The sequence below is a fragment of the Ammodytes marinus genome (genome assembly GCF_949987685.1).
Source record: "Ammodytes marinus genome assembly, chromosome: 21".
Taxonomy (NCBI): Eukaryota; Metazoa; Chordata; class Actinopteri; order Uranoscopiformes; family Ammodytidae; genus Ammodytes; species Ammodytes marinus.
Window position 1 is genome coordinate 11,756,874 of NC_137225.1, and position 244,301 is coordinate 12,001,174.

Here is a 244,301-nt window from a genome sequence, read left to right on the forward strand (position 1 = left end):
GTCCTAAGTGACTGCTGCTGGATGGGAGGCAGGGACAGGGCTTGTTGTTATACTGTGAGCTGGTACTGTGTCCCCCAGCATGTCCCACAGCCGTGTGGGTTGGCATGGAAGCAGAGGAGGAGGAAATGGAGAAAGTGCCTTTATTACTCGTTGGTTTGTCTCCGCTGGGGGCCTCTCCTGATCAGCCAGAGACTCAACCAGCCCTGCTCACACACACACACACACACACACACACACACACACACACACACACACACACACACACACACACACACAGGGAGAGACTTGCGAGCATGCCTTCCAATGCTAATCTAGTGTCACAAATGTTACGGGAAAGACATGAAATGCCACAAAAATGTCATCACTCCGCTCCTGTCACTGGCTCATTCAACCCTTCCACCCGTCCCTTGTAAACATATTCAAACATACACTCATTTGCATGTGTGTGTGTGTGTGTGTGTGTGTGTGTGTGTGTGTGTGTGTGTGTGTGTGCGTGCGTGCGTGCGTGCGTGCGTGCGTGCGTGCGTGTGTGTGTGTGTGTGTGTGTGCGTGCGTGTGTGTGTGTGTGTGTGTGTGTGTGCACGTGTGCGTGTGTGTGTGTGTGTGTGTACGGTGGAGTGGAGGACCAGCTTGTTGTTTTTAGCCTATGGGTGTATGTTTCCGCATGGAGCAGCAGGGTGGTTCCTATAATCCCATCACTGTTGTCGTCATGAAGGCCCAAAGGCCCGCGCCTGGAGGTGTGACATTTCTGGCATCCTCCGACTCTCCTCTGCTACAAGAGCCAGCAGCATAGGAGGCAAATAAATAAAAAAAGAAACAGTGTGGACTCCCACTAGTCATATAGCCTACTACACTGGCTGAAAGTGACTAGGTCTGGCTTGGAAAAGGCATGAGAAATACATCATGGAGATGAGGTTCAGGTTACAAAACAGGAGCACTGAACTTAAACAATTGCTCGATTGGAGGATTGAAGGGAAATCATTTTGAATTCTTCCTGGTAACAATGGGAAACATTGTTTAGTTTCACCATCTTCAACGTAATGATTTTGCTGTAAAGGAATATCTTTGGACTGGACTGCCATCTTGGGACTTTGGGAAACTCTGACAGGCATTTTTTTCAACCATTTTTTGTAATATTGTATAGACTTAACAATGAATTGATCCCGCAAATATTTTTTTTTCATCAATACTTCTACCACAAACCATGCTGTCAATGTTATGGTTGATTTGCGGCTGTCATGTTGAAAAAAAACTCAATAATTTTTAATTTCACAGTTATTAAAAAAGTAATTCTGCCAAAATGCTAAAATTCCAATGCTTAAAGAAACCCTCATTTTTCTATAGCCTATACAAACTATTATCCATTTACCAAGATCTATGTTCATGTCCACTTCTTTGTCTTCTTAAAAAAAAAGTCAACTAACTGACAAGATCAAATCAGAAATAAAACCTGACAGGAGCAGAAAGGTGCAGGCAGCACTCCGACCCCCGTATACATCTGTCGTCTTCATCTCGCAACTCACAGCCTCCTCCCAAAAAACTGTCACCCAGCCCCGCCTGACGCCCTGTCCCCGGGTTCCCTCTCCTGCACTGGGGATCCGACCTAGCACCAATATGCAATTTCACCGATCCGTGCTGACAGCGTTCATGTCGACCACTCACAACCAATCCCTTCCCCTCTGCCTTTGCAAGCATCTGTGTGGGTTAAAAAACACAGCATTCAGTCAGGGGGCTTTTCACAGGTCATGAAAGGTAACAGAGGAGACAGGCGTGGCTGAGGCTGAGGCCCTGCATCCCCAGCTAGACAAATCAGTGTAACAGCATATTGTAAGCTACACACACTAAAGCAGAGAGGGGAGGGGGGGGGTGTATCTATACCAGGACTGAGGCTGTGTTTATGGCTATGCCTGCCTTGGGAAGCCCCACGGCACAATCGGTGACCCCCCTCCACTGTAGATTCCCTTACTAATGTGACCCCAGATTGTGTATCGCAATCGGCAATGAGGAAAAAACTCCCCACAGGCTACAGTTAGTCCTGGGGACTGGGGATCGTTGTCCTCAGCCCGCCTGAGTACAGACTGGATGTGGCAGCTTGGAGGCATTTAGTTAAAGGAGACGCACTTTAACGCTGCAGGCATGCATTTATGGAAGGCCCACTAGGGTAAAAGTGTATGACGTGCTGGAGCCTACAAACAAACAGTAAAAAAAAATGTAAGGTTGGAGGAGAGAAAAATAATACAGAGAATTAGGCTTACCTTGTTCCATGGCATCTAATCATTTGTGATAGTCTGTGTACTCATTCTTATAATTAATTTGTGTTCGGGGACAGCTTTTTCTCAACAAATTGGGTTTAAAAATATCATCTGTTCTTTTCTATTAAGTGCACACGGTGAAAGGGGGAAAGATGTGTATACGTGGGTAAGTGCAAGGCAACAAACATCAGCGAAAGTAGCCGCTGCCTATATGAGAACCGAGAGGCTCAAATCCCCATGTTATGTTACAGTGGATGCCAGATAGACGTAAGATAAGAAGCATGAAAGCACTGGATATGCTCAATTTAATCTGGACGGCATTAAAAAACGTATCTTTAATTCCATGATGTGAAACATTCTGTATATTGATGGGTAGTTCAGTTTTTTTAATGGAAGACAGTTTGACATGTGGCAGTAGGAAAAGCACAGGTGCACATGATCAAATGAAGGATGACTCACTGTAACACTGTCATGGCTTAGTGGGGCAATTGAATGAAACGGAGGCCTCTGTAATGTTATTAGTAACACCTGGGCTTTTCCTACAAATCAAAGTGAGGAAAGCCCTTTTTAATACTGCACTGAAAATGATTTTCTCAATTTAAGTGGCTGATGACTTCATTTTGAAGGAGATTACCAATTTGTCACATGCATCTATAATAGCTCCCCTTGTTTATTTTGTTTATTTCCATGAACAGTTTGCTCCTGTGCACCAATCCTCTGGTTAAAACGGTGCTCATGTACTTTACATAAGTATTTCTATTGTATGCTACTTTATACTTTTACTCCACAACATGACAATAGTAGGTACTTGCTTTGCAGAAAAGGATTCAAAAGAAAAAGCTAGAATGAGCATACAGTATATACTGCATGTAACAGTATCATAATACACATACAATGTTTAACTGCCCAAATTGTAATTAGTTCAAAAACCAACTTGATATTGCAATACTATTCATAAATTCATGCATCAGGTTTATTAATCCAGTATCAGATTATGTAATAATGGGGGCGCCTTTAGCTCAGTTGGTAAGGCGTCCCCCTCCCGGGCTGGGCCCAACAGCGGACCCGGGTTCGATTCCCGCCCGCGGTCGTTCTCTGCATATCACTCCCCTCTCTGCCCCATTTCACCTCTGTCTCTCTGCACTATCAATAAAAGCATAAAAATGCCCAAAAAATATCTTTAAAAAAATAAATAAGAATACGTAATAATACACTTATGTAGTTTCACTTGTTTAACATTTTTCTTTTATGAAAAGAAAAAAGTGTTCTATAACTATGGTATTCTTACATTTATTTATGGATATGATAACTTTTTCTACTGTGCCATAAATCTGGCCAGTCCCTGTGACTACAGCACAAAGAAGAAGGCAGTAAGCTTCAGTTTGGACTCTCCAACCACTGCCTACTTCACTCTACATGTCTTGTATGCTTTAGTGCATTCAGAATAAGGTCAATAAAGATCCAAAATATGAATTTGATTTGTATTGCCGCAGACATCACCTCGTAGCCTTGTCATCCAGGTGAGCTCTTTCAACGCGGGGCTGCAGGGGATGATAAGAGAAAAGCTTTAAGTAGTGTGACACCTCAGCCCAGCTGTCACTCTCTCTCTCTATGGTGTCACACATGCACAAGCACACACTCATGCACAAAGGCACACAATTGGAGAGCATAGAGTTAATAAGGCCAGTTTTGACTGACAGGTGACATTTCATTATGGAGAAATCGTAGAGGCACAGTGCAAATCCAAACAGACACGACACACACAATGTCAAAGCCAGGACGCCAGACAGACAGACGGACAGGACAGGGAAACTTTGCTGCAGGACTTCTAACTGAAACTCCAGAACTTCCACTGTCATTTTGATTATTTTTAACCACAAGTCCGCGTGGAGGAGTTCTGCAAAAAACAGGTGAGTTACTATGAACTGGCAGGATTGCATAACACTCATTTTTGATCGGTTCACTCCACTGTGCTGGGAGGGTGCGGGGGGGCAGAGATCAGCCCATATAAGGAATGCTGGTATGCTCATATCCTAAGGTGAGGTGTGTGTTTCTGAGTGCAGTTAGGGAATCAAAATTAAAAAGGTAATTTAAGTTTGTTTTGAAATGTGCTCATATGTACTCACAAATCACACCATTCCAGCAGATCAAATCATTGCAGATAGCGTTTTTGGTTTTGGTTTGGTTCTTATGTTAACTGTAATTATCATTTATCTGCCATCCATTGCAACCATTGAAAAACTTTTGTAATAATGCAGCTGACAAAATGTAGATCCAATGTGGCAAAGATATAGATAAATGGCATACTCTTGCATTTTTTTAACAGTCATTGGTTATATGATGTGAAATTTTTTTGTCCAGCAGGAGATTAAACGTAAAGTAAATATTTCCTTTTTTATGAATGAGATATATTTTCATAATATTCTTAAATTTCATATTTCTGCTTACTCCAATTTTGAAACGAACACCAACAACACTTTTCCATCGCTTTGTATGTCTTTAGGGTCCTTAGCCCCGGTTTTTAGCCTAATTAATAATTGTTTAAATGTAAAAGAAATAAAATAAATAAATATTTATTAGTGTGAAACATAATATATTTCAATATACTTATTTTCCAGTTTCACTTAACAATGTTTACGTATTATAGAACATTTTCCGTTGCATTTTATGTTTTATTATACTATTTGGTTTTATTTCACTACTTGTTTACAAAGTAGTTTTATTTCATTTAGCAGATGTTGGCTCATTCACTCTGATGCAGCTTGAGGATAGCCTGGCATACTGTGTTTCTATAGGTTAAGTCTACAGTCAGTCAAACTGAAGTGGGCGGGATGTTATACTTTGACCCAATCAGGTCGCCCGTACACCGCACTGCCCCTCCGACAGTCAGAAACATGGCATTACGGGAGCTAGCATCTCTGGAGAAATATTTAGGCTTGAAAAAGCCGAACAAGTACAGTACACAGGGGGATAAAAAGGTGAGGTGACGGTACATCTGTATGCTGCCCATTGTGGCTCAAACCGTTATTTTATGTTATAAGAAGACGGAAATCTACTGTAATAATCACACCGCAGCTAGCTAGATATTGCTAACAGGCTAGTCATGTGTGTTGAAAATACAGGCAGTTTAAGTGACATATCTACCTTGTGTTATGAGACGATAGTCAGTGGTGTTTTCATGTGTGTGGTTGTTACTCGTAGCAAATCGTGGCAGCAACATTTAATACCAGTGCTGTCTTATTTCAACAACTCAGCACTATGAAAATAGCTTCACGCGTTGCGCATGCGCGTCGTTTTATGTGAAGTGGGCTGTCATTCTAGTGATGTCTAATGCTTTAAAATGATTGCTTAATTGTATCCTACTCCTCAATAAATTAAATTATCTTTTTCTTTCTTTCTCTCTTTCTCCATCTCTCTCTACATCTCACCACCCTCCGCCTCACCTCTCCATGCAGGTACCTGTGCTCCAGAATAATACTGCTCCTCCACTGGTGGGGCTGGTGACCATCGCCTGTCACCTGGTCAAACAGGCCAACCGCCCAGAGCTGCTGGGGGACTCTGCAGAGAGCAGGGCTGTGGTGCAGCAGTGGCTGGAGCACAGAGTCACCAAACTGGATGGTTGCACGAGGGAAGACAGCAAGACCATCCTGAAGGTACAGAGGCTGAATTCCACATTCTCTCTCTCTCTCTCTCTCTCTCTCTCTCTCTCTTTCTCTCTCTGTTCCTGTATTGCCGCTGTAGACTTAAATGCATTCATACTTACAATCGTTCTTGATCGTGATGCAGCTGATTCCAAGCTTTTCTCCAGCTTGTCGGTGCCAATTCTGTTTTTCTAATATTTTTTGGGTGGCCATTGAATTATTTGTCAGAAATCCTCACTACCTTTGAGAAAAGCCACAGGATCTCAGCTTTATCTCACATATCCTTTATCTGTCCACCAGCAGTGTGTGTGTGTGTGTGTGTGTGTGTGTGTGTGTGTGTGTGTGTGTGTGTGTGTGTGTGTGTGTGTGTGTGTGTGTGTGTGTGTGTGTGTGTGTGTGTGTGTGTGTGTGTGTGTGTGTGTGTGTGTGTGTGTGTGTGTGTGTGTGTGTGTGTGTGTGTGTGTGTTGATAAGGCACTGGCGACAGGAATACAGACTGATGTATGGCCCTTCAGTGACATGGCCTCACGCGACAGAGAAAAATGCTTTAATGTGCTCGATGCCAGTCAGCGTGAAATGGATCACCAGCCACTGGTCGGCTGGACGCTAGGCGCCTCTTGGCACTTTGTGTCAGCATGAAATGTGTGTGTGCGTGTGTGTGCACACTTCTCAGCATGACAAAGTGTTGTGGCCTGGCTGAGGAGTCATGCTGTGTGGCAGCATGTTATCTAGACAGGGCTCTTAAATATTTTAATGGTGCCACTTACATAAAGAAGTCGCCCTGAGCAGCTCAGCTCTGGTGCCCGGTGGCCCCCTGTCCTGTCCTGCTGCTTTAGCTCCATCTTTAACACTCCTCTTCAAGCACACTAGTCCTCTCCTATTAAATTATACACAGATAAGAACTGTCAACTGCAGGAATTCTTAAACTTTTTCACCCCGGGATCCAAATAAGAAATTCATAGTTTTTCAAGCTGAGGCTTGTTTCTGAAGTGTACGTCTTGTCGCTCATGTAATGTAATGATAAACAGGCTATGGCCATTTGGCCCAGAACCAAAAGTTATCTGAATTTGGTAAAGTCAGTCACTCCACCTTTAAGCGGTTGGGCTAGTACTGGGTGACTTTCTGTTGAACCTGAAGTTAACTCTTATCATATGTTTTGGCATAACCAACATATTGACATCTATGTACTGCATCACAAAGTTTATAATATCAGAGTTTTCATTGCTCTCTTTTTTTGTCAGAAATCTGTACACAATTAAGATTGAAGATAAAGTTAATTTAACTTGATATTTTCCTCAAATTTACAGGCAGTGATGGTTTGAGATTTGGGCTAGGCATCAACAGCAGTAGTTTGCTGAAGGCACATGGATAGTAGAAAGTTGTGTTGGACAGTAACTCACTGTGGCTTGAGGTCACTGTCTCTGGGATCAACAATATAAAATGGTCTCAGGACTATCATGACAGCCGCCAACATCTGTCAACCACTATGATAAAGAAGACCTGGGCAGAAAGACAAACACTGAACTGCAGCATTAATGTGAATATATATTGTGCTGTTTGCTTAGTTAGTTATTTATTCATTCCATTCTGTAAAATGTCAAAATGACCAGCTGTGCTTTTCCAGCCTGACAAACCCAAAGGGCAAAAAATCAGTGGAATTCTTGCACAGCTTTTCAAATTTCTTTGAATTTCTGAAAGTGATATATAGCCCCTAACCCTGTTGTACAATGGTACCCTGTTTTAAACATGCTACAAGCTCAGCCAGCGTAGTTTTATTTTTAATGTATCAGTCATAGACGGTGCAGTTAATGCGGGGGCAGGTAGAGAAGACCCCAGGTTTGCGTCGCTCCATGTGCTAGAAGGGGGGGAGGGGGGGGGCCTTCCCTCTGATGCTCCACTGGGCTTGGGCTCCATGGCTGTAGGCTAAGAAGAAGGGATCTGGTTGTGGAAGGAGAGGAAGTCTGCAGTCTTCATGCCTTGTTTGGCATCACCCACTCCTTGCCGCACAATAACTCCATTTGCCCCCAAGATGCTCTGTGTGCGTCGAGTGTTCCCCTTTCACACAATGTACGAGCGCCAAAGATGGTCCGCTCCCCTGGGACCAGCACTTCCCATGCACGACTTTGCACACGCAGACACGGGCTGCCAAATACATGTCACGATGGCCAAGTTCAGGATGGCTTCATTAGATTTGTAGTTGAAGTCATTCGGTAGTGGAGTAAACAAATAGCCTGTTATTGCACAGCATCTGTGCCAAGTCGGCCGTCATGGGGAGAGGATGCTCTTACCCCCTCAGGTTACGTTTTATTCCTATCCACGTAGCACAGCACAGACTCACACGCGAGCTAGCATCCAGACTCACGCACCCACAGATATATAGGTTAACGAACCTGCTGTCAATCCCCCCTTTAGGTCTGTAGTGTCCATCAAGAGAGTAACATTTTGTATATGAATGAATATTTAACACAAAAGTCTTCCATTACAGATTTGTGCATTGACTTTACTTTCTATTTTGTTTGTTTGTTTTGTCCACATAAGTAACACAAAAGAGTTTACAATATCCTTAAAAAAATGTAAAATGCAGAATAATTCATAACAGGACCATCAACAACAGCAATGAGGCCTCATTAGCCATTCATTTCGTTGCCTTGTTCTTCCCTAATGTATTCATCTGTCACGTGAAGAGAAGTGTGGAAATACATACCGTGATGCATAAAACAATGACCACATTTGCATAGCTGGTGATTCTGTGAAAATCCTTCTTGCAGGACCTCAACCTCTACCTGCAAGACAAGGTCTACCTGGCCGGCAACCAGTTCACCCTAGCTGATACTTTCATGTTCTATGGAATCCATCCCCACATAGTAAGTCCCCTTTTCTCTCCCTTCTGCACATGTCTGTGTCACACCATTCAGATTCCCTGGTGCTTGTTATCACTAATATGTAATGTGATGAGTTTCAGCTGTACGACATGGTGAAAATACAATTGGATATATTTAATGTTTTAAATTAAAGTTAATCTTGTGATTGCAGTTACTGTAACAGGGTTGCTTGTGCATAACTAGTTATTTTAAAAAAATAAATAAAAAAATGGATGCCCTACCAGGATACATTTAAAGCTTTTTTTGCAGCTAATAATGACTGAAAATAAAACAGAAAGATTCTTAACTTTCGAGAAAAACTTCATTGAATATTCTAGCCCAAATGTGATTGATTTGTTGTGTCTCAGTTCTATTCTCACCATTTACCAAGGTCTCTCATCCATCCATCCTTCCCTTCATCCATTTTCCCTCCCTATCAGTGCTCACTTCCGTCAAACCACAACTTTAATAAGCAATTTGTCACTGTGCATAACACAATTAGACCAGTCATATGGCCAAAGGGCACCAAGAGCAAGTTGGCAATACACACACGAGGTTCTAAACACGTTCTCACTTCTCTTTTAGAAAAAGAAAGTGATGTGGCACAAAGCGATGTCTTTAGCCTGGGACCAGGGACTAGTAAGTTTGTTATGCCTTTAAGGAGTCAGGAAAAAAAAGTGAGTTCAGAAATGGCGGAGACGGAATGAGATGGAGGGAGGGAGGGAGGGAGGGAGGGATCACATGTTGAGAGATGTCAGTGGTTGTGGCGGAGATGGAAGGTTGCCCCCCGCCACTAGGCAGAGGAGCGTCACTTTGCTTTGCAATCAGTGTGCTTTTTAACCTCAGGGACAAGGGGTCAGCCAGCCCAAAACCCTCAACCGCAATCCTGTCCTGGTGTTCAATTCATGGAAAACAACATTACACACAGACATTAAACCGGACTGATGCTAGAACGCTTTTAGGCTGGATAGTTGTCTGTGTGGGGGAATTTCCACATTCCACCTAATTAGATGATGCAAAAGAACAGCCTAATAAGATTATTTTCCTGATGCACGCTGTCACTGTTACGGGTCTTGTTGTAGTTTGCCACCTGCATTTTGCACTAATAGGAGAATGTGAGTGTTTTGACACAGACTTGGTGGTCCCCTAGCCCGCTTTAATAAGCTTTGCCCTACAGTGAATTTCTATTCTTCCCGTCATGTCCTGCATTTGTGGTGCTGAGAGGAGAGGAGGGTCTTTCCTGAGTTTTCTTCTCTACAATGGAGCCTGAGTATTTGTTTTCATCAGTTCAGAAGTTGTGATTGGTTAGAAATTGTCATTCCCATCGGCGCCACATAGCCCTCAAAAATCTTCAGAAAGATCTCAATGAGAGCAACTGTTTCTTTTCCCTTCCATAGATAAGTTAGCTCTCCGTTTGTGGTTATAAAAACAAAAATCAGTGGTTTCCAGGTCTTTTTCAACTTGCGATCCTATAAAATAAAACATTCTTTATTTGTGACCCATTGTCCCAAGTTAGTATGTTGTGATAAGTTGAATTTAAAAGATAATAATTTTCCTTCTCAAGTTGTTTCATTGTAACGTTTAAAAAAATAAATCAAATAAAACGGATTTCCCATTGTGAACCTCACCTCCTCCTCCTTTCTCCCCTAGGTGGACTTGGCGGTCCAGGACAAGGAGCAGTATGTGAATGTGACGCGATGGTTCAACCACATTCAGCACTACCCTGGCCCCAGACACAACCTTCCTCCCGTAGCCGTGCTTAGGAATAGAATTTACACCGGCAGACACCACTGAGAACCCGCCCCACCCAACGCAACGCAGTCCGACCCGTCACCAAGCTCCTCTGTCCTATGGACCGGACTTTGGAAAACAATTTTCCCCAAAAAACCCCAAGAGTGTGTCACATCATCATCACAAGCATCCAAGATCTCCTTTTTACTCATGTTCTCAGTACCATGATTCCTGCCTTCATGTTTTTGTCCTGGTCACGAGTACATGAACATACACATGTTAGCTCTTTGGATTGAAATAAATAAATAAACAAAACAAAAACTAAAACTGTAGTGTAATGCAACTCTATTAAGGGTTTGGTTGCCATTAAATATGTATATGAGTTCATAATACACTTTAAAAAATATATAATAATGGTAATCCTGTTGCTCAGTACCATTGGCTGTTGACTGTATCAAAGGTTGTAGAAGCAAGAATATCTCAATCATTTAGTCCCACTTACACTATAAGAAGTTGTCTGTGTCTTGAACCTTAATTCCTTAACCCTTTATTCCTTAACTACAGAGCAACGATGGGAGACTTATTTGTTTGTTTCTGTCGTAGATATTTCTCGGACTCCCAGAAGTCTGTGTGTTGTGATTTTGAAAAGGGAAAGCTGGTGAAATGCTTCCAGCTCGTGAAAAAAAATGTTTTTATTTATAAATGGTGATTCTTGTGTTTGAAGTGTTAATCGAAGACTTGACGAGATGTTATACTTACTCACAGGCAGTGCATTATGTCCTGAGGTAAAAGCAGCCTAACTATTGTCATATGAATGAATTTGCTAGTTAGTCCAAATAAATGTGGATGCTGGTTCACCATCATCATAACCCCATAAAGACCTGAGTCCACATTGTTCTGCCATCTTGCTTCACTGATCAAATTAAAAAAAGAGTTTGTCTCTCAGCTCACATCCCTATCAGGACTGTGTGGGGTTTGGGTTTTTTTCCCTAATATTTAATGTTTCACATGCACTTTCCAACTAGTCAGTTTCTGTGTGTGCTTTTTTTCATTCGTCCCCACCAGTCGCGTGGGCAGCAGCGAGCAGTTGAGCGTCAGCCCCAGAGTCAGGGATCAGAGTGAGTTTTCAATCAGTCCCACTACCACCACCACCACCACTGTTGATGCTGCAGGCCAAGAGAGAGATGAGAGAGAGAGAGGGCAGTGCGCTCACCAGCTGCCACACACATCTAGCCAGCCAAGGCCAGAACCCTAGGGCCCCTTGGCGACTGTCAGCCACTGTGTGTCATTTCAACCCTCACTCTCCCACAGGGGCCAACTGGAGAGAGAGAGGGAGGAGGAGGAAGAGAGAAAAAGAGCACCCAGAGGCAGAGGGATCTTTTAGTGATGTGGACAATGATCTGTGTGCCTGAAAGCCTCACTGATGATGCTGCTGGCTGGATGTTTGCCATATTAGCACCATTAACAGGTGTAGTCGTGGCAAGAACCTGTGAAGGAAATTGGTGGAGTCAGAGATTCTGGAGAAAGCTTGTTGTCAAAATTACTTTTTATCATGATCGGCCAAATATCTCCTCAGGATCTGCTAATCCAGTGTAAATATACAGCCTAGGCTCTGTAAACGGGAATGTTGCTAGCTAAGGTAAGGCCCCTTTGTCTACGTACCAGTTTACAGAGCCTGGCCTGTGTATTAACAATGGATTTGTGGACAGGTAGCGGCGGATCATGAGGAGATATTCAATGATTTTGACAACAAGCGTTCTCCAGGCTCGCTGACTCCATTAACAAATATGAAGGTAATGATAAAAGTGCATAGGTACAGTAGGTAGCCATAGGATTAGACAAATAACTTATTGATCAAAGTTCCAATTGTCTCTGCTTCGATGGGTCTATCAAACCTTTAAAGAAAGAAACGTTTGCCTCATTGTTTGTATTATTCTGTTTGTCTCCTGTTTAAATGCTCTCATTTCAGTCATGTATTATTTCCTCCATCCTAACTGTCTCTACACATCTCCCTGTCTGCTTCTCATAGCCTCAGTTCTTTGGTAACCACGACTTTCACCCTGTGCCAATAAAAAAAAATATATGTGGCTCATGACCCCTGACCTGTCTGCTGATTGATCATTGGTGTGCTTGTGTTCAGTGCTTTCTCTTATTCCGCAAGATATAGATATTTTTTTTTTTTTTTGCATAACCAGTCAGAAGACAGAGCAAATGTCAGATAAAGCTCCTTTAAGTGTCTGTGGCAAAGCGTTCTGCAGAAGATGTGAAGGATTAAAAACAGCTCGCAGTCATTTGAGCAAAGCCTTGTGACTGGTAGGGGCAGTTTGCGGTGCGGCCTGCCATTAAAGAAGCCCTTGTCCTCTCGGTTATGTTAACATTTGGTTGGAATTCGCAATGCAGCATCAAGACAGTTTGACTTGTTTCGGAGGTGTATATAATCACGCTTTTCCCACAAGAGTTGCAGCTGCACAAATCGTCCCTATACACTTGGATTTGTTCTGATGCCATGGTTACATACCATGCAACAAAAAAATATATATATATCAAGGAATGGTGGAAATCACAACATCTACATGTAACATTTCTAAATAAAATGCAATTAAACAAATAACTCTAATGGATACAAACGATCAATCTTGTGTCGGTTCAAATGTCTCATAATTTGACTGTACAATCAATGCAATATGAAATTAGTTTATTTATTGTGTTAAAGTACAATTTAACACAATAAAATACAAGTGCTTTGAATGTTGTTTTCCTCAGTTCATTTACTTTGTTTGATGATCTTTTGAATGCTGTTCAAATAAACATTATTTGAATACATTTTGTGTCTAGAAACGTTGCAGCTCAACATTGTTGTCCTCTCAGCTATAAAATGGAGTTTTCTATAATAGTTTGTGTTTTGAAGCATCATCACATCGTCAACATTGTGTTAATCTGATGTCCTATTCATTCAATCAGCTTCTGGTTCATTTTTTAGGCTTTATTTCTGAACAATGACCCAAAAATCCTCAGCACTATATATTGTTGAAGGATTCAATCCTAAAGTCAACCCTTCGAACATTGCTGATGATTTTCTTTCACATTTCTAAAAAGTTATTCTTCAAGGTGCTTAAAAGTCTAGAATGAACAATGATGGCTATAGTGAGTCGTTTTGAAACTACACATTTGTGTGCTGACTGTTGGCAGAATCTCAAAAAGCTGGTGTGGTGTCTCACAGTCAGGTTCCTCCCTGATCAAACCTGAGTGCAGTCAAAGTCAGGCTGAGCGCTGAGGCCTCAGCAGGTAACCTGGACCAAGGCACCAATTAGAAGCGACCTTCTCCCCACCTTCTGATGGCAAGGAGAGCATAGCACCACGGGGGCGGCCCGCTGTAAGACCCAGCCACTATACCCACTGTTACCCTGCCCCCGGGTACACTCATTGACTTCTGACATCTTCTCACTGCCTGGTGAGTGACAGGTCAAAGGTCAAAAAGGTTATCATCTGCACTTACTCATGACTTCGTCTTCCTCAAAGGAGCTGTGTTAAAGAGTCTTGCTGGAAAACAGTACTACAAGTTCAACTGAACTGAAAAAGTAGATATAGCAGGAGTCCATAAAGGCTAGTGTTTATTATTGACTCCTATATAACACCGACTAAATCCAATAAATCTGCAGATTTCAGTGTTCTAAAGGGCCCGTAACACGGTGATTAGGCGCCGTTCAAGAAAATACGACAGACAAATTTGGAGTTTTGAGACTAAATTGGGTTTTCGGTTAGTCTGTGTTCACATTGTACACACATCTACTATGCCTTGAAATTGGTATCCTAGAGTCCGACACAGATGACTTCATTAAAGCAATCTCGCACACTGTGACAAGTTAGCCTACCTTAAAGTTCCCCATGTTACTGCCATGTGTTATTTCACTTTAAACAAGGACCCTAGTTCCCATAACACTGCACAATGTCATTGGAAAACAGAGATAGTCTCCCAGAATTTTGGAGGAGAGATTTATCGGGATCATGACGGTAGAACAAGGCCTGTGCAGCAGCAGTCACTTTGCCACAATGAGCTAAAAGCGTCAGGATGTGAATCAAACAGATCTCACTGATTTCCATTTATGATGAGCGAAAGGAGTCAAGTGCTCAGGTTTTAGCCATGTCGCCTCCTCATCCCCATCCCGACACCTTTGTCACCCTGAGTTTACGGACCATGGGATAGATAGATAGACAACCCACATTCCACCCACGCAACCATGCAGTCGCTGCCACCCTTCCTTAATTCTTATTAACAACATCATAGAGAGGGAAAGGCATTGGTCGCGACATCTGCTTAGAACAGGCCTGGCAGTCTCTCTGGATGACTGATTCAGTGGAACAATCAACACGGTGTGGTGGTGCGGGGGAGCGTTAGCATGTCGTAAGCTCTTTTGACAGGACTTATCGGCAGCGCTTTATCGCGGCCTTACACGTTGTGACAGTTGTACCATGCGCCTGTAAAGATGGCATCTGATTGTCTATTGCAATTACATGAGTGTATGAGCAAGGATGCAGCTATGACGGACACAAGGACAAGGGGGTGTGTGGGGGGTTGGGGGAGAGGGGGGTGGGGGGTATGTGTTGTTTTACAACATGTTCTCGCAGTCAAATTATTCCTGCAGATGCGATGAGAGAAATGGGTCTTTATGGAGTAGGACTGTATATATGCCTATATTTAAGAAAAACACCCTCTATAACTTTAAAGCTTTTTAACTAAGAAGTATGAATTTATGAAAATGTTTTCTGATCAATATTGTTGAATATAGTGAGGCCTACTACTCCAGGCCTGCCTGTTTCAGGAGGTCTGGTAAGGCTCATAAGGGGATGACACAGCAGCTTTACTTATGCAAATATTAAAGGATAGTTGTGGATGATTGAAAGTTGGATCTTCTATTTTCAGGTTGCGCCACTTTTTCACATTTGATAAAACAACATCAATTGACTTTGAAATGCCAATAAATGTTATCTGTTTTTCAAATAAAATTTGAAGATTAGCTTTATGTTTTCCTCTGTGTTAAGACCATAGACTTGTAATGTCTTAACTACAATTATGGCGACTGCAAGATTCCAATAATGCGACTACCCGTATGTGCTATGGCAGCTAGGAAAAACCATTTGGGGACCATGAGCAGCTTGTGTTTTCTCTAACAAGTTGTGATGCCACTAGAGTTCAAGTGAATGTAACATTGTGCTTATTAAAAAGAACAAAGTTCCACTGGGACATATCATACTGACCATAGTTCTCCTGAGCAAGGATGAATTACTATAAACATTTTGTAAGCGTTCACTTCACTGTTTAAATCCTGTCTAGTGCTCTGTCCACCCATATCTTTCTCAGTCTGACTCCTGATGCAATGTTCTAAGCAATCACAGCTTGGTGCATACAATATTATCTTAACCAATAGGAAAATATAGGCTAAGAAAATATGACTCCAGTTGTAATAAAATAGGGAGCTAGCGAATGGTTCCATAAAAACATGATCTCCTTTTTCGTCACCATCTATGGAATTGAAGCATCACTATGTTAACAACTGACTTAAGACATCTGTTTGATGGCTTACCTCAGCCTATATGGCTCAAAGGCTTTTGTATCACTCTCCAGTCGTGAGTCTGCAAATACCAGTTTACCATATGTATGTTTTTATGCCAACAGAACTTCGAAAGATGTTTTTATTCTTTCTGTGTTGTCTTACTTGCAAGACAGAGCCTCCCTCGGATTGCATAAGGATCCCAGGTGTGCAGCGAGACCGTGAGTTTTTACGAGACGCAACCACTCAACTCATCAATCAGAGAGATGGGTGGCTGATTCGGCACGTTGGTGCTAAAGTACATATGTGTGACCCGGGGCAAGGAGATTGCACAAGATTGCACCTTAAGTCTCACCCTCTCTCTTTTACACGCGCACACACACACACATAGATTACTGTTGAATTAGCCGCCTCGATCGCTCCTCACCCCTTCTGCTGATCTACCTCAGGTGCAGCTTCCTTGCCATTTTTCGTTCGTGTGTGTGTGTGCGTGTGTGTGTGTGTGTGTGTGTGTGTGTGTGTGTGTGTGTGTGTGTGTGTGTGTGTGTGTGTGTGTGTGTGTGTGTGTGTGTGTGTGTGTGTGTGTGTGTGTGTGTGTGTGTGTGTGGTCATGCAGCCATTCCTGGGGTTATGGTGTTGGCCCTGGGGGGGTAAGAGGTGAATTAAGGCTGTAGGAAGCAAAACAGCGAATGAGAGGGTCTAAATGCTCTGCTGAATGAGTTCAGAAAAAAAGGGACCTGTAGCAGTGAAAGTGAAAAATATAATTTCCTCTGAGTCTCACACATATACATAGTATCTAAATTGAACATTTTAAACATGAAATCTCTCTGCTAAAACATTTACATGCTAGCACATTCAGCCCCGGTTGATTGGAGGACTTCTAATGTTGCAATGGCGTCACATTGTGTGGCCCTGTCACAATCATCCCCTTATTTAAATGTTCCACAAATTAGCCATACATTTATGCTCCCCCCCCCCCCCTCCTGCTCCATCCAACCCACAGGTCATGCCACTTAACTTCAGCCTGCCCCCCTGCTGTAATAGGTTCTGATAGGGAGCCTCCAGGGAAGCTGACTTCTCACTGAGAAGTGATACTAAAAGTAATTGCAGCTGAAACCCTGTGACGGGTGAGGGGGAGCTTTGAAAAAAAAATGGAGAGTGGAGGGTGGCATTTGAATTAAGTATGGAGGATATTTTGAGGGTTAAGGGGTGGAAGGGGCTGAGGAGCTAATAGACAGACTCCTGGGTGGGCAGAGTGCACTGGCCCTCAGCAATTCACTGTAATTTGACCTCCATAGGAAAAACAGCAACAGTCTCCTACTTTGCATATTTCTCCAACTCATCTGCATACGTCACCAACGGTGCATTTTTCATTCCCCATCTTTCTTTTTTAATCTCAACCGTTTTTCTTTTAATTTGAGATGACTAATTTATTCAAACTCGGAGTTAAATGCAGAGTACTTTCTCTTTGTAACGCCTCTCATTTCCCTAATAATTAATTTCTCTTTAAAAACAGGGCGCTGATGACAATATAATAGAATATAAACAAGGTTTCATATCATTAACTTTGAATATGAATTGTTAATTTAATGACCCCCCCACACACACACACACACACACACACACACACACACACCCCTCCCCCCCTCTCACACTATATTATTCTTGTGTACCGGCTAGTTATTTTTAATCAGGATGTGGATGCGGTGCCAGGTGGTTACGGCTGACACTGAGGAGTGCTGTAAAAATGACCTGGCACAATACATTCACCGTAAAAACCAAAGATTTTATTCCAGAGACAGAGAGAGAAAGAGACAGAACACGAGACAGACAGAGTCCATCTGTAGACAATTTTAGAAAGAGCTTAAGTTCCAGTGATTTAAATGTAAACTCTCCCTCAAGAATCACCGGTTTCCCCCTGGGCTGGGATTAATCCGACAACTCAGATAAAAAGTATTTCTCTTAACAATGTTATGAGCTCCTCTGTTTCCATTTTAAGGGTTGATCTGACCTCTATTATTTGAGTGAAGCTTGTCTTGATAACATTGTTTTTCAGTGCATGAGACAGATTGTTCAGTTTGTAAGTCTATTAAAAATGGCAACAGATTTGAGCAGATTCCTACGTACAGTATGTATATGGTTCGGCAAAATGTTTATAGCTGTTCCCAACGGCTTCACTCTAAGTCGTGGTCAAAAGCCGGCCAGCTGCAATAGAGAGAGGGGCAACGCACAATAATCGTTTTGATATATGGAAAATCAAGCAAACTATCTGACAGTCTTTTCTGAAAGGCACATTGTTGCACTCGTTCGTACAAATGAGAAGAGCCATGAATCCAATAACTGTGTGAGGAATTAAAGAGAAAGCTTGAGAAATAAGTTCAAGCCCTGCTAACCTGCTCTGTCCAACTGGACATTTGTAGTTTGTTTTTTTGTCCGTTACTATAGTGTCTGTTTTTTTTTAAAAAGTGTGTAAATGTCACTGTCTTCAATTCTAAAATCATTAAGAGTAGGCATTGTTAAAACACATAGTAAATACTTCAATTAAAATATTTGGACATTGTTTCTAGTTCTTTCACATTTAAAAATACCTCTGTGATCCTGTGTCTTGTATGGATCATTTAGATTTAATAAAGAAAAACTCTGAGGAACTTTTTTTTATTCACTCCATACAAGCAGTAAATTACTTACTTTTCATTCTCCTATCACAGAAAGAATTATAAAATGGTAGAGTTTATATGACTATAAATATAAGTGATGGCTTTCAAGAGCAGTGCTGTACATGAGGCAGTATGAGTTGGAGCGAGTTAAAGGACAGCCGGTCAACAGTATTTCAATTCAACGTAAAAGGGACGTGGTGATGAACAAGGAATGCACATTTGCGCGTGTGTGTGTGTGTGTGTGTGTGTGTGTGTGTGTGTGTGTGTGTGTGTGTGTGTGTGTGTGTGTGTGTGTGTGTGTGTGTGTGTGTGTGTGTGTGTGTGTGTGTGTGTGTTAGTGGCTTCACTGCTGACTGGTTATCTACTGGACTTAGGGCATGAAGCTGCAATCTGGCAGAGCGACACACACACACACACACACACACACACACACACACACACACTCACACACACAGTGCTCCTGACCACTATTCTGCTCAAATGGCTGCTTCTTTTCCCCTCCCTTGGTCTGTAACACACAACCAGACAGCACATAGCAATGTACACATGCCATCCTAAAGAAATACTGGGCTGGGTAATAACGACAGGGAGAGGAGAGAGGGAGGGGCGGATGAGACATGCAGGAGGAGGACAGACGTGACATGTCTTTTCTAGGTGTATAAAGTATTGCTTCATGAAGAAAACATTCGATAGTGAGAGGAAATCACTGTGATGTACAAGGATCTACAATGTATATACAAGATGACTTTTACTTATACTAACAAAAAACAACTTGACAAGTTTGTGTTGCATTTAATGCGAGAAATCACTTGAATCCATTATAGTGAATTAGGGAATTCTTGAAGAATGTGATACATCTTCAACCCCTGTGTTGTAAAAGTATGCTTGTTGAAAGCTCTGCATCCAACTTTTCAGTCTGCATGTTGTTTGTTTTTTGCTTTTTTGACATTTACTGCTCACAGCATATGAACACATCACACACATACCTGTCCAACATCAAAATGGGAACCCAAGCAAACTAGAGGACTGTTGGACATCAAATGAGCCCAGATAATCCCAGATTTTTTTTCTAAGGGCGTTGGTGACTGAAGAGTTAAAACATCAGATACAAAATACGGATAAAAAAAATTATAATTGTCTGGCGATGAGGAATCATGTTTCCACTTGTTGCGCTAATATCAAGCTTTGTTAGGTCAAGTTTTCCAAAGGGGTCAAAAGAAAATTGTTTCATGCAGCATTACACTACATGATATGTCATTGAGTAGAGGGACGTTTAAATGAATAAAGAATGCACACTCTTCACTTGCTTCTAAATACTCACAATTGTACAGTGTTACTAAATAAATAAGATTTCCTCTGTATTTTATTCTATTCGGCTCTGAAAACATGGAGTCCCAGTGTTACCTGTCTGTCAAATATCATTCTATGTGTTGTTATCCAAGATTAAATCAGCAAGAAATATGTGTTCCTGGACAAGAGAAAAAAAAATTATCGCAGAGATGAAGACAGTTCTTTATTAAGAAGCATAAACCATAAAACAGTAATTGGATGTTTATATTCCTGTTTAAAAGGATATCAAGGCAAAATGTTGTGCCGCATGTCAATAACCTTTCGGCTTAAGGCTACACCGGGGGATCTGGGTGTGCAGGCGTGTGTGTGTTTAACAGTGACAGGCATGGATAAGCAGAAGACAAACATATTGCTAAAAGGTTAACGACAAGCTAATTCTCCAATTTGCTGGGAGTGTGTTGTCGAGGGACCTCTTTCCTTTTTTACTGGCTGCTTACCATGAAATGAATTACAGCCTGTTGGTACAGTACAATAGCCGGTGGGCTTTGTTTTCAAAGTGAACCCTGAAAACCTAAAACGCAAGTTGCATCTCAAAAGAAGACAGTTAGCGAGTGGCGTGATACAGTCTGGGTATAGATAAACCCATACACTGATGGGGTTCAAGTGTCATAAGAGAAGTATGCCCAAGTGACCCAGAGGGATAATGCCTGATTTGTGTGTATTTGATGCTTAAGGGATGACCAAAAACACACTCCTTCTTTGGGCTAAATTTAACAGCACATGACACACAGCTGATCACTGGCCCCTTTGAAACAGCAACCACAAATAAGGGGGGGTGTGAAATCGACATTTTGAACAGGAACACAACAAGTCATCTCTGTATCTCCTGATCCTCTGCAGTGTTGTGTTGCTAAGGTCTCCACACACACACGCACACACAAACACACACACAAACACACACACACACAAAGAACTATCTATCCAGCTCAAAGATGCCTCAGCATTTAGCAAACTTTGTCCGATTCCAGAAACACCAGCCTTTGAAGTCAAATCCTAAGGATACAAACACTAGGTGTCTCACACACACACACACACACACACACACACACACACACACACACACACACACACACTGTGTGCCTAAGGGGAGAAGGTGGGAGGGTGAATCGGCAATGAAAGATGCCGTTGATGAGGCAGAGGGCTGGGTGCTGGGATGGAGGATGTGGGGCGCTGATAGAGTGCTGATAGGCTCCACAATAGGCTCCAGTCTTTGGCATTTAGCTCCAGGATCATCTCTGTCCGCAAACAGACACTAAAATGCGTACATAATATTCAATCTTGCTTTTTCCCCCCTTTTTAAAAAAAACCTGCACACACACACACTGCATACACTATAACTATTATATATTTCCTCACAGAGACATACAGTATATATGTTCATACACACACTGTCATACCCAGAGGGAGGGGAACTGGGCCCTCTTTGCGGCGCTGACGGACTCCCCTTGTGACTTTCACAGCTGTCATGCTCCTCTTTACAGCCTTAATTCTAACACCAACCTCAGGGCCAGGAGCATGTGACGGCACCACACACACACACACACACACACACACACACAAACAGGGATAATGTACACAGATGAATACAAGTAAAAAGTTAAGACACTGGCCAAGTGCTGACACGGTGTTAATGTGCTGTGTTATTTGTCCTAATGTTATTTCACACTGTGTTCTGCCATCGCAATATTAATGTCACGGACTGTTATCTGTGTTAGGCTCATTATATCAGGAACTTTATTTATATTTTTATTTAAGTTTGAATGTTTTGGCATTATAGTAAAGGTGTCCCATTCCACCATCCATGATCACGTCTGTTACAATGGTAATAATGCAAATGAGATGTGTTTCAGATGTGGTTTATTTCAAACAAAATCAATCAGATATATCACTGAAATGTTTTGGTAGCCGTAGATAAAGGCATTGCCTTGTGGATGTCATCAAATTACAATGAATGATTCCTGCACGCTTTCAACACCAGTCATTTCTTCATCATGGCACAATAATAAGATAATGTCAACTTTTTCACAAGGCTTTTGTGTAAGAAAAAAAAAAAAGTGACACCACACTCTTCACTGCTTGAGTGGTGAGTGTGACACAACAGGAAGAAATATAATGAAAATGTCCCCTCTCTCAACAGCGTCGAGTAGCTTATGTGTTTTTTCCCCTCTCTTTTTTTTCATCTCTGTAGCCAGAAGTGTTATGCGCCCCCCGTCAGTTGCCTTTTTGTGTGTTTCATAGGTGACACAGATGTGATAGACCCTGCCCGCAAACCCTCCATTACAATCATATTGGTCTCCTCTCAACTGTGCTCCTATGGGGGAACCTTCAATGCCAAGACTGACTGAAGTTTAGTCAGACATTAAGAGAGAGAGAGAGAGAGAGAGAGAGAGAGAGAGAGAGAGAGAGAGAGAGAGAGAGAGAGATCACCTCCAGGGACAAAGACATCAGCCGAGAGAAGAGAAGAGAAGAGAAGAGAAGAGAAGAGAAGAGAAGAGAAGAGAAGAGAAGAGAAGAGAAGAGAAGAGAAGAGAAGAGAAGAGAAGAATTATGAAGGCAAATCAGAAGTGCCTCAAAGCTGCGATCCATAACTTTCTTGCAAGATGACGGAGTGCCTATAGCGCGGCACTTGTGAAGCCGTTTCAACATGTTGTTGCGAGTATGCAACCAAAAACACAGCCAGGTAATATGTGATATGAATGCAGATATTCTACTGACTGAAATGATGAAGTAAGATAGCATGTCCAACTGTCCAACATCCACGTGTCACACTAACAGTGCTCCTTTTACAACAAAGTACAAATGACTGCCATGCAGGACTCGTACTAAGTTATCTTTATTTTAGCAAATCCACACTGTCGGAATTCTCTGTTGCAAAACCTTTTATAAGTAAAAGCACAGTATTCGCATCAGACTGTTCCTAGAGGACCACAAGTAAAAAAGTACTCATTATGCTGAAAGTCCCATTTCAGAATAATGAATGTTGTCATTGGATTGCAATTATTGATGCTTTCATTTCTGCATCAATTTAATGTTGCTCTAATTTGAGCTAATTCAAATACTGCAGGGTATAGCTTTTGAATGGCCCTTTTGTAGAAATGTAATGACTAACATAAGTCCCTATATCCCATGTTCCACCTCAACTTGTGTGACGTTAGATTACATATTTAATCTCTAATGACGATACATTTTCCACAAGAATGAATGAAAGTCAATAGCTATTGTAAAATCACAGTTCTGTCCATGTCCATGATCTCATACTGAAGTGTGTGTGTTATTTCCGACATACTTTTTTCGAGCCGGGAAGACGCCCCCACTCATACAAACACAGAGGGTTGACAGTCATCTCCCTCAAGGAAAGAGTGCTGCCATCTCTCGCCGTGGTGGTCATCAGCGCTAAACTCCTGTCACGTTCCATCTCACAGCCTAACACACAAGTACACACAGAGACACACACACACACACACACACTGGTCTGTCTCGAGGCCGGACAGGCGCTCTGTAGGGGTCAACATGTTGTCACACACACCAGGAAGCGGTGTTTGTTGTTGGCAGTCCCCACCTCTTCACTATCTTCCACGTCACCTCACACACACACACACACACACAAACCTGCTGTGGCTATTAGCGTGCCAGCATGGCAGAGACACAAATACTTGGCAGCCATCTTTTATTTATTCATTTGTTGGAATAGACAGGCAGTTCTTTCACCTTTTTTTTATACTTTTTTTTTTGTTTTATATAGGGAAATAAAACAAGAAAGAAGAAAACAATACAAATATATCCCCACATTGAAATAGAATGGAATAGAATTAAGAGTCTTTATGTTGGTAGCGATCCTACTTTTTCCAGTTTTCCTCTCCTTTATCCTTTTGAAGCAGCAGCTCAAAAGTCAGTTTCTCCGTTGCCTGGATAGAGTTTATAATGTTTGTTAAGAGTCTCATGATAGGCAGATTCAGTTCTTTCATCTTTTCATCAATTAATCAATCAAGTAATCAATAAAAAAAACTGTAATCAAGTAAACATTTATTTTTAATGAGGGTACCTCGCCAACAGCTTTAAACGTATTTGCATATCTTTAATCAGTTTGATTTGCCTTTGTATGTAAGTTCATTTAACACAACATGATGTTGCACTATACTTAGAAACTAAACAAACCATGTTCTCAGTTCCTCTCAGTAACTATAGGATCAGATGTCCACTAAATTGACAACTTGACCCTCAGGGCGTTCAATCACGTCCTTTTCTTTACATTTACAAGAGTGGTTTTAAATCTGACTTTCCACACAGTCTCTCCTTGATCATTTCCCATGATGCAAATGTTCACTGAGGAAATGTTTAATGTTTTCTTTAGTGTCATTTTTGATCATATGCTTGACATTCACAGCTGTCTTCCAACTGGGACAAGAAAAAAAAATAAAGAAAGAAAAAGAAATCTTGGTGGAAATGCCTTTCCACTCAAACATGGTACATCTCTCCCAGGTGACTGCTTAGCACTGGCAGTAATTGAAAACTTGCCCCAAGCACTGTGTATTTGTGTGTGTGTGTGTGTGTGTGTGTGTGTGTGTGTGTGTGTGTGTGTGTGTGTGTGTGTGTGTGTGTGTGTGTGTGTGTGTGTGTGCCTGTGCATGTGCGCGTGTGCGTGTTATGAGGCCACACACACACACACAACATGCCGTTTTGTTCTGTGTCTGAGCACGTGCATCTGCTAGTATCAGCATGTACGTGTGTGTACGTTGGTGTCGGAAAAGTGTTGTTGTTTTGTGTGTGTGTGTGTGTGTGTGTGTGTGTGTGTGTGTGTGTGTGTGTGCATACGTTTGTCCTGTGTATCTATACACCGAAAAAGCCTCCCCCCACTCGACAGGTTCACACCAATAAGTGCACCTTTCCTGATTCATCTTTAACCATTTTTCCCAACAGGAGAAGGAATTAATAACAATTCTTCTAATAGCACCCTTCCCCCCTAAAGAACCCCCCTTATTTTTGCTCTTCCACAACGAGGGGCCAAAACTCTTCAGCATTTCCAGCCCTGTGAGCTAATTTGACAGCTCACGGGGGTGACGCTGATTCCACTTCGCAGAGACAGGTACCCTAGGGCTAGCCAGCTGGATCGCAGCGGATGCTTACAGATTTGGCTTTAGCTTCATGCTGGGTGTCATCTGTCTCTTTGGTCTGGCGCGGGATAATTTTTGTGTGTGTGTGTGTGTGTGTGTGTGTGTGTGTGTGTGTGTGTGTGTGTGTGTGTGTGTGTGTGTGTGTGTGTGTGTGTTTGTGTTGGGGGGGGGGGGAGGTGGGGGGGGGTGGTCTGCCCTGACATCATGTGCCTGAGCAGTTTGTGCCTGGCAGGCCTTGTCTGTCCAGGTTGGCCATCAAACACAGCCAGCATGGCCCTAATCTGACGAGGCACTGCTCCAAACATGCCACAGCAGCCCGAGAAGTGTGTGTGTGTGTGTGTGTGTGTGTGTGTGTGTGTGTGTGTGTGTGTGTGTGTGTGTGTGTGTGTGTGTGTGTGTGTGTCTGTGCGTGCGTGCGTGCGTGCGTGCGTGCGTGCGTGCGTGCGTGTGTTTTGGTATGTGTGTGTTTAGCGTTTGTGTGCATGTGTGTGTGTGACCCCCCAGGGCAGACCCCCTTTTTTCCTACGCCTTGCCTTTCTCTTCTGTTCTGTCCCACGTCGGATTTCACCAAACATACACACAGACACACACACACACGAACTGAAGAAAAACTTCAAAACCCATCAAGTTGAGCTCAGTCGAAGCTCCCCCTCCACCCCGTAATCTCAACTCCTCCTCTGCCCAGGTTTTAGTGTGAGTGTGTGTGTGTGTGTGTGTGTGTGTGTGTGTGTGTGTGTGTGTGTGTGTGTGTGTGTGTGTGTGTGTGTGTGTGTGTGTGTGTGTGTTTGGGTGTGAGCATGCGTGTTTGTGTGTGTTATTAAAGTGCACATCTGCGTGTGTTTCTTTTAAATTCCACAGCCAGGAGAGGAGATTCTGTCCGCCAAAGATGCAGAGATCTCCTCCCTCCACCCCAACGTCTGTCACTTTGATTGCGGCCACTTTGCAGGACGCTCTGCCTCAACAGGTCTGGAGCTTCCCCCAGCCTGTTGCCCTCAGTCCACTCGGACACTGCCCCCCCCCCCCCCTTGTTGGGACGGGAGAGGACAGAAAGACAGCCCCCCGTGGGAGAAATGCCAGTGCGGCTCCCGTTAATCTCCGGGACGAGCCCCAAAATGGCGGCAGGGGCCCGACGCAAACGCTTATCGTATCCGACACATTGGTCTCCCGCTACACACACACACACAAACACATACACACACATACACACACACACACACACACTCACACAAACACAAAAAAAACTCTCTCCCAGTCCTCTCAGTGCCAATCTGAAGCTCGGAGGAAAATGGGCAGTTCAACCGCCATCGCAGGATGAGCCTGACAAGGTTGCGTTCTGTTTTGCTGTGAAAGGGAGAGAAAGGAACATTTTCCTTCCCTGAAAAGCGCAGGATGATGCGTACATATGCTGATTCTCAGGCTGTGAGCCATGCACTGCCACTGTGTGTCTTCCCATCAGGCCTTGGGACAGAGTGACAGCGGGATAGTGTCACGCTACACAGGGACTTCTCAAGAGTACTATTGGGTCTTAAGTGTGTGTTTATTTGGGTCTTTACCATCCTGTTGCACTCCATTCTACTGCACACACAAACACACACACACGTTTGTAAGGCCATACTTGTAATGACATTCATTGACTAAATGCTTTCCCTAGCCCCTTACCCTAACCTTAACCATCAAAACTAAATGCCCAACCCCAACCCTTACAGTATCCCTAACCCTAACCTAAACCTAATTCATACCTGAAACTTCAAACCAATTCTTCACCCTCAAACAGCCCTTTAAAGGCCTCCCCTGAAGTGAGCCAAAATTTCCTAATTTCCAAAAATATTCTCACTTGTAAGGTCTAACAATAATAGTTCTACAAGTACATACACACACACACATACACACACACACACATGTACACACACACACACACACATATCTTTTACGAGGTGGACGAGTGGACAGCTCTGAAGCATCCCGCCTGCAGCACACAGAGGGACAAGGAAGTGGTGGCGCCACAATGTACAACCTGCTTGAAGCCCAGGGACTGAGGGAGAGAGACAGTAAGTGAAATAAAACATTGGAAATGGAGAGAGAGAGAGAGAGAGAGAGAGAGAGAGATAGAAGGGCAGAAGCTGGTCGGTGGGTGGCCAGTCCTCTCCACCACCCCCACCTCCCCTCCGGCCCAGAGGCCTTGGCATCCAGTGAGTAACACCCCCCTCCCCCCCCCCCACCCCCATCCTCTCTCTCTCTATCTCCCCCCTTTCGCATCAGCACCCACCCACCTGTTCAGAGCCACAGTGCAGTGAGTGGCGTCCAGCGCACTGTGAACACAAAGCAGCATCCCCGCGGCCCTCCGCCCAGACCTCGGTGTTAAGACCCAGCCGGGCAGAGAGAGAGAGAGAGAGAGAGAGAGAGAGAGAGAGAGAGAGCGAGAGAGAGAGAGAGACAGAGAGAGAGAGAGAGAGAAGGAGGGAGAGAGAATGGAGAGCGGCAAAATGCAGTATAATTATACCCAGTGGCGGGTAATGCGAGCACCGTGGTTACGTGGTCGTGGCAGGAGAAGCGTCACCGGGGCCACTGGGCATGTTTGGTAAAGCCCACTCCCTCACAGACCTCCCACTGCCTCGTAAAGCAGTGTGTGTGGAGAAGGGCTGCAGGAGATCATCTGGATACTGGTCCAGCAATGTTACGCATGGAGGGGATGAAACACTGCTGCCTTGGTCCCCCACACTGTGTACAGATCATACAGTATGTGAAAGTGTTAAAAAAATATTGTATGTTATATGACAAGGAAAGTAGATACACGTTGAAAAAGTGTTTATTGTGGACACTACACTCACAATATTAACAAACATAACAAACATAAGTCAATAAAAATTTTAAAAAATTATCTTTTGGCTTTGATAATTTAGTCAGAAGGTTCAAGCTGACGGAGATTTTTTTATATAGATTTGATTGACGAGTGATAAAATATGTATATTTATTTAAGTAATTTGTATTTGGCCCAGGAGGGAAAATCTGAACAATATGCTCAATTTTTTCCCCAACCAAACCAACATAAAACAATCAAACAGCATACACAGTATATGTAAAAACAATTAATAAAAAGTGAACGTAATAATACTTTTAAATGTCATTATAAAGTTCAGGGTTGTTTTTATAAAAAGTCATACAAATGTCATTAATAATTACTTTTTTGTTTAAATTGATGGAGTGTATTTTTAAAAAGTTCAGACTCGCAGAACTAGGATCATGTTAGTATTGTCCGAATCTATTATAAACTAATGATGTACTGCATTGCAACCGAAATAAATCAAAAATACATATAAAAAATAATTTAAATTAATAATATTTGAGTGAATAAAACGGTGACCACGACTAAGTTTCCATTTTTTACTTTGAACATTATTTTTTCTTTTTCTGTGTGTGACTATTCTGGGGAAGTGTCCTTGAAAGGCTTTGTGTTCTGTGCAGGGGTGTCAGATAAAAAAAGCAGAATTTGTTTAATAGACCTGTGTGCTGGAATTACAGAGAAACACATGATCTACTCTCATGCAACAAGCTTCCCGCACGCAATACTGCAGCCCGGCATCAGACAACGCTCACAGATAAAGATGCACAAGGACAGATATGTTCCCTCGTTATGTGGATGTTGGCTTGGCCCCTCCAAATTCTTTAACACTGTGAACATTTGAACTTTGTTTAAGTTGTTAACGGTGGAGGTTACTGAATATGTATACTGTCTTTAAAATGATTTCCATCCCCAACTTAAGCGTGCACAATCTAATGTCATCTGCACTTAAATGTTTATTACAAATAAAACTAATAATAAATATAATACATGACTTGAGGTCAGGTTTTGGAGCCTAAGAGAAATTGTTTAATTGAATCCAAATTTAAATGGTCATGGAAATAATGGAACATTTATTATATTAAAAACAACCAAAAGCAAAATGTATTTCGTCATTATTGGTATATATAAACACTATCTATTTATTTTAGAAATAGGTTCATTGTAAAAATGTCAAAAGCGTGAATTATTACAGATATTACACAGTTTTGATTCACAAAATATATAATGTAAAATAGAGTAAGTATGAAATCATTCATGAAGTGATTTATTCTCATTTTATTGTTGTACAGCACTAATTGGATGTGTATGTTACTCTGCTTTGCTTTAAACATGGTAATGAATGCTGCGTTAGACTAGCCTCTGTTTGCCACTCTTACAGTTGATCTTAATGTTTTTAATTTCCGCCCCGCAGAGCCACGAATAAACAAAACAACAGGGCACACATTCCTGTCAACAAGGCCTTGGCTGGGTCCGACATGTTCTTAGGAGATCCTCTCGTGCCTCTCCACACAAACACGAGGCCGCAGTGAAGGGCCCTTTTCTATCCCTAGGCTGTTGATCAATCATTTAATCTCTTTAATAGGCCCGAATCAAAACTAATGGAGCACGCACAAAGTGTTTAACTAAACAATGTGGACAGTGGGGGGACTTAAGTGGTGCCTTAATGATATTCTCCTAACTGAGCACGACAGTCCTAATACATATAGCGTTCGCAAAGAAACTTTTGACAACTAACTGTGCAACGTTTGCCCCAAACAACGCCTCTTCGCACCCCGACTGAATATCTGCATGTATTTTGCTATTGCCACAAGTGCTACGTTTATTAATACATTAATACATACATTCATGCCGATGTATTTGCATTTCATGAGGAGTAATATAAATCTTTGCTAATCCAAGATAATTCAGTCACAGAGGGGGGCTTTGCCATGGCCTGAATTTTTAAATAATAATAATGATAATACAAATTTGAGGGGTTTGGTGCCATCTTGTGGTAATTTTGTTTTTTCAAAGAAAAAACACAAATGTACTTGTATCTTTATATCTTAATCAAGCTAATTTCACTCAGAGGTAAAGAAAAAAAAGAAGAAATATAAATAAAAAGCCTTCTCTATGTTCATGCTCATACAAAGATCACAGCTTATGCTCATTTATTATATTTAGCTATAACATTACATCTTGTTATATATAGGCTATATCTCCTGTGATATTATAATCTTCCATAATATTTCAAGGTACTAATTGTTCTGAAAGATTTATAATTTTATTGTTTCCTAAATAATCTTTGATTTCATAATTTAGAAATACTAGAAGAGTGTATGCACAATGACAAAGTTGTGCTGTTACTGTGTGCGCAGTACATACATATTAATGATAAATACTATCAACACTGAGGACACTTTTCCCTTTTCTTAAAATTAGACAATGATGATTGTGCTGTGTTAACCCTCTCTGATAAGGCATTGCATTTAGGGTTTATAAATTATGAATTATGCTTTACATTGGTTATAAAAAAATAAGCACATTTGTGACGTGAAATATCCCTCTAGATTGTTTTCATTTTGGCAGATGTGTATCTTTTATATTCATTGATACAGCAGCCATCAGTGCAGAAAATTAATTTGTACGTATTTGGAGTTTACCGTGATCAGAGGCCATTCATTTATTAGGCCTATACGTGTAAAGTTATTGCAAATAAGTTCTTAATCACGGATAAAGCCATTAGTTACAATTTATAAAGCCTTCATTATGGGAGACGTATTACATAGTGTGGGGCCAGGATTGAGAATGCAGGGAGTGCAACCAAATTGTGGAATATGTTTTTACAAGCCTCATAGCTTAATTAGGGAAAATGTTGGCTCTAATAGGCCTTTATTAAGAGGACACGTTTTATATAATTATTGTTGTCTTTTGAATGGACTAATAATGTGTGAAAATGAGTTTATTAATAAGCAGGCTTTGTTGTAACTAGGCCTATGTCCCACCCATAGATAGAAGCCTATATAAAAGGTCCCACCGAAGAGCAAGACTGACACCTGCTGTCCTCTGTTACGTCCGCACTGCTTTCTCTCATCCCTAGTTCTCTACATACAAAACACTCAAAACACAAAAAAATACCATTTCTAGAATAAAACCACACTTTACTGTAGCCTACCTCAAAGCAAGGTTGCAGAAGAATGTGCTTCACGTAGACTGTCAACTAAAAAATCAAACTGCGCGAGAGGACCTCAGCCGTATGTGATACGACACCCCTCTTTTTAGCCGTTTGGTTCAGTCCGCGGCCTCGTACCCGGAAGTAGAGGCAACTGTTTACATAGCAAGCAGTCAGCTGACTTCCATTCACCTGACTGTAATTAGCAGAATACCACTGCTAGTTTTTCCCTACTATCTATGGTTTTTCCTCATATTGTAGCTGACATATTTCTTTATCATTCAAGTCCATGCTGCGTTTATTTTCGGTGGTTCAGTTCTGCTCAGTAGCTTTTTCGCTTTCACTTTTAACTGTCGGTTAGTTTAGGATGTGGAGAATTTAGCTGGTCGAGCTAGCAGCTGCACAGGGGCAACACTTTGATTCAACCACTAAAACCAACGTGTCAGCAGGGGTTGTGAATATGGACAAGATCGCACAAGGTGAGTGAAATTCCCAGAGGAAAAATTAATCTTCAGCATCAGCATGTTATGTCTTTTTAGAGCTCTGAGCTCAAATTGCAGCTGATCTGATTGGGGTAGGCCTACACATCTAGATCAATATCATCAGAGTGTCATTAACAGCGTTATAAAGATGTATTGGCTTCAAAATACAACATTTATATTTTAAATAAAAAAATAAATGTGGAAATAACGAATGAAATGCAAAACATGGTTAGAATTAGGTTAATAATTATACATTGTTAGCATGCAGGCTGTCTTAACACAACATTAAATGCATGCACAAGTCTATTTAGTAAATGCTAAAAGTAGGCCTTGTCATTTTAAACTTGATACCAGCTTGTCACAGTGGAGTTGTAAGTAGCCTATATGTGCTAAACTGTGTGTTCTTACAGATGTGGGTGACATCCAGTCCCGCCTGTTGGATCACAGGCCAGTCATCAACGCAGAGATTCGCTATTTTGTCAGAGAATTTGAGGTTCTAAGTGTCAGATATTAACACTATTTGTTATTAGTTTGATTTTGTTCTTATCCTTCGAGATTGCAGTTACTATAACATGTTGTAGGCCTACATCCTATACTGAGAATCTACATGACAGGAACATTTCACCTAGTATAATTTATATTATATATATGTACTTATTTTTTAGCCATGTTTTAGGACAAACCTCTACATTGAATCCTGTGAGTGCACAAAGGTCATTACACATGAGTCATAACTAAAAAAAAATGTTTTAGTGAGTTTGTGTTATCCATGCCATCCTGTATTGGACATTTTGGGCAACAGATTATTATTTTTTGAACAAGATGTTGTAGTTTGTCGTTATGTTTAAAGCATTTAACCCATTAATTTATCTGCAAATGTCAATAAACTAAATGTCTATAAGAATGACATGAAATACTGAAGTTTATATATAATTTATAAAGTAACCACGAACCATGTGTTATCATCAGTGTGTTATGTGCTTGACAACACTAACTTGCATTCTATGATGCTGTTCAGGAAAAACGTGGACACAGGGAGAGCAGGCTGCTGGAGAACCTTAATAAAATGGTGTCAGAAACAAATGAGCAAATGCTGCCCGCAAATTTAGAGGAGACGAGCCAGCAGCTGTCTGAGGTCACCAAACGCTGTAAGTCATCGCTATGAAATTGTGCTAGAAATGATGTAATTTCATGCTGGACTCGACAGGCAATCAGAAACTTGGATTCGTCTTTAGAATAAATTGCAATGCTGTGATTTGTATTGGTAGAAAAACATAGCTTCATAGTGCAGGGGCATATTCAGCAACAATGAAGACATTTAACTACAAGTTATGGTTCATATTAACTTATGTTGAATCCCTTTGATGATACAATACAGTTACTTTGATAAATAAGTTTAGCATATCTATGTTTGTACTATGTAGTGTTAGTGTACATTTTGAATATAAAGGTTAATATTTTTTAAATGTTTTCCCATAGTGGAGGCTGCTAATCACATGGTGGAGAGAATCCAGCAGAGGGAGCTAGAGTCACATCAGGTAAAAAAAAAAAACTGAAGGCGCAAAGGACACAATAGCCTTGACAAACCACATCGGACTATATATTGATTGTACATGCATGTATGATATTGTGTCAACTCTATTTCTAGTGCTTTGTATTGCACGTTACGCTTCAGTGTAGTGAATAATACAACAGGGTGGGACGGCTGTGAAGTGGCACGAGAACACATCGCACAGAGACTTGTGTTTATTTGTTGTGTTGTCATCTTTTCTGTTTGTGTCTGTCCAGAGCACGCAGCTGCAGGCCAACATGGAGCGTCTGAAAGAAGAGTGGGCCGAGTTTGTGAAAGATCAGCAGAGATTGAAGCAGGAGGTGGATGAGGAGCACGCCAAGGCTGTGGGACACCTCAGCACCCAGTACAGCGGAAAGGACTTGACCAAGAGTCCCCCACTCTAATCAGCTGATGTTTGAGTGACATCCCATTCCCGTGAACATGTCTCAGACTCGGACCTGTGTTCGAAGCTCTTGGCTTTAATGGATAAGCTTGGTGGTCGGCATTAAAAGAAAAAGTTTAAGCTGCTGAACAAGACTCCACATTTTCCAAATCATAAATAATGAAAGTGTGATTAACAATGTGGCGTTTTCACAGGCCATCAAACTCACAATTTTTCTCGTCTTGGAATTCTCCCAGCACCCAAAAGTTCTGGAAAATGTAATTTTTTTTATTTTTTTTTAAACAAGCAATCACATGATTGTTCCTTGGCCGTGAAGCTTTCAACATTTCAAGAGTGTTAATGGATGCCTGCCTGAAGGGCGCCGATGATGATAAATTTGCCTGGAGTTGAAAGAAACCTGGAGTCCAGCACCGAGGCGAGGTATTCCAAGCGCCGAGAGCGAGATCGTTAAGTGTATCCAAAAAAGCCCCGTTCTGAGCAGGTGTGTTTAAAGCACGGGTCAAGTGTTGTAGAAACCAGCTCAAACAGAACCGTTTCCAGAACAAACCATCGCTCAGCAGCAGCTCTTCTGTGTTTGGAACATTTGACCTCTGGCATTGACTTCAAGTAAACCAACTGTCTGTGAAGTAACTTCCATTATGAGACGCCTTCGCTGAAAGCAAGTTGAATGATCAGTAGCAGCTGTTTTCTGTTTGCATTGCTGCCTCAAATCTGATTTCAATGAGTTAGAAATACAATATTTTTACTGCTGTTAACAGAAGAAAAAAAATCAGATTGTTTTGTCTTGTTGATTTGAATTTGCTTGTGGTCACGTATACATGAAGTATTCTGTATAACATTTTATTTTTCAGTTGTCCTGCTTTGTACTCGAAGAACTGAAAAAGTGTTCCTTTGTATTTAGCCTTTTCTGTTAAAGAAATAAACTGTACACAAAGCTATATGAAAGCACATTAATATATAAAAGTTGTAATATGAACTACAAAAGGAGTGAAATCGTGTGTTTGGATCTTGACCGTAAAGCAGAGAGCGTCTGAGGTGGATTTAGACTGCGAGAACTTTTAATGCAGTGATTTGTTTTTGCTCTAGACAATGGTGGGTTGTTGGACAGGTTAATTGTTGGGTGGGTACACCGGGCACATTCCTGGCCCAGCTGAGAACAGAGTTCATCTTAGACAACGTAATAGAACAAATATTTGAGATCCCCCCCCCCCCCCCTTCCCCTCCCCCCTCCTTCACATCCCTAAAACACACTTCTTTTAAACTGCCCAGACACCTCAGCTGTCAAGAAGGAGAGGGTTTGGACTTCACCTCATCCATCAGCTAAAGTTGAAAAAAAAGAGGGAGAGAGAGAGAGAGAGAGAGACAGTTTCTGTATGTAAGAAATCCAAACAAGCCAGCAGTGGAGTCCCTCCACTGTATGACAGCACAGCTGAAGTCAACTTTCTGTATCCCTTTCACAGAAGCTCCAGCTTTTTTCCATTTTGGCAAGGAATGACCTGTCACCCCTCTCCCTCCTTGCTCTCATGCAAAACCGTGTGTGTGTGTGTGTGTGTGTGTGTGTGTGTGTGTGTGTGTGTGTGTGTGTGTGTGTGTGTGTGTGTGTGTGTGTGTGTGTGTGTGTGTGTGTGTGTGTGTGTGTGTGTGTGTGTGTGTGTGTGTGTGTGTGTGTGTGTGTGTGTGTGTGTGTGTGTGTGTGTGTGTGTGTGTCATGACTGGCGTCAGGGCAGGACACAGGTTGGCATGTCAATGGAGATCAGAGAGGGCGCAGACATGCCAGAAGATGTGCGTCGGCCTGTGTTTGTGTGTGCGTCTGCGTGTTTGCCCTCCCTCCGCCTTGGTGACTGCAGCTGTCCGGCGTGGAGACAGGCAGCCCATCCTCTGCCAACAAGGAGTGACAATACGGAAACGTGGCACACCTCTGCCAGCGGGGCACCTTTTCAACTGCCCTTGTTTATTTTTTTGGTTTTCATCGGAAAATAAAGAAAAACAGTCAGAGTACACGAAAGGTCACCGTCAGAGTCATATTTGAGTGTATATAGCCTATATGAGTGTTAACTACTCATGGGCGCAGGAGTCATAAGTTTAAGGCCAGTACCAGTTGGGGCCTGATGAGTACAATATTTATAGTTAATATAGTGAATTTTGACACTGCTGTGTTTTGTGAGCTGACATTGAAAGTAAGGCCGTGGTTGTTTTGTAAAGTGCCAGCAGGTGAGCATTCTCCCATTGAGGGGAACATGTAAGAGTAGTTCTTCCTGTATTTTTTACACCAAGTCATCATAAGTGTAGGCTATACGTGTAGATCTATGGACGTGAGTTTGACCATGTTTCCTGACCTGCTCTTTGCTCGTTCAAATTAAAGAACAAACAAATGACCTGCTCAATGAGGTCAGGTTAACCTTCCATCATCCGTGATTGCACTACAAGACCATTTCTGTTGAGAAGGACATGCCGCTTTGCCAAACTAAATTGACATTAAGCAATCTGGGATTTAAATCAACGTCTGTTTGCAGCAGAAGGATTGCAACAACAACAGGTTTCGACATTCATGGGGATTTGGGTTCTAAGTTAGAGTGCAGACCGAAAGGTAAGAAAAGCCAACTCTCAGCATCTGCTCAAGTCATTGTAGAATGACTGGTATGGATCAACAACCACATTGGGGGGGCCCGTTTAGTGGTATAACACACGGAGAGTCCGACTGTAACATTAAAGCTGTATGTACTACTGTATGGATAGATAAATGTCCATCAAACATTCAAAGGAAAAAAAGTGTGCAGGCTCTAGGCCCAGACACTGTCACTCTTCCATACACATCAGATTCAGTAAGACGACTCCATGTGCAGAGAAAGGGGTTGGGCACCGGCGGAAATGTCCCGTTATCGTCCTCCTCAGCCGGCTGCCTCGTGCCTCTGGGCCCTGGCTGCTTTGTGTTTTCGTCTCCAGTGTGCATCAGGGGGGAGCAGTGAGTGCGCTCTTCCTGTTTTTGAAGGGAGAGCAGCAGTCTCGGACCACGGAGCTGCCGCTGCCCCGTGCCAACATAAATGGTGAAGGAATCAGAAGCACCCAGCTGGAGCCCCCCACTGGACAAGCAGACAGAGATAAGGAGGAGGAGGGGGGGGGGGTTGTTGGTCAATGCAATCTGATGCTCTGTCTGGAAAAAAGGAGCTTTCCACATCCGCTGGAAAATAGTGAAATATAGGCTATCACAGGGATGACATGGGCAGATCATATGGAGACATTTAGAGTTACACACAGGAATGGGATTGAAGTCAGTCATGTTGGATTGAGGGGCCACATTAATTTTCACATTCACTTTACCACTGTATTGGATCACCAAGCAGCTTCCAGTCATGATCATTTAGAGAGGATAGGTTACTGCTGGTCTTACAATAGCCCCCCATCAATGATCCCTTTGAGGGGACGTTGCCTGGATTTGATCATAGTTGTATATTCATCTGAAAGCATGTAGTGTTCACACATCATTCTCTATGTGCAGCGGGGCTGTGAAATGAGAGCCCAGTGGCCATCACTGAAGAGAAAAATAATTAATACCTTCACCCTTAAACAGTTCAGTAAATTGAGCTTAGATGAGTCTATTTTTGGTCAAATTAGGTTGTAGCAACGATGCATACTCACAGTTTGTGTTTTAATAATATGTTAAGAGTTATTGATGGAGGCGACCTTAGCTCAGTTGGTAGGGTGTCCCCCCCATGGGCCTCGGCCAGCAGTGGACCCGGGTTCGATTCCAGCCCGCGGTCGTTCTCTGCATGTCACTCCCCTCTCTGCCCCATTTCAACTCTGTCTCTACACTATCAATAAAGCATAAAAATGCCAAAAAAATATCTTTAAAAAAAAATTAGTTATTGATCCCCTAAGTTTGAAACTGTCGACGTCTTTCAAAATGTAATGCAGTTTTGAACTGTTGAGTAAAATATCGACATTGTATTTTGTCTCTGTCCCAGACATTTAGATTTTTTTGTGTAATAGAAAAATAACTTCCTCCTCTCATTTCTTTCTTAGGCCCTCATACTCGTAGTAATCCATGTAGATCATGCAGGTAAAAAATCACCCAAATAATACATTCATGTAGCCTATATGTACACTTCACATAAAAACTCTTTATAGGAACACATTAACGCAAACTATGGTCTCAGGATTTAACGTCTTGGGTTGAGTTGCCAGATTTCTGACAGGATCTTAGAAATATATAACTTAAAATGACATGAACGTGTGGGTAATTGCGATTGTAATGATTGCAAAACCATGTGTGGATTCTTATCTTTGGCTTCTTTATCAGGGTAGAAGGTACAACGTGCACTTTTATGAGTGTTCAACGGGTCAAATGCAGCTCATGTTATGGCTCGACCCTTAAATGTCTATTCCCCATTCTTTACTGCTGTGCTGTTTAAAACTAATAAAAACACAGCACAGCTTTAACTTCCTCGACGAAACAAATAAAACACAAGGCCTTTGGGGACTGCTGCAGTTTCTACAAAGCGAACCAGGCATTACCAATAGCCTTTCCATGTTGGCCTGATCATCGCCTCTCGTTTCGATGGACTGATGAGAAAAAGCAGGCCGAACGGAAAGACACAATATCACTGTTTTGTGTTGGAACAATAGAAGGCGAGGGGGCATTCATTCACCTTCACCTACCTGCCAGCTTATGAGAACTTTCAGCCTCTGCATGCTCGCTCTATTTCTTTTGTGCTACATGACGGGCCCCCGTTACTCACTTACAAAGGGGTCCGAAATGAAAATGCCAATGAACAAAAGCCCCATGATCTTAAGTTAATAACCCGGCATAAAACCACCCCAGGGAGCCGCTGATGGGTCCTGGGAGGATTGAAATGCAGGTGGTAATATGAATTCTTTGGCAATAGCAAACGCTCACCCGGTGGATCGCTAAGTAAGAGAGAGGGGGAGCTCTCAAAGCTGCAGTGAAACAAATTAAGAAAAAATTCATATTTCTCTGAGGGAAAGTTACAAGGCGTGCTGGATAGTTTCAGAGCCTGGCAGCTTAGCAAATAAGCACTGGGTGGCATATAAAAGCAATCGCTGGATAGAAAATGAATGGAAATTAAACGTCCCACCTTTCCCCATAATACTGCCAGCGCTCCCTCATTAGCAAGCAGTGATATGCTTCCTGGTGGAGGCTGACACTTTAACGGTTTTATTCTGAACAGTGACCAGAGTCGCTTTCTCAACCCAGATGTATTGTTGAGATTATTTAAAGTTGCTATAATGAGACGCACACTCCACTGCCATCTTGAGTGCAACAGTTGAACTGTACGTGGTGTTTTGCATCTGCTCAGTTTCATCAGACACAGCCTTGCTAATACATCAGCTCAGTGCTCCTGCAAAGGTCCAAGAAACACAGATAAGAGTCCAGCAACAACAAGCACCTCCCTCAGTCAATCACTGGGCAAACAATAGCCAGAGAGGATGCGGAGAACGGCCTGTCATCGGAACAGTGGCCACCAGCAGCAACAAAGCTTGTTGTCGTCTAGATTCCTGAACCGTAGAGGAATGTCTGGCTTCCACTGCCAACCACATACCTTCTCCAAGGCTTTGATTTCTCCCTGTTTTCTGTACCAGGCAGGTATTTTCCTGATGATATCTCTCTCACTGACGGTTGCAGTCTCAAGATGCTAAAATCTCCTTATATCTGGAGCATTGCTTGTTACAGCATTCAAATAGCAGTAAGAAAATGTGCAGGTATGATAAAGGTGAACATTAACAATTTTGTAAAAAGCTTATAGAACTGAGCCACTTGGGTGCAGTGAGAACTAACTGCCGGCCTAACCCTAACACAACACTGACATGACAGATGTGAAGCAACGTAAGCAATCGTTTGGATCCTTCTTTCTATCCACCCAAAGAACGCAAGGCCAATGTTTACTATTTTTTAGCTCTGTTTTTGATCTCCACCACCTCCTGAGGGACATATCTGGCTCTTTAGCTGCTAATGCTGCACTATGTTCACAAGCTATAGTTGTTAAAATTGCTGCTGGCTCAAGAAGATGATTGAAGGCATATAAATGTGTCAGCGCACACACAGTACGGACAGGCAACGGATCGTGAGGAGATATTCACTGATTTTGACATAAAGTGATTTGTCAACAAACCATTCTCCAGAATTACATGGGATGCCTTTAAGGGATTTCACATGAGTACATTTACCGGACTTCATGACTGAACTTCCCGCTTGCTCATTGCACTCTAGATTTTTATTCTCAGCCCTTGAGATGTTGATGTTTCGGCATTGGGAAATAAAGGGTATGATTTAGATCTAATGCACTGGTCATGAGAAAACCATTTCCTCTGAGCCTTTTAGATCAATTATTGGGCTTTGATTTAGGGGAATAAGTCATGAAACAGAGAGGATAAAGTAGTGAACAAAGAGCAGGATTCAAGGCCTTATAATGAATGAAGTTTACAGTACGTGCAGGGAACGACTTCGACATTTGAGGATGACATTTTCAAATGTATGTTGTTCAGTTTTGAGTGTATGTTCCTGATGGTGACTTTGTGGGAACCTAAAACATGCCCACAGGGCTTTTCCAAAGAATTTTCAGTATCAGCATTGTTAGGAATACTATAAAATACAACTGATATAGCTGTAAAAATTCAAGTAGTCAATAAAATGAGACACCACTCTCAGTGAAAAGGCGCAACAGGTGGTTTCCAGATTTGGACAAGTTTGCAACCACAATTAATATTGATCAGCCCTACTTTACTGTCAAATATATTGGAGGAAACGGAAGCCAATGCCAAGTAATAATCTTTGACATACATTTTCCAGTGAGAAACCTTGTCACTTTCATCCTTATCTTTTTTATCAGCATACTAACGTTGTCCCTTGTCAACTTCATATAAAATCCCAGCAGTGTACCCATAAAATCTTAATACACACATCAGCGATCGTAAAACTATTTATGGCCATATAACTGGACAAAGAAAAATGTGAATTGGCTGTGTATAACAATGACTGTAGGATTCTCCTTTGGATGCCTCTCAGCTCATGATATATGATAGGCATCTTAAAGAGAGGATTATCCCCGCGGACATTTTTGGAAAGCTTAACTAATGTTATGGAAGACAAAGACAAGCTCCCCAAAGTAGTGAACAATTCACAAAGCTAACAAAGCATAACGCTCCTTAAAAACTTCATCATGTTCTTAGTTGGGCCAAAGGTGGTGGAATGTTCCCCTGTGGTTCTCGGGGCAAGCCCTTTGCTCTAACTGAATGATCTCTCGATGAGATCTCCAAGGAGCATCTAATATCCCATCTACTTCGGCCCCTGAAACCCAATAAATCAATCACTTGTGCTTTACAAGTTACCCGTTCAGGAAATAGAGAATCCCTGTTGTGGATCATGGCAAACAATACAGCCTAACTGACAGAACAATGAGGGAGGCAAGAGATGGGTGTATGTGTGTGTCTGCATACTTGTTAGTGGCCCGGTGTGGAGATGATCTTTGTGTCTGTGCGTGTCTGTAGCAACTCCAGCCAGTGAAGCCCCCTCTGAATGTGAGCCAGCCTCCCATCCTCAGCCTTCTCAGGGAGGCCCAGGCTCTTGGCAGAGGAATGCACAGGAGTGGGCTCCTTCAATAAAGGCAACTCTCTCTTTTCAGGGACGGCCCTGGGCTTTACTTTTCATCGTTTCCCCCTTCACCGTCTCTGGGAACCCAAGTGTGCTGCTGCTTCGTTCCAAGCGTAATGGCTTTACCTTGAGGCCGAGACAGAAAGACACAGAGGAAGGGAGTAGTCCAGAGCTAAAATTATGATTCACCTACAGCATGCCCATGTTTAGTAGCAGGGTTCGTGACATCTCGTTAGAGCTCAACGTGGTTTTGTCTGCCATGCAGCAGAAAATGCATAATCACTACTTATATTGATATTTCCAAACTGACAGGATTCTGTCCCATCATATGTAGAAATTGTGGGGAGTGTATCAATGTTCCCAGTGCTCAATGAGATAATATTTTGGAGGGAAAAACTAAGGCTTATTTACTCTTCTACGTAACATAACTCAATCGAGTTGTATATCGAGATTAATCAATCAGGTAAAATCAACACATGACGAATATATCATGAATAACAAGTAACAAGTTTACTTTTCAACTGTATTTTAGCCACAACAGTTTTATACTTGCGGTCCACTTGCTCATAGTGAAGGAATTGTCTGCATAACTAATCAGCAAAATGTCCTTGTTATCATCATCCAAGCCACCTTTGTTAGCTCCCTTTCAATGATCCATTGATGGCATACATTTAAACGTGTACTTGCTCTGCACCCAGAAGTGTCATTCAGGTCTAGCAGATGTGTTGCTGGAGTACAAGAAAGGGGAAAATCAAGAAAGAAAAGGTCAAGGTAATGGGGAAACCGATAAAGCAGGAGAGCTATACAGATACAGAAAGAGCGGATGGATGATATGGCAACGGTAAGAAAAACCGAGAGAGGAGAATTGCTGTGCTAAAAAATCAATACGACAATGTATCGTTATGTTTGTTTTCCTGATATTTGTATCGTTTCCCAGCTCCAAGAATCAATATTTTGAAGAGGAGGAATCACATTTTAATTGGGTTGTGAACTACAACCTCAGCTCCTGTTTTTTGCAGTACGGTACAGTAAAAATGTGAGTGGCCCCTTCCAAATCGTAACCCATGTATCGTGACGGGTATTGTATCCTGAAGTACCTGCCAATACCTAGCCCTAGAGAGGAGAGGTGGAACGACAGGAACAAAGACAAAGAAGTAGGAAGACAAAGATTGGATGGGAGGGAAAGACAGAAGGAAAGACTGGTCCCTGGCCTGCAGATGAAAGCAGGCAGTGAACAGCAGCTCCAGGCCAGTCCTCCGAGCACCTGTTGCTGCCACACGGCCAAGTCAAACACATTATTCCAACAGACGCACTGCAGAATGGCTTCTGTGGAGAGAACTTTACCTGGTCCATGACTGCCTCTGCAGACACTCAGAGGTGCAGGCTGAACTGACACACACACACACACAAAAATGCTCAAAGGCTCCCTGAAATTCGTTCATACTCACTGCTTACGAGTGACACATCCAGGAGAGCACACACACACGGGCCCAACTTTCCGAAGTGAGATCCATCAGATCATTTTACTGCACATCTGCTCGAGCATGGAGAAATCCAGACACCTGTCAGAGTCGTACACTCCCTTAAAAGTACCCACCGACTGAAGCATGCCTACGATAAAAGGCATTTACAATCAAACATAAACACCTGGTTGGAGCATTGTGCCCCTGTCTGCCCACTTGTCACGCAGCGCTCTGTTAAAGGGACCTGGGTTATGGTTGGACCCAAGTCAATATTGAGCAGGGAACAAATCATCCTTAGAAAAACAGTAAACATCTGTTTTGTGACTTGGCCACCTCTCACTGGCGATGTCAGCCCGAGCTCGGAGAGGCTGGGCCCCTTCTACATTTTCCATGAGAGCAAGTGGGAGTTCAAGTAAGTGGGTGACAGCATCTGAATTTCTTTTTCTTTCTTTTTTCAAAAAGCAGGGAAAAATAAAAACAAACCTTGACGCAATGAAGCGGGTACCAGATCACTTTTAACTTGTCTTGCAGCTTTACCAAAAAGAATAAAACCACAGTCTTTATTTACGGCTTTTGCTTAGGCAATGTGAAGCCTCGTTGGTTATTGATGACATTTATGGCTGGACTCACATGAAATACTGTCTGCTGAAATATCACTTTAGAGCCCCACTTTTCTTGTAGCTTCAAGCTTTCAAGGAAGCCGCTTGATTTGTGGGTTGTCAATGATATTGGATGCACCGGTCTTGTAACAGCAACAGAGCGTTTTGTTCTCTTGGAAACGAACAGTATGTCATCCTCAATTGATCTTTGTTGGGAAATTCTGTTTTATATTTCCGACTACAAAGCAGCACCCATGGAGCTGGTAGCATTTTAACGTCTCGCTCAAGGACCCTTTGGCAGAGTGGATGCTTTCCAATGTGTGGGCTTTAAGGAGGTGAATATTTATAAAACGATATTAATATGTGAAGCGTGTACCGTTTGATAATGCTAAGGGGGATAGATTAATACTCCTCCAAACCCTTTTTAAAACTTGAACGTAAGGGGCCTAAACATCTCCATTCATCCATCATGTATTTCAATGATGGTCAACTACAGTAGAACATAAACCAGAGTGACTCCTTTTCATGCTCTTTTGTAAAACATTGCCACTGAGGAAGCAAGGGTCGTGATGATAAATTTAAGTGGCCATCGTGCAAATCTGGAAACACCAGAATGTCCATGAGTCCAGGTTCCCTTCTCTCACACTCCTTGCTGTCTACTGTCGTTTCTCTCTCTCTCTCTCTCTCTCTCTCTCTCTCTCTCTCTCTCTCTCTCTCTCTCTCTCTCTCTCTCTCTCTCTCTCTCTCTCTCTCTCTCTCTGCCCCACCTCAACCCCCTCATCAATCTGGCCGGTAAATCCTGATGGCTTTACCAGCAGGAAGTTGGGGCTTTTACAGGGAAGGCTCTGGACCGAGAAGTGTCTGTGAAAGGCTGAATCCAAGTCAAGGTGGGTTCTGTCGCCACCTGTGATGTCTCATCTCAGTCAGATGACATGTTTGAAAGGAAACGGCAAATGGCAGCCAGAGTCTCGTTACACATCTGCATTGCTGATCAGTATGGGCACCATTAGCAGTATGTAAATAGGATCAGAGATTTCTTACTCTAGACCTGTACCATAACCACTGACATCCAGGTCCTGTAATCCTGATGGTAAAATACCTCCTGTAAATGTTGATCCTCTGCCAACAATGACAGCAACGTGAAGCCATTTTATGTGTTGATTCGATTCCAAGATGATTGAAGCCTATGAAGAAAAAAAGATCATGGGGGGGACGGGGATCAGACAAACAGCAATTTCCAGTTGCACCTGTCCATATCAAACCTGTTTACAGCCTCTGTGCGGAGTTTCCAGCAGTGGGAAAGTAGCTGACCCTGTAAGTACACAGAGCTTGTGGAAAAGGATGGTAGTTCCAATAGCGTAGATACCTCAGGAGACCTGGCACAGCTTCAGTCGTCCGCCTGGATCCAGCAGAAAGCAGCAGAACATAAAAACACTTGGGATACAGCAGGAGTTGTCATGGTAATCCACAACCAACATAACCATTTCTTATGTCCCTCCTCCTTCATTTATCCCATATCTCTGTTCATCTAAGCCCTTTCCTTCCGTTTCCTAAAATATGTTTCCACTATTAATATTAAGCACTTTCTTTCTTTCTCTCATCCTTTTACTTTTTATTCTCCGTCTTTCTCTCTTTTTTCCTCTTTCACACTCCCTTCTTCCCCATTGTAGCCACCCAGATGAAAAGACAAAGCGCTTTCCGATTTCCATCCACGGACCTTTGTTTCTGGAGTCGTTCCATTCATGTGGGAGAGCCCTTTCGCTGCTGTCCTTTCCCGGCACAGGTGGCGGGCTGCAGTGGCTCTAGTGAGCGGTCTGCAAATGATATTGGCTCCTCTCTGTCGGTCACATCCTGTGTCCCGGAAATGATGCTGCCACGGGTCTCTGTGTTCCTAATGGAAACACGTCTGGCCTCTGGGTTGCATGATGTCCAGGTGTGGGAGGACGGTGCCGAAAGCGTTTTCACAGAAACACTGAGTGTCCGACAAGGTAATTCCCATATGTGTACATGACCGAATTAGATTGGGTCCGAAATAGCCCTCCGAAATATTCCAGAAAGTGGCCTTAAAGGTTTTCTCAGTGTGTACCTTGGCAGTGTTGTAAAAGCAGACCCCAATTTGAAATACATGCTGTTTGTTCATGAAGATTTTTATGTTCACTTGTGACAGTACTGAGAGAGTAAATAAACCTGTCAGGGCAAGATTTAAAGGAATAGGCCTAACCCTGCAACATTTTTGGAAATACGCTTATCTTTCCCCTTTACCGAAAGTAAGCTGAGAAGATCAATACCACTCTCAAATCTGTGCATTTGAAATAAGGCTATAGTAAACTGAATTTCCCCATTGTAGGACAAATAAAACATTCTTCTTCTTCTTCAGCAGCTGGTTAGCTAAGCTTAATCGAGCACAACAGGGAGAACAGCAAGCCTGGATCTGTCCAAGGATTTAAAATCCAACAACCAACACCTCTAAAAGTCATTCATAAACACAAATCTAACTATCTACAAAAGAGTATTGTCAAAATGACAAACTATTGCTTTAATGGTTTAATTGGTTTGTTCGCAAGTCAAAAAGACAATCTAAACAGTCTACAAATGGAAAGCATTTTGGTGTCTCCTCTTCATCTTTTACCTGACCAGCCTGAAACGCAATATATTTAGCACTTTTCCATTCAGAAAATATACTTGTATAGTGTGGACCGCAGAAACACGTCATGAAGAGAGTCTGAGCACCCTGCCGTGAGTTATTGCTTACTCTCTGAACTAAGTGGCCCAGAACAATATCTAACTATAGCATGGATTGTTTTTAAATTCACACACACCGTTCCTCTCCTCTCGTTCACTGTTCTCACTTTCAACCCCCTTCGCCACCTGCCGACTCTTGCACCCTCAGCCACTAACTTCAGGCAATTACGAAAATAAACAGAATGTCTTCAGGTCCCTGGGGTCCATTAATCTTTCTTTTTTTCCTATTACTTCATGCTGTAGCCGGCCTGGCAAGGTGCCTGGCCCTCGACAATGGGTAACCAGTAGACACCCACAACTATGCAGCCTCCACTTCACCGGGCAGAATGTGAAATGTGTCAGCAGCAATTTGGTCATATTAACCACAGCTATATGACATGTTGGGATTAAATAGTGATGTGTGGTTATTGGCTTGCCATGGTAACAATAGAGCCCTTTTGGGAGAGCAGGGTCTGTGTGTGGATGTTATTTATAGTGTAAAAAAATGTCAAGGAAAATAATCTCATATATCATTTTTCACCTCCAATTAACTTTAAAGGCATATGTGATTCACTGAGAGAGCCGCGGCGGGAATGTGAGAGTGTAGCAACAACTGTAGGTCACGAGAAGATGTCAGGGACCTCTTTTTGATATAACAGCACAAATAAACTTCAGTGGGTGGGAGTTCACGTATACCACCGACACCTCCGTGTCAGCACAGTGGACTAAATCAGCGCAGGAATATGATCACAGCAGTCATAACAGTAGAGGCAAAAATACTTTTGATGTGGAATGGAAAAAAGTTCTAGAAGGCAGCCCTCAGTGTATTCTTTCACTCAGTGGCACCTATGGGTGTTTTTTCTTTTTTTAAGGAACAGACATGTCAGGCAATTCGCCTGTTTGCACTTCTAGTTCCATGAGAGTTTAAATCGGTCAGAGTAAAATTTTATGCATTTTTGGGGCATTTTAGAAAAACAAGGACACACAACCAATGCAAAATAATAAATCCAACTCATCTACCAGCACTTCTAAAGCTCACTAAAAAACATGTATCTTCTTTGTTAAATTGTACACAAAGCAAGTGTTTGTTCGGTTTCTCTGGGCAACATCTTGTTGTATATACCATCTATGGCAACACATCACAAATTTACATTTTTGTTTCTTCACGCCCACACACATGATAACAAATGTTTGTGTTTCTTTTTTGTGTAAGTCTGCTCTGTGAAAACAAAACAAAAATCTGGATTTGGTCACATTGCACAATTTAAAAAGCCATTAGGTAGTTGTGGATTTATCTGCTTATTTTTCTCTTCTGTTGCTCTCTTTACAAGTAAGACAGACAAAAAATAAGACATTTCAAGGTCTTGAAAGAGAATGTACGTTTGAGTTTTCATCAATGAAATATTGTAATGCTCAAAGGCGTAGGTTTTGGTTCTAAATTGGGGGGGGGGGGACATTTTACGGCGGGTCTGTGCTCCCCCAGAAAAATTTGAGTTTCAAACACTTCATTAGTTCCTTTTCTGTATAAATTTATGGTGAAAATGTCCTAATTTATGTAAAGGAACAAACAACATTTAGGTTTCCGCTGACACAAATATAATGATATACCTGTATAATGCAATAAAGCACTGAGCACATTCAAAATGCATCATACGTGTTTTGGGATGTTTTTATTTGCAATCAAATCTCACTGCTCATGACACTTACTGTATATTGGTAATGAAATGCCAAGCCAACATAAGGGGGTGCACTATCAGCTGCTAATTTAACAAATGCATTAAAGAAAACTTGATAAAAATAGCATTCTTTGCACTGATTGTTTCGTTTGATGTCGTTTATGAAAAATTAGACTGTTTTGGAAATATGTAAAAGTTCCTCGTACTAGCACCTTTAAGTAAACTGTATTGCCATTGAATGTTAGTGCTTGCCTGCTCGTTTAACAATGGCATTTCAACGGTGGTCAAGGGAACAGCAGGACAGTTTCCTGTCACCAGTTGCCTCGAAAGCCTTTGTCACAAGCGCACACACGCACACACATATTCACACTGGACTTCATAAACACCTCCGCCTGTAACATATGACACTGACTGTGCATGGTAAGATCATTTTCACCCACTTTTAGCATATAGACATTCAAGAAGGCCGAGTTTTATGAAGGAATCACGACAGTCTGGAAAAGTGTATCATATACTGTACATGGTGCAGCTCTGGGCGCCACCTCTGTCTGTTTCCATGCTGTAACCACTTCCTTTCCGCTTCCCACTCTTCCTGTTGTCCAGATGAAAGGAAAAAGGGGGGATGATTAAAGAAAATACTGTGCACATACGAAGGCCGTCTACGTTTGGCTTCATGAAATCATGGCTATATTAAAAGTGAAGAGGAGAGCAGAGGGGAGGGCTTGCCAAAGGGCTGTCAATCCATGAAGCCAGCAGGTACTTGCTACTCTGGGAACAGACACACAAACACAGCTCCGTCGTGGGAATAGATGCATGATTTATAGACACTGTCGGCATTTACACATAGCTACAGCCCCCACGAGAGTCACTATTTATTCAATGCAATAAACTGGATTAATTATATTTGCCTAAAAATGTTCTCGCTCTCAAGCATCGTTTCCATCATGTAGGGGGCAACTCTGACTCATATCTGACCATCGCTGTTTAAAAACAACAGTCCATTTGTCATCTGAACCAGCAGCGATGAGACACCTGAGCTGTGTGGCGGTGCCAACACATTTTACAGTTTAAGCAAAACACTTGCTTTGTGTTCTCTTAACCCTGGGTCTGTTTTCATAATATTTCATCTTTTCATGGATGTCTTAATAGATTTATACCACTGGGTATTCTAAGAGCGGCCGGTTTGTTCTAGAAAGACAGCCTGAGGTGTGAAGGAAACTAAGCCCGCCTGCCAAAGCAGTGCAGTCAACCGGAACTTGCTGGACCATTTATAATCAACCAATTTGGCTTTTCCATTTACCTGAGGTGAACAAACTCTCCTAAACGTCTCTTAAATTATATCCTAAAGACATTTGTCTCACTGAGCTTCCCAGTATGACTTCACTGGCTTTTCTCAAACACATTGAAAGTGACATTTCATGTATTCCAGTTGCAATATTTTCAAAAAATATGGTGCTTAACTGTTAACCATGTGTATCTGTCTTTAAAAGGTTATCTAAGTTTATTGTAAATTGGTTTGGGCATTCAAAAATTCTGAAAGTGATGTTGTAAGATTGTTATGTTTATTATCAAGGATTAGGCAGCTTCACTTCATTTAATAATAATAATGAAAATACATTTTATTTATATAGGCCTAGCGCTCTTCTCTCACTCAGAGCGCTTTACAAAACCCAACAATAAACAAACAAAACAAAAAGAACATGTAGAGTTGATGGGGCTTGGGTTGGTGGGTGAACTAGGGGTAGGCGGAGGAGAAGAGATGGGTCTTGAGGTGGGACTGGAAGATGGTGAGGGACTCAGAGTCACAGATATGTTGGGGGAGGCTGTTCCAGAGCCTGGGAGCTGCCCTGGAGAAAGCTCTGTCGCCAAGGCTGCAGAGTTTTGATGTGTGGGTGTAGAGGAGACTGGCTGAGAAGGCTCTGAGGGCCCGAGGGGGTTGATAGGGGGAGAGGAGGTCAGTGAGATATGGGGGGGCCAGATGGTGGAGGGCTTTGTAGGTGAGGACCAGGAGTTTGTAATCGATCCGGTATGAAATGGGGATTCAGTGGAGCTTTTTGAGGACTGGGGTGATGTGGTTCCACGAGTTGGTGTGAGTGAGGAGACGGGCAGCTGCATTCTGGACCAGTTGGAGTCTGTTAATGGAGGTGGTGCTGATGCCGGCGAGGAGTGAATTGCAATAGTCAAGGCGGGAGGAGATGAAGGCATGGATGAGTCTTTCAGCAGTGTGGGGTGTGAGAGAGGATCTAATCTTTGCAATATTACGGAGGTGATAGAAGGAGGTTTTGGCGGTGTGGCGGATGTGGGGTTCAAGCGAGAGGGTGGGATAAAAAATTACGCCAAGATTGGCGGCCTGGGGGGAGGGGGAGACCGTGGTGCTGTCGATAGTGTGTGTGTGTGTGTGTGTGTTGGGGGGTGAGTTTGCTGAGGGTGGATTTGGAGCCGATGAGGAGGAGTTCAGTTTTGTTGCTGTTGAGTTTGAGGTTAAAGTTATTTTTCATCCAGAGTGTAAGTGAAGACAAGCAGGATTCAATGTGGGAGATGGGGAGGTTGTGGGTGGATTTGGTGCTGAGGTAAATCTGGGTGTCGTCAGCATAACAATGGAAGTCCATTGAGAAATGGCGAAGTAGCTGACCAAGGGGGAGGAGGTAAATGATGAAGAGGAGGGGGCCGAGTACAGAACCTTGGGGAACGCCTTGTGTGACGGTGACAGCGGCAGATGTGTGGTTGTGGAGGGAGATGAAGTGAGATCTGTCGGAGAGGAGTGAAGCCAGCTGAGTGCAGTACCTTCGATACCGAGGTTGCTGAGTCTGGTTGAGCAGGATGGTGTGGTTTACAGTATCGAAGGCTGCACTCAGGTCAAGGAGGATGAGGAAGTTGAGGGAACCAACGTCGGCAGAGGTGAGGAGGTCATTGAAGACTTTGAGGAGAGCGGTTTCTGTGCTTTGGAGGGGGCGGAAGCCAGATTGGAGGGATTCAAAGAGGTTATTGGCGTGGAGATGGGATTGGAGTTGTTTGGTGACTATGCGTTCAAGGGTTTTGGAGAGGAAGGGGAGGTTGGAGATTGGGCGGTAGTTACAGAGGGAGGCGGGGTCGAGACCAGGTTTCTTGAGGGTGGGGGTGACAGCAGCAGATTTGAAAGCAGAGGGGACAATTCCATGGGACTGTGAGGAGTTAAAGAGCTTAGTGAGGTAGGGGCAGAGAACGGGGAGGCAGGACTAGAGCAGGGAAGTGGGGAGGGGGTCAAGGGAGCACTTAGTAGGTTTGGAGGAGCTTATAAATTTGGAGAGTGCAAGAGGGGTAACCAGGTCGAAGTGGGAGAGACGGCAATGTGGAGGAGGGGTTGGGAGGTCCAGCGAGATGGGTAGGGGAGGGGCCATTGAGTGTGCAGGGGGTTCATGTACAGGAAAAAGTGAATGGTTGATGGTGGTGATTTTGTCAGCGAAAAACTGGAGGAATGAGTTGCAGAGATCTGGGGTGGAAGTGGAGAGGGTGCTGGTCCGGGGTTTGAGGAGGTTGCTCACTGTGGAGAAGAGGGTTCTGGGGTTTTGGCAGGGGTCAGAGAAGATGGCGGAGAGGTAGGCAGACTTGGCAGCGGTGAGGGCGTCTTTGTAGGCAGTGAGGTGGAGTTTGGCCTGGTGGTGGACTGTGAGTGAAGTTTTTTTTGGAGAGTCGTTCGAGTTGGCGGCCAGTCTGTTTCAATTTGCGGAACCAGGGTGAGGAGGTATTAAAAATGATTTAGTTTAAAACAGTCTTCCAACACTTATTTTACAACAAACTACAGACTTTTATTGAACTTCTTGGGAATACAGTCTCCACTCATGTTCACATGTTCTAATAATTGAAAAATTGCCATTAGCTATTTCCTTTGGCATTCTCCATCATGCACATTATGGTTAAACCTATAGGCTATCCTAATCTCCCCAGCATGCAGCACCAATGCCACTTATGCTAATAGGACTTAAACATTTGGTGATCAAGTTTTCTACATTGAAATCTTAACCTCACTTGATCTTTTCACATGGGAGTGTGTGGCACTGAATTGGATGCTGCAAATAATCAACACTTAGAACAAATAGAACAATAGTATTGTTCAGCCTACTTAGGCCTTCATACCCTTTCACTTTCCTACCCTCGCATGATCTCAGGATCTCAGCTCCTGTAAAGCCGCTGTTACCATTTAGGCTTCCATACTTTTTCCAAGAATGGCCCTTTTTGATTTAAACCAGGGGTGTCCAAACTTTTTTTCACTGAGGGTCACATACAGAAAAATAGCCTATGAAGAGGGCTGGGCGGCCTATCCTAGAGTAAAGTTAGCAAAATCATCCAAATGTAGGCTAGGTAGGTAATTAAAGCTTGATGATTGAATATGCTGTGCTTAGCTCCTAGTCTATATAAAGAAAAAAACGGCAAATCACAGCTTTCCATTAGCCTAATCAGGCCCGGTTCTAGACAGTTAGATTAGGGTGGGCCTGTAGAAATTTTAGGTGGGCACACTGGGCAGAGAGACCGAAGATGCGAGCGCGTGCAGAGTGCGCGAGCATAATTTTTTGCCCTTGTAAGATCTCTGCGTCTGCTTTTTGGAACATTTACTGTGAATTGTGTAGAACACAATATGCAAATAAACTTTGAGTGTTGCTGAGTGGGAGATTTGATTCTTGCGTGTCTTTTTTTTTTTTTTTTATCGCAGTATTAACTGTAGGCAGCCTGAGCTGATAGAAGAGATAGCTTTGGGACTGGGCAACCTGGATGGTGGTAGTCCAGAGCTATACACTATATAGCTATATAGTCTTTCCACTATTGGCTCCGATGTCCAGCTGGGTGAAGATAGTAGCCAGCCGAGGTCACGACCCTGCTAGTGGGGTCCGGGGGTATGCCCCATGGACATATAAAGAAATGGACACCGTATTGAAACATGGCGCCCATTCATTCCTATGAAAGCTGCTCATAGGCGCAGAGAAGCAACAAGGAAGTATAATCCGGAAATTCCATACGGCCCAAAGCATGACGTAGCATCGACGTAGCTGCATTATGGACCTATCAAGAAAGAGGGCGGCAAGCGTAGCGGACTGGAGGCGGGAGTAGAATCATTCTCGTTCTGTAGCATCTAGCCTGGCGAAAACAAACTGAAAGCCGTTAAAAGCCGTTGGGCTAATAAAACGCTTGAGGTGGCGTTTTGAAATGAGAAAACTTCAGTTTTAATAGTATATGGTCTAAAGATAAGTATGAGCCTATGATTGATATCCAGAAAAATTTTGCAGAGACACAATCTTGTTCGCCGCTTGTACTGTGTGGACAGGGAAATCTGCCTACGGGCCGTATGAAAATAAGCTCCACCCCTCACCATGCAATACTAATGGGTTGGCCACATGTCCATGCTGGTTGCTCGGAGAAGGCACAGTCCTGGGGGCCTGGTATGCCCCCCCGCAAGATTTTTTTTTACCTTTTTAAAGTGAAATGCATGAATCTGGTGCACTTTGATAGGAAAATTAAGAGGCTAAATCTGAGGAATTTTGTGTGAACAAATAATTTGGAGACACTGGGTGGGATGAATTAGAAGCTATTGAAGAAAGACACATGGATTTTCCATAGAAATAGAAATTTGAAATAATCCTCTGGAATGGGCTTGGTGCTCTTTTTCTATTACGGGACATACTATCTACCAAAACATTGTATTCCTTTTATTGTATGATAATTTACATTTACATAATATGATGTTGATATCAAACACACAAACTGAAAAAAAATAAATAAAAAAAAATCGGGACGCTAACCAACCGCTCATTTCGCTTATGCCTCGGGCCGGCTCTGCTGCCCAGTGACCACTATAAGCGGGTGGGTAACTTGGATGCAGGCTGTCCTGCCCACCCAATAATACAATTAGAAGCAATGTATGGTAATGGTATAATATTTAGTATTAATTAATTGTCTGAATTTTATTTGACATTTTATTGGACAGCGAATGAACAGGTCTGTCCGATAGTGGGTCTGGACTTCCACCTAAAAAAGGTGGAAGTCAGGGGCCCACCCTGGCCCCTGGCTACCGCCGGCCCTGAGCCTAATTGTGTTACAAAAAGGGTTGGCAACTCATTCTCAAAACAGCAGCCTAAAGGGGTAAGGGCCTATTAGCTAGGGCCTGTAGTGTAGCCTATATTTTAAGTTATGCCAATTCGTTATTGGGGATGTTAACACATCAACTAAGGTTTGTTAGAAACATTTTATCAACTTTAATTGATCCGGTCAGGCCGGACAGAGTTGCGAGCCTGGTTGCAAAGCGCTCGCGGGCTGCAACAGATCTCCACAACATCCCAGTTTGCAGACGCAGCTGCAATAAGAGGAATCTTCATGCGTGAGTCCCATCCACAGCGCACATTCATCTATAGTGAGGCTGCCGAAGGGGCGTGCACGCCAATAGTCGGTCTTTCCAAACCAGCAGGAACACTGTTCGCCAACCGAGAGAAGAGTCACCATGGCCCTAGCACTGAATTGCACACCTTACATGTTGTGTTTAATTTATTGTTCATTATTGTTTGCCAGTGTATTTTGCGACGCCGAAGCAGAAGAAGATGAGCATGCCAAGCACACGTACACGGTGGAGATGTTCAACGCGGCGGTGCATACTGCACCCCACTTTGTCATGTTTTTCGCCCCATGGTAAGTGAACAGCCAGGTCACAAGTTTTCTTCCAAACGGAGGTGTATAAATGGCTTGGAAGTGACCTTTGTCGTACCACGTAAACACCAAAAGTAGCGAAAAGGACTGCCTGTTACATTGGGATAAGAGCTAACCGGCAAATTAGCATACAAGCTAGTTAGCAGGCAAGCTAGATGGCTATTAGCCCTTTCCTTTTGGTCAAGCAGTGCAGTTAGCTTAGCTTTTTACTAGCATAGTCGAACAGTTATCCAACTGCAGTTTGGAGCACTTTTTAAACGGGCCCCGGTGCTTACGACGCTAGCAGCTTGTTATAATAAGTTGAACACATCACAGTGAACGTCTAAACGGGGAAGTTAAACTAGTAGACACATTATGTAGGCGTTACTGAGACTGTGAATTAGTGCAGAAATAGTCAGTCAGTTTAAAGTTGTAGTCCGGGGGAGCTGTGCCGCTTACGTGGCAAGCACTGATTGACTGAGGTCATGTCAGAGGTTCCAAAAATGGGGCCCACGGACCCCTGGAGGGCGTTTTTTTTCGTTTTTTTTTGGGGAGGGGGGGCGGTCAGGTTTTCTATTGTTCATCTCCAAATTGAATGAAGGCCTACATGTAACGTTAGGGATAGATTCCATCTGCATATGATATCACAAATAATTGTAGTTTCTTTCTTAATTATATTCCACAGACATCTATGACTAAACATGTATCAGATACCCAAATTGGTTTTGGAAATTGACTGCTTAGCTTTAAATGTTGCACACTATGCATTTCTGTCTACACTTCAAATGTCTTATTATTGCAACAAAGCAGAATAACCAACAGGCTTCAACTCACATTGCTGCTGCTGCTGTTAGTCAGACTTTACTCCTCTTTTTACTCGATTCACATTATTTGTCTTCAGGTATTCATTAGGGCAGGGGTTCTCAACCTTCTGCAAGCTGGGCCCCCCCAAAGCTGGGTCATTGCAGTTGGGCCCCCCCACCGACCCTGACAACCCCCCCCCCCCCCCCCACACACACACACACCACCCTACACAGATAGATAGATAGATAGATAGATAGATAGATAGATAGATAGATAGATAGATAGATAGATAGATAGATAGATACTCTATTATTGTTATTATCACAAGGGCTAGGCCAGTGGCGCACCTTTGAGTTGAACATTGGGTTTAGGGTTGGGGTCCGGAAATTTCTTATAATTTAACGTTAAATTCTGGTGCACTTTTATGTGACACTGAGGAAATGTTTTTTTTTTTTAAATCTCCTTAGAAGAGAAGAAAATAGTAGCCTAAATAGAACAAACACAGCATAAATTCTACAATAGGTATACCTGTTATGAAAAAGCTTCACAAAACAAAGTCTATGATCAATGGGAAACACTGCTGTCTGACAACCCAGTTCAGAGAATGTTTCAACTATTGAGTCTTGGATTTGGAAAGTGGCCAGATTTAGCTCAAAATGCTACCTGCGATTAATGTGCTGTGCAGCCTGAACGCGGAGTTGTGTGTGTCTCAGTGGCGATTCCAGGAAATTTTGACTGGGGGTGGCCAAGGTGGACCACAGAGCTAGAGTGGGGTGGCCATCACACCCCTGAATGAATAACATGTGATATGCTGTACAACCAATTCAAAGATGATTTATAATCCCAAATGCCCAAATCATGTTAGTATCCATTGTAATGTTTGTCAGAAAACTAAACCCCTGAAGGGGGGTCTGGGGGCATCCCCCCCAGAATATTTTTTTGTGTTTTTAACATGTAATCTAAGGATTCTGGTGCATTCTGGCGAAGATAATAAAGGAAAAAGTCAATATTAATTTCAGTTCAGATGAATAGTAAAATTAGCAAAACAACATAACTTGCTAGCAGCCAGATGCCTAACAACTGGACAGAGGGACGGATGACAACTAGATTTTGACCAAATATCTTGCTAAAAAAATAAACCTTTATTTATGAAATTCTGCCCTAAGAACATGTTACACTTGCTAACTACAAACTTAAATTTTTTTATTCAGATTTCAAAAATCTGCTGGGACACGTGCCCATACACATGCATGGGTGGCACGCATGTCACAAGCACACTTATGCTGTTTTCAAGACCTTTGCTGACCAGAGACAAGTTCTAGTGGCCACAGTCCTACCATTAATTCAGTACTTGAAAATTGCAAACTGATCTCATATCAGTGGATTGGAGTGTTTGTGTGATGAACTTGGCAACTACCTATCAAAAAAAGTTAAGAAAGAAAAAAAATACATATCATCTCTGAACTAGGCTACATATCAGGAATAAAATTTAAATTACAAAAAAAAAAAAAAAAAAAATTAAGATTAAGATTTTTTTTTTTTTTTTTTCATCCCCCTCGCGCCCCCCCGGTAGGGTGTCCGCGCCCCCCCGGGGGGGCGCGCCCCACCGGTTGAGAACCACTGCATTAGGGGATGGTATGCACAATAATAACGGCTAGTCTTATTTGTTTAAAAATTTTTTTACATCAAACTGAAGCTCTGGCTCTCAGAAATAGCTGAAGCCGATCCTTCTGATATTCTTTTTGGTCGTCCAGAGTAGAGAGGAGGAATCAAATGTTCTCATAGTAGGTCACCATTTGCATTATGGCACGTTTGGAGTATAATGCCTTAGATAGGCCACTCCAAACAATGATCTTCAGAGTTGTGTGGAAATAATTACTTTTAACCAGAATCAGAGTTGTAGTTTGGGCAAGGGACGTATTTTTAGAATAACATATGTTGTACACCACCGACAGTGATTTGTGCCTCTGTTGTGTCCAGGTGCGGCCACTGCATGAGGTTACAGCCAGCATGGAATACACTGGCAGACAAATACAACAGCATGGACAGCCCACCTGTGTACGTGGTAAAAGTAGACTGCACCCAGGACGTCAAGTTCTGCTCCAATGACCACGGAGTTAGGGGATATCCCACGTAAGTACGCCACATGTATTCTTTAATTCATCTATTCATGGTATTTCAATTGCATGCATTGCATCACCTTTTAGGTTTTCACATTTTAAGATCAACAAACTAAACCACTACTTTTTTTAAACAATGCATTGGCTGTTGTATGTAGGTGGAACACCATTATTCATCACTGATTGACAGAGAAGTGACACATTGACCTGCATTTATATGAATATTCTGCCACTATTCTGCCACTGTCTTATATCTTAAATGTTGCTGACTGCATACTGAACCTGCAAACAAAGCAGTTACTGGATAATGATTGATTGAAGAATACTTTACCAACAATAATATGTAACCTGAAAGCTTGTAATGACAACTAAAGCTTCAGACACGATTAGACTTGAATCATTACCTCGGCAATCCTTCACTTAATAAAAACAATGATATGTGGTTTGTTTAGGCTGAAGCTGTTTAGGCCAGAGCAGGACGCAGTGAAGTACCAGGGGGCCAGAGATCTTGAGTCTCTGGAGACCTGGATGCTGAAGACACTCCAGGAGGAGCCTGCAGTGAGTTGTGTTCATTCAGACATCACCTCAAGTCTTTAAGCCAGTGCAAAAACAGCGGTGTTCAGAGATGCTTTTTGTTGTGTGTCCACCAGGAGCCAGAGACTGAGCCGGAGCCTCCCAAGATCCCCGAGCCCAAACAGGGCCTGTATGAGCTCACTGCTTCCAGCTTCAAGGCCCACATAGCCAAAGGTGAAGATCTAGCAGAACATGTGCTGTTTATAATGCTTCATGAAAGTGCTGTTGTACAGCCGAACCAAGGCAAATCAACAGTAAACTTCATCTTGTTTATTTATGCAGCTGCATCCTGCCTGCAACAGATGAATTGTCTCCGTTACTTTCAGTTCTTCTTTCAGTTTTGGGCCACACTAAGTCGTGTTTCACGGAGAATGGAAACACCTCATTTCCTTGATTGACATAACTGACATTTAAGAATGACTACCTGAGTCACAATCCACAGCCGGCGTCAATGCGCCCCCACTGTCTAACACTCGTCTCCCGTCATCTCACGCTCGCGCATTTTCAGACAACGACTGCAAAAATAAACAGTGCTCACTGCTCACGATAATTGTCTCGTTGAAATTGTGGCTTGTAAGCCGCGCTCAAGTCAAATGTTTTGGTTTTGAAGAAAAATAAATGGTTTCTTGTTTGGAAACGAAAAAAAGCAGGATATGACATAGGGATTTTTAAGGCAGTGTTTATTGGTCCCACCTTTATGTCTTGGCAACGAAGCAGCAATAAACGTTGTGTAATTGGTTGCGTATAACCTCTGTGTAAGAGGTGTATATTTTCATTTACAGCAGGCTGTGTTGAGACTGAAGTGGAATCAACTTTTTAATTTGTCCATCAAATCCAAAATCTTTTTTTCACTTGTGAAATGATGTCATACTACTTATCGTATGCATTATTTAATGTTATTTTAGTTTTCCAACTGTGTTTCATTGTCTTCCTGTTTCTCTGCGCTTTAGTTTTCTAATTTGGTTTTCCTCTCTCCCCTCAGGGGCCCATTTTGTGAAGTTCTTTGCCCCTTGGTGCGGTCACTGCAAAGCCATGGCCCCAACCTGGGAGCAGCTGGCCACCTCCTTTGAGCACTCCGATGATGTCAAGATAGGAAAGGTGGGTCCTTCTGACTCTGCACTGGTTCATGTTACAACCACTCGTGAGTAATTAGTCAGCTATTGAAACATGAAACGACACATATTCTAACAACGTTATAAACGGCTACAAAGACATTTGTTTTTACAGTAGTGGTGACTGTTATTGCAGTGCTCCATTTGCTCCCTTCATTGTAAGTAACTTTACACTACCAGCACAGTCGTCCGGTTACCTGTTTGACAAAGCAGGAAGCTGGTCACATGGGAAAATACCTGTTTGCATACCGGGCTATTAACCAAACCCACATTTCCAGGGCCAGTTTTTGCGTTGATGTTTCATTCTATTTTATTAACACATGCTCTCATATTCCTTCCCTAGGTGGACTGTACGCAGCACTATGAGGTTTGCTCTGAGAACGGTGTACGGGGATATCCCACACTGCTGTTCTTTAACAACGGACAGAAGGTATGGGAAGAAGGTTTGCTGCTACAGTTTCCTTTCCAAATGATCTCTGCATGCATTGCCGTCTGACTCACTCTTTGTGGCTCTTTGTGTCAACAGTGGCTGTTTCTTTACAGCCTGTTGAAAACAACAAACATGATATGTTTACTTTGGAGCCACTGAAAATGTGGCGTTTCTTTTTTTCCAGACAGAACAGTACAAAGGCAAAAGAGACCTGGACTCTTTCAAAGACTTTTTGGACAACCAAGTAAAGGTTGCAGCAACTCAGGAGGAAGAGCAAGAGCCAAGTGAGGAACCAAATGCAAACGAGATCCCCACTGAAGATCTAGCCGCAGAGGAAGTGAAGGTGGGTGTCATCAACAAAAAGGAGAAATGTCAGGGAATATGGTGAGGTGTGGAGAATCCTATTTGGAAATAGGGTTGCAAAGGGGTGGAAAGTGTCCGGTAAATTTCCGGAAACTTTTGGGAATATTCAAAATTGGGAATTATAGGAATTAACTAAATGCCGATCATTTAAATGATTTTTTTCTTCATATCTTAACATAAATCTAAACATATAAACATTATGTTTTGTCATAGGCAGACGTCCATGCAAACTAATACAATAAAAAAAACATTACATTTGCACAGATTTATTTGTAAGTAGAACTTTATCAAGTTTTGATTATTTTATGAACAATCAATAATTTCACTAACAACAAAAAGATGAATGTTGAGGAAAATATAACTCATCTGTCTGACTCCACCCATTCAATAAATTAAGTAAAATGCCCCCCATGTGATGGAGGAATGCACAGTGCATGTAGGGGGCGTGGCCTCAGTACCCCTGCAGTAGGATGTGTGCTATGTGCAACATGCCAAGTGTACTTGCATGAAATCTGGTTGTTTTAGTCAAGATTATGCTAAAATATATTTTCCCAACCTATATTTAAAATCACTTTTTAAGCCTCTGTAAACCTGCTCTAGTAAAAATCAATATATGATATCAAGTTGGGTGTCTCAATAATCTTTAAAAAAAATCTGATTTGAGGTTAAATGTTGATAAATATTATAAAACTTAGTTGAAAAAAAACTGCTTTTTACAGTCAAGAACGTTTGCCAGGACTGAAATAACATAGTTAGAAGGATTATGTGCATTTGGGTTGCTTTAAATTAAGTAAATTCTCGTTATTCCCGTTAATTCCCATGGAAAGTTTCCAACTTTGAAAATTCCCGAAATTTTGCAACCCTATTTGGAAATATCAACCCGTGTCTGTCTGTAGTGTCAGAAACATACAGTCAGAAAGAGTAATACCATATTTGTTAAATAGTCCCAACAGTAGATTTAATGTGTTGAAAGGATCCCGCCATTGACTTGTAGATGCCATACTTATAAAACTGCTCTCATTCTAATGCAGTTCAACAATACCATGTATTGAATGCTGTTATCCATCCCAGCTACTGAAATGTTCTAGCCCATATGTTATTATTGACTGCTTTCTTTGGGAATCTGCGTTTTTGCATGAGCAGATGTGGAGGTGGGGGTGGCACCTCTAGGGTGGACCAAACATGTAGTGGACACCCTTTCCTGCTTATGAGTAAGGATGTTTGAGCTTAGCCTCCATCCAACTATATATCGGGGCACTCTGGTGGCGTTGCGGGTAGAGCGCATACCACATAGGCTCAGTCCTTGTCGCAGTGGTCAGTTGCTCGAATCCGACCCATGAACCTTTACTGAATGTCATCCCCCTCTCTCTCCATTTCCACTCTGTACTCTGTTATCTTGATCCGTCAAATAAAGGTTGAAATACCTAAAAGAAAATATATTTTTAATTTGTTTTATATATATAAAAATGTTGTTGTTGTGGTTGTCAATGGGGACCAAAGCGTTGTCATGGCAGCCTAACTCTTCGCTGCTTGTGTAGAAAAGGAATATTACGTTTTTCCAGGTGAACTGCTCTATCTCAAATAATCAAGAGGATCATCACAAATCAGCACAATTTATTAAACGAGTTTCTTTCCCCTCTGCAGTCTGGTGTTCTGACCCTGTCGGAGAGTGACTTTGAAGAGACAGTGGCCAAGGGCTTCACCTTCATCAAATTTTACGCTCCATGGTAAGATTGGCATCTCTGGAACAAGTGGCATTTTCAAACACTCAGATATTTAAAAATATACCGCTCACAAATTTTCAAATGTGTTGAAGTCCTGCATTGACATTACAGTCTCCCGCCAATTTCCTAGTATCCTTTAGTGATGTCATTTCCTGTGTGATCCTGCTGTCAACTGTAGGTGTGGTCACTGTAAGAACCTCGCTCCAACATGGGACGATCTTTCCCACAAGGATTTTGCCGGCCTCACTGACGTCAAGATAGCCAAAGTGGACTGCACTGTTGAGCGCACACTCTGCAACAAGTACTCGGTGAGTTCAAGATTTAGTGTGTTGCTCAGGATGTAATAAAACAAAGATGGTGGCTTTATCACAGAGCCATAAAACGGGAGGACTTGGATTTAACACATGGGGAAAGGAATGTTGGCACACACACTATCAGCTTTGATTGGATGGAGCGTGTAATTGATGCTATTGAGAGGAAATCCCAGGGCATTATCTAATGTTGACAGGGTTTCAGCTAGTGGGAAGATGTTCCACACAGACCTCATGTCTTCATTCAAACTTATCTGGAGCAATAAATAGCTCAATTACATCAACAGTCAAAAGTCTGAAATTCCTATTACTGTTTTGACTTCTTATAGATAATAATCGAGCCAATTTGTCACCGCATAAATTGCACATTGTACTGCTCGCAGAATTGCAGCGTCAGAGTTCAAGATCCACTGTTCAGTTATCTTTCTGAGGAATGATGATTCACTCTGATAGAATGTGCCCTTGTTGTTGTGTTGTTCATATCCAAGATATATCTGTAAGTCTGCAACATCTCAAAATCCGGGCTGTATTTTGTTAAAGTTTGATGGAGAGACAGGACTCCAACCGAGGAAGAGCTGAAATCAACTCAGCAGTGATCTGAAGCAATGTTCTATTAAAAATATTTTCACGCTGCACCAAAGCATATGGACTAAGTTCCTGTCATTCCCTCTTCAGGTTCGAGGTTACCCGACCTTGATCCTCTTCAGGGCGGGGGAGCAGGGCGACGAGCATCACGGTGGGAGGGACCTGGAGAGCCTGCACGCCTTCGTGATGAAGCAGGCCAGAGACGAGCTGTAGAACGGCTCAAATCAGCTCTCGCACTGCATAACTGGCCAGTAGGACACCACTCTCTCTCCTACAGCAGCCATACCTCTCTTTATCTCTCTCTCTCTACTCGGGTTCTCCCTAAGAAAGGGGTCCGCCAAAGACAAGACTGTCTGTTCTTTCTCCTGTGCTCAAGGACAGAATAATTCAGAAGAGTGTTTTGGATGTGAATGTATTTCTCGTTTGTCGCCCAACCTTAAATCCCCGTAATATGGAAAATACTGACGGTTGGGACCACGAATGAAGTGATATGTCTGACAACCACTTTTGCAAGCACTGCTCAATCAGAACCAGAATTCTTGCACAAATAAAATGTTTAATGTTTATTAAAAGGGTAGCACTTAAGGACAGATTTCACAGTTTCTGCCTGTCTAAAAAAAATGATTGTTTCTGATGAACTTCTGTAGCCATTTGACACGTGGGATCTGCTGTTAAATCATTAGCCATTAATGTTACGGTACTGTCATTCGAACGTTTGTGAAGGTTCTGTCAAAAGCCAAATGTGAAGATGAGTGTTAAGTTGAGGGCACTTCCTATCCAGTGATCTCCTGTTTGACTTAACTCTCTCAGGGAAATGCCCACAAAGACTAGAACAAGCTGACAGGAATCATTGTTATCACAGGAGTCTGATCAAGGCACATGGATTTTTTTCTCTCAAATGTCAGCTTTTGGAAATAACCAGATGAATTATTAGGCTTTGTGATTTGAACATCTTAATTGTGCATCTTACCCATTTTCTGACTCCTGTGCTTTTAATCAGTCCTCTCTACTCCTTGCAGCATTCAGTGTCTCAGGCCTGGACCATGTCTCCCCATAGAACCAATGCTGTGATACTCAGGTGATCTGGTTGTGACATACAGTTACACCAGTTGCTTGTTTCTGAATCTCATTAACCATTTAAGTGATCTGGAAAAAGAAAATTGTAACAAATGCTACCCAAATTAACCATACGTTTTCTAGTTTTAATTTAAACTCTTGACTATAACCACTGGTCAGAAATGATTCAAACTGAAATCCAACCATCAACCCACAAATCCAAAAGTCAAAGGCCACTCACCTAGTTCGTATAACATTTGTATTTTGGCTGATAATGAAGTTTTTCAATTCAGTTTTCTGTGACTCCCCCCACCTGTCAGGCCATAATCATTACAATGCAAATGCTTTATGACCCAGGTTATGTGCAATGTATGGTGCTGCATGATGCTGAGCAGCAATTATTGTCAAACCCAGGTACACAGTCAGTCAGAGACACAGCAGTTTTTTCAGTAAAAGTTTTTTATGGATAGCACATGGTCTAAGGAACTCCAGTGAGTATTTTTTTTCCTTGCAAGTCATGGGTTGTGCACTACCCATGGATTTTGTACAAAAAGAGTGAATAATGGCAAGTTGTAACATGAGATTTCATAATAAAAAATAAGTTTGTATTCATTTTGTTCTTGTCTCTGTTAATAAGGTAAGATATCTTTTTAATAAAAGGTGCAATAAATAAGCTGAGAATGTACAAGTATTTACAAAAAAACAGTCTAAACATGATCACAAATGTAAACAGCAGCTTACCAGAGGTATATTTTGTAATTTACGATTGGTTAGGCACAAAGGGTATTTTGATTCTTGTTATTAGTTTTTTTATAAAAATATGTTCTCTAATAAACTCCATGTCATTCAAAGCTCACAGTAACATGTTCAACCGAAAAGATGTTGCCACTAGACACAAATCTCAACATAATTTTTCCCTCAGGGTTGAAAAAGCAAATGGCTAATTTCAGAAAGCTGGCACAGAAACTGCTCTGCCGGCCGTTTTTGACTCGCTAAATGTTTTTCCACAATCTCTTGATGGGTTGTCCGGGATGGTAGCGTTTGTTAACTTTGCGAGTGCAGCAACATGGAAATGGCCATTTGCGGTATGTCGGAGGGATAAGGCTGTATTCTTCGGTTCTTTGGAGAAAAACATCATTTTAGCCACAACATGCATCATGTTGAACCAGCCTGGTGAATCGCAGCTCAGCGTGAGCCCGGCAAATATTGACACGGAGGGGATATTTGGAGCTCTGCACTACTAAAATAGCATGTGGTCACTTTGGTTCAGTCCATACTATATTTTAGGAGGACAAATATGTCTTGGGAAAAAAAAACATTAGGGAAGATGAGTCTATATTGTATTTACTGACTCCAATGGACCAATGGATCATTCACTCAGTATTAGATTGTTTGAGTTGACATTTGCACTGAAAATGAACATAGGTTTGTATTTTCCCCATCTCACTCAAACCATTTATGCACATTTTCTGTCATTCCACAAGGTGATGTCACTGGTTTCAGTGCTGTGAAAACCCCTACCATCACTCGCCATAGTTAAATTGTTCATGATTAATTATTTAAGCCTTTTCTGAGAACTTGTCCACCATGTTTTAGTTTGATGAGAGGGAAAGGAAAGCAGCGCTCGGACTGGTCCAACAACAGTTCAGGTTTGCCCTCGCCCTCACAGTGAGAGAGAGGGTGCAGTAGCCTCTCAGGTGTTCATACACACATTTCCACAAACACCTAATATACAAACTTAAACACATCCTCCCCACACATACACTCACAGTCATTCACTCAGTTGCAGACCCATGAAGTGAAGACTCCACTTCACAGCTAACAGAGAAGGTGATGGACAACTTGGTTGCTCAACACTTGCCTATAGATGTCACCCACGTGGTGTCATTTTTGCAATGGTCTCCCCTCCCCATAGTTTGATGAAGACAAATGTTCGTGATATGAGATGGATGTTTTGAACTGTCCTAAGATTGTTGGAAAAGAACATGCTAATGATCTTTCAGGATGGACATTCCTTTCAGGCTAAGGATTTTTGGCAGGAAGCTTTTGTCTAGTTGAGGTCAACATCACCCAGGAGTCACTGGTGCAGTTGCAGCCCTTTGCCAACCCAACTTTCCATCGAGCATTAACAGCCATTTATGTCTGTGTCAGTGGCAGCCGCAGGCCCGTACCACCATGTTCTTGTATTTCTTCAGTATAACGTTGGAGTTGTCATCGAAGTAGAGCACTGAGATGGCGTGAAGTTTGGTGGGAGCGCAGCAGGGTTTCGGTACGTTGTCGGGATTCATCAGGTGAACCTGAAAATCAGAGGAAATACTTCAAACCACACAGTCCACATTCATAATAGACCATGTACACCATTTATGGATTGAGGTATATAAAACACTAAAACAAATTAAAATTAAAGAAGTTCAGTAGACAAATCTTTATTAACAATATGTTCAAATTAAAGCAACAGGAGACAAGCTTTTCGGTTTTAGTCTTAGGTACAGGTCAAGCTACAAAACTACTACATTTCATGAAACTGAATAGCGTTTTTTTCTAGACTCTTCCTGCCCGTTAAGTGTCACATTCTTGCCCAAAGTTTGTAACTCTAGTTTAACGCTAAACGATTTAAACCAAGCCCAGTTAAAGATATCCCCAATGCCATTACTTTGATGTCATCCTCATTTTGACTTATAAGCAATAAACATGACAAGTTAACTTTTATCCATGAGTAAAATCAGTGAAGTGCCCCTTTAAGTTGATTGTGTTTCCGCGTAACTAAGATGCAATGTAAATGTATGGATATTTAAAGGCAACAAGGTGTTAACAATGTACTGAACATGGTAAACGTGTGGGTTGATCTTACCAGTGTCTGTACAATGGCATGGTTGGTGGCGTTCATGTGGGCATTAAGGGGAAAGGAGCACTCTCCGTCACAGTAGTTGGCCGCATAGCCCTCAGGAGCAATGATCCAGTCCTTAGAGAAACACAACAGCAGACAGTAATTCAGCACAGTCGGAGTAGAAAATATTCTAAATAAACATCTCAATACATAAAATAACAACTTTGTTTTGGAACAGTAGGAAGGTCGTATGTGGTTCCAGACCAGCTGACTACTGTTGGTAAATTCAGCGCTAACCTCGTCTCTGAGGACAAAACCTCCTGTCTGTGGAATCGCTCAGGGAAGCAATACTTCTCTCCTCCTTCCTTCCTTCCTCTGCGTGTCTTACTGTTTCACTCTGACAAATCCGCTGCATGTTTTACCTCTTTCTAACTTGTTTTTGTGCTTTTATCTTGTGAACCTTCCTGTCTGCGTCAACAATGTGTCTCTCTCTCTCTCTCTCCTCTCATTTCTCTGTCTTTCCCTCTCCTTCTGTCCAGCTCCCATCCTGTGTGTGTGTGTGTGTGTGTGTGTGTGTGTGTGTGTGTGTGCGCACGTGCATGCTTGTGTGTGAGTGAGAGAGAGAGGAAGAGAGAGAGAGAGAGAGACAGAGTGTTGGCAGTCCCCCCCTAGATGTCAGTGCTGAGTTAACAGCTCACAATTTGTTTGGAAGGATGTACGTAACCTTTCCCTTCTATTTCTTCCTCAGTCAGCCGTCTTGTAAACACTCACACGCGCACACACAAAACTCCAGTCTTCTCCCACTAAATCATTTTAACTGACTTTTCTCTACCGACCACACTTGCAATACTAGTTTCATATGTTTGCCCTGTCGCTAGCCCTTGGCCCTAGAAAGAGAGTGTCAACGGGTAGGGGGTTGAAATATTTCCCGACTAAAACACAACATTTTTAATAAGTTGGCGTTGTTTGAATGACAGAAATCTGTTAAGATGACTTCTTACTGAGCGCAACACGTAAGCATGTATTATATCACAAAACAGCGTGTTGAAGGGGACCGACCAGAGAAGGGTGAATGAGGATTCGGCCTCGAACTCAATAGATTAGCTTCAAGACTAAGTCCTTTTAACCGGCCACCATTGTTGATCAGTTGAGGACACCGTTTACATGATCAGTATGTTATTCGTTGGAATGAATATACTTTTGATTGAAATGCTCTCTCTAGCAGCGCTATGGAACAGATTCTCTTTGTGTGGTGCATGTGTGCGAGGTAAAACATGCGACTTGTGACATTTTACAAGTCTTATGTATGTGTGTATGGAGAGACCTGATCCCACATGAAATCCACAATCATTCCTATTACCGTGTGTGTAGATTTACATTCAATAAGAAAATGTTGGCTACCTGCCAGCCCAGCTCTCTGAAGCTGACGTAGAGCTCATGTCTTCTGCATGCCGTCTTCTGATCGCTGCTGTTGTAATCTGCAACAGAAGAACAGAACTCATTAGGAATTGCATCTCCAAGATAAACAAATATTTGATGTAGTTTTGCCTTAATAAGAGTGGATGGTTTGCTCAGTTGTGTAACAGCATGAATATGTGCAATACCATCTATAATATATTGTTAACATCTTTTTTTAGTTGCCCAACATGACTGAATGTGGCCTTAATGTGTGGTAAAACACACTTAGAAAAAGAAACCTTCCCTAACTAAATGATATATATTTTTGAAATATCCCAATTAGACCTTGTGAAAATTACGCATTACAGTCAGAATCTGAGAGCAGAAGAATAACACAATACGCCTCATGTAATGCACTGGGTGGAGACATATGTGAGGGCGTGGACCAGAGCACAGGCACAAATGCTCATTACAGCGGTCACTGCGCTGTACGTGCCTCACATTCATCTGCTGTCCAATGCGCTTGAACGCATGCCTAATTGAATTCATCAGCATTCAAATATTGCTTGGCGTGAACGCAAGTGGTGACACAGTGACAACTGTGTTTACGGACTTTCCTGCCCTGCACTTTTGAGCTTAATTATCTGTGTTCCACCCAGCGGGGCGGGCGGCTGCAGACAGTCCCAGGTACAGGTTTGGGTTTTCACAGTGGAGGAGGTCATTGCTGGCATCGGTCACCGCAATGAAGTCAAGACGGTGACAGCGACTTTCCACTGACTGTTTCAAAGGCCATCTCTCTCGCACTTTCTCTGTTTTGCCTCATTGATTTTATTGTTGTTATTATATTTTTTCCTTCACAAGCCAGAGAAGGACAATGACAGGGAAAATGTAAACTATGGAATCCAGGACGACCCATGTGGTGCAGCAGTTGTACCTCAACAGACGTAAGCAAGCTAAGCTTGGCTTCTTGGTGGCCCCACGTTGCCTTTTAAGCAAAACATCAGTGTGAAGCCTGCAAGTGATTTGAATTGTAGCAGGCAGAATACTTTCTATAGGTTGGCTTTTTGTTTAGTTTTTAGTTTGTTTAGTGTCACTTGTCATTGAGGTTACACTATTGGTTTTCTGAGTCCATGTTTAGCCTATTAGAGTTGTTGCTTAAGATATTTGGACTACAATAACAGGTTGCAAGAAAGAAAAAAAGAACAGCTTTGATTCTTGATGCAAACGAGCTCTCGCATCCAAAACCGTCATCTGCTTCTTTTCCAGATTTCCTCATTGCATCGTAGGCCCGTTTGGTGAAGCCACTTATCCTGTCAAGCCATACCAACATGGCTATTTGCTTTGCATAGGCAACACATTTAAAAAACGGGAAGCAAAGGAGGCGCCCTTAGCTCAGTTGGCAGGGCGTCCTCCCCATGGGCCTCGACCAGCAGCGGACCCGGGTTCGATTCCAGCCCGTGGTCGTTCTCTGCATGTCACTCCCCTCTCTGCCCCATTTCAACTCTGTCTCTACACTATCAATAAAGCATATAAAATGCCAAAAAAAAAAAGAAACGGGAAGCACAGTACTGCAGCTGCAACACTTACACAAGACAATCATCATGTGATTATATGTAGACAGACACGCAAATAATAAAAGCATTGATTTATATCCATGCCCACATCCATTTAGCCAGAAATATTTTATTGTGCGTGTGTGTTTGTGAAAAAAAAAGAGTGACTCAGACTGCAGATGGGGATTTGTCACTCAGTCACAGCCACCACCCAGCCACTCACCTCACTAACGCCAACTGCAGCCCTGGTTAGTCTGCTAGAGTTGGACACACACACACACACACACACACACACACACACACACACACACACACACACACACACACACACACACACACACACACACACACACACACACACACACACACACACACACACACACACACACACAGTATATACAAACACATTTCAATTATGTAAGGGTCATTGGTGTTGGCTCTTTACGTCTCTACGTCCATCATTCATTACCACTGGCACTTGCTGTGCGTACACAAAAACACACACTCACACTCACAAATTACCTGATGTTTATCCGTTTAACAGCCAAATACACTTAACCACTCATTGAAAGAGAGATTTGTCATTCAAAATGCGCCAGTGCCAGTTGCATGATGGTTTCATCATCAAATCCCATTTCATTTTGAACAGACACACTGACCACACTGCCCAGAGTCTGTGTTTTAGCTGGACTCTTCTCAAATACAAGAAAGCGAGACAGACGGAGAGAGAGAGAGTGGAGAGAGCAAGTTGGATTCAGCAAAATGAGTAGAGAGGGAAAGAGAGGACAGCAAGAGGACAGAGGGGGCTAAAAGAGTTTGGGCTTCAGCTTCTTCCACCTGTGCTAAAAAATGTGCATGTGCATTACATTAATAATAGCATCAAAAATAAAATGTCAGTGGGTTTCACAGCACTCATAAGGATGATTGTGTGACTAGCAAAATGCCAAATGTTTAAGAGTCAGTGATTCTTGAGAAGGCGTGTCAAAAATCACTATCACAAAATCAGCAAATATCTCCTCACGATTCGCTGCGTGTCTTTATTGTGTGTACGCCCAAAAAATAAAAGCAGTGTTAATACAGCCTAGGCTCTGTTAACAGAGTAAGTTCGGGCCCCTTTTGTTTACATACCCTTTGTTTACACACCTGGCCTATACAGAGCCTCGACTGTGTATTAAGATGTTTTATACAGTGCACACACACAGTAGGCTACGTACAGGTAGCGAATCGTGAGATATTCCCAGATTTTAACAAAAAGTGAGTGTGTGTTGAACAAGCGCTTCCAGAATCACTGACTCCACCTTTAAGCTTATCATATTATGTAATTTAAGAGAGGTTAATGGAATTTACAATCATTTTTAAAGTGCATAAAAATACTGCACAGTCCTAGTCCAGCGCGTCTTTTAGATGTCATCAAAACCAATCAGATGCAGAGCAAGCGTTATCTACATTTTCCATGAAAAAGAACAATAGATGGTTTCTTTTTATCGCAGCTCAGAACATGAATATGTCATCTGATTGGACAGGTTAATTCTGTAAGAGACAGGAAAGGAAAGGTGAGACTGGTCACGACAGGCGGTTTTGCAGTGTGAGGTCAAACGGTTATCCGGACCGTAACCATCAAATGCAGTCAGGTGTTTCCCCCAGTTCATAGCTCCTTCCTTTCCAATAGGAAGGGAAGCCCACTGTGTCTGCTAATGTGGAAATACACAGTTTATGTGTGTGTGTGTGTGTGTGTGTGTGTTGTTTTTATGAGTGCACGTGTACGTCTGTGTGTGTGTTAGCAGATGATATGCATGGAAACGGGGTCACATGTGCTCGTCCCTGACCGTCTGACCCGTCATAGTCTTCAATAGCAGACAGTATTCGGATATAACAGATTTACTGTAGTGAGACCCTAGTGAATGAGAAAACAGGCTGTTCCTAGACCAGCTGCTGCAGGATTTTACTTATTTCCCCTATAATTGTTACAGAAAATAGAATGTATTTCTTGCATTGTAAGGCACATGTTTAGTGTGTATATTGTGTATATACAGGAAACACCCCCAAGGACAGAGGAAAAGTGCCATTGAAAGAACCTACGTAGCTGATTGGCTAAGGCGACTTGTCTGTCCTGATATGAACTTGAGGTGATGTTTATAGACAGGACAGAGGAATTGTCACTATACAGTATTTTAGAATGACAGGGGTTTCACACAGTTGATTTACAAATATTTAATATTGGAATATGAACTGCTGGGGGATTTAATAAGGTTGGTCTTTTTATTAGAATGCCAGTCAACATGTCTCTGTAAATAACAAACTGTACCAAAAACACTGACAAACACACAGGCTCAAACTGCACACACCAATATTATCCTTCTTCCAGGTCTGGATTATTGTGCATCTCATTCAGCTTGGGGTCACATCACAGCCCAGTGCAGGGTGAATCCTCCTTCTCTCTCACACTCACACTCACTCACACACACACACACACACACACACACACACACACACACACGCACGCACACACACACACAAGTGCACGTTGCAATCGATACACAACTCATTTTCCTTGCACCTCTTGGCCTTAAAAGCCATCAGCATTTACAGTTTGTGCGGCTCTTTAAGAGGAATAAAGCTGATATTTACTGTGGGCTTTCATTGAGTGTAAAGGCCCAGATTTGTGGTGCCTATAAACCACAGCTCCCCTTCCTGCCTGTAAAAATTTAATGCCACACAACTACCGCTGGGTTCCAGTTCCCATGAGGCTTCTATTCATTTCTTTTTCCTTTCCTTCACAGAGAGCAGGGGTGGGAAGGAGAATGTGAAAAACTCCACATACTGTATTATACTTCTTTGTAAACTACTACTTAAGGTACTATGCTAACTAAAAGTCTGTGCTTAATTAATTTGAGTATATTTGTGAATATTCCAGTAAGTTTTATTGTGTAGGATAAAAATAACAAAACAAAATAAAGTAAAATAGAAAACAACATAATTCTTGTGTTTTATGATGCTCATTAATAGAGGAATAGTTTGACATTTTTGGTAATATGCTCATGTAATGCCGATTCAGTACACTTCGATGTGAAACTACAGCTAGCAGGCGGTTAGCATAGTTTAGCACAAAGACTGGAAACAGCTATCACCTATAGAACCAAAGCATGGATTCTGGTTTCACCTGCTTCTTGCTCTGCTGTCAGGAATATGGAAATATCACGTGTAAGCCGGATTTCCTTTATTGACATGGTAATGTGAATGGAGCCACTGAGCTTTGCTTCCATATTACAGCAGTTTATCTAACAGTGTTTAACCTGGAAATGTTTCTCAGTGAGTTGACAAGCATCCATTTGACCATGTGACACAGAAACTCTGAAGCAAATTCACAGAGAATTCACTGAGGTGTGGCAGCGGCTGCCGGTTCCCCACCCGGTCTGTTCCATAGCAGGGGAAACACTGCTCCTTGCTTAGTGTAAGCACTGTAGCTTTTTAACACTGAGACTTTCGATATGTTGTACTGTACTGTACTGTATAATTCCCAGGCTGATATTAACCCTTTGCTACACTACCTGCAATTCATTAAGCCCCCAAAAAACACTTTCAGCAGCATGTGAGTAGGAAACGGCTATAAATAATATTTATTACATGTTGTTCCATAACTACATGAATTAAATGGTGCCAATCCAAATGTTTAAGCCACGGTATTTGGTGTAGGAATTGTGGGTGCGTCTGTCTGTGTGCGCACGTGTGTGTTCGTGTGTGCGACATTTGACATGATAATGTAATTTTAACCCCAGCAGGACAAGATCTCTCAAACAGCAGTTTGCTCCAAGTATTTTTCAAATCAAGAGTGAGAAAAGATTGCAGCTTTTACAGTAGCAATTACAGGAAGTCCCACAGAGCTGGTGGTGACAGAAAGCTTGGGTTATATAGGCCCAATGTTTAAAATAAAATCTGGGTCCTCAACCAACAAGGAAGGAGAGAGCAGACCCAATGGCCACGGAGACATGAAAGAAGAATGTGACTGTTGTCTCTGACGTTTCTCTTCTCTTTTTCCTCCCACCAACCAGCACTACTGCAGTTTATCTTTCTCCCCCGTCTTTCATCACAGAGGTTATTAAACCCTGCGAGGGAGCTGCGCCATGTCTAATTACTCCACTGGTAAACAAAGGGAGGTCGGGTGGGGAGGGAGGGAGGAGAATGAGGAGAGACATGAAAAAACACTGCTGGCCAAGTGCCGTGTTATTATAATTCTTTGAGCGATACTGTTAGCGTGGTCAGTCTTTTAGCTTTGCAGCTAATGACTGGCTAGGCCTAATTACAGGCCGCCTGTGCTTTGCCGGGATGTGATATTCCTTCCCTGGATGGTTGTTAACTTCCCCCGCAGCCCGAGCCCTACCCGACTCCCATTACCTCCCCGGCCTTCTTCTCCCACAAAACCCCAAATTACCTTTAAAGGTGTTGTATTGTTCTTTTGGCAAGGTACACAGCAGCATTTTCCACTGTGTTCACATCAGGCACACCCAGAGGGGCGGAAGCATCATGCTGACAAAATATGAATGCGTTCAACTCTTAACTACAAATTTCAGAAGAAATGCGATCTAAAAAATACACATTTCCCCAATATAAAAGCAAACAAGACATCAGCCTGATTTTCTGAGTGAAACTCGAAAAAGCAAAGATGATTTATTACTCATGTATAATCACACCATTATCTCAAAACTAATACTGCAGAAATGTATTTGGCTGGATTTGTCCTCTTTTGTCATCTGGAAGACATTTAATATCACATGTCGTTTTAAATCCAGCTCGCTAGAAATGTGAAAATGAGAAAATAACAAGGCCCACGGCCTCATAGGCAATACAGTAGGGAAAACAAAGTGTCATAGGTAAGAGGCTGTTTTATATCTTTTGCAGGAATTTAAGTCATTAATGACAAAGCAAAGCAGGACTGCCAAATATATCAAATCTAAATTAATATTGACAAAGCTAACTCTTTACTAAGTCAGCCATACATTAAACGAGGACAAAATGGAATCAAACAGATTTTTTTAAGATGCTGTGGTTAACCACAAAGGTCAGGAGTGTGCAATTTAGGCGGAGGAGGGAAACTATTTTTAGAAAACTGTCAGAGCAGTGTAACTCATGCTGAAAGTTTTTTCAAAAAGTCTCTATGTATGTGGAAGCTAGTGCACACTAGAGCAATTAAAAACAAACACGGTGCTGCCTTCCGGACCTCAGATCTCATGTTTTTTTGGGGGGTGAATTATGGGTGAAATATTCCTTTAAGCTGGAGCCGTGGTGGCCTGAACCGATGTACTGTAGCTCTGTGCCAAACAAAAACTGGGGGACAACGTCCACATTTTGTTTCTCCCCATGAGCACTCCACAAGACGGATGCTCTCCCTATCCATCCTGTCCTCCTCCCTGTCTCTGGAGTGAGTGATGCGGTATTGAAACCATATGCCCTCCAGAATTCCTCACGGATCCTCCCATACCGTCCAATCCCAGCAGTGGGCTGCTGGCCGCGGACACTCGGCTGTCGTGAGGGGGGCCTCTATGCTTCCTGTGTAGGATCTAAATATTTACACTCCCCGTCGTCCCGAGTGGCGAGGCGGAGAGGTCTTGATGTTTTGGGTTATGTAAAGTCCAATCCTCCAGGACACGCATTTAACAGATTGTCCTTGTTAGAGCAGATTTGTGAGCAGATTCACCTCAGAAAAGTTTTACTCATATTCTCATAGTCTGGGACACAAAAGAAGACGTACAGCCAACCAAACTTGTTCACAGTGTGGTTATGAAGTTTTATCGACATGAAACTATTTAATTCATTATTCATTTTTTTCATTTGACACATGTAATTTTTCATATACTGAACACAGAAATGCTATAACACATTGTGAACACATGGCTTCCACCTTAGTCCTCTGTTTCACTACCCCAGTATCACTACGTCTTCACATAATCTTGATTTAAAGTCTAAAGACATTTTAGGACATGTCAAGCCAAAGACAGCTGGGTAGAAGAGAGTACAGGTCTGGAGCCAAAACTGAACATGTGGTACACTCTAACTCTCCTGTAGAATAACAAATGATGATTCTTTGTTCTCTGTTGTGTCAAGCCAGAGCTTTCATCTGATGAAATTACTGAGGAAAAGCCCTGCAGGACTTTATCTGACAACCTCTTGTGTTAACAGCAGCACACTGTAACCTACTGAGAGATGCACTGAACAAACAGGAAGTGAAGCCAGCAAATCTCAGAGAGAGTTTTTCAGATAAGTAGAGACAACAAACCCTGCTTATCCGACATATACTGTTCGTCAGTATACCATGCAGACGGTAGAGCCATTAAATGGGGCAGCAGAAGAAGCAGCAAAGCAAAAGGGAAATCGATTCCCAGGTAGCCAGCCACATTAGGGACAACTGCATGACAGAGCACTTAGCTGTGTTCTTGCCAGATTTTGCCACGTTTTCTGGGTGAAAACTTGAGCCCTATTGGGTTGAGAATCATATCAAGTTAGCGACCCTTTGTCTAGCTTAGAGTCAGTCTTGGCCCTTGGAATCAGCAAATGAACACTTGGACTGATTCTTGCATGTCATTTATCACAAGTCTGACATGAGTCCAGCAGGAAGGTGCGCCTTGCTTAGGCCTCTGTCAGGCCAAACTATTTTGGCTACATAAAGCTCTGCAGATTCAGCAGAATCTGCAGGGATGAGTTATTTAACTACAGCAATACTATATGCTATGTAACTATGCTACAATATTATTACACTCAGTTTTATATATATTTTTATTTGTGGAAGTTTATCCAGGTTTCAGGCTGATATCAATAAATCTAAAACCATACAAGTTCAGTATTTTCTGACAAATTTAAGTTTTGATCTTTCAGCCTAGTATATCTAGGAATAATGTTGCTATTCAAAGATTTTGCACCTCTCCATTCATGCCAACTTCTGTGCCAGTGAAGGAAGCAGCACACCCTCTATGTAGTGAGATGGAAAAAAAAATTCTATGATCTTGCACTAAACCTAAGCAAGTGTCTTGGTTGGCTAACCTTAATCACAATGTAACCATTGTTTATTTGCCGCAGCCATAATCTTTTTGTTGCCTTAGCCCTTAGAGATATTGCTGAAAGCAAGAATTTTCTTGGAATCTTCAATCTTAGAAATATCATCAATACTTAAAACAGTTAGAGGTGGTTGGGGCGCCCTTAGCTCAGTTGGTAGGGCGTCCCCCCCATGGGCCTCGGCCAGCAGCAGGGGACGCCTCTCTACACTATCAATAAAAGCATAAAAATGACAAAAAAAAATATCTTAAAAAAAACAGAGGTGGCTGCCTGCTGGAGACATTTAATTTACCGCTGCATACAGGGCTCTTCTCCGATACGTAGCAGAGTCAAACTCTTGAGCCGTGAAGGCTTTACATTAACATGATGTCAAATTTGCCAAGGATCAGACCGATATTAACTGCAGGCACACTGAGCTCCAGCTTTATGTACTGCACTTGTCACACAATGAAGCCTCACAGCAGCAGCTTAGTTTAAAGCTCTACAAGGTCTGGCCAGTGTTACACAGCAGGTGAAAGGTGGGCGGATTAGGGTTCGGTTTAATTTGAAAAGCTGGCGGAGCTCATAACATCAGGCTTATACCTGCTCTCATTACATCATCTGTTGAGAAGAAAAGAAGCGGGGAGGACTTGATGAGGAGGTTCAGAGGATGAGGTCACCCGTCAAGACGGATTTGCCGTCTGAATCCTAAATCAATGAATATTCACTGGTTGACTATTGCGTGTGTCTTTCCAAAATCTGTAGTAGTGAGAATTATTATACTCTTAATACTGGGCACTTCTTATCATACACATAATTCAGTTATTTTTTTCAGTTTGACCCAGAACCCTCTCCAGAACAGCACCCGATTATCTCATACTCTAGACTTTTCATTTTTACTATAAAGTCATCAGCTCTTGAGCAAATGTGGGAAGGAGAAATAATACTGTATATTGATCTGAAAAACACAATTTGCCCTGCTAAAGTTTGGGGATACATTTCAACACTCCATAGAGAGAAACTACAATAGAAACAGATTTTGGACATCTCGTCCCTGGGCTAGGATTTTCATCTGATGGGGGCTGATTAGAGAGTGATCCGGATGAAGTCAGTTCCAATTCATCACGTATCACAAAGAGGAATACTGCAACCATACTTCAAACCCATCTCGCTGATCCTCATCAGCTAGAGATGTAGTGAGGTAAGGTTGAGGTCAGTTTAACTTTTGAGTCTGATTGTTTTCATGCTTTTCTTGTCTGATGAGGTCAGTTAAGGTTCAAATGTGTTTAAATAGCTGACTGAATAGCAGACTGACCTGCTGGGCCTAGGCCTCTGGATCCCTCCTGTGGTTGTGTGGATCGGTTGCGGTTTTGCTGGCGTCGTTTCCCGCCAGTGGAGCGGCCGGTGCGGATATGCACTTCACTGACTTTAAAGAACGCCACCATGAAAGGTTGCTTCTCCAGCGCCCCGTCACGCCCTACCAGCCCAGCCTCCTTGGAGCTGATGCTCTTCCCTATTTCAAAAGATACAACAAGGTTCACCTTAATGGTCTTGTTGATTTTACACACACTGCCTTAGTAATATTCTGTTGTTCGTTATGTTTAACTACTAAAAGACAAGAATTTAAAAGTTTCTTTAAGTGCTTTTAAGGTAGTAAAAAGTGTTTTAGTGTCTTACCGCTGCTGGTTTCCACGCTGACCTGCAGGCCCAGGTTGTTCACCGGGCTCATAACCCATAGGTTGCTGGTGGCAGTGATGTCAAACTCCAGCCAGCCCTCCTCAGCCGCCCAGAGCCTGCGAGACTCAAGCAGGAACAGGTCTGCCTCTCTGGGAGAACGTGGCAGATAATACAAAAGAAAAACATGTAGGATCATGAATGATAATAGCATTTTGTAGTATAACCAACTGGAATAGACATAATTAAACCACTCTTTGTAACTATTTTATGTTATTATCTTAAGTGGCCTTTCAGGTTCAAAACATCCCAGCTGGTTAGTATGCATGTTGCTTTTTTCCTGAGCCGGTTCTGAAGTCTTTAAGGTTTTGCGGACATTTCGGAATTCAGTCGCGGGTAAAAAATTTAAAAGTGCTGGTTAAAACATCTAAGCATTGTTTTTTACTATACCCAGGTGGAGCCAACTGTCATGGTGGGTCAGTGTAACTGAAATTTTGCATATTTAGTTGCTAAAAACTAAAGGTTTTAAAGTCCACGAAAGGCAGAATAATCTGGGTAAGCAAAGCAGAAAAATATACAACATACATGGTGAGAGTAAATAGAAGTGTAGTCAATGAGCACATGAAAACACTAGCAGTTTACTGGTAAGAAAAAAGAAAAAAAGAAAAGGAACACAAGGGAAATGTAGAAAACTGTTTTAAAGTGTATGCATGCGTGATTTTGTATAATTGTTGGTTAATTGTATTTCATTGCTTTGGTAATCAATCTACAGCATAAAATCTAGAGGTGTGGTACAGTGTCAGTATAGTTCAGAACAGCAGAGGATTGAGCTACCGCTTTAAGAAACCAAGGGAAACGCAGGAGCTGTTGGTCCGTATCAGGGTAACGATATCATAACAGAATGACAGAAAGATGGATAGCTGCTCTTAAGAGAAAATGCTGGGATGCACTGTATTGTACTCCACTGTAGGTTTGACCATGCATTCTACCTCTCTGAGGGACAGGAAAAAAAGGAAGGAATTAAACCTTTGGTATCAGGCTACAGGCATGTTAATATCATTTACAATATTCTGTGTGAATGAAACCGGGCTGCAGAATGGAAGAATGTGTCAAACTGTGGGGCAGAAAAAGAGCCACGTAATACAACTGTGGGTTAATTAATGAAAAGAGCAGAGGAGTTGTGAGGGAAAGACTGAGTGTGAGTGATAAGAGGGCATGTCCTCCCACTGTCCAATTACAGTAGTAATAACACAGCGTCGGATCTGTCGGAGCCTCCTCCAGAGCCAACATCAAAGCCTCACAATCGTCCAGGTGTTCGGAGAATGCCCCTGCAGTCATGCATCAGCAGTCCCTCTTTATTGGTCATTAATAAGAGTGTTTCTGACAGCTTCCGTACGAGTCTCTATTCCTTGTTTTCCCTCACAGACACACACACACACACACACACACGCCACCCCACTGCTAAGTTCACACGTTTGTCCCAGCGTGGGCCAGTGTGCCAATGTTTCCGCCTCATCGTCTCGGCCGCTGATCGGCTGGCGAAGGACAGCAGGGGGTCCAACAGAGAGCCGCCTGTACGGCCAAGGCTACTGTGACCCTCCTGTAAAACTTCTTATTGACTGACTGCTTAAATGGACTGGAATAATAGGGTCAAAGGTGGAAGTTTTTTTTGCAACAATAAATCTAGTCAGTAAGTGTTGTTAAAAATGTAGCGCAAGGTGGGAGAGTGTAGCTCACAGCTGGCATGATCATTTCATGTGCTTCTATCTTTTACATTTCTGAAAAAGCATCTTTGTAAAATTGACATCTGGAGGCAGTATACCTGAGCAAAATTTTAATTACCAGGATTAAGTCAAAATTACTCTTAGCAAAAATTTAAATACTTGTACAAGCGAAAAGTGTAAATATATAATCTTGTAAGGTCCAGAATAGTAGCTGGCAACATGGGCTGAAGAATGGGAATTTGGTCAGTAATAGCCTTCGCAGCAACCTGCCCTTCCTCAATACCATGTCAGGCCTGCCACATTTTTGGCATTGTGATCTTACACATTCCTTGCCTGCTGTTAGAAACCGCCCAATCAAATGAGAAGTACAAAGGGTGTCAAGCTAATTAAGCACTCTATCATTACAGCTTAGAGTCAAAACAGGAGTCAGGTCTTCACAGGAAGGAGGAGCGTGAGAAAGTTAATAGGCTCCCCACTGATTGAGCAGTTCCAAAGGTACAGTATTGCAAAAGGTAGAAAATGGGAGGAAAACAACAACAAAGACTTAACAGCATTTTCTCATATAAACTGTCTAAACCTCAGAAGTTACTGTCAGCACTGACAGGAATGAGGAAAACAATGAAGGTGGCACCATGAATTCACGTCTACAAAACACAAACACAGAGTGAGGACATTTTCTCCCACTGCGAGCCCGAGATCCAGGCTGTAATTTACTTCAAGGTAAAAAAAAAAAGTCCTACAATAACACAGACATTGGAGATGTATGGGCCCTTTAATCTCCAAATATCTTTAAAAATAAAAGGCTTTACCACCAGGCTACAGAGCACACACCACCCATTGTAGGGATAAAGGAATGCAGCAAATAAGTAGCTCTTGATACCCCTAGAAACCTTTGACAGACAGAAAAATATACTATGCCGACATCTATAGCTGACGCTCTTATACTTTTTTAAATCCGCGGACCTCAGAGAGGATCAACTTTAGCCTAGGACTATAGTCTGAGAACATTTGGTGTTACAGATCCCACCTCAAGGTGTTTTGTTAAAAATAATATATAAATGAAAGTCACTTTGATGTGTATTCATTGATAAACAAAATATACAGGGTGACATAAGATGTATATCAGAAATTCTCTTCATGTATGACTTTGGTTCTCACTGGGCTGGATTGACAAAACACAAATATCATTCAGAAATCTCTCTGGATGTTTATCTGGCCCTGCAGACGTAATGTAAATGTTTGGTATGTATTAGCTACGCTCATTTTGGGGGGCTGGAGGATTTTGAAGCTGTGCTATTTCTGTAAGCCGTGGTTTTGCCTGATTTTACAATATAAACACAGCAAGGGCGCAGAGTCAGTTGAACACACAAGGAGAATGATAGAAAGATAGAAAGAAACACACAGGGGGAAGGTGCTTTATTTATAATAATAACCTTAACGGTTTAAATCCAGAAAAGGTCAACTGTAAACACTTGTTATTTTCAGTAAAACCCTATCTTTTGTTGACTTGTTGATTCCAATGCAAGCCCCATTCCAACCCCCCTGTAAAGCCACCAGATCAGTGCTTGGCAATTCACTTGCATGTTCAAATCCGCAGAACTTTATTTTAGAGTATACTGTATGTGCCAAAGCTTTGCAAAACACGAGATATGTCAGGTTGGATTACAAGGAAACTTGTATCAAAATTGTGTATATTTAGAATGAATACTGCACAGATAATTATATAATGCATAAGTTATCTTAGAAACAAATATGTGCCCTTTATGTACCCAGTCAATGATTAAACTGGACCAACAATCTGGAATAAGTCATAGAGGGTTCAATGAGCCATCTCACTGATCTAGATGAGACTCATTTTATTTTCAATATTTTCTATTTTTTTTTTCTAACTGGGAACGATGTAATATTTTGATTAAAAAGAACCAAAGCTGAAATTCCTTTTTCAAACAATGATTATGCAAAATAAGGCGTTGGCTATTCACATTTGAAATACTTAACTTAGCCATTAACTTTGAGAAAGCCATGGCGACGAGGGAAAAAGCCTTTAACTTTAACCTGGTAGCATTGTCTTTTAGAAATGTATTTGAAAATGTGCACAGTATTGTACAAAAGCAAATACATTTATATAATTTAAAAGTGTGTGTGTGTGTGTGTGTGTGTGTGTGTGTGTGTGTGTGTGTGTGTGTGTGTGTGTGTGTGTGTGTGTGTGTGTGTGTGTGTGTGTGTGTGTGTGTGTGTGTGTGTTACCTGTCGGGGTGCTCCTTGACCACCTGGTAGACTTTGAGTAGGAAGGTGTCATTGCGGAAGGCACGGCTCACACACTCCTTGTAGAGGCGAAACTCTGCTGCGGTGATGGCCTCGCCCTCTGGGATCTGTGAGAGGTTGAACTTAAACTCCTTGTGGTGACGTCGCTGTGGAGAGAGCTCCCTGTCGTACTCCACTGTGGGACAGAAGCACACACACACACACAAACATAAGCTCATAAAATTCTGCACACAGAGAAGGAGAGTTAAATATTCCTATGTAGGTATTTGTACTCATGGTTAGGGAAATCATGGCTTGATTAGATTATTGTCACTAAAATGAGTTTTCTGTGGACAGCATAGCCTTTTTTGAGTTTTACAAATGCCTTCTCAAAGGCGTGTCTCAAAATCATGAGGCGATGCCATAAATAGTATCAAGTTGCATATTTACAAACAGTTTCAGTGTAAATATACAGTAGTGAGTGATGAGCGGATATCCTTTTTTACAGACAGTGTGCAGAGGTTGACCATAAAGGCCTTAAAAATTATCATATGTGATTTATACTTAAGGTCTAATAGCTCTCGTGGCTTCAAGCTTCCCTAAGTGAATCCCTGTTATCATCAGTCTGAAGCAAAAGCCCATCATTTTTGTTTTTGTTGGCGGCAGAAAGACGTTTTTGAAAGACGTTCTGTGACAACTTCTAAAGGAGTGAAATGACAAAAACCAACACGTGCTCCCTCCTATGCTTTTAAATGCAATATGCGCCATAATGATAATGTGCTCTCCGGGGTTCCTGTCGCAGCTGGAGGTTTTTCTCCCACAGTAAAGAGTCTACAGTTTCAGTTTGTCCTCGGACACACAGAGTGAGAAGAGGGAAATGAATAAAGAGGAGCATGTCAAGCGCAATTAGAAGCTTGTGTACGGAAATAACTCACACAGACATAAACAGCAAATGCTTCGCCTCAAATATGTGCTATATTCTGCAAAGCAAAAAAAATAGTAACATGATTGCGTACAGAAAACACATCGAGGCACTCTCTGGTTTAAATTATTTGTTGTATGCTACACCACACACACACACACACACACACACACAGTGCCTTTATCTCCACTCTAGGATGTATTCTACCGCTTACGCTTTTCATCTCAATGTCAAAGTCAATTTTAATGTCAATTCTGCCAGACATTCATTGGAATTGGAAAACACTTTTTTCTCTGACCCACAGTGAGTACAAAGTGCAAAGTATAAAAAAGGATACTGCAATGTATAAAATAAATAAATTTTACATTTTAAATGCACTGTGAGATACTGTGTTTCCAACATCATGCAATTGCCTACATCTGTCTACTCCAGCATAAAAGATTTCAGTTTATAGAAAAGCTTGACACTTACACTTTTTCCTCTTTTTGCCAATATTGATCCCACTCTCATGTCTTTATGGTACATATGAAGTTATCATTAGCAGCCGTTTAGCTTAGCTTAGCATAACAACCGATGACAACTATGTTTTTGGCCTCTAAAAAGTTGAGGATTAAACTATTACCATAAACCTATTTCATTGATTGTGACAGCTAATTTACTTCCTTACTTGCTAAATAAGGATGTATCCACAAGATTTTTTTTACATTAACCCAAAGCATGGCTTAATTATTAATTTGTGTCTGGCAGATTTGATGTAGTCAAAAGAATATAGGGGAGGTCTAGGAGGCCAATATTTTTACCTTACTTGAACATATATTTCCTTCTATTTGAAGATGAATGTGGATACTTTTATAGCCCAAAGTTTATGGAAGAAGATTTTAGTGTTGTACCTGAGCCAGGCCTTTTAAAACCTTCTGGTTTTATTATGATGTGGGTACACACCCAAAATGGACCAATGACACACTTTGTTCCCTGTGTCATAGCCGAAAAGAAAATTGTGTTGATATGAGAACACTGGAACCAATCAGACTCTCCCAAAAGTGCCAGCCCCGCCTCGTACCCACACCCGGGAAGGTCACAGCTCCTCTCATCCCCCGACATTTTCTAAGTTACAGAAATGCTGAATGTTAAGTATGAAACTGGGCAGGGAGGGAAGGCGTGTCTTTCTGGCTTCATTGCATTTGTGAGGAAAATCAGTAAAGTCCAATCCTGAAACATATTGCTGAGACTTGGTCAAAATAAATTAAAATAATTGAAGCCTCTCAGTTTAACTATGAGCTGGTTCCTGCCTCTCCGTAAATTCAAACACTTTCCTTGGAAACAAAGGAAACCACCTATGGCGAAAGAGATGTATTCACATCAGCATCACAGACTTCTACCAGTTGTTACAGTGACCATTGCATCATACTCCACCAGCTGCCTAGCCTGGCTCCGCCCGCCTACTTCCGGCCAAATTTAATTTTCCCTTCAGTAGTCAGTCTGGGTGTACAGTGCATTTTCCCAGTTCTCCGGAGAATCTACAATCGTCCAATCAGCGAACAGAGCGAGTGGCTGAGAACGATGACGTCGAAGTCGCACTCCAGTTTCAGTTGAATGCTGCGTTCCTTTATACTCGGAAGAAGGAAATTTCCGACTTGGTAGTTCCGAGTTCCGACCCATCTGTGTTCCAGTGCATCTGCTCGCGAAAGTATGGACGCCTAAAACCTTTCTCGTCCAAATAACTAAACGTTAGGCTCTAACAAGTTACTGTTGCCAGGTACCGGTAGATTCATAGACTACAATATGTAGTGAAGTCGGAAATTTCCGAGTTCCCTGTCCAACTGGAACGCACCGTCAGAAGCCGGCTCATGACAAACGTGACGACCAAACGTGATGCGATTGGTTGGCTAATCCAGAGTGGCACTGGGCAGATCCAATAGTTTTAAACTTTGACAGACACCCGCCTCCAAGTGAGTGAACGTTTGCCAATTACAGCACATCCAGACCTTCTGTACAAATGAAATGAAGTACGATGGTCTGGTTGGACCAGGCTACCAGCTGCCATCACATACCACGAACATACACACACACACACACACACACACACACACACACACACACACACACAGATGTCGCAATAGCTGTATGTGATAAAAGGTCTTGTCTTGTGTTGAAGGGTAAATAGATCAGCTAAGCTTGTGTGTCCGTGAGTGGAGGCCTTAAGCAGAGGTCATCAAACCCTAAATTACTTTACAACACTCCCTTTAGCAGCCCCCGGCTTAAATACCAACAGCTTGACATTTTATATTCCTTATTTAAGAATCAACTGACTTGTTGGCAAGATGACTGATAAACTGACTGCAGGTGGCGAGAAGGTCAGCAAGAGTTTTATAAGCATCAAATATTTATAACATCTGCTGCAATGCAATCCATGTTAAATGTACAAAATATAGGGCAGCTGACTGTACACAAAGGCTTAACTGGTTTGGGTATCTGGAATGACAATCAAATCAATACCAAACAAAGGTAAATCTTGATTGGATTTCTCATTTTGCAGGTTTATTGGAAAGTGACTAGGAAGAAAAAGGTAAATAACCTGCAAGTTATCCTGTACAGTCATACTCTTCCAGTAAGAAGCATCAGTGAGGAGCGTTAACAGCCTGGTCCTAGAACTGAACTGACAAATTCTAATACTTTGTATTTCCTGAAAAATGCCACAGAACCTACAACAACCAAACAAGAGAAGTGACCAATATTCTGGCCAAGGAGAAAACTGTTTTCAGCAAGGTGAAAAATGCATCCACTGATTTCATTAGGCTCTAATGAAATTCACAGGACACATATCTTTTAACATTTATTTTCCTCACATCCGGACAAAATCTCAAGGCACTCGTGAGCTCACTCAACAACTCACCATCCTCTACAATCAATCTTTTTCTTTCTCTTTTTTTATCTCAGAAATGGGGGTCGTGTTGAACAGTTTCCAAAAGACGACAAACAATTCAAACTATGAAATATGAAGATAGCCGGAGTTACACATCTTACAGTTTTGTACGCTTTATCGCTACCGTCCTGCTTATTAGCGGCCTTGGACCTGCAGTGTTAGTGGCTAAGTAGCATTCCAGCTGCTTCTCCACCTTCTCAGCTTGAAATTCAATCGAAATCCACTGTGGTTTCGCATCTAAAATCAAAGGGAAGTCTTCACACGGCGCGTACAGGGAGCATAACCTCTCTGCTAATCTACCATGACGTGAGCTTTGAGACAGGAACACACAGAAGGGAAAAGGGATTTATATTTGGAGGATTCAGAGAGGAATTTATTCCGAGTGATTCTAAAGATGGGAAAAGAGTGATTATATTAGTGATTTGGTGCAAACAATGCTTGACGAAATACGCAGTTAAAGAGTGTCTGTGCATTTTAAGTATCTAAAAACTAATTGTTATATTATATTTTTTTACTACCACACTTTTAAGTCATCAGGTCATGACAAAAAAACGTATACGAAGAATGACAAAGATTTATGTTCATTTAAACAGTCAGCTATTCTCTCTTTCATTCTCTCTGAACACACAGAGGCAGCCGAAGTTAAACAGAAAACCAGACAATAGATTGGGAATATCGCATAAACATTGTGGGGGATTTCATCTGCTACCAGAAACAAAGGCGCAGAAGAGCAATAAGAGATAGGTATAAGTGGATAAAGATAGGTCATTTAAATGAATCTAACTTCTGATCGAAAAGGATGTATGAAAGAAAGAAACACCGGAAGAAAGAAAGACCAGATGAAGAAATGCAGTCAGTTGTCACAGAGGGGAAGCCAAAGAGACCAAAAGGACAAAATCAGAAGGGAGAAATGAAAACAGAGAGAGAGAGAGAGAGTCTGGTATGCAATAAGAGGAAAATGACAGGAAGAGAGTGAGATGGACGTTGTGCAGATTCACTTGTATGCTTCGATAGAGGCTGCTCTCTCGTTTCCACCTGCACAACATCTGGCACTGCTGTCCTGTCCCTGCTGCTGTAGGTATTACGGCAACCCACACGAACACACACACATATATGCACACACCACACACACACCCTGACCCTGGGAATCTTTTGCTACCACATGTATTCATATGGTCCTTATATTCCCAACAAGCATGCCGAGTGGTCATAATTATATATCTCATAAATTATTGTTTAAAAACTGCTTTATAGCCTTGCTTTGTAATTATGACTTCAAATGCAGCACTCAATATATTAAAATGTCTATAAAAGATACAAACTCAAACATTTCAGTATTTTGAGCCTGAACTGAGGCTTGTCAGTATTGTACAGAAAACCTAGAACAAAGTGGTTAATAGTTAGCCTGGAAATCCAGACCATATCTAGAACGATAGAGGGTCTGGCCACGATTAATAGAACTTCCCAACTCAAGGGGCGGCTCCTACTCGTGCATTTCAAATACCACTGTACGCAATTGGATAGCAATACAACAAATCAGAGCAATGAACAAGGCGAAGTATTAAGCCCCGTTTGTTTAGTGAACAGCGGGTTAACTGTTAAATTGAACTTTTGCCGTGGTCGGTCGGCAAAACAGATAATTCCTCTTAGTTACTAATGAAAGATTTTAGTGCTGTCTTCCAAATCGTAAAGTGTCGAGGCCAAAGCATCCTCAAACTCAAACAACATATCTACAGCCATCTCTGTTATATACTATGACAGCTTCGGCGGCGCATGCACAGCACTGTCGCCATCTGTTTACGTCTGCCCCAGAGCACAATACATAGGGCTCTGGCCCGCCCATATCAGATAGAACCAATTGAAACGTAGCTCAGAATTTTTCTGACATATTTAATGAGCTTCAATAGAGTGTCCAGACCAACAGGCGCAGCAAATATAATTTGCCAGCGGCAGGTCTGGATTTCCAGGCTAGTTAATAGTCCTACTCACATTGAAAGTCATTTTCTTACAGGATAAAGGGAAATCTTATTAAAAACTATACGTTCTAGGGGGCGCCCTTAGCTCAGTTGGTAGGGCGTCACCCCCCCCCCCCCCCCCCCCCGGGCTCAGCAGCAGACCCGGGTTCGATTCCCCGTGGTCGTTCTCTGCATGTCACTCCCCTCTCTGACCCATTTCACCTCTGTCTCTCTGCACTATCAATAAAGCATAAAAATGCCCAAAAAATATATCTTTAAAAAACTATACGTTCTGAACAATACATAATTATACTGTTCTGGTGAAAAAAAAAAAAAAATCAACGCTAGAACAAATTGGATCAAACAGACTGGGACTTCAGTGCAACAGGTTGGCTTTTATAAACTGCATGCCCCTTTAAGAAGCAAAGGAAGGAGGAAGGAAAGGGGGAAAAGGTGCTGAAAGAAAGACAAGTGAGTGAAGCTTCATGCCTGAAGGCTGTCTCTGCAGTGGGAGGCTGGTGGATGAGCGGACAAACAGGTGAACACGATGGAAGAGGACACAACAATGAATCTGAAAGTGACTGCTATCCAGACCCTCTGGAGTTAGAATAAATAAATAAAGCAGACCAACTGCCTGCAACACATTGAACGTTTGTGAAGATACAACCACTAAATTGGTAGGTATGTTGGAAAAGCACCCGAAAAAGATGATAGAGGGATGAAATCTTTATGCAAAAGACGTAAGAAAGGATGAAAACCAAATAAATAAACTTGTTTAGATGGAGAGAATAGCAGTGTTCTTAACGGAGCAAGAAAGGCCCTGGGGTGGTTGACAGGCTGAGTTGTCCGTGATCAGTCCTTTGTTATGCCGTACAGCCAATCTCTCAGAGGGGACAGCTACCTGCATCAAATCTCTCACACATCACACAACCAAAGAGCAAAACGACCAACAGCCACGTTATCTCTAGGGCTGGGTATCGAAGTTCAATACTTATTTGGGTATCAAAATTTCCAGTATCGAAAAATGCCAAGATCTTAAAGTGTTGGTTATTGGCTGTGTGGAGCTGCAGTGGCTCATGAGATAGTAATATGTGATAAACTGAAGGCAGGGTAATATGTGATAATCTGAAGGCAGTTACTACAATTTCAGTTTATTGAAAGTATTTGTTATTGATATGTTGTCAAATATTTTTTACCATAATGTGTTATGTCATACTGTTAAAACTGATTTCATAAAATTTGTATCGAAAAAGTAACGTTCAGGAACCGGTATCGAAGTCAAGGTATCGTTATCGTTATATTGATACATTTTGAACTATACCCAGGTACTAGTTATCTCGCCAAAATACTTTTTTGCCCTTCATCAACACTTGGTTAGTAAAATTAACTGACGGGCACATTATGGATGGTTTGCTCAAAGGTAATTATGTTGTCTCATATCTCTTCTTTTTAAAGAGGGGATTAGTGAAAGCTTTTATATCAAAGCTTGATGAGTAATTAACATGTATCAACAAATCGCCAGAAAATACAAGTGAGACTTTTGATCCATAATCTGTATAAATTAGATTCCTCGTCAAAACGGCATCTTCTGAATGTATCTTCATGCTAAAATATTTTTCTTTTGTGACTTGTTGCAGACTTTCCTGTAGTATCCAGTGCTGCAATGTAGATTACAGAAAAAAGAGCACCTGTGACCCAGATAACCGTCTTAAGGGAGCTCGTATTAGATCTGTCAGCGATATTTTACGAAGTACCAGTTTGATGACAGATCGAGAGCTTTGGTTTCTACAGCCAATTTAAACAAGGTTTGTTGTGCTTCCTACAGTTGTATGCTGAGTCATTCCTTATCTGTTTTGTGCCACAAGACAACTTAACTCAATTGACTTAAATGTACCTTTACTTCCCAAGCTTGTCTTGGATCAGTTTTCTTAAAGACATTATAATTGTTAAACCTGAATGAAAGAGAGAGGATTTGAATCACAAGCTCAACCAACATGGTGAGGTATTAGATATTCTTGTGTGGTCAGAGGAAGCGGAATCATGTGTTTTCTCTCTCTAGTTACTTGTATCTCTTTTACCATAGGGTTATGGACATTTCAAAGTACATTAAACATTAAGGGTAAAAAGTTTACGAGCAATCAGATAAGATTCATCTTAGCTCTGCCATTCAAAACAATTTTTTTTTTGGCATTTTTATGCTTTATTGATAGTGTGGAGACAGAGTTGAAATGGGGCAGAGAGGGGAGTGACATGCAGAGAACGACCACGGGCTGGAATCGAACCCAGGTCCGCTGATGGCCGAGGCCCATGGGGGGGACGCCCTACCAACTGAGCTAAGGGCGCCCCTCCTGGATTCATTCTGCAGTAGCATGCATTAATTGAGATTCAGGCTACAACTCTACTGGAGCACTGCAGAGATAATGGCCTTGCATAAGGGCAACTCAGAGCGAATTCTAAAAGAAGTCGAAAAAGTGTTACAAATTTTCCAAACTCTTTGCTAGAAAAAGAAAGTAGATATTGGATGATTCAGCAAAACCCGGGATCATGTTCAATGCTAACATTTTTTAAATTCTCGCTTCTTACAGTATTGCACATTGCAATTATGGTATGGTTAAGGTCAGGGAAAGTCTGTGGTTTGTTTAATAAAAACATGAACATCAATTGCAGGTTTGTGACGAGAGGTGAACGCCACCACAACCACCACATCCTTATTTTTCCAGGAGAAAACTACTTCATGTGTTGTTACTGGCAATGGATGCATTAATACGTTGCAGAAACATCCAATGTGGATGTGATACTCTCATCAACCTTTGTCGTCCAAGCTCCATCCAATAATGCACCACAAAAACCCAGGGTTTAGCCTGCCTCTTCCTCTTTCTCCCGACAGGTAAAAATTGCTGTTGACATTTAGTTTGTGAGTATCTTGGTGCTCTGGCTTACTGTCCTTGTAGCAGGCAATGTTTGGTTTAAGGCTTACCACTCAGTGTCTGGAAGAAATAGAATGATTGCAGTTGGAACCACTGACCTTGTTGAACTATCATGGGAACAAGTAGCCAGTGTAGCTGTAAAACAGGCAAAGCTTTTCTCTGAAGTACAGCACAAGTTCAACCAAGCTTTGTGGGGCGTTTCAGGTGTAATGCACGCAAAAGCTGGATCCCTAAGACCCTCGTTTAAAAAACTCTTCTTACTTATTAAATCTTTAATGAACTATTTCTTCTTACCCACAATGCATCACACTGAGGTAGGAGGAGGAAAAAGTGAAAGTGAATAGGGAAAAAGAGAGAATAAAAAAAGAAGAAATTGTTATCCTTTAATTGAATTTGTTCAAACCAAGAACCTGTCAACTGACTTTGTGGAAGGCTAAACCAATAATAAAATCTACTGAATGTCCAAAGCATGAGAAGAATCCATCTGTGTTTACCTAATTAAACATCTGCCTGTTTTTTCTCTCAGACTTTGGTGGTTTCTGAGGATAGGTCAGATATGTGCATGTCTTCTATTTATCACTTATTCTTCCATTTAATTAACTGTTTAGGAGTCAGATTGACTTTCACGGGAAACTTCTGCATTTGCTATAATCACAAATCTTCAGCTATCAACACGATTGTAATTCAACAAGAAAAAACATCACATCAAGTGGAAATCTTTATGCTATAAACACAATAATTTCTGAAGAGGCTCAAGACCGATATGATGCACTCTTTAACCTATGTAGGGTTGCAAAGGGGTGGAAAGTTTCCGGTAAATTTCCGGAAACTTTCCACGGGAACTTTTGCTCGGGAATTTTGGGAATATTAAAAATTGGAAATTATAGGAATTAACTAAATGGCGGTAATTTAAATAATTTTTTTTTCATATCCCAACATAAATCTAAACATTTAAGCACTATGTTTGGTCATAGGCAGGCATCCATGCAAAATAATACAATTAATAAACATTACATTTGAACAGATTTATTTGAAGGAAAGAACTTTATCAAGTTTTGATTATTTTATGAACAATCAATAATTTCACTGAACAACAAAAAGAGGAATGTTGAGTAAAATATTACTCATCTGTCTGACCCCACCCATTCAATAAATAAAGTAAAATGCCCCCCCATGTGATGGAGGAATGCACAGTGCATGTAGGGGACGTGGCCTCAGTACTCTCAATCTCTATACCCAAATGTTTTGAATTTCTGGCTCTCAAAATTGATTGTGGTTTTAGTAATTCTCTCATTGTTGTTGGAGTATATAGACCTCCATCAGCTGACGCTGGGTCTATTGATCGTTTGGCTGACCTACTTTCCCACTATTCTAATTCTGAAGTTTTAGTTATGGGTGATTTTAATCTGGATTGGTTGACAAATGCCTCTGATCATTTAAAGGAAATATCCTCTAACCTAAATTTGTCACAGTTAATCACAAATCCAACCAGGCCAAACATGAAAGAACCCTCAAGATCAACACTTATAGACCTAATCTTCTCTAATAAGAGTGATAAAATATCTTTATCTGGAGTACTTGAATTAGGTATAAGTGACCATTGTCCCATTGTATGTGTCCGTGATACACATATAAAAAAATCCTCAGCCAGGGTTTTAATTAAGAGAAACCTAAACATTTTTAATAAGCAAGCCTTTCTTCATGACCTTTATAATAGTGATATTCACAACACCCTGGCTATTCCTGATGTCGAACTAGCTTTAGACTTTTTCATTTCCACCTTTCTATCTATTTTAAATACACATGCCCCCTTTAAGAAGTATAGAGTTAAGGATAGATCCAGTCCTTGGGTTAGTCCAGAACTTACATCTCTTCTCCGAACTAGAAACAAAGCCTGGTCTCTTGCTAGACGTACTAATAACGCCTCACATTGGACTGCATTCAGAGCCTTAAGAAATAAATGTACATCCTTAGTGAGGAAGAATGTATCTGACTACTATTTAAAATTGATCACAGACACCTATTCTAACCCAGCAAAATTCTGGAAGGTGGTTAAAACCAACAAAAATAGCTCTGCTACATCAGCTTCTATTCCAATTCAGGTTAAATTTGATGATAGTTTTATTACCGATCAAACCGAGATCTGCGCTGGTTTTAATAGACATTTTAATGTTGCTGGCCATATCTTCAAAGAGGACAACTCTAGATCTTCTCTAGCAGACAACCAGCTACCCCTTGAACAGGTTCATATGCCTACCACCAATGATGTTCCTCAGTTTTCTATTATTCCTGTGTCCTCCAGTATGGTTCTTGATGCTCTCTTAAGCATTGACCCCAAGAAATCCACTGGAGAAGACAACCTAGACCCATTCTTTCTCCAACTCTCAGCCCCTGTAATTGCAGAGTGTATTACCCACATTTTTAACCTTTCTATATCTTCCTGCGTTATTCCAAGGATCTGGAAATCAGCTTGTGTCCTTCCTTTGTATAAAGCGGGAGAAAAAACTGACCCTAATAACTATAGGCCAATATCCAGACTGTCATGTCTGTCAAAAACGCTGGAATCCCTTATTAATTACCAATTGAAAACATTTCTCTCAAGTCACACTATTTTATCTGTTCACCAATCTGGTTTTAGAACTAACCATAGCACTATCTCTGCCATCACTCTGGTTACTAACAATATTGTCTCTGCCTTAGATAATAGTAATCACTGTGCTGCCCTCTTTATTGATCTCAGTAAAGCCTTTGATACAGTAGACCATTCTTTACTATTAGATAAATTGGCTAACATTGGTATTAGTGAAAATGCGTGTAGCTGGTTCAGTAATTACCTTTCTGACCGATCTCAATGTGTGAAGCTAGGTAATATCCAATCTGGTTTCTTACCCATAACCAAAGGTGTTCCACAAGGTTCAATTTTAGGTCCGGTACTATTCACCATCTACATCAATGATATTGTGTCTCTTGTCAGTGGTTGTCAAATCCATTTATATGCTGATGACACCATCTTGTATTGTGTTGCTGACTCTGCAAAGTCAGCTATTGAGAACCTGCAACTGTCCTTTAATGCTCTTCAGAATGCTCTTATTTCACTTAAACTTGTCCTTAACCAGACTAAAACTAAATTCATGTTGTTCTCTAGGGCTAGAGATTTAGACAATAGTGCATGCATCTATGCTGTAAACGGTTCTTTGATCGAAAAAGTCTCTGAATATAAGTACCTTGGTATCTGGCTAGATGAAAAACTCTCTTTTACATTTCACATAAAAAATCTTGTCTGTCGTCTGCGACAAAAGATTGGATATTTTTATAGGAATAAAGCTACCTTCCCGTTGTTTAGTAGGAAAAGGATTATTGAGGCAGTTTTTATGTCTGTCCTTGATTACGGTGATGTGGTTTATCGGCATGCATCTCGTTCATGCCTTAAACTCCTTGACTCTGTATTTCACTCTGCTTTGAGATTCATTACAGGAGATGCTTATGATACACACCATTGTGTTTTATATGAAAAGGTTGGGTGGTCCTCCCTTAAGGAGAGACGTGATGCACATTGGCATATTTTTATATATAAAGCTCTGACTGGAAAGCTACCACTCTATCTGACAGAAATGCTGCTTATTTCAGATGGGCTTTATCAAACCCGCTCAACTGACATGATCATGTTATATGTCCCCTATGCCCGGTCTGAGCTTGGTAAAACCGCTTTTAGCTATAGTGCCCCTGACTCCTGGAACAGCCTACAACATACAATTAAAATAAATACACTCATATCTGTTAACCAATTTAAAAGTATTATTTTGAATCAACCCCTCCACACTTGTAACTGTTTTAATTAGGCTATTATTTATTTCATTCAATTGATCTGAATGTTTTAAATTGTTGTTGTCTGTGTGTGTGTGTGTGTGTGTGTGTGTGTGTGTGTGTAAACTTGTTATGTATTCTCATTGTATATTGTGTATCTGTACTCGACGTCATTGTAAAAGAGGGTCACCCCTCAATTGATCTTTCGAGGTTAAATAAAGGTTACAAACAAACAAACAAACCCCTGCAGTAGGATGTGTGCTATGTGCAATTTGCCAAGTGTACTTGCATAAAATCAGGTTGTTTTAGTCAAGATTATGCTAAAATATATTTTCCCCACCTATATTTAAAATCACTGTTTAAGCCTCTGTAAACCTGCTCTAGTAACAAGCAATATATGACATCAAGTTTCGTGTCTCAATAAACTTAAAAAAAATCATATTTGAAATTAAATGTTCATAAATATATTAAAACTTAGTTGAAAAAAACTGCCTGGACTGAAATAACATAGTAGGAGAATTTAGTGCATTCGGGTTGCTTTGAATTTAGTCAATTCCCGTTTATTCCCGTTAATTCCCATAAATCCCAGTTAATTCCCATGGAAAGTTTCCAACTTTGAAAATTCCCGGAATTTTGCAACCCTAAACCTATGGCATCGATGCAGTTTGGAAAGGTAAAACATAGGGAAAGCTTTTGAGTTTTGCACAGCAGTGCAGCACAGTACACACACACAAAAACACAGCAGTGGTGTGAGCTGCCTAAGGTGTTGCCACTATGCTTGGCTGCCACCAGAAGCTTTTTCTCTTTGTAGTCAGGCAGCTGGCAAGGCAGCTCCTGGGGTCGAGGTATGGACGAAGGGGCTTCGGGTCTGCTGGGAGTCGTCATTAACTGATCAAGCGTGTGTGTGTGGGTGTGTGTGTGTGTGTGTGTGTGTGTGTGTGTGTGTGTGTGTGTGTGTGTGTGTGTGTGTGTGTGTGTGTGTGTGTCTTTGGAGTCATCCTGTGCTCTGATCTCCCCTGACCCAGCATCAAAGCCGACACACTGAGCGCCACAGGACCAGTCAAGGGCCGCTGGCAAGAGCGAGAGTTTATGTGCGACGAATGTAGGCACACAAGCACGAACACACACTTCGAAATTTCATTAAAGGGCGCCTTATACACATGCTTGCAGCATAGTTACATGCATATAGGCACTGCCATGTGCATCGTACAGATGTAAATTTCAAAGCAAAGAGTTAAAAGCACACACTTGCATTAAAGGATCCCACCACACATTAGGGAAAAAGAGAATGGAGGGGCTTCCACTAACATTCCCACACAAACTTTGTGATGCACACATAGGTCCCATCATGGGTCAGTGGTGTGAGGATTCAGGGCAGCAGAAGGATCCGTCCATAGCGAGGATATAACGCAGTCAGACCCGTCCTTTTGCAGACTGTCAAGCCCCATTAGCAGAAACAGAGAACAGCATCCAAAAGCTTTCTGCTTTTCTCCCAGTGTCCAGAAGAAATGATTTTAACGCATATTCCTGACAGACAGCTGAGAACATCCAAGAAATGTGTTAAATGCTCTGCAAGCCAAGCACAAATTCAAATATAAAATATTTCAAACATTCTGAAACAATTTTAGATAAATACATTTTATATATTACAGGAAATCAGTGATTTGATCCACAGCGGGTCCATGACAGATTTTACATTGACGGCTTAAAACAACATGTCTCTTTTCTTGGTAAATTCCTCTGGTGCACAGGAAGTGATGCGTTTTATGCTTCAAGCATGTTTCTTTGGAATAAACAAAGAAAAGCCTGGCACAGTAGTTAGCATGAGCAAAATCATCATCGATATCATTATCGTCTGGGAAATGCCATGCATTAACGTTACTGTTAAGATCCTGTCTTTATATTCTGTTGGAAATATGTTAATTTTATAGGTACAGAATTTTAAGATGCGTAGACACACACACACGCACACCACACACACATCAGTGGCCTGGATATCCATCCAGCCTGCTCTTCTTCCATGACCTCCTACAGGTTAGAGTACATAATGACCTCACTGGACAGGCATCTCCAAAAAAAAAGGCCCCATTTGAACCGTATAATCAAATTTTTCTTCAGCCAGCATCCTCTATAATACTTTTTTTAGAGACCCATCGAAAACCTTTACACATGATGTCAGGTGTTCTTTTCCAGTACTCACACACAAACTCACACACATCCACAGAAGGGGATAAGACTACGAGAATTGGATTTTTGTTATCCCCCCACCCCATCCCACCCCAACCTCTATCAGCACTGTGCTACATTCCGTACAAGATGATACAAAGAGGTCTGGACACACATCTATCCTTTGTCGTTTTGAGATTTTTAGCTGGAACTCAATATGTTTGGGTTTGTGTGTGTGTGTGTGCGTGCGCGCGTGCGCGCGTGCGTGCGTGTGTGTGTGTGTGTGTGCCCAACCCCCGAGGGTAGACGGATAATTTGCTGTAATTGCTGGGGCTTTGCTAACAGATAGATTCCGAGGTATGGCTGTTGGACCATGTAGTATCAGTATTATCCATCGATGGACTGACCGCTGAGTGGTAGCAGTCATCAGCTCTCTGTTGAGCCTCCAACAGGCCTCTAGATATGTCATACCTGTGTGTCAATAGGAGATTTTATTCCATCTCTTCAAGAACTATTATTTAGGATTAAGATTTTGGCCATATAGGGGGCATTTAACAACAAGGGTATGTAAATGTTTTTGTTCTAGGTAAATTAACAAAGCAAGGTTATGTCATGTAGCATAAAGTCCTTGGATTTCATGAAAGACGTTATAAAAATCTAAGGGCACACTCACACTAGTCCATATGTACTGTGCCCAAATACGTTTGCCCACTAAAGTCTAGTTCATTCGACCAGTGTCAGTGCCCCGTTGCGTACTCCAGCAAGGTACACTTCCACGGCCCTAGCACAGTTTGGAGAGGTGTGGATCACAGTACAGATGCTAATGATCCAATTCCCAAACCTGTGCATATTAAGAAGCGGTGATGTATTGGCAAGAAGCAATCGTGCCTAGGTCCGGATCTTTAGGGGCACTGTGAGTACAGTCCAGCGCTCAAGTTTTAATTACAGGCAGTGCAAGCAATTCTGTTGATCCTGATTTGTCAAGCAAATCTGTCATCATATCACAACCGGTAACGTTTTTTTTTTGCTGGGAGTTTTTCCTCAGTCAAACTTATGGTCTAAGGGCAGCGGGTGTCATATTGTGTACGGACAGACATAGCGTTATCCTATTTCAAATTGTGCACAGGACTTCCCCTGTCGAGGAACGGACTTGCTAAATCCAAGTTGGATCCAACCTGTCAACGGCGTAACCGGAACCGGCAACTCTCTTTCACTAATTTTGGGCATGCCCAAAGATGAGGCAATTTTGGGACAAGATATTTGAGACATTTTCGGCTCACTCGAAGCTGAAAAAGCTCAGGTATACTTCACGTGGGTAAATCAATTCCATAAAGTATGGTAACCCTTCCTTGACTATTATAACAATGTCTACACTGTAAACAGTAACATTTGAGGACTATCTGTGCCTCTTCTAAAATGTATAAGTAATATTGCCTATTATTTTCTTTGCCTATTTTTTTTCTGTCCACGTCGAGTGTCTATTGTAAAACTAGAATAACATACTTTACCTCTGTATATTCGTGTTTATATTGTGGTACTTGTTTGTCTGTGCTCGCCAGTCTCCAGGTTGGGTGTTCTGGATGTTGTGGGGATATTGTTTATGTTTGTGTTTCTTGGTTGTTCTCAAAAGAATAAAACCAATAAAAATAATTGAATAATAATATTGCGTACAGACTCTAAAGCCCACTGAGGCTAATGGCTATTTATGATATTGGGCTATATAAATAAACCCGATTTGATTTGATAATACTTAAAAACATATTTTAAAGTCTCATGTTGCAATTGCAGCTTGTATTTCGCAAATTTGGGGAGACCGAAGTTTTGAGGGAAGAATCGGGATCCTCATAGGATTTATAAAACAAATGTATGTAAGGGAGGAAACATTATGAGTGCATATACACATTCAACCTTTACACCCTTGTCTGTAATCAATCTTTATTCATCATTTGTGTCTGTTAGAGCACTTACAAGTCTAAATGGCCACAGAGAAACACTCACTGACATTAATGACTAGTTGCAATTTCCCAAAAGCCCCTATAAAAACAAGTGTCCGTTTCATTGGCGCCAATATGAGCCAATGAACTGTCAACAAAAGACGGTGTAACATCTTCTTCACATTTATAAAGAAATTCTAAGCAGTTAGGAAAGAAATGAGCAGGAAAACAAACAAGACAGAAAATCTTTTTTAACCACTTTATGGGATGTTAATACAAATTTAATTCTACAGTAGAGCAGCTGTCACAACAGCCTCTGGTCAGACTAACGGTGGCCTACTCTTTGCTTCAACTTATTTCTGCGGTCCTCACACAAGACTTGGTCATATGGATGGAGCAGCCAAATTACTACGTTGCACAGCGATACTACACAGTGGTACTACACAATACGGCACAAATCCATGTTCAGTAAAAAGCTACTCAATTACTAAGAGGGGAGTGAATGTAATTAGTTATTTTTACTCTTTACAATCCTTTCCCATTTTCCAAGGATCCTTATTTAAATAAGGATTTAAATATAGATCCTGTTACTTTGGTCAGAGCATGATTGGTGGACTTAAATTTGAAGAAAAAAAATGAAAACTGAAAGGACTCAGATTGTAGTGTTCTTTGGGTAAAAGCATAAGATCTCTGCTAGGTTGTGGTATGAATCCATTCTCCAACATCTTTTTTCTTTCTGGGACGATTTGGCAGAAACACTACTGGCTGTTTCTTTTAGACACAAACAAGAAAATAAACACAACCAAACACTGCAGTCATAAACAAAACCAGTGACACTAAACACTTCACCATCTAACTTATATGACTAACAACAACAATGCTAAACCAGAATCATTCATTTCGTCATAAGTTGCACGCACCCTAAAGGAAACATTGTTTAGAGTTGTTCAGATTTACAGGATTTGCTGTCGTTGGGTTGCTATAGGATACAGGGAAAAACATTTTGGATCGCCAGCAGAGGAGGGTTTGACTGGGTCCACAATTCTCTGCTAAAAAATAACAGTTGCTGCAAATATATCAAGGATTTATGTCTATTTGGTTAAAACAAAATGAAATCCCCAAAATGTAGGATAACAAGTGGACCCATAATAGTTTTCTAAGACTCTCAGTATTTATTGCGGAAATCAGAGTACAGGGGGATTGAGCGTTGTTTTTGAACAGAAACATCAGATTTTGTTCCTTATCCCTACAAGAGTTTCTGTCCTTGGATGTTCGGCTCTATTTTCTCTGCGATTCATGTGAAAAATGATTGCTACTTTCTGCTTTCCTCTGGGGTCATGACCTCAGAAACTCTGAGAAACAGCTCCCTTGACTGCTTTAGAGATTTGCCACCATTCAGCACAACAGAGATGTATTCCCATGGTTTTTGATGGAGTCCATGTTCAGCAAAGCAAAACATTTCTATGAGTTTAGGCCTCATTTTATTTATGCTGTGTCAATACAAGGATAATGTTCGTCAATAATTCCTTCTTAATGTCCTGTCAGGCTTTGTGAAAAGCCATCTCAAGACTGATCTCACAGGCATGTGTGATAGTCTTAGTAGATCTACTACCTAAGTGGGCTGCTTATATTCAGGTTACTTTATGGGAAGTTGTTTTCGTCCCTGTCTATGTTTGTGCCTTTATTTGTCAGATTGCACATATTTTTACATATTATGTGTTCATGTGCCTGTGTCAACATGCCACAGGACAGGCAGTAAAGAGGCCTGTTATAGTGATCCGTGTTTAACGTCTGCTTTTGGGCAGCAGGTGTGCATGTGTGTGTGTGTGTGTGTGTGTGTGTGTGTGTGTGTGTGTGTGTGTGTGTGTGTGTGTGTGAGAGAGAGAGCTAGTTCGGTCTGGACCCAGATTTAGAGGAGGAAGCCAGTGTCAGGGCCAAGAGATGGATCTCTCCTGAGGGATCCGATATATAAGGAAAAAATATCTTTGAAAAAGGGAAACGCAGCTGTTTGAAAAGGAGAAGTCAAAATATTGGTGGCTTTTGCATTCCACAGCCACAAGGTATACTCTGTGATGCTGTTTGGTCTTCTATTTTCCCTCCTTCTCACCATGAACACTTCTCTTTCTCTTCCATATCTGCCTCTCCACACTTCTTCCCTCTCTAACACTATATCTCCCTATCCTCACTTCTCTGTCTGCCTTTCTTTTCCCTCCACTCGCTCTGTCATGAAGACAGTCTAGCCTCAGTGCAATTCCCTTTAGAAAGTTTGTTTGACCACAACGCATTTCAGCAGCTTAGAGGCATAGCATAAGATCCACTGATAAATCAGTCTGGGCCAGTTTCAATCTCCCCCCTGGGCTGACTAACATGTAAGACCTACTGCTTGTTTTACACTGAGGTACAGCTCCAAAAACAGCGACGGTAACTGGATACCTGGATATTCAAAAAGCAGGTGGTCCTAGAGAAAAATAATCAATGTTGCTAATAATACATCTGTCCACGATGTCAGCGCAATATTGGAGAGATGAAAGTGTAGAGATGTTGGCTTCCTTCAGGTTATTTAAGTTTTTGCAAAAAGCCAGAAATGCACATCCAAACTACCATACCTTTCAAAATGAATGTGTTGTTGTCCAGTAAAGGGGGAACCAGTGGGAAGTGTTCCCTAAATACTCTTCTCAATCCAGTGCACGAAACACAAGGTCAGTCCAACATGTTTTAAAAACTTTGGGTAAGTATGGGGAAAGTTTCAGCAATAGTAACAACAATAGTCTGCTTCTGTTTCTTGCTTTGGTCTTATAAAAAATATAAAATTGGTGGCCCAATGCTAAAATTCCAGATATAATAATAAGACTACAAAAATAAGACTGTAATTAACAAACTACTACTGGCAACTGGGTTAAGACAGCAGATGATTGTAGACTTTTGTGAGAAACTGTTGATGCACATAACTAAAAATGGGAAAAGGATTTATACTGGACTTTTAAAACAATCAGTCACATAAGGTGTGCAGGAGACCGGCTTCTCAGATGTGTGGAAAGTTCCTATACAGGAGGAAAGACTGGGTAGAGTTTCCCTTGCACATCCTTAGTGATAAGATCCTTTTATCCAGAAAGCCTAAAAGCAATGGAAGTGGATACATTTATTTTCTCGGTAGCTTTAAGGACGGCAACGCCATAATCTCTGGACAATATTAGTGTTACTGTTGTACCCACTTAAATACAAATAATCCCATTTTCCTTTATCTTATTTCTTTCTCACCTGACTGTCCTTCTCTCAACTCTCTCTTTCTTTTTGAAAAGAATAATGTAATGAATTGGGACAGTTTAATGGAAATGATAAACATTTGTACACAATTCCTTATAGGCAAAACTTGCTCAACAATCAATAGTCAAACAGGAAAATAAGGAGCGCCATGGTAGTCAAGTGATTACAGCGCATGCCATTAAATCGCCAGTTCGATTCAAGCTGGTGACCTTTGTTGCAAATGTTCCCCCCTCTCCCAATGCATCTTCTATTCATCTTTGCATCTATCTAGGAAGGCAAAAAAGCTATACAAATATTTTGAGAAAAAATAACCATAGCATATTTTTTATGCTGTTAAGTGACTCTTTCTTTGTCTTTCTCTTTATCCCTGCCTCCCTCGATTCCTCCAACCTCCAACTGTTTTCCTGTCAGTATCATGTTTGGAAAGTCAGACCGTAGGTCAGCCTAGGGCTCGTAAATTTGTCAGTGGCAGCGATGTTGAAAGAGAGGCTACTTGCTTAGGAGGGTCAGGAGCATCTGCGCTCATGTGGGGCCCTTTTCTCACTGTGGGCCCTCGGTTGTTGTTTCAGGCACGTCCTCTTTAGAGAGATGACCAGCCAGGGAACATGCAAGGGGCAGAGGAGCATATTCAGTGACACCAGTATTTGGTGAACACTTTTTGTATAATGAGGTGAAAGTTCTTGTTGTACATTAATCCATGTAATCAGTGCAGACACACACAAGCCAAGTCACACATGTCTGGATTTCAACTGCATTTATTTCCTTACCCCTGATCCCGACCTTTGAGGAAAACTCAACCATAACACACTTATCACTGTCAAATAAACATATATTCTTCTTCTACTATTCTACCTAATGTTTCTAGGTCAGTGTGTAAGTTAGAAATAATTACTGGCCAAACCATCTTTTCCCAGCACAGGTGCAAAAGACTTCAATATTGCTGACTTAAAAACCTTTCAAAAAAAGAAATACTGGAAATATATCATAAAGAAATATCACTTCATGGACAAAAACAAGTTGGTTATGTGGAAGTTGGTTCCTCAAAAACATTTGAGTTAAAGCCACATCCTGATAATAGCAAATGAGCCAAGAGGCTGTGCTTAGGCCCAGTGGTGCTTACAGGTGAATGCTTATGTTGGCATACTAATAAATTCACAATGACAATGCTAACATGCTGGTGCTAAGCACTTATAAAGTCTAAGTTTAGTATGTTAACATGCTACATTTGACTAATTAGCACTAACCACAAAGAAAAGCTGAGGCTGATGTTTATGTCATCAGTTTTGAAGGTATTTTGTTTAAAACTAAAGTACTGGACACATTTTATTTTTAACCTGATACACACGCCAGTTGAAAAGTCAATGGATCACCAAAGCTGCTGCAACTTGCAATTCGTCCTAAGCGGAACACAAACATCTGTACCTAATACTTGTCAAGTTTGATGGTGGGGCAAAAAGAAAAGTCAGTTGATTACAAATGTAAGCAGGTGTTATCCTTTGAAAACATGAATGTCTGTATACATTTCATGACATTCCATCCAAAAGTGTAGGAGATATTTCGAACTGGACTAAAGTGTTGGACAAGCTGACCGACATGCCGTAAGAATGGCTAAAAAAGGATTCCCACCATGTTCATAATTGTCCTGGCTATAAAATATCCTCAAGTTTCACTTAAATAAACAAGAAGACATTTGTGTATGCATAAATGTGTAAATGCAGTTCCCAGACAAACCCAAACTTACACCCCCCTTCCTCTGCTCCTTGAAGGTCACCAAAGGCTTTAAATCTCCTCTAATCTGTCCCAGAGTCTCTCACCCCTCAAGCATCCTCTGGGTGTGCCCTTTTTCTTTTCTTTCTTCCTCTCCTTACTCTCTTCCTCTGCAAATTGTATTTACTAGAGATAAATCCATGAAGGTTCTTGGTGGCTTCACAGAAGTATGTGACAACAGGAATGTTTACCCTGACATTTACGCCATTCCTGACGGCTACAGTCATCTCCGTTACAAGAACGAGTCTCTCCGGCAGAGCAAACGGAGAGATCATTATGATAATAGGGGAGTTTACTAGGCAGTAGGCACACAAGGACAGGGCGATTCAAAGTTCTGTGGTTCACAACCTTTTTTAACACTGGAGTGGACCCGAAATTCCAGACATATAATAAGACATATTAATATGTGTCAAATGGAAAAACTTGCGTCTTGAACTGTGTCATCTAATGTATCATCATACAGATTTAAACAATGAACAAGTCCTTTGAGGAGGGAAACGCATGAAATACCATTAAGTCAATAGTGACAATGAGCAAAAAGAAACAAATGCTAGGAAAAGTGTTATGTGTTCTTATGGGAAAGCAGTGGTTCCCAAGACCAGGGCAACCTTTCCTAAGGATTTGTCTTTCATGTCCCAATTACACATTTTTAACTTTTGCATTATATTTTGCATACCTCCAAGTTTTTATTGAAAAAGTAGAAAAAAAATAGTAGAAATATGGTATTTGCAATCAAAAGCCTTAGTATTCCCCACTGATATCTGCATAATTTAAGATGTATTTACAGTGACAAATACATAACCCAAAATATGAATTCGAGTTCAAGCAGTATGTGTTTTGATTTCCAGCTGTTTCACATCAAAATAACAGATTGTGACAATATTTGGCATCCACATTGTCCTCTATCCTGAGGCCTCCTTTATTTTGTTCTTACAGTCATTTCAAATCTAATCACTTTAAACTAAAAGCGCAGGCAGCAGGTGTTTTTAACTTTCAACAGAATGCATTTTGTGGTTTTGGTTTTATTTGGAGCAAGAAACACAGAAAATCGCATGAACCAAAAATGCAGGAAACAAAACAAAGAGACAAATTTGTTTGCATCTTTGCCTCTTGGTTTACTTCTTTGTCCCTCTATTTCACATACATAAACTTTGTGTATACAAACACAGCCTTGCATGAGCACACACACACACACACACACACACACACACACACACACACACACACACACACACACACACACACACACACACACACACACACACACACTCTAATTCTAGGTTAATCATCTCCTCTATGTAGCCTCCTCATGGACAGTTAAACTCAAGACAAAAGGCTGACAGCTTTACGGCACTTTAAGCAGGAAAGAGCGATGCAAGAGTAAACATACACACTCCCTCCTTGTTTCTGCCCATTTTAAGCACATACCTACAGACGCACATACAACATCATAAACATGCAAGACTACAACTGCAAATTTGTAAAAAGCTTTCAGAGCACAATAACAAGTCAAAGTGAATAGTCATCATTGTCCTAACTGGCAAATATGAATATTTCTGTTCCAACTTTGCCATAAACTACCATTTTGCGCCAGACTTCAATATCTTTCAATGGTGCCTTTTCATGCTATAATCCATATTTCGGGGGGCAGGTAAAACATTTAAAACTGCATTTGAGTAATCGGACCCCAGTGAAACCAATACTATAATCAATTTGTTTAAAACCAGACCGAGAGTCATATATATCATGTGCTGTCGGTTTATATGAGCTCCTGGCGGACGCCAAAATCAACATGTTTCTGATCAGCTGCTCCTTGTTGCACAGCATGTGGTCAAGACACTTTGAGGTTTTTCCAGGCGGTTGAAATCAAGGAAATGTAGCAAGATAAAGTACAGCATTAATTTGATCCATGGCAGAGCGAAAGAGCAAACATGGTCTAAAGACAGACAGATAGAGAGATAACAACAAATGTGTGAGCGGAAGGTGAAGCACAGCCCCTTCCTCCTAGAGGCACGGCAGAGCAAAGAGAGCAAATTCCTCCATGCCTGCACGTAGAGGTGATAAATGGGAGCAGCGGGCCCTAATCAGATGTTCTGCAAGGGGTTATCTGCTCAGTTCGATAGATAGTTACCAGCCGCGAGTGTGCCTCACTTCATCTCCTTATCTCGTCACACTCATCCATCCCACGCCACTATCACTCTGAACTGGAATGTCCAATGAAGACGAGAGAAATGACGGGGGAGAGGAAATAAGACTGAGAGAAAAAACAAGGCAAAATGTGTAATCTTTGTACTTAGTCTCGTTCTCAGCTGCCATCTTGTTAAGACGGAGAGTTATGGCGTGAGAGGGAGAGATATCATCAGGGTGGGTGGGCGAAGGAGCAGAGGAGTGTGTGTGTGTGTTTGTGTGTGCTAGTGTGTGTGCAGAGAGGGGTGTTAAAAGCAAAGTGTGTGACAGAGATGACTTCAAGTGTAAATGGAATGCTCTCTTATAAATGGTTATCTGCTGACCCTTGGGTCGACCGGCCTGGTGTCTACATCTCCATCTATATATACACACGAAGCAAACGGTTTGCAGCGTCAATTTCTCCAACTGCTAAGGCCGATACTGTAAAGAGACACGCACACTCATTAACACTATATGGCCTGTAGAAACAACTCAGAGGGTGAATTGAGTTGTCCTGTAACACCTTATATTTTATGACAGACATAAAGCTGGATTGATAAAGACATCATCTGGTTAATTTGAGCCGTTTATCCCATCAGCCGTTTGTTTCTTGGTTCAACTGTGTGTTCTGCCAAAGAGCTTAACAACCAACACAATTCAAACATGAGTAAAAGGAAGCACTTTAAAACACTGTAACTAAATAAGCAGAATTATTTGTATGTCTTGGGCCGTTCTTTAACATCCCTGCAAGTTCAAGTGAAGGTATAGCAGCAGTCAAATATCTAATACTGTAAACATATGAAAACAGTCACAAGTTTGTAGTGTGTTCATGTAATCTTTCTCACCATCCTAGGAAGGTTGCAACTGCCAAGTTTATGTCTCAGAAAATATCCTTTATTTGGCTGCAGCATATCTTGAATTCCTCACGTCACTTCTGGCTAATACTGTTTACGGTATGCTTGAAGTTGAGGTGAAGGGACGGGTGGTCTTGTGTTCTGCTCTGGTTTCTGAGGCTTTGCAGGAAGTGTTTCAAGACAGTTTAGTAAAATATTTCCAAAGCTCTTTTCTGCATCAAACAATTGATTCTTTGATTCAAGCCAACTAATTATTTGATCATGCAGGGACTTTGGGACACGTTTCGCTGCAAAAGAAGTAGCTTACCTGGGCTTAAGCACTGAGAAATGCAGCCAGACATCATAAGACAAGGAAAACAGCCATTTAATAAGGGCAATCTCAGAATGACCCCAAGACTGTCTGGACCCGGCTAATCTCCAGAAAACCCACTTCTTAAAGCTTCTGGCTTGTTTCCCTTCGAAGTGCGGGAGGTTAGTAGAAAACGTAGGTGTTGATTTAGGTAAGAGTTCTAGTGACAGCTCAGCTATTGCCATTCAATGGGGTGTGCAAAAAGGGAGAGGAGAGAGGAGAAGAAGAAAAGGATGATAGCCATGATGACAGACGGGAGGATGTCCACAAAGGCATAAAATATTTTTTGTAATATTGCAACTACTGGAAAGTTTTAAAATAGGCCACATTATTTATGTGTCTTAGGCAGATTGGAAAACTGATTGTTGCTCTGTGGGAAAAAGCCACCGAAACGCTACCAGCTAATCACAAAAGGGTAGTTAAAACTGAGAGAAAAAGAAGCTGGCTGGATTTTCCTCGATAATTATGGTAAGACCCAGTAATTAAACAGCAAATGGTGGTAAGGCAAACAAACAGTCAGTGTCTGCTTTGGCTGCATTGAGTCGAGCTATGCTTAGAAAGGCCTCCACACCTGTCTGGCTGGCTGGCATGAGAGAGCAACGGCAAAGCAAACTCATCACAGTTAAATGCAGATGACACAGAAACAACATTTGGAGTTCCTGTGCTCTGACCTGCAAAACCAGAGCCATTTCTGTGCATCCTTGACTCACCATAACATCAAGGTAACAGCTCAACCACAAAAACCAAACCTGATAGGAATAGAAACTATTACCCCGCTTGCTATTATAGCCCTCAAGGTGGCTATGGATATTTGTTTAGCAAGATGTCCTCCCTGGTTAATTGAGTGAGTATGGAGTATTTGTTTTCCACTGGGATATCACATCACCAATATTGGTCAGTGTCTCCCCACTCACTCTACAATATATGACCCTGTCAGAGATTGATAGAAGGTTTGTGACCAGAGAACAGCATTTCAATACGGTAGGTCATCCTTTTTACACTAAATATGTCTCAACTTGAGTTCTCCAAAAATATAAATATGAAAGACTCAAATGTCTTTAAAACCTCACACAATGTCTTCTCAGAGGGACTTTTATTGGGATTTTCTGCACACATAATGCTTCTTATTACTAAATCAGTACATTTATGCATTTCTTCAGGTATGCTCTGTTCCCTATTCTAGATTGAATTTGATTTGGTTTCATGTTAGAAGTCAGTACTTCTACATGTTAAAGCCTAAATAAAAAAATTCACATTCAACAAGAGTGTAGAAGCCATAAAACATGTTTAGAACTCAGTGCTATTCACCCAAAAGCACTGTATCATTACATCCTTAAGGTCTAACAAACATGTCGAGTGTATTTCCTTCCTCATAAAGCATTGGCATTATTCATTAATGTTTAATAGCATACGTATGCTTTCTTTGTGCATGTGAACGAGAAGGAAAACAAACTGACACCCACTCAAAACCGCATCATAGCACTTCTAGAGATCTAAATACTCCACAGGGAATCTTTAACAGTGACTGTTGCCACTACCCGAGGACCCTGCTTTAGCATGTCACACAGCATGAGTCATTCAGCACACAATGTCACTTCAGTAGACCTCAGTGGAAAGCGGGACGTCCGCAAGGCAAACAGTGATGAACATGCTATTCTAGGAATGAAGATGAAAAAGCAGCTGGAAAATATGCTTCTTGTCCCCTAATTTGAAGTTTTCCACCACTTGCTTCAGTTTTTTCCCTTCTCTCAATGGGTCATTCTAAACAAGTGATGAAAGCTTAGAAGAATGAATGACTGAACACGAGGTTTGCATGAATCAGAGGGGGTTGGGTGTGGGGTGTGGTGGTGGGGGGTGGGGGGGCATATGGTTTGCAGAGTGCGCACTTGAGACTGGATGTAACGCAGGCAGGGGCTCTTAAATCTGTCCAGGCCACAAGAGAATACCCACAGAAAATGAGCTCTCTATCTGTGCTACTGCCGCAGCTGGCTGTGAAAGACATCAGTTCAGGTCGAAGACTAAATCACTGTCATAGTTTTATCTGCTATGAGTAACTTTTAAAGTCTGAGATCTTTACATCTACATGCAAGGAGGATTTGCTAATGTATAAAGGTGAATCCAGCTTTAAATCAGATCAGCAATGCAAACAGAGTCGCTGCACTCTTCTTTGCTTTGAATCCGTTTCCCTGAAACAGATTGGGCAAGGAAGTTGCCTTTCAATTAATCAGTCTGCTTCAGGTTCTGTCTGTTGATCTTACTCTCTGTTTTTTTTATATCATTTTAGACAGATTGTTCGGCTTCTTCACTTTTCTTCCTTTCATTGATCTTGATTCTAATTTGTAGTTTCACTTTGGCCACACTCATGATATCCAGATTTTTAGGCCGGGTTTGAAACAAGAAAGACCACCCAGAGGATTTCATGTCTGATTCTACCATAGCTTTCTAAGTCGCTCTAATCGAGCAAGAGACACATTAAAAACTAATCGGATGGCGATGACACACAGTAGTTGTGCAAGGCTTTATTTGCAAAGCAGATGGAAAGCCTTGGCCTGTCCAACATTAATTACAATCACATTCAGAGAGGAAGCCGTCCCTCCTTCAGGGCGGTTAGGACTGGCTGGAGGAGATGGCAACCTAATCCCCTGGCCACCACAGAAATCTGAGGGAATCGTCAAAAGATGCACAGGACACGATTAATCAAAGTAGAGAGCCAGATGTGCAACAACACAGGAGTATAAACCCAAACTGACACAGCACAGGAATACCAAAACCACAGACACACAAACATCATGCAGCCACCATCACACTCCCACACAGAAGCCAACAGAGGGGCTTCGATATTTGAGACCAAATCGACGGCCTCCTTCTGTCTGAACAAGACCAATAAGAAGAGAAGCATGAGCCTTTTGGCCCAGTTCTAAATCCTAGTTCATGTGTGGTACTGAGTGATTCTTAAATGGTTTATAAAAGGTGAGATATACAATATTTCAAATACTTTCTGTTTCAAAATAAGCTACAGTCAGAAAAAACATGAGATTCTTACTCAGTGATACATTCCCACTGTTCTCATGGCTGGATCCTGACAATGCCCTTAGTTCCCAAGGAGAATGACAATCAATCTGGATTTAAGCTCCCATGTCCACCAGCGTTCGACTCTGGCAGCGCCTCTGTTTATCTTAAGACGCTCTGTTTAGAGTCTTCCAGTAAACACTGGAGCTGCTAATGGAAGGAAGGCCTTTTGGCTTTTATGTTCTAAACTCGTTATGATTAAAGTGTCCCTCTTTATCGCCACTGGAGCTAATTAAAGACAAATCTCCTTTGGTAACACAAACAATGCAACGCAATTTACGCACAGAAACCGCAACTCCCTGCGCTGGAGGTCAAAGGCAGGAATAGCCCTTAATATACAAATACCAGCGGTGGTGGTTGATGCTTTGCTGAGGATACTGGGGCTATTTTTCCCGCGGGGACATAAATCATGGAGTCGATTGCACAGCAAGACTGACCACAGAATTTCGGTCATATAAATGAGCCGAGGAGAGCCAATCCGGAGAGGGAACTTGCAACAATAAATTCCTCCGATACAACATAAACCTCATCAGTATTTGCAACCCACACACGAGATGATGGAGTAGCTGGCCTCTGTGTGGTTCATACAATGAGCTAGTTCATGATCCATTACTGCGTGCGTCTTCTGCTAGTGTCCTGTGTTCTGCGATCGAGTAGTACATTAAAAAGTGGGTCAACTATGAGCTGCAGGTGTCATCAACATAGGTCAAATATGAACAATAATAGAAAATTAAATTATGTGCAGTAGTCTCAAGTCATAATTTCTTGATAACAAGAAGAAAAACATATGGCCATGAACTCAGTTTTGTTGTGAACGATTCTTACTAGCGACCCTCGGCAAACACCTGTTCACTTTTAATTCAATCTTGTAAAGTGAGATTTTCTATTCGTCCTAACAACCTCACAGGAGCGCAATAACGCATACACAAAAATGACCGAGAAAAATAATTTAAATTTACTTACCAAGATTGACGAAGCTCATCACCATATCTGCATCATTTAGAAAAGCAGTTTCTTGATAAGTGGCCAGAGGACTCTGTGTCGTCTGCATGGACTGATATCGGTCCAGCATGCCTTCCACATGGCTTTTCTCCTCGCTAGATATGGTGTTGTATAAGTCCAACATGAAAAGGGGAGCAGAGTTGTACTTTCCATGTGACAGATGCGGTCTCGGTCTGTGCGGCAGCCCGAGGATGGACAGGATCTCCTTCTGCATCTCCCTCTTCTCGTGCGTTCGCAGCCGCCGGTGGATGAAACCCGGGTGCACTTCGTTGTTTCCATCCAGTGAATAATTACTCCCCGCGACCAGGAACATGCAGTAATAAGCGCTCCACCACAATCCCAGCAAGGCAAGCCAGCAGCTGGTCATGGTGTTGTCCCGCTTTCCTCTTCGGAGTCCCAAGTATGTCTGGGTTGGAGCTTCAGTCGCCTATCCAAAAGTAAAAATGCGCGTAATGGTAACCAAAGTCCTTGCGAGTGCGCTGTTAATCTGTCCCAGCCACAGATCAAAATCGAGAAAATTATCGTGTATCAAGCCATTTGAAATACTTTCTAAAGAGAAATGCGCAAAATAGTGTCGGTCCTGCTTTCATTGCTGATTCCCGTAGCGCGCTGTGCTGCTTCAGGATAAAGTGCACCATGTGAAAATGTATTCTGAGCGCTCTAAATCGGTCAAAAGACACCGTTTAATGAGAGGTTCACCAATGAAAGAAATACAAGTTTTCTGAATGAAGCCATTTTACTTAAACAGATGTGTTGCCTCCAAAATGTAAGTTTTTCCAACGTTGCGCACTGACAAAAGCCGCCCTTTAAAGTTGAAGTGGTCTCAGTGACGGTCACCTACTCCTAGAGGCTGTGTGTGTGAGTCTAACAGGAATCCGCAGGTTGCAGTCCATAATATGCGTGCATGCGCGCGCGTGTACGTGTAAGTGTGTGCGTCTGTGGGTTCTGAAACCGCCCACTCCGTGCGCACTTAGCCAGAGGTGGAGCTCTTCAGGCTACAAGGACAACTGTGAAATCATATTTCTATACTCTGTTCTATGTATAATAACAGACTGTCTATTCTAATAAAAACGACAAGTTAAGAACTTTTTATTTTATTTGTAGACTTTTGCCTATGATATTGCCGTTTGTCTTCTAAAGTCTCTGTGATATTGGCCTACAATATGCCTACTTCATCATAAGTACATATTTTTTATTTTTAGTTTAACGTTTGAACCTAATTAGTATTGGATGTACAGGACACCTTTACAGTGGCCAGCTGCATTTTTCTGCAGCAGGCTCAAAGAATGTTCCTAAATTTAGAGTTGGCTGTTGCGGTGTGGATGAATAGCGCCTTTCATATAGTAGACAATCTTAAAATAATTGTATTCATTTCAATTTACTCATCGGATCTCATACGTTCGGTCCGAAATAGTCAACCCTGCTATCATGGATAAGATCTTCACACAATGGGAATCAAGATGTGTGTCGATGTGTGTCGACTGAGACTCCGTTTAAAGAGAATAACTGTTGCCCAGTTGAGGCACGACCCCTGACGATGAAGCGGGAAACAGCAAGCAGTGACTCACAGCACATCAGAGGAGAACGAACCTATCCAATATATTTTAAACAATATGGAAATAAATGTACTAGGCCATTCTAATTCTAATTATTTGAATACCTTAACATTTAGAGTTTAACCCAGCTGCATGACGAGGCTGCACCTTCAAATGACCGACAATGTTTAAAGTAAACAAATAACACCAATTAGTAAAAGGAAATTATTGAGATTAAAACAATTAAAATGTATATGTATTGCTAGAAGAGAACCGCTAAAGATATCACAGAAACCCATATAGGCCTACTAAGGGAACATGAATTCTTTCAAATCATTATTTCCTTCTCTCCCTCCCATCATTCCTTTCACCCTAACCTGTGTTATGTCTTCGTGGTCCCTTCAGAGTGTGATGGTCCTGGTGATAAGGCCCAAAGGTGTCCATATCTGTCTGTCTCTGCTACTGCTGCTGCTGCCAGAGCCAATCTTATCTGCACGTGAAGAGTGAGAACCAGCATCAAAGCTGCACATGCCACCACCAGTAACACACACACACACACACACACACACACACACACACACACACACACACACACACACACACACACACACACACACACACACACACCACTACTCAACACCTTACTTTAATACAGCTCATATTAAATGTCATGTGTTTTACTTCATTTAGATCATTTAACAGCATGTTGAAAGGACCATGTTGATGCTTGAGCATGGTATTGCATAATACTACTGGCATCCTTTTGGTAGGGCATAGTACACCAGAGAACATTTTCGGATTTGAGAATGTGTTTCCTATCTTCCAAGAAGAACTCCTGTCAGTATAGTATGTAAATATCTTTGTAGAGACTTGAAACTTGTCTGAGATCAAATTATCTGTTAACGTGTGTGTGTGTGTGTGTGTGTGTGTGTGTGTGTGTGTGTGTGTGTGTGTGTGTGTGTGTGTGTGTGTGTGTGTGTGTGTGTGTGTGTGTGTTAGAGGCAACCAAGTGATAAACTTGAAAATGACAGAACCAGGACTGAAGACACTGCACAGTGCTAAGAGAATGTCATTCATCAGCTCTTTTAGTTTTTCTTGGACTCTCAATTCCCATTTACTTAAATAATAGCTTTTTCCTGATTTATAACACAGATTCAGCGGTTCCTTCGAGTTTAAGCAGCAAAAACTAAAACAGACTCCTTACACTGGCCGTGATCCAGTGAATGGTGAGTTTCCTCAAGATGCTTTCTTGCCTCTAGCACTAAACACAGAGACTAGGAAATAGTCCCATAAAACTATGAAAGGAAATGGGTGATTTTTACCGCCTCATATGTGTATGAGTCAGCTCAGGGAATCCATGTTTAAACACTGACTTGTGTCATATATTACATAAAAAAGCACTAAATAATTCACTGCATCTTCTTCCTTGGTGCTCACCAGTGCAATCACAATCATGTTCATCATCAATAAACAAGCGGCACACTATGGGCTGCCAATTTTTAAAAGAAAAAGCATTTTAATACTTCTATATGTCCTTAACATTTTGCTTGACATTAAGCAACCAAGTGTGTGCATGTGTGGATCGCCGGAGGCAGAGCAGGTGATGTGTGTGTGTGTGTGTGTGTGTGTGTGTGTGTGTGTGTGTGTGTGTGTGTGTGTGTGTGTGTGTGTGTGTGTGTGTGTGTGTGTGTGTGTGTGTAGGGTGAATTGGAAGCAGAGGGAGGAGGAGGAAACATTAAACAGAGGTTCTGTGTCCTGTCATCACACTGTCTAGACAGGACACCTCCTAGACCTAATGAGGTCTTTGTCTGTCTGTATCTATGTCTTTTACTCACACACACATACACACATGCACATCACCATACATCTTGGTTATAGTCAGTCTTCCTGTGAGGCATTTTTATTAAAGAGCATTGAAAAGGTCACAAAAGTATTCAAATAAACTTGCACAAAGAGAAAATATTGTACGTGTTTTGTTTGCTGAAGTACGACACACACGTCTTTCCAACAGGCAAATTGAAGGGAAGTGTACTCCAAAACCATAGGAATGCTTACACCTGGCACAGATCTGAAAATAAGTGCTGAATCTTCTACAATAATTACAGTATATTCCTATGGTTACTAGGTCTCAAACCCACATATAAACACACACACACACACACACACACACACACACACACACAAATCTTATCCCAGTAATCAAGTTTTTTAAAAGGAACAATGGCGAACTACTACAGGTTTTGTGCTTATGGTGCCTTTTTAGTCTTTTGTGTTCGATTAGTTTTGTGGTACAAAAATATGTCTGTTATTCCCCTCAATAAAAAAATTAAATAAAGAAGGTATAAGACAGTTTCATCAAACAACATTTATAATTCAAGATTTGTTAAACGTAGTTTAGGTGTATGTGTTTTAAATCAAGAAAATTAAAGTGAATGCCCAGTCTATACTTCATGTCTCCATTACCTTCCAACAGCTGTGTATACGCTGAGCTAAATGTGGCGCTATCCGACTGACAATTGGGAGGAAAACGTTGCAGTACAACAATTTCAAATTGTGGCTTAAAAAAGGCAACAGGGTGGATGAAGTGAATATTTCAACAATTTTAGTACAACTTTTTTGAAAAATATGCATACACAGTTGCATTACTTGAGAAAACATTGAGAAAAACCTAATTGAGCAGACACATTCATCTTTCTCTCCCTACACTATGTTTAAAAATGTAACCATTATTTAAATTTGTTGTCTAAAAGCAGTGGACCTCCAACATATTCGGAGCAAGATGTGTTAGATCACCTGAAATTCACAATTCACTAGGCTTCTAGAATTTTCCTCCTTTTCCTGCTCCAGTAGTGAATCTGGTTGCCCCGGCGACAGCTTCTGATTGGATGACAGGAACTCCGTTGTCAATTTCATACTGCATGGCCTGGACAGAGGAGAGCAGATTAAACCATTTAAAAAATATTTTTATTTTAATAACATAAAGTTTTTACTTAAAGACCTACTTAACCGGCGGAAATATGAAGGTGTATTGAACTCTGAGATCCTATGTAGTATAAATGTGCAAAATGTTTAGAAATCGGTTCATCCTAGCCTGAGAAAAGGCAGAGAGTGTTTTATGGTCTCAATGTCTAGCCTTACATTTTCCCATGTGTGACATCACACATGGTAAAATGTAGGGTTAGGATTAACAGGACAGCTGGGCCAAGGGAAGAAAAACTTAATTAATTATATTATAATAGCGATTTTATAATGATAGAAAGCCGGTTCTGTATGGGTGAAGTATTCCTTTAATGACCTTGTACTTTGATATGCAATTGTCTGTGTGTCATATGAAGGAAATATGTTGGTATCATATACTGTAGATGAGGTATGATAGAGTAAAGGTGTACCTGTGTGAAGGAGGTAGCATCGTAGCATCCATACACAGCAGAGGAGCGGTCGGCCCGCAGACACTGCTGAGGAAAGGAGCTGATCTGCTCTGCTAACTCCAGGGCTGCCTGTAAAGCTGTGTTAAAACATGAATCAGCCCAACAAAGTGACACATATAAAAACATTGTGCATACACAAGGAAATGTGGCCATTTATAACAATGGAAATGCAGGCAGCTTAATGTGTTCATAAGCCTTTCTCTTATTACAAAAAACAATATCACCAGCCCTTCCATGCGGCTTTGACTGAGTTTTACCCTTGCCCCTCTGCCTCTTCGCCCACATGAAAGCCCTGTACCACATCCAAATCATGGAAAGTAACTGGGGGGAAAAAAAACTAGGGCTCATGATAACACACTTTGATTCCCTGTATATGTGTTTGTGAGCTACTACTTCTTCTCTTCCCTCTGAAGTTAAACCCCTCGCTAAATAAGCATCCATCAGAGAGGCCAATTAGGCTGAGGTTTGACATTAGGAAGAGGAACTTCCTACAAGAATTGAGCTAATCTGCTTCTAACGTCTAAGGAGAGAGGTGAGGGAATTTAGAGATTTGGATTCACTTATGGCCAGAATGGCTTTCTGGGTATTTAAAATGACAGATAAGACAACATAATTGATACTGTTGCTACCTCTAGTAAATGTATGCTAATACTAAAAATTAAAAAAATTCATTATTATAAAAAAAATGCAGGAGTATTTATTCATTAAGATAAAACAGGCAATGCTAAATTGAAATGCATGCTAAGCTTAACCCTCAGCCAGATACACATCTTGAAGCTGTGTTTCCTGAATAGAAATGGTTCTCAGGACAGTTTTCTGCGGCGTCTACACAGTCTTCAAAGAGAATAACAACCCCGGCACTCCCCTCCCAGAACACACATCCACATCTCTATCATTTGTCATTAAAAGACTCCCGTAATGCTTACTTGATACACTGTAAACACAACATTGAAATCCTTGTAAACTGCATTGGACTGAAATTCAAGTTTCCTGAATTAATTAATCTTAACTCGAACTTTTCAACATGTATTGTGTTGCAAGTAGAAAACCAGGCTTTATTGACCATTGAGCCCACACAAGCACTGCAATGGCTGGTTCATTTATTTTAGGATAACCGTGTCAATATTAGAATAATCTATCATGAAACTTTATATGAAAACATAAGAATTGGCAAAAATAGCCAGGTAATGTTCAACAATTTTCAAAATCTTGGCCACTACATTACCTGTAGTGTCTAAATAATATCAATAATACCACATTCAACAGCTTGTTTAATTATTTTGTGTCCTTGTATCAAACAATGTTTCTTGTGTTCAATTAGAACATGTATTCTTTAGAACAGGACATATATGATTAAGTTGAACAAGCCAAATAGTATGAAAAAGCGTTCGATGCCAACTTTCAATACTCAATGTGATGGACACATTTTGTCAGGTTTTCGTGAAGACATAGCACTGATAAACATTAACTCTATACCTTGGCCGTCAGGAACAACTCTGTTAGCCAGTCCGTAGGCGAGAGCTTCCTGTGCTCCGATTGGCCGGCCAGTCAGAATCAGGTCGAGGGCTCGTGACAGACCAATGAGACGTGGGAGACGCACTGTGCCTCCGTCAATCAGGGGAACTCCTGAAAGAAGACATTCAGTACTAAACGTCTCTGTGGCAACTTATATGACTGTGATACAATCTTTCTTTACCAAAGGCCTCTTCCATTAGACCTTAAACGAGATAGTTCGGTCAGAAAAAAATACAAATATTCTCTTAATTTCGTTCGTACTTTAGCTCATATCATGTAAATTAATTTTTGACAAAACAAGCCACTGTAGGAAATGTTGATGGACAATTGTCTTGATTAAGTGATGTATTGACTTATCGATGAATCAAAAAGAAACATGCAGGTTGATTGACAATAAAAAGTATGGTTGCAGCCCTATGTCATACACTGTAAAGTATTAAGAGTTTGAAAATATCAACACGACATTACTGCTGCACCAAAAAATATATCCAGAATATGGGGGAGTTTCCTAAAATTACCTTTCGGAATAAATTCAGATTGCATAACTATTAAAGGTGAAAGGAAATGTAGGCCACTGTGCCAGAGTATTGGATTCAGGTCACTTAAGCTGTGCGGAAAAACAGCCGAAGGAACACTTAGAAATCCATAATATATTGCAGGCATTAATCTGGTTTACTGCTGTCAGGGGAACAAAGTTCTGAAATAATTTTACTCCCCTACTGAAAACTAAAACTCCTCCTCACTCTCACTGGACGCATTTGCATTATTACTGAGTCTACCAGAGAAACAGAGGGAGTGAGAGAAACACAAGGAGAGAGAGAGAGAGCGAGAGAGTGAGAGTACACTGCAAATTAGAGTAAACTTCTGGCATCTGTCCTAATTTCTAAAGAGCAGCAGCTGGAACTGGCATACTTTCTACCATTCAGAGCTCCCAAGTTTCAAGCCACAATCCCGACTCCCTAATTCCTCCAAGTCGCTGATTCTATTTGACCGCCCCTTATTGAGAGCACATGTGTCGGACATGTTTTCATAACCCCAAAATCATCCTAGCTTTCAGGATTTTTTTCTCCATCCTCTCCCATTCTGTAGGGATTCTTGGAAATACTGATTCTATTCATACTCCGCAAGCAATTTTCTTTCTCCAGGTTGTTCAAATTAATTCAATTGGAATACATGGAATACCAGTCTTAATACACGTGCGACCAATACAGGGTTTGGTTTGGGTTCAGACAGTCAGCACATATGGCCCTCTGAAAGAGAGAAGTCCGTGATTAGGTGAGGGTGGAGGGTGCTACACTGTCTGCTAATACTAGATTTCACTCAGTCTTTCAGTCATCCCCCCTTACTGGAATGCACTGCACTGAAATGTAGGGCTGAGCACCCTGAACTGAGGAAAGGCAGCATAAATCACGCAGGAATTCCTTTTTTTGGCCATTCAATTAGAAGAATGGCAGAGATCCTAGCAGAACAGGTGTGTGTATGTGTGTGTGTGTGTGTGTGTGTGTGTGTGGTTCAAGGTCTTTTCAATATTGACTGAGACAACAACAGAGTATTTGAGTCAGGGTTTTGCTCCTTGAAAGCTTTGTCTTGAACCACATGTAGGTACAGACACGTATACTTCTACTCATGCCGAGGGGCCTTCCTATACAAGTATGTCTGCCCACACACATACACAACAACACCCACATCCACACACACACACAATGCTGCAGTCCAGTGGTTTCCAACCTGTTTGTCTAATGAGGCCTAGAGCCCAATAAGATGAATTAGAACACATATCATGTTCCAAATGTCCTAATTAAAAATGTATATGTATTCAATACTATTATCAATATTATTATTATTATTATACTTACATGCACAAAGGTTAGGGTTTGATATAACACTATTGATAATATACAGTATATCACAAAAGTGAGTACACCCCTCACATTTCTTCAAATATTTCATTATATCTTTTCATGGGACAACACTGAATAAATGACACTTTGATACAATATAAAGTAGTCAGTGTACAGCTTATATAACAGTGTAAATTTACTGTCCCCTCAAAATAACTCGACATACAGACATTAATGTCTAAACTGTCGGTTACAAAAGTGAGTACACCCCTGAGTTAAAATGTCCAAATTGGGCCCAAAGTGTCAATATTTTGGGTGGCCACCATTATTTTCCAGGACTGCCTTAACCCTCTTGGGCATGGAGTTCACCAGAGCTTCACAGGTTGCCACCGGAACTCTCTTCCCCTCATTCATGACAACATCACGGAGCTGGTGGATATTGGAGACCTTGCGCTCCTCCATCTCCTGTTTTAAGAAGCCCCAAAGATGCTCAATAGGGTTTAGGTCTGGGGACATGCTTGGCCAGGCCATAACCTTTACCCTCAGCTTCTTTAGCAAGGCAGTGGTCATCTTGGAGGTGTGTTTGGGGTCGTTATCATGTTGCAGTACTGCCCTGCGGCCCAGTTTATGAAGGGAGGGGATCATGTTCTGCTTCAGTATGTCACAGTACATGTTAGAATTCAATGAACTGTAGATCCCCAGTGCTGGCAGCACTCATGCAGCCCCAGACCATGACACTCCAACCACCATGCTTGACTATAGGCAAGATACACTTGTCTTTGTACTCCTCACCTGGTTGCCACCACACATACTTGACACCATCTGAACCAAATAAGTTTATCTTGGTCTCATCAGACCACAGGACATGGTTGCAGTAATCCATGTCCGTAGTGTGCTTGTCTTCAGCAAACTGTTTGTGGGCTTTCTTTTGCATCATCTTTAGAATAGGCTTCCTTCTGGGACAACAGCCATGCAGACCAGTATGATGCAGAGTGTGGCGTATGGTCTGAGTACTGACAGGCTGACCCCCCACCACTTCAAGCCCTGCAGCAATGCTGGCAGCACTCATACGTCTATTTTCCAAAACCAACCTCTTGGTGTGACGCTGAAAACGTGCACTCAACCATCTTAAACTGGGCCGCAGGGCAGTATGGCAACATGATAACGACCCCAAACACACCTCCAAGATGACCAGTGGCTTGCTAAAGAAGCTGAGGGTAAAGGTGATGGACAGCCCAGCATGTCTCCAGCCATAAACCCTATTGAGCATCTTTGGGGCTTCTTAAAACGGGAGATGGAGGAGCGCAAGGTCTCTAATATCGACCAGCTCCGTGATGTCGTCATGAATGGGTGGAAGAGGATTCCAGTGGGAACCTGTGAAGCTCTGGTGAACTCCATGCCCAAGAGGGTTTAGGTAGTGCTGGAAAATAATGGTGGCCACACAAAATATTGACACTTTGGGCCCAATTTGGAAAAAAATTCTTAGGGGTGTACTCACTTTTGTTGCCTTCAGTTTAGACATTAATGGCTGTGTGTCGAGTTATTTTGAGGCGACAGTAAATTTACACTGTTATATAAGCTGTACACTGACTACTTTACATTATATCAAAGTGTCATTTCTTCAGTGTTGTCCCATGGAAAGATATAATGAAATATTTGAAGAAATGTGAGGGGTGTACTCACTTATGTGAGATACTGTATAGTTAGATATCATTTGTTTTGCAAATCATTGTTTTAGTCCTCAAGAAAAGCTTTATTAGTTGATCACAGCAAAAGAAAGAAAGAAAGAGATAGAAAAATAAATGACAGAGAGACAGTAGGCCGGCTAGAAAACAATGAGTGGCCAGTAGAGCTGGAGTGAGGCAGAGGAAGACAGTGCCTGACTCTAAGGACAGATAAAGAACCAGGTTGACCTCCAGTCTGGTGCTGCTGTTGGCACCATTGCTATCAGCAACCGGAAGGATCTCCCTTCTTATCCACAGCACTCGTCTCCAGCACCTCCAACCCTCAGCCTCTCTGTCTGATAGTCCTGTCTCTGATGTGTCCTGTTTGCAGGAATTTACACAGATATGCACTTTTGTCCCACATGAATGGGAGCAGGAAGGTTTGGAGCACCTCCTTAAAGCAGCTTTAACTCAAAAGGCATGTTTGGCTTGAAAGATGATGGCTGGAAGAGGCGGTTTCTGATCCCCTATTCCAAGTTCCATAGAGGGAAGTGTTTGGCAGTGATCCTGTTACAAGATAATCAGTCAGCGTCGGCAAAACAAAAGTGTGGGTTTGTCATGGTTGGTCTTCAATAATGAGCTAAACGTTTGGAAGGGAGCCCTCTGTCTTTTTGTTCAAAGCAGATAAGCCCATTGTTATTAACAAGGTTGAACATGACTCAGAAATGCTTATTGTTTAATAACTTGATATAAGAGGTGGTTCTCTTCCCTCAACCTAACAGCTTATCTGACTGACGTAAAGGAGAAGAAGAGGAAAGAACAAACCTTGTAGTTTATCTTTTTGCTACAGTTTGTTAATGTGTTATTATATCATAATAATATATTATTAATAAATAACATATTATAATCTATATTGACTTTTTTTCCTGAATGATGGCTTCATCTTTTAACAGTGAAGGGCAACTGTAGCAGTGGTTCTTTAAACTCTAATACAAATTATGACAGAAACAAATATTCACATTTAAAAGGGAAGTTAATCTGTGTATATTTTATAGGTTTAAATACAGCAGTGGATTGCTGCAGATTGGGTCTGTCTGCATTTATTTTTGGTACATTATTATAAGTAACTTCCTTTCTCTTAAAATTACAAGCATGTATTCAGTATATATAACATAGGGGTAGGTAAAAGCAAGTTCAAAAACATAAATAGAACATTTACAATACAACTTATAAAAAAATAGGAAATATGTTAAAATTTCTGTTCTCTAAAAAAGAAAAGCTGTAAATTGTGCTGGAGGGAGCAGCATAATAATCAAAAATGTGCAAATGATCACAGTATGTAACCTTCAAGGATGTGCAATAATGTAACACATGATTCATGATTATTGTAACATGTAGAGTCCATGTCTGGGCCATGTTAAACAAGTTGGCTGCAGACCGCTGCTTAGTATAAGACCTATGAACTTTGTGTGACTTGGAAAACCAAAACAGAAGAGGTTAGTTCCAAGTCTGCCGAGAGGACCACACTGCACGACCATCAAATGCACCCATGATCATCACATGCACCATCTACAGCTGCTAATAACCTGAGAACTAGAGTGTGAAACACGACACACTGAGGTGTTCTGGTTTGCTGCTGGTGCTGCTGGCATCGTCACCACATCAAGGTAAAACCCACTACAATAGCCTCCCATGAGGGTAATGCGATTAAGTTTGATGTGGATTAAGAATTTCCGGATAACTCCAGACTAAACGGACAGAGGGAAAAGAGCAGACCTTCAATCAGAAAGCTCACTTTGAAATTCTCGCTAGGAATAAAGGAAAAAAAAAAGCTCCCACTGGGCTGGGTCAAAGATGAGTGCCACACAGTTAACTTGATTTCATGTATTTAGCCCACTGACTTAATACAAGGGCTGTGTATTCTTTAGGTTGCAGAACACCATTATATAAGACCACCAGAGATGCAAAAAGGGCATTGAACCTTGAAAATGGCAGAAGGTGTGTCCTCTTAAACAAAATTACATTAGAAGTTTAAAAATTATCAGATCCTTGAAAGAAGCCTGTCTGGCTCAAAGTCACAAAAAAATTTGGTACCATTATTCATATTATCAACATTTTTGGTAAATGCAAATTAATATGGAGCTATTTGAGGCCCATTTACTGCCACACATTTGTCAACTTAAAATGTTGATTTTAGTCCCTACAATGGTGGGTCCTCCTTACACTCTTTATGGAAAAGAAATCTAAAGCTTCAAAAGAGTGTCGGTTTTGAGGTGAGATGATGTAATCACTGGACTATGTCACTCAGTTTCAAACTCGGTGAGCGGGTGTTTGAATTGGCTGATGTTATGTCAGCTTTGGAATGAGGTTTGACTTCAATTCAACATGTGGCTTCTTCTTCTTTTGCTATCTTCATCCAGGTATTAGACAGGAACTAAAACTGGGAAGAGAAGAAGGAGACATGACTGATGGATGCATATGTTTCAGGTGTCTCTTTCAAACTGTAAAATCAGAGGCGCACAATCGTAACAATCTTGGACTTCATCCATGACTCCCAGATTAAGCCTCACAATTTATAGAAAAAATCCTTAAATTAAAGGCACTACGAGTAAGTCGGCACGTTGGCGACACCTTTGAACAAAAGCGGTAGTATTATTACGACGCCAGCTGTCGTGAAGCTGTTTGCTTGCTCGTGCAGGGCTGCAAGATTCAAATAATCAGGAAGCAATATGGTGCGTGTCCGTGTGTGGACTCATTTCGGCTCGGTGAGAGTGGTGGTGACACAGCATCTACTAATGCCAGTAAGTGCTAAACACACCTGATTGCAATGAGTTGATGCATTGTCACCTCTCACGGAGCTGAACGAGTCTTTAGTAGGCTACCGCTCATTCATTTAGGAGTAAACACTGCAGTCTAGGTTCACTCCGTGAAATTGTGTAGGCCTATACGTTGCTTGGCAACGCCCTCCCACCTGCCTATCACTCTCCCTTTTTTGCTTTTCTTCATTGCATTTTCTTTTTTTGCTTTGATGGTTCAGCCCCGTTATCAATTATGACGACAAATAACTGTCTCAAACAAGGCTCCCGCTCCCCTTCTAGGGTGACCAGATCGCATTTCCATTACTTTTCACACGTCCCGCAAATTGAGACGTTGTCCCGCATTGTTATTGAAAGTGAGCCCCCCTTTTTAAATGCGTGTTTTATAATCTGGTAGCCTATATATCCGATAGCTGTGTGGAGACAGCAGTCTGTGAGTGTGCGTCTCTCCGTTTGTCTCTGTGTGTGTGTATCGCACTGTCGGGGGGCTGCTGGGCTCAGTGGCTCTGTGAAGGTGCTGCCTGCTTCAGCATTTCCTTTCTGTTACTTCAAAATAAAAGCCAACTCACGTTTGTCAAGTGAAATGCTTATGTGAAGCCAGTGAAATGCTTTTAATGTGAAGCCGCAGCCTTAACTCTATTTGTTTAACAGTAGCTAACTTAACTGCTGCGCGCTGATCTAAAGATAGTGTTTTTTAATATAGAAAGCCGTGTCTCTGGCATTACCGGTGGTGACACGAGTTTATTTTGCTAAAGAAAACGGCACTTTGTCCCGCACAAACGTAGTCTTTGTCCCACATCTGGTGAATTGGGATCTGGTCTCCCTATCCCCTTCCCTCACCTGGAGCCATAGGCTTCTCAAATCGCGTTCCTGCGCCACACTGAAATCTGCGACCAATGCGGATATGTGACCATAGAGCATGCACGCGTGAACCGAAAATCGGACTGGGTGTACGACCAGATCAAATGCAGTAATAAAAACTATATAAAAACGTCTTTCTTTGCACTGATGGACTTGTTTGCTGTTAAAGGTAATTTATGATTATGAGAGGAAACATGAGGCTGTTTAAAAGATATTTAAAAGTTACTCGTTGCCGCTTTAAGTATTACTGAGCTGTTTTAAGTTTCCTTTTCCGGTATTCTGATGTTCCTCTGGGTTTAGGAACCAAAATAACATCAGGGAATTGGGTAAGCATTGTGGTTTTTCATTCAGGTTTCTCAAAATTCAGCAAGCAGTAGAGACTAATACCAGACTCTGTGACGCAGCCATCTCCTCCTTCTCATTTCCTCCTCTGCAAGGCAGAGGGGCCCCAGACAGGAAGCCACAGGTTCGGCAGCCAATCACGTGCCAGAAAGCTGTCAGATACTTATGGTTGCCATTGGCCCACATCAGAGCGTTGCAGCAAGCCTCTGAGGGTTTTTCGACTCTAAAGCCACCAGGGATTCCCTCCGGCTGCTGCCATCTGTGCCCGACCCCAAAATGGTTACAGAAATCAACCATTAAAGAAAATGATTGGTAAGAAACACAGGATCTTTAAATAAACTGTGTGTCCCACAGAGCAGCACTACTTTTGATGTAAATGGGTAGGGAAGTTCGGTCTTCAATTGTTTAATGTTGGGGAAATGTAGTAAGTTAAAATGCATGCTGCTGGGTGTTTTTCCGCAGTAGAATATGTTGTTTTTTCTAAACCTTTTTCTCTTATGAGAAAAAAGTCTCATTCTGGAGAGCAGCACTTTTAAATCCTGCTATTGTCCAGTCCGACACCAGGATTAACTACATTAACTATGGACTTGAAAAGTTGAAGATGCTGGCTGCGCGGCATACAACTCCTGTACTGTATGTACAGTATACAAAACGCTGAACAACACTCAAAGTAATAATCACTCAGCTAAATGCACATCTGAAAGAAAACCACAGTGGTTTCAACTAAGCTGGAGGAAACTACTTAAATGTGTTGACAAACAAGCTTGAAGATATGTGGCAATCAAGAGGCTGAGAATTAATTACTGGGAGGAAATGTGCAACTTAATGTGTCAAAACCGCAGTAAGGCTCATTTCTGGCTCCCAGACATAGTTTTGAGCTGATGGAAGAGCATTAGCTGGCATTAGATTCATGTCACCGCTGATGGGACACAGAGCTCAGATGGATATTTTCTAATCATTCAGTTGTTTATGTCATTGTCTACTTTCCTCCTCTTTCTCTCCCTGGCAGACAGACAATATCTACAGCAGGTAACAGAATAGTGGAAGGCTTGATCATTTCACCAAGTGAGAGACAATAATCGACAGACATATTTAACTGTATAAATGAATGACAGGCAGAGGACACTGATAATTAGATTTGAAACGTTTTGATATTAGAGCCAGAACAATATCGGAGTTTGGATAACATAACCAAAAGGATTTATTTTCCCTTAGTGAGACACTTAAAAGTTGTTTTCCTCAAAACCTATTTTTATGTAACAAAAAAAATTTAACTATCAGATACATGATTTCAAGGCAGTATTAGAATAGTCCTAAACTTTTTGGCTAGAATATGAGGAAAAGAGAATTGAACAGTTCTTATCGAGACTTAAGTTATTTGTTTTCTGATAAAGGGGAGTTTATAACTTTATTTTTAAAGGAATAAAAAATAGTTATGTAATATCTACAAAAATAATAGCTCTTTAACTGAAAGGTAATTGCAAAGAGACTTGGCCTGGCTAATACTGGCTGGTACTGAAGACGTGCCACCAGACAGTCTTGGAGGCCATACAGTTGGACAGACAGAAAGACAAGGGCACTGCAGGGATGCTTTCGTGTTAAATTACAGGCCTGAGAGGATAAGCCTGGCATGTTTACACTCTAAATCTAGTACTGCCAGTAAATTATAGTACAACAGTTGTATTTATAAACACCATGGTTGCATCCTAAACCCTAGCAGCATGGCTACAGCAATGACAGCAATATGAGAGATACTGCAACGGTCCAACACAAGCCACTTTTACATAGTAAAGCTAACCACGACTTGCTGGGATAAGGATTAGCTTAAAGTGTTTACAGCACAAGATCCAAAGTACTACTTGCTCTTTAAAACTATAGCCGAGTCAGCTGGCATAGCATGTCAAGCTACGAGACGCCAAAAAAAGGAAAATGTTGTTTATGAGGAAATTGTGTGACATAAATAATGTGTAAGCCCTGTTTGGCCCTGCAGTGGAAACCTGGCAGTCAGTTGCTTCCTCTCCTACTTATCAACGCTGCCCAGCAGACTCTGGCTGTGATGCCAAAAGGTCACAGTCACTGGTGTTATCGCACTATGACTCCATCCTCACGCACAAACAAGAGGAGGCTGGGGTGATAACACAGGACAGAGTAACAAAGTTGAAAAATAGAAACCGCGTCAACTTCCTGGCACTAGGACACAGATGATGTATGCTCTGATTCAAAGAAAAACACAGGAATACTTCCATGGTTGAGAGGAGGAGCAGCAAAATAGAATGGGGCAAGATTGACGTCTGCCCAAATTAAGCTCATGGCTCTTCTACAGCACCAGTGGTAACAGCAAAAATATTACTATATACTAGAAGTGTAGAGCTTATTTTATAGCGATATTAACAGTAGTAGGATTGAAAGAGAAACAGTACGACCATTAGTGTCCCGTGTTTCTTAAGATAGTTGTAGCAGCTTTAATATTGACAGCTGATGATTCAAATCAGCTATGTGCAGATTTTCCAAAGTTGATATTATCCTAGTAACAGGTGTTGGTAGTAGCTTCAGTTGGTACAGAAAAGTGTAGTTGTAGAAGCTGAAAGGTGCAAAGAGGTATCAATACCATCATTGCTACAGCATCACTACTAAGACTACTAGTCACAGTTGCAGGGCAATAGGATGTATATTAAGTGGTGGTAGTAGTTGTAGTAACTTGTAGCTTTAAACTAGTGGTGTTGTTGTTACTCTAAGGAGTAATATTAGCTGAAATAAAAGCTGAGGTAGTGGTTGTATTAAAGATTGTAGCACCACCAGTGCAACAAAAACCTGTAACAGTAGTACAGAGAAATGAAATGTCTTTATAGTTGAGGTCTCACTGAGGAAAGCATGTGACCTGAAGGTCGCTAGTTTACTTGCTCTGCCAGAAAGATAAGCCTTGCTGGAGAAAGTGAATGAGCGGTGCCTGCATTAACATCCCTGAGTAGGCAAACCCCCCAACACATCCAGTGTAGCAGCTCAGTAGTCAGCAGATCGGACTGTGGTTGTATTGGGCAGCTTCCGGGTGCGGATGTGTCTAACTTGTTTCAGTAAAAGAGCATTCATTGATGCTCTCAGTGAAACTACCTTGAATAAAAGGTTAAAAAGAAACCAACAGTAATGGAACAAGTAGCATTTCTAAACAAAGTAGTATTAGCACAGTCATACCACCACCACCACTAGTAGAAGAACAGTCCAGCGTAGTACAGTAGTGGCTCTAGTAGCAGTAAAGACAGACGTACCAAAGCGGCGACAAAACACCCCCATGACAGCGCTCTCCTCCACCACTCTCAGATCTGCCAGCAGAGCCAGCTCCAGCCCTCCAGCCACAGCAAAGCCACTGACTGCTGCAATCAGTGGCTTGGACAGCTCCAAACGGGATGGACCCTGAAACACACACACAAAAGGAATACTCATCGTTAAGACGGTAACACTGCTCCCTGTATAGAATACAATCACTATACAGTATATTAGAAGAATGTCTGAATGAAATGAATGTATATTTCAACAATTAATTTGATAGTTTTTGTTTTGCCTCTCTGAAATGTCATGCTTTATCTTTTAAAATAAATTGACAGTTTTTTTGCCGATTTTATTTCTCAAACTGTAAACAGAGTCACAAAGTATCGAAGGTCCAGCTGTTCTTATTTTTCTTTGTCACGGGTAAAGTTTCCCGGAAGTGAATACTTTCTGCACATTCAAAAACACACACGCACAAATGCATTTTATGAGTAGTTATTGATATATATCTATATCCCCCCCCCCTCTCCCCCCAAGTAATTCCCTAAACCCAAATATCAACCACTACCTGTCTTTCAAAGCCCTTAAAATATTCAAAAACACTACAGACAACAGCTTCTGGTTTTATATTTTTGTGGAAACCTTTATCCCTCTATTAAGATCATAAGGCAATATAGACTGAGCCCAGACAGTGCTTACCATCGGACCAGGACCCTTGGTGACATCTTGCTCCAATTTGAGGGAAGCTGTGTGATTGGCCAGCTCTTTCAGATCATAACCAGCGCAGAAATTCCCTCCTGGAGGAGACCACAAAATTACAAAGTATGGCAGCTGGAAAGTCAGAGAGGAAGGGAAAATGATGAGGATGAAAAAACAACAAGTTGAGCTGGAGTCCGAGGGCTGCAATTTGGATAGCAGCAGCTTGCTTTGGGCTGGCTGGCACACAAACGTTTCTCTTCCCCCAAACAGCCCAAATCAAATTCATGCTCACAGCAACATGCATGTGCTCACAGACACACATGTGCACATGCACACTATCCTCATTAATGGAAGACTAACATACTCCAACCACAGCCCCTTCCACTGGATTCATGTGGTAATTACAACATTACCCAAGAGGCCTACAAACACTATGTCACAGGCTCAGGCAGGGACTCATAAAATCCTTCTTTCTCCTTAATGTAACAGTAATGAAAATAATTAGAACGAGCACATGTGCCAGCAACACCCATCAACTAGGAGCTTTGATTACAGATGTGGGTCAGCGCAGGGTAATTATAGAGAAACAGTGAGTCATGCTGTTTATGGCAACAGCGATGTGACAGCTTCCTACACCCCTTTGTCCTTGTGGGGGGGGGGGGGGGGGGTCAGGGGGGGAGCAGAAGCTATGAAGAGCTGGTCCATTCATTTATGATCTTAAAGGATTATTCAGGCTCTTACAGGAGGTCAATGAGTTAACTTGTGCAAAGTGAAAGATATTTATGATTACTGATAGTTGAGGGATGAACAGACAAGCACTTTTGAGAAGTTTTATATAAAAAAATATATTTTGAAGGCAGTGCAGTTATTTCAGAGATGTTGTTGCTATGAAAAGGTAATCATCCACCCGTTTCCTCTATGCTGAAATAATCTTTCATAGGGACTGTTTCGTTTGTAGAAGAAAGTATGTGGTACAGCAAAAAGTGTTGACAGGATGAATCTTAAGTGTGGAGGGAAGAAAGAAGTAAATAATAGGATTTTATATTCAAAAGTATTTACGTTTCGGTTGTTTCTGTAATTTCATGCTTTTTCTTGTGATTACTGTAAATTCTAACTACAAAAAAAAGGAAAAGAGTCTAGTTAATCTGAGGAAAAATGACAGACACACACATATCTTTTAATATAATGATAAGTGTATATTTAAATCTGAGGCAATAGTTTAAGGGATACCCATTCCTGTTTCGACATGACAATAGGCATTTTGCCTAAAAGACATTTTGACATACAGTATCACAGTAGAAGAAGCATAGGTGTTAATAATAATTAAATTAATGATGGGTGAATTCACTTGATGTCAGAAACACACATTTTAGGACTGTACAGTGTTTTAATGGGCCTATGAAGCTTCACAGACACTAAAAGTGGATTCATCTCCGTTCAGCTGAACATGTGCCTGTAGTGACAGCTGGGTTGACATCTACATTGTACCAGACCAGACCACAAACGGCCACAGAATCCCAAACTCTCCAAATATGTGCCAGCGCACTCAAAACCTGCAGAAAGCAATTACACTTAATTTTACAAGTATAGAAAAACATGTCGGCACTGAAAAATGAGAGCTGAGAGTGTTGGCGCTAATTTGAACAAAATGGATTCCTTATGTTTTTCAAAAACACCACATCTTCATAACACAGACATACTGCTGATCAACAGTAAAGGGCAGCAATGAAGGATAACCTTCTAACGGGAATGTGTTCTTGTGTCCTGATTTAAAGAACATTACAGTCATTGTGCGAATCACAGAACAAACACTTTAGCTAGAACAACCTACTGTGTCGCTCATTGCTAACCAATTTAGCTAATTACTCTTATACACACACCGTTTTCTGTTCACAGCTGAGACTGGTGGCACTCAGCAGCAGTCATCTGGAGAGGCTCCAACCTCTGAAGTACCCAACAAAGTATATACTTGTGTCTCCTGGGGCCACGTGCACTTTCTACAGCAGACAGGTTGAAGACATTATTTCCACCTAGGGAAGGAGTTCATTCAGTGTGAGTGTGTTGATTATTTTAAGAGGTATATGATATGTGGCATGATTCTGGCTTTGGGCGGCTGACACAGTGCAGGCCACCTCACAGGTGTGTGCATGTTTTCTTCTATGTGTGCTCTAGTCTGGTCACCTGGCATGTCTGCTCAATCTAACGACTCCATGGAGCAAAAGCTGGAAAAAAGATCCAAATGAAGAAGGTGATGGAGAGAGTGGTGATCAAGGACTGAAGACAGAGGGGAGGAAGAGAGGAAGGGCTGAGGAGGGATCGAAAGAATCGGGAGTAAAACAAATAATGACATTTCAATGACTTTCCATAAGTGCATGAAAAGCATTTCTACAAAATTGTCCCCTTCTGGTTTGCAAATATATTTCAGCTCATAGAAATTAATGAAAAAGGGCTAAAAAAAATTAATAATTAAAATAAAAAAGGGTCTGGTACAGTCTGGAATGCTCATTATGAAAGTATCCCTCAATTTAGTTTAAAGAAAAAGGAATATTTCTACATTTAGGGAAACACAGTACTTTGTTGTTTCCTTGCCAAGAGTTAGTTGAGTATGACTTGTCATTAATGTATTTAGAGTAAATATGAAGCTAAAAGACTCCTACTGAAATATCTTGTTTTTACACTTTTGCTTTGTTCAGATTAAGCAAACAAAATGCTGCACGTTAATCAGTGAGGTTTAGCGGTGCTTGTAGCTGGTGAGATGTTTCTTTGAGGTAAGCTATGCTAACCAGCAGCTGACAGTAGTCAGAAATGTTGCTCACATAAATAACACAAAAAAAGAAAATAATCACATTTCCCCAAAAATTTTATTATTTCTTTATGGTGTAAGAATTTCATGATATCGCCAAGAAAATCCAGGACCAGTTGAAATGTATTAAAAAAAATGAGGCGGAATAGAGGAAGAGGAAAGAGAGAAAAATGACTGATGAAGATGGCTGGTTGACCCTGAACAAGATCTAAACCCGGCTCACACTCTGAGGTGTGTCTACAAAGATCTGCCTGAATGAATTTCCTATGAGCAAGACACTTCTTCTTACCTTTCCCATGCAGGACGGCCACCTTCAGGTCCGGGTCACTGTCGAAGGCCTCCAGCTCTTCCAGCAGATGCCTCGCCGTCTCCTGGTTCACCGCATTACGCGATTCAGGGCGGTTTATCGCCACGGTAACCACAGACCCCCTGCGCTGTGTGACCACAGTAGCCTGTCCCGTGCCTAATGACAGAGGATGAGAATGATGCACAGACAAAAACCGAATGTGGACCACAACACTTAGAAAGAGAGGGAATCAGAGTCATTAAGGTTAAAACGCCACGGTCGGAGGGATGGAGATGGAATGTAAATTGTCATATGTGTGCAGCTTACAGAAAACATAAACAGTGTGACGGACAGTGAAACAATGGAAGAGAGAGATGGTCTGGGCCCAGGTGTGTTTTTAGAAGTGTGTGCATGCCAGAGTGATTGTGGCTTGAGGTCGCAGCAGGCAGTTGACCTGACAATGTTGGGGTCGTCCCAAAGGAATCCAGCTGTCAACCGCAGCCACTGCATCCGAGAGAGAGGAGCAAGGAAAACAAAGCAACTGGAAGCATTAACCTTGCTCACACACACACACATAGACCATTCTTTTTTTTTTAAAGGGAGAAGAGACTGCTAAACAAAACCCAGTGAAGTGAGGAAAACAAAAAGGCAATTAGTCTCAGGCAGCCTCGTCTACTCTGCTTCACCTCAAACTAATTATCACAAGGTGCAGTCTCAGTGTGTGCAAGGGAGGGAAACCACTTTAGTTTTGGTTTCCATTTTGTGTCAGTAACATTTTAAGACTTGAGAGCTCGAGTAACATATTAGTAGTAGCCTACTGTTTCTGAGAGTGGTTGTATTATGGAAGGCCTATTGGTAGCCTACATTAAGCTTAATTAATGAAATAATGTCAAATAAATAAAAACATTGGGAGCAGCGTTAGTAAGCACACATTTTAACGTAATAGTAGGAAAGCTAAATCTTCCCGCTTAAAAAATAATATATGCTATTGCGTACCATTTAGCCTATGTTTAGCACGCTTCCAAGAACGCGTAGGCCTACTGGCTTGTTTGGGTATCACTTTATTGAACTGATGAACCGTAATTTGAATGATTTGTTATGTTATGACCCGTCAAAATATATGCAGGAAAAAAAGGTCGCCATTATGCATTTAATACGATTAGGCTATGTTAATATGATTTTATGGAAACATACGTGTTCCTATAACTGTGTCGATTCTAAATGATTTAATCGCTAATATCTTTCTTTACGGTCCTACAGCGCCATAGTATAGACCTTTTATAAGAGTACAGCCCTCACATTGATTCCAATCAATTACGATGTGCTACAGGTGTGCACTGCCGTTGACGATATGGCGACCCTCGACTGCCTCCTTCAGTCATTATAAAGTTACTGCGCGTTTCCATACATACCTGTTACTGTGTTTTCACCTCCAGTGGCAGTGCTGAAGGATTTTCCTGGTTGAAAACACGCCATAGACCACCGTCCAAATGTTTTACTTTTAACTGTAGCCGTTGAAATTGGTGTCAACAACGTCTGAAACTGTTTCAGCGCCATTGGTAACACGTCCTACTGAAATAGGCTACCTAGAAGCTCTAAACCAAAAACAGTAGACAAAGTAAGCTCTATCGCATTTTTAAATATTCAAAACTTTTAAAACAAAAACTACTATTTTCGAAGTAGGCTACGCTAGTTAACTTTAGTAGCCTAAACTTTAGCACAGCTTTGATATGCATGCGCAACAGCGTAATACTCCCGCACTGAAACAAACAGGACGCACAAGGTTCTGACTTGTTGGTGCATTGCAGTGGTAAAAACTCCCACCGTGCAGCAGAGGGAGACATTGAGCTACGTCGTAGTCCAGCCTTGTTTCCCTGCAATGCAACGTGGCTTCAGTTGTCCTTTGAAAAGATAAAAAGCACTCCACATCAGATTTTAATTATTTGTTTATTTAATAAAAGTGTTGTTTTTACACATTTTAAGGCATCATGCACAAAAAATAAGCCATACTAAAAGGCATTATGCTTACCCTCTACCAAACATGATATGCTCTTAACATTTGAGGATTTTTGCTGTTAAAAATAAGTTTGTACAAATATGGCATGTAAGCTGGCATGTCAGTGAATCTCAAAGCAGACCCAGCGCCTGCCTTCACTGTTTTTGTAAACATGGCTTTGAGCAAAATAGGGCTGAGGAAAAGACGAGAGAAAGGGAAAGCATGCTTCAACTTGGGGCTAAATTTCCCTGAAAAGCATGCAATGCATCTTAAATCATATTTACAATGCATCTGTTTAACTCTCAACAGTGTGCCTTTTTAAAAAGTTAAGACATTAAAAGGTTTGTCGACAATAACTGACAGACAGACAGAAAGACAGGATGTGTCCATAATATTCCCCAACCCCTACACAGACGTAGCCTAGATTGGTCATTAAACAGAACACCACAAGATTTTTTTTTAACACATTAAGCATTCTAATATATACCTCCAGACTAATAATGTCATCTGGAGGCTATCACAGCCTCAAACAACTAAGGGTTCCCCTAAGTTTTCTTGTATTCAGTTTATAAATTTGTGTGAACGACCCCAATTGGGGCTAAAAAAATTAGGTCATAGAGAAAAAAAAATCTTGTAGTGTCCACCGTGGCAGACATCCGGGAGGCGCCTGTAGCTTTGGCACAGTTGTGTCCAGTTGTGCTCTTCTGTGGTGATCCATGTGTGTGTGTTATACTATATTGAAGACCATGGATAGATACTGTTCATATGAAACCTGAATCCAGCCATCCTGGTCTGTGTCGTACCGCCTGAACACATCAGTCAACCTCTGTGGAAAGCAAGGTGGGAAAATTGTGAATTTAACTTTTTGTGCATTATGATAACAAACTCTCATTCGTCATTGCTTCCAAGTCTCCGCCCAAAAAAAAAAAAACTACATTTATAAAAACAAGTTAGCAAAATCTTTGTTTTAAGGATTTTCAAATCACATTTGTTCATCATTATAATCACATTTAATGCTTTTAGTGTATACTTGTGGAGATGCAGATACAGTATGTAAACACAATGTCACTCAAAGAAGTGCCAAATAAGGTGAAAGGCCTCTAGAGTTATTGAGGCCCTTAAACACTTATATAACTACTCAGGGCTCCAGACTAACTTTTTTCATTGGGTGCACCGGTGCGCCTAACTTTTTCATCTAGGTGCACCAGCATATATTTTGGGTGCACCAAATTAGTGCTGCATGAATTGGAGAAATGCGATTATAGTGGCCAATATTGCGATTTGCGACGCAATATAATAAATGGTAGGCTATTATGATTCTACTTTCTTGGTTTTCAAGGAAGATTTGAGAATATTGACAGCTTCGATATCTGATCTCAATTTAAAACAAGCACATATTAAGAATCAGTGAAAATATAAAAAATAAAGCTTCTACTAACTAGGCCTATACTGTTTTCAAAATAATAAAAATTATAGTTAAAAAATGTATTTTTGTATGCATTTTTTTAAATTTTTTTGGACTACAGGTAGACGGATACTGAGTTGAAGGAGTTTTTTTTCAACCCAAAGACAGTTCATGGTAGGCAACTCTTTTATATGCCTTTGTTTTCCGTCACAGTTCAGCGTGGATGCTGCTGCGCGTCGGCGTCCATGTTTGTTTGTTTACTCTGCTGTCGACTCGGCAACCGTCTTGCACGCCGTGTAGGTGCGCGCGCAGATACACACACACACACCGACACACACACACACACACCGACACACACACACACACTGTCAGAGGGGCGCTACCAAAAAGACGAGAGGAGCAGTTGTAACGTATAGACACACGCGCGCACATTTATCCTACATTGAATCGCAATCGCAGCAGCCAATTTTGCGGTTATGTAATTGCACTAGCTGCTCACATCGCAATTAGATGAATCGTGCAGCACAACACCCAATATTACATTTAATATGACGTGATCAATTTCAGGTGCACTGGTGCGACCAGTGGAAATATATGGTCGCACTCCACAGATTTTTGGGCGCATGTGCGCCCAAATTAGGCGCACTCTGGAGCCCTGCTACTGTTATATTACTATCTATGTGCACCTGGAAAATTATATTGGCAGCTTCCACTACTATTGTATGTGTAAAACCACTGAAACGCATCGTACGGCCTGAAATGCAGTCTCCCACGGGAGATTAATAATCTAACAGGGAGGACCATAAAGCGTCTCTCAAATATGCATAATTAAAACCACCCTTTGAAGCTTCTGAACACAAGCGTAGCCTTGTTCTGATTCAAGTGCTAAATCAAAGGACACCCGATCCCTTTGTATGAGCATACTGGACTAATCATATGATACACAGCTTGTTTTGGTTCAGTGTGTGTACCTGTAGTACAATACAGCACTGGATGAAGTCATCGAAGGCAACCTGTCCCTTCCTCTGGCGGTCAAACTTCTCTATCAGCGTGCCGTAGAACTGATCCGATAGACGATAGCCTGCACACAACAGCAAATAAGACATTATTATTTTCCCATGGGAAATAGATTTTTTCCACACACCTGCACAGCCTAGGGAAATCAAACGTGACCTTGACCTCAGAGCAGCCTAAAGTCCCTGCAGAAAAGCCTGGCCATGGGATGAAGCAGATATCAGAAGCAGAATTCTTGGAGCTGAGCAAGTGCAGACAGTAATGCCACCATCAGTGTGATAGATAGATCCTGATCCATTACCCCTAATTAAGTTCAAATACATTGTCAGGAACAATTTCAACAATGTACTGATGATTACGGCAAACTTAAACAAAAGCCTATAGGGGTTTTGGACAGTACAAACACCCAGAATCAAAAAGACATAATTTTTTTTCTTCTGGTTTTTATTTTTTCATTTGCAGTTCCAGTAATTAGTTAAGGACAAATCCAAACCTCTTGATACCACTGTTAAGCCAAAGCTTATGACTTATGACTACAGCATACTTGAAATGGCCATTTTATTTTCTCTCAAACTGTATGCTGCAATGCTCCATCTATGTATTTTGGTTAAAATCTCAATACAACTTGTATTTAGATAATTTGCTAAGCTACCTTTCTGTGGAATCATGCCAATCAAAGTTTTTTATCCTCTATACCCATGTTGCACTGAATTGTTAAAAGCAAGCTGAATTTGCAGGTTAATACGGGTGATACATAGAGCTATAGAAAAAGACAAAACCTGACCTTTTGAGAAAGGACGTCCTTGGATACAGAGACAGAAACAGAGCCCTCCACCACAGTGGTTAATTTAAAATACCCAAATCATACTTTGCTGCTCACCGAATCCGGTCAGCGCCTGTCGGAGCTCGTTCTTATCGATGAAGCCCGAGTTGTCCCGGTCATAGGTCCTGAAGATGTTCTGCCAGTCTGTGATGTATTTCCAAACGCCGGCAAACTCGTTGAAGTTCACCCCGCCTTTATTTTCCCTATCGAACATGGCTGAAGGAGAGAGGTAGAAGACGTAAATAACGCACACCCACACAACCCTGCGACTTTAAGGCAAAAGTGATATCACATTACATAGCTTTTAAAAAAGGCCTGTCAGAGTGAACTGTGGTTCTCACACTTTAATAGCCCCTGACTTATTCTGGAGAATGCTTTGTTGTCAAAATCAAACTTTGTCAAAGTCAATGAATATCTCCTCGCGATCAGCAACCTGTCCACTGAAAATAAATCTGGTGTTAATGCACAGCCTAGGATCTGTAAACAAAGGGTATGTAAACAAAGGGGGCCTACCACAGCTAGCAACAGTCCCGTTTACAGAGCCTTGGCTGTGTTTTAACACTGGATTATTTTTACCGTGCACCCATAGTATGGACTGGTAGCATTACGTGAGGAGATATTCTCTGATTTTGACAAAAAAAGTGATTATAACAACAAGCATTCTCAAACTGTGACTACATCAGCCAAAGGCTGTACGAGACACAGTTTTACAATCCAAGTATGAAAACATTTATCTTTTTTTTTTTTTTTTTTTTTTTTAAGATATTTTTTGGGCATTTTTATGCTTTATAGATGGTGCAGAGAGACAGAGGTGAAATGGGGCAGAGAGGGGAGTGACAAGCAGAGAACGACCGCGGGCGGGAATCGAACCCGGGTCTGCTGCTGGGCCCGGCCCGGGGAGGGGGGGGGGGGACACACGCCCTACCAACTGAGCTAAGGGCGCCCCCGAAAACATTTATCTTTATCTGTGTTGAGGTAAAGTCTGACCTAAAAATAGTACAGTGAAAAAGTGTCCACCTAATCCTCAACTACAATGCAGAGTTTACAGTCTTTCAGCTGCCTTTTACAGCTGGCTTTAAGGGCGTAAACAGATCGATATTTAGAGTCTGTGGAAAATGGCAAGTCCCTATCAGGACAAACGTTCTCCCACTCCTTGTCTTTTTATTGACGGCTGCATATTTTCCAGCCGAGCAGCACTAACTGAAGCAAAGATAAGTTTGTTGTTGCCCTTGGATTGCACAAGACATAATGAATTTATGTTGTTGTCATGGAGTTGAATCTTATAAACAACTTGCACGGACTGAGAAACAACGGGCAGGCTGTGTAAAAATGAGTTGGCCGTGTCACTGTCAGCTGATACTCACATATGATGGAGCGCACGGTAACTGGGTTGAAAGGAGTCCATGTGCCTGTAAGACAAAGTAATTGCAGTTAGGAACATACCAGCTCAACGAAAAACTAGTGGGCTATTTTAGGATCACTTGTAGGAACATACCGCTTATGATAACCTGACTTTTATATAGCGTCATAGTTATTCCAGCTATACAGTCAGCAGAAAATGAATGCTCATATGGGACGGTTTTCAGTGGAAATTTATAAGACTGCCAACAATAGAAGGTGGCTCATTCTTTTGGTTGTTTTCGTATCGTTTGTGTTTTTAATAACCCAAATAATGCAAAATAAAGTTTCCAAAAATATATTTATTTATTTATCACATTCCACAGGAGCCACCCACACCATACAATAATGCACCTAATAATCAGTCTAAAGGAGGAGTGGATGACACTGACACATGAATGCACATGAGAAAATAAATAAAAGTGAGTTGAAGTTAAAAACTAACAAACTTCAAAGCAAGGCATTTTATCACAATCCCCCCCCCCCCCCCCAACACACACACACACACACACACACACACACACACACACACACACACACAAAACATAGCAACTTTCTCCTTTATGGGACAAACTCTTCAATCATTTGTGTTTATATCTGTCATTTATATGATTAGAGAGAGACTGATGGGTCTTTAGTTCCGCAGGGTCTTGGTACTTTATAGCCTTCTTCACACTCTGTCGCAGAGATTTATCTGGGTGTCTAAATCTTTGCTGACTCACCGTCTCACTTTAATCTCACAGAGAGGCCCAGTTCAAGTTAAGAAAGACAAATGAAGAGAAAGGGGGATGCAGAGAAGATAAGAGAACAAGAAGAAAGAGAAGTAATAGGACGAGAGATAACTAGATGAGTAAAATAAACTAAAGAGGAGATGCCTGGAGAGCCCAACACATTTGCAGTTTAGTCTTTGTAACCTGAACCCCCTCTCGCCTACTTACTTCTGCTGACCTAAGCTCCCTCCCTGCAACTCTATCTGCAGACCCCTTAAACAGCATCCTGCAGGATTTTGACATCTCGTCGGCGAGGTGCGGAGCCCTTTTCACATGTGCGGTGCTTCGTGACTGCTTTTTTTTTAATTTCCCCACACCGCCTCAGCTATGCGGGAAGTAAGCGGGTTTGCACTTAGAACCATGAGAGCTTTAGATAAGGTGCCCTGTGAAATAAGAGCACCTTGTTTGAATTTGAATAGAAATAGAACGTAGAAATTGGGATTTATTTTCTCCTGGTGAACAAATAAATTATAAAAAGGGGCAGAAATTAACTCGGGGAGTAAAATATACTGCAGAATTCAAAGGGTTCATGTAAAGACACACCACATTTCTTTCCCCTTCCTTGCTTTGTTTTATTGATGGGTGAGGCTGTCTGGGACTGTGGGTAGAGCTGTTCTGGGACCAGGCCTGAGGCTCCAGCTGGATCTGGGGTTTGGGCCAGAATCTATACACCGTTTATTGGAGTGCTGGTCAAATGCGAAAAATCATAAAATTCCTTCTGTCTCTCACAAGTCATTTTTCTTTTAATTAAGCCAAAGCTATTTCCTCATAATAGTATTTGGAAACTATACACTAGCTATAGGATGTGTTTCACTCGCTGGTAATGTTAGACATCTTACAAATGAGATTTTGGACATCCGATCGCATCAGGATACTGTAACAGTCAGCTCTGTAAGCTGTGATTAACTGGCATGAACCCTGCCAGGCACTTCCACCAATGCTGCACTTTGGAGCCGGCATCCCCTCACAACAGGAGACGTAACACAACTATTCAGTAATACAATACTCCACTTGTTTGATAGTTTCTCTCCACATTGAAGTTCACCTGACATTTGTTACAAAGCATCAGAGGTCTTGGAGGTCGGTTGGTCCGTCACTTTTGTAAAGAAATCATTATAAGAATTGTGTTGATCCCTTGACTTTTATATTTGGCACCACAACAGGTAAAATACAGTTTAATTTGTCTTTTGTTTATGATCTATTCCCAATCTCAGCTGCACTTTGTGTTAAGTGCCAATTAGCAAATGTGAGCATGATAACACGCTACACTAACACAGTGTTAACTAAGTGACATGGGGAACATTAAACCTTCTTAACAGCATGCTGACGTTAAAATTTTGCTCAAATGAACAATATTCCTAAGTACAGCCTCATGCAGAGTCACTATAGCCTGCCTGTAGACTCTTTAGGCTGGTGTGTGAACAAAGAAAAACTCAAACAGGTAACACGGATAAGGGTGCCTTAAATTTGTTTAATTGATCAATATTAATCAGGTTCATTTCTAAACTGCAAAGTATCCTGCATATGTATTCTTGAATCTGGCCAGGAATTTGAAATGTACTTATTTACAGATAATATGTTTATGTATAAAATGACAGACATAGCTGCATTAAACTAATAAGATCAGCCTATATAAAGTCATTCTGACTGATTTATCAGTTTACCTCTGAACATGCCTATCCAATAACATGCAGTAAAATGTTTAACTATATCCATTATCCTGAAGATGAAATTTGCTTTGTGCATACATAAATCTCAGTCTCCTCAACTTTGTCAACCAAGTCAAAATATTAAATTGAAAATCTGAAAGATTACGGAGATCCCATTTTTATACATTTTGAATTAATGGGGCTGCGGCATTAGAGGCACCAGAACAATATCTAATTGCAGAGCAAAGAAGAACAAGCTGTGACCTTTTCAGCAACACTCATTCCTCTACTTGCGCGCGCACACACATACATGCACACACACACACACACACACACACACACACACACACACACACACACAAACAACACACAAAAGCTGTGAGGTCACTAATATATGCCAGACAGCCTAGGACTGCCCAGTGTCAGGTGGTGAGTATGGTTGAGAGCTGTTTGTGTGTGTCACTCTGAAGGCCAGCTGGTACAAAACACTCTCTGTCCTGTGCTCACACTGGGCTCTCTCACCGGTAGGCTCGCCTGCCAGTAGTGAGGCGGAGAGAGAGAGAAAAGTGAGTAGGATGGAAGAGAGGGAGTATGGGAGGTGAAGAAAGGCGGGTCGGTGGAAAAACAGGGGGAACTATAAACTTACACATATATGCTTTGCTGGAGCTCAGTGAGACACTTGTACGTACAAATTTGACACATGTATGTATGCACACATGGACACAAATCTTTACACAGAAGCTGTATACTTTAAAAGGAATAGTTATAAAAAAATTAAGCTTATTGCCTCACTCACGACAAGACGACAGAACAAATTCCTTTAACTGTGTGTGCATTTTTTAAGAGAAAATTGGCAAAAGCCTGTAGTAGGGCCCGACCGATTTATCGTCCGGCCATTTTTTTTTTTAAATAAGGTTTGGAGTGGAGTCAGGTGTGTCATTATGCTTTTTTAAAGAGGTGAGTTTTGAGTTGACTTTAGAGTGAGTTTATTGAGTCTGAGATACTGATGTTTGGGGGGGAGGGAGTTCAAGAGGGTGGGGTGCAGTAAGATAAAATGCTTATTGTCCAAGTTTAGAGATATTTGTAACACATTATTTTTCTAAGTATCGGCCGATTTAATCGTTATCGTAATTTTTCTCTGTAAACAATCGGCATCGGCACTCAAAAATCCATATCGGTCGGGCCTTGGCCTGTAGGTTGACAAAACAAAATGTCTGTGTTTACAAGAAGAGGAGTGCAAAAAATATATAGAACACAACATAACGTGGTAAATAAACAAGGCACAACAAGCACACAAGGCCGTTGAATTATGTTGTAAAGTGTATCTTCTGACTGTCAGCAGAGGCAGGCTAATTCTTCTAATTGGCTACCAGTATTTTTCAAGCTAATATGCAAAGAGCGACCTTTTCCCATTCCTTTTTCAAAAATGCACGCACAGTTAAAAAGGACCAAAATCCAAATCACACACAAGCTAAAGTCTGTTTGCACATGGAAACGGTTGGACTGAGCAGTTTTCATTAAACATTCAGGAAGAATGACTTATCCAAATCATCCTAATCCTCAGCATAATTATAAGTGGCGTTCTCTCTTGGCTTTGCTTGACCTTGAATTTGCATTTCCAGGTCTGAAATTCAGCTTTAGCCTTTCAGCTCGACTCCAGTGGTGTTACAAAATGCCAAAATTGTAGAGATGTAAAGAGTATGAGAGTTTGTTGAACAAGCTTGTTTTCAGTCCTGCCATTCAGCCAGCTCTGCAATCTGAACAGCAAGCCTGTGCTCTCTCAATCGTGTCGGCAATTGTAGAGCCTATTACTGCTCCTACTACACACTTAAATAACTCAAAGAGGAGGATAAATATGTGTGCGCGGGGCAGCGGGATGGCAAGTTGGTATGATTTCTACTCACTGCTGAGCGAAAGGCACGCCAAAAATATTCCATATTTATGGCAAATGGCGCAGCTACACGGCGTACAAGAATGCACATTCACTTTAGCGGCACAGAGCCAATCAGTGTCTCTTCGGGGGATGCTATACAGTCACGCCCAAGACTGATGGAGGGATGGAGAGAGAGAAGAGAAGAGGGGCAGGAAAAATAGAGAGAAAGTGTAAAGGAAGATGGACTTAGTAGGGGAGCATGGGCAAAGGACAAACGGAGAGAGTTGGAGTGAGAGAGGACAAACCGACAGAGGACACAGCAGGCACTGAGACGCTGCCATATCCTCCTGAGGAATGGAGAGAGAGATCATTATAGAAGAGAGGAGAGGAGAGGAGAGGTGAGGAGAGGAGAGGAGAGGAGAGGAGAGGAGAGGAGAGGAGAGGAGAGGAGAGGAGAGGAGAGGAGAGGAGAGGAGAGGAGAGGAGAGGAGAGGAGAGGAGAGGAGAGGAGAGGAGAGGAGAGGAGAGGAGAGGAGAGGAGAGGAGAGGAGAGGAGAGGAGTCATCCAGTCTCATGTAGTCATGTCGTTTATAGTTAACACAAGCAAAAGCCACCAGTATGAAGAGACAATGTCCCGCTTATAAGGCAGTTTTGAAAATCTAGTTTTGTAACACTAGAAAAAATGTGACATCGTCTTCACAGCAGGGAAATGAGCAGGAGCTTGTTTGGGGGAATTGATATGAATTTGCAAAGCCAGAGTCGAAAATGGACAGCTGGCATCCGTAGTACTTTTCTTACAAACACAATCGAGATGGGTCTGATTTCAGAAGTGTGGAGTTAGACAAATGTAATTCCAAGTTGAATTAAAAAGGGTCTTAAAAAGTCTTAATTTTGATCTTGAAAACCCATGTGGTACCCTGATAGAGGAAACAAGATCAAAACATTGATAAAATTGTCCTGCTGGAAATTATCCAAAATGCCCCCAAAACATATTTCACAGGGGCAAAATAAATTATTCACAGTGAGGTAAAAAGCCTCACAAGCATCAACACACTAGATCACAGAGAATCAGGATAGAAAGTAATGAAAGTAACACGCCATTTTGGATTATCCTCTCACTTACAAACAGAAAGAAACAGACGAACAAACATTGAAAAGGAGTCTTGACGGATTATAGAAAATGCAATACAGTATTGACGTACTGAAAGGAGATATGAGAAGAAGGGGAGAGAGTGTGTGGTGCAGAAACAGCAGAGGAAGGAGGATTGTCAAGAGTAAAGGCCTGCCTAGCTGTCCCCAGCTACCAGGGCCATGATGATACTCTGTGCACTCTGCCCCCCTTAGGGAGGAGGAGGGAAGGCAACAGCAGCCTGGCAAACAACTAAGCTTGGTTGACGTTGTGAATAATAGCGATGTAAATAAAAGCAGCAGTAGCAGAATCAGTAGAGCCACGACAGGCAGACAGACAGGCAGACAGACAGACAGGGACTGGGCTGGCAGCTTTAGCAAGGGGACTGAAGGACAGAGAATGCAAGCGCAGTGTGTTCAGCTTCACCAGTTTCACATCCCAGTCAACATAATGAACTGGCGGAGACTGGACCGAAAAACCTGCTGTTCACCACACACACACACACACACACACACACACACACACAGTCACAAACACAACGTCTGTTAAAAACAAAAATGCCTCTTACTGACCCTTGGGCATGAATGCAGATAAAATGACCAACACTCACAGATACTAGATAAACACGGATGTTAATGCACGCAAGCACTTACACACACCTCACACTCTAATCAGTATGCTGAGCCAGAGAGCCACTACTGCACCGACTGATAACAGCTTCTTTCACTACTGCTACTCACTCTGACACTGCTTTTTTTTTCTCTAAAGTGCCAGAAAAAAAAATTGTTTCTGAGGAGAGTAATCTGTTCAAAAGGCTTGGAATTTGAAAAAAGCAGCTACTGGGCAATACAGCCATAAACTTGACGTGGGTAAACGCATCGTATTTTAATGAGATGACAAAAACATCAACCTGCACTACAGTTTCCAGGGGCAAACTGCACTCTGAGAAAGAAAGGCACGTCGCATTAATCATTACAGTATCGACCCCGTTGTCTCTTCGGGGGCAAGACACACATATTTTCTCAGCCTATACTTCTCTTCTCAGTCCAAGTGTAAAACTGATTTCGCTTGAGCAGAGGAGATGGTGTGTATCGTTTAGTCAACGGCCCTGCAGAATCACAAGCGTACCTTCTTTTACATTCAGAATCCCTCCCCCCACCCCCACCCCCCATTGGGAACTGAAGCCCTAATCCTGTTTGAATCAGGAGGACCAAGAGCGATTAAACGTCCATCACTAGTAGCCAGTAATGCTCTTGTTCTTTTCCCAAGCTCCTTTTCCATGCTGATTCTTTGAGTTACTTCCTCTCAGTCTTTCACACATTTTAAACATGTCCTTGATTTCAGACAGACACAGGTCTAAAGTAGAGACTGAAATGAAAGTGGACAGAAAATATGATCCTTTCTTTACAAGACTATTACGTTTATCCACCAGATAGAGCAGCATCCAGGCTTCCACACAGTGAAAGGGAAACACCCACAGTGGAAGTGCTAGTCATTTTTTATAGTTACACAAAATAATGGAGCGTGAAATTCCTCTGGCATTGGGGGTAATGCTGAATTACTGCTGTAAGTAGTAAGCCAGTAAACTATTGTTTAGAGTGAGGTGATTAGGCTGACACGCTACTGTTTGTGGCTGATGTTAAAGCAGGCCAAGCCAACACACTCTTTTTAACCCATTCCTTTAACATTCTATTTTGGATAAAAGAAATCACTCTTCTTGATTTTATACAAAAAAAAGTGTTTGCATGATACATCTTGTTGGACCTTGGTTTGATTTCACCATTATGTTCTTAAGCGACAATGTCAAAACCTAAACATTTTTCAACCTGCAGCCTTTTACAGTGTGGAGCCAGCTCTCATCACAGGGACTCTGAGGCTTATTAAAAAGGCCTTTGAAGCTACACTGATAAACTTTTCACCCGCTTCTCTGTTGTCCTGGGACAAAAATAAAACGCAATCATTCCTTCTTTTTTTTTTCTTCTTCTTCTCAGTTCATCTGGCACCTCGAGATAAAAAAAAAATCCTCATCCATTTTCTGCTAAGGCTTGGCAGTTGCTTAAATCAAATAGTGACAGAGAGCAATGGTGTGTAACGAGGAGATGGGAGGGAGACGGAAGGATCAAAGGAGAGGTGAGAAAGGGAGGAATAAAAATAAATGTCCAAAGGTCAAAGAGGAAAGGAGAATGAGAAATGGTGGAAGAAATGCTGTATTATTATAATGCTGTTCAGTAACTGTGTATCTGAATCTGAATCTGAATCTGAATCTGATGAAAATGGGGGCGGGACCTGCTAAGCCTTTGGCTTCTCCTGTCACCCTTCGGACAACACAAAGTAAGATGTATGAATATGTGAAAGAGAAAATTGTGTGGAATTGTCCGAAAGAAATAATAATAATAAATAGACAAATGGTCAGAAATAAGAAGATGTTTGGAGAAAGATAAGGGGGAAGGGGAAAGGAGTGGCTGAACTGTCAGACAGTGAGACGACGTACCATTGGATAAAGCCTGCTGAAGTTCAGAGTCTGATATCACTCCACTGCGGTCCTTGTCGACCCTGGGGAAGGAAAACACAGATTAGTTGCCGCCCGCATTATCCACTTGACACACACACCCACACACTCCGTCCCGATACACAATAAGAGTGGGCATCAACACTCGCATGCTGAAACCCTATACCCCAGAGCACGTGCTGGCATGTCAACAGCCCCCTGAGAATGAATGGAGTGCTATGATCGGGACACATAAGGCGGCTTGTACATTCACAGCTCCCCAGAGACCGGGCCACACCAAGCTTGTGTGTGTCTGTGTTGATCCTGAGAAAGCGAAATGAAACTGACTCTTGGCTACCGTACAGGTAGTGCAACCAGCCTAGTGTCAGCTTGCAATAGTCTCAAACAGTGTACCATATTTTTTAACGAGGGAGGATTCAAATCTAAAACTTCAGATATGTGGTCTCCAAGAGAACCTGTAGAATTACAAAAGAGCTTCCGGCAGATTGGTGTTAAAGACCAAATGAACACCCACCACGTCATGGTTTATATTGGCCAGGAAAGTAATTTTACTCGATCACTAAAAAGGTGTGCATGTCATGATGACAAACAGTAATAATAATCTTTACACTATACTTAATTTTGTCAAGGAAATGAAGATTTTGACTTAGACCACAAACATTTAATTTAATTATTCAAACAAATCAACAATTTCAATTTAAAAGTAGACACTAGAGCCAAAACAGGTAACACCTGTCCTCTAGTGAGGTGCACTGCTTAAAGGAAGGTAATGCAAGATGCAGTGTGTAAAGGGAATTGGGGTTTTCTTCACATCAGACTTGGTAGAAATGGAATATAATATTTATGTATGTTTTAATTAGTGTATAATCACGTGAAAAGTTGTTCATATTTGTATTACCTCAGAAGCAATGTTTTATATCAACAATGGAGTGGTGAGCTGCGCTGCCATTTTACACCACCATGTTTCTACATTGGCACAGAATGGACAAACTTTTCAAACATTGTTCGCCCAAAATATAAATCCAAAATACTCCTTACCACACACACTGCACCTTAAAGTGTCTAAAAGGTAAGATATGAGAATACTGAGTGGCTATGTCTGTGACTAGGTTCCATCTACTCAAAATTATCTTAAACACATCGGTAGCCTACTAACAGAAGTGCCAATAAACAAGAGTTAGGAAGTTAGGTAAGAAGTGTTTATAACTTTGTATAACCTCTAGGAGTTTCAGGACATGTTCTCATTACATGACCGACATCTGGCAATTTGAGGTAATGGAAAAAAAAAAAGATAGTTCGGAATGAACAAGCACGAGGGAACCACCCAGTGATGAAAAAACATCTGAAAGTAAGGATTGTCTTTTGTTTGTTAAATTATCCCTCCAAAAGACAAGGCAGCTAAAAATACATAACCATTAAGATACATTTACAACACTCAGACAAGAGTTTTCCCCTGAGATGCCGAGACATAAAAACATTAGCGGGCTGGGCTGTGACACATATATAACTGGCTCCTCGCAGTTTGAAACGTGGCTTAGTCAAACACCCAGTGTGTGACTCAGTTGTTCCTTAGCAACCTGCCTGGCCCGTCCTGTCGACGCAAACACACTCTGAATACCAGAAGAGAAGACGAGGGAGTGGAGGGGACGGGGAATCCCCCCCATACACACACACACACCTTTTTTTTTTAAACACAGGACTAGCCCAGTGCTGCCGACTTTATGGGCTGGGTTTCTACTCACAGCTGTGACACCACATGTGCGCTCATATCGGCAGCATTTGTGGCTTTCTACACGCTGATCAGCCACAGGTCTGTGCATTTTCCGTCACTTTACCTTCCCCCAAAACTTAAATAAAGAATCCCAAACATAAGGAGACCTTCCCGGGCTCCTCCTATGGGGGGAGAAAAACTGCTCTCTCCATAAATGAGAGCTTTGTCACAGTGAAGGTGAGGAACAGTTGAGTTGATGCAGGCGGCAGGGGCACCCAACCTTTACAAACACTGATAAATGAACTCAGAGAAGTGTCTGTCTGTGTGTTACAGTCAGAGCTCTCTCTCCCCCTTTTTCTCCCATGCACCTCCTCTCCTCCCATCTTCCAACTCACTGACTCGGCCTCAGGTAAAGTTACCTCGCCAGACTTTTCCATCAAGTGACTTGGGAGAAAAAGTGAAAAACATCATTAAAATTCACTAATCGCCTGCAGCAAAAAGACAGTTAAGCATCTGGCGTTCCCCATCCACGGACTGTCAAAATATGGAACTTGCACGTATAACAGCACGTAGCCTATAACAGCAGAACAACATGAAACACCATGGCCCCGAAAGAGTCTGCTCAGATTTTCCCATTAAGCAATCAGGTTGGAATATGGCCTGTGGAACAAAAAGCCGCCCTACTTTCCACATAAAGTTATGCTCCAACAGTGGAGGCAACGTCATGCACCGTGGCTCACAAAAAAAAGTGGAAAAATAAGAGCCTCTAAAATAAAATAAAAGCTGCATTCACTCAACAAAAAAACACAGAAACTCTGGTGTCCTGCAGTCAGTTTCCAAACTTTCCATTGCTGCTTAGTTTTCCACTATTGGCTTAAGAAGTCATGGATCAAAATCACAACTCTGTTTCTGGTTAGACGGTGTTACATGGATCCCATCAACTTTGGCTTTTTGAAAATAAGCATCACTAATTCCTGTTCATTCATTCTAAATGGACGCAATGGCCTTCCTACAAGTTCTAATTCATTGCTAATGAGGTTAAATAGGGTTGGTATTCACCCGACAGTCCAGGAAAGTGTTGTTGCGCTTGCCTAGCGACACATCTGCATTGTCAACCTCTGTCCAACTCAAAGCATGATGTTGTTCTCCACTCTGAAGGGTTGGGTGCAAACATTCCTGTCATTCCAACGTCATTATTCAGAAAGCATGCTGGACAATGGATGACTAACTCGATTCACGTAATATAATTTAATATTTCAACAATACATTTAAAAAAGAACAATCCTGTGTTAAACACCTTGAGAAAGAGCAACTCCAGAACTTCCTCTCCAGTCAAGATTAGAGGATGAAGGGGGTTACAAAATGCGACTTAATCTCCATGGATTAGCAAAGACGGTGCCAACTGTGCAATCGTGAGTCATAGATAGTGTATCTATGTGTGTGTGTGTGTGTGTGTGTGTGTGTCAGAGAGAGACAGGCCTCCCACGTCACCTATGCTCTATTGACTGCGATCACATGACTTAGGGAATTCCAGCACGGTTTTGCCAGATTGTCACCAAGAGGCAGCAGATGTGGCAGCGTCATGCTCATGTGAGGTGATGACTGTGTGTGTTTTCACGAAAGCCATAATCTTGGTTTTGTATGTGACGTAAAAAGCAAGACTCCATATGATATGCGTGTGCACACAGTCATGCGAAGCTTGTGTGAATATGAATGAAAGATTAAGAACGGGTGAGATACATGTAGTTAAAATGCATCGTTCATCTGACACAATTTCTATGGATTTTTTTTCTTTTTTTGGCCAAACATAAATAATTCGTTAAGGTTGTTTCGAGGCATGCAATGCGTGCAGCATCTCAATGTTGTGTGATAGCAAAACAGCAGGGAAAAATCCTCTGCAGTATTACATAACTCGGTACTACTACCAGGGGCCAAAGCATATGCTATCATGACTATTCCCCTCTCTGCCTACTACTGTGACCTTCTCAGCTGCTGACACACTTTTACATTCAGGCTATGGTGAAATAGATGAGTGTTAGTGGGTTGACACTTTTGACAGTCGCCACTGATACTGTATAGAGCATCAGTTAGTGGTTGTTGTGGACTCGGCTTTCCAATGTATTCATGTCACAGTCCTATAGATAGACATATAGTCTATAGCCCTAAACCCTGTGCCATAGGCTATAGGCCTACTCAGTACTATCAGAATTGTTAGGGAACCCCACCATTAGAGGATTTTTTTTTTCAACTGGTGACTTGGGGCAGACACAGTGAGTAGAAAATGTCACTCTCTCATATATTGCTCTCTATATAGGCCTATACATTTTTAACTAGAAATCTTGAATTGAACTGTCTGCCCTGCTGGAAGAACCCAGATCAGAAGCCTTCAAGGTCTCCTGGAGGTCCCTAGACCCCCAGTTTGTAAACTCTTATTGCCATGGAAGACAGGTCACATGGTTGGTTGAGCCAACTGATTAATTGCCTGTGATTTTATTTCAAGACTAATTAACACCATAAGGCTATGTGTCACTGATAGGACATCCACGCGGTTGTCAACATAGACTGTAGTAGGCTATATTGTAATGTGACCCGCTGAGTGACGTATGGTTATAGCCTATAGCCTACACTGTGCAATAGTATTTTACAGGAAGCTGTACAACTCAGAGGTAACGTTAGCACTGACAAAACACACATTTCACTGCGGGGCGCTGCTCTCAAACACTGAAGGACACGAAACAAAAGACAACAAAATGAGCTGTCAATTAAACATTTGTAGGGTCACTGACACTATCACCACCAATAATACCACCAGCACCCAGCCCCACTCTCTTCCTCTTTGCGCTAGAAACGAAAGGACAGCGGTACAGCTTCCACTGCGGAGCGGAGGGTGAGACAGTCAAGACAGCAGCGAAACACTCACCTCTGGAAGATATTCCACAGAAAGCTCTGATCCGGGGGAGCGTTGATTTGCGGCGGTGCTTTGTACGGACTGTGATACGCCATTTTAAATGGAGTGTTCTGTCAAGATGTGCTAGGAAAGACCGGGAGAATGTCTTTTTCCCCTCCTCCTGCTGTAGTTTCCTCTCTGTGCTGCTTCAGTCAGAGCCGACCCCGCCGCCCGACGTTCACGTCACCGCCTGCCTCCTCGCGCACACCATAGACCTATTATAAGAGGGCGTACATTGTCACACAAGCGTGGCCAATCATTCACCACTTCACTGTGACGTCAAATTTCTTTCCTCTCCCAGTCCTTTTCAACCTAGTAGGTAAAAATAGAAAAACTGTGATCTTGAGGCAATCGAAACCGGTGTTAAAATAAAATGATAAATTACCCAACGTTGTCTCTTTTCCGTAACAGCAAAAGAAGTGCGTTTTGGAAAAATAACATCCATGAAATGAACAGCCCAGCCAGAAGTTTAAACACACAGCTGACATGAAACTTACATTTTCCAAGTTCACCATGAAGTTCACAAGCACTAGCCTATGTCACTGGGTTAATCTATATTTTCTGGCATGAGTCACTGCAGACTGCAGTGGGCCTACAAGTGAAACCCAAGCTTTTGAAGACATGTAGCCTATGTGAATCAAATCAGATTTATTTGTATTTTTTAATATATATTTTTTATTTTGGGAATGTGACAAGCTTTATATGGTGAAATAGATGACCGTCGCCACTGATACTCAGATACTCGTGGTTGGACTGAGCTTTCCAATGTATTCATGACACAGTCTAGTAGGCCTATATGCTTCAGGCCTATATTGTCAGAATGACTTAGGAAATCCCAGCGTGAGTGGATGTTGCTGACTTGGTGCACTGCAGACACATAGGCTACAGTAGAAAGATTTGCTAATGAAATATTGTTATAAAGGTCCATAAATATTTGTACATTGACAATTTGAATTAAAATTATTTTGCTTTGTGAAAATACTTTTGGTCCATTAAAGGTGCTTGTGTAAATGATTACAACCCCTTTGGAGAAAAGCGGTATTGTTTTTACTACGCCAGCTGTTATTAAGAAAAACTGTAAAAATAGCCTTCTTTGCACTGATGGTCTCGTTTGCTGCACATGTCATGATCATATGGAAGCAATTTAATATTGATTAGTTTAATTGTACTCTTGTCCCTTCATGTACTATTTGATCATTGTATGAAGTGTATTCCCTCTCATATGATGCATCCTGTCTGGACTTTCTATTGTGATTAAATCAGTCTGATGGGGGCTCACACCCATAGGTGTGGGTCATCACCCAACTTGAATGATTCAAATACTCATCATATCATTTGCATCATCCTGGAAGCTCCCAGACTATAGCATTGCAAACTTGATTGTTCCTTTGTTATTCTACCTATCTGACCATGTCAACCATTCTGCATAAAGCAGCTCATTTTGTGTAGGCATACAACTCAGTCAATACCCTGGCATTGCTCTGCTCTTCTCTCCATGCATGAATGCTGACCATAATCATCCCTATTGTCTTTTGGAACTAAGTACAGATTTGTTTTCATATTGGACTTTCGTGAAGTTTTCCTCAACCAAAAACTTCTTCCACAATTGATCATCATCAGGAAAAATGAGCCTCATAGCACCTTTAAAACAGGAAACTGTGAATAGAATTGTTGTATTTAGCAACAGGTAGAGTCAGCGGTTCTGGGAAACGCTTGTTGTCAAAACCACATTTTCCGCTAATCATATAGCCTGCTGTGTGCGCTGGGGGGGGGGGGGGTCCTGTAAATACATAGCCTAGGCTCTGTAAATGGGTAAGTATAGGCCACACAAAGTGGCTTGGACCGTCCTATCATAGCAACAATGTTATCAATAGGGTGATTATTGGTATGAAAATACAGGTATGGTGTTTTAGTAGTGTAGCAAGTGTGACAATAAGACAGTCAATATTTTAATAACCTAAGTTTTGAAACAAAATACTAATCAAAGCCAAAGCTAAGCCAATCAGATTCACATATCAAAATAGCATGTTGCTAGCTGCAGTGGGTTGGTCCCAAGGACCTAAAGAAAGTTGGTCCCTGGTTGGCCCCTAGTCTATGGTTGTCCAAGCCACTTTTATTTTCATACCAGTTTACAGAGCCTAGCCTAGGCTGTGTATAAACCATATTTACACAATAGGTACAGACAGGAAGCCTATCATGACTGATTTGGACAAAAAGTGATTTGGACAAAAAGCTTTCCCCAGAATCACTAACTCCACCTTTAAAGTCTCAAGAGTCCAAGTCATATGTCCATGCGGTCCTAAGTAGCCTATAACAAAAATGTCTCCTGTTAATGTTGTAGGCCTATTCAAGAATATTGACGCATTTACACCATGGACCTTTAAATACATTTTACACATAAGCAGTAGGCTACTTGGTGGAAAGCTAATTTTATCTACTGCAAGGTCAGGTGGTTTTAAAACAATATAATGTTTTATAATCTGAAAAGTGACAAATTAGCTGTGAAATGTTGTTTTTTTACTTGAATGTGGGAATGTCGTAAAATTAACAATGTAGGCGTATTAAATGTAAAGATAATATGGTAATACTCAAGAAAATTGCGAGTACTTCAGAATTGCACTGAAGTAGACTACATTGTTTGTAGAGGAGAACATTCAGTGGTGTACTTTTTTTTTACAGGTTTCCAAAACTTCCTAAAGTTGAAGTAATTTCTCTTCTTTTTTATTTTCTGATGTTACCGATTTTAACTAAACGCATCATGAGTGTTTACTTTCAAAGTTATGAATCATGAGATCTGATTGGTCCCTCGGGATTTGAGGCGGGAAAACGTTGGTTCGACTGAAGAAGTTTTCAAATATTATAAAGACATTTCTATAGTTTAATTTTCTCCCTAAAATATCTACTGTGTGTACAAACAGTAAAAATGTTTTACTACCCAAATGTCCTCCAGCGCCACAGTGGATGTTTTTCCACCATTTGGTGAGTTTTCTATTATTATTATTATTATTTATTTATTTTATTTTATTAATTGTCAGCTCCTTAGCGTGTACCTTCAAAGCTAAAGAGCCTGCTTGTTAACACTAAATACACCAGAAAGAAGTCTGATACATGACAGGTTAATCTGCTAGCTAAGGTTTATTTAAACATTTTATAAATGTGTTTTGTCATTCAGGTTAGCAGCCACCAGAGGTATCAGGATCACTCGCAGAGAGCTTCTCAAAGTCAATGTAGGACGAACATGGTAAGAATTTCCACAGGAAAATGGGTAATGGATAATTAAAATTAGGCCAGATAAAAGTGTGTTTAGTTCTCAATTTATATATTTATCTTTTGGTAGTAACTTTTCTAAACCATCAGCCACCTAATCTCTCTTTGCCTGTGCTGGGCCTGCCTGGGATGCATCTTCAGTATCTTTTAGCCTACTCAGTAAATTGGTTGTCTAGTTTGGTGTAAAGGTATTAACACCTGCTATATTCTAGGGCCTCTTGATTCACATGAAATATACCGTATCTTTTTTTAACAATACATTTTCTTCAATATTTGCAGTGGGGACATTTTGGACTACGTGACAGCTCAGGTTCCTCCACCGCAGGCCAACCTACCAAAGCCCCGGTTCTCTCTCTACCTGTCATCCCAGCTGCAGTATGGCGTGGTTGTTGTCTACCACCGGCAGTGTGGCTTCTTGCTCGGTATGATGGTGGTACAAGGAAGAGCAGAGAGAACAGAACGAGAAAATTAAGATCAATCATCATAACTCTCCCCCCTAAGCTACATTGTGTGCACACATTATACCCCAACTTTCTGCTAGATAAAAAAAAAAAAAAGAGACTATGAAATATATAAAACCCACATACTGTACATTCTAGTTTATTTGTTTATTCATGTGAAGTATGATAGTTAGATTCAAACAAGGGAAACATTTTCGGGCTGCTTACTTATGTAGGTTAACAAGACAAGTTGTCTCTGTCAGTTGAAAGCGCTCCTTTTGGTGTATTAAAAAAAAAAAAAAAAGTGCCATCGTCTCATATCTGCACAATGCACGTTCCCCAAATAGGTCTGTCAAGCCTGATTTAGAAGCCCGTATAGAGCTGATGAATGCATTGACATCAAACACAGCCGCACAGCCTCTATCCGTCTGGTCTTAAATTACAACCCTGACACTGATATGACATACGACATATTCACAATCATGCTGTAGTCATGGTTGATGGAAAAAATGTAATACAATAGGATGATTAGCAGGAGGAGAAGCCAAGAAAGCAGCCACTGTCTGATGTCTGAAGTGGCTCTTGGAGCAACTGCATTTTATTTCATCTGTCACTATCAAATGGAACCTCCCAAAGCTGTCATATACAATTGAGAGTGCATAATAAGACGAGGTGGAGTTTTATTACTGTCCACTTCATAATATGGCCTTTTGAATTGAGTTGCAAATATGTTTCTGTCAGTCACAGCTTGGATAACGCAATAAATTATCGATGCATTTTGATAACAAATCTCAGACAATCGTAGAACGCAAACTTACCCTTTTTGAATTTGTGTGTGGATTTCAATAAACCCAGAAAAATACCATCGAAACAATGGTGAACATTTCTTGTTGGTCATATCATATGGCCACTTTGAAAAGATAATTCATGCTGGCTATTTAAGGCCTTGTCTTGATATCTCTGCCTCTCTTTCTGAAGGAAATCACAGTGCTGCTAAGAGTTGTGTGTGAAAACTTTTAACCCATTTTATATTTTCCAGAGGAGATTCAACAGACCATTGACCGCCTGATGCGCAGTAAGAACTGCTTACGTATTGACATGGCTGAGTCTGACAGGTCTGCGCACAAACACACACACACACACACACACACAAACAATAATGACATCATGCACAGTGAAAGAGTGTTTGGGGAAGCCTGAGCTCAAAAGCATCTGGTTGAATATTTATGAGGAGGGATTGTTAGGAGGAATGGAGATTGTGAAGAGGGGAAGCTGGTGTTTTATTGAGTGAGTGATGGACAAATTGAGCTACTTTCAGGCGAATGGCTTCGTAAATGTTTAATAAGCCTTGTTGTCTAAGAGCGGTAAAGAAATGCAATATATTTATACATTCTGCTCTCTAAAGATACTGTACGTAAATCTTATTTAGTAATATTTCATAAGAAAAAGCACAATTTTTTTATTTTCGAGTAGTAAAAGTTGTGTCTCACACTTTATGTGGCAGGTTGGCTTTGGATGTGCCTGACAGCTTGTACATGATGGAGGAGGCTGAGGGAGCTCAGGACCCCTTCTTCGGTCTCATGGCTTCGCACCAGCTGCCCAGCCCCTATAAAATACACCAGGTACATTTACCATACATTCCAACTAGTATAGAATGAAAATATGCCAAACAGTCTACACACTACGCCTGTGTCTGTATTGTAGTAGCACAAACAAAGAACAACACATATCAGATGTATCTGTACATAGGCGTCATCCCAATGTAAGGTACCCAAGATTGTTAAATTGAGTATACACAACATATAAGCTTAATATAATATTTTTTTTTATTCCCGGTAAAGGGTTTTTTACTGGGAGTTTTTTCTCAGCCGAGCTAAGGGTGTAAGGGCAGGGTGTCATATTGTATCATATTGTATCAGATATCATATTGTATGAAATGTAAAGCCCACTGAGACAAATGTATTTGTGATTTTGGGCTATACAAATAAAACTGATTTGATTTGATTTGATTTGATTTATAATACATTTATATATTAAATGTTTTATTCTAAAAATTACAAACAGGAGTTTCCAGGGGAAATATGCCCACGTCTGTAGAAAAATCAATTCATGAGAAAAGACCTCTTTAGTTCTTCTCTTATTGACAAAAGAGAAGTGAATTGGTGAAAGATTAGACTTACGTAATAGTAAGTGTGTTCATCTGACCACATTCAGCACAAATGTTCAGCTGCTAAAAGCTGCTACTGAGTGTTTCCAACCACAGTCCAAATACAGAGCTAACAACTTTGTAATCGTAACACAACCACAAAGGTTAATGTGATGAAATATGATACTATTTCCACATCTTCTACAACATCCCATCGTTTTATGCAAACGGTCAAATTACTGATAAACCATCTGCTACTACAACCGAGTCAAGTGTAAATCATTCCCATTCTTAGATCGTATAAATGCCTCCATATGATCCATTGCTATCTTCGATTGAGACTTAAAGCTGGGGTGGAGGATTTGGGGAGAAAATGGCAGTTGGGATAGAGATTCAAATCCAAATACCTCAACCGCTCCACTTGTTCTCTTTGGTCCCTCCCCTATGGTCCCTCACTGACACGCTCTACACCAACAAAGTCTTGCCAAAGTGAATGGATTGTCCCAACAGCCAATAAGAACAGAGAATCGGAGCCTCGCTCTGATTGGTCAAAGTGTACAGCTCATTAACTTTGACCAATCACAAATCACATACCCCAGCTTTAAGGAAATGTATCAAGTATTAGGCTGGCCATATCACATGTCTTATGACCCATACAGTATGTACACATACAGTTCACCACATAAGTCCCCATCAAATGAAAGCAAAGCAAAGTTTTGGTACAAGGAAAGAAAACACCTTTACTGTTATTTAAATTGGTATTTTACAACCCAAACCTTATGTTTAAACCCATTTTGGTCAAGCTCAGTTCAAACTCTTTAATCATCCAAGAAAAAGTAAAGCAATCTGTTTTGGTATCCTGCATTTTATATAATATTTGTTATTTGTTTTTCTAGCCAGTGATGCTGAGTGGAAATGCAGGTTCACAGCACTCCCTGGTGCCCAGTTCCCTCACCGCACTTGACAAAGAGGGTAAACTGATATTTATTAAGATTTGAAAGACTAGCTGTGTGATTTAGCTTTAGTGCTCATTTCAAGAACAAAGATGACATAATTTCTTAATGAGGATGCCTTATTTCAAAGGCTGCATGAAACTTTGAATTACATGGGTTTTTTTGTGTTAAGGTGCCAAAATCAATTTCACTAAGAGAAGAAAGTTACTAAAACACTACATTAAATCTTATTTGGAATGTGCAGGTTCAGACCACTAGTCTACAGTCCTCTTATAGCTAAACCTTGATAGAACATTTGAAAGAGGCCTCACCTGAAATGGGAAACAATTTCTGGTGTAACTCTTAAAAAGTTTTTATGGATGCTTTTTTAATACAGATTATTCAGACTTGTAATCTTGGCAGTGGTTACAATTTGCATGATTCCATTCTATCTGTATTAAGATTAAGGTTTTATAATTGGGTCAGTTGATTAGCTCACTTTCCATAAGCGGATTTTCTTCTAGTTAAAATAGTTTTGCACGGGTCACTATTGTTCAGAAAGTTCGGAAGAAAAGCTTTGTCATCAGAAAATTAATGTTATTTTATCTGCAGCACATATTTGATTAAAACGCATCAGAAAGAGGCATAAGCAATCATTCAAGTCCCACAAACACCAATTTATCTCAGCTATATTCTCACCTCCTTGCCTGCCATCTTATTCCTCCTGGTGTGTTTATCCAGGTTTCCGGTCGCCTCCTTCGGCCATCACCCTGAGAGAGAAGGAGCAGTTGCTAATAACCAATGCTGAGGTAAACTTTTCTGCCAGTGTCCAGACAGGAAACAGCCCACTCATCATTTTGAAGTACAGCAGGCATACTGCTGAATCATTGAGCTGGGATGTGGACTGCAGGCCCAAAACAGCTTTGATGAAGGTCTTAGTCACAAGTTAGCTGCTTTGAAGTAGGCTGACTGAGTGAAAAAGAAATAGCATTAAAGCCACTGAAGTTACTATATTGTTCAATCTGTTAGTGAATTAGTGTACTTTTTTTAATTATTTTTCCTTTCTTTTTAAACAAGTTTTGTAACAGGCATGGTTTCTAACTGCATAAAGGTTCAGTGTGTAGAATGTATTACCATTATTCAGGACAGACTTGGTAGAAATGGAATATAATTTTCATAAGTATTTTAATTAGTTTATACTATAATTACTTGAAAATTAAATATTTAGATTTTTTTTTAATTACCTTAGAATTAGTGTTTTAAATCTTCAAAGGAGCAGAGCGCGCAGCCATGTTGCACCACCATGTTTTCTACAGTAGCACTACATTTTCTGACTGTACTGTGTGTACAATGCAATGGAGTAAATGGTGCGGGGGACGTAAATTCCCTAATGCCTAACTGTCCCTGAATTCACCTCTCGATTTCCACAGTGCTTAGAATAAGGCCAAGCTATATTATCTGAGTCACGAAATGCTGTTGTGTTTTACTTCAATAAGTCTTAGTATGAGCCTCCTCATTCTGTCACTTAGGGGACTGATAATGCTTCTCCTAAAGCATCATCGGCTGATAATTGGCTGGATAAGATCTGACTTAATTACATCAGCCTGCACTCACAGTTTGTTTGCAACAACATGCGGCCCATATTCTGTTATTCTCCATCCCCGCTCGTCTGCTCCTTGGGTTAATTTTTGGGTTGCATGCAATAATTAAGCAGTGTCTTTTTTAACCCTTGTGTGTATCCCTTGATATGGTTGTTTCTGTTTAGTGCCTGTTTTATATCACTTTACTTATGTTATTTATCACTCTGGTTACTAAACAGACCAAACCTTGTTGCTTCTGTGTGTTCTTTGTTCCCTTATCTTTACTATTTAAAGCCCCTCTGTAAACCCAAATCCACAAAATCGTTTTCACATTATAATTTGGGGAGTTAGTTGCATGATAGTAGGCATGCATGTGAAAAGAGTTAGGCATACTTATCGATCCAAATGAAAGACGTTGTCATTTAAGTTTGATTAACTTTACAGAAATTTGGTTAAGATGAGGCGGGCTATGCTCTGGTTCTTATGACACAATAAGTGTTCTATAAAAAACAAGGACTGTTGCCATGGAGAATGTATGAAAAGGCCAAGCCCACACTGTCCTGTCAATTGGTCTAGGCAGTAAAAAAATTGTCATATCAAATTTGATCATATTTACAAACCTGTATTTTCAATCAGATTTTTTGTAAAAGCCTATTAAAACACCCAACTTTGATATCATATATTGCTCTCCTCACTTATTGTCCCCCTCTTTCCCTCTATCAGTGTTTCATGGGGGACGACCTTCCTGAAGCCACAGCCAGAGAGATCGACTTGTTGATGGATCAACCAGACCTGTTCCGCAGAGGTGTGTGCTACTGTCCTAGACGTTTATCCTTGTGCATAAAAAAGCATTGCGTATATCTTTGTGTTTCAGCCTCTAAGCCTGCTGTTAGACTGTGGGTTTGTATTCCATTCAAGCAAACCTTCGAAGTGTCTGTTTTATCAGTCCCACAGTGTGTGTTCCTCTCTTGGAATGCGTCTGCACCACTAGTCAACCAGGTCAAATAATGTGTGCCACTTCTGTAATTGAGAGGGGGGGAAAAGCAATTTGGCCTCTGTGAGAGCTTTTACTGCCCAAAAGAAAAGGGTTATTTTCAGAAGACTGTTTCATTTCAGGAGAGAATAAAGAGATGAACCTCTTACTATGGGAAAGCGTGGCTTCCTTCACAAAAAAACTAGAGGCCTTGGGGAAAGCTGAGCATATTGATTCCCCTTTTCTCCCACTCCAAATGTCTGCCAACTTTACTTAGCAAAGGACAACATGTCAGCAGGTTGGGTTTAGTTGGGCAGAGTTTATTTTTTGATCTCAAATCTTCTGCATTATATCAGCAGTAAGAGAGCAGGAAGGGAATTTGTTAAGAGGTTTGGTACAAGCTAAACCAGTCTCTCCTTAATAATATAAATCATTTCATTTTAAATAAGCTAAGGTAAGACATCTGTTTATTTGTGTCCACGTGTTGTGCATATGTGACACCGTTTCTCTGTGCATTATGTTCATGTGTGTTCAACAGAAGTGGAGAGGACCAGGGAACTTGACGCCACGTCCTCTATTCACCAGTGAGTGTTGTAGAGAAACTTAAAACTGACAAATGGTTTTCAGTCCCCGTGCAGTTACTACACGGCTTCACAGAGAGCGCCTTCGGGGCAATGTAAACATCATAGTGACTACACCAGTCTGCTTGTGTGTACAAACATTCAACGATTGACGATAGAAGCGTCATGACCTTTAGAAAGACTTAATACTGCAGCGAGTGAATATTCTGTCCTCAGTCGCTCAAAATGGTGACAGATAAATACATTTGGTGTGAGTTGAAACATGTGTGTACTGTGAGCCTGTGTGTGTGTGTGCTACTGTTTCCAGGCTGAGGGAGACCGTGCTGGGCGCAGAGCGGGACAGCATTTGGCTGCTGGAGGAAGAGTCTGGTCAGCCTGTGGAGGTTCCTATGGGAGCTGTTGGCCTAGAGATGACCCCACCACATGTTGCCATGCCGACACCACCCTCTGGGACGTCTGGGAAAACCGGAGGCATTGCCACAGAAAGTCACTACGACGAGGTGAGACATACAGTAGGTGATGCTGTCTATGAACTCACTTGTTTCTGTTGTAACTCCAAACTGTGCTCGTGGTGTAGTGGTTAGAGCGCCCCCCATAGAGGCTCAGTACTCAGAAGCAGCAGACGTTGTCTTTCTCTGAATGTCATTCCCCTCTCTGCCCCATTTCCTCTCTGTCTCTCCACAACTGTCTAATAGAGCATTAAAGTGCCAAAAATAATCTTTAAAAAAAGAAAAAGTTGCTGTATAAACAGCCCCTCAATATCAGCATCTGCCCATATCGGTCGACCACTACTTATTCCTACTAATTGCTGTACTTACAAAAAGTTATTTAAAGCATAGATGCCACAAAATATGTTTTGGAGACAACTTGTCATCACCAGAAGCATATATTTTTCTAAATCTTAAGCCTAGATAAAATACACTACTTACTACTACTAACCACGTTTCTTTGCATCCATTATAATTCATCTTTATTTACCTGCTGTCCAGATGGTGACATATAGGAAACATTGACTTGACAGTGACCAAGCATTTGCTGTTGTGACCGTCTCCATCGTACTTTGATTTGCATTCCACAGAGTGACTCATGAGCAGCTTGTTTTGTTTTGGAACAAAGTCATGGAAAGCACGTGCGGGCGTGTCATCACTGTGTGTCTCTCACTCTGCCTTCAGGGGGTTGTTGTGCCTGTCAGGAAGCCCGGGAAAGGACGCAGGCGTCAGCTGGTCTTTGCAGACCAAGAGGTCCAGATATCTGACAGAGCATTGAAGGAACAGATCGGGAACCCGCTGGCCGAGACTCAGGACCTGGTATACAAACACACTGAGCCTGTTTCACTCAGACATACAATGTGTTCAAGTGAATCCGACCGCTTATGCAATACTCACATTATTCAAATATTCACATCATTTAAAGTCACTACGAGTAACATTGCACGTTGGCGTCCCCTTTGGACAAAAGCGGTAGTATTTTTACGACGCCCGCTGTCGCAAAGCTGTTTTCTAGCTCGTGCCAGGCATGCGAGTGTGAACTGAGAAGGGCGCAATATAGTGCATGTCCGTGTGTTGAAAGTGTGAGGACTCTTTTCGGCTCTGTGAGAGTGGTTTTGACACTGCATCAACTAATGCCAGTCAGTGCTACACACACCTGATTGCAATGAGTTGATGCAGCAGTGTCACCTAAATACTCTCTTTCACGGAGCTGAAAGATTACGTGTCCTCACAGAAAGCGAATGAACGAGAGACGGCAGTTAGTATGGGTCACGATGAGGTAATGTGTTTGTGTTGTTGATGTAAATAATGACTATTTCAGATAATGGTTATCTGATGATGCTGAAGCAAAGCAAACTTTGTGTTAGTACCAACCGCTCATTCATTTAGGAGTAAACACTGCAGTCTAGTTTCGCTCTCGTGAAATTGTCACCTGTCTTCTTCAATGTGTATATGGATGATCTTTCTAAGAAGCTTAACGGATGTAAGACTGGTTGTATGGTGGGAGACAGTCTTATAAACCACCTCATTTACGCTGATGATTTGGTCATCATGTCTCCATATAGTGCTGGGCTACAGCAACTGCTTAAAGTGTGCTCTAGCTACGGAGTTCAATATGACATCAAGTTCAATCCTAAGAAGAGCGTTATTATGATTGCTAAAACTAAGGAGGATCAAAAGAAAACGTTTCCTTCATTCTTACTGTCTGACCGTACTCTAGAGGTGGTTAAGAAGGTACGGTATTTAGGTCACATCATCACTGATGATCTATGTGATGATGATGATGTCCAGCGCCAGTGCTGTAAGCTTTATGCACAGGCCAATATGTTGGCACGCAAATTTCATATGTGCACTGATGATGTTAAAGTTAGTCTCCTCAGAGCCTACTGTACTCCATTTTACACAGCTCACCTCTGGTGTAAATATAGAACAGCAAAACTGAAAAAGTTACTGGTAGCGTATAACGATGCGTTTAGGATCCTCCTTAAGCTTCCTAGATGGACAAGTGCTAGCTCTTTGTTTGTGACTAGTAATGTCCCCACCTTTCATGCTGTGTTGAGGAATTTAATGTATAAATTTATGTGTCGACTTTTAGAGTCAAAAAACAAACTAATAATTGCACTCACTGACACTAAACAGAGTGATACAAGGTTCTCCTCTGGGTTGTGGAAACATTGGAATCGATGCTTGTATGTATTTTAATTTTAATTTGTGTTGTCATGTATTTGTATTGTCTTTTTATATGGAACTTTGAGTCCGGAATAAAGTATTCATTCATATACACGTTGCTTGGCAATGCCCTCGTCCCGCCCGTAGACTATATCACTCACCCTTTTAGCTTTTCTTCATTGCATTCTCTTTTTTTTCTTTGATGGTTCAGCCCCGTTATCAGTCATTATGACGACAAATAACTGTCTCAAACACGGTTCCCGCTCCCCTTCCCCCACCTGGAGGGATAGGCTTCTCAAATCGCGTTGCTGCGCCACACTGAAATCGGCGACCAATACGGATATGTGATCATAGAGCCTGCACGAGCGAACCGAAAATCGGACTGGGTGTGCGACCAGACCAAAAGCAGTAATAAAAACTATTTAAAAACGTCTTTCTTTGCACTGATGGTCTCGTTTGTTGTTAAAGGTAATTTATGATTATCAGAGGAAACATGAGGCTGTTTAAAAGATATTTAAATGTTACTCGTAGCCGCTTTAAAGTGAAAAAAAAGTTAATCTGCATCAAATTGTTAGCTCTTCTGACTGAACAGTTTCTGGAGTTAGATTAGCTTTTTTCTCCCATCTCACACACACACACATTAAAACCTCCCTTTCTCTGCCTCTCTAACGCACTTAACAGACACTAGCACACCACACCAAAAAGCTGTATAAACTGTATGCACACACTATACACTCTTCCAAACCCTAATGCTGACCAATTGAATTTCAAGTCTTTGCCATTCTGTAATTTTAAGTCTTGCCATCAAAGTGTCTATTCACCAGGGTGTCAGTTAATTAATCTTCAGCTCTCCAGTTCTCTTCCTACTCTCTAAGCCCACTGGGAAAGTGGTCATTGATTTTATTTCCTTCCTTCTATCTTTCTTTCCTTCTAACTTGCTGTAATTTCCTTTGAGACACTTCCATTGGTCTCTTTCTATCCAGTCTCAAATCTGAAAAAAAGCACAGATCCCATTTTAAACTGTACCATTAAGCTAATATTTTGTTTCCTCTCAGTCTGAAGTGTTGCTGGACGTGCCCAGCCTGACTAAGCTTTCCACTCCTGCTCAGCTCTTCGGCGCCCCTTGTGGATGTTAGTGCTAAGTACTACACTCTACGCCTGTCTGTAAAAAAGCCAATACTATTGACTGGTCACTAACAATTATTTCTCTGCTTTTTACTCAAATAATGAAAATCCAAACATACATACGGATAATAAAGTATTCTTGAAGAAGAAGAGAAGGAAAGCAATGTCTCAATGACTCATGCCTCTCGCAGAAAAAGTCAACCTGCAACCTTCTAGATTATTTTAGGAGAATAGAGAATAAATCACAATAGACTTTGTCAATGTTTTCAATTCAGCAACAACCTTGTAGAGCCTGTAATTATATTAGTAGATTGATCACAGCACTTTACAGCAGCCTGTGAGTTGCAGAAACTTTTACCTTCAGACAGTTCTCTCTTCACACACTTTGCCCCCCCCCCCCCTCTCCACAGCCCTCCACCACGCTGACCTGCAGTCACTATGGAAACAGTGCGCCTCTCTCACCGTCCTGGCTGGACATGGGGAGACACAGAGAGAGGAGGGAGAAGAGGAAGAGGAGGCCAGAGGCTCGTCAGGCCAGGACAGAGAACTCCTGAGGACAGACGGGAAGAGGAGGCCACCCAGCACCAGGGAGGTGGGTCTGTGACAAGAGGAAGCCTTTTTAAATGGACCAGTGATCTTTAATGGCTTGTTTTTATTGTCATCTCTACTCCTGGTACTGTACAAGTAAGTAAATCAATTCTGACCAAACTCCAGTTCCACACCATGCTAACAGTCGGAAGGAGCCTTTGTGGAAAAACTGGCTGTAATAAGAAAGGTTAATCCATGAGGCAGCTAGCTAGCCTGCAGTCGGGCATGCCAGCTGAGTGTTCAGTTCACTGGTGAGACAAATGAGGTTATAAACCTTGTTTCTATTTTCAAAATCTGCCTCTCTCTCTCTCTCTCTCTCTCTCTCTCTCTCTCTCTCTCTGTGTCAGATATCCAGTGACTCAGGACTCCAGCCTGCAGAAGGCTCATGTAAGAATTCTTCCTCACACCTCTTACATTAGTTTTTAAGCACAATAAAAAAACATAATTAACTTAAGGCTGCTATTCATTCCTTGTTTCTTTATGTTTGTGTGTTTAAACAGCTGTGTCAGATGCGATCCTGGACAAAGAGGAGAGATCGGTGGGCGATATGATCACGCCCGTCAGCAGATGGTGAGTCTCAGCTGTATAGACAGAGATGCAGAGCTAGATCAATCAATCAATCAATAACCTTTATTTTCACTCAAAAGACACTGAGGTTTCCCTCATTTACAGTGATGACCAGCATACACAATAAACACAATCACAAGGATAACATTTATGAGCAGAGAAAACAGAAATGAAATAGGATAAAAATTCATATATATTCATTTAAATAAAGTATATAAAATGCAATAAAAAGAGCAAGAATAAAATAAGATGAAATGACTAATGAATTCAGCTAAAACAGTTACAGATAAATCATAGATTTAAATAAACCATAAGTAGGAAGAGCAGTCATTGTTCTGCAGAGCATTCCATGAATTAGGGGCACTACATGAAAAGGCAGTCATTCCTAGGCTATATAGATAGATAGACAGATAAGGTTATAGATAGATAGACAGATAAGATTAAAGTAGACAGGTTTAAAACATTTATACATCACTGTCTGTCTGTGTGTGAAGGTCTCCGCAAGAGGAGGCCCAGCTCCAAATGGATCCCATAGCAGAAGAGAACATCGAGATGCCCCAGGCTCAGACTGACACAGAGAGCAGGGACATGCTCAGGTACGTCAAACACTATACACACACACACACACACTCTTGACTTATTTTGATCAAATATTTGTGTCTTCCTGCCTCCTGAGTTAGTTTTATCATATTAATGCTACAAACCTCCAGTTCCACTTCATTTCACTGCTACTTCTCTCTAGAGTCCAACATGTTGCCATCATGAGCGTCTATTTGAAAAAAGGCAGACTGTGGCCATGTGTAGTGGTCATGTGTTCACTGTGTCTATATTCCCTTCCACTGCTGCTGCACATCTCCTTCATGCATAACACTGTTGTACTGTGCTCTCATTTGCATATGTGTGCGAGGGAAACTTCCTGGTTACTTACACCAAACACTGTCAATTAATATGCACACATTGTAATGTTTACTCAAACAGGGCCTAAGACTTTCAACCCTTATGAAATGTGTAAAAGATGAAGCCACATTATACAGTTCATATAGTTATTTTGTCTTTCATGGCATTTTGGTTTGGGAAATGACTTATTGTCCCACATCCTATCTTTTTTGGAATTCATAATAAAATAGGGCCAGCCCAGTACACATCCGGAATGGAGCAATGTTTCAGTGAGGAGTTTTTAACTTGAGTTTGACATTTTGCCTTGAATAATTTGTGTGAATCTAAACAGGAGTAGCATTTAAAGCAGTAGTGATGGTTCCATAATCACAAGTTTCACTGGAAAGTTATTATATCCCTTTGTGTAGGCTTTCGGAAAGAAATCTGAATAAATGTTCAATTTCAGTATATCATGGCATGGCTATTACTATTACTTATTGGAAGTAAATATTGGAAACTTGACGACATACCAGTCGTTCAGGTTGAATCAAGTGATATCATGCTCTACTTTCTTTTTCAGCTGGATCTCCTCTAGCCTGCAGAGGTTTGGAAAAGTCACCTTCGACTCACTAGTGCCCCCAGAGGCCGACCGCACCACTGCAGCTCACACTCTCTACAAACTGCTGGGTGAGGAAATCAAAAGCAGTGGCTGACCCCATACATTCCTGTTCTTCATTGAATATCATTGATTTCATGATAGCGATAGAGACCTTATGAATAAGTATTAAAATATCTGAGACGACAGACCTTTACAAAATCAATCGAGACATTGAGGGGGAGTACAAAAACATTTAGCAAATATGAGATGCTTACTTATGCTATTCCCCCCTACTATTATTAGTTTTAGTCATGTTTGTTCGTTGAGGTCCACAGTACCATCTAGTGAAACAATGGAATGGTATTAATAATCAGTGGGTTTTTTTCTTCCTCAGAGCTGCTCTCTGCTGGACAGGTGACAGTACGACAGATTGAGCCCTACAGTAACATCACCATAATGGCTGCAGCGGTCACGATTACCGCCTGAACATACACACAGTTACACTGTTAATAATAATTTTTTATTGATGAACATAATGGATAAATTTGATCCTGCAACTCTTTTAGTAACACAAGATCATCAAATGTCACTCATAAACACACAGGATAAATGTTTTTATCTGAATCTATAAATTACTCAGAAGTCTGAAACATTACACAGTATTATTGTACGAAGTGTTTTTAAAGCATGTTTACAAAATGTTCTAAGCATTTTTTATCTGGTTCTAATTTGTTCATATAGTTGTATATTTAATATTTATAACTGTTGAGTTTTCATGTTATTTCACATACTTTTATTGAGGTTTCAAACATGTGGCCCTAGATTTGTTATACAGTTTGTATCACTGGCTTTTTATCTTTTGTACTGATTTTATAATAATATTTTTATACGTTGTATATCTAATGTGTGAATTTTTATCTATTTAAATTATTGTAACTTAAACATTTTAATAAAACAAATACAAATAAAAGCTGTATTCCTGTATTACTTTCTAAGAAAATTACTTATGTTGTATCTATTCAAATGACCTGTCAACGACAATTACAGTTATCCTTGAACAGGTCATTTGAATAGAATAGAATAGATGTCTGTAGGATAACTGTAGACATATCAAGACCTGTTTAGGTCTTAGCAACTGTGAATACAATCAAAATCCTGTATTTTTTTTAGATACATTTCAACATAATGATACTGAACATGAAACGGGTAGTTGGTTGTTCTTGACATAAAATCATCAGAAGAAAAAAAACAGCTGCCAAAATGTATTTCAAATATTCTCTTTCAAGCCTATGGTGCAGCACATTTCAATGTGTCACTAGTGATGTACTCAGTACATCAGCACTTTCCTACCTCCAACAGGACCACATTATGCCTCGCTGGCAGAAAACCTCTGTATGATCTCATGCCTCAGTAACCTCCATTAGGAGTGTTGGCTTGGTAAACGAACAGGGGACTGCAGTGTGTGTGTGTGTGTGTACTTGTACAACTATTTTTGAGAGAAACAATTTGAGTTTTAGACCTAAGTAAGGAATGAGGACACTTGGTTCTCACTTTGGGATAGGCCTTTAAAGGGCTTCTTTGAGGGTAAAGACTAGGTTTTAGGTTCAAGTTAGAATAAAGTTTAGGTTAGGCAATTAGTTTTGATGGTTAGGGTAAGGGGCTATGGGATGCATTATGTCAATGAGTGTCCTCACAAGTACAGCCATACTAGTGGGTGTGTGTGTGTGTGTGTGCGCACATGCATATGGCTCAGACCCTATCCATGTGGCATCTGGTTGTGAGAGAGGCCAGAGCTGAGGTCAGTGGTGCAGTCATAGAGCAGAAATCTTAATTCACGTCAACCTAGTGGAATGGTAATTTTGTTGATACTACTTGCGATACATTCAGGTCACGGTGCTGTGCGTGTGCCAGGAAATATATTTTCCACCGACGCGTAATGATTTGATGCAAAAATACAGCATCTAAAACAGACTACTTAGTACTTTTCATGTTGTGTTCTCCAGCTGTTAACTCTACTGCAATTGCATAACTGCAGTGCAAAATGGAAGAATGTCCTCCGTGTGTTTACAAACACTGCTGGGAAAACAGGGCCAAAGGCAGATTAGTGAGGGAGAAGAAATGTGCCTATGTTAATGAACATGAGGCAGGTTATTATTACTTTTTTAGTTATTATATAAAGAGATAGAACCTGTCAACATTGTAGCTATTACATTTGCAATAAGAGATTGTGTTGGTTTCATCTTGGGGGCAGTGAAGACAAGCTGAGACATGATGCAAGATTAGCATCTTTACATTCCAACTGTAGAATGTAAGTCTTTGTAGCTCTGGTTTGTGGTGGATACATTTGTCTCTTTAGCTGCTTAATACTCAACTATGTCCCCCAATTACAGTTTCTGGCTGTCTGGCTGTAGTTTGGTGTTGGTGGATAGGATCCATTGAGTTTTTAAGAGTTTTTTCCATCCAGGCCGAACACCAAAACAATGAGCTTAAGGTTTGCTTTAAAGCTGGGTCAACCCTCCGTTTGGCTCTATACATTCCCCGGCCTTAACATCATCTGTATTCCTCCACAATGCTGACGTAAGGCTGGTGTCTGTGTGAGGGATTCATTGTGGCTGACCATGGAATGTGACATGCCAAGTCCAGAGTGCTGGTTTGGTGGGGAAGAGATCCCTGCTTAACCAAACACACACACACAAGATATTTGCGCCCCCTTGTATGTTTAGAACATGAACACATTTTTCGAAAGGTGAAAATGTGACACTGCGCTGTGAACGGCCAGTATATCATCCCATGTATCTGTTCTGTCAGTATCTGAAATGAGAGCAGGGAGACGAATGTCGAGTGATGGAGTTGATCATCTCATTTCGCAGTCATAAATCTGTCATCCACAATGAACATCGAGTGACCTCTCGCCATTTGGTTGTGCAACCAAATTGATAGATTAGAATACGTCAGCATCAAGTACTCACTTCTCCATTATTTCCTTACAGGCCGGAAATACTTTAGGCCACAAACACTACGTTATCTGTTTACAGTGGAAGTATGCTCTGACTTCATCCAGACCTGGCAGCACAAATATCACCATCCGTCCATCACCCCCATGACAGTCCAATAAGCCTAACACCTGAGTGACACATAACACACATTCACAGCGGCTGCTTATATCAGCCAGGAGTGCAGATTGGAAGTCCAGATGCATCACAGACACACACTTTCCAGAGGCCTTTGTCATCAGAAGCTCTGAATCATCAGCCACGAGAGGAGGAGAACAAAACAGACAGTATTTGATACTCAAGAACTGCTGGAGACAAAAAAGGCGCAGATACCAAGCATCAGAGATAGGGCTAACAGGGCGAGGGATACAGCACACTTCTTTTCTTTTTTTGAGATACCCATCAGACAGTCAAGCTGGCAACTGACGACACAACAACGATGGTTGAGGAGGGAGAGGCCAATGCAGAGCAGGCCAACGGAGGACAAGACGGGCCGGCAGGCACGGAGGAGTCCCTGGGGCCTTGTGGCAAGCTTGTGCGCGTTGAACTAGAGTGGGATATCCCCATGGCAGTGGAACTGCCCATCCAGATGCCAGCTGACCCAGCACAACAGCAGTTCCCATTCCTGGACACAACGCTGGCGGACCTGGGCATCCAAGAGTGAGTCTGCTTGAAGGGATCCTAAAGAGGGTTAGGGGGTCTTAAATGCAGCTCCATGTAGATCTGTTTACAAGCTTGTGCTTGCATGTTTAACTTTACTATAGATGATTACAATACGGAGATCCACAGGGTTCCGTTCATGGGCCATTGCTATTCTCCATTTATAGACTCATAAGTCATAACCAGGTCCAACAGGAGAGAACACATAACACTGCTTTTGAATTAACTTCATTGGCTCCCAGTCTGTTTGAGAGTAGATTTAAAAAATGTAATGATCACTTTTAAGCCTCGTATGGGGATACGCTGTATTATTTTAAAACTCACTATTTTAGTCTTGATTTTTATAGATTTAACTATTTGTTTGTTTATTAGCTTTAATTTTGTTCATTTTGTCTTAATATATTAACTGTTTGCTAATTGTCTTTTAAATGAATGTAAAGCACTTTGTGACTAGCACTTTATAAATAAAGGTATTATCATTATGTGTGTCCAGGTCGGAGGTGAAGGAGAGGGTGGTGTGGGTGGACACCAAGAAGACTCAGGTGAAAAACAAAGCAGGGAAGCTGAAGGAGAAAGAGATCACCATCTTAGAGGTGTGTTCTTTAAAGATGACTGGATCTCCACTGATGCAGATGAAAGGATATCTGAGGCAAGGTGATCAAAGATACCATTACTATTTTGTTTCCTCTCGCAGGTGAGAGTGAAAGCCCAGAAGCCCGGAGAGAAACAGCTCCAGGAGGTCCTGTACAGCACCGAGGCCCACACCGACCGCTCCTTCTGCCGCACAGGGATGAACATCCTGCCCTGGAAACAAAGATACACAGGTCTGGGAGAAGTATAAAGAAATTCCATCAGTCCATTGTAGTGCTGCAATTATACACCTGTGATGTTATGTGTAGTGGTTCCCACCAGCACTCATGGTTTCCACTCATATTATCCGTGTAGCCGTCAGCTCATATTATAATGGAGGATTTATTTCTGTCATGGCGCAGTCTGCAGCGATCTCTCAGATAACGGGTGAAACTGTCAGACTGATGTAGATCACAGTGGTGTGCCAGATCCTCGGGCACCGCAATGAGATCACCGTAAACATTGCATCAGTGACCAGATAAAACCTTGGACCCCAACACTAACATGCGTTTGTGAAAATCTGTTTGAAGTGTTGTCTTTAATCTAGAAGTGCTAGAACGACAGGTTTCTTTACAGATGAGCCTGGTGGTTGTGTGACATAGCAAGAATAAGATGACACCCAATGTCATAACAGGAATAGACACTGTTCCGATTCTACTCATAGACCTAAGTGTAACTTCTCAGTTGTGTTGTGTGTACACCTCAGAGCGTTTCCATAGCTGCTACACCATTGGTGCGGTATTTTCCCCCTTCATCATTAACACATATATATTTGTGTATATCTAATGTGTGTGTCTCTCTGCCTGTGTCAGTAGAGGATGGCCTGGCCCCGGTGGAGATGACTATGGCCCTGGCAAATGAGCAGCCTGATCTGACTGAGGATCAGGGACAACGGGAGATCTGAAGAGCAGCAAAGAGTCACCATCGCTAGTCCACCGCAAAGATCTTTGACTCCAAGACGCAACCATTTACTTAGAGGTGTGCCGTCCGTTTCTCTTTCTCCAGTGAGGCAAGGTTGGATTGCTTGATGTTAACTGCATGGCAGCACTTGCCAGCGTTGTTGTATTATTTGACATTTTTGTAGCATTTGTATAAAAAAAAAAAGGGGAAAATTATTTAACAGACTGACCAAGAATAGACGGGTTAGTTCAGGCCAAAGTTCTGTTGCGTGCAGTCACTGGCTGAGCTGCTATAAATACTAACAGAGTGTATTGAGTGAAAAGTAAGTGTTGTTTTTTCAGTGTGGCCTGCCATATTAGCTCAGTTTGTGCAGTTAGCCGGTGAGCTCTGGAGGTTCTCAGTGCAGAATTTCTGCCAGAGTTCACAACACAGTTGCAATTTTGGCCCTTTAAAGAAGCCTTTTATGTAAGCAGCTGATACATCTGAGTAAGGCCATGCTAGCAGAGAAAACAGATCAAACGTTTAAAGTCCAATTACACTGGGGGATGGATGAAAAATTACATTTATCAGGAGATCAAATTCATTGCTTCACACTCAAAGCCAGAAGTCTGTTCAAACAGTGGCAAAAAAAGGGACAATAGCAAGTAATAGTAGCAGTTTACAGGAATAGCAGGGAAACAAAATACAACGGTAACAACACAGGATGGTATCTGTAACTCTTAAAATAATAAAACTTCTCATGCATATAAGAAAATAAATTAAAAGTTAATACTCTGCCGAATGTGATAACTGTATTAGACTGGCTTAAGTGCTGTTTTTAGATCATTTTTGGGGAAGAGTCTCCCTTAACTGTCCCATTTTCCACCTACAGTATAAAAATTTAATTTCATTGTTTTGGCTGGCTTGAGTGGAAGGATGTGTGTGGGCTACGAGGCGGTGATGGCCGCACTAAGTATGGCCTGCTGCTCTCTGGGAAGCGAGGTCACAGCTGCTTGGAATTCTGCAGAGTGGTGCTGGGCAAATCCTTTCATCAGCATGGCCGACGTGTTCTGGGTGTCTGTGGAGGGACGAGAAAAGAAGAGTTTAGGGATGATGTCACGACAGAATGCTGATGAGTGTGTGTGCGTGGACTCTGGGGTCTCAATGAGGGGAAGCCAAGTTTTTCTTTGTTTTTCAATAGCTTTAGATGCACAAATAAAGAAATTGAGTATACAGTTCAGTTTAAGTTGGTGACTGTTTCAATGCTATCGAGAAAAAACAAAGAAGTCTTCACCTTCATCAACGTTCTTATTGCCGATGACATTACTGGAAGCAGCAACTATGGGCTTCATTAGGTTCACAACCTGGAAGGGGGAAAAAGATTTAAAAAAATATTGTAACAATGTCTAAGAAAACACACATTTCAGGACTTTTTCATTAAATGTTTGTTAAAACTGATTGTTCTGAATCAAATGTCTAGGTTTGTGCGCCCTGTTATCACCCATCAGTTGAAATAGCTGTTTGCATGCAGAATGTCTTGTAATAATATTGTACAAAACAAAAAGTAATAAAAAATTATTCAAGGAATAGCCTGTTTGTGGTCCATATACAAAGCACATGTGGGCTCCAGTTGCTGCTCTAGCATATAATGTGTGGACTTATTAAGTACACAGGGATCGTAATAGAAGCTGTGGATGGTGTTTGTTCTGTACCATAGCAGGACTGTGTGTGTAGAGCAGAGCCAGGCAGTTGAACACGGTCTTGTTCTCCTCCATGTCCTCTTTGAGAGGAAGATGAGACACGAGAGCAGGCACCACCTGTAAGGGAGCACACAATGAGAAATGCCTCAAGTACCAACACATTCAATTCTGTTACTCCAGCTAGTAGTGAGTTATAGCTTGTGAAAATGTGATGTCAGTGGCTAAAATAAACACTATCTTAGTTGGAGCTATAAATATACCTGCTCCAGAGGGACAGCCTCCACATTGCTCATGATCATCCTGCAGAGGGCAGCACACAGGTTGTCAATCACCCTGAGGTCTTTCTCTTTGGACAGCATGTTGGAAAACACAGACAGCATCATGGGATAGTCTCTGGAAAGCGTTTCATTAAGGAACAACTGCATGTGAGGTTATCTCTTTATAATTCTATAATTCATGCATTAAAACAGATCCAAACTTGCAAAAACACACACACACACAAAGTGAGAAGGATACGCTACAACGATGGGTCCAGCTGCCTGGGCGAGACATCCCAGTCCAAATACGCTGTTATTGCGGACCTCGGGATCGCTGTCCCTCACCCCAGCTACCAGCACGGGCAGCAAACGGTTGGCCAGTCGACCTGCCACTGCCCGGCCCCCGGACACGCTCACCAGAGCCTGCAGGACCTCTCCAATTGTCCCCACAGAGAAGGAGCGATCCGCAACCGTGCATGTGGATTTCTTTTTAAGGAGGAGAAAGAATGAATAGTGTTTTACTAAACAAAAGTGTTGTTCAGTTCTGTTGACTTCCTCCTCCTGTCAGTAGGGTCAAACTTACGGCTTTGCTCATGATGAGAGGCAGCAGGTCGTTGAGGAAAGGGGCGAAGGAGTCTGCGGGCACAGAGGAGGCCACCAGGGGAATTCCCTCCCCGGCAAACTCCTGGAGCATGGCATCATACTCGGCCTGAATCAAAGCACATTAACACAGAGTTACTTACCGGACAGTGATGCAATTCTTGAAATGTATACTTTCTGCAGTGTGATGGATTTTTTTTTTCAGTTCAACCTGTTGTTCTTCATCATCGGCTTCATCACCGCCACCGTCCTGACACACAGTCTAAACAGACAGAGAGAAAAACATTGTTGTCGAGTTACTAAGAACCTAGGAAATATAATTTATGCTAAATGATCGTCCAATTAGTAACATTAGCTTAAACAAATCTCCCCATGAGTCTAGTTTTCTTCACACCTTTTTCTTGAGCACATCGCGGATGACATGGCTGATGTCCTTCAGGCGTGAAGGGTTTTTGAAAACCTCCTCCTTGCAGGACTTGATGACGTTGTTCATGGACTCCAGGACGCCCATCACAACCTGGCGCTCGTGGTCTGTTCGCACCGCTTCCGAAAAGCATGGAAGCACCACATCCAGCAACTTCAGCAGGGCTGAGGAAAGGATACCAGATGCACAGGGATGAGGAGGAACAAAGATCAAAACATTAGCTTACGGCAACTGCTTTGATGCCTGTTCGACGCAGTCTGAAGAATATTAAGTTGCTGTACAATGGTATATATTCTTACAGTATATCTGCTTAGAGCCTACAGCCATTTTTTTTTCTCCCTTGATGATGTACCTTTAAAATCCCCACTACAGCAGAGAGCAGCACCACACATTGCTGTATTTCATAAAAAATAATATCAGTAGCGTAGAGCTCCAGGCTTTACCCTGGTGGTTGGCCTCAGTGGGATTCTCCTTCCACACTAGGTGCTGGGCTCGGCAGAACTGGCCCATAGCTCCAAATGCAGCCCTGCGCACGTCCTCGTGGGGAAACTGGGGAGAGGGGGGATACAAAACAGCATCAAATTACAGAACAACTGTTAGTGTTGCATAGAGTAAATATAACCCCCCCCCCCACACACACACAGAAAATGACAGACTCTTTTGGATTAATGGGGTCATGTGTAAAGTGACCAAGCACCTGCCATTTACTGGGTCAAACTTAAAAAAAAAATATTATTTTTTATGTCAACTCATTCACACACCTGGTGCAAATTAAAATATATTTAAATTAAAATTTTATGAATTCAACTCAACAGATTTATTTTATTTCATTAAGAACAAGTTCTTATTAACAATTGTGGCCTGATAAAGAAGAGGGCAGTCCATGTGCCAAAACATAGAATGAACATCTGTGCCCAAAATGTTTTCTTTTAGGTAGAATTTCTTTGTAATGGCAAAGACGCAAGACTAAAATTCCCAATTAATGAATTTTAGGTTAGTGAAAGTGTACCGGATACCTTTTAAATGACTAATGTTGGGAGTTCAAGACTTGCATTATCAATCTAAAAGACACAAACCCACAGAGACATAATATATGCACAAATCCACACCCCGGAGTGCACTTCACAGTCCATTAGACACACAAGGATGACTGGGCCGAGCAGCCAGCCACAGTGACTTACATCTCTCATTTCGTAAACCTGCTGGAAGCTGGACTCCAGGAAGGGCTGGAAGGCAGCACTGTCGGAGGAAGCCACAGCAATACGAGTTAAAACATACACACGTACTCACAGCAGAAATGTTAGTATAAAACAGGCTTTAGAACATATCTGAAAATAAACTATTTATCGTCACTACCTAAAACATTTGAATTTGGGACATAACTGCACATATACCGGTATAACTAGTCTAGATCAGAGTCAGACTGGAGTACATTTATGGGAACAGTTATATACATGTCAAGACTGGATCTTTTGTAAATATCCATGTTACCCAGTGCTGAAGGCAATCTCTCCCAGTGCATCGCAGGCATCCTCCTTCTCGTCGATGTAGGCATTTTCCACACTGAACCTGAGAAACGCACATGAGAGTGAGAGCAGTCCTGTGTGTGTGTGTGTGTGTGTGTGTGTGTGTGTGTGTGTGTGTGTGTGTGTGTGTGTGTGTGTGTGTGTGTGTGTGTCGGTGTGTGTGTGTGACCCCCTACCCTGCAACATCGTGGAGGTCCGTCTCAGCGTCATCATCCAGAAATTCCTCAGTGTCTTTTGCTCCTTGGTGTTCATCATCATCGTCATCATCCAGCAAAACAAAGGTCTTGTCTTCCTCAATGTGTGCCTGATGGAGGAGAATTGTTTGTAGTGCCGTATTATTATTTATATCATGGATAGAGTGTCGGTTTCAGAGTGTTGTTGGGAAGCTTTATACCGTGATGCCTTCATTGGACTTGAGGGCGAGCAGCATGACAGTTGTAATTGCAGTGAGGTGAGGAATCAGGCATTCTGGGCTGATAGTGGATACAGAAGAGTATAAACCGTACCTAAAAGGAGAGGTGAAATTAAGGTTAAAGATAAAGGGTTTTTGCAGTGGATAAAAAATAAAATAAAAAAGAATCTATACATTGACACACACAGTAAGTTACATACGTGCAGCGTCTCAAGTCAGGGTCATCAATGGTGTCAGTGAGGTTGAGGCCCAGCCGAACACACTCTGCAGCAAGAGGACTGAAGACATCTTTGCCGATGGTACGGGCAAGCACAGAGAGAGTATCTAACGGTGTAAAGAAAACACATGATCAACAGCCATTTACTCACTGATGATGTTTAGTTTGTTGTTAAGTGAGCTGCCTCACAAATTAGAAAGAGAATTAAATCCATAAAACTGTCTTTACGGCAAGATGCCTTGTTCTAAATGTACAAACATCACAACTTCTTCCGATTTCTTTTAAATTAGCTGGAGTTTACCTACCCAGGGACTGAGTTTGCAGAGACCTCATTTCCTCTGTGGTGGCTGTCAGGAAGCCCTTCAGGCTTTCAATAACTGGAGGGAAGTAAGGAACCAACAGCTCCTTGGCAGCATTTGCTGATAAGAGAGAGATTCACAATGGGTACTGTAGTCACTTCATTTCAAAAGCAGTAAAAAAAAGACCAAGTGTCTTCAGGTTGACACTACAAAAAAAACATAGATGAAGGTTTGTCATTTTCCCAAATTCAAGCACCAAAAGAACACCAAAGTAGCTTAAGCCTAAACTTAAGCTGCAATCGAAAGTGAGAAATATAATATTTAAAATGATATATGCATTTCCATGTGCAGGTCTTTTTTTTTTTTTTGCTTTTATTTTAGTGGTTTTATGTTTTTTTTTTTTACATATGGACAAAAAAAAACAGAATAAGTAAACATACAATACATACACAACACCCAACCCCCTCTCCCCTCCCCCTCCCCCTATGTGCAGGTCTTTTGAAACTTTTTGGGCAGTTTCTTACCTATGGCACCGATAGCGGACACAGCAAGCTCTTTTATCTTGAGGTTTTCTGTGTTGCTGAGGGCGGACAACATAGTTTCCATCAGGGTGGGCAGGTAAGGTTCAATATCTGCTCCTATTTAGAAGAAAAAGGGAGAATAAGTATGTAGACCCTGTTACAAAAACTTTGATGAATATGAATAAAATAAGACATCTGGTAAAATGTATGATAAAACCAAATCAGCTGAATAACTTTTAATAAAACACAAGTTTGGATGAATTTGATTTGTAGTTTGTTGATATGTTTTTTTACTGGTTGATTGGTAAGTTTGAGTCATTTTAAATTAATGTCAGGAATGTTTTGTATTTCCTATTGCAGTGGGCATGGTGTGAAGGTTCTGATGTGTTGGTCATTATATGAACCTTTTTTTCAGCTTACCTAGGTTCTCCATGAAGTTCTCTAGGGCATAAAAGGCCTTAGTAACATGGCCGACCTTTGTCTGATTCAAGGACGAGAGGTAGCCCAGCAGCAAAGGCATCAACTCTGCACAGTACTTGCTCACTTCAGGCTGGGAAGAAAAGGTGGAAATAGACAAATCCTTTCAGAAAGATATTTTTTTTTACTACAATAACAAAAAAATATATAGTTTCCTGTAAAAACTACTAAGCAGGCAGTGATGGGTGTGTTCACTCACCTGTAAAAATTCAGAGAACTGTCCCAGGGCAAAAAGGCTGGCACTGCGCACCACCTGATTACTGTCAGACAGACTCCGGCACACTGTCTGCAGCATTGATGGCAGCATCCTAACACAGATTCAATGAAGATGTGAATATACTTAAATAATGATCATTGTTTTTCATCAGCCAACACACCACCCCTCACAAAGAATGTGGGTTCTCAGGAAAAAAATACATTAATTAGAAAACATATATGGAACTTTTTCCATGTCAACCGCACGTACTTGGTGCGTATGTGGTCAGCACATCCTTCAGCCAGCACGGCAAGACACATGAGACCCCCCTTCCTCTGATATGGGTTTTCACTGGCAAGACAGGCCTGAGTGAGGGGCATCTAAAACACAAGAGGACAAGAGGAAGATACCCAAGGCTCTTATCTAATAATTAAAAACTGCATTAAGTGACATTCTTTAGCTTTCGGTTAGCTTTTTTAAATATTAAAGGAACGCCCAGAGACATTATACTCAACAAAAAATCTCAATGGAGTTCAAAAATTCATCAAATCCTAGAACATAAAGCTGAAAAAAGAAATGTAATCTTAACATAACAGACCTGTTATCGCTCACATCAACACCTAAACAACTTACCAGATGTTGAAACAGCTTTTCTGGAGGCATATGGAGTGCCATAGTGTCAATAATCTGGAATTAAAACAGAAGACGATTCATCAAGTTAATTATTCCTTGAAACTCCAAAGTAAATTGGCTAAAGAAGAGTTTGTATTGTTTACAAAAGAGAAGAAGAGATTGTGAGATTTGCTCACCTGTGCAGCACAGTGCTTGGGATTATCATTGTCTGTGCCGTCTACGATGTCATCCTCCTCATCCTCTGGGTCCTCCTCACCAGGTGGGGGGTTTGCAACCAGCACAGGGAATATGGCCTGCAGGATGGGGCTGATCAGCTTCTGCTTCATCACCGTCTACAAAGTTAAGTTAAAAGATCAGGAATTAGTTTTTTGTTTAAGTAAATACAATGTGACTAAGTGTAGAATTTTGTTTCTGGTGAGACTAGATGAGACTGCTTTAAACTAGCCAGAAAAGCAAAGTATAAATATTCTGCCCTTTGTTTTCATGCAATCACACATGTACATAGAAGTATTGCCAAGGAGAATTATTATTTCAAGTATACTCAATGTATTCTATATGTGCCTCTGAAAGCCACTGTACACTACCAGTAATAAAACAAAGAGCATCAGAATTAGTATTCTCCCAAATTTCTGTTTTCTCAAACTTATGGAAGGTTGTTAACCAGATTTCCCAAAAGAGCTGATTGATGACTTTACCTTGCTCTTCAACTTGATGAGAAAAGCAATACAAGAGAGTGCTCTCACTCGCACAGAGTCGCACAGCGTAGCGTCACTGCCCACCTGACACACACACACATTGAAAACAAACAGTATTTTTCAGTTCAGAAATGAAAATGAAATTCAAAATGAAGAACCTGAGAGTAAAGCCAGAGTTCAGAAATTCAGTTTCCTACCTCCACCCAGAAGCGGATCATGTCAGCAATATGAGGGACGATGATCGACACCTCACTCTCCATGAGCTCATTGAACACCTCCATGGCCTCGCTGGCTTTTTCCTGTGCAGAAACAGACAAAGCCAAGGACAATTTAACGGGTTTGATTGACCCTCAAATACATTTAACTGGCAACAGCAAAGGGAATAAATGTATTTAAAAAAATTAAATGTACCTGATCAGCCTTGATGAGGTGTTTCAGAGCGACAATCAGACTCGGGATGATGGAACGCATCTGATTCTGTAGAGCAGCAAAACGTCACTTCAGTTTCTTGGACACTTATATTTTAGACACAATTTACACCCAGGATGACTACAGCTTGTTGTTTCCAAAGTCTGTGTGTACTATTTGAAACTCTGTTCCTGCCCAATGTCAAGGGTTCAAACAGTAACACTTCCTTACCATCTCTTCTGAGCCAGTGTATGCAGTTATGGCAGTGAGGGTGAGGATGCAGTAGTACAGGGCTGTTGGGTTGTCGTGGTCCTGCAGCACAGTGCTAAACAGCTGAAGCAGCTGGCAGTAGTGAGGCTTGAAAGGCTCGGGGTTGGATTCCATCACCTTATTCAGCAGCAGGAGGCCAATCTGTTAGGACAGAAGAGCATTACTACTCAAAGGCTGTTATCAACTGTCTGATATCATGCAATACAATATGACAGGAGACTGAATTATTGAACCTCACACATAAAATATACTAGAAATTTTAAATGAAAAATAATAATTGACCCTTTGCTAAGCCCCTGACATGCAGCTAGCCAATCACAGCGCAGCATATGACAGGCTACGACAGATGTCCGACACTTTCTTGGCAACGCACGATAGACTCCTATGGAAAACCGTTTTTATTTTCTTACTTTTCTAGCTTTCTAACTTGATTTATGTAGGGTCTGGCGATGAGCAATAGACCTTCCCAACTCAAGGGGAGGCACTAACACTACGCATGCATTTTAAAGTCTGTTTAAAGAGTTTTGCCTTTGTGAATGTGAACCATCTAAAAAAACTAAACAATGTATCTGCTCTGTGAACACGACCTAAATGTGGCTGTAGATTAGAAATTAATCCAGAGATGTACTTCTATCATTTTGAGGTCCTGCAGCATAAATACAGTTAACTGTAAAATGAGTAAATAACTCAAAGTAAATAATATCTATATTCTCAGATATTAAGTGAGTGTTGTACCTGTCTGTCATGAGGGTTGCTGCTCTTGGTGGATTCATTGAGAAGCTGCAGCAGGGCCGGCCAGCGGTCTGGGGTCTCATGTTTAACCATCACTGCGCACAGCTGGGACAGTGAGTGCTGCACTGTGTGCCTGCAAAATAGAGAAGCTCATTCATACATGATAATTCACAAGTGTGTACAGCTATACAATTTGAGGTAACTTTAATCAGCGTCAGATAAATAAATCTGAGTAAATAAAGACACAGTAAGTTGTCATTGTATTTACTGAATAGCTTACTCTGTTTCCTGCATGAAGGCCTGCAACACCACTGCCTTCAGGCTGTAAGAATAAAAGGCAAACAAACACAATTATAACTCATTTTCAACTTCAGTTACACTATAGCAACTGGGTGAAATGTTATGATAGTGTGAGATTGAAAAACAAAACACTTAACTAACCTCTCTCTGTCATTAGGGTTAATCTTCTTCCAGTGTTTCTTCACTCTCATCCTCAGCATCACTGCAGCTGACTGGCGAATCTAAGAGGTAAAATCAGGAAAATTATTTTAAGTAGGTAACAGATGTCAGCAGACAGGGACAAGAGCTGACACCCATGACTCAGTCTCTCTCACATGGAAATGAAACTTGGATGCCACAGGATTAACTGCTCACTCACACACACACACATGAACAATACCTGAGGATTTTGGGAGCTGCTCATGACAGCACACAGGGCTGGGATAATGGCTGGATCTTTGAAAGCCTGTTTCAGCTGGACTGTAGCCTACAGGGAGACAAAAGAGATCATCCTCACTTGGCTGACAGCCACAACTTTATTGTAGAAATCACATTACACCAACAGATTTTACCATGTGAAGCCAAATGACAAACCAAACCTTGGCTTTCCTTATTTTTAAACCAAATTAAACTAAGCCAATTAAATAACAGAAGTTACGACATTGGAGCTAACACCAAAGTGCTATAAATCATGTCCGATTATTTGACAGTTAGCGTCCGTTACCAGACGTTAATTTAGCTAACTAACTGTCAACCGTTAGTTAACAAACTTGTTGTCCGTCTAACAAACTAATGCTAACTTGACAAAGTGGCGTTCATTTACCTGCTGAATAACAGCATTGTCCGGCTGTGTCAGCTGTGAAAGGATTTGCTCAAGTTGCTCAGTCATCTTGACAGCTCGGTTGATGTGACCGTTACCGTGAATATTTCTAATAAACCTGGCTAGATGAACCAGTTAGATTTTCGTCGGCGTGGATACCGGCGTTGTCCCAATTATGCTACACCTGTCAAATATGTAAACAACGCCCCTGTGGGCAGGTCAAATCGCTAGCTACCGAGTTTTCCGTAAGAATGAACTTTTTAAAAGATCGTCGGATACGTGTGTGAAGTTATCGATCCAAAGGGGCGAGGCAGTTTGACTGATTCGAACCTCCAGCTGGGGGTTTGGTCCGTTACTGCTTCAACTGCCAGCACGCGGGGCAGAACGGCAGAACCGGCAAGAGTTCCATGTGAGTTTAATTAAAGGGACCCTCAATGCTTTGAGCCTGATAGAAAGAAACAGCGCCCCAAATGCAGGGGAGGGCATGGCAAAACAATGTGTACACTAGTTCAAATGTATGCTGTACTCAGTAGTTCAAAAAACATTTAAAAAGGGAAATATTGCAAATTTTTATTCCACCACACGCATCTGACAGCTATATTTTAATTGCTGCCACTCTTCACCACTGTGTAAATGTTTCAATTGTTTTTCTCTTCACCTGTTGTTGTGTATTTGATGTATTTGCATTGAATATTGTTTATGTAGTGTTGTTTTTCCTTTGAATTTGTTTGATCTCGACGTCATTGTAAATGAGGGTCACCCCTCAATTGGTCTCTCGAGGATAAATAAAAGTTAAATAAAATAAAAATAAATAAATATTTACCAGCCGCTTTGCAGTTTTCACATAGGCTACATAAAATACAATTAGTTGCTTGGATCTTATTCTTCGGTACACCCGGCCTAAAATAATTAAGCCAAATACAAAAGTCCTGCAATAAACTATTTGAAACTACAAATTTTACATTGTCTTTAGGTGAATAGATTATAATTATTATCATTAAAGATTATTCTGTTGATTATATATTCGAAATAACCAATGCATCATTTGATTTCCAAGCTGTAAACACATAGCATCAAATCCTCATATATGTGAAGCTAGAACTCAAGAATAAAGGCCATTTGGATTACAGCGCGTTGGTTACATAGCTTGTTCATCAGAAAGCATTTAATTTTATTTTCTATTTTCATTTGTCAAATCTGCCACAGGTGTCATGATCAAATATGTGTTTAGGTTATGTGTTCATGGAAAAATATACCAGCCTTAAGACCAGTATTGGTATGTGTGTAATGATCATCTTAACAATATGATTTAACTATGAATGTAGTTCAAATGTGTCATTATGATGATATCCTTTGATACTTAGCTACATCTGATGGTGGATGATAATACTTATTACTGCAGGAAGACTTAATCCATTTTAATGCAAGACTCATAATCAAGTATTTTTGTGTTGTTGTATTTCAACTTTTAACAGTATGGTACCTGAAGAACAAAAAGAGAAGGCGTGAGTAGCGTAAAGCCATGGTCATTTAAAAAAAAAAGGGTATCCATACAGGCATACACTGTGCATAAACTTCATGCCTGTGTAAACCTCTTTAATGACTTCACAACTTCAGCGACTAAAGTTTACTGCACAAGAAAGAAGGCCATCATGCAAGTTGTTATCTGAGCAGAACAAGAGATACAATTCATTCCAATTCTTATGTATTAATGCTTACTCTGTGGACTCAATATGTACTGTTATGGATTTACTCTACGAGGGTAAGAAAGTCTTCAAATCATGGTGTGCCACTGGAAGAAACCCCTCTTTGTAGATGGGAAATCAATATGTTGGCTCTCGTTCTCTGCTATCTCCAGGCCAGGAGACTAATACTGTTTAAATGGAAAGACACTCACTATTTTCCACATCAGGGAAGTCATGTTCCATCTTAAAGGGGCACTGTCAAGAAAGTTCTAGAAAGTTCTAGAATGCAATGCTCCCTGGGTAACCCCACCCCTTTTGAATAATAACAGAAGCTGCAGTGGCCTTCAAGGACAAGAACAATTCTACATTTTAAACAATGATGAGATTCCAAAAACATGAATGCCTCCATAAAACTTGCCTGCTCAATGTACAAAATGTAATATTAATATTTGTAATTCTCTGCTCAGGAGGATAATTCAGATTATTGGCAGAGGTGATTTTACAACAACGAGGACATATTTATGAATGAGGATGTTGATTTTAGCTAATAAATTACTTAAAATGTTACACAGTGTCCCTTTCAAGTTGGAGTAAGCGAGTCTGGTGAATGCTTGTAGTGCAAATCACTTTTTGTCAAAATCTCCTCATGATCAACTACTTGTCCTTTCTGTGTGTGCGCTTGAAACATATCTGCTGCTCTGTACACATGCATGTTGCTTTGAACCCTTTGTCTACATACCAGTTTACAGAGACAAGTCTGCGTACACCACCTGATATATTTTATCAGCACAAACTCAGTACCTACTGCAGGTAGTGGATAGTGAGGAGATATTAACTGATTTTGACAAAAAAATATTTTGACAACAAGGGTCTCCAGAATCGCTGACTCCAACTTTAAGTATAGATACAGTCACAGGGTCCACTTATATTACAATATCTGGCAGCCTTTTTTTTATTTATTTTTTAAATTTTGTTGAGGAAATAGATGAAGACAAAATGATTATGTAAAACATGTCATTTTTCCAAATTAAATTTTTGGAAAATGTCATTTGGGAAAATCCCCTATAGACTCTAGGGGATTTGGGTGAGTTTCTTTTTCATTTCTGTTTGGAAATAATGTAAAAACCTAATAAAAAGATTTTCAAATGTATGTTGTTTACTGCAGTAAGTACATTTGCCTCTATTTGACAGTAGCTGTGCCTCACAAAGACACTTACAAAACACTAGCAGTATAGGTCATCAAAGGCCAATCTGTTGTTGTGCAGCCAGCACATACCAATGCTAATGCTATGCAAACCTGTACACCTTCCCCTCCCGTACACACCCACAGCATTGACCCCAAGATCAGACAAACACACTCTGTCCAGGCAGAGATCAGTAGAAATGCTAATGTACCCATTAGGCTCACAGTTCTCACGTCATTTCATCGCCGACTGACTCATTACCACGTCAACACAGCCAAGGAGGGGGAACACAAACAACCACCTGGATGCTAACAAGCGGGCTAATCTAAATCATCTTTGTAAAAAGGATTTCAAATGGAGGTAAATGCAGTTTGCAACGACCCTGTGTAAAGGTTGGGGCGGGATTGGAAGCTAAATCTGTGTCTTTAAACTACAAAAATAAAAAGTATTTTAAATCACTTTTGAGGCCAATTGTATTACTATTCTTCACTGGGAGCACTTTAAAACAAAATATTCTCCAGAATAGCGATTGGTATATAGGTCTACTGCCTTAGATTGAGATTTGGATGGTTCTATCATCATCAACAATCTGACTAAGAGTTGTTAGGCTCATAAACTATGTATTCATGGTGAACCACACACAACATGTAGTCTATCAACCTGGTACGATCACCTGAACATAATTAATCATGCCATTTGGGGGACGCAACAGACTCATGTCCAAAGTTTAAAATGCACTTAAGCTCATGTGCTGACAGACACACAACTTAAGTTAATATGATCTATATTTCCACACTCCCCTTTAAGGACATACGGTTTGCGATTATGTTCAATGGGATGGTGCATGTAAAACATTTTGGTATTTTCAGGCAGGGAAGTGTGCTTTGCATATTGCTCAAGTTGCCATAAATATATTCGGTTTTCCCGTTCTGGATTTTATCAGTGAGTCGCAACACTGCCCCTTTCCTTATCGAGGATAAAAAATATGCTTCTGATAGCAGAAGGTGTGCTCCTTAAACAAACAGGGGTTCACACATTCAGGGGTTCTCTGTATACCTCAGATATTAAGCCATCGATGACGTCACCCATCTAAGTTACTATCTACTGGAAATGTGTAAATTATCCTCTATCAGACTTCACTGGGTTGGTATGTGATTCAAAATAATCTCTCTGTCTTTCCCCTTGGGCTGTTTTTGTAGGGTTCACAGCAGCAAAAAGACAAAACAATTAAACAAATGCTGACCATGTAAAGTGTTTATTTGCAGTCTTACTGGACTCTGACCTTTAAAAGAGTATGATGTCTATCTATCACAGCTGCCCTTGATAATCTATAGACCTGTACGCTTAAACCGCAATTGCCTTTTTAATGTATTTTCATTAGTCTGCTCATAGTAGCCTATTTGTCTGTAAATGCTTTCTGTACCAAAATAATAATTTAAAAAAGGATGATATCTACTTGGAATATGCATCATATGTCAATATATCAGATGAAATATTGAAGGCTTTAAAGGGACACTGTGTAACATTTTAAGTAATTTATAAGATAAAATCAATATCCTCATTCATAAATATGTCCTCATTGATGTAAAATCACCTCTGCCAATAATCTGAATTATCCTCCTGAGCAGAGAATTACAAATATTAATATTACATTTTGTACATTGAGCAGGCAGGTCTTATGGAGGCATCCATGTTTTTGGAATGTCATCAGGTGCATTGTTTAGAATTTAGAATTGTTCTTGTCCTTGAAGGCCACTGTAGCTTCTGTTGAAAAGGGGTGGGGTTACCCAGGGAGCGTTGCATTCTAGAACTTTCTAGAACTTTCTTGATGTCATATTACACAGTGCACCTTTAAAACTATTTTTTACACTCTAAAAACACAAAGCCTTAATTTTGTAAAGAAGACGCCCCTCGGGGCCGGGGGCCATAACCTACAAGACAATATGAAGCTTAGGAGTGCAGTCAAGTTACCAAACAAAATTACATTGAAGACTTACGACAACATCGTTTCACTGGGGTTGTGAGGCCCATTGGATAGAATAGAGTATTTATTATTTGAATATGTTTATTATTGATAAAACGCAGATACAGTTCTAAATAAACTCAAATTAGATGATTTCTGTATATTATCTACTCCAGTAGTTGTTCAGAAAATGTCTCTAAAATGAACCGAGGTGGCCAATGAGCAGGGCAGGGCGGACCAAAGAGATTGGCTCAATCAAACACCCACTTTCTGTCGACACCACACCCACACACGTCTTTATAAAGCGTCTCCCTACACTGCGCGCAATTTTTGAACGTTGACTGGCTTCACTTGTTTACAACTCGACAGGTCCTTGCTTTCATGCGTTTGCATACAGGGTCAACCTGGTCGTTTTAAGCAATTTTGGGAAGCAATACTTGAGCCTTTTAGTGGTATTTAGATTTTACTTTTTAGCGTGTTAGCATTTAAGCAGTTTTTTAAACTGTTTACACCTTATTGGGACATGGCAGACTGGAAGTCGCAAATAAGTTACAACTACAACCCTTCCTACCATGCCTACGCTTACGGCCTCGTGTACCAACCACCCGGACCGGAGCAAAACCACGGGAACCTGGCCAGCTGGGGCGAAGCTGGAGTCACAGATTTGAGCAATTACAACCCCGGAGTGACACAGGCCTACTATACCACCGCCGCCAGGACCCGGGAGGAGTCCCCGCCGCTAAGCCCGGAGCAGCATGCCGCGAACGGCCATTGTCACTACCAGAGCCCTGGCGTTGTCTACCTCGGGGACACTCAGGCAGGCCGTCTTCACCTGGCCGGACAGCACCGGACAACACATGATGCACGGGAACACGAGGCCAGGCAGGCCGGGAGCGATCATACAACAAGTGACTCGGAGGCACACACCTCACCAGGTATGTCGTCCAGAACTGAGCTAGCGATTGTTAGCAAAGAGGTCTCTGGCAAACTCGCGATATATTAATAAACTTAAAAAGTTCTTAAGTGTCGGTGCTGCTTACATCTCCCCGTTGGCTGCTAAATGCGAAGATGTCTTCGGCCAAATTTGGAAACGAAGTCCAGTTCAGTTCCATGTTTGTTTTAAAATTATTTTTTCCGAAATATCCCGCCACTGAGTCCACCGAGTGCGCGTGGTCAAGGCAAGGGGCAAGTCGGGCCCAAGTGGCGACATCTCGCGACAGAATTGGGGAATAGCAATAACTGCAATGTAAGATATTCCTTTCCCCTCAGAGGGGATATTTACAGAGACTAGTCTGCAGTGCGTACACTACTAAAAGGTTATCTAAGTAAATAATTCACAATTATTAATGAAAATGTTGAAATTGTTACAGCAGCAAAGGGGGGGGGAATTAAACGCATACTAAAAATAAGTAACACTTGTCTAATGTTAAAAAATAAGTAGGCCGTACAGTTAGTAAAATGGGTGTATAAAAGTAATTTAGTCAAATAAAGGCATGCATTGGAGGCAGTCCCAGGTGTAATAAAGTCAGTTTATGTTACTCGTTGGGTTTTTCTATTAAAAAAATAGCTGCATTTGATGCAGGTCCTTGTTGACCCCGCAGCTCACTTCTGCTCTCTTCCTTCCTTAGATTCATGGAGTTCTGGCAGCAGCAGAGAAGGAAGTGTTCCCCAGGCAGACCCTGCTACATGGGCCAAGAAAGATACCGAAGACGAGACAAGCGGCAGGAGCCCAGACGCAAGGGAGGATGCTTCCAGCACTCTTGTGGAAGAGCAGAGGCCCTTTGCTGTGTTGGTGAATGAGAGCGATAACAACAACCCAACGCAACACTCTCAACACGCACCCTTAGCTGCCCCGAAGAAGCCAAGCAAGGTACGGGCCGCCTTTACAGAGGGCCAGATGAACGCTCTTGTCCAGCGCTTCAGTGTGCAGAGATACCTCACTCCATCTGAGATGAAGAACCTGGCAGAAGTGACAGGGCTGTCCTACAAACAGGTGAGGGATTTGTTACGGGCACTACATCACACATCCAGCAAAATTTGAATTGCCTGTTTTTATGCTGATCAGTTGGTTGTCCCTCGTATCGTTTGTAGGTGAAAACGTGGTTTCAGAACAGGAGGATGAAGCTGAGGAGGCACCAGAAAGACACCAGCTGGGTGTCTGAGCGCTACACCACCAACAAGGAGAACCCGATCCGTGGACCCATCTTTCCCAACATTCCCTCACACATGCCACCTGTAAGTAGCTCCAACTATTTCCAGTAAACGTCAGAATTTGTCAGTTGGGTAAAGTTGCATAAGAAATTTACAAATAAGCATTTTACAAAATGACATACGATGTCCATATACTCCTTAACATTATTTGTGGAGTGTGATGATGGATGTATTTTCTGTTATATGGAACTAAAAAGTTGGAAGACATTTTTAGCGTTTTGACTCACTCGCTGGCGCAACATAACATGGTGTATATAAACAAGTTCACAGGAGCGTACTACCAGTGTTTGAACTAAGCTAACTTGGATGATCAATCTATGTCCATTTCTTTCTTTAAAAATGCACACAGTTACGGGAACAGTTTGTCTTTTCTTGAGCCGGATGGGGCAAAAAGCTAAAAATGGAAAATGTGGAACTATTCTTTTCAATCAAACCATTGTCCTGCCCAGTTTTCCTGTTAACTGATAACAAAGAAACAGTGGCTAAGACATAGAACAAGACGTCCATAATGGAGGCCTTACCATAGTCTGGTTATGGCCTTAAAGGCGAGACGAAACAGTCATGATAAAAGAGACCATATGAATTTTATTCTACTGCTTAATAAGATACTAATTTGAAACCAATCGTTTGTCTTTTAGTATCAGGTAGATGCCAGGCCCCAGTTCAAAGAGCATTACAACCAACAAATGATGGAGGCAGCCTTCAAAAAGACTGCGCCCCAAAACCTGGCCTTCTACCTGGCTGCCATGGGCTCTGCTACTGGATCTCCCGGCTATCCCTCTTGGCCCTCCAGCTCAACCCAGGCAGCAGTGCCCAACAGGCCCCAGTCAGCTGGCTGGTCCATGCCCCCAGGCGTCGGCCACTATGAATACAACCACAATGCGTTCAGCTCTAACCCTGCGAGCGCTGCTTCTGCAAATAACACTGCTCACGACACAAGCTTCGAAAGCAAAGACGGGGAGCCTATCGACAACCGCAGCCCCTTAAACACAGCCATGGTGCATAACTCCAGCCAGTAGTTCACGCTGAGAGCGATAAGCATGAAATCTTTTCTGTAAATGTTAGCCAACAACAGCCATGTTTATATTCTTCTATTCAAGTTTCTTAACTATAGTTACTCATTAGCAACAAGGCTTTTGTTGTCAAGCTAGGTGTGTGTGTGTATATATATATATATGCCTTGTTCATACTTCTGTTCGAAAGTATTTCACCTTTTTTATCTTGAAGTTTTATTTTTATATGCGACTATTTAATGTATGTTGATGCGTTCATTGCACTTGGTGATGCTTGGTGTAAATCGGATGCATTCAATGGATCAAATTGTTTTTTAGAACAGTTTTTAAGAAAAAGTACCGATACAGATCAAATGCGTAAACATTTCAACATATGTTTTTTCCTATAAATACAGGTTTATAACTTGAAATATTTGTCTGTTTCATTTCGAACATGAATATTACGGTAACATATTGGTAAAACAAGCTTTTCTCATGTGATTAAGTTGGTTGCACGCAACATGACTGTTTTACCATTTGCAGCCAACTAGAAACAACTGTTGAAACATCAATAAAAGGGTAGTTACCAAAAGTAAAAGGCTTTAAACCTTACAGATTTACAGTGCACTCATTGGTAATGCATGCACTCAAAGGCTCAAACCACTTTAACTAACAAACATTGTTTTAGAAATAGGGCAATTATTGTATTGATAAGACAAAGTTTGAATAAGGGTGGAGTCGGCGATTCTGGAGAACACTTGTCAAATAATTCTAGTAAATAACCTGTAGTCCCTAGTGTTAATACTCTGCCTAGGCTCTAAACTGGTATGTAAACAAAGGGGGCCCACACTAGCTTGTAAACATGCCCGTTTATTAACTACCGATATACAGGTGAAACTCGAAAAATTTGAATATCGTGCAAAAGTTCATTTATTTCAGTAATTCAACCTAAATGGTGAAACTAATATATTATATAGACTCATTACATTCAAAGTGAGATATTTCAAGCCTTTATTTGTTATAATTGTGATTATTATGGCTTACAGTTTATGAAAACCCCAAATTCAAAATCTCAGAAAATTAGAATATTACATAAAATCAATAAAAAAAGGATTTTAAATACAGAAATGTCGGCCCTCTAGAAAGTATAATCATGCATATGTACTAAGTACTTGATTTGGGCCCCTTTTGCACAAATTATTGCCTAAATGGGGTGTGGCATGGATGCTATCAGCCTGTGGCACTGCTGAGGTGTTATGGAAGCCCAGGTTGCTTTGATAGTGGCCTTCAGCTCGTCTGTATTGTTGGGTCTGGTGTGTATCATCTTCCTCTTGACAATAGTCCGTAGTTTCTCTATTGGGTTCAGGTCAGGAGAGTTGTCTGGCCAATCAACACAGTAATACCATGGTTAGTCAACCAGTTACTTGTGGTTTTGGCACTGTGAACAGGTGTCAAGTCTTGCTGGAAAAAGTAATTCATCATCTCCATAAAGCTTGTCAACAGACAGGAGCATTAAGTGCTCTAAAATCTCCTGGTAGACAGCTGTGGTGCCTTTGGACTTGATAACACAGTGGACCAACACCATCAGATGACATGGTGCCTCAGATCATCACTGACTGTTGAAACTTGACAGTGGTCTTCAAGCCCCTTGGATTTTGTGCCCCTCGACTCTTCCTCTAGACCCTGGGACCTTGATTTCCAAATGAAACGCAACATTTAATTTGGATCAGTGATGATTTGAGGTATCATGTCATCTGCTGCTGTTGGTCAGCAATTCCAAAGTCACCACAGCCATCTACCAGAAGATTTTAGAGCACTTCATGCTTCTGTCTATTGACAAGCTTTATGGAGATGACAATTTCCATTTCCAGCTCGACGTGGCACCTGCCCACAGTACCATAAACCACTGGTAACTGGTTGACTGACCATGGTATTACTGTGCATGAATGGCCAGACAACTCTCCTGACCTGAACTCCATAGAGAAACTATGGACTATTGTCAAGAGGAAGATGATACACACCAGACAAAACAATACAGATGAGCTGAAGGCCACATCAAAGCAACCTGGGCTTCCATAACACCTCAGAAGTGCCACTGGCTGATAGCATCCATGACATGCCGCATTTAGGCAATAATTCATGCAAAAGGGGCCCAAACCAAGTAATTAGTACATATGCATGATTATAATTTCTAGAGGGCTGACATTTCTGTATTTAAAACCCTTGTTTTATTGATTTTATGTAATATTCAAATTTTCTGAGATTTTGAATTTGGGGTTTTTATAAACTGTAAGCCATAATAATCACAATTATAAAAGTTAAAGGCTTCACATATCTCACTTTGCATGTAATGAGTCTGTGTAAGATATTATTTTCACCTATAAAGTTGAATTTCTGAAATAAATGAATTTTTGCACGATATTCTAATTTTTCGAGTTTCACCTGTACTTTCAGTGCACTCACGGTACGGACTAGAAGCAGATTGTGACGAGATTTTGACTGATTGTCCACATTCTCCAGAATTGCCAACCCAACCTTTACAAAAACCAGGAGATGTCAAAAAAAATGCAGCAGTTTGTCAGCAATATTGTATAACAAAAGCTTTTTATTGAAAAGACTATATATTTACATCAGAACTGAAATCACAGTCAGTGGTGACTATAGAATACAATGACAATATTGCTCCCATCACCAACATTTTTGCTCTTCATTCTTAAAGGCATCATTCCTCTAATCCACTTCAGGGCCATGTGGAACTTGACAGGGCCTGTGCAAATCATAATTTACTAATTATATTTGAAAAGGCTGCCACAATTGTATGTGGGGTGGAGAGTATACTTGCAAGTAATAACACTTGCAAAGCTGCATAATCCATAAACTACAGGGTCAGCTGTCTCTGTGGGGAACTGATGTTGTTCAGGACGTACAGAATGTGTAAATCCTGCCAAGTCTCGATAGACCCAAGTAGTTTAACCAGAGCAGATTATGCCACACTACATCACACAATAATAAAGTCCATGCATTCGCATAATAACTTTTACCCATTCACTCCGGATGGAACAATCCTCCCTTTGTACCAATACATCCTATTTTATCCTTAAATACAGGAACCCCCTCCCCAACGCATCCTTCATCTGTCCTTCCAAACAGCTGATTACCCCTTATTTCAACAAAAAAAGTGCCAGTTCAATTCTTAGCTCCAGTCAAATTATAGGAAAGACCTGACTCTATTACCCCTTAGGAGCTTTGTGTGTGTGTGTGTGTGTGTGTGTGTGTGTGTGTGTGTGTGTGTGTGTGTATTGTGTATTATGACTGGAAGGGCAAGAGAGGAGAATGTGAGAGTCGTTCACGTGTTTGTTTATAGCCGTGTCCTCGCGTTGTCATGTTCAGTCCATCTTGAGGCTACGGTAGATGTAGCGGATAAATGCCAGCGAGGCCCAGAAGGACACGCTGCCCAGCATGAGCGAGAAGACCAGCGCCGTGAGCAGGGAGTAACCGAAGAACTCTGAGCTCTGCACCAGGCCGCTCATGGAGGAGCGGTTGCGGTAGTAGAAAACAGAGTAGACGAAGATGAAGAGGCCGGTGGAGCCCGTGCTGAGGACGCTCCTCCACCACCACCGGTAGTCCTCACCAGACAGCAGGAAGTAGGTGAGCGCCACGGATATACAGGCGCCTACGGACAGGAGGATGGCAAAGACGCACAGCAGGATGCCATACAGGGTGTAGTGCTCTCTGCCCCAAACAGTGGCAAAGATGTAGTACAGCTCCACAGAGATGGCACTGAGGGAGGGAAATTGTAGAAAATTTAAATATACAGAAGCTATGGTGGCCTTCAAGGACAAGAAGCTAAGTTATTAAAGATGGCATCATCCACCACTGCCTCAAGTATTTCCACAATCTCAGGTGATGTACTATATAGTACTTATTCTTCGTCCTCAAACAGGTGCATTTCTGGCGGACACCCACTATATATAAAAATGCATACGTTAGTTAAGGTTGTCCGTTCTGTGCTACTGTAGAATATGGTTGCAACATGGCAGCCTCTGCTTTGGGGATATAAGAGGCCCTTCTAAGGTGATTAAAAAAAACTTTTATTTTGGAAGTATAATTAAACTAATTAAAACATACTTATGAATATTATATACCATTTTCTACCAGGTCTGTTCTGAAAAAAAGGCAATTTATTTTACACACTGTGCCTTTAACTGCAACCATTTGAACATAGTACACTTGCCACAAATATCATAATAGGCATAAGTTGCAAAAAAAAAGAAGAAGCTGAATAACAGAAACAAAATGTAGTTTCCTCACCTGAATGGCAGGAAGCCGCCAATGGCCATGTGTACGGCCGTGTGTTTGTACCAGGGCTGCGTAGGGATCTGCCGGGCGATGTTGCGGGTGCGGCAGGGCGCCTGGAAGCTGCCGGCTCGGTTCTTACCCACGATGCCGCCGATAACGGTGAGCGGGAAGCCCACCAGCACCCAGGCCCCCAGCAGCAGGAGCACGGTGGTGGCCGGCAGAGCCTGAGTGGAGCCGCTCCCCCAGTGGATGGAGTTCACCACACTCCAGGTGAGGAACAGAGGAGCTGTCGGGACCAAGGACAGTATATTATGAAGGACAGGTATGGGTTTTTTTTCCTATCGTTCCAGATGTATTCCTAATATTGGTTTCAATTTACTATGTCTTCCGAAAAGATTCGACCTCAACCTGATTATCTTAATCTTAATGCAGATTATTTTATTTTTTTAACCAATAAAAATAAAGATGAAACTCAGATAGATAGATGAGACAAAAATGACCATAGAAACATTGAGATACTGTGAAGATACCAATGTTTGAACATGATCATCTCTAGAACACTAATTAAGACCACAGTAAACCTTATATGTAGAGACAATGGTTTCATGGTATACATCTCTGCTAATCAAAGTACAGTATGATCCCTAAACCTGTCTTACTGGACTCACCGGAGAAGAGCGACGAGGTGAGAATGATGTTCCACACCCAGCGCTGGCCGTTGATCTGCGTGTAGAAGCTGCACGACACGTAGCCTGACACACAGCTGGTCAGAGCGTACAGGACGATGGCTGCAGAGTTGATGGCACCGTGGCGATGCACGTTAAACATTCCCAGCAATGCCATGAGGATGATTCCTACAGCAACGAAGGGAACATTAAAAGGTGGAGTCCGCCATTCTGGAGCATTGAACAAGCATTGAGTTCTGTACAATATGACCCGAGTGCCATTATCAGGTTTCTAATGGTTATGCTGTTGGCTATGGGTCAGTGCTGCACCGAAAACAAAAGTTTGCTCAATTTCCAAAAAAGGTAACAATGACTTTCTCTGATACCGCTTGGAAATTTAACAAACCTCTTTGTGTCTGTATGTGTGTTGGGTTTGAGAGTGAACGCTCACCTGTGGCAAGGGTGAGGAACTGAGCCCCCACGCCCAGTACGGCACACAGCAGGCTTTTATATGGAGGAAACCTAAAGACGTCAGTGTGTATGATCTTCCAGCCATTGTCTCCATGGTCCAGATCGTCACAGCCGCCCTCCTCCTCCACATTGTACCTGCGGGGGAAGAAAAAGATCTTACATTACCGTACACTGTTTCAGGAGAACGCACACCTTTCATATGCAAGGATGCAGATGTCAGTGCCAAAAAGGCTGCCCTTTGGTCTGCAATTATACAAGATCCAAACAAAATACAAATACGTTTTTATGGCAAATATGTATTCATTTAAAGCCCAACTTTAAGTTAAATTCAAGTCCTTTTTAACGGAAGTTAGGAAAATCGGATTATTTACTATGTTATGGTGGTTAGTATAATAGACGATACAAATAGGGTTGCAACTACTCCCTATTTATTTTATTGATGAATGTGTTTTTTTTTTGTCTCTTCAACTTAGCAGTTGCATGTTTTGTCTTGAAATAAATGTCAAAAAGTAGATAAAAATGCTTTTCAAATTTCCCAGATCCCGTAACGATGTCTTCTAAAAGTTTGATATGAAAATCATTTGTGAATTTGTTCAGTATAAAACCTTTAAGCAGACATGAAGCATAAAGTTTCCCGTACATTTGCCCACAAATATTTTGAGCGCCGTCGCCGACTAACCTGGCAAAGTCATTCTTAAGGACCCGCATGAGGATGATGATGACGAAGCCCAGCAGCAGCACCACCAGTACCAGGGAGTTAATGATGGAGAGCCAGTGGATCTCCAGTGTTTTGGGGAAGAAGGAGTAGTCTCGGAGGCGCTCGGCTCTGCGGCCATGAGTGAGCGGGGACTCGAACCAGCGCACGCTGTAGGTGTGGGTGACCCGCAGGCTGCCTCCACCCACCCACACTCCACCCACCGCCCCCTCCTCAAGGGGTACGGGTTTGACGTCCTTTACCGAGACGTTGGCAAAAATCACATTATCGCCGTTGTACTCGATGTTGAAGTCCAGGTGAGTCCACAAGCCCACCTGAGACGAAAACAGAGAGAGGAGACGGAGGAAGAAGAAGTGAGAGATAAGAAGAGTGACAGTGAGTGTGGTTATGCTAAATGAGGAACCGTGCATAAAGAGAAAAACCTCAAACAAACAACGTACAGTCTCTCTGGGTTTCCTTTTGTCTCCCTTACTCACAAACCCTCATAAGCATAATGTAGGTTTACCTTGTGGCTGTGAGGCAGGAAGCCACTCTCCTCGATGTATCCTACAAACCCCAAGATTGGGATGTCGTCCAGGACAAACTCAAAGTAGAATAGCTCCTCGATGGCCTCACGGAGCTGGTCCACCTGACACACACAAAACATATCCGCAGTCAAATCTAATGTGTTGTAAGGACCTCCCCTTGTAGTTCAGCCTGAATTGAAAGGGTTTATTTCACCCAACTGTTTTGCGAAAAAACATTTAAAAAAAACTTTTTTTAAATTTCTTCTTCATCACTGTGTCTAGCGTTGTTGTTCTAACATCTGTGATTGAACATGCTCTGCCACGTCGCCATTCCTCAAGAATCAAAACCAGTTTTGAGAAACAAAGGTGCTCAGCTGTGACAAAACACATGGATTACATAAGATCCTGATCCACGCCTCTAAAGTGATGAGCACTGTTTATGAGGATGATGAGTAAAAAATAAATAAAATGTAAGCATTTTAATTGCAACATACTCACCAGTCATTATTATATAAAACTACATTACAATAGATTTTTTTTTAAATAGTTATCTTCCACCATCAAGTGACTCATTTACAGTAATTGTTCAATCAAATAAACCCAGGATGTTTTATTGTATACACAGTGTTAAGTTCACAACACCCGATAACTAAATACCTCTTTCTCTGAAAGAGTGAGCTGGCAAACAGTCTTCTTCTCCACGTTCTCTCTGAAGCGGATGTGATATAACGACTCTGCCATTCTGTCTCCATCCAACACTTCCCCCAGACTCAGGGACTTGTGATGCACCTGCAGAAGAAGTGTTACAATGTGAGTAACGAGCAGCACAAAGCATCGGTTCGGTTGGTCATGATTTCGGCAGCAAGTGGTTTCAATATCAGCGGGAACTAGGAAGCATTAGCAGCAGCAGCAGCAGCAGCAGGGTGTTATAGACTGAAAACAAAAAACTGCTGCTGGCTACGAATCACACTTTATCAGTGTACGCTTGGTGTTGAGAGTGCAAGATCCCATAAGCGGCAGGGGGCAATAAGTTACTGCTATTGTCGATTTGGGTTGCGCTGCAAACCAACACAATCACACTCCCAGCAATTGCCTTTCTTCAAAGCCATGAGTCGGGAATTGAACATTAAACAAAGGAAGATAACTCAGTATATGTGAGGAAGTGCAATCTCTTAGCAAACAAATAAAAAAAGACAGCATAGAGGAGGATAAAAAACTCTCACAAAACGTAAAGTTCTCTGGTCTTACCTTACCTCTCTGGGTTAATAGTTTTAAGTTTTATACTGCGTCATATTTGTCTAGCAAAATACCACCTATTACAGTATTTCTATTTGTAAAAGGTGTATTATTTTGACTTTGTATTCATTTCAAATATGTTTTTGTGACAATGCAGCCAGGGCGTCTTCAGTGAAGTCCTATAATAAAGCATTGAATAAATTCCCTCCTAATGCTTGGTCCTACAGTCATGGAAAAACAGGGAAACGGTTTAAAAATGCCACCACAGAGTTATTTCTATTGAATTTTTTTTCATGATCTTATATGACCCTTTAATTTCATGGTCAGATTGACATGCAGTGCCTTCCAGATAAGAGCAGTTTTAAAACAAATGTTGACAACTAGGTGTTACCCTTAGTGTCTGCATTTAAAAAACAACAAAGTGATCTCTGTTTGAATGAATTATAGCAGCCCTTTAGAACACAGTGAAATAGCACAAAGACTGACCTTCTTGGGACTGCACACAGGCAGGGTGTAGTAGTGATACGTCTCCTGGGGGTTATGATAAGGGCCCACTTTGTTGACATAGAGAGTCACGTTGTCCCCCTGCTTGAAGCCCACTGCCCAGCCCGAGAACAAGCACAGGATCAAGACGCAGTGCAGGCCCATCGTCCTCTGGCAGCCACCTGGCAGGTGTCCTATTCCACACTGCATAAGCCCTGTTGCAAAGATGGGACAGTTCATGAGAGACAGGTGCACCTGAAATCAGACTGCTTGTCTTGAGACAGAAAGCATGCTCATGTCCATGCTGATATGTGTTCATTTTTATGTCCATTGCAATTTTGTGCAACGTCACTCCCTCAATGTAACAAACACCACGGAAAAGGAAGGAACACACAGGCAGCGGAACTATGAGACACAACCACCATGAATTGCAATGTATCTAATCAGTTTTAAAAAACCAAGAGAGGGAGTGTAAATAATTAGCTCTGCTACTATCTGTCTGCTGTGAGTTTAAGAGATATCAAAACATGAACTGAAGAGGTTGATCCATAGTCAGCATTGATCAAAAGTCACAACGATGCAGAATGTGAGAGCTGTAGTGTATGTGCACTTAAAATCTGTTGATCATAAGTATTCCAGCAATGATGTGATGCACATTATCATGCCATTTCTCTGTGTTTATCTTGAAGTGAAATTGAATGCCTGAATGATCTCTTGATCATCTGGCTGTCAATAATCCTCTGTGTCAAACTGTTCCCTAGAATGGCTCTTCAGTGTAGCATCACAGCCACAGGTCTGGATCTCGCTCTTTAAATGTAAACATAACCACTAAAATCCCTCATTTGATAAGATTTCTCCAAGAACCCACAGAGATTTCAGGGGGCTATAGATAAAAAAGTAGCCTTTTAGCTCATTCTGGCATTTTTAAGTCGTTAATCAAGTATCAAGTATATGTTTTTAATATGCACTGTCCCCTAAAATAATTTAATACAATTTTAAGGTGGGATGGAAACACAGATCTGACCACTATAGCCAGAGAAGTCGTGCTCTCACAGTTAGTGTGTTAATAGCTAAAATAGACAATTCCCCCAATGCACTTGCAGTAAGAGAGTAAAGAGCAAGGTCAGGTGTCAAAGTGGAAGAGATGGCAATGGCACATCCTATTTGTATTTGCAGTGTCTGCAGAGAGAAACGAGACTAGGGCCTCTTATTCATTCATGCAAAACACACAACTTCATATACATCAACACTGTCTTAGTCGAGACGAGAGAGTCAAATTTAATTTTCGAATTTGGGCCACCCACCCACTTGAAGTCAGGGAATGACTACAGAGAAGAAAAAAAGTTAGCTAGAATGATTTATGCTGCACTACCAATGGCACTGTTGCGTCACGTCAGTTTCGATGCTGCAGATCCGACAAAACCTGTCCGACCGCCGGATTCCTCAGCCTCCAGGCCGCGACAGTCTCCTCTCTCTCTGTCTCTCTCTGTCTTTCCTCTGGTATTCGCCGACGCCGGAGCTCAATGTGAAGATTCACAGCTTAACATGTTGAAGATCCACGAAAAGAACGTCCCAGCGTCTTGTGCTTTAATTGCATTCATATCCGGGTACATCAAGTACTTTTATTGACACACGAGCCAGTGTAGAAAACGGGGTCCGACTCCACGTCACCTAAAAAAAAGAAAATAACGACGACTCGGTTGAGTTTTCCGGAGTGGGCGGAGAAACGAGCAAACACACACACCTCAGACTTTACCGGTTATTCGCAGCCGGTAATATACGGCGTTCGCAGGCCATTTGAAATGACCGTGGGTTGTTTAATAACCAACATTTAGCCCGTTCGAGCTCCTACCTGAGCGACTATGTTATTTTACCGTACCGACCGGATTTCCTTCAATACCAACAGGCCAATCGGGTGCCATTCCAGCACCTCCTCTTGAGCAGTAAGACATGTGTAATCGATCCTTCACTATCGATGCGTGGTTCCCCAGTGTCTTCTGCGAGTCCCGCGCTCTACAGATTGATAGGTGATGCCTGTCTTGTACATTTCGCGCGAAACAGTCGCAGTTCCTCGCGCCCGAGACAAGTGCGCAAACCGGAGTGCAACAAAACAACTGGTGAGTCTATTATTATGTTGAAAACTGTTTAATTAATAACATATATACGGCATGCAGGTGGCAACTGCTAATATACGCTAATAGCATGCACACTGTGAATAAATGAGACATTATTCGTGTTTTAGCCCCTCATATATAGCGCCATGGTAGAGTTAGCTGCTCGACTGGACCACGCACACCAAACTCCTCTCAGAAACGTTTCAGTTTAACGTGGTAGTCTTTGTGTGTTGGTCCACACTCACACAACATAGCTCAGGTTGCGTTAACTATAACCAGTAGCTGCTCTGTAATTCGGCATGCACTAGATACCAAGCAGCCCACGTGTAAACAAAATATTTCAATCCGGGCCCTACTGTGGTTATTGCTTTCAAACAATGTTGGAGGAGCTGGAGCCCAATGTGCCAGTCATTTGGGCCCCTATGAAATGGAGCCAGAATGGATGTGTATGTAAATAGAATTACTCAACAATACTTATTATTTTTTTCAGATTTTATTGTTGGTGTCAGTTTGAGCTTCAGCCAAACACAATGGGAATACACGGACTCGCCAAGCTGATCGCAGACCATGCCCCTGGTGCCATCAAAGAGCAAGACATGAAGAACTACTTTGGTAACAGTTACAGGCACCGTTACCTGCATATTGATTATGGGGACTGCATTTTAAATGAGAACTAGATCAGATTAAGATGTTTTGATCTCCTTTGGATAACACCTTTCTTACCACTGTAACAAAGTGCTTAACAAGGGAAAATAAAGCAGAATCTATTTCCAGTAAAAAAGAGTAAGACAGGCATACAGACCTAAGCACAAAAACATTAGAATACCATAAGAAAGAACAGAAGTCAAATGGGAGGTGGGCACCACGAATCAAGCGCTCAGTGTGAACCTGCTTTAATCTTTGAAGAGAACGGGGTACCAACTGTCTCCTGTATTGACATGCCATCCTGGAGGAGCTAGAATACCTGTGTTGGCAGCAGGTACCCTCTCATGCTGCTACCAGTAGTGAAAAGGAAACTAGCAGAGAACAAAAATAGACTAGAATAAGTCGGGAAGGATAAGGAGAGAGCAAATGTCTGTGACCACCACATGCAAAATTTAAACCGTTTCCTATTTAGTGGTTGTCTTGCTTTTGCCTCTCCATTGCACATATTGTCTAGCCTGGTCCAACCAGACCATCGTACTTCATTTCATTTGTACAGAAGGTCTGGAAGTGCTGTAATTGGCAAACGTTCACTCACTTGGAGGTGGTTGTCTGTCGAAGTTTAGAACTATTGGATCTGCCCAGTGCCACTCTGGATTAGCCAACCAATCGCATCACCTGGCAACAGTAACTTGTTGGAGCCTAACGTTTAGTTATTTGGACGAGAAAGGTTTTAGGCGTCCATACTTTCACGAGCAGATGCACTGGAACACAGACAGGTCGGAACTCGGAACTACCTAGTCGGAAATCTCCTTCTTCCGAGTATAAAGGAACGCAGCATTCAACTGAAACTGGAGCGCGACTTCGACGTCATCGTTCTCAGCCACTCGCTCTGTTCGCTGATTGGACGACTGTAGATTCTCCGGCAAAAGCTGGGAAATGCACTGTACACCCAGACTGACTACTGAAGGGAAAATGAAATTTGGCCGGAAGTAGGCGGGCGGGCGGAGTCAGGCCAAAGCGACCAACGCGCCCTATCTGGCGCTTGGTCATTTTGTGTCAAAAAGTGGTTCAACGCGTCGCTTCGCAGCTAGTCTCCCCCCCATATATTTATTCCCCTAATCAACCATGGCTGCGATCAGAACCGACCCGACACAACAGCGATCATGTCCGCACAAAAACAACAACAACACTGCCAACAATTGTGCCAAAAGACAAATAAACAGCAACTGAACGGAACAAATAGCTTTAAAACAGATTCACGCCACTCGGAAATGAACACAAACAGCAAGGCAGCACCATACCAAACACATTTACAGCAGCATTGTGTGCAGGGCAGTAGAAAATAAAGGCAACTAGCCTACATTACCCTACCTGGCTGTGACAGGGGACCGTGGCTGGCGTAGATATAAACACCGGTGCTTCGCTGTACTCGTTGTGAAAGTTCCCCGGACTAAGCCGTTATGTTTGGCTTCATTATAGGTGGTGAGTTAACTAATGCTATCCGACCGGCGCTAACTTGGTTTATCGGCTAATGCACAGCCGCACATATTCACTGAATTAACCAGGAAGCCCATTCTCCTGGTTCACTTTCCCCACGTCTTGTAACCCCGAGCGGCTTCATACAGCACCAGGCAGCCAGCCGTAAATACATTCCCTCCTCGGTGTTTGCCTCTGTGTTGTCCTCCGCCTCCGGTCCTCGTGTCTGTGACGTCGGGTCAAGCTCACCGCTGATTGGCCAACGCGGCTAAACGTCACGCAACGGAGCGTTGAAAGTTCAATTTTTTCATCTTTTTTCATGGCACGTTGACGCTTTGGTAACGCTTCCAAAGCGCCGCTTTGCCGTGGCCAACGGATCCTGGCGCCTAAACCAATGGTTCCCTATGCAAAAATAGGATTTTTCAACGCCGCCACCACACCCAACGCGCCCGGTGTGTTCTCACCTTTATACTGTTACGATTAAGTGTTCACTTAATTATTTTGAGCAGTGTAAATTAAATAATATCATGAAAGTGTACACAGAATCAAACAAAGATGTTTAAGGAATTTCCTATGATTAATACCATTGTTTCGAATATGCCTAATAATTTTCTAACTGCTTCTCTTTACTTTTGCAGGCAGAAAAATTGCCATAGACGCCTCCATGTGTATGTACCAGTTCCTGATTGCTGTGCGACAGGACGGGAATGTTTTACAGAATGAAGACGGAGAGACGACGAGGTAAAATACCCGAAATACAGGCGTTCCTTGACAACCCAACTGACAAGTCAAAATAGGAGACACTTTAGAGATACCATAGTTCTTTGATGGATCCTGGGCCCAAAGCTGTAATATGCTTCTTTTGCTTTGCTTCTTTTTCCCAGCCACCTCATGGGAATGTTCTATCGGACGATCCGCATGCTGGAGCATGGCATCAAGCCTGTGTATGTGTTTGACGGCAAGCCCCCACAGCTCAAGTCAGCAGAGGTCAGTATAGGCTCTGATTTCCTTCTGTCATTGTAGGCCACCAGATTGGTATTCTTTCATTAGTTTAATTCCCTTCTTTAATTCTTGCTTTTCTTTTCACCTCCAGCTGGAGAAGAGAGGGGAGAAGAGGGCAGAAGCCGAGAAGATGCTTGCTCAAGCCCAGGAAATGGGTACAGCTGATGCTTTTTGCATTCAAATTTATAGTGGTTATAGTCAAATCGCTGTTCGGCTTTATTACGGCGTGTTTTTATGTGGCAGCCAACAAATGAATGTGTGATTATTTTTCATGTTTTAAGTTTTATTATCTTGGCAGAGAAGAGATTGTAAATTGTTGTGTTTATATGTCTGCAAAAATGTGTTCTCTCCACCCAGGCGAACAAGAGAATATTGACAAGTTCTCCAAGCGTCTTGTCAAAGTCACCAGGCAGCATAATGACGAGTGCAAGAAGCTGCTGACCCTGATGGGAGTGCCTTACATTGAGGTGAGAAAACTCTCACTTTGCACCACACTCCGGCTTTCTTTAAGACTATTTCTGCGTTTTTATTGACTGTGAATTAAGCTCACCAGTTTTGAGGAATCTTCCCCCGGGCGATGTTAGTTCTGTGCTCCGTCTGACAAATCTGGTTGAACTTTTGTTTGAAAGGAAATGTGACATGTCTTTGTATTATATAGGCTCCATGTGAGGCGGAGGCCAGCTGTGCTGCTCTAGTCAAAGCAGGAAAGGTCTTCGCCACAGCAACAGAGGATATGGACGGACTGACCTTTGGGACAAACGTCCTGCTCAGACACCTCACCGCTAGTGAAGCAAAGTAACGTTGCACATGCACACTGTTATGCATCATTTAGTTCCACTGTTACCCTGCGTTCACACCAAATGCGTCTTGTGGCAGCCGGCAGTCTTTCATTTTCAATGCACGCTCGCTACCAAGGGTGTGATGGCAGCGACCTGAGCGCACATGTGTTGATTTGAGGTTGAGCACAACCCAACTTCATGCAACTGAGCGGCTACATCGCTGAAGCAGCAGCCTATTGCAGAAGGTAGAAGGAACTCAAAAGGGCAATCTAATAAATCTTTACGTGATTTTGAAATTGAAAAGCCTGTTGTAATTAGTTTTTAAATGACAGACAAATGGAGTAGGCCTAGGCACTTATTTATTTTCTTTTTTTATAGAGTAATATGTAGTGGAATCGTGACAAATCATGTATTCACAGGCGCTTTTGGTGTAAACGCAGGGTTAGGCTCTGTAGCACAGACTTTATTCAATTATCCTTCATTGTTTTTGGGGGCAAAACCGGGCTGATATCTTGTCATCACAGAGCACTCTGTATTTTAATGACGTCAGTGGTGATAAGTTGTCTCACCAGCTCTGAATAATTCAGAAGACTGCACTGAATGCTTCTAGAGACATAAACTGGATTAAACAAATACTACTGTCGTCTTTTGCACTCTGTTTTATAAAACTCATATAGAACAGCTTTAATCATAGCACTATACACACACACACACTGTATTTATTTATCCTGTCTTAATCTTTGGATAAGTGTGCATAGTTAAGGTTTGTAGGAGACAATATGCAAATTCTTACTCAAATAATAGCCATTCATTTATTGTCAATGTATATCTGTATGGAATTTAATTGAATATGGTAATTCATCAAGTAATTTGTTTGCTTTAGGAAACTTCCTATCCAAGAGTTCCACTTCAGTCGAATGCTTGAGGAAATCGGCCTGACCAACGAACAGGTAAGATTCATTTCTAACTCGGCACATTTTTATAATCTTGAGTTGGAAAAAGATTTAAGAACCGCTTCCTTTTTATTTATTTATTTTTTTAATTTGTTACGTTGATTTTTGTTTGGCACCCTACTGTGCTGTGTCACCATGCATATTTTTCACTGTCACCATACACCGCTGATATCGTTCTCTTTTTTTTTTCCATCCTTAGTTCATAGACCTGTGTATTCTGCTGGGCTGTGACTACTGCGCCACCATCAAGGGGATCGGCCCCAAGAGAGCCATAGACCTGATCAAACAGCACGGCTCCATTGAGGAGATCCTGGAGAACATCGACTCCAACGTAAGCCGACGTCTGCTGCAATCATGGAAGTTCAGGCAGTTAAACAAAGTGGGTGTGGTTCTGATTCTGTGTGTCTCTCGGTTGCCTTCATGCAGAAGCACCCTGCTCCAGAGGACTGGCTGTACAAAGAGGCCAGGGGTTTGTTCTTGAAGCCAGAGGTGGTAGACTGTTCCACGGTGGATTTGAAATGGAGTGAGCCGGATGAGGAGGCACTGATCCAGTACATGTGCGCAGAGAAACAGTTCAGGTGAACCATCATCTACTTTATAGTCACTTGGAATGGTGACGACTGATGGAAAATTCCACTGGAAATAACATTGAACCATTATTTATTAATTCATTGAATTGCAGTGAGGACAGGATGCGTAATGGCTGTAAGAAGATCATGAAGAGCCGACAAGGCAGCACACAGGGACGACTGGACTCTTTCTTCTCTGTCACTGGATCGCTGTCCTCCAAACGCAAGGTACATTTAGAAAAAACTACAGTGCATCTATGTGTTTCCAAATGGATCGTATAATTGCCCTTAAATCTTCTTACAGCAAGTTGCTGTTTGCACATGTCAGACTCATTTAATCAGTGTTGTTTTGCCTCACTAAGGAACCAGAGACTAAAGGATCAGCAAAAAAGAAGCAGAAGACAGGAGCCACGTCAGGAAAATTCAAAAAGGGAAAATAATTAATTTGGAAGTAATTGTTGTAATGCATATCACTTATTAAATAAAGAGTATTAAAAAAGAACATAGCTCCAGGGGAGACAGGAGGAAGCTGCATCACAATAAACTGAACAACTGTGTATGTAAATGACCAAACATGATTTTGTTGTTGAAATTAGGAGTGTTTTATGGAAGTGTATTTTCGTTGTTGAATAAAAGTAAGCCGTTTTGTAGAACAATTTGTTCTTAGCCTTTTGATTTACTACTTTGGAGTCATAATATGGAATGCCTAAAAATGAAAATAGTCTTGACCACATTTTCTTTCCACTATGAAAGCATTTGGTTTATATTTGGGGTGCACATACGATGCAAACAGTTTAAATCCTAAAACATTTCCTATACATGTATGGACACTGGCACACATTACTCATGTATTTGAAGACAAAGGATAAATAAAATGTGCTCATCATACACAGCCTTAAATGTGGTGAAACTCGTGTTTTTAAAGGGAAGTGGTGCCAGGGTGAAGTCGGGTAATAAGCACTGAGTAAGTGGAAGCTGTTAAGTTGGATTCAAAATACCAACACAAAAGGGCCTGAGATAATTCGCTTTATGTCTAATAAATCTAGAGTATATGTTACTTTCACTTTTTGAATTAAATTACAGAAAAAAAATTGCTTTTCCATGATATTCTAATGATGTGAGATACATTTGTATATACACATGTAATGATATGTTACATAGAGTACAGCCTATATACTCTTTGACTGACCCTTTATCTGACATCCAGCATTATGTCTGTTGTCAGTGTATTTTGCATTAACTCTGTAAATAGATAATTAACGTCTTCTACAGAATAAACCAACTGCGTTCAAGATGACATTTCAAAACCTGCTTTCGTAGCAAAATGGCTAAATAGGGGAGTTGGTTTCTTGATGTGTTGCACCAATTTCCTGACATCAGCTGAAATTCCCTTGATATGATCACCTCCTTTTTTCTCCTTTTTGCCTTGGGCTTGTTCGGTAAGTCAACACATTTGAATGATTCTATTAATTTTTTACATCTCAGCCTTTTAAGCCACAGATTTGTATTATGTGTCTTTATGATCTGCATTGACATGACATTATGAACAAATATTTCATTAAATACATGATACTGCAGGAAAAAAAAGAGGAGATGCCCTGTTCTGTTTGCAAATGCAGGTGATTAGTGTGACTGCAGTCCTGTGTGTGAATATGGTGACAGCCAACATGTTGCTGAGTGTCTTCTTTGTGTCAGGTGAGCTGTTTCTTCACTCACTTGTATTTAAGGACATGTTGAATCATTTCAGGTTAAAACGTTTTTTTTTCTTCATAAATGTAGGCCTATTTTATGGGCAGTGTATTGTGGCCGAGTTCCTTTTGTCACTGTGATAATACAGACTTAATTACCTGGAGATCTTCTGGGGATCATACTGTAGATGATTTTGGTCAGCACTGGGGTCGGGGTTTATGGGGGATTAAGAGGAGGTTATTGTCTACTTGTTGGAAATCATTTTAAATAAAGACTGAAAACAATATACGTTGAAAAAAAAGTCCATAAAGCAAACTAGTACTGCTGTTAATCATGAGTCTGGTTTACAGGTGCTTTTGCCGGTTGTCCTGGAGATGCAGACCTCGTCATCACTGCACCACAGGAGATGGAAGCACTGAGTGGATCTTGTTTGCAGATCCCATGTACCTTTAGAGTTAAAACGGAACCAAAGTTTAATGGCAGCAGAGAAACCTTTGGAGTGTGGATTAAAAATGATCCCTTTTTTTACAAGAATCCAAGCGATGTGATTTTCAACAGTAGTGGTAAAGTTAACATCTATCCAATGAATATTACTGGAAACCTTAGTCAGAGAAACTGCACCACTTTATTTTCCAGTTTACTCACAAATTATACAGACAGTTACTTCTTCAGGATTGAGAACTGGCCGTACAGGGCATCGGCTACTTGTGATACTCTTCAAATAAGAGTTAAAGGTAAGAGAGTTCTGTTTTTCAGCAGTAAATCTTTTATGTTATGATTCTTGAAATACTGTTCTCACAAGATTTAAAGGTTTAACTAATAACAAAATAAAACGTTTTTTATTTATTTCAATGACACTTGCTGAATTTTTTTTTAGTTATTATGTTATGTTAAGCTAAATATTAAGAATTTAGAAGCAAGTTTTATGGGGATTTAATGAAAAACTAATTTTGTTCCAACAATGTTTCTGAAGCAATTTATCTACAAATGTTTCTGCATTGTCTCTGCATTCTCCCTGTTTCTGATTTGTATCACCAGATTCTCCTCGGAGGCCCAGCATTGAGATCTCAGGTGATCTGAAGGAGAAGGTGTCTGTCACTATAACCTGTTCAGCTCTCACTCCCTGTCCACACTCCCCTCCTCAACTCACCTGGAATCTCCAACAAGACCCTCACAACAACGTAGAGGAAAACACAGATGGAACCTTCACCACTAAAATCCAGCAGACCATCACACTGTCAGACCGACATGATGGAAACAACATCACCTGTTCTGCCAGATACACTGTGAATGAAGGAGAAGACGTGAAGACAGCAGAGGAGACTAAGACTCTCAGTGTTTCATGTAAGACAACCACAGTTTGTATTGGACCCTATTAATTCTGTTTATATTAGGTAAGGTTAGGCTAGGTTAAACTGTATTGTATTGGAAATTTGTGCAGTGCATTCATTTTTCCATTTTTCAAAACAAACAACCATTTGTACGTCATCTGCAACAAGTTCCTGAGTAGTCTGTAAGTTAAAGTGCACTTGGTTGCATTGCATAGACATGGACAGTGTAGGAATAAAGAGCCAGTGTTAATATGTGTATTGCACAGATATTGCCATGTTGCACCAGAACTTGTGAATACATTGCTTAGTTCTGAAGAGCTAACCTATTCATTGCACATTATTCTTTAGCACAGTGTTCATCAGCTTAATGGAGGCTCGGACAAATGATAGTTTTAAGCGATATGATTTGCATCTTGGCACACAGAGGCTTGTCCCTGACGGCAGGGTTTCATATTAATGAATAAAGAGAATCCCACATTTTCCTCAGATGCTCCTAAAGACACCTCAGTGTCCATCAGTCCGTCAGATTTGGTGTCAGCAGGGAGCTGGGTGAACCTGACCTGCTCCAGCAGAGCCAAGCCTCCAGTCAGACGCTTCACCTGGTTCAAGAACAGCAAAGACGGAGCCATGACTGTATCTGAAGGACAGTTTTACAGCTTCAATGTGACAGATGGAGGCCTTTATTACTGTGTGGCCACAAACAATCTCGGCAACCAAACATCAGCAAAGATTCATCTGTATATTAAAGGTAAACGTAGAAAAATACCTCATTCAGAATTGAAGTAGGAGTCATTTATGTTGGATAAAGTAGTTTATCTAGGATATGAATGTACAGAAGAGTATTAGAGCCACGGTAGAGAAAACAATTGTACGGCAGATTATGGGCTACAAACTCAATTTTCTCGTCCTCTATAAAGACCAATCATATATTGTTCTCTATGTACTGTAAGATGAGAACACAGGGACCGTCTAATAAGCGCAACACCGAATCAAAAAAATATTCAATACCTTCACTCTTATACAATCCAGTGCAGTTATAAATCGAGCTTAGTGGATATCTGGTTTCGGTAAAAATTAGGTTGTAGCAAAGATGCATCATTTGTGTTTTATTAAAATTTTACTTATGAGTTGTTGATCCTGGAATTTGAATCTGTTGACATCTTTCCAGCCTTACCGCAGTTTTGAATTGTCGAGTTTATTCTCTACATTGTTTTTCATCTTTATTCAACATTTTTATTTCGTCTTTACTCTCTACATTGTATAAAGGACAGATGCTAAGACAAAGACTGTCAGTGGTTCATGTAACACTTCATTTAATTTGGTTTTATGAACATGATAGGTAGCAAGACCATTGATGTTCTGAAGACCATACTCCATCCTTTAACTTAGCATCAGAGTGTGCTGTTGCAGCAGAGCGTGACAGCTGACCTTACACTAGGCGTCACATTTGTTATTATCTTAATTTGACCATGTACTCGTCTTCATTCTCTCACTCTACAAATCTTAAATCTCCACATTTGTCCAATCTGCCAGACTCTGTCAGGGACACCTCGGTGCTCGTCAGTCCCACTGATCCAGTGTCAGTTGACAGCGTAGTGAACCTAACTTGCTCCTGCAGAGCAAACCCTCCTGTAGTTGAATATTCCTGGTTCATGGTCCGTGATGGCAGACTGGAACTGATCAAAGCTGATACAGAGGTGCATGGCTTTCAAGTGACAGACAGTCATCGAGGCAGATTGTACTATTGTGGATGCAGAAATGATCTTGGCATTCAGTTCTCACCCGGACGTCAGCTGATATTTGAAGGTATACAGGAGTAAAGATTTGAGATGCTTTAAGGAAATTCTGCAAATCTTCCATTATGCAGATAATGACCAAACTGTCGTGTTACAGGTGATCAACCATCCCATCTGCTTAGTGTTCAAGCCATAGTGAAGATCCTGGGAATCATAGCTCTCATCACTTCGTTGGTCGTCCTTGAGTGGTGAGATGAACTGCTCTGCATCGAAAGACAAATTTGCCTAATTTTAAATGTGAATTTTAAATGATGAAAAAAAAAACTTCCCACCTATTTTTCTTCCAGTTGGTTTCGATCGAGACGATCCACAGAACCAGTGAAGGTAAGCTACCAGATGAGGAGAGGTATATCACTATTGACCATCTGTAAGTCTTTAAAACACCACACAAATGTCTTGCCTACGAATTATTTGCCAAGTCAGATTTAGATTCCCGAAAACCACTTAGGAATAATTCTTCAAAGACATTTAAAGACCAGTGTTTCAACCAGCCATTGACACAAGACCAACACAGAGAAACACAGCACATTAGAGCAACAGCAGATCACAGTGTTTCTTGATATATCAGAGCTGAATGTGGTTATTGAGGAAGGTTATGAAAGGAGGGTAGGTTGAACCTATACACTTCAACATATGAAGCATTAAGCAGCTGAAGGAACAGTGAATAATAAAGTTGAATTCATCACGGGACCAGAAACTTGACTCCAAATGATAAAATCACAGATAAAAACGACATAAATAATTAACATAGCCTAATTGTCTCTGTTAAATCAAAAATTAGTTCAAAACAGCTTTAAGACTTTGTGAATTCATTTTTGGTCAATTGGATGCAACCAAACACGCTATAAACACAACATTGACGTATTATCACCCTGGAATGATATGATGAACATTGTGTGATGGTGATGTGGGAGGCTTAGTAGTCTGTGTGTGTGTGTGTGTGTGTGTGTGTGTGTGTGTGTGTGTGTGTGTGTGTGTGTGTGTGTGTCTGTGTGTGTGTGTGTGAATTTGAACTAGTTCTTTGAAGCTCTTATTCTGCTGCTCGAATGCACAACCGGCTGTTGCGAGTCGCTTTGACCCAAATGCTAATTGTAACATTAGCTATATGTCTTTTTTTTGTTGTAAAACCTGCTCAGAGCTTTTCAGCGACTGACACTCTTGACAGCTCTCCCAAGGCTAAAACTAACACCAATGTTGTCCTGTTTAATTTACACAGGAGGACACAGAAGAAGCAGACTATGTCAACACAGTGGCTGGGTTGTCATCATCAGTCAGTCGGGGAGGAGGACGATGTCATGTCTGAACGATGGAACAACACACTGCTATTTCTCCATTGCATTCATTTCTTACTCCATAATTCTTTTTATATTGCCCCTTACAATAAAGTGCAGCTTGTTTCCATATCAGTATATACTAAATTATGCTACTTACTTAAACCATGAACCCAAACTTGGGTGAGAATAAAAGTTTGATGTGAAGTTTCTCTTGCTGTTCGTTCTTTTGTTAAATTCAGTGTTGCACGAAAGTAAAAAAGCTCTTCTATAATAAAGTATCTATTTTTCTTTTTAGATTATTTTTTGGCATTTTCAAGCTTTATTAGATAGTACAGAGTTGAAATGGGGAGACAGAGAGAGAGGGAGGATGACATGCAGTAAAGGTCCACGGGTCGGATTCGAACCCGCGACCACTGCAACGAAGGCCCGTGCCAATATGGTACGCGTTCTATCCACTACGCCACCGGAGTGCCCCAAAGTATCTCATTTTTGAACTATTGTCCTACTGCACCATATTATTTAGTTTTCTTCTTCGGATTTCAAAATCATTCTTAGACCATGTAATACATTTCCATTACATGCATGTGAAGTGTGTTAAATGAAAAAAAACAGTCTGTCACACATTAGGAAGCATTTTGATCACTGATGTGGTATTATTTATAGAGCAGCAGTCGTCAAAAATGTAAATTATGTGGAAATTGCATATAGTTTGTACCTTCACCTGTTCAAATATCCAATTAATAGTATGATTTGTGTTATAATGAGATAGCCATACGATGATATAATGGCGTTCGATGAATACTGTTAAAGAAAAGGTAATTGAGAATGAATTATTGATCTGAAACTTAGAGATTTACAGATTGTTGTAATACTTGACTTTCTTGCACAGGATGTGAGCAGTGAGGAAAAAACTTCCTGTATTTCTGCACTATTTTAGTCTTGTGATATCTGGCAACCCCCAAAAAAGTGAACCTTGTGCATTTCGTAAAGAGTAAGTCCTCTTTCTCTCGTGTTACAGCAGCTAGGTTTCAGTTGTTTTCTTGTTGCAGTTCTTCTAACAAATCGCCTAATTTTTCTCTAAAATCACAACACTTCTTTTTTTCAGCCGTGGGCTCGTTCAGTAAGGAAACATTTTATTGATTCAATTTGTGTTGCATATTCCGATTCTTCATGTACTGAGCTGGCAGATGTGTTGTTTATATTTACGTCTTTAAGTCGTTCTTAATCGGGAAAAAAAAAACCACCAGAGTTTTTAAAAAAATGTTATATATTAAATCAATTTGAACTACAGAAGTTGTTAATCACTACATTTAAAAACCTGTGAGCTCTGGTTGTACAGGCAAAAACTCTTGGTGGGAATTTTAAGTAGGGAGGGATGTAGCTTTAAAAGAACATGACTTATTTTTTTTTTTGTAAAAGATTGATATCTGAAAAAAAAACTGTAATTGTGTTTCCAAATCCAGGGAGCAGATTCCGTCTGTGAAAATGTTGACAGCCAACATGTTACTGAGTGTCTTCTTTGTTTCAGGTGAGCCGGTTGTTCACTCACTTTTTATTTTGGACACTTTCATCGTTTCCCAGTTTGGACTTCATGCTGGAACAAAACCAGAAACACCAGAGCATATAGAGTTACAGTGTTTCATGCAACAGTTTGTCATTACAGCAAACAAATGGTTTGTGGAGAAACTCTTAATAGGACAGGAAACAAGCTGCTAATGTGTCGTATTTTATGTATCGTGACTTTTCTCTTCATAGATATTTTACTAATCATGAGTCTGGTCTACAGGTGCTTTGGCTGATTGTCCTCACCCCCCATCTCTCTTCATTACTACACCAAACGAGACGGAAGCACTGAGTGGATCTTGTTTGCGAATCCCATGCACCTTTAGAGTTAAAACAGAAGAGCTGTTTGACTCCAGAAGAAAAATAATCGGAGTGTGGATTAAAAGTGATCCCAGATTTAAAGCCATTCCAGAAAATGTGATTTTCAACAGCAGTGGGACAAATAACATATATCCAATGAATATTACTGGAGACCTTAGTCAGAAAAACTGCACCACTTTATTTTCCAGTTTACTCACAAATTATACAGACAGTTACTTCTTTAGGATTGAGAGCGAGCCATACAGGGCAACAGCTAATTGTGGTCCTCTTCAAATAAAAGTTACAGGTAAAATGCTTTTGTTTTTATTGATCAGTCTATAATGGAGGCATGACAGCAAGCATAGTGATGCTCATCTCAATTGTACAACTAAAAGTATACTGTAGGTTGATCAAGAGTATCAGTTACAGTCTGCCACTACTCATACTTCTTATATTAAATATTATATTCATTATGTTACTGGTAAAGAAAATACATGCATGTTGAATGGAATAACATCTTCTCATGAATTTCACTCCTTCACATTTATCGTCAGTGTATAACCTGTGTTTTATTTGTAACCCCAGATTCTCCCCGGAGGCCCAGCATTGAGATCTCAGGTGATATGAAGGAGAAGGTGTCTGTCACTATAACCTGTTCAGCTCTCACTCCCTGTCCACACTCCCCTCCTCAACTCACCTGGAATCTCCAACAAGACCCTCACAACAACGTAGAGGAAAACACAGATGGAACCTTCACCACTAAAATCCAGCAGACCATCACACTGTCAGACCGACATGATGGAAACAACATCACCTGTTCTGCCAGATACACTGTGAATGAAGGAGAAGACGTGAAGACAGCAGAGGAGACTAAGACTCTCAGTGTTTCATGTAAGACAACCACAGTTTGTTATTGGATCTTGTCAGCACACAATGATTCGGTTTTTAATTAGTAAAGTGAATCCCACATTTTCCTCAGATGCTCCTAAAGACACCTCAGTGTCCATCAGTCCGTCAGGTTTGGTGTCAGCAGGGAGCTGGGTGAACCTGACCTGCTCCAGCAGAGCCAAGCCTCCAGTCAGATGCTTCACCTGGTTCAAGAACAGCAAAGATGGAGCCATGACTGTATCTGAAGGACAGTTTTACAGCTTCAATGTGACAGACGGAGGCGTTTATTACTGTGTGGCCACAAACGATTTCGGCAACCAAACAGCAGAGATCAATCTGTCTATAACAGGTTAACATGGAACTATACTACATCCAGTTTTGAAATAGGAACAATTATTGTTGAATAAAGTCATGTCTGCATAAATGTAATTATGAAAACGTGGCATCTCACAAAATAAATGCCTAAGAAAATAGGAGACAGGAAGGAGATCTGTAAATGAGGGCAAAATCATACGGCATTTAAGAAAATACTTTATCAATATCTCTGCTGACAAACTCACAAATTATTATACAATAAAAAAATAATAAAAAATCACTGCAAGTCTGCAAACATAAGTGACAAACTTTATTTGCATCTGGAAAAATGTGTTTGCAAAATACTGATATGAGATCAAGGTGACCTTTACATGAAAGCTGGTTGACAGCCATCATTCTCATTAACTTTACTTATCTACCTGGCTTAACTACTTCTACATTTTTTTTCCTCTATAGGAGAAAGCTCTTCACCATGGGGGGCAGTCGCTGGAGGGATCATTGGGATCATCGTGTTCATCTGTGTGCTTGTCGCCATTTGGTAAGTTTTACACAGACACAATTCTGTTTTCCTGAGCCTCAGAATAGTACTGAACTTGCCTTGCTAAGAACAGTCCGGCTCTGGTTACATTAAACGTGGTCTTAAACAGTGGGTGAAAGACTGAGGCTGATCGAGGATTCGCTTTCTAATCCTAAAAGCTGTGAATTTTCTCTCTTTAAGTATTGAATATAATTGTATCATTAATCATTGTCGTTGTCTGTATTTAATTTACGTTTTTTAAACAGCATCTATGGACTTTGTAACTGATGTACTCAAACTTGTTATTAATTAACAAAGGCTTTATATGTTGTGTTCCAGGTGGTTGAAGTTAAAATCTTCAACTTCACAACAGACAATGGTGAGAAAAAATAGATTTGAATGTACAGTGAAGCAAAGTGTGTTATGAATATGTTTCTAATTCTTAATTCTTGATACTGACAGAACTCATACGGTCTTGTCTGGATTAAACAGGTTCCTCCTGAGTGAATATGAAGAAACACAGGAAATGTGACAAAACATCCTGTTAGCAACACACATTAACCACTGTTGTATTTACAAATACATGAGATTTATGTTTTGTTGAAGTCAACATTATTCCCACATACTAGGCCTACTGTTTCCAATTAAAGCAGACTCTTCGGCTGATTATCACTTTAATAAAACAGTTTGAGCTGAGCGAGAGACACAATGAGCTGCACCGGAGAAGATAAATGAAACTCTTCTGTTAACAGAATTTAATTTGCCTTATGATTGTATAATATTTTAATGCTCAATACATGCTTTCTGCCTGCTGAACTTTGTCCCAGTAAACCTAACAGCCCCAAAGTGTTTTGCTAAGACAAACTTGTTGTTTAGCCTTGAAGAAGAAAACTGCCTAATAAGAGTTTGGCACATACAGAGGTATGACGCATTCATGTGCACAGTGGTTGAGAAGAAATGACTCCCATATTCTGTTATCAGACATTGTATGAAGGATAACACCTGTGCTGAGATGAATTTCTGGGAATATCTACCTAATTAAAAACATTTCTGCTTTCGCCAGCAAAACAAGGGCTGGACACACAAACCGAGTGTATACGCCTACACATTTTTTGGACCATATAACCTCTGCTATTTCTGTTCAATCTTGGTCTCAATCCATGTATGCTTAACAATGTAAGACTTGTGATGCATTGATTGATTCCCTTGTATGCTGAAACAAGTAAACTTCACCTGCATTTGAAGAAGCCTGACTCAAATCCTTTTATTCAAACACTTGGGTAAATAATTCTAGTAACACTTCACAATGTTTCTCGTTTGTTCTAATTTTTCACAGAGCCTAACAGCCGAAGAATCAGCCAGGGCAGCAGAGAAAGAAGACATCCATTATGGAGAGATTGACTTCTCTAAGCTGAGACCTCAACCGCCATCGTCTGACTCGTTGCAGGACAGAGGACAGGAGCAGGACACTCTGTATGCACAGGTCAAAGTGTCCCAGAAAGCCAATAGATTAACACAGGCTGCTGATGGCCCAGAGGATATCTATGCTCAAGTGAAGAAAACATGAATGTATGGACTTGGTCTTGTATTACTTCTCTACCTTCATTGCATTTCATCTTAAATTACATTTTATAGTTTGATATTTATATGTCTGAAATTCCTTTTCATCACACATAACTGATTTGTGCACGTAACATGCATCATATTCATGAATTATTTTACATTATTGTACATGATGTTCAGCTGCATTGTTCCTGCAAGGGAAGGTTTCAATATCGTTTACATTAAATATAATTATTATTTTTTTGTTTCATTTTTTATTAGGGTCAAAAAGGCCTGTTTTTTATTTTTGTTTAAACACAACAAAAACTTCACATTGAATATAATTTTAAAGTGCAGCACTGCTGGTGTTATTTGTCACTACTTCACACTTGTCACTACTACAACACAGGAGTCCAATTGTTGAAGTACTTCCTCTGCTTTTGCTTTTGACACACTGATTTAGCCCCCTACAGGCTATCGAGCTATGGTACAAGCAACAGTGGTGTGTCCTTTGGACTGGGGCTGCCCAAGTGGGACAATTCAAGTGAGGCACTGATTAATGCAGGGGTTGCATGAATAGGCTATGTGTGCATGCCCACACATGTTGTCTAAGGATACTTTTGTGGACTTTACAAAGACTAAAATGAATTTCCTGGAGACTTACCCTAACCCAACCCATGACCAGTACTTGCATAAAAGCGCTAGTACACCCTGACCTTAACCACTGACTGATTTGGGACACTGCTTTTGTCTCTATTTGCACAAGCCGTCCCAAATCAACTGCTCTCAAGTGTACTATGTGTCCTTGAAAGTGACTCAAGTCAGAAACATAGGCGTCAGAATAGCATTCATTTACCATTTTACATTAAACAGTAGGTTTTCAACTAAGGTTCTGCCTCTGAATGTGCAGATATCCAATCATTTTGGATAGCTGGGTGGCAGCTGGGGAGGGCCAGTCAGATATTAGGGATCTTTTTCAAGGCAGACCTGGCCAAGACCCCCATCCCACCATCTCTATACTCTTTTTACTCACAGGGGCCCTAAAACGGCATTTTAACATTTAGACTCCTCATCTTCTTTTCTTTTCTTGTGCCATCTTACAGAGATTAGTGGGGGCAGGAAAATATAAGCATTGTGCTTATGCCTACACCATCTCGAACTTATCCTTTTTTTGTACTTTGATATAATTGGAGGCTTTATCTATGTTGTGTTGTGCTTGTGTTTTTATCAGATTTGTTTCCTCATAAATAATGTTGATTGTTCGAGGTAAATAAAAAAAATCAAATAAATCAAAACAGAGCAATTTAGATTTTTGACTTTTGCTTTATTCTTTCTTATGCTTAGTTACAGTTTGAAGGCCCTTTGAGCCTCTTTGATGCAGAGTCTTCGAAGGTTCATGCTGAGAGCTTCACTCTTGGTCATTTCCCTTCTGTGTGAAACAATGGATCACAATAATTAGGTTCACAATCATTAAATGAACAGCATTGTTACTATAAGTACTAAGTGTAAAAAACAGAAATATGTCCAACACATGTTGGTTCACTGACCTTGGATCCAGAATCACGGGACTTGGCTCTCATCTTGTTGACCTGGGACTCAGAGATGTCAGCCCTCTCCTCCGCCTCGTCCAGCTCATGTTGCAGTTTACGCAGCTTGGTTAGATTGCTGTTGGCTTGCTCCTCCTGTTGATTAGTTGGTATTGGTAAGTATTTCAAGAATAAGGGAGAAAAAGGTCCATCTGTAATATCCGAATACACCTGTACTTACAGCCTCCTCTGAAGTCCTCTTGTAAGACTTGACCTTCAGCTGCAGTTTGTCCACCAGGTCCTGCAGACGGGACAGATTCTTCTTGTCCTCTTCAGTCTTCACAGAGTTGAATAAGCAGAATCATGCATTACTTTTTACAACTGATACAGGGAATGAATATGAATGAATGAAGAAGATCAATTACAATGTACCTGATAGGTAAGCTCCTTGAGGCGTCTCTCATATTTACGGACTCCTTTCACAGAGTCACCACCCTTCTTTGCCTCAGCTTCCACCTCAGTTTCCAGCTCCCTTACCTATGACAACATTAAAGTGTCAGACAAGCCCAGCAACATATCCTCATCTGAAAACATCGGTGTCACTCACCCTAGACTCCAGCTTCTGGATCTGCTTCTTGCCACCTTTCATGGCTATTTGCTCAGCTTCATCCAGGCGATGCTGCAGGTCTTTGATGGTTTGTTCCATGTTTTTCTTCATACGCTCCAGGTGAGCGCTGGTGTCCTGCTCCTTCTTCAGCTCCTCTGCCATCATGGCAGCATCAGTGATGGCCTTCTTTGCCTTCTCCTCAGCATTTCTGCACTCCTGCACTGCCTCCTCCATCTCATTCTGAAGCTGGACTGTGTCTCCCTCCAGCTTTTTCTTCTGGTTCAACAGGCTTGTGTTCTGCACAGAATCAAAGGTTTACGATGAATATTTTTAGTGAACACAGTATGCAACGTGGATATAATGAAATTATGATATAAAGGGCTGTAACGATATGTGTATCGAACCGAGAATCGCGATACACAGAGCCACGATCCCCCATCGCGGTGTTTTTTAATTATTTTTTCTTACGTTTTGGATAAAAGGTTTGGTGAAGGTAGCTGTAGCTTTGTTTTCTAACTTGATTTTTGGTTCACAGCACAGTTCAATATTGTTTATTTTTTAACAGTATTATTTTGTGATAGAGAAGAGAGAAATGTTATATCTTTGGTTATTTATTTATTCTTGCTGCTTATATTGTTCTTTGTGTTTAAATCTGTTAAGGTTATTTATTATTATTTATTTATTTATTTATTTATTATTCTTTCGGACAATTCCACACAATACACAATTTTCTCTTGCAAATATTCATACATCATACTTTGTTGTTGTCCGAAGGGAGACGGAAGAAGCCAAAGGCTTATCAGGTCCCGCCCCCATTTTCATCAGATTCTGATTCAGATACACAGTTACTGTTACAGAAAATTCAAATTCAAATAAAACAAACAAAAAACTTTTTTTTTTTTGATGATGATGATTTTGTTCTTTTTTTTTTTTTTTATATATATCTTTTTTTTAAGAAGCTGCAGTCCAATACACAGTCAATTTTAATCTGATTGCTTCAGCTTTTAAGATCAGTTCAGCACAGTTCAGTTTTTCTGTGACAATGCAAAGTGTGTCAAGTGTGAAGTGGCCTTGTATGTGGCCTGTTCCATTTCTTATCTGGTAGTCTAAATACTTCTGCAAAAGTATTCAAAAACAAGTCTGTCTGCTGGCCTCTATTATTCGTTACAATATTGTTATGAAAGGGACATTGACATTGTGCTCAGGTTATTAGTCTGTAATTTTCAATAATTTTTTAAACATAATTTAGTTTATTAAATGTTACATTAAGTTGTATGTATCGAATCGTGGGTCAAAAATTGTGATACAAATGGAATCGTGAATTTTGTATCGTTACAGCCCTAATGATATAATAATTTGACAAACCTGAGAGTGCAGCAGCTGAACTCTCTCACTGACATCCAGCAGTTCCTGCTCTGCCAGTTTACGACCTCTCTCAGTTTGTTCCACCAGAGACCTCAGCTCATCAAGTTCAGCCTGCAGCAGGTTGTTGCGCCTTTCCACAATAGCAATGTTCTCCTTCAGATCCTCGCTGACACGAAGAGAATCATCCAGCTGTAACTGGGAATCCTGTTTAAAGAAGAATTTTTGTAAATGTAATTCAAATAAAAAAAAAATTCAATGGTAAAAAGCAATTCAATGAATCTCAAGCCTCTATGGTACCTTCAGATGAGAATGGAGCCCCTTTAGCTGCTTCTGAGCCTCTGCTGCCTGCCTGTTGGCCTGGCTCAGCTGGATCTCCATCTCATTGAGATCTCCTTCCATCTTCTTTTTCACCCTGAGAGCCTCGTTTCTGCTGCGAGTCTCAGACTCCAGGGAGCTCTGCAGAGTGTCCACAGATCTCTGACTGTTACGCTTGGCCTGCTCCATCTCTTCCTCCCTCTCAGCAAGCTTACGCTCGATGTCAGCCTTCACCTGGTTTAACTCAAGCTGAGCTCGAAGAATCTTGCCTTCTTCATGCTCCAGAGACCCCTGTATTAACAGTCTATTTCATTAATATGCCTGTTCTTATAAGAAGGGCTATGAGTATAAGAAGAAATATATACTCATGAACTCCCACCTCAGCCTCCTCTAGAGCAGTTTGTATCTCAGCCTTCTCCTGCTCCAGCTGTTTACGGATCTTCTCCAGCTCATGGACGCTCTTCCCTCCCTCACTAAGTTGCTCAGTCAGGTCAGAAATCTCCTCTGTGAACAAAATAACAATAAATACAGATTAGCACCATAATGGCTCCAAAAGAATCCCTAAATCCACAAAAAGCCTCTTTTTATTTCCCCCAGACCTTGGAGATTCTTGTTTTCTCGTTTCATGGTCTCGAGATGATCCATAGATTCTTCATAAGAGTTCTTCAGTTTGAAGAGTTCAGTGCTGAGAGAACGAGCGTCTTTCTGGGCACTTTCCAGCTCACTCTGGGACTCCTCATACTTCTGCTTCCACTCAGCCAGGACCTAGTTAAAATGTGATCAGTGTTAGATTTATTATTGATTAATTAATTCAAAGTTCCCTGAGCTGCTGTGTTTCTTTCTCCCATTACCTTGTCAAAGTTTCTTTGTTTTTTGTCAAGAGCTGCAGCAGCAGCATTTGACCTCTCCACATCCACCATGAGATCTTCAATCTCACCCTGAAGCCTGTGTTTGGTTTTCTCCAGGGAGGCACACTTAGCGTTAGAGGCTTCAACAGCTTCTTCTGCGTCCTGTAAGCGTTGAGCTAGCTTTTTCCTAAAGGTAAAGATAAAAATATAAAATATTTACCTTAAAGATAAAATGGGAATATCATGGTATAATTCAGGAACTGGTTCAAACTGGGTTTATTCATGCTTAAAGGTTTAGTTGGGTAATCCTCTATTGTCCTACAATTTTACTGCATCCTTACTTTGCTTCTTCAAGCTCCTCCGTCCTTTGGATAGCATCAGTTTCATACTTGGTTCTCCACTGAGCCACCTCAGAGTTTGCCTTGGACATGCCACGCTGGAGCTCAGCTTTGGCTTCCTGCTCCTCCTCATACTGCTCCCTCAACAAATCACAGTCATGGCGAGAAGACTGCACTGCATGGGCAAGTGCATTCTTTGCCTGTAAGGTGATAGTATGAGCTGTTATAGACATAGTGTCAAATTAATGTAAGGACTGCAAACTGTGTTTTCGGTCAATTAAGATACCTTGACTTCCTCCTCTAGTTGTCTCTTGAGGTCTTCAACCTGCTGAGTGTAGGACTGCTTCCCTCTGGTCAGCTGAGAGACCAAGGAATCCTTCTCCTCCAGTTGTCTCCCAAACTCACCTATTGTTAAGGAAGAAATGTTTTCTCTTGTCTTAAATAGTGTGTATTTTTTTTATTCATAGATTTTTCTTACCATTCTCAGTTTGAAGCTTTGCCTTCTGCATAGTAAAATCATTGATGATACGCTGGCTTTCATCAGTTTTAGTCTTCAATTCACTCACTTGATCTTCAAGAGTGCGACACATTTTTTCCAAGTTTGTCTGAAAATTAGAAACTCTGTCATTATGAAATCTTTAACCCTGGGAAAAAACCATCAACAGAGCAAGCCTTAGTCTCCTTGGGGTATTTGTTTGTTTTACTCACTTTGGACTTGGAAACCCCCTCCATGTTGGACACAACATCATCCAGCTCCAGTCTGAGCTCGCTCTTTTCTTTCTCTAGCTTCTGTTTGACTCTCTGCAGGTTGTCAATCTGCTCTCCCAGGTCAGAAACGCTATCTGCATTCTTCTTTCTAAGTGTAGCAGCAGTGGCCTCATGCTGCAGAGTGGACTCTTCAAGGTCTCTGCGCATCTTCTGAAACTCAGCCTCTCTCTTCTTGTTCATCTCAATCTGGGCAGCAGTGGCCCCTCCGGCCTCCTCCAGCCTCTCACTGATCTCCTCCAGCTCTCTGGCCAAGTCAGCCCTTTGTTTTTCCACCTTGGCTCGGGCAGCTCGCTCTGCTTCCAGCTCTTCCTCCAACTCTTCAATTCGGGCCTGAATATAACAATTTCCATTGAGAATGCTAAATAATGAACAATGTATACGATTATTTGCATTAGCAACATAAAGTCTGTGTTTATTTCAGCTGACCTGTAACTCCTTTAGTTTTTTCTGAAGTTGGCCTGACAGTGCTTGTTCATCCTCAATCTTGCTTTGAAGTTGGCTTATCTCAAAGTCCTTCCTGTTGAGAGTGGTATATTTTAGAAAGTTGTCCCCACTTTTCTTACGTTTGATTGGGAAAAACTACCATTAGACAGGCTTATCTAAGTTGGCCAGCTTTAACCTCAGATAATGGTCAGTTAGAAAACATCTTAAATTCTGGTTTCCTCTAAACTTACTTTTTCAGCTTCTCTTCAAGTTGCTGCTTGTCATTCTCCAGGTCCATAAGGCTTTCCTGGCTCAACTTTAGATCTCCTTCCAGCTTTCTCTTTGCTCTCTCAAGATCCATTCTTACCTTCTTCTCTTGTTCAAGAGAACCTTCAAGCTATTTCAAAGCATAGAAAACAGATGTATTACATAATCCCTTGGTTGTTATTTAATCCTCTAATGAATATTTATAAAGTTGTACTCACATCATCGACTTGCTGCTCCAACTTGGCTTTGGCCTTCGTCAGAGTGTTGACTTTGTCCTCCTCACTCTGGAGGTCGTCCAGTGTTTGCTGGTGAGCCTCCTGGAGAGCTTTCTTCTCTTTAGTCAGCTTAGCAATGATTTCATCCAAAGCTGCCATTTCTTCAGTCAGGTTTTTAACCTAAATCATTATTTAGTTAGTAAACCTCTTCTGGTCAAATGTATGTTCTTTAGCTAGTAGTGAAAATACTTTGTTACCTTATTCTCAGTGGCATGCTTCTCCTTCTCCACTTTAGCCAGTGTCAGCTCCAGATCATCAATGTCCTTCTTGAGTTCTGAACACTCGTCTTCCAACTTCCTCTTTTTGGAAGTCAGTTCTGCATTCATCTCCTCTTCATCTTCCAGTCTCTCTGTCAGCTCTTTTGATTTGGCTTCAAGCTGGATCTTGCTCTTGATCAGACCCTCACAGCGCTCCTCGGCATCTGTAAGATTGTCTTGTTCCTATGGACAGTGGATTCAACAATTTCTGTTATAGAACACATTATTATTCATCACTTAAAATTTTCAGCAAACTGAATAACTGATCTTACAGATTGGACTGAGAGCTGCAGGTCGTTCTTCTCTTGGACAAGGCTGACCATTTTTTCTTCCAGTTCTTTCCTGCGGGCCTCAGATTTAGCGTAAGCCTCTTTGAGCTTTAGGAACTCCTCCTTCATGTTTGCCATCTCCTTCTCACTCTCAGCGGATTTCAGCAGAGGTTTGATCTTGAAGTACATCTTCATCCAGGGCCAATTCTTGACACCCATGAAGGCACGTACGTTCCACTGGATCACCAGTAAGCCATCCCTGCAGAAAACATAAGTTAACCAGAATAAATTGTTCTGTACTTTGCTTTTTTAAAGTAATTGTTGAAAGTAATACACCAACCTGCGCTCAACAATTTTCTGGAACTCAAGCCTGGCGAGAAGTCCTCTGGCTCTTGCTTGAATTCCAGTGATGATGAGAGCGAGACGATCATCTCTCATCTCCTCAAGAGCACCCAACAGACCAGCTTTGAAGAACACCTTGCAAAGATACAAGAAACATCAATCTGATTGCCTTTAAATAAAACTAAAATAAAAAATGTAATTAGCGCATTACCTTTGTGTGTCCAAGTTTGTACTGTTCATGATCAATATCCAGACCGCCTAGCAGTTTTTCTGCTCCTTTCTTATTGTCAATGAACTGTCCTTCAGGGATGGCATTTGGGTTCAGGATACGGTATCTGAAATAAAGTCGAATATAAGAAAACCAGAGGAACATTTTGACCATGGTGTCATTGTAGATGTAGTGAGATATGTTTCTAACTTTTGCATCTACAGTACCTTTGTTTGAAGTCTCCATACTGGATCCTGTTGGGGAATCCCTTCCTGCAGATCCTGATGCCTTCCAGCACTCCGTTACAGCGCAGCTGGTGCATGACCAGAGGATTTTCCATCGCCCCGGGAGTCTTGGTCTCATTGGGGATTAAGCAGCGTACAAAGTGGGGGTGAGTTGACCTGAGGTTGGTCATCAGTTTGTTCAAGTTCTCCTGTTGATGAACACAATACAATTTTAACAGGTTGTGTTTACCAAAACAAGGGAATATATACCAAACCTTAAGACATATCTTACCCTGTGCAGTGCAGACACAGTCTGGAAAGAAGAACCTTTTTTCTTTGCTCCCTTCCCTCCCTTGGGTTGCTCTGTGTGGAAGTGAGACATTTATTGTATTCTTGTCATTTTCACCTTTGTTCACCATTAAAGGACAAAAAAAATTGCAGTCAAAAATCCCTTACCTGAATCAGCGCCAGCATACCCAGCAAACAGAGCAGGCAGTAGCTTCATTGTGGACTTCTGGAAGAGTCCAACCACGGTCTCATTCAATGGGTCCTTGTTCTTCACCAGCCAGTTACCGATGTTATAATCAACAGTGCCAGCATAGTGAACCAGGGAGAAATGAGCCTCTGGTCTTCCCTTGATAATTCTGGGTTTCTGGAAGTTGTTACTTTTACCCAAATGGTTGTCATATAGTTTGGATTTAAATGTTGCATCACTGGCTTTGGGGAACATGCACTCCTCTTCAAGGATGGACATGATGCCCATGGGCTGAAAAAGGCAATACATTAGAATTAATTTAATGTAAACATTTAAGAAAGCAAATCTTAAATTATTACATAAATCCTTAAAACAAAAGCTCTGAACCAACCTTCTCAATGAGTTCAATGCAGGCTGCCAAGTCCATGCCAAAGTCAATGAAGACCCAAACAATGCCCTCCTTCTTGTACTCTTCTTGTTCCAGCACAAACATGTGGTGATTGAAGAACTGTTGCAGCTTCTCATTAGTATAGTTGATGCACAGCTGCTCAAAGGTGTTGAACTGTACATTTAAAAAAAAATGTGTGAGAGAAGATCATATTTTTCTTACATCAGCTTATGCGCATATAGTATGTCAAATGCAGCATGCTCATATAATGTCCGGCACATACATCAAAGATTTCAAAACCAGCAATGTCCAGAACACCAATGAAGTACTGGCGAGGTTGCTTGGTCTCCAGAGTTAAGTTGATTTTCACCACCATCCAGTTGAACATTTTCTCGTACACCGACTTGGACAGTGCACCAATAGAGTAATACACCTAGATAATTGCATAAAATCATGAATTACATTAAAATTGAAACTCCCTTAATCTTTCAAAACCCCAATAGATTGCAGTGGCGTCCCTCCCTTTTTAACTTACTTGCTGCTCACTTTGACCTTTGGTGACCCACTCGTTGCCCACTTTCACTCTTGGGTGACAGAGGCCCTTGATGAGGTCAGCAGAATTCAAGCCCATCAGATATGCAACTTTGTCTGTATCTGTAATTCAATTTTGTATAGGAAAAGCTTTTACTACATAATTTGTTTCACAAAGGCACACATCGGTTGAAGTTTTGCTCTTGTTGGAACGGAATAATAGTAAACTGTTATCGTTCTGAAGATCCTTTACCCTCTGTGCCGTCAGCCTCTGCTTGCTCTTCCCTCGCTTTCTGTTTGAACTTCATGTTTCCATAATGCATGATGGACCCAGTCAGCTTGTAAATGCCATTCTTCTCCTCTTGGGTGAAGCCCAGGACATCAAAAGCTTCCTTCAGCAAAATATAGTGTACATCACAAATATAGATTAAATTCAAGGTATTGTTGTAGGTAACCTGTGGTTTTGATAAATACATCACTGAACTGAATATTTCTTACATCAGTTGCCATTAGCTCATCAGAATCATCAATTGATGTGACAGAGATCTCTCCTTGAGAGATGAAGGCATAGTCATAGGGGTTGGCGGTGATTAGCAGCATTTCTGTCAAAGAAAAAAAAGTTTCATTCTGTGTGTCTGTGACGCTTCTTTAGGGTAAAATTAGTCTGAATCATCCAGTACTCACCCAGTAGTTCTGGTTTCTTTTGGGACAGAATCTGGTAGAAGATGTGGTAGTCTCTTTCAGCTTTAAGCTGATAAGTGACCCGAGATTTCTCTAGCAGATCTGATAGAAAATGACAATGAGATGTTAGTCTACATTCTCCCAGGGTTGTGCTGATCATAGACGGATTATGAGATAATGGGCCCCTGGGCACAGACTCTTAAAGGGCCCCCCACTCGTCCCTATCCAGTCAGGTACACTGACTTTTCCACACAGATACAAACAATTAATGGCAAAAACATATTAAGGAAGTCAGTGTTTCCCACAGGATTTTGGGATACTGTTGGAGGGACCCTGTACCTTGTTGGGTGGTCCGGGGGCATGCCCCCCCGGATTTTTTTTTTACCTTTTTAAAGTAAAATCCATCAATCTGGTGCACTTTGAGAGGAAATTTTAGAGGCTACATTATTTTACAGATTTTTCTTAAACAAGCAGCACTCTTCTTTACTCTGCAACTGTAAAAACAGTATTTATTTATTTATTTATTATTCTTTCGGACAATTCCACACAATACACAATACAATTTTCTCTTGCAAATATTCATACATCATACTTTGTGTTGTCCGAAGGGAGACGGAAGAAGCCAAAGGCTTATCAGGTCCCGCCCCCATTCAGGTTCCGCCCCCATCAAATAGTATAGTAGATGGGTCTGCAGACCCATGTTCTATGATGGAGGGGCCCATTTCAACAGATTCAGGGTGGATAGCTACTTTTTATGAAACATTTAGAATTCACACATAGAAAGCTTATTTCTGTATGTGCTTCAAGGCCCCTCATGAAGCCCCTTAGACAGAGCTACTAATGCTGTTGTTTTTAACCTGCTTTTGTATTTCTCCCCTACTAGTTGAGGGGCCCATGATGATTTCCATCTTGTTACATTTTAATGAGTATCCTTATATTTATATTTAGGCTATTCCTTTTTGGACCCAGTTATTGACATCAGTGACTGAGCTCTTTGACTATGCAACATAAAAAATTACTATCAGTATCTCTGGCTAAGGGCCCCCCTGAGCCCTTGGGCCCCTGGGCCTGTGCCCGTTGTGCCCGTGCAGTAATCTACCCCTGGTGCTGATGAATAGGGATGTTCATGTCACACTCTACTTACATGTTTCAATGTCAGCAGAAGATAACTTTCCACTGATCCCAAAATGGATTCGAATGAATTTACCCTGGTAGAAGAAAGAAAAAGGAAAATTTTGTTAATCCATTAAAAAAAACTAAATCGAAACTCAATTGCGAGCTTTGTTGAGGTAAGATACATCAGTGGCTTGGGTGAAAGTTTGCAGGTTCAGTGCACTGTTTTGCACAATAACAAAAACAAGGTGTGCATCTAATCAAATGAGTCATAATGGAACTCACAAATCTTGAGGAGTTGTCATTTCTGATGGTTTTGGCATTCCCAAAAGCCTCCAGAGCAGGGTTGCACTGGATGATTTGATCCTCCAGGGTGCCCTGTGGATTTATTGGTTGCAAAATTTAGGACACCAAAGTCCATACCTACTTTTTGATGTACAGCATATATAATAATGAAATCTTAATGAAACTGCTTTAAACCTACTTTTTTCTCCGAAGCAGCATCCTTCTTGCCACCAGCAGCTGCAATGCTGGCAAAGTACTGGATGACTCTCTTGGTGTTCACAGTCTTTCCTGCGCCAGATTCTCCACTGAGAATAAAAACAAACGTGAACTGAACATGCAAACAACATAAAAACTGCTCTTCATGTTGGAATCAGACATGTCTTATATGAAATACTTACGTGATAAGGACAGACTGGTTTTCTCTGTCTGCAGGATTAAAGTAAGTAAGTAAGTAAGTAAAGTTTATTTATATAGCGCCTCTCGCAGACCAGGGTCACAAAGCGCTTCACATTAAAAAAACACAATAAAACAAAAAAGCAATTTTCAAAGTGAGGACATTTTCTTTAAATGTTTGGATGGTGTCAGAGATTACATGTACAAAGAGCTAAACACACCTGACAGCATGTACTGGTAGGCATTGTCAGAAATGGAGTAGATGTGAGGAGGAGCTTCAGTCCTCTTCTTTCCTCTGTAGGCGTTGACCACGGCCTGATCGTACACTGGCAGCCACTTGTAGGGGTTGACAGTCACACAGAACAGCCCTGAGTAGGTCTGTGGACAGAGATACATAAAAACAGGTTAAATTCTTATTGGACTAGAAAGAAGATTTCATGCAGGAGAGGGTTTTTAGATATGCATTTTTTACTCACGTAGATCATCCATGCTGCGTAACGCTCTTTGAGGTTAAACAGCACAGCAGGCTCATGGAGGAAGGTGAACATAGCCATGTCTTCAATTTTATCGAACTTTGGCGGGTTCTGAGGGTGGACATCTTCTTCCTTCACAGTTACGGTCTACAAAAGGACACATTTTTATTGTATTATTGTGCTGTTTGAACTCATTTAATCCACTGTATACAACAATGGGATGGTAGACATTGTGTTTGCACTATACCTTTCCATATTCAGTGTCAACGGTGGCTGTGACTCCATCTCTGACGGTGACTGTTCCTTTCACGTACTCCACCTCAGGGTCAGGCACAAAACACTCCCTCTTTATGTCGAAAGCGCGAGTCTGAGCCTCCAGGCGCTCCTTATCTGACTTTCTCAGAAAGGAAGCGGCAACCCCAAACTCCGCCATTAGAGCGTCACCCATCTTGGAACCTGTGCGGTACAAATGAGTGATTTCACTGAGACTTTACATGTTTAGAAAATAAGATTTGGTCATGAAAGTAATTAAAGATTTCTTGGTGTCATCTCACCTGTTTTAACCCCTTTCACAAGATGCTTAGTTAAATCTGTTGCAAACGAAATAGAGGAAAATAAAATTTAGAAACCACTTAACACCTTATAAATATCCTTTCCTAAACCATGAAGACGGTAAACAAAATATAATTCTATCATAAGTATCTCCTTTACAATACTCACCCTCGGCCTGTCTGATAAGTTGGCCTCTTGATTCCAGTCCTTTTTATAATGGGTGAAGTCCAACCCTAAAACACAGATCAATTAATTATTCATTATTCATCTGCCTGCGGTCCATACAAGGCTCATTTCTATTTGTTCTCACGATCCAGATAAGGAGAAATCGCTGATGTGATGACATAAGGTCAGCAATTGTAAATTTCAGAGGCTTCGGTCTATTTTAGCTCACCACTTAATTTTTTTCTTGTGGCATTATAGGGACAATGTTTACGTCACGACTTGTGCGCTTGGATTGGTTTGAACCAAAACATACGTGAACATCTTTAACATCCTTTCTGTTTAACAAACATGTGTGCATTTCTCTCCATTCATGTGACTTAAGCACATCCACCTGTCTCCTGTTGATGAAGACAAGGTCACAATGCTCCATTGTCACAAGTAAGAGCAACAGCTTCTGTATACTGTACATTTGTCTTGTCAACTGTTCCTTTGTCTTTAGCATTGAGGACAAAGATAAACCTGTGAAATACTTCTTGGATTCTTCCTGACACTTGTGAGGTTGGTTTGATTGCCAGACCTTGGACTGTGATTGTTCTGCAGCAGGTGTTTTGTACAATGTTAAGGTCTCAGTGGACATAAATAAACACTTAAAGGCCATACATGGGAGTCCTAGGAGCATCTAACCTATATACTTAGCCAACCAAAGGTTTGCATATTATAATAGAAAGATTGGTTGGAAGGTTATTATTGTACATTAAACATTTACATTAGATCATCATAAGCATTTAGGATATAGGTTGTTATCACATAATCTATAATAACTCACACAAGGCAGGGTTTATTTGACTTTTTTTTCTTTTCTTTTTTGTATTTGTTTATTGGCAAAAATAAAAGCAGTGGAATAAAACAATACAGCTATTAGATCGCCAGAAGGGAAACAATAAAGTTAACAACTTATTTCCATTGCGGTCCATGATGCTACACAAGTCTACACTGACTGCAAATGCAGTTCAAAATGTGTGATAACTAAAACTATCAGGAATAAGAAAAAAACATTTTTTTGTAAAAAAAATGTATAACAATTATGATATCGTATCGGACAGTATTGGTATCGGCCGATATCGGAATCGGATTGGAACTAAAAATAGTGGATCGGTGCATCCCTAGGTTCATGCAGTTATGCAAGGTACACCAACTTATATTGTACATTCATTTTCAATATGTTTAAATAAATATGTACAGGCTTGTTTGGTTTGCGGTGCAGAACTTTCACTTTTATTTAAGAAGTATTTTATTTATTGGAGACTTTGGTTGTATGCAGCAGTTTTTTCTTTTCTATACTGGAAAATACCTTTATTTTTTTTATCAGGCGTAATTACCTCATTATCTTAATGAAAATGAGTGTAAAGCAAATAAGACTGAAACAGGTCCGTCAAACAGAGACTTGGGAGAGTGGCGGAAAGAGGCCCAGAGGTTTGACAAACTGCTCAGTGAAAAGGTTTTGATCCCCTTAACCCTCAAGATTCCTGTTAAGTTTTACTGTCCAAGGAAAGTGACAAGGTGCTAACTGAGGAAGTAGTAAGTTCATTCTTTTGCGGGACCTTAACACAACACTTGAAAGCCTCCTTGAATGTCACTCATTTGCACTCCATGATTAGATGTGACCTCCTTGGGCATGAGGTCTGCTTACAGTGATGTCTACTGTCCAGGTGCCAGCTGTCTGCTTGTCTCTCAGCAGTCTTACACATGACCAGGCATGACGGCTGTCAGTTGAGGAGCAGTATGTACTGTAGTTGTACTCACTTCAGTTTATTTATACACACACACTCAGACAATAGGATTCATTGTTGGGGGAATAGTTTCAGTCACAAAGACTGCTCAAAAAATTTGGTTTTACATAGGAACAGTCAGTGATTTAGACCTATGGGAAAGCTGCAGTAAATGTTCAGACGTGTTTTATGGAAAGCGCACATTTGATGAGCCCGATGCTCATTCATTAGAAAACTTTATTTATTTATTTAAACATTAGCAATTTCAAACTGACTCTCCCTTCAAACTCTTAATAAAGGATTTCAATTCATTGAGAGTCGCTAGGTCCTGAAGGTTGAGCTCCTTCTGCAGGGTGCTCCAGGAGCAGGGCACACACATCTTCAGGGCCTCCTTCCTCAGATCTTGGGGAACAGTCATAAACACAATGTCCTGAGACCATCACCCATGGGAGACACATTTTCTGGAAATGTATAACGACACATTTCAGGGGAGTTTACCTTAAATATGTTCTCCGTAATATTAACATCCAGCAGTTTATTGTCTGTTAAGTTCCTATCTATCAAATAGTGAGTTAAAACAATGGTGATTGAGCATGTGGCCCACTGATGAAAGCGCCTGTATTTGCGGCTTCGCCCAGTTTTACTATCCGAGTGTCTGTGGCGACCTTCACGCACTGCAGTGCTGTGTATAGTATGAAGAGCAACTCTTTCTCAGGTGACTAAGAATGTCAATGCATGTCATGCAGTTTGTTGACAATTGCATATGACAGAGATAGAATAGGAGGTGTTTGCAGTGCATAAAACCCCTCACTACAAAGATGAATGCTCATATGAGAGTTCAGTGGTGCACAAACCACAGGCACAGGTCTTTCAATGTGGATAAATGTGACAGCCTATGGTCAGATTACTCATCGCTCACCATTGTCAACAAGTGGGGGAAGCATGTGTTAAGAACAGTACAGGCCTTACTGCTTGACCCAGGCTACAGTAGGGGAATCTTGTGGCTCTGTAATGCAGCTGGGGGGATTTGCTAGCGCCTGTACCCTTAGACTTATCAAGGTTAACTTTCGAGGAATAAACAAGGACCAGGGTTTCCGAGACTGATTCAGATACAGATACAGAGAGGCATTTATCGTGAGAGAGTGAGTTCTGTTTATTAACAAGTAAACAGAACAAAGGTTAGGTTGGGGGGCAGCCAGGCAAGGCAGGAACAGGGTGACCAGAATGGTGGCGTGGCTGTCTATATCCAGAAAGGTGGGTTAAGGAAACTGTTGTAGCCATTTGCTTCAGTGGGCTGCATGTCTGCAAATGTAATTTAAAGGGGTAGTTCAGGATTTTAGACATAGGGCCTTATTCCCAAGTTAGCCTTGGTGTTCTTTATCATTGGAGACAGTTTTCAACACATTTAATTCAGTCCTTCTAGTTGCAGAGTGCGCTCGTGCTAAGCTAGCGCACGGCATCGGGGGAATACCTAGCCTGCTACTAAAACAGTCTTACCCACTCCACAGTACACCCGAGGCCAATCAATTATAACGCCAGACTATCGATGTAAATGTCTGTGTTGATAGAATAATTTTAGAAATAAAACCAACCTCGCATCGCATGAATTATCGCATTTTGAGGGACTGCTTTCTTAGCAGCAGCGGACTTTTACTTTGCTGTGTAACCGAATCACTACAGCAGAAAGTAAACAGAGCAGCGTGGGACAGAAACTGAAACTGCACTGCCACCAGTCTACCGTCATTCTGTCCCGGTTCTCTGCTGCAGCTCCAGCGGGGGCTGTCTCTACAGACGCTCTTTCTCTTTCTGCCCTTTGAGCATCCCTCTCAATTCTTCATCAGTGTATTCCGGCTCGTACAGGTACGGGCAGCAGCAGGTAAACAAACTATTATAGAGCCTGTAACCTAGGTATTAGTCCGCCGCTGCCGCAGCCTACAAGGAATAAAGTCCCTCAAAATGCAATATGCGAGGTTGGTTTTATTTCTAAAATTATTCTATCAACACAGACATTTACATCGATAGTCTGGCGTTATAATTGATTGGCCTCGGGTGTACTGTGGAGTGGGTAAGACTGTTTTAGTTGCAGGCTAGATATCCCCCCGATGCCGTGCGCTAGCTTAGCACGAGCGCACTCTGCAACTAGAAGGACTGAATTAAATGTGTTGAAAACTGTCTCCACTGATAAAGAACACCAAGGCTAACTTGGGAATAAGGCCCTATGTCTAAAATCCTGAACTACCCCTTTAAGATCTGCATTTACATCTGGAAGGATGCGTATGCAAAATACTGTATGAGATCAAGATGACCTTTACATAAAAGCTAGTTGACAGCCATGATTCTTATTAACTTGACTTATACCTGACTTAACTACTTCTACCATTTTTGCCTCTATATGAGAAAGATCTTCACCATGGGGAGGCAGTCCCTGGAGGGATCATTGTGTTCATCTGTGTGGTTGTCGTGTGATGCCCTCTAATGTTTGCCCACATTTTATCCCAATGAGCGCACTCATAACGAATGAGGATTATGTGAAAACAAGAAATGTCTCTCGTGTCATCATTGTTTCATGATATTTCAGGTGGGTAATGTGTTTAAAACTTAAGAGAAGTTGCTGTAACTGAAAAGAGAATGTGCAGTAAAGTATGAGTGTGGAAATGAATGTAAATGGAAGCTCACAAGGCCTGACGCCTGCCGAGAACGGTGTAATGGCAGCGCCTTAAACTTAACTGTTATTGTTAGCAGGCAGCTAGTTGGTGAAAGCTAGTAAAGGCCAAGCTTGTCTCTACCTTTTTTTAATGGGGATTACAACACACGTGGCTGGCTCCTTGATCTATTGTATGGTGTCAAAACAAAAGGTGTATTGGGTTTGTAAAGCATTGAAATAGACTGTTCAAAAAACGGTTAAAGACATGCAAGTTGAAGTTCATGACTAAAGTTAGAATATGTTAATTCATGAAGTTAACATGTCTCGGTAAGAAAATGTGTATGTTAAAAATGTTCAAGTTTATTTACAAGATATTGTGAAATACAAGTCCAGTTAACACTTAAGTAATCTTAACAGCATTAAAGCTGCACTGTTGACTAAATGTTCCTTTGAAAGGGCAATAGAGATATGAAGAAGAACACTGGATTGATAGTATATTTGTGTGTTTATGGAACATTATGGGCCAGTTTCACAGACATGAATTAAGCCTAGTCCTGGACTAAATGGAATTTTGAATGGAGATTGTCCATTGAAGGTACAATTTAGTCCAGAACTATGCTTAATCCATGTCTGCGAAACCGGCCCTATAATATGTCTACAGAGACAATAATTATATACTCTAATATGATACTGGAAAAATAAATGGACAATGTGAAGTTAAACAGTACAGTAAAGAACATGTGAATAAAGATAACGAATGAGGATTATGTGAAGACAAGCCGCGTCTCGTGTCATCATTGTTTTCTGATATTTCAGTTATCTATACATCTGTCCACTGACATGGGACCCGTAACAGTCGCATTTGGTTAGTATCTATAATCAATTTAATTTCCAGATTCATCCAACCAACACCACTGGTTTCGGTATAATATATGGTATTATTACAACCCCAATTTCAAAATAGTTGGGATGTTATGCAAAATAAATAATAAAACAGAATGTGATCATTTCCAAATCCTTTTTGACGCGTATTCAATAAATAACAGTAAAAATACATCATATGCATTTGTTTAAACTGATCAACTTTATAGTTTTTTGTTAATATGTATAATTATTAAATTTAAAAATTGCAACACGTTTCAAAAAAGTTGGGATGGGCAATATTTACCACTGTGTTACATCACCCTTTCTTCTAACAACTCTGAGTGAGCGTTTGGGAACTGAGGACATTAATTGTTGACATTTATCAGATTAAATTACAGCACAAGATGAATATTGGAACATTTACAATCTTTTAAGGGTTATGATATGAGCATATTATATCAACTGATCAACAAGACCCAAATAAATCAAACACATAGTACATTCACACAAAGTAACCCATAACCGCTGCAATGAGCCTTAAAAAAATGTAATGAAAAAAAACTATTTAAAAGATAAATACATTTTAGGGTTAACCCGTCAAAAAGTAGGTTTTATCCAAAGACCCGCCTCTGAACAGGCAGATAGCCAATCATAGTTTAGGATAGAGGTGTGGTAGATGGCGAATGGTTATCAGTTGTCAGGGATCTCCCTGGACAGGCCCATGAGATATCTTATCTTATATTATAACTACATTTATTTGGCTAAATGTATTTATAATGACTGCAATGTGTTTGAAAATATAATGCAAGCCAAACCAGTAATGTTATAAGAATGTGTGCATGCTGACCCTTTTTCTTCATAGATACTTCCTTGTGGGAGGCTGCTGTCCAACTATTTCCTCTGCACTTTGGGCAGTGAAGCCTGTTTAATGAGCAGCCCCCTATTCAATCATTACAGTAATGTTTGTATTTTCCTGAATTCTTGAAATGTTTTGTTTTCCTTTTAAACCTGAGAGTGAGCAACACAGGGCACCAGACGTTGTGAGGTGAGATGAAATACTGTGCATTTTTCACAACCAAACCTGATTTATCTTTACGTAAACAATCATAATAATAAAATAAAAAAACTATCTCTGAGGAGTGTTTGAGGATATTTTCAGTGTTTTTCTTCAAGAAATAAAAGCAATGGTGGCTTTTAAAATGGAAAAAGGTGAATTCTTTCCTGATTTCAACATGCAACAGGTTAATTAAATACTTATCTCTAGCTGGAGAACAAGTAGGCCTAGGTGAAGTTTCCCCCTCTGCAGAATGTGTTGCATTGTTTGAAAGTCAATAATTGGATGTGATCAAATATCCTACTTTTTGTGGTTCATGTACACTGTAAGTTTGCAGCGGGCACTAAATGTGTGAACTTTACTGTAAGTCCCTTGGGTCAGATGATGCATGTAAAAAAAAAAACAAAAAAAAAATTAAAATAATAATAACTGAACTAACTGTGTAGTTTTGATAGACAGAGAGCTATTGTATTCGAACAGCCAAAAGGGGAAGTGGGTTATTTGGAGTGATGAGCTCAAATTCAAAAACTGAAGTATTTTCACCCCTAAAAGGATATCATTTTTGCTGTCTCTTGGATGTGGACAGACAGCTGGTTAGATAAGGTTATTTCCCCTATTTTACTTAATATATTTGGAGCCAAGACAATCATATTATTTTGTTATACTTATTGTGAACTTTATTTTGTTTGCAAAGCGAGGCGATGGATTTCTTGGCCTCCTTGTCTGTGAATATTGCAACATACAGCATGTTTCTCCATGTCTTCTTTCTCTCAGGTAAGCAGGTTGATTAGTCTGTTCCTTCCATTTTTTTCTCTCTCTTTGATACATTCTATATTTATAGTTTTCTCCACATTATGAAACATTATTATAAACATGAGTTTGATTTACAGGTGCTTTGGCTGATTGTCCTGGAAAGGCAGACCTCGTCATTACTGCACCACGGAAGATGGAAGCCCTGAGTGGGTCTTGTTTGCAAATCCCATGTAACTTTACAGCTAAAACAGGACAAAGCGAGTTTAATGCCAGCAGAGAAACTTTTGGAGTGTGGATTAAAACTGACAGCAGTGTTTCCATTCAAAACAATGTGATTTTCAACAGTAGTCGGACAAATAACGCCCATCCAATGAGTATTACTGGAAACCTGAGTCAGAAAAACTGCACCACTTTATTTTCCAGTTTACTCACAACTTACACAGACAAATACTTCTTCAGGATTGAGAACTGGCTATACAGGGCAACAGCTTCTTGTGATCCTCTTCAAATACAAGTTACAGGTAAGAGAGTTTTGTTTGTATTGGTCAGCCTGTGATGTTACAGCAAGAATAGTAACACTTACCTTAATTGTGAAACTAAAAATCTATAGTAGGATGATCAAAATTAATCGATAACAGTTTGTGATCACTCATACTTTGTTTGATGACAGCAGAGATGACACCTTCAGTGTGCATTAAAAGTTAGCCCTATTTTGGCAACAATCCAAGCGATGTGGTTTTCAACAGTAGTAGTAAAGTGGTAAAGATCTATCCAATGAGAAATTACTTAAGACCTGAGTCAGAAAGACTGCACCAGTTTATTTTCCAGTTTACACACAAATTATAGACAGACACTTCTTCAGGATTGATTCTTGTGATCCTCTTCAAATAACATTTAAAGGTTAGAGAGTTTGAAACAGTATTGTTTGTAATAAAATGCAAATCGGTTGTAGCCCTCACTTCTGCTGTAGGATTATGAACCTCTAAAGTTACAGAAACCAGCCGTTGGTTTGAATATCTGACGAAAATATAAATACTTCCTTAATCTTGATTGTGGCTTTTTTCCCCTGCACCAATGTCCCAATAAACCCACAAAGAAGATGCCTCTCCGTACTGAACTTTGCTTAAAAGGGGAAGTCTCATGCGTTGAGTCATTTTAGATAATTGTCTTCAGTGACAGTGAACTGATCTGAGTTTACTTTTGACAGTTGTCGTCAATCCCTGATGCAGCCAATTAATTTTTCACATTACCTGAGAGTTTCACTGCCCTATAATGAGGTTTTCCCTCATGAAATCATGGATGAAATGTTAGATTATTTCACTGTCTTTCAAATGTAGAGGACTAGAGGTATGAAATATTATAAAAGCGATATACTCAAAAGAAGTACAAGTACCTTCAAACTGTACTTAATACATTTAATAGAACTAGTAACTTTCCACTACTGGACCCCAGAATTTTCTTACAGGACGATCATGAGATTCACGTTGGTAGTTTGACATAAATGTTCGATTGATTGCCATGAATTCTGGTTCAGAGGTCATAAATGAGATCACCTGAAATTGAATAGAGCACCACCATCATGTCAATCCCTTGATCTCTGCAACACATTATAAACAAACATAATCAGCTTCGGTACTACTTTGCAATAATTAACTAATGCTAACAAGCTAATATGCTAAATGAGTAACTTTATATGCTAAATATCAGCATGTTTGCATTGTTATTGTGGAATGTTGGCATGCTGCTTTTAGCTATTCTAACTGGCCTCTTCTGCATTGATTGTGAGTCACTGTATCTTTGTGTTAAAATCTCAAACATTCTGCAATATGACACTCACTTATTCAGAATGTATGCAGAGGGATCAGCGTACATACTATAGCTGGTAAATAGTAATATTTATCTTGGCCATTGGCCAATACATAGCTATACTCGGTCATTCAAGCTGATTGTGAGCCCGTTTCTAAACCCCAGATTCTCCTCGGAGGCCCAGCATTGAGATCTCAGGTGATCTGAAGGAGAAGGTGTCTGTCACTATAACCTGTTCAGCTCTCACTCCCTGTCCACACTCCCCTCCTCAACTCACCTGGAATCTCCAACAAGACCCTCACAACAACGTAGAGGAAAACACAGATGGAACCTTCACCACTAAAATCCAGCAGACCATCACACTGTCAGACCGACATGATGGAAACAACATCACCTGTTCTGCCAGATACACTGTGAATGAAGGAGAAGACGTGAAGACAGCAGAGGAGACTAAGACTCTCAGTGTTTCATGTAAGACAACCACAGTTTGTTATTGGATCCTGTTAGAACATGATGTTTCAGTTTTTAATTAGTAAAGTGAATCCCACATTTTCCTCAGATGCTCCTAAAGACACCTCAGTGTCCATCAGTCCGTCAGGTTTGGTGTCAGCAGGGAGCTGGGTGAACCTGACCTGCTCCAGCAGAGCCAAGCCTCCAGTCAGACGCTTCACCTGGTTCAAGAACAGCAAAGACGGACCCATGACTGTATCTGAAGGACAGTTTTACAGCTTCAATGTGACAGACGGAGGCGTTTATTACTGTGTGGCCACAAACAATCTCGGCAACCAAACATCAGCAAATTTTAATATCAAAGGTAAATTGACTTTAAGCTAAATTGGATAACTGTTTTCATATAAATGAATGTCGGTTACATACAAGACATTGCCAAATGAGCTGACCCTAAATAGATTAAGCCGATCAGCTCCACAAAACTCTTTTTGAATTTCAAAGTATGGCAGCGTTTACAAACTGGCGTCGCACCCAGACACTGGAGCAGGAGCCCAAGAAGCGCCCACAAAATGGGTCAGTTGTTTGATTATAATGCTAAGAAAAAACCTGGACATACAGCAGAAGGTATACAGTCCCTGCATGATCACCAAAGGCTTACGTCATGTAGATGCGCTGACACTTTTGTTGTAATATCTCAGGTTTCCTCATGGGGGCTACAGAAAGGTACACACTATAGCTTTAACTGGACCAAATCCATTCACTTTTGCCTCGTTTCCACGGAGTAGAGCGGGTCGGGTCGGAGCGGCTCAGAGCGGGACAGCTCACTTATAAGAATCTCGGTGGTGTTTCCACCGCCGACCCTTACTGGTTTAGGCTGGAATGCGATAGCCGCCGCCAGAATATGGGTCAAACTATCGGGCTGTGGAACAACTGTGGTCAAGCCAGCGGTCTCTCGTTTTTGCTTGGTCAAACCAGCCGCTTCTTTATTTATTCCCCCCGTGTTGTTGTGAGCGTAAACGCACAGAGACGGCTCGGTGCAACTGATAGAGACAGTGAGTGAACAGCGCTGGCTGCTGCAGCTACGTGGCATCGTAGCAGTGGGACAAAAACTGATTCATTTAATGACGAGGAAAAACACCACACAATAAACAGTGCTGCGCTCACATTTTCGCCAAAACACAAGACTCTCTTCACTTGTGCCGAGGTGACTACACGGCGGAAATTATTCTTTCGACCAATAAACGGACGGTATGTGTAGCTCCGCCTTTTCGGCACCCTTTCAGGCGGCTGGTACCCCAACGGAGGAGTACTGAAATTAGGAGCGGCTTAGAGCGGTTAGGTGCGCTTAAACCGTACCCTACCCAACTTTTGGCAAATGAAAAGCCAAAATACCCGGACCGAATAGCTCCGACCCGACCCGCTCTACTCGGTGGAAACGAGGCATTTGATCTTAAGAGTAACTTGCACTGCAACCGCTACATCAGTTTTGTTACAAGTTTTCTTTCATTCGTCACTAACATTTGGTTTGGTTCTACAAACAGACCGCCCTGATGGACCTGTTCAATGGGAGGCAGTTGTTGGAGGAATCATTGGGTTCATCATACTCATTTGCCTGGTTGTCTGTGTTTGGTAAGTCACAAAGTAAAGCAGCAAATGTTACTCAAACTTCCAGGACTTCTGCTACAGCCACATTCAAGAAGAAGGAACTGATGATTGTGTAATATTCTGTGGGTGTGTACATCTCTGCAACAACGTCTCAAAAGTCCAATGGTTTGTTTTGCAGTGCCCTTGTGCGCTGTAAGCGGTCAAACACAACGGATGATTCAACTCAACAACAGAGTCAGGTTGGAAGAAGCACTGCACTCAAAATGTTTTTAACACGGCCACTGAGCAACAAACACTGAACACAAAATAGACGATTAATGAGGGGGTGGAAATGTGACCAAGTTTCCAGTTGACAACCTACAGAGGCGACGATTTAATTATTTTTGCTCTTCCGGGACACGACATAAGATGTTTCGCTGCTGCTGTGACCAGTAAAATGTGGATCCTGACTCCAATTCAAAATGACCGTCTGCATAAAATGTCCCAACATCTTGTGTTTTTTTTTTGCAGAGTTCAACAGGAGTAGAGCTGTTTGTTGAAAAATCAGCAAGGAACACAGAAGAAGGGGAAAAGGACCTCCACTATGGTGAGATCGACTTCTCTAAGCAGAGACCTGAACCATCCTATGACTCGGTGCGGGAGAGTGGACAGCAGCAGGATACAGTGTATGCACAGGTCAATGTGTCCCAGACAGCCAATAGCTTCACACCGGCTGCTGAAGGCCAGGAGGATCTCTACGCTCAAGTGAAGCAATAATAAGAGCAGTTCTGTTGCATTTGAATAGAATTCATACTAAATGTGCTTTTATTCGTATTGATACGACATACTGTTTTTATGATAGTTATGTTGAAAAAGACGCTGGAACAAAAATAGGAAGAATGTTGTCTAAGCATTTTGTGGTCAAAAGAAGACCAACTAGGGGGCGCCCTTAGCTCAGTTGGTAGGGCGTCCCCCCCATGGGCCTCGGCCAGCAGCAGACCTGGGTTCGATTCCAGCCCGCGGTCGTTCTCTGCATGTCACTCTCCTCTCTGCCCCATTTCAACTCTGTCTCTACACTATCAATAAAGCATAAAAATGCCAAAGAAATATCTTTAAAAAAGAAAGAAAAAGAAGACCAACTCAATCATCCTGCGTTTTTGTTGTTGTTGTGTGTATCAGTATGTTCAAGTGCCCGCAAGAACTCACACCTTTGTGTCAATGATTTCTTATTGAAATGTCAGCTTCCAGCCATTCACAGTCGCAAAGCTATAAAAAAGGGTACAAGTTTGAATGACACCAGAGGCCTTCCTGCACACACATAAGCAGTTTACTGGTGCAGGGCATTTAGCACAAGATGAGTTTTGTCAGCCTGGTTAAAAGTTATCTCACATTTAGTGCACTCTGTTTTCTTCATACCTATTGCCCCTGGATTTAAACACATTGATATATTGTCATGTGATAAAAACCTTTGGAACCATCTTCTTAATATCCTAACAATCATATTTCAACATGGACAATATTCAATAAATGTATCAACATGTTCATTTTCAATGTAATAAAACAAGAAGAGAGGTAAGCCAAATAAACCTCATCGCATTATTGCTCATCATTCCTACTAAAAATACTTAAAATACATTTATTTCAAAAGCTTTTAAAATATGACTTCATACAAAAAATGTATGTCACTTGTAAACCTGTCTGACAGGGTTTCATCACACCGAAGTAAACAATAAAACACTTTTATCTTTTATGTCACAAAATAATTTATTTAAAACATTTCAGTCTGGTTTTAGAGCATCGCACAGAAACTGCCCTCCTCAAGGTAACCAATGAGCTGCTTTTAACTACCGACCGACAGAGGAGAGAGTGCAATTTTAATTCTTTTAGACCTAAGTGCCGCTTTCGACACAATAGATCACACAATTTTAATAAATTGTCTTAAATCTTTTAATGGTATCAGGGACACTGCACTTGGT

General features: G+C 41.2%; 14 protein-coding genes and 1 long non-coding RNA gene across 18 annotated transcripts; 9 read left to right on the forward strand and 6 right to left on the reverse strand.

The window, feature by feature from the left end:
- The first annotated feature begins 5,130 nt into the window (after positions 1 to 5,130).
- eef1e1 (eukaryotic translation elongation factor 1 epsilon 1) lies at positions 5,131 to 12,548 on the forward strand. The gene is made up of 4 exons (XM_080050432.1): positions 5,131 to 5,230; positions 5,708 to 5,905; positions 8,661 to 8,756; positions 10,404 to 12,548. The coding sequence occupies exons 1-4, from the start codon at positions 5,147 to 5,149 to the stop codon at positions 10,545 to 10,547; spliced, it is 522 nt and encodes a 173-aa protein (XP_079906558.1). The 5' UTR covers positions 5,131 to 5,146; the 3' UTR covers positions 10,548 to 12,548.
- An 18,797-nt stretch (positions 12,549 to 31,345) lies between these two features.
- bloc1s5 (biogenesis of lysosomal organelles complex-1, subunit 5, muted) lies at positions 31,346 to 34,504 on the forward strand. The gene is made up of 5 exons (XM_080050281.1): positions 31,346 to 31,623; positions 32,037 to 32,119; positions 32,645 to 32,774; positions 33,106 to 33,164; positions 33,415 to 34,504. The coding sequence occupies exons 1-5, from the start codon at positions 31,605 to 31,607 to the stop codon at positions 33,580 to 33,582; spliced, it is 459 nt and encodes a 152-aa protein (XP_079906407.1). The 5' UTR covers positions 31,346 to 31,604; the 3' UTR covers positions 33,583 to 34,504.
- A 19,559-nt stretch (positions 34,505 to 54,063) lies between these two features.
- txndc5 (thioredoxin domain containing 5) lies at positions 54,064 to 63,984 on the forward strand. The gene is made up of 10 exons (XM_080050312.1): positions 54,064 to 54,297; positions 57,079 to 57,231; positions 57,671 to 57,776; positions 57,869 to 57,965; positions 58,774 to 58,889; positions 59,247 to 59,333; positions 59,518 to 59,676; positions 61,341 to 61,423; positions 61,599 to 61,728; positions 62,407 to 63,984. The coding sequence occupies exons 1-10, from the start codon at positions 54,113 to 54,115 to the stop codon at positions 62,527 to 62,529; spliced, it is 1,239 nt and encodes a 412-aa protein (XP_079906438.1). The 5' UTR covers positions 54,064 to 54,112; the 3' UTR covers positions 62,530 to 63,984.
- Positions 63,985 to 65,519: 1,535 nt separating this feature from the next.
- bmp6 (bone morphogenetic protein 6) lies at positions 65,520 to 111,284 on the reverse strand (the record flags this gene model as incomplete). The annotated part of the gene is made up of 7 exons (XM_080050515.1): positions 65,520 to 65,669; positions 66,224 to 66,334; positions 67,601 to 67,677; positions 77,489 to 77,686; positions 77,851 to 77,999; positions 81,819 to 82,011; positions 110,879 to 111,284. The coding sequence occupies 7 exons, from the start codon at positions 111,282 to 111,284 to the stop codon at positions 65,520 to 65,522; spliced, it is 1,284 nt and encodes a 427-aa protein (XP_079906641.1).
- Positions 111,285 to 114,855: 3,571 nt separating this feature from the next.
- On the reverse strand, positions 114,856 to 133,657 carry LOC307267497 (enoyl-CoA hydratase EchA19). 2 transcript variants are annotated; one of them, XM_080049829.1, is made up of 7 exons: positions 133,381 to 133,657; positions 131,972 to 132,145; positions 128,880 to 128,977; positions 128,183 to 128,327; positions 117,357 to 117,506; positions 115,842 to 115,957; positions 114,856 to 115,375 (listed from the first exon to the last, which is right to left on the reverse strand). In XM_080049829.1, the coding sequence occupies exons 1-7, from the start codon at positions 133,523 to 133,525 to the stop codon at positions 115,271 to 115,273; spliced, it is 933 nt and encodes a 310-aa protein (XP_079905955.1). In that variant the 5' UTR covers positions 133,526 to 133,657; the 3' UTR covers positions 114,856 to 115,270. The 2 variants fall into 2 exon arrangements, with proteins under 2 accessions (XP_079905955.1, XP_079905956.1); XM_080049830.1 differs by having other exon boundaries at positions 115,280 to 115,375; positions 115,842 to 115,949.
- A 250-nt stretch (positions 133,658 to 133,907) lies between these two features.
- pdcd6 (programmed cell death 6) lies at positions 133,908 to 151,369 on the reverse strand. 2 transcript variants are annotated; one of them, XM_080050534.1, is made up of 6 exons: positions 151,166 to 151,369; positions 146,517 to 146,578; positions 138,571 to 138,615; positions 137,264 to 137,422; positions 136,341 to 136,450; positions 133,908 to 134,790 (listed from the first exon to the last, which is right to left on the reverse strand). In XM_080050534.1, the coding sequence occupies exons 1-6, from the start codon at positions 151,246 to 151,248 to the stop codon at positions 134,692 to 134,694; spliced, it is 558 nt and encodes a 185-aa protein (XP_079906660.1). In that variant the 5' UTR covers positions 151,249 to 151,369; the 3' UTR covers positions 133,908 to 134,691. The 2 variants fall into 2 exon arrangements, with proteins under 2 accessions (XP_079906660.1, XP_079906659.1); XM_080050533.1 differs by having other exon boundaries at positions 137,252 to 137,422.
- Positions 151,370 to 154,115: 2,746 nt separating this feature from the next.
- Positions 154,116 to 168,008, forward strand: rec8b (REC8 meiotic recombination protein b; the record flags this gene model as incomplete). Its single annotated transcript, XM_080050601.1, has 17 exons — positions 154,116 to 154,171; positions 154,365 to 154,433; positions 154,739 to 154,881; positions 155,939 to 156,014; positions 156,404 to 156,521; positions 157,942 to 158,017; positions 158,719 to 158,786; positions 160,281 to 160,362; positions 161,069 to 161,114; positions 161,419 to 161,611; positions 162,284 to 162,418; positions 164,824 to 164,899; positions 165,304 to 165,489; positions 165,982 to 166,051; positions 166,543 to 166,644; positions 167,505 to 167,611; positions 167,917 to 168,008. The coding sequence occupies 17 exons, from the start codon at positions 154,116 to 154,118 to the stop codon at positions 168,006 to 168,008; spliced, it is 1,695 nt and encodes a 564-aa protein (XP_079906727.1).
- Positions 168,009 to 173,249: 5,241 nt separating this feature from the next.
- On the reverse strand, positions 173,250 to 183,528 carry ipo4 (importin 4). Its single transcript, XM_080049752.1, has 30 exons — positions 183,154 to 183,528; positions 182,731 to 182,817; positions 182,493 to 182,572; positions 182,332 to 182,373; positions 182,055 to 182,184; positions 181,281 to 181,460; positions 181,053 to 181,118; positions 180,839 to 180,940; positions 180,642 to 180,725; positions 180,123 to 180,278; positions 179,947 to 180,000; positions 179,584 to 179,693; positions 179,317 to 179,425; positions 179,061 to 179,190; positions 178,644 to 178,757; positions 178,126 to 178,239; positions 177,804 to 177,927; positions 177,586 to 177,697; positions 177,368 to 177,495; positions 177,157 to 177,234; positions 176,847 to 176,904; positions 176,109 to 176,214; positions 175,636 to 175,829; positions 175,453 to 175,503; positions 175,225 to 175,350; positions 174,901 to 175,127; positions 174,645 to 174,777; positions 174,397 to 174,501; positions 173,979 to 174,048; positions 173,250 to 173,762 (listed from the first exon to the last, which is right to left on the reverse strand). Exons 1-30 carry the CDS (start codon positions 183,217 to 183,219, stop codon positions 173,632 to 173,634), a joined length of 3,267 nt encoding a protein of 1,088 aa, XP_079905878.1. The 5' UTR covers positions 183,220 to 183,528; the 3' UTR covers positions 173,250 to 173,631.
- A 4,977-nt stretch (positions 183,529 to 188,505) lies between these two features.
- Positions 188,506 to 191,212, forward strand: nanog (nanog homeobox; the record flags this gene model as incomplete). Its single annotated transcript, XM_080050603.1, has 4 exons — positions 188,506 to 188,917; positions 189,611 to 189,975; positions 190,074 to 190,217; positions 190,832 to 191,212. The coding sequence occupies 4 exons, from the start codon at positions 188,506 to 188,508 to the stop codon at positions 191,210 to 191,212; spliced, it is 1,302 nt and encodes a 433-aa protein (XP_079906729.1).
- A 2,560-nt stretch (positions 191,213 to 193,772) lies between these two features.
- On the reverse strand, positions 193,773 to 201,455 carry tm9sf1 (transmembrane 9 superfamily member 1). Of its 2 annotated transcripts, none has more exons than XM_080050445.1 (9): positions 200,933 to 201,455; positions 199,564 to 199,764; positions 198,499 to 198,630; positions 197,841 to 197,963; positions 197,300 to 197,649; positions 196,601 to 196,755; positions 196,153 to 196,338; positions 195,497 to 195,770; positions 193,773 to 194,965 (listed from the first exon to the last, which is right to left on the reverse strand). In XM_080050445.1, the coding sequence occupies exons 2-9, from the start codon at positions 199,723 to 199,725 to the stop codon at positions 194,572 to 194,574; spliced, it is 1,776 nt and encodes a 591-aa protein (XP_079906571.1). In that variant the 5' UTR covers positions 199,726 to 199,764; positions 200,933 to 201,455; the 3' UTR covers positions 193,773 to 194,571. The 2 variants fall into 2 exon arrangements, with proteins under 2 accessions (XP_079906571.1, XP_079906570.1); XM_080050444.1 differs by having other exon boundaries at positions 199,564 to 199,775.
- Positions 201,456 to 201,544: 89 nt separating this feature from the next.
- fen1 (flap structure-specific endonuclease 1) lies at positions 201,545 to 207,968 on the forward strand. The gene is made up of 12 exons (XM_080050446.1): positions 201,545 to 201,677; positions 202,165 to 202,286; positions 204,434 to 204,536; positions 204,680 to 204,782; positions 204,889 to 204,952; positions 205,155 to 205,264; positions 205,456 to 205,592; positions 206,460 to 206,526; positions 206,729 to 206,860; positions 206,956 to 207,107; positions 207,212 to 207,326; positions 207,461 to 207,968. The coding sequence occupies exons 2-12, from the start codon at positions 202,205 to 202,207 to the stop codon at positions 207,536 to 207,538; spliced, it is 1,143 nt and encodes a 380-aa protein (XP_079906572.1). The 5' UTR covers positions 201,545 to 201,677; positions 202,165 to 202,204; the 3' UTR covers positions 207,539 to 207,968.
- Positions 207,969 to 208,733: 765 nt separating this feature from the next.
- LOC307268086 (vascular cell adhesion protein 1-like) lies at positions 208,734 to 219,548 on the forward strand. Its single transcript, XM_080050604.1, has 12 exons — positions 208,734 to 208,793; positions 209,138 to 209,521; positions 209,826 to 210,131; positions 210,606 to 210,866; positions 211,652 to 211,766; positions 214,652 to 214,716; positions 214,975 to 215,358; positions 215,637 to 215,942; positions 216,031 to 216,288; positions 216,711 to 216,792; positions 217,111 to 217,150; positions 218,108 to 219,548. Exons 1-12 carry the CDS (start codon positions 208,751 to 208,753, stop codon positions 218,336 to 218,338), a joined length of 2,475 nt encoding a protein of 824 aa, XP_079906730.1. The 5' UTR covers positions 208,734 to 208,750; the 3' UTR covers positions 218,339 to 219,548.
- Positions 219,549 to 219,721: 173 nt separating this feature from the next.
- LOC307268087 (myosin-6-like) lies at positions 219,722 to 231,132 on the reverse strand (the record flags this gene model as incomplete). The annotated part of the gene is made up of 37 exons (XM_080050605.1): positions 219,722 to 219,742; positions 219,861 to 219,995; positions 220,081 to 220,176; positions 220,272 to 220,376; positions 220,447 to 220,743; positions 221,812 to 222,015; positions 222,109 to 222,417; positions 222,506 to 222,630; positions 222,726 to 222,891; positions 222,978 to 223,161; positions 223,316 to 223,512; positions 223,599 to 223,717; positions 223,791 to 223,917; positions 224,021 to 224,410; positions 224,507 to 224,597; positions 224,755 to 224,900; positions 224,989 to 225,165; positions 225,243 to 225,485; positions 225,575 to 225,830; positions 225,912 to 226,048; positions 226,125 to 226,248; positions 226,349 to 226,554; positions 226,638 to 226,708; positions 226,802 to 227,111; positions 227,212 to 227,382; positions 227,492 to 227,641; positions 227,744 to 227,862; positions 227,993 to 228,131; positions 228,238 to 228,341; positions 228,424 to 228,522; positions 229,565 to 229,628; positions 229,819 to 229,911; positions 230,018 to 230,123; positions 230,217 to 230,244; positions 230,433 to 230,589; positions 230,688 to 230,831; positions 230,932 to 231,132. The coding sequence occupies 37 exons, from the start codon at positions 231,130 to 231,132 to the stop codon at positions 219,722 to 219,724; spliced, it is 5,811 nt and encodes a 1,936-aa protein (XP_079906731.1).
- Positions 231,133 to 238,434: 7,302 nt separating this feature from the next.
- On the forward strand, positions 238,435 to 241,477 carry LOC307268088 (vascular cell adhesion protein 1-like; the record flags this gene model as incomplete). The annotated part of the gene is made up of 5 exons (XM_080050606.1): positions 238,435 to 238,506; positions 238,623 to 239,006; positions 240,457 to 240,762; positions 240,851 to 241,105; positions 241,440 to 241,477. The coding sequence occupies exons 1-5, from the start codon at positions 238,479 to 238,481 to the stop codon at positions 241,475 to 241,477; spliced, it is 1,011 nt and encodes a 336-aa protein (XP_079906732.1). The 5' UTR covers positions 238,435 to 238,478.
- An 837-nt stretch (positions 241,478 to 242,314) lies between these two features.
- Positions 242,315 to 243,434, forward strand: LOC307267574. The gene is made up of 3 exons (XR_013845406.1): positions 242,315 to 242,370; positions 242,525 to 242,585; positions 242,857 to 243,434. It is a non-coding gene; the product is annotated as an uncharacterized lncRNA (long non-coding RNA).
- Positions 243,435 to 244,301: the final 867 nt, after the last annotated feature.

What these genes read in the sequence shown, in the direction of transcription:
- eef1e1 (XM_080050432.1), top strand. Translation starts at nt 5,147, where the DNA reads ATGGCATTACGGGAGCTAGCATCTCTGGAGAAATATTTAGGCTTGAAA. An exon ending in ACAGCAAGACCATCCTGAAG is followed by an intron (nt 5,906 to 8,660) that starts GTACAGAGGCTG and finishes TCCTTCTTGCAG; the next exon opens with GACCTCAACCTCTACCTGCA. An exon ending in ATGGAATCCATCCCCACATA is followed by an intron (nt 8,757 to 10,403) that starts GTAAGTCCCCTT and finishes TTTCTCCCCTAG; the next exon opens with GTGGACTTGGCGGTCCAGGA.
- bloc1s5 (XM_080050281.1), top strand. An exon ending in ATTTTGTCAGAGAATTTGAG is followed by an intron (nt 32,120 to 32,644) that starts GTTCTAAGTGTC and finishes GATGCTGTTCAG; the next exon opens with GAAAAACGTGGACACAGGGA. An exon ending in GTCTGAGGTCACCAAACGCT is followed by an intron (nt 32,775 to 33,105) that starts GTAAGTCATCGC and finishes GTTTTCCCATAG; the next exon opens with TGGAGGCTGCTAATCACATG.
- txndc5 (XM_080050312.1), top strand. Translation starts at nt 54,113, where the DNA reads ATGGCCCTAGCACTGAATTGCACACCTTACATGTTGTGTTTAATTTAT. An exon ending in GGAGTTAGGGGATATCCCAC is followed by an intron (nt 57,232 to 57,670) that starts GTAAGTACGCCA and finishes TGGTTTGTTTAG; the next exon opens with GCTGAAGCTGTTTAGGCCAG. An exon ending in CACTCTGCAACAAGTACTCG is followed by an intron (nt 61,729 to 62,406) that starts GTGAGTTCAAGA and finishes TTCCCTCTTCAG; the next exon opens with GTTCGAGGTTACCCGACCTT.
- LOC307267497 (XM_080049829.1), bottom strand. Translation starts at nt 133,525, where the DNA reads ATGGCGCTGAAACAGTTTCAGACGTTGTTGACACCAATTTCAACGGCT. An exon ending in AGGTGAAAACACAGTAACAG is followed by an intron (nt 132,146 to 133,380) that starts GTATGTATGGAA and finishes CTCTGTCATTAG; the next exon opens with GCACGGGACAGGCTACTGTG. An exon ending in GGCCGTCCTGCATGGGAAAG is followed by an intron (nt 128,978 to 131,971) that starts GTAAGAAGAAGT and finishes GGTCTCCTCCAG; the next exon opens with GAGGGAATTTCTGCGCTGGT.
- pdcd6 (XM_080050533.1), bottom strand. Translation starts at nt 151,248, where the DNA reads ATGGCGTATCACAGTCCGTACAAAGCACCGCCGCAAATCAACGCTCCC. An exon ending in TACCGTGCGCTCCATCATAT is followed by an intron (nt 137,423 to 138,570) that starts GTGAGTATCAGC and finishes TCTCTCCTTCAG; the next exon opens with CCATGTTCGATAGGGAAAAT. An exon ending in AGTGCTGTATTGTACTACAG is followed by an intron (nt 134,791 to 136,340) that starts GTACACACACTG and finishes TGCTTTCCACAG; the next exon opens with AGGTTGACTGATGTGTTCAG.
- ipo4 (XM_080049752.1), bottom strand. Translation starts at nt 183,219, where the DNA reads ATGACTGAGCAACTTGAGCAAATCCTTTCACAGCTGACACAGCCGGAC. An exon ending in GAACTTCATGGAGAACCTAG is followed by an intron (nt 178,758 to 179,060) that starts GTAAGCTGAAAA and finishes TCTTCTAAATAG; the next exon opens with GAGCAGATATTGAACCTTAC. An exon ending in GCTGGACCCATCGTTGTAGC is followed by an intron (nt 174,778 to 174,900) that starts GTATCCTTCTCA and finishes AACGCTTTCCAG; the next exon opens with AGACTATCCCATGATGCTGT.
- tm9sf1 (XM_080050444.1), bottom strand. Translation starts at nt 199,770, where the DNA reads ATGCAGTGTGGAATAGGACACCTGCCAGGTGGCTGCCAGAGGACGATG. An exon ending in TCCTGCCTCACAGCCACAAG is followed by an intron (nt 197,650 to 197,840) that starts GTAAACCTACAT and finishes TTTTCGTCTCAG; the next exon opens with GTGGGCTTGTGGACTCACCT. An exon ending in GGCGGCTTCCTGCCATTCAG is followed by an intron (nt 194,966 to 195,496) that starts GTGAGGAAACTA and finishes TCCCTCCCTCAG; the next exon opens with TGCCATCTCTGTGGAGCTGT.
- fen1 (XM_080050446.1), top strand. Translation starts at nt 202,205, where the DNA reads ATGGGAATACACGGACTCGCCAAGCTGATCGCAGACCATGCCCCTGGT. An exon ending in GAAGACGGAGAGACGACGAG is followed by an intron (nt 204,537 to 204,679) that starts GTAAAATACCCG and finishes TCTTTTTCCCAG; the next exon opens with CCACCTCATGGGAATGTTCT. An exon ending in CGCTGTCCTCCAAACGCAAG is followed by an intron (nt 207,327 to 207,460) that starts GTACATTTAGAA and finishes TGCCTCACTAAG; the next exon opens with GAACCAGAGACTAAAGGATC.
- LOC307268086 (XM_080050604.1), top strand. Translation starts at nt 208,751, where the DNA reads ATGGTGACAGCCAACATGTTGCTGAGTGTCTTCTTTGTGTCAG. An exon ending in TCTTCAAATAAGAGTTAAAG is followed by an intron (nt 209,522 to 209,825) that starts GTAAGAGAGTTC and finishes TTGTATCACCAG; the next exon opens with ATTCTCCTCGGAGGCCCAGC. An exon ending in GAGTGTCTTCTTTGTTTCAG is followed by an intron (nt 214,717 to 214,974) that starts GTGAGCCGGTTG and finishes TCTGGTCTACAG; the next exon opens with GTGCTTTGGCTGATTGTCCT.